The sequence below is a fragment of the Cuculus canorus genome, chromosome 3 (genome assembly GCF_017976375.1).
Source record: "Cuculus canorus isolate bCucCan1 chromosome 3, bCucCan1.pri, whole genome shotgun sequence".
In the NCBI taxonomy this organism is placed as follows: domain Eukaryota; kingdom Metazoa; phylum Chordata; class Aves; order Cuculiformes; family Cuculidae; genus Cuculus; species Cuculus canorus.
This window is the reverse complement of record NC_071403.1, coordinates 35,743,413-36,028,546: the sequence shown is the minus strand read 5'-3', so window position 1 is coordinate 36,028,546 and position 285,134 is coordinate 35,743,413. Positions and strand designations below refer to the sequence as shown.

The following is a 285,134-nucleotide window of genomic DNA, read 5'->3' as shown; positions in this document are numbered from 1 at the left end:
CCTTGAGAAAAATGACATCTGTTGCTGAGAGAGTGAATTGTAATGCTAAATGTTGTGGTAGGAGAGTTTCCTGACTGAAGGGGACCCCTCAAGGGGGAACTGAATAGAATTTTGGATCAAAAAAAGCTCAACTTCCCTACTTTAAAAACTGAGAATACAAGGAGTCCCTGGCTGCCAGGGAGATGCCAAAAACCCCTCCAGACCAGGTGTGTTGTATTCAGCTTTGCAGTGGCTCCAGGTGCTGAGCTGGAGGATATTTGAGATCCCAGTGGCTGGCTGGCTCCTGGGGCTGAGCTCTGCCTCAGCGGGGGCAGGAACTGGCCCCTGGCTTCGCAGCCACAAAACTGGTTGCAGTGCTCCCGTGTGTCCTGAGTCAGAGATGGGGTTTCCTGGTTTATCAAGAAGCCAGCTTGCCCTTTCCAGCACCAGCAAGATCCAGCTCATTCAGGGCTTCTGTTAGCTGTGGCACAGGCACTGCAGCCTGTTATTTCAATCGTAGAAAACATAAATTTATCCCTCCTATGTCAGCACATGAAGGAAGAGGTAGAGGTGAAGAGAAATTATCCTTTTACCTGTTACCAGAACTGTTGTACTGAGCCAGCAGAGAAAAGTAGTTCAAAATGTCTGCATCTGTGACTGACTGCTTTCTCCGAGACGAGAGTTCCTTATACTTATCTATTGTAATGATTTGCTACTAGGGGAAAAAAAAAGAACTCTCTAAATCACTTATTCTGAATGAGTCAAAACTTTTTTTTTTTTTTTTTTTTTTTTGCTGTTGATTTTGTGATGACAAATTAAGTGTGGTTCTTTTTTTTTTTTCATGACTGGTATTTATGATGCCCACGTTGTGGAGCAGGTGTAGTCCAGAAATCACTTTGGCTAAGGTATTGAAGCTAACACAGTTACTGGAGCAAGAACTCATTACACTCTCTGTAATCATATCCACGTTCATTAATTTACCAAATCATTTTGCTGGACTCTACAATCATGGTCAGACTTCTTTTAAAGTTTGGGTTTGTATTTCTAGCCATAGGGATCAGATGTGTGCGTCTGAGCTTGGGGCTGGGGGAACACCTAGGTGTCTGTGTAGATGCGACTGTACAGCACGCCATTCTAAAGGCAATTTGAATGATTGAACTTAAAGGACTGATGCATTTTCTAACCTTTTGCTATTTTTGATCTCGTAATGGTCAAATCGGATGATGCCTAATTTATTGTCAGTTGACTGGGGGGAATCCAGCAACAGGGAGAGAGAGATCTCTGATCAGTATGACTGATGACACAAGCTTTTTCAGATGATCCATCATCCCCCACTGCACTGAAGCTGGTCTTGTGTTGGTGCATTTGAGCCCGGTGTTATAAAGTGTCCCAAAAGCAGTGCTGGTGTCTGGGGTGGGACTAGAGCTGTGGGGTAGCCATGCAGTGGGGCAGGATGGGCCAGTGAAGACCCTGCCAACTGTGATACAGGCTCTTGTGTCTGACAGTTACACCTCTCCAGCCCTTGTGAGCCTCACTCAGGCATCCCGCTGGCTGTCTTGCCTTGAGCACAATCCCCCCGGGTCTTTATTCAGTTCAGCCACTTGAAAGCTCCCACAGGATTTTAAAACAAAGCTTTCACCTCTGCAAGTTCAGCTACACGGTGGCACATTGCTAGCCCTTACCCTCTCATTAATACAGACAACTTTTTGTCCTGTCTACATCAGAGCCAGGGTGGCAGGACTCAGTTTCTGGACCCTTCTTTGGTCATTAACTCTGTTATGATAAATATGATTGGCAAGTTAGAGCCACAAAACAGCCATATCCCAGGGAAATCATTCCTGAAAAATTGTAATGATGCCCAGAAAGTCATCAAACTTTTGCCATTTTCAGCCCAGTTTTTGCTTTCCGCCCCAGGGTAGCTCATTGCTTTGTGGTGAGAAATAAAGGTTGGAGACAAGGAGGAGCTGGTGCAGGCTCCTTCCACCACAAAGAGCTCTGCTGAGGGAGGGAGCACAGCGTAGGCGTTTGATTGATGGCATAATCTGAACAGTTCTCAGACACGCTTCATTATACAAGCCAGTGACGATCAGATCATTAGTTACATTAGTGCCTGTGAAATAGCAAAGATAAGTAATAGGATATTTTTAGTTTAAATTATAGTTCAAACATTTTAATTAAAAGCTGATTATAATCAACCTGTTTCTAACACCCTTTCCCTTACCCTCATTCATAAAAATTAATTACCATCATCAAAAGCCAGCGAGCATATCCTGCTCCTGGACAGGGGCAGCTTCAGAGCCCAAATCTGCTGCTGGCTGGGTGGCTGCATGCACCGAGCCAGCCCAAGTTGCATGCTTGGGGTGGGTTGCAATGATCTGCTCAGCCTCTGGTGTCTCAGACATCCATTTGGAGGTGAGAGGACCTGAAAACATCTCAATTTTCACCAATTTAAAAAGAAAATTGTTTTCTCACAGTGCTGGCATTTTCAAAAAGGTCCCAAATCTTCCCCAAAGTGCTGCTGCTGTGGCTGTGAAGGTCAGCACACAAACTACCTCAAACGGCTGAGAGAGCAGTGCACAGTGTGAGGATCCCAGACCATTTAAAGGTAGGTATGTGCAGCCGACTCCAAAATATAAGGTCTGACAAAAAAAAAGTGAGAGTAACTGTATATCTTGGGCACCGAGTGGGAAGGGAGGGACAAAGCGGTGATTACAGAACACGTTCTAACCTGTCACACTAAATCTGATCACGTCACTCGGTATGAGTGGATGTGTGTTCAAATACATACATTTTCTTACCCTCGGTCAGCAAATGTTGGCATTAAAGAGTGAAGAGCAGGTTAACATTGAGACAATGTGCCAGCCCACAATGCTTTGTCTGTGAAGAAGGTTTTAGCTAGTAACAACGTCGCTGTGCTTGAACACCCACCCTATTCACCGTATCTAGCTCCCTATGATTTCTACCCTTTCCCAAAGATCAAGTGGGTGCTTTAAAAGGAAACCACATTTTTGTTGGCAGAAAATATGAAAATTTCATGATTGAGATCCTCAAAAGCCTTTCAAAAAAAATGCTCTGCAGAGTTGCATTGAGCGTTGATGGCATCCTGTGCAGTTTGTCAACTCAGAAGAGAACTATTTTGGAAGTTATTGTAGTTGATTTTATTAATTTGTTAAATAGAAGGAGTTACAGACACAGTCTCTTTTTGTTTATGTGTTGGACCTCGTAGTTTGTCCATGACAATGTTATAGGAGACAGCACGGAAGGCCTTCCTAAAACCAATGTGATGTCACCCATTGCTCTCCCCTTGTCCACTGAGTAAATAATTTTGTTGTAGGAGTCTATCAGTTTGGCCATGTATGATTTCCCCTTTATAAATTCATGCTAATCACTTTCTTCTCTTTAATATGTTTGGAACTTGCTCCATTACCTTCCCCAGGGACCAAAATGAGAAAGACCAGGTCATATTCCAGTGAACAACTCCCAAACCTGCAAGATGAACCAATCTCTGCCAACCCCAACTGCATTTAGTGACGCTGTTAACTTGGTTTTGTAAGCATTTCCTCATGCTCTGAGAGTGGCAGACTTTGCTCCAACAATTTAGCTTTCTTATTTAAATAAGTTAAAGCTTCAATGCGTTTTGTGGGTGATAATGCTGACATGAATATTTCAAACAACTCGACTCCAAAAAGTGAAGTAAAACACTCTGAAAGTTCACAGTTATTCAGAATTTAAGCTTATGTTAAGTAAAGAATCTTCTAAATTCAGAGGGTTGTGGAGGCTGGATGACCCTCTGTGCGTAAGGCACACATCTTTCCCTCCTCATTTTGCCAGTTGTGTGCAAGCTTCTCCATGCTGAAAAGTGAGATGCTCAACACTGGAACAAAAACTTCCTGCATCTCTGCAGGAGACGCACTGTATTATGGGACACTACTGAAATGACTCACAGTTATGACATTTCTACAAGGAACTTTTTTTCCCTTCTTCTAAGAGATGGGAGTTATGCTTAGCATATAGGAGGCAACTTAATGAGAAAAACAAACCCCAGTGTCATCTCCCACTGCTAAGCTACTGATTCAAGCCCATTCACAGAGTGCTGGATCTGCGAGGTGCTCACAGCACGCAGCACAGCCTGCTAGGCTGAATATACAGGAACAAGGAAAATTGTTACTGTAGTGGAGTGATTAAGCAGCAGTAAATCAAGGGCTCACTGCCATGCCATCTCACAGCTGAGCACTTGTGGGCTCTTGATAAAGAGCTGCGCTACAAAGTTCCATCACCAAGGCTTTCTACCACTGAGAGAGGTAGAATTCTTTACATCTGTAATTCTCACCATTTTGATTCAATTGCAGTTTATTAACATGTAAGTGAGGAGGCTAAATTCATACAGTCAGCTGCAGCATGTAACAAAAGCTATGTTTTCCTGAAAATTATCCTCCCAGATTTCATACAAGAGAGCACATTTAACTGCTTCTCATGACCTTATTATGTAAATCCTTTTGAAACAGCACTTAATGATTAAGAACCACACAAACACACACATGCACTTATACCCCATTTTGCAGCTTGGTTCCCTACAGGACTTGCATTATTTGCATTTTCTTAGTGCTTATCCTAACCTTTCTCCATGATCATCTACAGTAGTCTGAGAGAAGTTCCCTCACACTGTGTGGCAAAGAATAAGAGGTCTGGATGGAGGCTAAAACACAGAGCCAGGGAAGCACAGAGGAGCTGGTGAGGTCCATAAGATCTCCACAATAGAAGAAAAGGGATGGGAATTAGCCTTTTGTCTCAACCTGTTACCATGCTGAGGCGTGCATCTCAACCTGTTACCTTATCTACCACCTGACCCAGGTGAGGAGCAGGGACAGTTTAGATAACCATGCATACCCCTGGGACCTGGAGGACACTTGCCATCTTCTCAGACCTGCAGGACAAAGAAACAAGTGCTACAACATGCGGAGCCTTGAAGGTGGTGACTATCTTTTCTCTCTTCTATCTCTCTTATAAACTATTTCTCTCCTTTCTCTTTCTCTCTCTCCTCATTCTTTTCTTTATGTTTTCAGTTCCCTTAAGCAGCTTGTGACATAAGTCGGGGATTGTTGCAGTAACACCCGCCATTTGTGGTTTCTTGCTGGTGCTCTATCACATACTGGTCATTTGATTGTTTGTAAGCAGTGTTTAAGGGCACGCACCTTTTTTAATAAAATATTGTTTATACACTCCCCCTGAGCAATTTGTGTCACTCTGATGCCGTGCCACCAAAGAGCTCATGTTTAAGTGGGACACGACACGTTTACTCAGTGATAGATGGGTTGCAGAGGAGCGTGGCAAGCGCTCATAGCTTAGTTCTGCCTTGGAGATCTGGGCACAAACCACTTGCGAGCAATTCAATCTCAGCTGATTGAAATGAGGATAAAAGGAGGTTTCACAGAGAGGTAGTCTGAAGCAGCAGCAGTGACATTTTTTGTGTCTTTTGTTTAGAGCATCGCACAGGTGTCCAGAAATAATTTCCAAAAATATCACAGCACCATAACACTATTATTTATATGCACATTCATATAAAACACAGCACAATCTCTGTTTAGTTAAAGCAAAAAAAAAAAATCAGTTACATAAACTGACCTTCTAATAAAAAGAAACTAATTACCCCTGCACTTAGCTGCTTTTGGAATGCTTGAATTGTTTCAGCATATAGAGTGAATGATTTGTTTCTACTTGACACAAACTGACCAACAAGAGGTGAACCTTGCATCTGTGGCATGCCTGAAATGTGTTGCAGAGGCACTATGTCCTGGAAAATAGGCATAAAATGCCCAAATGTGGTACTGTCTGTTCTGTTTCGGGTGTGCTGGACAGCCTTGGGCAAGTCACTGGGTCTGAGTGCCTCTGGCTGTGTGTATGTCAAGTGGAGATAACACAGGCTCCTTTGGAAAGCATCTTGACACCTCTGGATGAATTTTTCCACAAGAGCTAAACAGCATTTCCACTAGTTAGCATTAGCACGTAAGACTGTGTATGTCAATTAGACGCTAAAATAAATTAGTGATTTTCAATCCACCGACAAACTGGGTACTGTATTCTGTCTGAATCCCCTACCACCCCATCACCATCAGTAAGACAGGAAAACTCTCCTACTCCAGAAACTGAGATTAGTTGAGCTGTACCAAGCTAAATTCAGTTCTCATACAAGGTGAGAGGGACACAGACCTTTAAAAAGTTTCCTAACTAGTACTCAAAGGCCCAAATTCAGCCAAAAATACATCATTTCACTTACATGCAGCATGATTTTGCTGGATCCACAGGTACTACTGCAGGAAAACCTGAACTATTTTTCTTTCCTTCTTCTGTAAACCTAGCACAAAACATACATTTTTTTTCACCAACTGCCAGATTAACTTGTTGAACATTGAATGCCCTGGGCTGGCTGGATTCCCTGTGTTAGGATCTACTCAGACACGGTTTGCAGATTGTCACACTACCCTGTGCATGTACATTACAACAAGGCCTTGCTGCCTCACGAGCTTGCAGAGGAATGATGAAGAGAGTGGAAAAAGCTAGCAAATCACTCAGGCATCCAGCTTTCTTTGGAAAACAGTCCTTCGGGAGATGAGTGCCACAGGAGAGCATCATTCAACATTGTGGGGCTGCCTGGAGCAGAAGTTTGCCTCCCACCTGCCACAAGCAGCTGACGCTGCCTTCACCGCTCTCCCTTTCCATCCATCTGCTCCTGAATTTACAGAGCGGCAGCTCCTAGCACCCCTTCCGTGCTGGAACCTGGTGCTTTTCCTTCCCATCCCACAGTGGCAGTAGCATCCCTAGCGTCTCTTGGTGCCACTCACCACCGAGGCATAGACACAGGTGATGAGCACCACTGCAGCAGTAGCTGCTGTAGCACACCAGTGTTACTCTGTGATTTAATTCTCCTAATTGAAAGACCCTCACTCATATGTCCACTGGCCTGTTGGAGCTCCAGTGTGTGTATGCGCAATATTAAAAGGAAAATGAGCTGGAAAATGAGCTAGATAATAATAAGAAAAGCTTTAAAAGCTCGGGCACAGTTGTTTGATCCTTTGACAAACAGCAGACAAATTGCTCTCTCCTATTTCCAACCAGGAGAAGGAACATTAGGATTACAGAAATAATGTGTTTTCACAAGGAGGAATCCTAGCCAAGCAAACAAAGATTTGCAGCACTAATAAGAACAAAATGTGCAAAGCAAAACACACAGGATTAGTTTAAGTGGATAAATCTCAGGATCCTGACGATCACAAATGGTGTATTTACACCGCTCGTGGTTTCCTTCAGATGTTAAAAAAACAGTTGACTTGGTCCCCTTGCTTCACACCTGAGCACCAGCAGCCCAGGATCTTAGCCCCACTCCCTTAGGAGCACAAGGCCTATCAGGAAGTCCTTCTACCTGCGTATCTTGCTCCATTTTAGGGACCAGTCTTCATCTGTGGCAGATGAAGAATTCTCTCCCTGCTATAAAGGACTTTTCCTACACTCCTGATGCAAATGGCTGCTGAAACAGCAAATGCTCTCATGTGCCAGCAAACCCTTGCTGCATAGAAGCAGCATGCTGAAAGGGAGTTTGTCCCCTGGTACAGGCAGGTGGCACCATCCATCTTAGTCCAACAGCTGCAGTAAAAGTATTCTTCAGCCACGATTTTCATTACCAGAGTAATGCTTTTTCCCAAGTATTAACAAGCCTCCTCTCATTCCCTCACCCTTGCAACACCAGAAAGCAGAGCAAAGCCTGAGTGCACATCCAATGTTTCACCTTCTGTGGACCCTCTTTGGTCATATATCATGCCTGCACACCAGGAACTCCACATGCTCATCAGCGTATTCACTATATTGCCTCTACTGCACTATGGGAGCTAAGGGGAGAGGTAGAGGGCTACCTGACTCAGTTTAGCTTGAGCCAAAGAGTGGAAGGGAGCTCGGTGAGCTCTTGCTGCCCGTACCTGGCACAGACAAACCAAAAGCAAGGGTTAAAGCCAATCCTGATTTGTGTCCCTGTGCATCTGGCTCTCATGCACCTGCTCCTTGTACCATGATTGCTCTTCCACCTACTTGACATTTTGCTCGCTGAAGAATAGCGTGCCTGGCCTTCTCCTAAGGAAGATTCAACAGTACAACCCTTTTCCAGCTATAGTACGCAGATGCAAAAAGTGACACCATCACAGTCCATTTTAGAAACATCCAAATGTCTCTGGCTGAAAGCCACGTAGGTTCCATTCAAGTAAAGGATTGTCCTTTACAGAAGGTCAGCCTTGAGAGCACAACTACAGAAAGACTTACTGGCTAACCTAGTGATGGACTGTATCTTCAGAATGGAGATTTTTTAATGCCTTTGGCTCAGCACTCAGCAATGGCACAGATCACTAGGCTGCCCAGCGAGGACTCTGTCCTCATTGCCAGCTACACACGTACCACTGCTTGTTAGAATGGTTAGGGCATGGGAATACTGACCAGGAAGAAAACTTACTCTGTAAGGGAAATAAAATGTTATAGTAAAAGAAAAACAGAATAAATTACTATAAATACCTTATGTTAATTTGTTAGCGTATAAGTGTATATAACTACAAACATCCTTATAGAGGGGAGAATGAAATGGGAAAATGTTGGTAACTTCCTTTGGACCATTATTGCAAGCAGTTTCTTTAAAGTAAAACAAACAAAAAATAGATTGGAGAAAACCATCCAGGAGTACAGCTAATAAAATACTGTATTGAATTCAAGTGGAAATAAAGTAAATTCACCTGAGGAATAAAGACCATCCATTCGTGCCAAGAAAATCCTGTGCAATACAGCTCCCTCATTTGAAGTGCAGGCAGTATAGGCTATCAAAGTCTTTTTAACAAGCAAATCCTCTTCTTACTCCAAAGGGAGAAAGGGAAAACGCTAGAGAGATTTCATCAAAAGCATCACTAACACAGAGGTAACCTATTCAATACATGTAAGGATTGCTCATGCCTGGGTGCCTCACTGTGGCTTGTGGAGCGCTTCAAAGCATAAGGGACTTTCCTTAGATGCTCCCTGTCATTCAGGGAGTTGTCATCTGTAAATAAGCACATTGAGGGAGAGGAAGAGAGATAAAGCAAAGGGAAAAAGAAAAAAACCCACCCAACTCCAAGAAAAATACGTGACATTTAAAAACCCAGTTCATGGATGTTAGGAGTGGGACAACCTCGGTCTAAGGTTGAATGTGTGAATGCAGGGACTCCCATAAGCAGTATCTTTTTGAACACACAGCCCTCCTCTGACTGGGCACAAAAAATGCTTTGAACTTTGGGCTGGCTGGAGGTGTCAGTCAGAGTAGGACCCTGCTCTACTGCTCAGTGAAGTGTAATGAACAGTGAACCTAATCACACAGGGGAGAGACCACAGTTCTGGCAGCTAGCGTGCAGTAAACCTCACTGCAGCCACTAGCTGTCATGCTGGCTCTTTCATACATGGACCAGTGTGAAAGCCCCTTTTTAAGATGACCTTTCTCCACTCATTTTGGTGCAGTATATCAAAGGCAGGTACAAAGAGCATCAAAACGAATGACAAGAAGTCTTATTAAAAGGGGCTTTCACACTGGGCCTTGTTTGAAAGCAGCAGAGATGCAACAAGTATCTCCCTTGGCCTGTGGTTTTCCATCTCTCTCTTGCTTGCAGCAAACATCTGTTCTGTCTTGTCCAAGTTCTCATCCTCTCATCGTGTTTCCCATCCCCAGCTGAGCAAGGCTGCATGCAGGAAAGTAGAAATGCTCACGATGGCTGACAATCTAAACATGATAAAGTTGTTAGGGTGTGGATGCCCCATCCCTGGAGGTGTTCAAGGCCAGGCTGGATGGGGTCTTGAGCGGCCTGATCTAGTGGGATGTGTCCCTGCCCATGGCAGGGGTGTTGGAATTAGATGATCTTTATGGTCCCTTCCAACCCAAACCATTCTATGATTCTGTGGTTAACCCACACCAGTGCATTCCTCACCACCCTTTTTCCAGTGGTAGAAAGCTGTTTGGGAAGCCTGCGGGGCTACAAGAAGCCCCCAGACCCTCCCCATGAGCTCCAAACCTGTTGCAGCCCTGGGCTCCTTCTTAACTCATAGGAGGTTCTTCAGGTGCCTTTGTTTTCCTTTAAGAAAATTCTCTATTCATGCACCGTGCTCCCTGTCTCTGATTACCTGTTGTGGCTCTCAACAATTATTCTAATGGCCGATAGCAGTAAGTGTACAGCTATGAAAAAGAGAGAGAAGCCTCACCTTTTCAGGTCAGCTGTTGCCTTTGTCCTCAAGCTCTACTTCGCAGCACCAGCAGGAGCGGCCCCTGAGCAGTGCAAACATGCTTGCAGCATGGCCCTTGGGAGCAGAGGTGGATGTCTTGGTGCCCTTTCAGTTGGCAGCACAGTAATGGCTGTAGAGATGATGTTGGGATTAATAATAGTAATAAAAAGATTCTTTCTGCAGCCTTCAAGCTTCACTTCAGCTCTGCAGTTTTCCCAAGCACTCAGCAAAACTATTTGGATGCCTAGATTCTACAGTAAGAAAAAGAAAATCTGGATCCCTATTTGTGTTGAATGAACATTTATCTTTATTAGTGATTTGTCACCAGTCACCATTTAGTCACTAGCAACATTTACCCTAGCAATGGATACATCAACTACATTATTAATGTGGTAAAAAATTTACTTCCTCTGTTAGCTGTTCTTTTTCTCTTACAAAGGCAAGGAAAAAAGCATTTAAAGCTAGCCTTCAGTCCTAATTTATCTCCATAACAACAGCTGCAAACTTGTTTATCCTGACAGCAAACACAGGTGAAGCTGGACCAGCTGGCCAGGCTGGTCAGCCCCGTGCCACTTCCCAGTCTCTTGCTGGTGTCTGGCACTGGTGGATGGAGAGTGGAGATACAGAAATGAGGCTTCTTCCTGAAAAATGCCCCATTCTTACTGGGAATTTCTGTTGGCTGGTGATAAGAGACATGGGACATTTACACATTTTTACCAAAATGTGGGTAAAATGTTACAGTATAGAGGAGAGTGACCACATCTCAGTTCCCCATAATTAAGCACAGTAACTTCTAAAGATTTTGGACCAATCACCATCCATCCCACCCTGTGAGCCAAGAACCTTATCACAGAATCATAGAATCACTAGGCTGAAAAAGACCTTTGAGATCATTGACTACAACCATACCTCACCACTACTAAACCATATCCCTCAGCACCCCATTCACCTGTCTTTTAAATACCTCCTGAGATGGTGACTCAACCACCTCCCTGGGCAGCCTGAACCAGTGCCTGATATCCCTTTCAGTGAAGAAATTTTTCCTGATGTCTGCTCTGAACCTCCCCAGACACAACTTGAGGCCGTTCCCTCTTCATCCTATCGCTTATCACTTGGGAGAAGAGACCAGCACCCACCTTGCTACAACTTCCTTTCAGGTAGCTGTAGACAGTGATAAGGTCTTCCTTCAGCCTCCTTTCCTCCAGGCTAAACAGCTCCAGTTCCCTCAGCCTCTCCTCATAAGACTTGTTCTCCAGCCCCTTCACCAGCTTTGTCACTCTTCTCTGGACACACTTCAGCACCTCAATGTCTGTCTAGTAGTGAGGGGCCCAACAGTGAACACAGTATTCAAGGTGTGGCCTCACCAATGCTGAGTACAGGGGAACAATCTCTTCCCTGGTCCTGCTGGCCATCCTGTTTCTGATACAAGCCAAGATGCCAGTGGCCTTCTTGGCCACCTTGGCACATTGCTGGCTCACATTCACCTGGCTGTCAACCAACACCGCCAGATCCTTCTCTGACAGGCAGCTTTCCAGACACTCTTCCCCAAGCCTGTAGCACCACAAGGGGTTGTTGTGTCCCAAGTGCAGGACCCAGCATTTTGCCTTGTGAAACCTCATCCCGTTGGTCTCAGCCCATCGGTCCAGCCTGTCCAGATCCTCTGTAGAGCCTCCCAGCCCTCAGGCAGATTGACACTTCCTTCCAGCTTAGTGTCATCCACGGATTTACTAAGGGTAGATTCAATCCCCTCGTCCAGGTCATTGATAAAGATATTTTATCTTTAACAGTTTAACAGAACTGGACCCAACACTGAGCCCTGGGGAACACCACTTGTGACCGGCCTCCAACTGTATTTAGCTCCATTTACCACCACTCTTTGGGCCCGGCCATCCAGATAGTTTTTAACCCAGCAGAGGGTGCGCCTGTCCAGGCCAGAGGCAGCCAGTTTCTCAAGCAGAGTACTGTGAGGAACAGTGTCAAAGGCTTTACTGAAGTCCAGGTACAGTACACCCACAGCCTTTCCCTCGTCCATTAAGTGGGTAACCTTGTTATAGAAGGAGATCAGGTTAGTTTGGCAGGACCTGCCTTTCATAAACCCATGTTTGTTGGGCCTGATCACCTGGTTGTCTTGTGTGTGCTGTGTGATAGCACTCAAGATCACCTGCTCCATGATCTTCCCTGGCACTGAGGTCAGACTGACAGGCCTGTAGTTCCCTGGATCCTTCCTCTGACCATTCTTGTAAATGGGTGTAACATTTGCCAGCCTCCAATCACTTGGAACTTCCCCAGACAGCCAGGACTGCTAGTAGATGATGGAAAGGGGTTTGGTGAGCACCTTCACCAGTTCCGTTAATACCCTCAGGTGGATCCCATCCGGACCCATAAATTTGGGAATGTCTAATTGGCCAAACAGATCTCTTCATTCCCTCTTTGATCATTGAAGCTTTGTTCTGCTCTCCCTCCCTATTTTCTGGCTCAGGAGGCTGAGTACCCAGAGAGAGATCTGACCTCACTTTAAAGATGGAGGCAAAGAAGGCATTAAGTATCTCAGCCCTATCCTCACCCTTTGTCAATGTTTTTCCCCCTGCATCCAGTCAAGGATGGAGATTCTCCTTTTTTTTGCAGGCATGTTCAGAGACTCCTGTTATTCAGCAGTACTGAACAAAAATCAATATTAAACTGCAGTAGTCTATTTATAAACTTGCTCTTTGTAAGTGGCATGTGCAGGGAAGCAAATGAAAAGGGTCACCGCTTGTTCCTGTGAGGGTTCAATCTCTCTTCCATTAGACTTTTGAAGACAAAGATTTGGAAAGAAAGCCACACAGGCCTTGGTGGACCTTGGGAAGGGCAAGAGCTGGGTATCCCACCTAGCTTTGTACAGTTCCTCCCTTGGCCACCCCAGTCCTCACTGCCCTGCCCAAGCCGCCCTGCCCATCCTCAGCTGAAGGGCAGTGCCCATGATCCCATCACTCCTGACCACACCACCACTGCTCTCTGAAAGGCACTGTATTGGCTCTGGGAACACATTGCATTTCTTTTTTTTTTTTTTTTTTTTTTGTGTGGGGAGAATGTAAGAGAAGTAGCTTGTCAGGAGTATGCACAGCACATACACCTTAGTGTAGCAAACACCCTTGATGAATTTTTGACCTCTCTGATGAGGCAGTTTACAAAGAAGGATAGTGAAGGGCAGAAAGGTGTTTCTCCCACAGGGTCAAGCACAGTGCTTTGCTCTCTCAGAAAAAAAATGACATTCAACATTTGTGCGAGATGACCCATATTTCTCTGTTCGATGCATGAAAAAGATGCATGAAGCTTTAATATTTTTCTTTCCCCTGACATATAGTTTAAATGCAGAGCAATGGAGGTGTCTATATCCCGATAGACACTCAGGCCATTTCATTCAACTTGTTCATGAAATATTTCACACAATAAGGATGTCTACTACAAAGACCAATAATAACCATACAAGTTATTATTATAGCATCGAAGTTTATATATAAAGTCACAATATTTTTTTTTTCTTGCTAGGCCAGATGCTTAAAAAAAAGTCATATCAAACAGGAGTAAAAGCAACTTTACACTAAGTACGTAAGCCTTCATCTTGTAAGTTACTGACAAAAATATAATCAATTTGTTCTTCAAATACGTGATGCACGTTTCTATTTTCAGCTACCACTTAAATAGTCCTGGAGGCAGGGAAGGGTTTTGCGGCTTCCCTTCCTGACCTGGCAAGCCTTGTCTCCTGGACCACACTCACAGCTTTCCCTGAGCCCTTATAATCACTGATCCATAAACTCGCATAGGGTACCAGACAAATGATGAAGCCAAACCCACTTTGACTCCAGAGAAGGCAGAACCAAATTTTCCGAAGTCTCAGGCAAGTACCTGGGTACATGCTTGTAAGTTGTTACAAGGGACGAGGAAGCAGAGCAAAATACATATAGCCAAGCCTTCGCTTCCTTGCTAAGGAGCTACTCTGAAAACAGTTTAGAATTAACAGAGGTGCCTATCGTGAGGCCTTCAATCAGGCAACTCTTAGGATCTACTTCCGTGCCTGGGACAAGGTCAGCAGAAGGCATCTGAGAAATCATGACTTCAGATTAAGTTGGTTCCTGGCACTCCTTTGATCTATGGCCAATGGAAAGAATTATGCCCCTGATATGAAGCTTTCCTTCACTCCTCATACCTTCTAGGAACTCTTCAATTTCCCATAGATAACATGCATTTCCTGGGCAGCACCTGCATTTTTAAATCAATGGAGAGAGGAGCTTTGAACTGGTAAGTGTATCTTGACAGGTCTAAGTCCAGTCCCCCCAGGCCTCACACTCATGATCAAAAAAGTCATCTAAAATACATTAATTTTAAATCTACTTGCCTCAGTGTAATTGAAATGCAGATCTCAGCAAAACATGCTGGCTAAACTAATGAGTTTCTCTTTCAATCACTCAACAATGTCTTTCTAATGGAACAACTTTTTGACGCAAAGCACAGATCTCTGGAGACGTCAAAATCTACCAGCACTTAGGCTAATGAATGGTAGAATTGCCATATCAAAACATGAGAAATTAATTGCTACTAACAGCAGGACTTCTCTGATGTACTTAGTTTAAATTGTGCATCTTTCAAAATAACATGCACTGCTTGTTTAATGGACTTTAACATAGGGCATAATTGTAACATCATCTTTAAGACCTCAAACATTTGTAAGAGCCTCAGAAAAAATCTGCCACCAGAGCTGAAACAATGTTTGGGACGTCAGAAACTTGGTATGTTGGAGTAATTTTAAATAAACTGCCCAGTCTAAACAGGAAGAGAAATAGCAAATTATTTTGTTCTTTAACTCACAACACCAAAATGTTTAAATGTCTGAATCACCAAATATCCACATTTCAAAGAGTTTACTACAAATAACTGTTAAAAAATCTGTCATACGTAATAAATTTACAACTGGAAAATATTATGTATAAATATGTAATGCAAACACATGTATATGTACACAAATATAGCAGTAATTATGCATGCACAGTAATGTTTAATTAAAAAACCCCAAACCAACAGCTTGCAACTTAATCCAGAGTTTCTGTGTGAAAATCATTACTACTTTTGAGTGCCTATACAAAAGTCATATTTCATTTGGTTGCTGGATCATTCTGTATCATCTTTATGATTGTATTTAATTGTCTTTTTCTTGTTTTAAGGCTAACACCGAACATTCTATTGAGTTTCTTCAATGAAAATTCTTTGCGCCTTACCTTATAAAGGATTCAAACACACTGATAGAAAAGCTGACAACAAAGTCTCTGAGCCAGTGTGGTTTATATCACTATAGGCCTTGGAGTCCCCAGATGAGACTGCAGCTCCCCTTGAAAGCTGCTGTGCAAGCCTAGCCAAGACAGGTCCCAAGGTGAAGAGTTAATAAACCAAACAGACAAGTTAGTAAACAAATGAGATGATGATATCAGTATTCACCATATATAGGTGAATAGGAATATAGGAAACAAAGACTGACTCCCATAGCTGTTGCTTAGTGCACACACAAGGTGTTAACTACCACGAAATCATTTCCCCTGCCTAGCTGAAAAGAGTATTTGCATCGACATTGTTGAATAACAATGAATAACATTGTTATTCGGGGAATTTCATGAAGAGTAGCACCCCAATGGGAAATAATTTGCTCTCATTCAATGTTAGAAAGAAGACAAGGCATGACCCGTGCTGAGATTTAGAATGTTGCTTGGTGTCCACGAAAAGGACTTTGAAACAGAGGATGGAATAAAAAAAAAAAAGGAAAAAACAGTGTTAGGTCATGCAGAAACCCCAAGCTGAAAAATGCTAGGAATTACGTTGTTCAACAATAGGCTATTGATTTTCAATAAGCCATTCAAATGTTAGAAAACTTTGTGAATGTGTCCTGCAAGTGAGTTGTCTACTTGACCTAATGCTCCACCGTCACTGTGAAGATGGGGATGGAGCAAATGGTAACAGGAATTTCAGCCTCCAGTGCACTGCAACCATGGAAAACTTGTGGGTGGAACTGTTGCAGTGCCAAAAAAGTACCAAACAAGACCAATGGAAAAGCTGCTGCAGACTTCCCATTTAACACCACCTATGTTCAAAGAGAAACAGGACAGTTGCTGTTCTCTGATTAGCAAGATATTCACATTTCACAGCAGAAGAATAGTATATTCTTCAAGTTCCACTTCAAAGCTTCTGGGACTTTTTTGACATCTGAAAGGCAGGATATAGATCAAGGCAAATTCACCTGTAGTGCAAGCCCATTTATTTTGCACAGTTTAGATTAGATTTGAAATTTGGTTCCTACTGGGATTTTAAATGATGATTAAATTTGAAATGTCACTATCAGGCTTCTGAAAAGCGTGAGCTTGGCAGGTGCATATGACCCACAGAAGGAAGTGGTGCTGAGCTACTTGGAGAGCAGGCATCCATCTTCCTGAAAGAAAATCATTAAATTCTTCAACCAGAAGCTTATCAAGTTATGGGTCTTATAACAGAACAGCCTTTTGGTATCTTAGTTTCGTCTCCCTGAGAGTGGACAGAAGCTGCCAAATTTCATTATAGCAGGATAAGATGGTTGGACTCTGTGTCCAATGAGCAGCAGCTGTACAATACCTGTAACAACCGTGTCTTGAAGGAGAGTAGCAATTTCTCTTTTCAGTGCTGCGCCAGCAGGCAAATTCGTGACACAGCTCCATATGCTGGTAGATAGTCGTTCAGCAACATTCTAGGTAGTATAAAATGTGTAGAGGTTCTTGTGACTTCAATGTCAACTGCCCTCATGTCAACTTTGTCCAGTCTCAGGTGGCCCTCACCACCTCAGTGGTGTTCATCAGTGGCATAGGTGAGAAGGAAATACAGTTTTGACTTTATTTAGACAACTGTTCAGCATGATCTGGATTGCAAACACCAAATCCTTTGCATTGTAAATGATTAATTATCAAGATGAGGAAAATACTAAGGTTTAATGGCTATCACTCTGTATTCCCTACCTCGCCTGCAAACAGATTCTACTTCAATAACAAGTGTAAACAATGATAAAACTTAAAAAGATGTGATAAAACTCCTACCTTTACAGCCCTATTAAACCATTGCCCACCCTAAGCTTTTCTGGCAGGCATTACTGTATGTTTGCTTTCAGCAAAGTAAAAATTAATTGCTTTTCTTGTGTGATGTTTTTTTCCCCTCCCACTTACTGTATTGTGTATTTACAGTATGGTCCATATTTCATTACATGCACCCAGTCTCACCAGCAGTGCAAACTCAGAAAATGCTTAACAGTGACCCATCCTTGCCTTGTCCATGGAGCTGAAGAATGCATTGCAGAGCAGCTTAATATGCTTTGGATTCATATCTAAGTTTTCTCACAAGTTGCTTGTGAGCGACAACAGAGAAGTTTTTTCTTTCCTGGATGCTATTGTAACCTTGCTGAATGTTGATCAACAGCAGCTTGGGTGCTTCCTCTCCAAGTGCTGGGCTGTCAGTAGTGAAATGTTTTGGAGGCACAACTGCTCCAGAAGGCCCTCATTGCAAAATGGGGTATCTGGGAAAGAAAACACTATGGGCAGATGGAAATGCTAGGGAGGAGGCGGTAGAAGGGTAGACATTGCTTCAACAAAGTATCTAGGTACTGAGAAATCATAGGACCAATATTTGGACTAGAGGTTATCAAAAAGTGCTCTGAAGTTGGTCCAATGTTGCTGCTCATAAAAATGAGAATTTTTCCATAAAGGAGAGAAGTTTGAGGTTAGTGCTTAGCTCCTCTTGAAACAGTGCAGCATTTATGTCTGATACACACACTGAGGTGGTGTTACTGTACCCTCTCAAAGAGAGGTACATTGGAGACATTGGAGAGGAGGAGGACTCACTTGGAACAACATACAACCCCAAACATACATCTGAGACCCTGGATACATCTGTATCTGAAAGACTTAAAGAAGGTCCCCTATTTCAAAGATAGTAAAAGAAAAATGAATAAGTTTCTCAGGACAGTCAGATATATGGAGCAGCTTTCAGGCAAGGATAGATAAAGTCACTAAGACTCTTCAGTCTAACAAGGAAATATCCCAGACCCTCACAAGACTGCACTGTCTATAAAATTGCCAGTGTAATAGAAGAAAAAAGTAGGGATATTTACCATCCTTTCTGATAGAAGTAAATGGGGCATCAAGCGTCACTAGTGAGTATGGAGTTCAGAAATAAAACAAAGTGAAAAGGTTGGTCCCAACACATCATGGAGAGAAGATGATAAATTCCTTGTTGAATAACATTATGGATGCTAAAAAGATTCTTTGGACTCATAAGAGCACTTGGAAAATTTGAGCAAAGGAAAATCCATCACAACATATTATATACAAGTCAGCACATCTGGCTCAAAGTTCCCCCGCGGCATTTCCACCTGTGGCTACAAATGTATTCTGGGAATTATTGTTTCCAGCTTACATTGCCCTCATTGTCTCCTCTATGCATCTGCCTCTGAAGGCAGGAAACTTGGCTATGGATGTCTTTGCCCTGGCCAAAAAAAGCCTTACTTTTCCTCTGGTTACCCTAGCCAAGAGGAAACACAATATAGACCTGTCATAAGAGGAAAAATAGAGAAATTTCTAAGTGCAATTAAAGACATCTTTTATCCAAGTTCAAGACAAAAGATCTCATTGCATCTGTGCATGAAACACCATATAAGCAGTTCCTGTTTGCGTTTCTAATCAGACCTGTTTTTCATTTTTCACTTTTAAGTCTCAAATCAATTACTAAATTTCAGATTGGATTCTAATTACTACAACCGGATACATGTGCACTCTTTTTCCCAAAATGGATCAGAAAGGAGGCTAGAAGATGGGGTGTATTAATTATTTGTTCCAGTGGCAACCTTATCCAGAAGATGTCACCAAAACACAAGTAGTGCTCAGAGTTTCTAGAACAAGAAGTATAAGTGTAAGGACTTCAGAGTTGTTTAAGAACCATCAGAGAAATCAAGAATGATGTTGAAAGAACACCTTGAAACAAAAATTATTCTTTTTCACAGAGAAGATTAAACCCTCGTATCATCACAGCAACCAGATTGATATATAGACAAAATGAAGTACAAACTGCAAGTCACACAAATGAAATATCGTATAATCATAGAGTGGCTTGGGCTGGGATTTTAAAGATTGTCTAGTTCCAAGCATTCTGCCACCGGCAGGGATACTTTCAAGTAGATCAGGTTGCTCAAAGCCCCATCCAGCCTGGCCTTGAACACCTCCAGGGATGGGGCATCCACAACCTTTCTGGGCAACTTGTTCCAGTGTCTCACCACCTTCTTAATGTAGAATTTTTTCTGTACATCAGATCTAAATCTACCCTCTTTTAGTTTAAAGCCATTACCCTTTGTCCTACCACTACATTCCCTTGTAAAATGTCCCTCTCCAGCTTTCCTGTAGGCCTCCTCTAGGTACTAAAAGGCAGCTATAAGGTCTCCCTGCAGCCTTCACCTCTCCAGTCCAAACAACACCAACTCTCTCAGCCAGTCTTCAGAGGAGAAGTGCTCCAGCCCTCTAATCATCTTTCTGGCCCTCCTCTGGATCTGCTCAAAAAAAGTCCATGTCCTTATGTTGGATGCAGTTCTCTAGGTGGGGTCTCACGAGAGCAGAGTAAAGGCGGAAAATCACCTCCCTCGACTTGCTGGTCACACTTCTTTTGATGCAGCCCTGGGTATGGGTGGCTTTCTGGTCTGCAAGCACACATTGCTGGCTCATGTTGAGCTTCTCATCCACCAACACTGCCCAGTCCTTCTCCTCAGGGCTGCTATTAATCCATTCTCTGTCTAGCCTGTATTTGTGCTTGGGATTCCCCCACCCATATGCAAGACCTTGCACTTGGCCTTGTTGAACTTCATGAGGTTTGTAGGGCCCTACCTCTAAAGCCTGTCAAAGTCTCTTTGGATGGCATCCCTTCCCTCCTAGCATGTTGATCACACCATCCAGTATGGTGTCAACAGCAAAGTTGTTGAGGGTGCACTCATTCCCACTGTCCAAGTCTCCGACAAAGATGTTAAACAGCATTGGTCCTGATACCAACCCCTGAGGAACATAATTTGTCAGTCATTTGAATATAGAGCTGTTGACCACAACTCTTTGACTGCAACCATCCAGCCAATTCCTTATCCAGCGCGTGGTCCATCCACCAAATCTACCTCTCTCGAATTTAGAGACAAGGATGCTATGATGTTTTGAGAGGAGCCTGCATTCTTGTCAAAATTCTTCCCTTAAATTAACAAAGTACAGGCATAGTAAACAGAAAACCTGATTGTTCTGTTTTTACACCTTCACTGAGTCCCTTTGCTATTTGTCTTCTCTGCTTCCTCCTTATCAATAACTTACTTCCATCGGGGACTTGCATGTTAGCAATCTGCTCCTATCTCAGTTTGTCTCTGTACTGTTAGGAAGTATATCCACATACATGCTGAATCAATACCCAGGTGCTGCATTATAGAGATCAGTTTCATGCTTCAGAATAACATGTTAACCAACTCAGTCTTTTCCATTTACACTTGCACTGTGAATCTTAGAAGCAGTGAAGAACATCTTTGTCTGACTGCAAACAAAAATTGAACAAAGAACGAACACAGAGATTCGTAACCTGAAGGAAAGCAAAATGCATCAAGTGCAGTACTAGAAACATGAATTCACACAAATTCAGAGCTACTTTAGTGGTACCTGTCATGTGATAGCTGAACCCAAGCCACAACAAAAAAACAGATGGTTAGTCAAGGTCAAATATGTGCCTGAAGCAAAGTCTCTCAGTGCTTCTGAGTGTTTGGTCCAGCATGACAGAAACATTATGACTGCTGCAACTTCAAGCAGATCAGTAATCAGCAGCCAGAATCTGACATGTTAATATCATTTCAGCTGTTTGTGATAGCTGGGTGCACAGATGAGCCACCACAGCTCACGTTGACTAATACATTGTGGAAAAGGTATTATTGCACGAGAAAATTCAACATAAAGCACACAGACTAGGATCAGAAGGAATTGTCCCAAGTCTTGAGGTTTGGGCTTGAGAGTTCTCTTGACTCTCTCTGGCACCAGGAGATAAGCCCCATACCATCACTTTTACTCTTCTCTATGAAGAAACAAAACAAATCTACCCGGCAACAGTAAAACACTCAAATGCTGGCAATCTGCTAGGGTGTATCACCATACGAGTATCACGTTTGACAGAACTCCTTGATGAAGATCTAGCAGCAACAACAGTATGATTCACAGAGTTTTTAAACTCAATAGCACCTTATTCAGCTCTTGTTTATACACACAACTGCCCAAACAATTTACAGTATTTTGAGCATGAGGTTAAAAATAACATTTGCTCTACTGGTATTTGCACTGTTATAGGAAAGTTTAGTAAGAGGTGCTACCAAGACATCGTGCATAATAGTTGCACAATATGAGTAATCATGTTCTTATAATGTCAATAGACAGGTTTAGTTTAATCTCTTAGGCTGATGGAAAGTGTGTCCTTTCTGAGTCTGCATTAATCAGAATAATGGAATGGGGCCAGCTCTACACTAAAAAGAAAATGTTTCTGTTATCTTGAAATTTGAGAGTATTTCAGCATGAAGTTACAGTGTCTTAAAGTTAGTTGTGGCCTAGGCAGATTTTCTTATATGCTTCTATATTTTGTAGATATATATATATATATATATACAGATATATATATATAAACGTACACACACTATCCGGAGCAGTCCATTTCTGTAATTAGATTTTCAATCTATCAAATGCAATAATCATGTCCTCTGTAAAAATTAATATTACTTTAAAGTCTGGACATCTAGCACCTACTAATCAAAAAAGATTTTCTTTTCTATTTCTAAAAATTAATATAAAACATTTTAGCCAGTAATGAGGTGTAATGAGAACTCCTTTCAAAGTGGAATCTAAGGTTTTCAAAAAATGGATAGCATGCTTCTTGGCTGAAGAAGTTCAAAGAGCAAACAGAGTCCTTAAAGAAAATCAATGCATGGAACCTAGCCTTGTTGCTTGTGTCTGAACAATGAAAGCAATGTTTTGTTTCAGATAAAGAGGAACGGTTTCCTTAGCCTTTCTGAAAGTCAAAAAACCACAGCAGCAGGAAAAAAAACCCCAAAATATTATCTGCACACACATGCTTAAAGTAGTAACAAACATGCTATTCTCCTTTACTAGCACGTTGGATCCCAAGTCATGACTAACAGAGGAAAACAGCACCTTAGACAAAACAGAGTCCTGAGCTTCCCCGCAGGGAAGAAATTCAACAAGGAAAGAGGGTCAGGAAGTTAAAAGCAACCCTTGCAGAAGTTAACTGTGCCATAAATGTTATTCTCCAGTGCTTATGGTAAGGACTTGCCTGGTTCAGAGAGTTCTCTGCAGAAAGCTCTTTTGATTTGCCTCTCTCTGTAATAAGGGTTTGCTCTCCGTTTTTCTGACTGAGAATAAACAGAGGTGGAAGGAGTGGAGCAGGTTTTGGTTTTAGTGTAATCTTCTGTAATCTGGACATCAAGCAGAGTAACTGGCAAAGATTCTTCTCTGTGGCACACATTAAGAAGACCATATCACTTTGTATAAGGATAGACTTTACCTCAAAATCTAATACCTGGTTAGACAAAATTTGTGAGATCAGGCAACACAAATTGACATTCAGCCTTAATGGGTAGAACAAAAATCAAAATTTCAGGTTCTGGGAAGCTCTGTTTGGAGATCTACCAGGCAATAAATCACTAGAAATGCACAGGCATTTAGACAAAAATGGCAGAAATCCTCCTCCATTCCCCAAAACCATTTCTTGCTCTCTTTCTCATAGCCTCAAATGGGATGCTAGATAATAAACACACACACTTGTCATTAATTTGCTGCTGGTTTTGCAAAAACTTTCCTGGTTTCACACAGACCTGGACAAAGAGTATGGTCAGGAAATCAGATGTTGGAACCAATCAGAACCAGTATGGTTATCATTTGGGTAACTGATTAGCTCTTTGAAATTTTCAAAATTAATAAGTTTCCAGTGTATTCTTCATGAGCAAAGACACTTACAGATAAATGAAAACAAGACAGGAGGTACTGATATCCACTTCTGTCTTTTCTGTTATGCTGTGAGTGGATCCAGAGCCTATCCTCTGTAGGCATCATGGTAGGGTTTGCTGGTAGATGCCAAGAAGAGCACTTACTATCCTAACATAGACATTGGAGAAAAAAATGCTTCCAATTGCAACAGTAAGCAAGCTGAGGTACTGTCAAATCTTGCAATTAAAAAGTCAGACTTTTACTGATGATTTAGTCTTCTGTATTTTCAACCAGTGCTTAATGGTATTCATAGGTTGTCACATACATTGCAATTAAAAAGATGACATAGTTATGAGAAAATTACTAGTTCTTTATATCTACTTTTAGCTTCTGTTCTGTGCTGATGTTTATATTGGTGGAGAATATGACATCAGACTTTGCTCTTTTATCAGATTCCATCATGCAGTACTTGCTGGTATGGCCTTCTATTATTCTAAACTCCTGCAAATTCTAGGAGCTACAGTCATGGAGTTTCTGTGGTTGGTGTACCCACAGTATTGATTACTTAAAAATGGGATGGAAAATGTAATTGTACAAGTACCTCTTTCTTATGGAAGGACTGGGTTAATGTTCAAGCTGAATTCTCAGTCTCTTCTCTGAATATTTCACTGCAGGCAACAAAACAGAACTGTTAGTTCAGAAGCTACACTATCACGGCGATTGCGAGCCACCACCAAATACAGCAGTAGTGCCAGGGACAGTGATTCAAGCTGATGTTAAGTCACAAGGTCTTTTAAATTAATTTGACATCGAACATCAAAAATGTTTGTCATCACTTTCATATAACGCAAGTGCAACAGCCTGGCAGACACAGCAAAGGCTGTTGTATTTTTCTCTGTCAGTCTGGTTTCTCAATGTTCATTTTTCAAATCTCTCTGCTTGATCCGAGTTGCTTCACTGGAGATCTTGGAGGATGCAGAAAGAGCTCCTATCCAAAATATCATAGAATCATAGAATGTCCTGAGTTAGAAGGGACCCACAAGGTTCACAGAATGCATATAGATGGGTACAGGACTGAGTGAGCTTTCCATCCTGGTCCTTCCTGTGCAGTTTACTTCCTTAGCTGAGCCACTATACTAGTGATTAAAAATAGCAGAGTTGAAGGTAGTATGAGAAGAAACTGTATTTCTCTAGTGACGAATAATACTGGCCATGTCTGTGACTAGAATGGGCTCTGAGAAACACAACTCTAGCAGCACTACTTCCAACTCCAAGCTTTTGTCCTTAAATCAGGAGTTCCTCAGGGCATGTAGGTACTTTCTCTTGCCATTCAGAGAGGAAAAAGAATTCTGATTAGCACTTTAACCAATTAAAGGCTGTTATTAGGGAAAAAGGAAAAGAAAGTTAATCAAGATTCAGTGACCATTGAGATACTTCATACTGCTAAGTAAGAGGCTGGATAACTCATAGGCTTAACCTGAAGTATATAGTACTGCATATATATATATATATGTATTGAAGTATATAGTACATGATTGCATGAAAGCCTGTATCATCAGCCACTTCGGGGAACTCGGAATTTCCTGGTATTTATAATAATACAGCATCCTGTGTACTAAAAACTAGTCTGAACCCTTAGTTTATTTTCTGAGTAAGTCAATAAAGAAACTTAGATTATAATATTTTTTTTTAACATGAATGTAGGATGGTTTTAAATAAACCTAAGTAAGTACGAATGTGCTAGGCAGCCTATATGCTTAAGTATGGCAACTTACACATCTGGTTGGGTTTTTGTTTTTAAAATCAAAGTAGAAATATGCAGGATCACTCCTTTTTATCTGGAAAATGACACCATTTCATACAAAGCAAACAACAACAAAAAAAAATCATGCTGATCAGCCACCCACACACTTTCTTTAAAGCTCGCATAAATTTGATCAAAATTTAGAAAGCACAGCAAGTACTGGCATTAAAGTAATATTATGAAAACAGTCAAACTATGTTAGTGAATATGCATCCTTCCTTTGTACATTAGCTTTTCAATGCACACACAATGTTCCGAGACACCAATCAGCAACAGGAGAACATGATTTTCATGGGATTTTCACAATTAGAAATCACTTCTTCCTTTACGTACATGAGTAATGCAGTTAAGCTCCCCTTCTCTGGGGGAGACTGTGCACCCTTTACTGGCAGAGACAGAAAGAAGATGAACCTGCCTGGCACTGAGGCTGGAAGGCAAATCCTTGGGACTGCAAGGCTTCCCAGAGTACAGGAAGGGTCTCCCAATCTGTGCTCCCCAAGGGCAGACAGCAGCTCTCAGAAAGGCCGCTCTTCCTCCATGCCACCCAAAACAGCGCATGAAGGCTTACATACTTATATACTATGTTTTATGAAAGTTAAGGGATGGCTGCAGCCACAGCACATTCTCTCCATAAAAGAAAGCGATGATGCCTGCGGTGGGATGCTGGATCCTATAATCTGCCCTCAAGGCAACATCTACCCACTCATTAAGTGGCCCAATAGATTTGGTTTGCTTGGGCTAATCAGGGACCATGCAATTCATTTCACCCAGAAGTGGAATTTAAAGCAGAGTTTAAAACTGCAGACCCAGAAAATTGATCTTAGAAAAACAGTTGACTCTGTGAAAAAGCTCATAAACCCAAAATTAAAGCTTTAAAATAAATGCAAAAGCCATTATCTACTGCATTATGTTTCTCAGTTATACCAATTTCAAATTTTCACACCGAGATAATCAGAGTAGTCCAACTCAGTGTCAGTAATATCACCTACACTGACGCCCTGCAAGTATGGCAACAAACCCTCTCAGGCAGGAGGCAAGGTGTCAGCACCAGCTTCTGAACTTCAAATCAATTTTTTCTCTCAAGTGTAACTTTATCCTTGTACTCTATGAATATATTACTGTGTACAGAGACAGCTGTACACACATTTTCCAGAGATAAGTAAGATGAAACCACTGACTTAATAAATTCATTTCTTATAGATGTACAGTACTTCTGTGCAGCTGTGCAACACAAAGCAGGACTGAAGCAAAGTAATGCAAAGCAGGAAGAAAGTGAAGACAAGGAGATCTTTAAGATCTGTTACAGTTTATTGCTCTGAAAAGAGAGTCCCATTTCTTTGCTTTGAGCTTTAATGTCTCAGTGAGAGATTACTGTGAGGGTTTTAACTACTATTGACTCAATGGAGTTGACAACAGGCTTTATTTCTCATTCTTGTCACCCATGCAAGCAAGCTGGTATATGCATCCCCAGGTCTCCTTTCCCATATCACAGATTTTTAGGTTTACCTGGTCTTTAAAGTGATCTAAAATAAGCTGGATTTGGAATACCCTTTGCAGATTCCCCAAGATAAAAAAATACAGATTAACTATATTATCCTCTGAGTTAATAGATATAATCAATTATTTCCAATGCTGAATTTTGGCATATAAGTTCATTCACCAAATATTCACTTGGAAATGGACGAGGAGAGAATAAGAAAGAAAAAAACATTTTCAGAATATGGAGACACGATCACAGAGGCCAGCAGTTAATGCTCTGTATTTATTCTAAAAACTAGCAAAATGTGAAGAAAAATAAGCAAGTTCTATTGTACTGCTGAAGTCACAGAAAATACCTGTTTATAATCTTCTGGTTCTAGTCATATCATTAATCATACAAAATCCTATTTTTTTCACCCATATTAGACTACTTGAGCCTGATTCAAAATTTTTTAATATCCTTCTTTCACCACTAGAGTTGTTTAATGGCTCCCTGTAACTGCAGGGTCACACATCTCAACACAGTTCAAGATCACACTTTCAGCAGAGGTATCCCTCACAGTAGGCAGATCTGCTCACTGCTGTGACCATTTGATGATTTTGGAACAAGCAGAAGCGTTTAGGCAGAAGTGCTGTAGTCATCTTGCTCTAATGGCTTCGTTATCTGGCATGATGCCTGGCATCTTTTGATGCCTCGTTATCTTGTAAAAGCAGAACAGCCTCACACGTGGTATAGTTTTTCCAATGAACAAGTCACAAGACTCTCAAAGATATAACTGGTGAAAGGCTGTTGAAATGCTCTTAGAATTATAATGACAAGTTATCAATGCTTGGAACAGAATCATCCTTTTACTGATTAGTTCACAGGCTCTGGGAAGCGTGTTTGCTTGTGAAATATCTTCTGCCTATTTTTATTTTTCTTTTGTCCTTATTTTCTAATGGCGATCTGTAAAAAGGGAATACTAAGAATAGCACAGCCGTGGACACTACTGAATTTAGTTCTGTTATCAGATAGTTTTCTCGGGGTACTGATAGATAAAAGCAAAACATGACTTTTCTCACCAAATAACAACTGCTTTGACATGTCGAGTTTCAGAGAGAAACTGCCTGTGTATGTCATAATCTACAGACCTGTGATCTTTATGCTACAGCTCTGTTGCCCACTGGGTTGCCAACCCTAAAATGTGGGTATTATCCCACCTGTAACCATGCAGAACAGAAAGCTCTTTGGGACTTCTCAAGTGAGTAGGGATACCCTTGCTTGAGACCTGGAAATATATGAACTGCTCCAGATAAAACTACATCTGGCTTTTATCAGCAAGCGATGTTGAGGGCCTGTATTTTAATGAGTAATTAAAGGTGTCTTGCTTGACTTATTCAACGTCAGGCAAAAAATAAGGATCTAAACCCATATTGCTTCTTAGTAGTTATTCAGCTGATGGACTACAGCCTCTATGCTCTAAGAAAACAGAGATGACAAGCAGAGGAGACTCAATATTAGATAAATTTACACATGGAAAAGAACTATTCCATTTGACAGGCCTGAATCTCATTCTCTGGGGACAAACATCTCCACATCTTTCCAAAATAAGCTGCAACACAGCTTCTTTCAAATGGAGGAATGACTCAGAGGGTGCCACTGTCACCACATCCAGCTGTGAGTCTTTCAGAAGTCACAGTCACACCTTCTCTGGCTTTGAACACAGGATGACAAAATCCAGAGTAATCTTCACACTTCAGGCTGCAGAACAGCAGGTGGTTTGCCTTTGTATTTAATCCAAGAGGTACAATGGCAGGGTTTATGTAAGTTCACACCACTGACAATTAAAAAAAGCCGCTTTGGCAAACCAAAACACCTTCAGAAGCCACACCCGCCTGTCAAAAACTTGTGATAGGGACTATCGTCCCTGCAGAATAACTCCTGTGCTAGGAAAACCCTGCACTCTGAGACCTGGCCAGCTCTAGGGCTTGTTCTGTTTGCAAACAATTCACTGAGAGAAGAAAAGGGCACCACAACTTCTTGCTGAGATGGCAGATCAGAGACTAAGAGCTCTAAACCAACATTTGCCTTGGCTGGAAGAGAAAGAGTGCTCTAAAAATAAGTCCCCAAGCTTTGTCTGCAGCACTCTTACTTGCATCCTGTAAGGGGAAGTCCTTCAGGCCAATAGTATGGTTACCATTGCATTATCAAAGTTTCTTGTTTTAAGTAGTGCTTTTCTCTTTGGGTCCAGATACAAGACATGGTGAGTGAACACCCTCCTGTTTATGAACTTCAGTTCTGGCAAGAGATCACAGCATCTAGTGGGATGCTGACCTCCTTGAGGAAAGGAGCCTAGTACATGTCTATCAGCCTTTTGAAGTTACATTCTAAACGAAGACAGAAACAAAACACTTTATATCAGCTTCACATAACAGGGGTAAAAAAATCATCCTTTTATTTTGGTCCCTTTTAGCAACTGACTTAACTTTTAATTTCAGTTACAAATATTGAACATTATATTTTAGTGCAGAAAATACTCTGCTTATTATGACCGTTATTTATCAAAAGTAAATTGTCTGCAGATGCCCAGTGTGATTATGAAAGGTTAAACAAACAGTATGGGAACAGCTTTAGGAATCCCAAATTCTGGTGCTGCTAATGTATCATGGTTTTATTATGGAAGGTAACACAACAGTTTGAATTTTGAGTGCTGCACAGCCTCAATAGATTTTTATGTGTTACAGTAGCTTTCTGCCAGTGCCTCGTAGTGGTTCAGGAAATAAGGCGGATTCTTTTCTCCCCATCAGTTTTCGCAAAAAATTATGTAGTTGATACTACTTCTCTTCCGTACTTAAAAGTCCTCTGGTAATTAGTAATTACTGGAAATATATTAGAAATCTTTGAAAACAGCAACAGTCCACTAAAAAAGTTGCTTGGTTATCTCATTCCCTAAATTTAAAGGGATTTCTAAATTCCCAGTTATCTTAAATAAAGCCAACACCTTTCTCAATTTACCAGCCAGATCCCTAAAAGGTGACTATCATTGTTGAAAAAAAAAAAAAATATCTATCCACTCAAGTAAACAAATAACTCTCCCATCTCTAGGATGAAGACAGTAATTTTCCCTGACAGGTTTGCTCATTATCTTTTCTGACATCCACACAATATGGGAAGCTAAGCGCAATTAGTGCGGCAATTTGCAGAGTTACGCAGCAGGTGAGTCACTTTGGAGTATGTTGACTCACTGCTCACCTTTCATTGGTTCCTTTGACATTTTGGCAAGGTGGACTTTCTGGAAGTCCTCCAAAGTAATACATGTTGGGTGAAAGACTGTGTCTATAATTGTGGAAAGGGAGATAAAGAAGTTGCACTTTCTCGACAGTGACAGAGCTCATCTGAAGGTAGGAGATGCTGACTCAAACAGGGTCATCTACAACATTTTGCTTGTTTTGCTTTTTTTTTGTTTTGGCCTTCCCCCCTCCCAAATCTTCTTTATGCAGCCTTTGAAAAGCCTGTGATGGAATGACACCATATTGGTAACAATTCCAGGATGTAAACAGCCATAGTGAGCTATTTAATCTCAAAGCGGTTTCCAAGAAACTGAGGTATATATTAAGATCATGACTTGCACACTCTCATTTGAACACTGGTCGTACGGTTGAGAGAGCAAAGAAAATACTTTCCATGACAGAGACCAATTTTACTTGCACTGAAAAATACTTTACCCCAAAAGACATCTTGCCAGTATGAGTAGGATACTTAGATTTTTATTTTCATTGGATCAGCCATGGGCTTATTTCTGAAGAGACATGTTTGAAGGAGTCCAGAATGAAGGGACTGGGATGTGTAGCTCCAGAAGCAGATCTACACATTGAAAAGATGCTTACTAGGGACTAAGCCTTTTTTGGTTTTGACAGTAATTAACCTCAATAAACTGCAAGAGTTTTCCAACTTGGTAAAACACAGACAAGAGTGATGTGGCATTACTAATATGGGACAGCAAATATTGTCTTAGGATATGAAATATAGTGAACATCATGCATATAATCTGAAAATCACAGCTCACTGCTGACTTCTAATGAGGTTTTGCAATTTTGCCAGAACAGGCTTCCTCAACAAGAGAGTAAATGTCTGAACTGTTTATCTTTTATTAATACATAACACAACTGTTAGAGACAGCTTCTTCAAAATCTAATATTGTGATATATATCTCAACAGGCTTAATCTTGGGATAAACAGCACTAAACATAATGTAATTAACAGCTATTTCCATTTAGCATGAACACAATAACTTTAATTCGAGTCTAAACAAGAAAACTAATAACAAAGGAATTTTCAACCAGTCAGCCCTCAAGGTATAATTAAACAGAGAGTACCCTTCTCCATCGTGGAAACAGTCTGAGACTCTTCAGATCTGTTCAGCTGGGCCCCAAGAATTACCACTTCCAATAAAGTCAACCTAAACACATCATATCAATTTAACTGTGAACTATAAAGGATGCTTTTGTTATCAGAACCGCAAAAAATTGTCAAAAGTATTTGATTTTTTAATACTGCATTAGTTAGCATAGGAAGAACTGATTCCCAAATAACAAATATGTTACTATTACCAATAACCACTCTTAGAAATCAGAGAAAACAAGCACCTGATAGCTTACTGACAGTGCAGGCTAATCGAAGAGATGTTCTTATTCCTTCTTTTCTTTCAGTTTTTGTTCTTGACAGTTTTTCTTACATTGCTTAAAATACCCTGACTAGCGTCACTTCCTCAGCATGTTTTAGGAAACAATTTTAATTTGATAGGTAATAATTACAAATTTACCTGAAGGGTAAATTTTTTGTTAATCAGTTTAATGCTATTGATTTCAGGATATTTTCCCGCCTTGAGACTCAAGCCTTTCAGATACCCAGGCTATGGACAGATAGTGATACTTTACCCACTTTTATAAATTAGATTCACGGAACCATAGAATAGTTTAGGTTGGAAGGGACCTTAAAGATCATCCAGTTCCAACCCCCCTGCCATGGGTAAAGACATCCCACTAAATCAGGCTGCTCAGAGCCCCATCCAACCTGGCCTTGAACACCTCCACGGATGGGGCAGCCACAGCTTCCCTGGGCAACCTGTGCCAGTGCCTCACCATTCCCATAGTGAAGAAATTCTTCCTTGTGTCTAATCTGAATCTGCCCTTCTCCAGTTTATACCCATTGCCCCTCACCCTATTACTACAAGCCCTTGTACGTAGTCCCTCACCAGCTTTCTTATAGGCCCCTTTCAGGTACGGGAAGGTCACTATTGGGTCTCCTCGGAGCCTTCTCTTCTCCAGGCTAAACAAGCCCAACTCTGTCAGCCTGTCGTTATAGCAGTGGCCCTCCTCTTGACCCATTCCAACAGCTCCATATCCTTCTTATATTGATGATTCCAGAACTGGACACAGTACTCCAGGTAGGGTCTCACAAGAGGGGAATAGAGGGGCAGAATCACCTCCCTCGACCTGCTGGCCACGCTTCTTTTGATGCAGCCCAGGATATGGTTGGCCTTCTGGGCTGTGAGCGTGCGTTGCCAGCTCATATCAACCTTCTCATCAACCAGCACCCCCAAGTCCTTCTCTGCAGGGCTGCTCTCAATCACATCATCCCCCATCCTGTACTGAAACCAGGAACTGCCCCTACCCAGGTGTAGGATTTTGCACTTGGCCTTGTTGAGTTTTTTTATTCTTTTGCCTCAAAACAATCTTTCAACATTTCAGGCATTCCTGACAGTCCCTCAAGTCTTCTTACCCTTTCGTCAATTATCTAAATTTGCCAGCGTCAGTTCTTTGAAAGTCAGAGATCAGAGCCTAGTCTTGGTGCAACTGTACATAAACCAGCCCTGGCCGAACTCTTCTTATCCACATTGTACAGCATGCAATCTGAGGAAGCTAAAAATCTCTGAGAGGTCTTTTTTGGGGTGGGGGGCTTAATTATTATTTTTTATTAAGGTAAATTGTTCTCACAGAGAGAACTATTTTTTTTCCTCTCTCCGTTTTTTTCTCACAATCTGACATTGAAAAGCAAATTTTTACTCTCTGAAAGATGTTACTGTTGTCAATTAGAATTAAATAAATCTCAAAACTGAAGAGTGTGTGCTAGAAAAAAAGATAGAAGACAAACACTAGGAAGGTACGAAAGGTTTGTAGTGGTCTTTGTTATGCACATAATATAAAATTGCAATTAGCAGCTCAACCCTCATTGTAAGAGGTCCTGCAAGAACAGTATCAAAACACAGTTAATCAGTTGTCCTGAATATACAGTATAGAGAAGCAACACTAATGGCTATGACAAATTGTTACCTAAAGAGACTGTCAAAGACTAACTTGGGTCCAAAGCCTTACATAACCCTGCAATGTACTCTAAACACATAGGAAAATTTAATCTCTATTTAATGAAGTCAAGCAGACAGCTCTCGTAACACCTTATTCCTGTGCATCAGTGATTGAGCTCTTTTAGCAAACCACAGGCATCATTAGCTGAAAGAAAAAGAGCACAGCCATTTAGCAAAAAGTTACTTTGAACAGTTCAGATAACAGCCCTCTTGGTAACAGCAGTATGCATGTAGCCACTACTTCCGCGTTGTACCTTATGTTCGTATCTCTCTTGAAGAAGCTCCCTTTTCTCTCCTAAGAGCTCTTAGTGCTGTGTTTTGGGAACCCCATTCTTTGTGATAAGGGACTTGCTGGAATACAATACATGGAAACGACAGGTATAGAGGACTGGTTCAACCCAGACTTCACATCAGTTTGGAGTTGACGTTTAGGTAAGGCACACATGCAGCCTAAGCAATTCTGACTCCCAAATCAGACATAGCCTCCTTCTACCTTCCATTGCCTCTTCTCTCCAATGTCCTCATTTTTCATAGCATGCATTTTCATTCTCCCTTCTCCCCTCCTGTTGTTGCCTCTGCCCCTTCACAAACAGTTACGTAGCATTTGAAGTGCACATGTTGAGCACTCATCCATATAGTGGGCTACTGCCTATCCTTGCATGACTGAAGAGGAAGAGAAAGAGAGGAGATACATAGGTCTGACACAAAAAAGCCAAGACTAATCTTATAGATCAGGAACCAAAAGTGGGAGGGGAGAGACAAAGAGTTTGTTATAGAACATGTAACCCGTCACAGTGACACAAGGCTCAACTCAATCACTTCACTCAGTACGAGTGGATGCGTGTTCAAATATAAATGTTTTCTTACCCTTGGTCAGAAAATATGGGGTGGAAGACTGAACAGTGACTTAACAACAGGGTGATGTGCCAGCCCACAGCACTCTGTCTGTGAAACAGTTTTTACTAATAACAACATTACTGTGCTTGAGCATCCACCCAGGTCGGTGTTAAAAGGAACTAATTTTTTTGTTGGTAGAAGGTGTGGAAGCAAAAATGAGAGGAATCCTCAATAGCCTTTCAGAAAATGATCTGCAGAATTGGTTTGAATGTTGGCAGCATTGTATGCAGATTTGTGTCAACTCAGAAGGAAACTATTTTGAAGGCAGTCATAGCTGATTTTCTTAATTTGTGAAATAAAAAGAATTACAGGTGCAGTCTTTTTTTTTTTTGTTGGAGCTCATATATACGTGACCTTCTGTATAAAGAATATAGCCCTTCCTCTATCCCATGAGAACAAAGATGAAAGTCAGATGCTAGATGTTGCATCACATAAAAATGCAGGTCATATTTTCAAGAGCTGCTGTGTAAGTCTGCAGTTTTCTTACATACTCAACATTTAAAATCGGTTACAAAAATGATTTCTGTTGACTCGTTTTCACCTAAATGTCAAGTGTCAGTAAGGCTCAAATACTGCACAATAAGGCTCAAGGTAGGTAAACTTGTTTCACCAAGAAAAGATTCTGCACCTACATATTTGAATTTTCCATTGCATTTCTATTAAAACTATCCATATTTATAGGGCAATAAGGCATTCACTCATGAACTTCTTAAGGAATAAATCCTCTGTTTGAATAATTGCAAATGAAAGTTAAATCCTGAAATTCAATTGCAGTCTGAGTTTTCACTGCAAGCCACAATATCTAAAACCCTGAACATTAGTAAAACTGAAAATCTACATAGCTATGTAATCTCCATGAAGAAAGGAAACTTCAGATTCGGCACAAGCATTTCTCTTTTAAAATTAAACACTTCTTGTTGGAATTTCTAATCCCCTATTGTAACCCTATGTTAAATATTTTGATAGAATGAATAGCGTTTTCAAACCATATAATTTTGACATCAAAATAAAAATATCCAACAACAACAAATGAATACAAATGAAAAGCCACCATTTGATCCCATAGTGAAGAACTGCCCAATCACAGCCTCTGTGTGGTAATCAATCAGAAGTAAACACAAAAAAACTCAGATTTAACGCTCACTTGCCTGCATTTATCCCCCGGGTAATTTGAAAATGTTTCAGGATGAACAGCTGATGGACAGTTTACAAAATGCTTTTATTAACCTACAAAGTTGTCCTCAAAAGACATGTTTTCCCAATGTGGAATAAGAAGACGAATATATATTAAAGGAGAAGAAAGTTGTCACCCATTCAGTTTTTGTAGCATGAGCAAGAAAAATGTTTTGAACGGAGTAAGAGCTAAAAGTCTATGATCTTTAATGCTGTCTTAGAAAGCAGATAAATGATAACTGAACTATAGCAGCAGAACACACCATGGCAATTTTCCTCCCCATTGAGTTCTGGGGAGAGAGGTAAACCTGAAGAGATTACCCGGACTAATGACTTTTGATTTAAAGTATCAGAGGCTAAAATAAAGATGTTTTGTTGCTGGTGGTATTAGGAGTTCAAATCTTACATACAAGGACTCCAAACCAACAATTACAGTTGTAAGACGTTTTCCATTTGTAAGCCAAGAACCAGTGTAGTAGATGACAGAAGCAGAGAATGCTCCAATTTGATGTGGTCAAGTGAAGGTGGAAAGGAGTTATGACGAAAGAAACCTTAATTGCTCATGCTTTTAATGTTTCACAGAACTTTTGGGCTTGTCCTAAGAGCTGGAACTTCAGGTTTGCATTTTAGTACAAGATATGGATAAAAAGATCAAGCCTTAAAACTCATATAAACAAAATTCCTTTAGATCTTGGAAAGTTTAGAATTATGGCACACAGATATGAGATCTTTAAATGGTCTTTCAGTTACTGTACTTCATACCTACGGAACAATAATACAGGTATTGGGGTTGAGGGAAAGACCGTATCATCAGCTTGCAAAAGGACAACTTTAGAAAGTTAAGTTGGAAAGAAATATAGTATACATCTTTTCCACCAAAATTAGTGCTCAAATTATCTGATCATTATGGGAAATAAGGTCAGAAAAAGACTTACTTAATTGGAAGGATTGGGGAGGTAATGCTGCACAGGACAGGACACTGGATAACGAACACCTCCTTCCTGCACCCATGGATACTTATGGTATACATATCTCTTTTTGATAGCAACTACTTCGCCTATTTGAAACAATATCAGCTTTGAAAGAGCTCTAAAGGCTGCTCTTAAGGAACTGACGCTCTGCTCAGCACTAAGACTATGGTTTTCTTCCCCAGGCAGACTCCTGGGGACTCAATGTTTAGCAACTACTTCATACACAGGATCACAGCCGACCTGCTGCCAAGGGATACTAATCACTTCATTTTCCAAATTAGCTATCTGCATAAAACCACATGTGGCTCTCTGCTTTTATATTTCAATCAAAAACTAGTTGCATTGGAAAATTATGAAACAGATGCTAGAATTATTCATGCTCAAGAAATAACTTCTACTATTTGAAGTTTCTTGGTCGTGGTAACTTGTCTAATGTTTGTCTTGCCATCTTTATGGGTTTTGTAAGCCTTTGCAACAGAGGAAACATAAAGCAGTCAGTAAATACCAAAACAGAACTGAAAATCTGTAGACCTGGTTTATATCCTGCAATGTTAAGTATTCAGCATGAGAGACATGTTGAGGACTTGGAAGATGAAATCCTAGTTCTTGGTGTTGTTCACTACTGACCTGGGATGGCTTATGAGTACCTGGATGTGAATGAGTGCAATCCGTGAAACAGTAAGTGTGAATGGTGACAGTTGTTTAAGGGATCTCCTTCCCCTTCCATATGGTCTTACACAGACATGTCAATTTACTGCAAGTTTTCAGGTACTAGAGGACTGTTCTATTTTAAATGAAAGAAGTGACTAACCTCCTTATACTAAAGAAACTGTTAAAAAGAACCCAAACACAACATGCACTTGCCTGACTCCAGCTGAATAAAAAACACTTCAGAGATAAACAGTGAAGAACCTCTGTAGCTGAAGACACTTGTGCTAATTACCTTTCCTCCTCCTTATCTGCTGCAGAAGCAAAAACGAAGTGCAATTGATCTCGTAAGTGCTGTACCCGAAGAACAACCTTTAAGGAGAAACTGCTTTAATTAAGCCAAGATGAGCAGCAGCGCCTTTTCAGGACAAAACCCCACACTCCTTGGAAGTCATGGTGGGGTGTGTGGGTGGATTCAGGACTGCACAGTTCACAGTAATTAAGAGCAGAGATGAGCAGCTCTGGTGGGAAGAGACTGAGCAAGACTTAAGCCATGCTGTCACAGACAAAATTATGTCAGCGGACAGTTTAATCTGGACAGAGAAGGCCGATCTGAACTTGTGAAGAGGGTTTGGAAGTTGTTAGCATTCACCTGGCAGATGGTATATGAACGAATTTACCCACGGATAAGATACAGATGGAAGAGAGAGATGCAGAAGAAAGGGAAAAAAAGCAAGGAAGGAATTAAATTCTCCAAGACTTACAGGAGAGCTGGAGGGACAACAGAGAAGAGCATTCAGAGAATAAATTAAAAAGGGAAGAAACAAACCAAAGGAATGACAAATTTCTAGATCTCAGGAGAATATGTAGTCGCCACAGAAACTTGCTGAATGGTGTCAAGGTGATTACCAGTAAAACAGGGAGCGAAAGTGCAGGATCAGAGTCGTGTTCACAAAGATATTCCCAAGGGCTGGGCGGGAGCCACCCTGAAGCTACAGCAACACCTGGCAGGTGGGCAGAAAGCAAGGGGATTAGCTACTGCCCAGCCAGCATTTGCACAATGCACCTCTAGAAAAGGTCAAAACTCGCAGCTGTTGTTAAACAGCTTTCTCTAAAAGTCGTTCCATGTGTATGGATGCCTGAAGGCATCATCTGGGGATGGAAATGGGAGGATAGCGTCTAAAATGAGAAAGCTCATTTAAAGAGAAACATCAGTTGACAGCTGAAGAAAGGAATACATTTGAAGAGTAAACTGTACACTTTTGCAGCAGTTCTCTTTTCTGTTTAAATGCTTAAATGAAAAACATATTAAGCTGCTCTTATTTTAAAATATAATACAAAAACCACCACAGATACATTGAAGAAACAGGTATAAATGTGAAAACGTTACTAAGAGCAGTTTGACATTCATAGCATTAGTCTTAAATATGGCAGTATTTTTAGATTTTAAGAGCTATGACATATAAAATTGGAAAAGGACAAATGTATTTTACTTCCTTTTTAGTTTTCAATCGTGTCCTTTAAGGGCCTTCAAGAGTGTAGGACTTTAATATCCCATGCAGAGATATTAATACACAGATAAAAAATGGAAATTAAATCACAGCAGGTTAAATTACTAAATCATCACAGTGGCAAGACACAGAAAGAAGACTTGGTTCTGCCATCACTCAAAAGATAGTAAGAAGAAAGAATTAAGGCCTCATGGGTATGGTACAACTGTCAGCCACAAGACACATGGAGAAACACTATATACAGCTCTTCTGTATAGAAGCTTTTATTCATATCTCTGTAAGCGTAATAGAAGCATTCAGATCTACTTAAAAGTACCAGGTTTCTTCGTGTGACAAGTCAAATTCTTAGACTTCATAAGAAACAAAGCAAATATTCTTTCTTTTGAAGTGCTGCAGGATAGCACAAATGTCTACAGTATGCAAATGAGCATCTCCAGCCACATCCTCAGCAGGTTGAAAAATATATTTCCTTGTATCTATGTAATATAAATACAAATAGTGGTATACGAACTGATAAAGTGAAAAAAAATCACCTTTTTATATACAAAGGCCAGGTAAATGATTGCCTTTAGGTCCCCAGCTGTAAGTGAAGAGTTCTTACAGAAAGATTCTGTGGTGCTGGCTATAAATACTATTACTTCAGAACTGTAGTAGCTCCCATGGAAAGTGTGCTTGTATACCCAGCAGGTGCTATTGCAGTCTAGGGCTAGTTGTGCATAGACACCTTATATCCCTTTGGCTATCATCAATGGATGGTGTGACAGGCTGGTTCATTTTCTACACACCACACCTTTAATTTCATGGGTATCGGAATGCTCAAGTATTTTAGCTGTGTTATTTTTTCCAAGTGCATTAGTGACAGTTGCAGGCTGAAACAGTTCCCGGTTAGTGGTTGTAAGCTTCTGTTCAGTATACTCTCATATATGCTGCTTCACTCTTTTTTCTTCATCAGATCTGTGTATTAAACCCCCTTAGGATCTGCTATTAAAGACTGACACATCACTAGACCTATGGAGAGGAGTCCAGAGCAATTGTGGCTTTACTACTTTATGAACCCACAGCCACAGAGGCAAAACCAGCACGAGGTGCCCACAGAGCCCCAACAGTTTTTCTCCCTCTATACCTCTCCCCTCATCTTTTTTCATTCCTGCAGGCCAAGAAGTGAAAGAAGTGACACCTTTTTTTCATAGCTCTGTTCCAAGCCAAATACAAGACATGCAGGAGACAAATGTTGAACATAAGATCTGGGAGTTTCTTTTGTCCAGAAATGTTGATATAACAAGATTGAATTATTTTGTAAAGCTTAAAATTCTTCCAAACAAAATATTTTTGAAATAACAAACAGAAAGTGCCAGGCATTTCTCATTAAATTGAAGTCTCAGTGGCAAACTCCAGGTGCTCCTCTTACAGAACCCCAAATACACTTACCATTTGCCATTCAGCTTTCACAAAGAACAGTAAGATGACAGCCAGTATCCAGTATCAACACCGCGAAACACAGAAAAACAAACTAGGGCGGGTTACATTCACTCTGCTCAGACACACTGACTACCCCTCATGTTCACAGAGATGTCATCTCCCCAGAATACAAATGTCCAAGACCACAAGGTTTCCCTCATACATTTAAATACATTTTAAAAACCCAGTTTGAGGCAGGGGCTATCGGTAGAAAAAAAACCCCACCAACCAGCAAGACAATAAAGATACCTTGTCTGACAAGAATTAAGTTCCTTTCCATACTAGTGTTCTTGTTTGAGGAATTATTCTTCTGTCTTCAACATCTGAGAGAGATTGTTCATTGGCATTGGCAGTGTTTTAGATTAGGTACACACACATCCAAGGCAAACACTGCAAGGTACAGCTTCTAAGGGGGAGACACCTACAAACACAACTCCTTTTTATTGCCACTGTGATTTCAGAGGGCAGTAAGGAAGTTAGGACAGTGGGAGTCCCCAGGTGAAGCACTGCTGCGTGGGAAGGCAAGCAATTAAGCAATAAAAGCCACTGGGAATAGCTAAGAGAAGAAATCCCTACATTCTAGTGTTAGTAGATTGTGATGTGGATCTGTTGCTTTATAAAGTCATGAGAGAAGTCTGCAGCAAAAGACAGATGCTCCTCTCAAGGAGATGAGCACAGAACACATTCCCCCTGCACCTGGTACTGATCAAGGGGAGAGCTACAGCCTCAGAATTTTGCGGTGTTTAGGTAGCAGGTGGGGTGATGAACTCCTCTCCCACCCCCTCCTGCCTCCTAAATATCCTCCCAGGCCACAGCCCTTCTGCCCCCACTTCTCTCTCCTTCACAACTCATGGATTTCTTCAACACTTTTCCATTCCAAGAGACTCTCCCCCTCTCTTTCTTTTTCAGCCCATAATCATCACTTTTCTCTCTTCCCCTGCTGTGTCTTTCCCTTTCACAACGGTGAGCCTTTTCCCTCACCATCACAGGGGCCTGCAGCAGTCTGGATCTGGCCTTGCAGACACCTTCCTATCTTGAGCGTTTACTGTGTGAGCGAGGTGAAAGACTGAATTTCATGTCACTGAAAGTCTCTCAGGCTTCCAAAGCCTTTTTTGGGTCCTTGTATATCTGCATTTCACTCTGTCTCAAACATTGATGTAGGAAAAGTCTCTTGGTGCAAAAAGCATAGCAAACTCACAAGGAAGAAGAATGAGTTAAACTAGGAGTGCTATGTTGTTTATTACGCAATTACTTTCTTTAGCTCAGCAGCTTACAGCAATAATTCTAATTAAGGTAAACCTGTGGCAGGTGCCAGGCTGCTGGCTCTGTTGAACACAGCCCTACACCGAGCAACAAAATTTGAACTTGAGCAGCTGTAGCAGCACAAGCTTTCTCGGGCTGTCTTGAGCACACATCTTTCTGTTCCACACCCAGAGGAAATAAAGAGAAAGAGCTCAGCCATGTCTGTCTCTCCATCCTCTCCTGTGAACTGAGGTCTGCGCTAGAAGTGAAGATTTAGGTTTAGGGGTTCAGTATTTGCAATCCTGTTCCCAGTCTGCGATGACAAATGCCAGCTCAGCCACAGTTCACATTTGCACCAGCAGTCACTTGTGCATGGAGAAAGAGCTGTGAGCTATCACTGTTTTATCTTGGATGATCCTGCCCCCTCTTTTTTCCTGGGGTTTTCTCTACCTCTCCTATTTTTTTTTTTTTTTAAACAGAATTAAGCCTTTCTTTGGTGTGACCAACTGCAGAGAGGCTGGAAAGGGAAACATGAGCTGCAGGAGAGAGGACAATCCCCATGTATGTGAATGGATTGCCAATGCCATCTCTGTAAATAATTCACGTAATTACAATCTGGAGAGGCATTTTGCTTTTTGTTTGTCTTTTCCATCAGGAGTGGATGATGTTTGTTACCGTCACTTGCTCAGCTCAAATGTCACTTCACAGCCTGAAAGAATATGGCTTCTTCTGTTACTTCCTTGTTAGAGATAATGACTTCAAGGATAGTCATAGCTCATCCTCCACCAGCCACCCCTCTTAATTTCAAAGTCAGAGACAGCTTTAGTGAGCAAGTTTTCACCTTCTTTCTAAGTCAAAAACATTGTTTTTTCAAATCTGTTATGATTGGTTGCATATCATATTGGTTTATCACTGAAGAAATATCATATAGCAGAATTGAGGGAGGGCATTTTAAATTTTTTTGAATTTTTTTTTTAATGTCTCCAGCTACAATAGAGCAGGGTAGAATCTGACATTCATACAGATACTGAAAGAACCTTCTGTTCAAATATTCTGTGATCAGTTGCCCCCACATCAAAGCCAGAAGCCCGTTTTGCTGCACTACCCAAGCAGCAGAACAGCAAGGCGTTTGTCTGAGAGGTCAGAGAGCAGAGGCAGAAGACCTGTACTACGGGGAGGAAGAGGCAGGACAGCTAAAGGACTTAATATGAATGAATTCATTCAGGTCAGGGATTCAGATGGTAGTGTGATTAACTTGAGCGAAAAGGCAGGGAAGATGAGCTTAGCAGTTGTATTGGCCATGAGGAGATTTGTGGATGGTGACTTTGGGGAAAAAACCAGACAATCTAAGTAATGAAGCACGGGTACTAGAAAGCTAAGTGCTATCCTTTTTTTTTCAGCACATACTTGTTTTACTTTAAACCCTTGCTTCCTATTGTTGTATAGCTCAAGACTAAAATATTAAGTCTCAAGTCAGGGGGAGGGAGGGTTCAAATGCTTTGCTGGCCGTTGTGGCTCGCTTATACTGTTAGTCCTGCCACAGGAGGTGGTGTGCTCAGAGGATGCAATGTCAAAGCAAGTCCTGCAGCACTAACATTCCTCATCAATTTGGTTGTTAAATACAACCTGCTGAATAGAAGCTGAAGTGTGGAAAATCTGAACTGCATTAGTTTTAAATGAATAAAGTTGTCATCCCGTTTTGTGGGTCCTCTTTTTTTCTCTTGTATTTAAGTATAGTCTCACAGAGGAAGCATAGGGACATAGAGACTTACAAAATCCAGTCCAACGCTTGCATACGTGTGACCTATTTAACATCTGCAAATCTGTTTAATGCCAAGAACTACATTAGATAATTCAAGCCAAAGCTCACAGGGAGTCACGTAATGAGATTGTTCAGATTATTGTGGTTAGTCCATTCCCTTCCCCCTTCTTACTTATGAATTTCATTTAGGCAAGCAGTCATTTTAAGAATATGCAAAAGCTGGTTGCTAGTTTGCTATCGATCTGGCAAAAAGCCAGGCTTCTGTAACACTGGCTGCTATTGGCAGTGGGAAGTTAAATATGTATGACCTTGCGCAACATTGATCTGTGCTCTGGGCTCACAGGTGTTCTGCACCTGTAAGAATCCAAGCCTACCAACTGTTAGTCACTATTCCGTTTGCAAAGTGTCTCTAGCGTTGTACTTGAACCACTTGGCTTTTTGGTGCTGAATGATCATGTAATCTTGGCACATATTCATTACCTATGTTTCGATAAGGTATCGAATAAAAGACATCCTTCACTTATCCATGGTAAATCCAATACTTTGTGCCTGACAAGCATGCACATATTTCACATGGGAAGGAGGGGAAGATTCCATACCAGCAACTTTGCAGTTACATTAAAATTGGACGAGTCCATTGCTGTCAAGACGTGGGGAATAAAATGTGATAGTCACTATAAATAATGTATTTAACAGTAAGGAATTAATAATGCATTATTAAGATCAGGGTAGCACTAGCCCGTTGCCTGAGGGCATTGTACATAATCAGGTCACAAAAAAGTCAACTACAGCTAAAGCTTATAAATCAGAATCTAAGTAGAATAAAAATTATAAATCCAATAAAATCACCTAGTCTCAATTTACAATTAGTTGTATAGTATATAGGATTGAGAGTATCTGTATGCGTTAAAAGATTCTGCAGTCTTAGAGTACCCATAAAGGGCCAAATTCTGAACTCACAAATATCAGAGGAACTCAGTGTATAATTTTTGATTAAAAATGGAACTTCTAGGATAAGAAAAAAAAATGCCTCCAAATAATAGCGAATTGGAGGAGGAAAACATGGCAAATACTCTTACGCTAGTGTCATCATCACTTCTACGTTGCTGGTGTTCCCTACCCACTTTGCATTGCTGTGGGAACTGGGCTTTGGCTAAACAAGCAGAGGTATTTTGTAAAAGCCTGGCACATTTTTTTCCTAAATTTGGAGCAGACTTAATAAAACAACTTTTATAACTGTAAAATGCATTGCTTCCTTATTTGTATGCCAGATAATATTGCCGTTAAGCATTCAGCTTTGAATTTGTAGTATTTTGGAGAACTAGTTCTAAATAAACAAAAAACAAGGGAGAATGGTAGGCTTAAGCTGATTGAGTGTCCTTCAGTGTTGAAACATGTTTGATTTAAGCACAGAAGGATCCATTAATGCCTATTTATGATCTATTTTTAGAGTAATTCCAAGTAATTATTATTCATATGACTCAAGCACCCAGGCTGAATTCTAACCAGGCAATAAAAGATTTTTGTAATGCCGTAGAGAATCTTGGGCAGATTTGGAGGAAAATACAAATCAACTGTTAGCATGATAAAGACATGCACACTAACTCAATTTCTGAAGCTCTTGGTAGCTTAGGAAACAGTCATTCTGGAAAATCAGACATAAACCAGCACATGGATGCAGCACTGCTGGTTTTGTAATGTCTGTGACTCCGTGCAGTTGTGATGCAGGGAGAGGCTGGAAATGAGATCACCAGTCTCCATTACCTTTTCCACTCTCAGCAATGAAGTATGTGAGAAATACTGATGCAAAATTTCCTGCTGAGACATCAGGGGAAGAGAGATGGACAGATGCAAATGCTGGCAAAAGCTCTGACAGGTGAATACATGTTCACAAAATACCTTGCTTTCACACACTCAGGATCTTCTTTTCCTTCCTTCCCTTGTGGACTTTAAAAAAGCCAGTCTCATTTTCTTTCCCAAATTCTGCTCCTCCTGACACTCCTGTTTTCCCTGATGTCTGAGTTTTGTATCCATCCCTTCTTTTCCTGCTTCAGGACTCTCCAGGGAACAATGCTGCAGCCCAGGGCAGAGCAGCCAGGAGGGAGGAGGAGGTAAGGCAGCTGCAGACACTCCATAATCTCTGCCAGATAAACTCGTCAACACCATACATGTGTGTTCCTCCAGATTAATTCTAGAGAGATTAACCCATTCAGGAAGATAGTGGAGGGAGTGCTTTCGAGTCCAAATGAGGGCAATGAATACCAGGATACCTGAGCTAGCCATAAAGGAATGGCAGGCTAAGACAGAGGGTTCTGGAGCAGCACCTCAGGTGTGACACCTGAAGGTGCCTAATAGCACCTATGCTTAGACACCTTGGAAAGTGTTGAAGGTTAACCATCTCATAACAGAAAGAAGTCCTCAGCAGAGTGTAAAATTATACCTCGCAGTCAATATTTACAGAAAAATTGGTTTCAGGCTAAGAAAAGCAGAAAGAAAACAGGCAAAGAAACTAATAGCTTCGCTTTCATAAAGCATTTATTCTTTTTTATTTGAAAACATTATACAGGCATTACATTGCCACAGCCAGTCCATAGAGGTACATGCAAATATCAAAATGGAGAAAGGTTTGTTCAGCTTTTTGATGCAGGATTTGGGGTTGGGATTTTGTTTGCTTGGTTTTGGTTCATCTTTCCATCTGCAGTGTCAAGATTAGTGTGCTTTATTATGGCATTTAACAATAAAATCCTACCCATGGGGTAAAATTTATATTTGTAGCTAGCTCAGGAATACTAAATGGTTGTTTTTTTAAAAAAGGAAAGAAAACAATACTACACGCTTGTCAAAATGTTAATAGCACAAGTTAGCAATCTCTACACTATACATCAAAACTTCTTCTTATGACACAGTGGTGCAAAATTTTCAGTTGCTTGGTCTGTCATTGTGTGTTTTGAAAGTTTGTAGCTGGAACAAAGGCAAAGTCTGTCTCCCAGTGAAGGTTTTCATCCAGTAGCAGAAAATTACATCAGTCTTGCTGAGGGCTGCTCAGACCCAGCAGTATAAGAGTTTCAGTTTGTTCAGGCAAGGAGCTATACAGAGCTAGAGACGTCCTACACGACACGGAGAGTAGCTGCCGGTTAGATAGCTGAACCTTTGCTGGTGCATACTGAGGCCCCAAACTGCAGAAAACAAGCAGGTAGAAGCAATATTTTCCTTTACTAGACCTCAGTTTTTCAGTCAACAGTTACTTGTAAAGCTATACTACTGTGTTTCTTTGAGGTCCCCCCAGTGCTAGCACCCTGGTGCTTATCCAAGTATCCACCTTTGTTAACAGGAGACACACACAGTGAAATAGCCCCACTTTGCACATCAACTCCTCTTGTACAAGTAATACAGGCGGTGGTGGCTGGGTACAGAGGGGACACCGAAACATTCATACCTTATTTCCATACAACAGATCTTTTTAAAATAGCCTATAAAAATTGCTTTAGATGGCACCTCTCAGCCACCCATGGATCACAAACCTTTGTAAGTAGCAACTCCCCGCCCAGTGAACTGGCTGGGAGATGCCTCCTACCCAGCTGTTTCCGAGAAGACTCTAACAAACACCTACAAGTTAGTGTCAGAAAAAAGAAGAAAGGGAGGCAGAAGGACTACAAACATTTGGCTTAAAAATAAATACCAGTAACGAAATTAATCAAAACAATTATGCAAAAGAAAGGAATTGTAAACATGAAACAAACACGCACACACGCAATCCTCAAAGGTCTCAAGACCAACATAGGGACTAATGTTCAGAGAAAGGTATTTAATTGGTACAAAAGGTAGCAAAAAAGACTGAGATGACAGGTGTCTGTTGGTGTGCCTTCAGGCACTTGAGGGAGCCATGGTGATTACAACCAAGGACCCTGCTACTGGGGAATGTATGAAAGCCATTTGAAGCTGAAGCCCTCCCAGTGCTTGACCTGAGGATGCTTGCTGGCCCCATTGCATGAGGGCTTTACCTGACCGTGCACTTTCCACTTGGAATTCCACCTCACAGACCTGACTTTGAAGTATTGGGTAGTCACAGTTTTTGGTTTGGTTTTTTTTTTCTTTTCCTTTGAATCCTGTAGGATTTAGATTTTCCTTAATATCCCCAGAACACAGACTCTGTTTCTCTGTGAGAATCCTTTTTTTTTAATCGTTTACAGTTTAAGAGAAAAAGCTTGGAAACATGAGGACTAAAAAGATTAAATAAATAAAATGCATGGAAAAAAAAAATCATACATTTGTTATGAGTTTAAAACCAAACCATCTTAACCAAAGCTTTTGGGATGGTTTTGGGCATGGTTTGGCAACCTGCAGACACTTTCATCAGCTGCAGCAGGATCGTGGCAGACAGTCTAAACACAGTGGGACAGAAATCACCTCTTCTCCTTCTCCACAAGAAGAATAAGATACAAAATACTACTCCGAGTCTGCTTCAGGGAAGCCCCTTCCATATTAAAACAAGACAGGACTACAGAAGAAAGTTACCTCAGCAGAAACTCATCCTGCTTGGTTGAACTGTGTGGCCTTTTTAGTTTCCAGGGTACAGATTGATTTTTTTTTTTTCCTTTTTTAAATAGAAATGGCTAAGTTGTATTTTTCAAACACGAAGCCCTACATTTTCACTCCAGACAGACTTCTTCAGCCGAGTAACATTCAAATGAAATTAATTTTCTTTGCCCACAAGCAAAATATTCATCAACCCTGCCATAAACTCCATTTCCAAATACAATGAACGTATACACACTTTTACAGCACTATTGTGTACTTCTTAATTTCCTTCCTTCAAGATCCTGAAGCATTTTAAAATAACTTGGTCCCATAGCACCCCTGTGAGGTACGTAAATATCATTCCCATATATACAGATTGGGAAACTCAGCCACACAGAGGTAAGTTATGCCCAAGATCAGAGATATGGCAGATCTGCGAATAAAACCAAGCTCTCCTGGATCCTTCTCCTACCTGTTATACAAAAGATTATCTTTGCATCCTTAATTTTTAATTAAAAATAGATGATGGATGTTGAAATAATGATTTCCTTTTATTTGGCTCTCAGAAGAGCAAACATACATGCAGAGATGGATTTTTCATGATGGTGTCCAAGATTTCCCCTACTCTGATAAGGCTGGCGGAGCAGAAGTACAGTTGTTGAACACACCTTTACTACTTTCACATGTCCCCAGGAGTCTAAGAAAATGGCTGAATTCTTCTACTAGTTTTGTAGTTAATGAAAAATAATTGGCTGCACCCTGCCAATATGAGTGCCTTTGCGCTACTGCAGCAACACCAGCAGATGGTCCGGTCTTTCTGCTCATGAATTCCTTATTTAATCTCCCTGATTTTTACAATTAGTAGGTTCCCATATCACTATTGTTAGAATAATGAACCATAGGAGACTAGGAAACCAGAACAGCAGAAGGTGCCCTCAATGCACTGAGTATCTAAAATAAGCGCCCTGATCCACATGATATGTCATCTTACCATGGAGAGGTACAATACATAGGAAACTAGAAAATGCATTTTCTTTTTACAGATTAAAATTTAAAAAGTAAGAAATCTATGTTAGTCACAACTACAGAGAAACTAACTCTGTGTCACCTGATGCAGAACCTCAGCCACTAGGAAATCTGCCATGGATCACAGAGAGGTCAATGCTTGAGTACTTCACTTCTGCAAATATAGAAAGGCTAAAATGCTCGCCTTATACCTATTCCTAGAATAGAGACGGATATTGTAAGTTGTCCCTCCTCTGGATTCATGGAACAGATTACTTAGAAAGGGCAACTAGTCAGTTGGCACAGCTGAATTTGTTGTTCTTCCCTCACCAAATGCAAGGTGCAAGTAAGAATGTGTCAGGGTTTTGCTACCACGATTAAACCATCTATTTTGTGCAAACAAACAAATCTTAGAGAGAAATTAACAGTGACTGCACAAGTGTATTTGCTGTAAAAAGGCAGTTCCTCCACAACTGGTGTGGCTTAGGCATAATATCGCTCAGTGAGTGCAAACCCACCTTTCTGTGAATTTCTTTTTGTAATTTCAGCTTATATATTGAGTATCTTTCATAGGTAGTTTGACATTAACTGACTGACAGACAGCAGTTTGTATTGCAAACATGCTGCTCATATCGTAAACGAGGGACTGGCATCTCCTTGCAATGAACACCCTGGAACAAATAATTTGTATTTTTATGAGCTTTCCTTATTTGCTACCTTGCAGCTCACTGGTGTAACTGCACCTGGTAAATACCTTTCTCTATGTACAATACAGATATAATGGATATACGAGCTCCACCAAATCATCAGTAGGTGATCAACAGCCCTGGGTTTAAGCAACTCTAACGTGAGGCTCCTCTTCTGTCTCCTGCCCCAGACTGGTGTATGTTACCGAAGGCTCCAGCTGGCCGGTAGCTGGCAGGTCTACAACAGGTCCTGAAGGGTTTCGAAACTGCTTGTACACTCGAGGATCCTGGGCTACATAGGTGGATGTGGAGGAGTAGAGCACCAGCCCAACGAGGATAGTGAAGAATGACAACAAGTAAAGTCCTGAAAACTAAGCAGAAATAAGAATAGAGTCATTAAACGCAGCACCAGTTATCCTGAGCTCATGAAGACCCACAGAGAGGGATAGGCACAAATCCTTGTTTTGGCATGCTCCGCATGGAACAAGCCTCCTACCACTGGAATGTAGACTTTTTATGGGATTTTATCTTTGAAGGTTGCTTGGTCCAATCAACTCCTCTGTTTTCCCATGGGATAGTCATATTAAATAGTGCACAGGTGGGACTTAGGAAAGCTGGGTTGTGGTTACAAATCCAAAGCTGACTTTGTAATGCTGTTAAACAAGCCAACTACTTCTCTGAGCCCAAGTTGCTCTAGCTCTGGTGTGGGGTAGTGGACAAATCTGAAGTTAATTACAGCTAAACCACATGTCTGTGAAGTATAACACATGCTGTTGGTAATATAAAAATAACATAAAATAAAATTGAAATAAGCATTTTAAACATATATACTTTAAAAAATATATTTTAATAAAGGCATTTAAAAAGCCCATCTGCAGCTCCTTTTGCTTGTAAACAGAAAGCAGATGCTCAAAGATTTAAGGTGAGTTTGGACAGGATGAACTTCAGCTGTGAAACATGCTCTAGGTTGACCTCAAGTGGTTTGAAAGTACTTATGGAGGGCAGTTAACTGAAAGCTCAAGTACACATATTTTGGCACACAGTTCCTCTAGAGCAGAGGTCAGCCTGAATTTTCTGACATACCCAGTGTGCCTGGACTAAAAGTACAACACAAATAACCTTTTTGGCAATAGTCCTTGTAGATAACGGTAAAGGCACAGGCAGGGATTCAGAAGCACAGCCCAATGGATATTAGCTTTAGATACTGGGTTCCTGCTATGGGAAACACAAAAATGGCTTTAAGCTCACATGACTTGTCTCCTGATGCTAGACTACAAGTTATTTCTTCTTGTGTGTTGTGTGTGAGAAGCCATGAAAGACAGATTGCACAGCTGTCTTGTTGGTGGGGATATAGAAGTGATTTATATTCAGTGGGACTTTGAAAAAAAATGCCTGCATTATGCAACTGTTAGAGAGTTGTACTTGAACACCAGCAACTAGCTGCAACCTGTTCATGAGCTGCTTCATGAGGTACTTCACTATGCTACTTAAAGGTGTCTTCAAGCCTGTTTTTTAATCCTAACTGACTATGCTTTGATGGATGCCCAATTTGTTTCCTCTGGATCACTTTAGCATGACACAAAACAGATCGACTGGATTAAATTATTTTAGAAGCCTTTTAGCGACTCTGGTTTTTATATTTAAAGAAATAATCATTGTGGAGGAAGCAAATTCTACATAAGCTAACTTTGCAGAAATGTTAATTTATTGCCATTTAATAATCCTACAAAACCTGCACCCAACTTCCTGCCTGAGGAAGCATTTGGCTTTTTTTACAGAATCCACAGTATCTTTGACAGCTTTGGACACATGCGAGTGTGCACATTTTAGAGGGAAAGCACCATAATGGGGAAAGTTTAAAGTATGTCAGAAGGATTACAGCATAGGAAAAGTTCTGCTTTGCATCAGTTGTTAATTGCTTTTCTTCCAGGAATGTCACCAGGTCTTCATATGTCACCTGGCAGTATGATTTAATGTAACCATCCAGATGTCCCACCGACCACAAAGACAGTGTCGAGCCTCACACTATATCTGCCTATGGATTCCTCCTGTGCGACAGAGTTCTGAAAAGACTGTTTAGACTTAGATCTCCCCCATGTGGCAATCAAACCCAAGTCAATAATTTAAGAGCATTTTCCAAATGATTTTTTTTTAACCCCGTTTTCAGTTCCATTTTGCTCTCAGCAGCTTCCCCACATGTGAACTTGGGTACCCCTTGGCAGCAGTGGAATTGACTAAGCTAAAGCAATGCTCAGTAGTGAAATGCATCTAGTTTCCCAGACTGGAAACTAGTTCCCGAGTTTCCCACTGTCCCTCCTTCCCACCTTATTCCTGAATTTCTCACTCTGGACAGCCAGTTGGCTTGCTCCACTGCATAACCAGAGTGTCAGCCAGATTTGTGATTGCCTTGTGTCCTGCTGTGAGGAATCTATGGGGCTTCCAGCAGCTAAATGTGCCCTTTTTCTTGTTCTAAAAGCTACCCAGCCAAAACCAATTTTTGCTTTAGTTCATGAGTCCAGCTCTACCATACCCCCTCCTCCTGTCCATATCTCTTATTTCTCTCTCAGAGTCTTCCTGCCAGTAGGCTTTTTCACTCAACAATTTTCTCTCCATGGCAGTGTATCTCCCAGTGGCAGCTCTCCAGCCTGTGAGAAAGAGTTTGGGTGAAGCTGGGAGAAACCTAAGCAAAGGCCTGTTAATCATCTGTCTTTGGTATCTACGCACAGCTAGCGCAGAGACTTAGATCCTGACAGCCCATAACAATTCCATCTTTACCTTCCTTAGAAAAAAGTTAGGTTCAGGCTGAATTATTTTCTGCAGCAGCTCTCTGCAGCACTTGAAGCAGAAGGGGGTGTTAGTAAGGTTAATATAGGAATATAAACTGTAGGCATATGAGAAATCTGGGGGTTTCGTCAATGCTCTGTCAGATTGATCAAAGCCCTTTGAAATCAATGGGTATTTTCCTCCTATTAAAATGGCAGTGAATGCAGTAGTGTGATGGGAGGATGTCGACTTAGTTAATCTAATACAAAATTTGTCGTTTGCTGTAGTGAGCTCCTCATATTCTAACCGAAAACTTTGTGTTTTATTGAAGATAGGATTTCCAGGCACACACTACTGTTATGTCTACATGTAGGTTTTGGAATTGTTTTTATCTTGACCTGCAAACTCCACCTGCTGAGATTCACTATTAAAAGACAGCAAAAGAAATCCATTCAAAACCAGCAGAAAACTGTTCCCGAGAAATGAAGTGAGAGAAGTAATTTTTCATTGCTACCCTCTATACAACTGTAGTACCAAATTGCAGGCTCTCAGGAAGTGTGTTAATTCCTCTTTTTGGCTAAGAAGCTACTTGAGAATGATACTGTGCTTAATTTTTCTGACTTACCTCTCACCTTCTACAGAAATATATTTCCTCTAAGAAAAACATTTTCTTAAAAATATCCAGATTTGTTCGTCTCTCTACGTCCCACTTCCCTCCATGCTAAACAGGATAACTGCAAGTTTTTCAGGGAATAACAGGGTCAGAAATTGATAAACTTGGATTAGCCAATGGGTGAAACACACCATAGAGTAAACAAGCAGTAACTCATGCTTCTTTATCATTAAATATTTTTACTATAGATTTTGTATTGACACATATGTGTATAAGCCTGCTTATCATGTAGTTTATTGAGAGATCAGATGACTTTGTGATGAAATCAATTACCTGACACTCTTACGTTCTGGGACTGATTTTCAGCCTATGAATTTCTTTTGTGAATCAGAATTATTTTAAATGACCCTCCATTTCTTGCCCACTTAGAAGAGACAGTAACGTTTGGCTACTGAAAAAAAGATGGTTTTATGGAATAAAAATGCTAAATAGGGATATCATCCTCTGAAGAGAAGGCAGAGACCTCCTCAACAGAGAAAAATTGTCTTAGTTACAATAACATTTCAGATTTCATCACTGTGATGAAAGGCATTTGCCAAAACTTTTTGAGTAGTCAAATCAAATAGTTAAATCAGCCCTACAGATCTCACCATGGCTGCTCTGCTGTGACATCTGGGTGTATATAAATGCTTTCTCAACCAGAAATATTCAATATGGAATACACAACGACAAAACATTACAAACATGAAGAGATCAGGAAAATGTAAAAAACATGTCTTCTCTAGACATTATTTAGTAGCTGTGGTGAGAATAGCTTACAATAAACTACCATTAATTTTCAGCATGTAACATGCACATTTCATGTGCCTGTCAATTTGAAGATAAACATACACAATGAAACCTGGATAAATGTAACGAGATAACAAGATTTGCTCAGTCTATCAAAACCCGCATTGATTCTGGGCAAGTGGATGTTTCTGGTGTTTATCCAAGAGATGCTCCTTTGGGACCCCGTACTTGAATGCATTTGCCCAGTGAGGCTTAGGAGAAGAGCTAATGGCATCTGATGGCCTAGCTGCAGAAGCAGGGGTCTCATTCCTCGCTCCCCCATGTGCTACTGCGGAACCCTGCCAGAAACCCACCACAGCAGTAAGATCTAGCTGACCATAGAAAATACATGGTGAAATCACTCTGACTCTTTGATATCCGTGCACAAATTCTTTTACATTAAAAATGAACATAACCCAAACATGTCTTCAGTGGTGGGTTTTTTTTTTAAATGAAGTACCTTACTGCAGTGCTACATACAATTGTGAATGAAGTGTACAACCCCTATTTGAATTTTAGTTCATAAACAGTATTCTTTTTCTAAGTGAATCAAACCCAGGAACAAACAACTAAGTCTTTCAACATTTACTCCCCACTATTTCTTATCTGTTACCTCTTATTATCTTTCCACGCAAAACACATCTTTCATATATCCTTAACCCTTATGGCTAAAACACCACTACTACTTCCACTGGAGATTCTCGTATTCTCCTCTCGGAGATACTTCAAAGTAATTCACTGGAAAGACAGGTGCAAAATAAACTTCTTGGTGGGGAGCAAAAATCTGATTCCATTGTCTTTAATAGTGATAACATTGACCGTAGAAGAGAAAAATAAATTCATGCCTGGGTCTGGAGAGAGCAAGTCGTACTTCAGTACACAGGTAATGAATTTAGTAGGGAAGCCTGGAAGAAGGAGCATAGAAGAATCCCTGTATCACATCTGGGAAACGCTGCCCAGACTGACTCACTGCTGCAGAGGGAATTTGCAGACAAGTATTTCTGACTGTCACAAATGTCCACATCCATATTGCCACTGACACTATTGCAAAACAATACTCAAAGTAACAAAACCAGACAGATGTGAGTCTGCAGAAAAGCCCACACAGACAAAGAAACTCAATGATTTGCTAATTTTGTTTTTTCACTCAGCTATCATGATAACCATTATTACAATGGTTATGAAAATGCAAATTCTCTTTTATTCTGTCCATTGAACTGGAAATAGTCTGCAGAAGCAAACTATTGGAGCTGTGGCTCTCCAGCTCTATTTGTATTTTTGTATTTCACAACAGCAGCTGTAAACTGAATCTCTTGGTAGGTAATATGAAGCCCTAACTGTGCTTTTGAAGTCTTAAAAAGGATTTTTTTTTTAATAGGATTAAAGGAAAATTTAGAATTGTCATGTTTCACGTATTCAGTCACAAACTATAGAATGGAATAACTACCTTTTCCCCTACCTCCCTATTTTGAAAAAAACAAAAGAATGAAGAAATCAGGTCTATTAATTCAAATTTTAAACCTCGGAGAGAAGCGATCCCCTCAGAAACACACTGATGAAAAGGGAAAAAAAAAAAAGATATGTATCAGGTGGAATTCATTTAGCTCTGTATTTCTGTTCACACACTCTATACTCTTTAGACAGGCAGCTCCTACCAACATCTTATTCCAATCAGTGGGTCTGTGCAGTTTGATGAACCTCTCTGTTTTCCGAATTCAGTTTGTAGCGTATGCCGCACAGCCCCTCAAAGCTAAGGCCAACAGGGGTTCCTGCACTGGCTTATGTCTTTTTCCCCCTGGGTAATTTCACACATGAGTACCTGAGCAGGCTGAGCAAAGGGAGTTAAAACCAAATTTCTCTCATTATCTTTTATATAGCAAGCAGACATTTCCACTTGGTTTGATGAATTGATTAAGAGCCTAAGCTTCTTTTCACACCATCTTCCATTTTTGCCTCCAATATAGCAAATGAAATTCACTGTGACCAGGCAGAGAAATTTGGCTGTGGGATGCACACACTCTCCAGCCAGCAGACATACCAGGAAGGGGTCTGAGAGCTATGAATTCACATAATGCTTTCACTTCCATAGCTGGATATGACAGACATATTACTTTATTAATAGGAATGGGAGCCAGCATCATTATTTTAGTGCTCTCTGGTGATTCCATTGGCTTAGACCCACAAGGATCTGGCCAAATTTATCTTGGTTTGGGACTGAGATTTACTCAAACTGTTGCTGATTAATTTTGTTCCAGCTTGTAAGGAAGATGTCTCTTCCCTCCTACCAGGGAGGGAGGGACCCTTCCTTTGGGATTCAGGCTCTGCCCTGCTCTTTACTGGAAGAATGATCTGCTTGTTCAGCCTGAATTACTATTGTCTACCTTCATGGGTGAGAGATGAAGACCCAACTTTCAGCTGATCACTGATCCCAGGTAAGAGTTATAGGCAGAACAATTTCTAGGGTTATGTAGGCATCTTTCCAAAATGACTGCAGAATTAAGCTTTAGGCAGATGATGACACATCTTTGTCATCAACAGAAATTGAGGCAGCCACCAACAGTGAAATGCAGTATTTTGTAAAACCCAAATGGCACCAAGCATCAGAAAAGCTGCTGAGAGTTTTCCAGACTGCATTCAAAGAAATAAAACTCACTCATGACCTTTAAATGTCCTGATCGATCTCTCAGACCTTTAATCTAGAGATCCCTAAAGGGACCCAAACCACTAAGATATGGTTTAGCATGCCTTCTCAGCTCTCCAACTGCAGAAGATTGAATCCCTGAGCAAGAATGTTGGTTTTCTTGTTGAGGAAGGTACCGAGGAGTGCTGGATAGCTTCAGTAATGACAATAACTTCCAGGCAAGGAGTCTGTCCACTACCAGCAGGATTGCATCACCTTCATACTTAAATGACTTCCAGCTATTTCCAAGGCAAACTGTGATGATCTAGTCTTAAGTGATGACTTAAGGTCCCATCTTGCCCTCAAAACTCAGCTGGGATGCAAAGTGAAATTTGTAGCTAGTTCTTCCACACCTTTTTTCTTTTCATTCCCGTCCGCTGGCAGTCACATAAGAAGTTTTTGACTGGATGATGGAGGTTTGAGCTGCAGGGCATGTCTCAACACATCATTATTGCTCACTCCAGCCAGAATCTAAAGCAAGAAGCATCTGGCTTGCCTCAACAACAGTGAAAACCCGACATCAGCCTTATTGCCATTTGGTTAAACAAAGAAGCCAAAGTAAATTTTGCTTCTGTCATTTCATACATGAAAAAAAACACCATACTCCTCAATTCCTGCTGCCTGCTTGCATCCTTAAAGTGCTCTGACTCACATGAAATGCTGCCTGTTATTATGGTTCATACGGAATCGCAAATGTTGCATAGAAATCGTGATGTGAAGTAACTATATGACATATTTTCTGTATTTTCCAGTTAGTTCTCAAAGATTCTGTTCTAGTGCTTGCATGTTTCACTGTAGGCAAAACATACTGCATTCTGTCATATAGCAGCACCCTCTTTTCCGGTCCTTGCATATTATTTGCTGGTGGGCACGGTTCAACTAGTTAGACAGCGGTGAGTGGGAAAGCTCTTAGGTGATGAGGTTATCTATATGGGAGAAAAAATGAGAAGGGTATTACCGGATAACTGTTACCACAAATTCTGTTAAAATCTGGGAAAATTCATAGTTGTCCTGGAAATCGTTGGTGGAATAAAACAAACTTACAGGAAAAATTAATAGCATTTGGAGAAAAATCTCCAAGGCTGAGGTAGGCAGCTGTGAGGCAAACAGTGGTTTTGCACAAATTTGCATGATTTCATGCTTCTTAACTGGTATCATTAGAGAAATTTCATAGTAGACTGTCCTTTCTAAACACATGCCTGTCAGGGCAAAATGCTTGTGTGAAACCCCTTCTCTTCCTTTACAGGTGCTGGGAGAGAAGGGAATGCTGCTTTCTCTTCTGTTTCCCCTCCTTGCCCCTGCCATCAGATATGAATTAAAAAATGAGCCTGTGTTCAGTCTGTCTCATTAAAAAGCGTAAGATAGAATGAGTCCTACTATCTCGTTAAATCTTACCTTATCTACATTGAAAAGAGATTTTTTTTATGTGAAGTTAAAACACTCACATTACACTGTTCTAATTTCCTTTGACCATCCTTACTGTGGGAGAAGGGGGCTTCATTTCTTGTAATTTTATATCAATCACTTGGCCATGACAGTGGTAATGCACTTATCCTTTTAAATGTTCTTAATACTAAAAGGAGGAGCAGAACAGAAACACTTATAAAAACAAAGCCAGTTCCCCCTCCCCACTTTTATGTTTTAAAACATTCTTTGCTGGTTTGCTCTATCAGCTGTGTCTTTCTGGTTTTGTGTGTATGTATTTAATATAGTAGCAGCTGTCTGCTGTACTTGATTCTGCATTACTGCATATGAGGCTAATTGTGTCCAATGTGTTCAAAACCAAGGTTACAGCAACTGATTCATCTTGTCCCTTTGTTTATATTTTTCTGCTTAATTTAACAATATATTCCTCCAGTAATGCTCTTCCAGAAAGGCATCTTTTTATCTCAGCCATACAAATGGAGAGGAAACAAGGAATATGTGGCTGTAGCTACCTTTACTATAAGGGACTACATAAGCTGGAGGGAGCGTAATAATGGCTGTTTTCACAGAATCACAGAATCACAGAATCACCAGGTTGGAAAGGACCCACTGGATCATTGAGTCCAACCATTCCTAACACTCCCTAAACCATGTCCCTAAGCACTTCATCCACCCGTTCCTTAAACACCTCCAGGGAAGGCGACTCGACCACCTCCCTGGGCAGCCTGTTCCAGTGCCCAATGACTCTTTCTGTGAAGAATTTTTTTCTGATATCCAACCTTAACCTCCCCTGGTGGAGCTTCAGGCCATTCCCACTTGTCCTGTCCCCTGTCACTTGGTTTTGCATTGGGGTTCCCAGTGGTCTGCTGTGTTTGCTGCAGGCAACATGAGGTGAAACTACAGGAGCATCAAAAGCTCTCAACTGAGTCAACTCACAAGACAGGCACATTAGGGAATCAGAACGGAGAGCAAATTTTAAGCCATGAATCTAATCTCCCATTACTACATACAGCCAGATCACATACCCCATCTGGCCAATGTAACCTGTCCTCCTGCACACGTTATTATGGTTTTTGTCCACTCCTAATCTATTTGAAGTCTGTTCTGGAACCTTTCTGCCACAATCACCAAAATATACCCCTAATTTCTATTCTAAATTTTATGCTTTCTCAGTTTCCACCTGTGTGTTCTATTTCAGCACTGGTCTTTAGCTCAAATAATTCTCCCGTCCTCTCTGTGCATTTATATATTATATATGTTTATGTATCAAAGTCCCTTCCAATTCTTTAGAAATCAAAGCTATGCTACAGACATTAAACATTTTTTTAGGATTCACACATCCAGTATATTGTTAGTAGATGCACCCTTACTATGTCAAGGATTTGAAGGAGTTAAGAGAAAATGATCCAGTGGTCCTTCTTTGGCTGACCCAAAGTGCTTTCCTGAGATGGTAAGTTGCCCTCTCCTACGGCACTAGCACTTATCCATCAAAACTAGAAATATCTAGACTGACCTATTTGTAAACAGCTTTGTCACAACTCTACTCAAATTCCTCCCATCTGTTGCCACAGACATTACCTTGTACTTTGTGTTTCACAGCATTTCTCAATGTCATTTAGTTCTTGTTGCCTGGTAATTTAATCCTTCTTCTTACTCAGGCTGCCAAAACTATTACTACAGTTACTACACAAGACTGATCTTCAGCCCAATCCTTTGGGAACTCCATCAGTAAGCTCCTTCTAGCAAGCTATTTCTCTCTCAGCATATTGCCCTGTCCTTTATCCTCATTAGCCAGTTTCTTACCCAGTTTCCAATCTTCACAAGTGCTAATCTTGTTCCTTAGCTTAATTAATAGTTTTCTACACTGCACCATACAAAAGCCTTACAGATTACATCTACCATTTGACTTTTGCCTACAAAAATCTGTAACATTATCACAGACATAAGATTTAGACTGGATAGTTTACCTTCTGTCAGTCTGGTTGCACTTCATCCAATTTTCCATTTATCTCCACCTCCGTGCTTTTTCCTCCCTGATACCTACTTCTGATTTTAGTTTATTGCCTACTTCATGTACAATTCTTCCAAAGGTCTAAATTCCCAGGTTTGAAAGTATTCAGATTATTGTGTTTTATTTCTACTTCTGATGCAGTGATTTCTATTAGTTATTAGTTATTGTGCATTGTCTTCATATGTAACTCTTGTCCTTACTGAATGTGAAAGAAAGTCTCAATTTTGTTTTGGTGCCAAACTAAAGGTTGTCTAATTTTGGCCTCCTCTGTCTTTGCAGAGAAAAACTATTTTTTTCTCTTCATATACAAGAGTCTTTTACTGTTTGTTCCACTTGCTTCTTCACTGCCAAGCTTGGTTTAGTTTTTACAGCAATCACACTCCACTTCTTTTCTTATTCACCTGCACAGTATGTTTTCTTTGGGTATGAGTCTTCTTCCTTGATTTCTCTGCATTCATTGCCAACATTCTTCTATAAAACATATGATTTGTCCAGTTGCATCTGGAGCTCTCCCCTACAAGTTCTTCTTTTTCAGTTAAGATACAAAATCCAGATATAAGTCAAAAGTACTTAAAACTTTAAGGCAAAGCTATTTCAAATCTCCTTCAGAATAATTTAGAGCCTTTTAAACACCTGAAAGAGCAGATACTCTTGCTTGCTAAGCTTAATACATTCCAGAAGTTTACTTCAGTTAATTAAGATGAGTTGCCTAGCAGCAGTGCTCATGACGAGCATATATCTCGTATCATGGGTCTGAAAGCTTCCAGTTTAGTGGGAAGGGGGAGTTTAGATAACAAGATGCTTCTTGAAGGATTTCTACAAGTTAATAAAATATCCTACTGCCTAGATTGAAAGCATGTAGAAGTGATGTCTTCTGACTGATGTTATGTTTGCCTGTTGACCCATACCTTTATTTTTGTAGGAAACAGAAGGTAATCTTGATGCTTTAATTCTGTATATCTGTAGCAGTCATTCATTTGGCTGATAACAGACACAACTGGAGTAAGCACTTCGATCTAGCTAGTTAATTAAGACAGATAAATAAATTAATTTCCAAGTTTACATGTTTCACTCCAGTGGCTGATGGACCATGTGGACAGCCTGGCATAATTCTTAAACTTAAAAGTTCTACCTTCTTTTCTGGTCACTTCTGGAGACAAGAACTTACTCAATTCTGTAAGAACTCTCCAAATGTATAATGCAGCTCTTACATGAGCCTGTCTATATCTCTGAGAGATGTCTAGCCTTTGTTTCCATATGTGAAAGTGGAAATAGTATTCAATTTGAATAATCATATTTTGAAAATCTTTGTAGGATTTCAGTAACTGAACCTTATTTAAGCTTTTGAATGCAGCTGCTGCTTTGCTAATTCATTACTTTTTTTGGCGCTTTCCTCTCTCTGGGTTGCAAATTACTACTAAGGTATTTAAATTAGCATATTCATTGTACTCCATTGTCTTCAAAAGCACCCTTAATTTGGGAAATATTGAGGTTCTCAATTTTTTTTTTTCCTCCACAACTAATTATGAACCTAAGCTGCTTGGTCTTTGTTTTCATACTCATTGAGCTATCATTTAGAATAATTTAGAAAAGGTATGTTGCTGGTAAGATCCAGCTCTTTTAATAGGATATCTTTGTTATGTTTTTCTGTCTGGGCTTTTTCTTGTAATAAAGTAGAAGGCAGTATTTTTGTACGACATTTTTTACTTTCTGCAATTAATTCAAACTATTTGCTTGGTTTTTGTTGTTATGCAATTGTATTGCTCCACTCCCTCAATTTCCTTTTCTGGCCCATGCCCACCAGCACCTTTAAAACCCATAATGTTTTGTTGAAGATTTATCATTCAAGAATTAAATATTCTCAGTAACAGGAAGATTTCTGCTAATACGTCTGCACTTTCATATTGGGCAGCAATTAGAAGCATTTTTACCTTCCACATGACTCTTCATTACTTTTTCAAAAACACTATTTGTTTCCCTCAGAGTGTAATATTAAACTTCATAATGTACTCTGTGGTATATTTGAGAGATCTCTGAACAACTTTTTCCTTATATTGAAACATAAAACTAATTAAAAAAAAGTAATTTGAGGTGACTTTTATCTGGCTCCATGTGCTCAAAGCCCATCATTATGACACGTCATGTTTTGTATTTCTTTAAGTTATTAATATCTAATTATTAACTCCAAATGAAAATGAACAGTGGATGGGGGCCTTATGTTAAATGTAAGGATACTGTTGCATTTTCCACTAGTACAACATCCTTGACGCCCTTTGGCTGCTATTGCACCCATGTGCCTGGAGTGTTGTTGAGCCTGGGCACAGAAATGGGGACAGAAGAGACTACTGGGATCACCTCTCCTAAGTGCAGACAGCAGTGACTTCAAATTACATACAAAGTGAAACAGCATCCTGAATTACAACCCCCCTTCCAATTCCCTAACCTTTACTCACTAGCTGAGTACGTAAAACTGCTGTTCCTCACCTAACCATGCCAAGAAAGCAATAAAGACTTGGAGATGATGGACTTGGAATTCTGCAAGGTGTTGAAAATTCAGGTCCTATGACAGTGATATGAATTACCTTTTTCAAATAATTAAAGTATATTCCTGTTTATTTATCCATGTTCAACTCATTCTCCAAAGCCAATTATTTGTTCAAGACACTTGAGAAAGAGTATTTTGTAATAACTGAAAGCAATACCAGCCCTTAGCATAACATTGTCCACATAGAGATACGTCAGTGTTGGAAACTACAGTCCTGTCATAACTCTTCATTTTGTATCCATAATTAGAGGAAACCAATAGATTCTATGCTAGGACTTAAAACCTTTGCTCATGATTTGAATTTTGATTTCAAATTGAAAAGCTCTTTTGAAATTGCAAATAAAGCTTTTAACATCTTAATACTTAAGCCATGCAGGAAGATGTGATACAGAGGCATAAAAAGGTTTGATTCAAAAGTTACGCATAATAAAAAGAGGGGAGAAATAGAGAAAGAAAAGAAATATTATGACCATTTAATCTTTGACACAATAAAACCAAAAACTATACTATGAGTTGAAAATCAGGTGTGGAGTAACAAGGTACAAAAGAGTGTTGTTGTCAGTAAACCCTGTTAACCAGGCATTCACTAATTATATTAAGAAATCTCATTTACATGATTAAGAAAATATAGACCAAGGCATAGACAGGCAGATCAACTCCTGGGTGTTTTCTTGCTGTAATTATGATCTAGTTTCTGGCTAGGAAACCAAACCATTGTGCTGTAATTAAAGAAATGACAAAAAAATCCTAAACTGAGGTGAGAAATAGAAACTGAAGCTCTGTCAAAACCAGAAATCCTGCATTTGCTTCTCTTATGAAACACCTAAAGCTGTTGTTTCTAAATCAATGTGTGCTTACTGGAAAATCTGGTGACATAAAACTGCAGCTGCCAATATTGCCTCCATGGCAGGCACGTGGAAATCTTAAAAGCTTCTTCTTGGAGTTCTGGGCTGCCTAATAAACCCCAGAAATGGGGTTTATTTTCTGGCTTCCAGAATCCATGACCTGTGTAACTCCATTTTTCTTGTGCCTAAGATCTTCCAGTTCTGGAATACATGGCTGAAAACACTGGAAACTGCACATCACTGGAACCTCTTAGATGAGTCGGCAAAACAACAGTCAGGGTCTGAGAGATGCCAGCATGTGTTCCTTGGGAGTATGCTGAAAACAGGATATTTTCACTTAGAATTTCTGGTTTGGCAATTAGGCATTTTGCTAGAAAACTCCTAAGTAGTTCTATTGTGAGCAGTCTTTTAACATGAGACAAAAAAAAATAATTAAAAAAAAATATAAAAAAATCCCAAGATAAAAGCCCTGAAAACAACCTACAAAACTGGACATTTATGATGAGCTAGTGTCTGAAAAAATGTTATTGAAATGGAAGTTTTCATCACAACTTGTACAGTATGAATGCCACTTCTTTTACACTCTGTTTTGATGGCTTCAAAACAGTGAGTATCTATGTTTCACTATTCATGCTTTGCAGCTGATGAATCTATTGCAAGAGAATGTGAAAGGATATTCTTTTAATAATGCAGTATTTTCAGAAAGCTGCCATATCTGTGCTGTGTTGTTAAAAATCTACTGTCAGACTGTGTGACATCTTGGTAGGAGTCAAGTCATTTTCCAGCTTCTACTCTTTTTGGCATTTTACTTGATAGTTTTTACTGTACAGCATCCTGCACCCTCAGGCAAAGGGTAAGCGGATGTGGCCCTTCTGTCACAGGAATAAACATTCAAGTGTAACCACAGACACACCTAACTCCTCTCCACCTCAAGGCTGCTCTTCAAATATGGATGCCCAACTATGTTCTAATTGATTATAATCTGGAGGAGGAAATGCAAATAAATAAATAAATTTAAATACATGTGAAAAAGAATATTTTAAAACACCACTTAGATGAAAGGTATGGAGACAACTCAGCTTCATGAGAACGGAGATGATGAGAAAGAGTCCCACTATAAGAAATGTAGTAGTCTGGAAAAGAATGGAAACATGCATGTAGGTTTCTACACAGTGGCATAAAGAATAAAGTAGTAGTATGACTTATGCTCGTGACTATCAAAGGCTGGGATAAATGCCCTGTAACATTAAATTCCATTCAAACAGAGAGTTTATGGGTCAAGCAGCCTGAATATTCAATTTCATCAGAAAAATCTCCTAAAGTATATGACTGATATACATGAATAATACATGTAAAAAATAGTTTAGACTGCGCTGCCTGCCAGAAATAATGATGCACCACTGACATCACCACTGTCAAAGTTTAAAATACATAGATGTCAGTCCCCTAATAAGTGCAAACAAAATGAAGGATCTTACTGACTTCAGCTTATACTTGCAGATAAGTTGGGGAAAAAAAAAAAGGCAAGAACATAATTTGAAGTATGAAATATAATATATAATTTGAAATTTGAAAAGTGTCAGAGGTGTTTATGGGTGGCTGCCAAGTAAAACAAACTAATGAACAAACAATCCTCTCCCAAAGTAAACCCATTCTACCTCCTGCTCCCAAATCACAGACGTCATATCCATCCTTCACAAATGAAAATAAAAGGACTGTGGGAAGCATACTGAATGACAGAAAGGCATGGCCTTTATCTCCACAGTCATGAAACTGAACTTCTTTAAAGATTATTCCTTAAGCGACAGGCTTTCCTAATTTAGGAATATGAACTGAAGCCCACTGAAGCCAACAGAAAAGATCATATTGGTTTCAGTGATTTGGATCAGAATAGCAAAGTACACGCTTTTAATGGAGGGTACTAATTCTTCTCTTCTGCTTCCAGTAAGGGCCAAATTTTCACCTCAGTGAAGCCTATGCAAATCCCCAATTCACTGGTATTGCTTAGGATCTGGGCTAACAAAAATTAAACTGGAACCTATTGCTCCCAGCCTGTGCCCCCTCTTCTCCACTATGTTGAAACCCACTCTCGTTCATGGTTTGCTTCTTGCCGTAATGGGAAGGCTGTCATCTGCTCACTTCTATTGGAGGGAATTAGCATTGCAAAGTCATTTTTAGAACCATCAGTAAGCATCAGCAAACAAGGTTTCAGCTAGCATCATTTCCGATTTCTAGCGCTGAAAGGTTTTGAGTATCATGTTTATCTGTGTAGCCAAGTCTTTTGTGACAGATAGTCTCCACAATTCTAAATGAAGATATATTAGTTCCTTGATTTATTACAAAATACATGCATTTACTTCATTTGGAAATGGCTACTATATTCAGAAAGTCTGAATTTTTATAGCTGCATCCTGCATAAAATAATGAAGGAATTTGCCAAGGCAGAATATAATTGACTGTGCTTGGCTTGCTAGGTAATGATATAATATACTGTGACTCGACCTGCTGGTGCAGAACACAATCAGTATGCATGCTCTAGCTGGTGGAAAACATAAAATGAACTGTTTAGATTATTTATTGAGAGTGCAATTTGCTTAGAATGACTAAAACACAACATACAGCTTGCAAGTGAGAAGTATGAACTTTAAAAATTCACATAAAAATAAAGCTAAGGCTGAGACTAAAATGTGAAAAAGAATAACTCCTAAGCTTAAAAAAAAAAAAAGAAGTTATACAGAAGTTCTAACATCTGGAGAACTGGTCCTGAGTTTCCATTACCAGTGGTGTTGGTGTGCCCATGACAAAGAACGGCTATTGAAGTCTCTGAGAGGACAAGGACAGTCCTGTTACGGAGAACATTAAATTTCCTCCACGCATCCCTCCACACAGCATATCTCACATTTGTATCGCATCATCCTGTTTGGCTCACAAGCTGTTTATCATCATGTAACATCAGCTGTTACCAACCTGTTAAGTTTTAGGATTCTGATGGCCTTTGTTTTTCAAAGCAGGAGATAATTTAATTGTGCTTAAGAAGGTGAAATGAGAGCTGATAACTAGGAAAGTTTTGAACATCAAAACTGCATAAAAATACACAAATATGGAGAGAATCTAAAAAAAAAAAAAAAGGATTGAGGATATAGGGTTGTATATGTAAATGCTACAGCAATGGCCAATACTCAGCTACCAAAGAGGCTAGATACCTTTCCCCATCCTCTGGAATATCTGGAATCAATTATTGATTACAAAAGAAATAAAAAGAGAGGCTTTTATTAGGGGATGCAGATAATCTTAAGAATCTTATCTAGTCATTGATCTCAAATTGAAAGCCATACCTCCTTATGTTTTAATACAACAGCACCTTGAACAACTAACATTTTGAGCTGTATCACCAGAGTTGTGTCAAGTTAACATGTTCTATTACTAGCTTCGATGGGCCTGTTCAATGTGCTGCAAAGATATCTGCATAAGAAAAATGAAATGCAAATGAGTCAAAACACTTCGAATGCAATCTTACCCTCAGTCTGATTTCAGGGACTCTAAAGCCCAGTTAAATTAATTTCCTGCATTTTCCATGGATTTTCACAGACTTACTGCTTCAGGTGCAATAAACCTGTCTGGTGATAACAGCAACAGCACAGGGAAGAAATCATAACTGTTTCTTGAAATCCTGATAAAATTATATTCTGCAAGGGGCACTAAACTCACTCAGTTGATCCTAATTCAGCATAAAATCATTTGCTTCCCAGTAAAGTGGAGCTTCGTCCATTGGCCAGTGCAAGAATAAGCAGAAAGAGAGCGGGGGTGAAGAAGACTTACAGCTTGACTGGGAATGAAACAGCTTTTTAGAAGCTAGAAAACAAGCAAAATTACACAGTCTTGGGAGGGGAATTAATTTAGATCATTTAATGTTAGCATATTAGATTTCATTATTGAGTGCAAGTTGCACATTTCATACTTCTACTTTCTCATAAAGAATGACACCTGATAGTAAAACAGAAAGAAAAGGAGGAGGTGATTTGACTAAGGTTAAAACCATGCTAACTAAAGAAGTAGCCAGATAATTAAATGGGCTTTTAAATCGACTTGTACTCTGAACATAGCCTCTCTTTTCAAATTACTACTGCAAGTTTGAAGAGCGTGAAAGGAAACACTGACAGCTTGGGAAGTTGATTCTACATTTCAGGTAAAGGCCCTTCCACAAAGTTCTTCTACTTCTCAGTGCTTCAGCCAGAAAGAACAGCACCTCAACGTCTTTCTTGTAGTGAGGGGCCCAACACTGAACACAGTATTTGAGGTACAGCCTCACCAATGACGATTACAGGGGCAGAATCACTTCCCTGGTCCTGCTGGCCACCCTGTTTCTGATACAAGCCAAGATGCCAGTGGCCTTCTTGGCCACCTTGGCACACTGCTGGCTCATATTCACCTGGCTGTCAACCAACACCCCCAGGTCCTTCTCCACCAGGCAGCTTTCCAGCCACTCTTCCCCAAGCCTGTAGCGCTGCACGGGGTTGTTGTGTCCCAAGTGCAGGACTCAGCACTTGGCCTTGTTGAACCTCATACTGTTGTTACAAAGATGACAGTAGAAAGCAATCGCCTACTGCACCCCGATGCCACTTTCACATGATGGACACTGGCAGGAGATACTTGTGAATAATGAAGTGTCACTGCTCGCCATCGTAGACCAAATTGTGTACCTGTACAACATAGTGCTTTAAATATTAAAGGACCTGAGAGAGAAAAAATTTAACTTTGCCATAAATCTACTGCACATTTTGGGATTTACACCGAAAAGCAAGCCATTGGTTTGGCTGAGAAGGAACATGTAATTAATGGACAGCTATGAACATAGATGCAGAATCAGAGTAAATGAAATAACCTTGTTACTGGGGAAAATAAATTCTATGGGATTTTTGGAACAGTCTTTCTATTCATGCTGCGACCCTGAGTCTGGTCACAGCAGCTGAAAGTTACCTATGACAAGTAAACTGAAATTAGTGATACAGCTGCTGATGATCAGATACCCAAATCTTAAAACTTGTAAAAACAGGACCAAATGAGTTCCCTTTAACAACTGGAAATCATAACATTAAACTGATTTTGGTGTGGGAAGTCTGAAGTCTAAAAAGAAAATCTGCACTTTAACTGTGTAGATCTAACAAAGCTTGGAGGATTCTCTTGTTTCATTGTTCTGCACTGATATCTTTTCAGGCGTACAGCTATTACTCAAATATATCTCTCTTTTCCATATACCTTGTAGTGGAAGAGGAATAATCCACAGAAGAGGCTGTACAGGTCAGCTGTGAGTAGGGAGAGGTTGACGGCAGTTGCACTGGTTTTCTTTATGACCACTGGCATAAAGCTGTAGAGGCCAAACATACAGGCGCTAAAACCGACATACAACAAGCCTGTGGAAGAGAAACAAGAAGCAAAGTGACCTTCCAAAGCCTGCAGAAATGACTCAGGTTGGGAGAAAGAAGACTGTGTTTTTAGAAAAAGAATGAATAATGCTTTTTCAAAGAAACATGGATTCAAACCACTGAGGTACACAGAGAGAGAGAGAGACTAAGAACATATTCTAAATATATAAGAACCCCAGTGAAAAACCGTATATTAGCAGTGGACACAAGGACCTTTCTCTGGTCTTCATAATAGCAGTGCTATTTCAAATCAGTGTATTATACTAGTAGTGAATACCTCATGTATAACCTAAGTTCGGCTGAAATGATGCATTCATTCATGGACATCAAACCAGTCTCCTAAGGAACAGCATATCCTCAACACCAACTGAGTTCAGCTGAGTTGGAAGGAGGAGACCCAATATTTTCTGGGGATGGACCCAAAAAATGAATGCAAAACTATTTGCAGAGGAGTTATTGAGCTAGTGGATGAACGCATGAGGACAACACTATAGTGACAGAGGTCCTAGTTCTATTTTGCTACCAAACCAGACAAATTACTTCACGGTTTTGCACCTTTGTTCTTCTATCTCTTTTTGTCTGCCTTCCTTAATATGGCTTTCTGGAGCTGAGACTATTTCTTGCTACATGTTTACAGAATGCCTCACACAAATTAGATTGTTAGACACTAATATAATAAAAATATATTACAGTAAAAATCTAATTTAATTTAAAAATGTAAATAACTTACTCAGAAAGAATTCATTGCTTCAGTTATTACTTGATAAATCTCAAGGCAAATTAATCAATATAAGTTAAAAAAACAGCAAACACTTGAGTCATCTGCTGTCATGCAAATTATACTTCTTAGGCTGCCGTATGCTGCAGAATTCCCAGCTGATCTGTGCACAAGCCTAAATTTAGACTCATGCCAGTTCTTCAGGGCATGTTGTTATTGACTAGAAGTTGCAGAAAATCTGATTGCCAAAGTCCTGAAAGGAATTAGAAGGTGTGTGTGTGGGGGGTGGGGTGGAAGGCAGCCCATATGACTTGTATCTGCTATCTAAAGGACAAAATCAGCTGTGATAGTTTGAATCCCTTAGAAGAATCTGAAGAGAACATTCATCTAAAACAAATACACAAAATGTGTATACACAAAATAGTCACAAAATGTCAGATTCTGTATATCAATTACTATGGCATAATAATGAATTTGAATTTATATTCGTAATATGGATAATCATGGAAGCAACTGCTTTTGCTAACAGGTAGCAAATGTGTATGTCGTGCACTGCATATGACTTAACAATAGAATTAGTCAGTGGTTGAAAGAGTTGCTTTATGCAAGCTCTGCAACTCTTCTGTAGGAGGTAAATGATTGTATTGAATGGTGCGTATACTGATCAATGAGAAATTGGTTGCATACATGAGCATCAAATCAGCTTTTCTTCCAAGCTTAAGTTAAGTAGAGGTCAGGCGCAAAAGCCATTCTGGACCCGATGTCAGCATTCTCAAAGCACAGTCTGCAAGTCACCAGCTGGTCCACTGAGCCCCTGCCAGTCAGTCTGGATTTAATACACATATTCAGGTGCTTTGCTGTGTTATGCTCTCAACTAACAGACTAATTTTACGGTACTGCATTGGTATTCATATTCTTTGGCAGTCAACTACATGCACTTCACAGGCTGCTTTTCCAAAGGGCATTTCAGTTCCAGTGAAAAATTGCCTAAACTGTAGCTGTCCCATCAGAGGTGAACATAAAGTGGTATTTCATTTCAATCTTAAAAATACACTTAATACCCGCCAGCTGGATGGCATTTAGTGGTGACAATAAACAAAATGGAAGTAGCATCCTATGATTTTCAGATATTGCTTCTTAGACAGCCAGTTTTCACACTAAAAATATGTTTTAAGTCAAAGACTTGGAGCCCTAGCTTACTTGAGTGCAGTGTCAACAGCAGCCTTGGCAATCAGCACTAGAGCTGCAGTTCCAGGTGTTGGGTCCTGTGTCTAACCAGGCAACAAGTCACTGGCACTGACTGCCTGTAGCATGCACTGGGAAAAAAGCAACCTGGTAAGTTAGGAGGTGCTTTTATAACGATCTGCTGCTCAGCTCCTCCCTGAGGAGCTCATCATTCGTAACTGTCTGCTTTTAGATGTGCTGGCATTGTCCTGAACTGAACGCTTAATGTGCATGAAAGCGGCTGTGAGTGGGATTCTTTACACCTAACGCTGGGCACATACTGAAGATTGATGGTCAATGAAGAGACTGGGGCATTTTAGGGTACAGATTATCCAAACTCTTATAGACAGCAACTTTAGCATAGTATTATTTGTGTCATGCCTGTTTACTGTTGCTGACAATAAAGGAAGCCTATTTATCTAAATCAGATGTCCACACCCCAGGTGTCTAAAATTGGTGGAAGCAATCCCATCTTGTCTGTCAGCATTCACCCTGATGGCTAAGGTCACTGGTTTTGCTTGGTTGGATGTGAATGTCTCATTAAGTGTATGAACTGGGCATACAGGATCACGGGGAGATTCAGACTGGAAGGGAACTCAAGAGGTCTCCAGTTCAAACCCTTCTCAAACCAGACCCAGCTGTGAGATCAGACCAAGCTGTTCAGGACTTTGCCCAGCCTGGTTTTGGAAACTCTTGAGGATGAAGACTACACAGCCTCTCTGGGTAACCTGCTCCACTGCCTGCCCGTCAGTCTTCAGTGTGAAGATATTCCTTTTATCAAGTCTGAATCTCTCATTTCAGCGTCTGCCTATTGTGTATCTTCTTCCTGCCATGCACTGCTGTGAAGGCTTTGACTCTGTTCCATTGATAACCCCTTTTTCAAAGCCTTCACTTCTGCAGGCTGAACAAGCCCCAGTCCCTCACTATTCCCCTACTTCTCTTAAAACTAGGCACCTTCACACAGATGGGTGGAATCTGCCCTCAAGGACTCCTGGAGTAGTCAAAGTACCACCAAAACTAACATGTCTTGGGAATTTCTGTTTTAGGTCCTGAGAATGCTGATGATGGTTGCATGCTTTAGCCTTTGCATGTTTACTCCAAAAGCTGTTGTTTCATTAGGATGAAATGGAATACTGTCCTACTGGAATAAAGACCATTCAGAAACATTCAACACCCCTGTAACAAAGGACACTTCCTTGGAGAGTGAAACTGGCTTTTCTCTTAAATAACTGACGTTAATTTATTCATCTATCACCCTACAAAATGTGTCATGGTCTCAAATGAAATCACTCAATCAGAACAGTAAAATCATTCTCCTTTCAGTCAGGTTGTCAACAAGTATTAATACTTAAACCTTCAAGGATTCAAGCAGAGCTACACTGATTTATACTAAGTGTGAAGATGATGCCGCGTAATGGGAATTTCCAAAATTAAAACCAAGAGGCCCACAGCCTGTTTTAAACATGACAGACATAACAGATTGGTTTTAAATCTTTATATTCAAAATAATTTGCATTTTACATCATTTGAAAGGTAGCTCACCCATCCTTAATAGCACAATTATGGCAGATGGCAACAGGCCACTTTGAGTTATTTATTAGGTTGCCTGCTGTGACTTTATCACTACCATTCAGAAGGCTGACAATTTAACTCTGTTGATCTGCAAGTTTGAATCTGTTGCAGCGGATAACTATTCAGGACAAGGCCGTGAACATCCTGACATAGATTTGTCAATCAGTACTTGACAAACTTGTATCACTGCCAGTGCAATGGAAAGCACAACAAGTGCAGTAGAAGCCAGAAAGAATGCAGAACTAAACCATTGTCACCACTTAATCCATTCAACTACACTGTATTTCCAATTCTTGCTTTAACAAAACAAGTACATATCTATGATCCTCTTGCTAAGATGATCTCCTCCTTGCGAAGAGCAGGGACTCTTCAGAATTAGTGACTAACTTTCAATGACATTTTAATGTCATCAAAGACCAAGTAAGGCCTTACTTTAATAGCACGTTTCACTGATATTGAGTTACAACTGAACTGAACTGCCAGGTAAGTATATATGACACTCACAGGAACAGTAGATTAATTCACTATGACCATTGCTAGTTCCTGAATAATTATGTTCCTGAGCTCCTTATCATGAAATATAAACAAACACTGATGCAATTATGCTAATTATCTCAGAATAAAGAAGGTCAGTACACTTTCAGTACGCAATTGAGTGTGTTTCTCCATGGATACTTTAAATTGATTTGTCATTTAGTTTTACAGGTCAACCATCAAATCTCCAAGATTTGTAGGTGCAGTGTTTAGTGGAAGATGCACTGTTTTTATTAAGGTTTATGATGATGAGAGGAAACTGTGAACTAAGTTTGAAGGAAACAACGGTGTATCGCACAACTTGTATCCCCTGTCCTCAGGAATTCTTGACATAGTCAGTTGCCTTTGCACACCTCTCAGGTGTCATTTTGATGTCTACCCTGGAAATAGGTAACAAGTTACTGTCAATGGATTGCCAAAGCTTGAATCCCCTGCTAAGTATATCGGCTTTATGCTATTAGTATTCTTTTATTTCTTTTGTTGTCATAAACAGGAAAAGAGTGATTACAGGACTCTTCTAAATGTTGACTTGCTTTTAATGAAAATAGTTAGTTGGACTAATTAAAAGGCAGTCTTAGATCATAAATTCAGCTTCCAAAATGAAATGGGAAAATATGTTCCACTGCATAGCAAAACAGTGTAAGAGTTTCATCGTGCATGATGCTACCTAAACTCATCTAAAAGACACATGTTATATCCACCAAGATTACTTGGAAAGAAATTAGCCATTAACCATTTGCATACAGAAATGCTCCCCTTGTAAAAGATTTTATAATAATATGCATTGCAAGTACTTTCGTAGGTTTTTTGTTAGGTTCCATTTTCTTTCTTTGGCGTTCATTGAAAAGGTTTGGCTTTTACTACCTCCCTCATTTATTTGTCCCAGCGTTGCATAGAATCTTAGAAATAGAACCCCATTATTGTTTTACTTCATGCCTCTCTGAATAATTATCTTACAGCAACCATATGCTTAACCTAATGGTGCAAGGAAGGCATATTATGGCAATGGGAGGACAGATCATTTAAGAAAGGTTATGAGGCATGTGGTCCAACCTTCAGCAGTAACTGATGGAAAAGTCACAAACACTGGCTCCTGTGAAACTGTTCCTGCCTCCCCAAACACGCCTCCTTCAGTAACTATCTTCAGTGAGATGAAGTGTTTTCTTACCTATTTGCCAATCCCACGGAACTTTCAACAGCTCTTTGTGTTCCATGATTGCACTAAAAGAGAAGAGAAGGCAGAATTTGATGCAAGAGAACAAAAGTTACATCACTTCCACTCATTCAGTTGAATTGCTGGAAAAAAGAACATAAATACTTATAACAAAAAAGTCTTTATAGGGTCCAAATGCCATCAAATTTCGCTACTTTACTCTGGCATTACCCCAGTATCCATGTATGTGAAAGATCTTCAGGGCAGTAATCAGACATGATAGTATACAGTTTGTATTGGTTTATTTCCAGCTCTCTATATACCTGTCCAAAGTGCACATCATCCTGTATGTCAAATCCTCTTGTACTCTTCTGACCTACCCAAAAGCTTTTGAACTTTAATGATTAATAATATATCTGTCTGAGATATTCACACTTCAGAGCACATCAGCAGTGTCAAATAAATAGATACCACAGACTGCCTTTGGGGAGAATACCGTGATTTGTTACTCAGAGAGACTAAATAGTCACAACAATGAAAGTCAGGAAACAAAGCAAAGGATGGCTCAAGCTGCAAAAGTCCACTACCAACATCTTATAGGTCTTGCATTGTACATTAACATAAAAATCACAGATCCAGAAAACTCTTAAGGTGCAGCAATGCAGCTCTTCCTGTTCAGGTCTTCACTCAGCTAACTGCTTTCTCTGATCTGTGATTTCCAGATAACTCCTACTGTGCAGGATGCCGCATGCTAGTCTGGACACTATTTAAACAAGTATAAAATACAGAATTACACAGACTGAAAAACAAAGTACCCAGTATAGAAGCTGGCATGAGTAAGTCCAAGTCTAAAAGTAAAACTGCAGGAACTCAGTGCCTTCCAGATTAATCTGGTCTGGAAAGTTGCATCCTGGAAATTCTAATTTGCTTGCTACTGATGTGTGGCAAATCTGATAGTGTACAGAATAATAAGATTATTTTATCTGCAAAATAACTAAATTATAAGTGTCTTTGCATGCATAAGACGTGTCATTTTCATCAGCAATTCCTGAGGAATATAATGAAAACAAACTGCAAGGTCTCTTGTTCTGGCAAACAAATTTTGTTATAAATCAAATTTAGGAACACTGCTTTCATACTATTGCCTATCTGATACAAAAGAAGTATAAAGTAATATGCTATGGTCTGTGATTGATTATGACCTGTGCAACAAAAACAGATAAGAGCATCTTTGCCTGAAGTTGCCATTTAGTGATGCCAGATTCACTGAAGAACTGGAATCACAATGACCTTTAAAAGGTTATGGTGATCGAAGGAGGTCCCTGATGACTGAAAAGAGACAAATGCAACAACAGTTTCAAAAGGAGCAAAAACTATACCCCGGCCAGCCTTACGTTAACCTTTGGGAATATTATGGAGCAACTCTTCCCAGAAGCCATTTGCAAGAAATGAAGAAGATATGACTGGAAGCAACCAGCTCAGGCTTCTCAAAAGCAAACTATTCCTGACCAATCAAACTGCCTTCTATGATGAGATGAGTGGCTCAGTAAACAAAGGAGAGGGAAGGGACAAGAGGATGAGGTGCAACCTACTTTGACTTTAGTGAAGATTCTAACATGTTTTCCTGAAAGATCCTTAGGGACTGAAGATGTATGGCTGGATGGGTGGACTACTCACAATGTAATCTGAAGAAAACGGCTAAGAGGAACCGCATGAAGTTCAAGAAAAGCAAACATGAATTCCTGCACCTGGAGTGAAATAACCCTGATCAGATAGAAAGTTTTTAGAAATAAACTGTGGAGTTCTGGTGGCATCCTGGGCTGTGTTAGCAAGAGTATGACCAGCAAGTTGAATCATATGATTTCTGAGGCAGCAGGAGTACTATATCTGATTTTGGGCTGCCCAGAATAAGACAGATTTTGACAAACTGGAGGGAGTACAGTGGAGCTCTGTCACAATGGTGAGACAGGTGGAGAACATGATGGAAGAGGAGATGCTGGAATAGCAGCGTTTGTTCAGTGTGAAGAGGAGAAGGCTATGATGGGAGTAGGGAGGATGGGATGATAAATTTGCTGTCTTAACTACCTAATGGGTAGTTACAGAAAAGATAAGGATCAATTTTTTGGAGGTGTATAACAAAAGGGTGAGTAGCAATGGACACAAGTTGCAATGTAGGAATCTCTGATTAGATGTAAGGAAAAAAATATTGGTCAAACACTGAAACAGATTGCCCAGCAAGACTGGCATTTCAATTCCTGGAGATACTAAGAAGTCAACTGTACAAGTTCCTGAGCAAGTTCACATAACTCTGAAGTTAACTTTGAGTTGCTTTGAGTAGGGGCTTGAACCAGATGACCTTCAAGGGTCTATTATAAAGTATGTTATTCTATGATTATGTGATTTCATCAGACAGCATTATCTCCATTTGCCAGGCAATTATTATATCCTTAAATCTTGTCAACTGATTTCTTCTCTTGTTTTGATGTATAGTTCCTCCCTGCTTTAATCACGTTCAATCCACTAAACTTCTCTTTCTACCATGCGCAGGTTGCTAGCCAACTCTTTTATTTACTTCACTGTTTGCCCTGACACATTAACTCTTCACTTACTGTCCAACAGGCATTATCTGGGTTTATTTTACTTTAGTCTAATATTAATCACTCTTGCTAAACTGTTGTAGAAAACAAGAGCCTACTTCTTGAAAGTCCTCTTGGAGATAGAGTACTGTACTAGAACTGAAGCATGAACTAACATGAGTCACCCACACCTCTGTAGATACTTACACATGGAATAAAAGGCAAATACCATAGCTTTTCCTACTATATTATTTTGAGATCAGTAAATGTCAGTAAAGGGGACATTCACTTCTGGGTACTGTTTTGTTTTTCCTACGTTCAGCATAGTCCTACACACTTTTCGGTATTTTCCCTTCTTCAGAATTGTACTGCTCCCTGTAAATTCTATGAACATGAGACTTGCACCTCTAGTAGTATTAGCACATGTTCCCTATTCCCAACCACTTTGTAGATGCCAACCAAACTTTGATCAGAACTGTGTCTAATGTGCTGGGAAATGGTCCTATTTCTGAGACATTCCTTCTCAGACTATTTCAGTTTATTGGACTTTAAGGTCGTATATTGGACCAAAGTGGTCAGTAGTGCTTCAAAGAGTTGCATTTGCAGCATGAGGAGCCGGCTTCTCTTTGAAATAATTGGTATATTAAGTTAAAACAATGTGACATCTGCTCTTCAATACAGGTAAAGATAAGAAAATGCTGAATTGCTTCCTGGAACTAAGTAGCAGAAACATTGGCCTCTACCAACATGCAAGCTTTTGCCACCTGGTTAAAAAAGTACACATGAGCTAAGTGTGGTTGGGGCTCCACAAAGTGCCAAAAAGCACTAGCAGCAAAGGCGGCAGAGGCTTGTGGAGAAAATACTGCTGCTGAGAACTTTGGGGACAATGGAAGACTTGAAAAACCTTAGGGCTTTCAGCAAATAAATGTTTTCTTATAGTTTCCGTTCAGTTGTGTCCTCTGTATACATAGATGCCTTGTTTCAGTACCGGCCTCTTCTCACCAGTACAATAACTCACAGACCCTGAATTGTGACTAACTACTTGAGTCAAGAGAGGGTAATGGCACTACAAGTAAATTCAGCAATAGGAGACATGTACATGACAGTTTACACACAAAGGGCAAGACAAGGGAACTGCTCCGATGCTTTAAGAAACAGTTGGCACCTACCTACCATAAACACTGCAGGTGACAAATATGCTTTTCTGAAGATACTAGGTACATTTATGTGATCTTATATTCTGTATTCTTAAAAAAAGGAACTGCTTCTGCGGCAGCCAGCTAATAGAAAACATTTTAAGTCAGGTATTCAGATCCCACATAAATATATTAAGCTTTCTGATTAAAGTAATAGATCTGACTTAATGGGAACTGATGGGTGATTGTTTTGGTCAGTCTCTGTTCTTACAAGCTGAGTAGCTGAGATGTGCAGGGAAGCAACTTCTTTTAAACTAATACTCAAAAATTATTCTGTGTGACAACCAACATGGGTTTACGAAAGGCAGGTCCTGCCAAACTAACATCTCCTTCTATGACAAAGTTACCCACTTAATGGATGAGGGAAAGGCTGTGGATGTACTGTACCTGGACTTCAGTAAAGCCTTTGACACTGTTCCTCACAGCATTCTGCTTGAGAAACTGGCTGCCTCTGGCTGGACAGGCTCACCCTCTGCTGGGTAAAAAAGTGTCTGGATGGCCGGGCCCAAAGAGTTATGGTAAATGGAGTTCACACCAGCTGGAGGCCAGTCACAAGTGGTGTTCCCCACAGCTCAGTGCTGGGTCCAATTCTATTCAATATCTTTATCAATGACCCAATGACCTGGACGAGGGGATCAAATGAACCCTTAGTAAGTTTGCAGATGACACTAAGCTGAGAGGAAGTGTTGATCTGCTTGAGGGCTGAGAGGCTCTACAGAGGGATCTGGACATGCTGGATCGATGGGCTGAGGCCAATGGGAAAGCTGCCTGGTGGATAAGGACCTGGGGGTGTTGGGTGACAGCCAGGGGAGTATCAGCCAGCAGTGTGCACAGGTGGCCAAGAAGGCCACTGGCATCTTGGCTTGTATCAGAAACAGAGTGGCCAGCAGGACTCGGGAGGTGATTTTCCCTCTGTACTTGGCATTAGTGAGGCCACACCTTGAATACCGCCCCTCACTACAAAAACGACATTGAAGTCCTGGAATGTGTCCAGAGGAGGGCAATGAAGCTGATGAAGGGGCTGAAGAACAAGTGGTATTAGGAGCAGTTCATGGTTGTTCAGCCTAGAGAAAAGGAGATTGAGAGGAGACCTTATCACTGTCTACAACTATCTGAAAAGAGGTTGTAGCGAGGTGGATGTTGGTCTCTCCTCCCAAGTGATAGGTGATAGAATGAGAGGAAATGGCCTCAAGTTGGGGCAGGTGAGATTCAGTCTGGACATTCAGAAAAATTTCTCTACCAAAAGAGTTATCTGGCACTGGCAGAGGCTGCTCAGGGTGGTGGCTGAGTCACCACCTGTGGAGGTATTTAAAAGACAGGTGAATGGAGTGCTTAAGGATATGTTTTAGTAGTGGACAGCTGTGGTTTGACTGGATGAACTCAAAAGTCTTTTCCAACCAAGCACGGACCTCCATTAGATCAGATTGCTCTAAGTCTCATCCAGCCTGGCCTTGAATACAACCATGGTGGGGGTAACTTCTCTGGGCAACATTTTCCAGCGTCTCAGCACTCTTTTTTTTTTTTTTTTTTTTTTACAAAAAAGAATTTCTTCCTAATATTTCATGCAAATCTACCCTCTTTTGGTTTAAAACCATTAGTCCTTATCCTATCACTGTGCTCCCTGATAAAGAGTCCCCTCCCATCTTTCCTTGAATTAGAGTGCTTAGGTAAAAATTTGTGTTACTACTCAACTAACAACTGGAAATATACAACCAATATAAATTCCAGAATTAGGGGACACTTAATCTTCACAGAAAATGGCTACCTTCGAAGAAAGGGTTAAAGTACCTCAACAGAGGCCACAGCTGCACTTATTCAAATAACCTTGGGGCTCAAACCTGCTCACTTACAGCTGAATTCCACTGAAGAAGGAGCCAAAGAGTCCAATCATGCCCAGGAATTCCACTCGACTCAGATTTCGGACGATATACTCCTCACAAACATTCGAGATGCCGTACAGTGTTGCTCCACCCAGTACTAAGAGATCCCCTATCAGTTTATTTTCACCTAGGAATGAAGAGGGGAAAAATCAGAATGTCACAAAACACCATCTTTCGTTTACAACTATTGCAAGTTCTTCCCTAGAAATTTAAATGTTTGGTCACCAAGTAGCGTATAGATGGATTAATAAGATGAACACAAATATTGTCATTTAATAGTTTTTTTCCAATACTCCGGAAAAATCTATCAGAGGTGAAGGGAGAGCATTATCGTTGCTACGGATAACAGAACTGGAAATAATCTGACAAATTTGAAAAAAAAAATAGAAACCAAGTGGCCCTCTTCAGTGACTAACCGTTTTTATTTTATTATCATTACTTTTTTTTTCAGATAGAATGTGACTCAGTTATACAGAACAGTTTGCATCTCATCTTGAAATCTAATCAGTCTAAAACATGTCCAGTAATTAGATGTGAAAACAACTGAAAAATTCCGTGTACCTATGAAACAAGTGAAGAAATCATTACAACTCCAATATTTACCTCATTCTCTCATGAAGATATTGGACAAGAAAGAGAGGAGGAAGGATGGGGCATACACATACACATCACATGGTTATGATAACAACAGATTTTTAAGAGAGGATCAATTAACATAGCAGTACCTGATGTATACAATGAACACCAAGATGCATTTTCAGTACCTCCAGGTATATATAATTACTAAACCACTATTTTCAGAGACTGTTTGAAATCTTAAGTCTTGGCAGCTTTTATTACTGAAGGGGTTGAGAAGGCCACAGGGAGATTTGACCAAGATCAAGTTCCAGCTTGAAAACTGAGGACCAGGCTTTGCAAACTGGTGTGTGTGACTCCCTCTGCACAAATGCCTTGTCAAATGATTTCTACAAGACCTACAGCTTCAAAAAGCTGTCAGACATTACTGCAGAACTATATTCCAAAAGGATGGATACAATGGAATTTTCTTTTAAAAGATTCAGTGGAAATACTGCATTTTTTTAAAAGAAAACTGCTTTCTTTTAAAATATCTATGTATTTATTTTTTGAGTTTGTGCTTCTTTGAGTTTTATTATTATTCATTTGTAAAATTCATACTGCAGTAAACAAAAATGGAAGCCAAACATTCCAATAGATTCAAAATGATATGTCAACATTTTTCTTTACGGAGTTCTTTTAAGGTTTCAGTTTTCATTCCAAAGTACAGTTCTGAAATTTCCATTGAAAGAAATTTATGAAAATACAAACAGTCATAAGAGGACAGAACAGAGGTTCTTTTATCCAGTATCCTGTCTCCAACACTGTCTATAAGCACCATAAAAGTATAAGTTCTTTAGGGATAGATAGAAATGGGGTAAACATTTAAAATACTCCCTGTAATACCCTCTTAGTCTTCAACATTTTTCAGTTCAGAGGAGTTGTGTATTCTGTGGCTTTAGCAAACATTACAAAGTTTCTTTTTCACATACGCCTCTAGTCTCTCATTGAATTTCTGTTCTGCATGTAATGTGACTGACAGCATATTTATATTTGACCATTTATCTTCTTAAGATTTGGTCTTATTTTCCTTTTAGTCTTCTTTTGCAATCAGGCACGGAAGATGCCCTTAATTTAAAATAAGCATCAGCACTTCACAAAACCTCTTCACACCCTTGATGCATTTGATGTTCCACAGCAGCTCCAATCATCCTTCACCGAGCTCACTCATTTGGTATTTATTACAGCTACTCACTGACACTTCATGGAAGTATTGCTGAAAAAGCTTTTGACCTTAGAACTTGGCTGTGCTGAACTGATGAGAAAAAAATATCCTCTTTTTGCACCTGTGAAACAAAGATGGCCCAGAGGCTACATGTTTCCACAGAGATGAGATGGCACCAAGGACCACACCATGATGGTTCTCCCCAAAGCGCACTCATATTCAGGAAGTGTGAGCATCAGTTTCCAGGGCTTTCTCTGAAAAGGAAGCCAAGACTGGCAAAAGCATGGGTGTACCCAGCCCAGGACCCTCCTCTGGCACTGGGCAGCACAGTGTGCCTGAGGAAAGCATAATGAAATAGGGAGGGGATTTTCGGAGAAGTTTAGAGGGATTTTTATCAGCCAGTTCTTCGCAGAGGAGGAATTTTCTGAGACAGAAGTTGCATTAGACCATTTAACTTAATAGGTCCCTCATTTCTTCATTAATTTGTGTAAAGTCCATATATTTTCAGCCTCTGTAGCAACCTGTGTCAGTAACTTACCTGGTATACGTATACACTGTTAAAATGTACTTTGTGTTTTTTTGCTTTTAAGGCCAATAGCTCAAAATTATATTTGGCATCCCATAGTTTTCTCATTTAAGAACCACTCAGTACTGACCTTCTCCATATCACTGAAGACTTTATGTACCTTTATAGTATTCTGTCTCTGTCTTGCCTTTTCTGGGAGATGAAATGTCCCAGTCTGCCTACTTCATTTTGAAGCCAATTTATGCCCTTGAACAGATTTCTATCCTTCTCCGCTACTTTCTAGAGACTTATTTTCTGGTCATTTCTCTTTGAGATGCAGTGACTAGAGTAATACATTGTACTCAAGAGGTTAGTGCATCAAAATTTTATATACTGGCATAAAAATGTTTTATACTATCTTTTTAGTTTCTTTCCTAAGAATTCCTAGCAATCTGGTTGTCAAATGCCTTTTACTCGCTTCCTCAAGAGGCTGACTTGTGAACTTTTCCCCCAGACTTGGCAATAGTCATATTTTCATGGGTGTAAAATCCACATGCATCGACCGATTTCATTTCTTACAGAATGTTATGAACTGACTAGAGGCATTCTAAAGACTTTGAGGTTAACATAGTTGTACTTGACCAATTTAATGGCATAGCTCATTCTTCTGAAGGAACACAAGTCATAGCTTGGCAAAGCACACTTTGCATTAATCAGTTAGCCTATTTAATGTTCTCTGGAAGCAGAAGTCATACAGTCCAAAGAGGAGTTAATGTTCTGGGGACTACAGTGCAACACCAACAATTTAAATATGAACTATGTTCTGACACGGTTGCTTTTCACACTCTTACTAGGCCACTTTGCCACATTTTTACCTTAACCCTCAGCATTATGAGGCGTTTCTCTTTGCTTTTGCTTGTAATTACTGATAATCAGAATATCAAAAGATCAGTCTCTATGTAGGCTAAACATATTCTCATATACTTATTAATAGCAGTGAAGTGACTGTTTTTCAGAGACTGTGGTAAGCTAAAGCTGTGAAGTGCTTTGAAAAATCTGGATGAAACACTTGGGCCTCTGTTTCAGAACGCTGTGTATTACAGGAGCACAAGTACCACGGCTAATCAAGGATATTAGGTAGGAAAAGTGTTATTTTAAGGTATACATGGCATGTAAGCTGACAGAGCACAAAGTACTTGATAGTAATTGCTTTTCCCATTGAGTAATGTGCAAAACATCAGTCATGATACAATAAAAAAAGGTAAACTACCATACATTTATTGAAAGCTGAAAGCATGCCAGCACATTATACCTAATTCCTGCAGATAGTTTGGAAAATACCTGTTAATCTTTCAGTGATGCATTTTAAATTCATACTCCCTAGATTGCTGTAAGTTAGTAAGCCTTGTGGCACTTCTTACATAATAAATAGTGTGGTCAATAGGGACACACAGGTATCGAGAGATTTTGGCCCCAACATACAGGATAAAAAGAGGACTTTACTGACAACTAATACAGCACTGTTGATTTTGGTGTATTCCACTCTTTTGCTTGTCCAGCCCTAGGAAATATCCTATAAATGATGTGAAATCCCTTAATGAAGAGTTTCAAGGACTTTTTTCTTTTGCTGCTAAGACTTCCTTTTATTTGCAGAATTTTAATGTAAAGTTTTACCTCTTCAGATAAATTAAACCAGCTAATCTATTTTACTCTGCTAAAGACAACATCATTAGTAACAATTTTGCCACTTAAAAAAATCTAAAAAAGCTGCAGTCTCTCTACAGAGCAGTAAGCACAGGCACAGTTTTTCATGTGCAGGTCCAAATTAAAAAGCAATAATGCAGGTTAGCAGATTTTTGTGGACAAATTTACCTAACAGCTATACCCATGCTTAATAATGAATATGGCAAATAATATCTAATTATTGCAATTGGATGGTAAAGTGTCAGTGTTCCTCAAACACTTCGTTGCCCCACATGCTCTTGCTGATCCACAACTCTCCCACCGAAGAATGTTACTCTCTAGATTACTGGGACACAGGATATTTCTTCTGGAACCCAGGGCTGAAATTCCAATCCCTGCGAAATCAGTCATCCACAATGCAGCTTTGGCTGGCTGGTTTACTAGTACAGAATACATTCTTTCCTTTTTAGCTGGGACAGGGCTATTTCTGGAGGAGACTAATGCACTATAAGTCTCCTTTCAGGATAAAGGAAAGGGATAAAAGGGGGCAGGGAGATATGGTGTGAGAGTTCTGTCACAAACTCTCTTGTTTTATTTAGTAGCATCCCAGCAAATGCGGTTCTTACAGCACTTGCATTTGTATTCAGAAAGCTGAGTCAAGAATTTTAAATCCCAATGTATTATGCTCAGCTCACAATTCAGTGCTTTTAATTAAGAATGAAAACTGTACCTAATTGACAACCTTTGAAAAGAATTTCCAGCCTTCCCACATCATTTGGGTTGGCACTAGAGAAATCAATGTGACAGAGGAAGTTGATCGATGAAATCTAACTCTGTCTATTCTGCATTAATAGCTACACACGCATTATTCATTGGATGATGCACACAGAAAAGAAAATTTTACACACAAGAATGTTTCTTTCAACAGTGATGCAGGCAAATCCCAAACCTTTACTCTAAGACTGTGTGCAAAACCCAACTGTTACAGTTCGATGTTTTTTAGCAACTACCCGGTGACCCCACCTCCACACAAAAAAGGAGCAAAGTTGAAAAGAAGTAGGAGTGCAGAGTTGACCTGAGAGGTGCTTATGGCTCAAAGGTTTAGCCAATTTGGAAAGGAAGCAACTGAGTTTTGCAGTCAAATGACTAAGCAAAACCAGAATGAAACTACAAGTATTTAGCTTGTCCCTGTATCCTGCACAGAGGGTGACCTGCGCTGAAGACACAGGGCCTGTGAAGCCTGTTTGCAGCAGTGCTGACTTCTATGTGTTGACCCATTTTTGTTCTCTGTCCCTTCTGACAAAGAAGCAACTTTGAATGGTGCAGTGCTTTGGATCCATGAAGCCACAGGGTTTCTAGCTGATCTTCCCTTTCTTTTTCGTTCCAGTCTGACATGTTCCAGTCAATGGTTTCTCTGAACAGAAATCGGTCATACAAGCCATCCATCCTTACTCACCTGCTCCTTGCTGTCTCCCAACGAGGACATCTGCTCCTGCCATGCAGCCCATGCCCAAAATGCAGACCACAATCCCAATGAAATGTACTGCCTTGTATCGTACCAGTAAGAAGAACCAGGAAAGAAGTATAACCACTGGGATGACAAAACAGTCTAGGAGCTGTCAAGAAAGAGAGGAGAAATCAACAAATCAACCTGCTAACACTTTGACCTAAAATACTAGGATAGATTCCAGCAGAGAGAAGCAGGATTATTGAGTTAGTAAAAGCACATTCAACCAGACAGAAAGTGTATTCAGGTGTCATCCACCAGACAGAGGTTAAGACTATTCTGTTCATGACTACTCTACGAATTCAGGAGAACTATAGTAACACACAAAAGCACTGCCATGCTTTTGTATTCAGATACATATTTCAAATCCATGTGAAGGAAACCAGTGCCAAAAGAGAGTCACACCTCTCCATCTGGTTCTCACCTCTGGTGATTAATGGACAAAGACCGAGGTCAATTTTCCTGTAGTCTAACATATGGTTTAATTCAGTCATTTCAGGTTCAATTAGCAGGAATGTTCATAATGCACAAGTTGACCAGATTTACAAAATCCGGCCATATAAATCAAGGGGCTCCTGTGTGCAAAATGTTTATGAAAAATCTGCCCCCTGTTGGGTCTGCTAACTCCTTGAAAATACTGTTCCATATGCCTCTGAAGGAAAAGCTCACCCACCCAACCAACCAAAAAACCACTGCCTACAGTGCATGAAACTCAATCTTCTCGCCAATAGACTCTGGATAAAAGCTTTTTCAAAGAAGTGTTACAAGACACAATCTTTAATATTTTTTTTCAGAGACACACAGAAATAAACACAGAGAACCTATGATAAAGAAATAAATGCACCAAATGTTTGTGATTTTAGGGCCTTGGGACAGCTAGTGAGGGAATCTGGGGCCCAGGTGATCTCACAGTTTTCTCACCTTATCATGGTTTTCCACTACTTAAAGTGGAGCAACAGAGATGATGAAGGCTCTTTCTTCACCAGTAGCCACATGGAGAAGACAAGGGTCAATGGGTACGAGTTGCACTGGGAGAGGTTTCAACATTTATTACACAGGGAACAATCAATCACTGGAACAACCTCCCCAGGATCCTGGTAGAGTCTGCATCACTGGAGGTTTTCAAGATGCGACTGGATAGGATGCTAAATAGTTTCAGCTAGGCTCTCTTTCCCATAAAAAGTTGGATCAGGTGATCGTCGGAGGTCCCTTCCAAGCCGGGCTGTTTTACAAGTCTAACTTAACTGGTACTTGGTGTCAACAGAAGTCAGAGGAGAAGCTCTCTGAGGCAGGCACCTGTATCACCATGGAGAAAGTAACCAAAACCTGTCACCAGTAAGAGCCACCTTTACCTGGCTCAGTGCAGATGGCTTCCCTGCCATGCTGCCCTCCTGGAGGCACCAATAACCAGCAGATTATATGCACTCCATTAACTTTGCACTGGAGAAGAGGAGAAGAGGCACTCTTACACTTGACTTACAGCTGGATGTGCGTGAAATAGGATCAGCCAGAGGTACTGCACAGCCTGCCATTGCCTTCCTCAGGTGAGCACCTAAGATTTGAGCACCCTCTTCCCCATAAACACACACACACCTACCACCTCAGAGATGACTGTGCCTCAGGCAGAGCAGAAAGTCTTATGCAGCAGTCAAGTATAGAAGTGTTTTAAGAAACCACTTATTAAGAAAGACAGTAAGAATCTGCAAGCATCTTCCCAGTTCCTTTCTGTGCAAAGGTAAGTAAGCGAGCCTCAGCCATCACTAGACCAACCACTCGATTTTGCAAAATCAGGTGCTTCAGCCACTAATGCAATCAGCATTTAAGAACCGATTCAAGAATATGAAGTTGTCACCTTTCAGTCACTAACTTCTGTCTCTCAAGAGACAAAGAATTACTTAGTGCCTATTTTTAACCCCTAACATCTGGAACCCCTTGCCCACCTTTACATACAGGTCATGACACTGTATATCCATAGTGGGACAGAAGCTCTGACAAGGGCTTTATTTACTCCGGGCTAAGTACAAAAAACATTTTCTTGTGAATACGAGATATAGCAGGGCACTAGTGTGACTTCAATTGTTTGTACTTGCAGCATGTGTACTTCAACAAGCAAATTGTCACTAACAATCTTTCAGAGGAAGATTGTTAAAATTTTTCTCATTCCATAAATATTTAAACATACTTATGTTTTCAAGTATGTGAAGCTGTCTTTTAAGCATTAACATGAAGGGATGGATGCATGAAGAGAACCTCTCACAAACAAACAATACTGACAGCAGCTGGAAAACATCCCTTTGGGGCTGCTAGTACAAGGTCTAATCCACAAATTGTTATTCAGAATACTGCAGCATCAACAGATATAAACATTAAATGTAGGTAATATTCATGGGCATATAGTTCTTGAATTGTGCTTAGTTTATACTTAAAATTAAACAGTGCAGTAGACAGAAATAACTTAGGTTACTACAATATAAGCAAGAAGACAACCCAGTGCATATTGCTTGAGTATTTTTCAGGTGTTGCTTTACACATCATTTCTCCGGGACTAAATTCAGTCTGCCTTTCTATCTTCCTCAGATAAATTCATCTAGTAGAAGAAAAAAATGCACATATATTCTACAGACTAAAAGATGTGAGATTGTGGATTACCTGAATCACAACGTGACCTTCTTGTTTTTTTTTTTCCTTTTTTTTCTTTCTTTTGTTTGTTATTAGGTCTTTCAGCTATTAAGAAAAAGCATTAAATCTAATTGCCAATTTTCTGCCTATAAAGCTTTAAAAATAAGAAAGATAAATTACCCTTAGCTTGAATTTAATTTATAGTACATAAAGGTCAATTGTTTACCAGTATTTGCCAAAGAATCATCTTTAATATTATCCTACTTTTTAATTGCTTATTGAAAATGTACTGCCATTATGTTAAATTACTGTATGATATGATTTTAATCAACGTGCCTTTTAATCACAGAAGTTATCAGAACTCACTAAAGTAGAAGAAAACACATTTCCTATTTTACCATGGGAAGATAGTAAAACTGATAGGAGCATGTAGTGCAGATGACATTCTTTGACGTTGCTGTGTTTGTAGTTTTCTTCAGTCACAGCTCTGAATCAGGCTGCTTTAGAAGGCAGGATTCAAAAATATATAATCTATTGATATACTGTCCTACAGAAACTCCTTTTTATTATAGAAATGCTGAGGTTTTGTAGAGATTGAAGATTATTATTTGACTCTAGAAGATACCACAGTGCCTGTTGATGCCATACAATGTTGAAATGCACTGTCTCTGATTATTTGTTTGTTAAATTATGTTGACTTCATTATAACTAGCGAATCACAGACTTTCTTGCTAAGAGCAAACACCCAGTATCTGATCTCACAAATTCAGCATGTGTTTGCACATACATAGCAAGAATGTACTGGTAGTCATTAGAAAAGAGAGCTGGCAAGCTTTAGAAGAAAAGTCTGTCTTACAGAGGGTGAACTGCTGATCTGCAGTGATACGAAAAAGAAAAAAGCTGGTCAGCAAATTCCTTAGGGAAACAGCTGAGCTGAATCTCATTTTTTAAACATTCATTGGATTCCCTCACTGCCCCTCACCCCCAGTTATAAGCCCTTTCTTTTCACATTAGGGGTTTCTCATTAGCTCTACCCTCCAGCAAATCATGCAGAGAGTCAGCTGCACCCTCTACTCAGTCTAATCTCCAGAGCAGAGGCATCGGTAAAATCAGTGTTGTATTTGCCTAACGCTGTTTGGTCAAGAGCATGTGATGACTACTGAATTTCAGCATGTGACCTGGTAAGTTTAATACAACAGCAGGTGCTATATCCAGTTAAGAGACACACCTTTTGACATTTGCTTTGTTTTTTTCAAAGGAAGTAAGGGTTTGCTGCCCATTCAATAGCTCTTTCTTGTCCAATTTTCATACTCCTTCACAATAACATGCGCAGTTGGTTCAACTGTACGTGCACAAAAGCAGCCAAGACGTGAACTATCACTGAGGTGGCTGCAGGCTGCCATGGGAAAACTGTGTGGCAATTATGCTACCCTGTGACTGAAACCCTCTGCAGGCAAGTTGTGGATGCTGGCAGCGTTTCTGACAGGGTTATTTAAAGCAATTAAAATGAAAAGGGAACATTATTTCTACCTTTCATGTTTCCATTTGCTATCTCATCACAATAATCACTTCCTTGGATGTTTTTTATATAAACATGGAATATTTAATAACATAATTTAAAAACCTTTCATTTCTTCATCCACCCAAAATGTAGGGTACTCCAGGTAGGGAGACTGGTGAACGAATCAGTTAGTGATACCCTTTGTTTAAAAGAAAATGTAAAAATGTTTGATTTCCATCTCAAAAGTCTCTGTGGTTGTAACGGGTACAGCTCCACTGACTTTAAAGAGATTTTGCATATTTATGTTCGCAAAAAGTTTGACTCCAAAATCAAACGCAGAGGTTGAGGATCGTGTAGGGGCTGGTTTGCGAACCATAGCTATGTAACACAGTCAAAGGACAAAACAGCAACTCACAGTGCAACAGTAAACCAGATGCAAGATTACCCCACAGACTCTCACAGTATAAATGTGTGGTATGCAACATTTCTGCACAACGCTGATCTGCAGACCTTATTAACGTTGCTGTATTCTCTCACTGCCCTGAAGCAAAATAGGAAAGTATGGTCAATCTTACACACATGGGATGCAGGGAGGAAGGGAAGGAGTGGAATTTATTTCTGCTTTTCAGGTATTTCATGTTAGCGGGCACTGGACAAGATGGATCAACAACTCAAATATTGCCAACTCCCTGCTTGTCACCTTGCAGATTTGCTTCAAAATTATCACAAACCCTTTGCCTCAACACACACTGAGTCCACACAGATCAAGAACAAAGCAAAGTCTATTGCCATCCAGCACCACTATAAAAAAACACCTACTGCTGGCTCCTTTCCTTTTTGTGGTGGCAGTTGTTGAGGTATGAAAACTGCCAGAGGTAATTGGAAGTATGATGTACTGCTGAGCCTCACAGTGATCTAAGAGTGCTGAGTACATCGGCATTGTAGTTTTACTGTCTGTCTCCTGGTGTCTATAAATCCCAGATTTTACTGCCTTTGTTTTCATCATGCCAATCAAAGGGTTGATTGCTCAAAGAATAAATCACCAGATAAATCATTATTTGGAAACACAGCTCTCTCCACTTCGTATAGCATTGCAGAAATACTCCAGATTTCTATGTGATGTCATAACACAGAAAAAGGATAACATCCCCTCTAGAAAGTGCAACATGACAATGCAATATGCACGTGGATAGAACAGTGTATTTGCAGAAAAGAGAGCAAATTAATGTGGGGATGACAAGGCAGAGGGGAGAGGATGGTCTGACAGATAACAAAGCTTGGCATGATGAGAAAACACTTACCTGGCAGCAAAGGTTACAACTGTTAGTATCATAACAGGATTAGTGGAAGACATTATGGACTTGGTAGGATGTATGCGTGGTATACTATAAATGGATTACATGGAAGCTGAAGTCAAAATGTAGTTTCAAACAAATAAAATAGCTAGATCTAAATAACTGCAAAAAATGTCACAATCTTTTAATTCCCTCTGGGGCAACTAATTTTATCTTCTGTGTAAAAGGTGTCTGTAACAATAGTTAAAACACACTTCTCGAGTAGCTATTAAACCTTCCAACGGTCTACACCAGGGCTGTTCTAAAAAACATTAGGATAAATATGAAAAACATTGCAAAAGGCAGTCCTGAAAGTCAGGTGTATCAAAAACGGTCCATGTGATCGGGTGCTAGTGTACACAGGAGTGTTGAATGCACTTTCTGCATCTGCTACAGATGACATGCAAGAAGGCTGCAAAATCTAGTGCAAGTTAGATTAAATACATCAAAGATAAACTAAAGATAATTTTGCAAGTTTTTGGCCATCTAGGAATCAGGACACGTGACTGATCACTGGCACTTCTGGCACTTCTTGAAATACGTGGGTTTAGATAGTACAATTGATTTGAAATAGTCAGAAGCACATCCAAAAGTAAAGGTTAGGTACCATATTCATATCTGATTCATGTCTGTGTGTCTTCATTCAGTGTGGTTCTAAAAGGATCCAATGTAAGATGTACAGGAAGGTTTATTAGAAAATTTTGGTTTACCAGAGTAAAACCATAAGGGAATATTAAAGTAAAGTATAGCCGAGACTTGGGTGTGAAATTGCGTAAATGCAGGGCACCATTTTCTGTCTTTTCCTGGAACCATGATGAGACAATGCTAATTAGAAAAAAAAGACGGAATTTAAATTAGAAATTTTGACAGTCCTAAGAGTTTAAAGCTACTTGGCAAATAAAGCTGTTGAGTGCTTGGACTTGTTTGGTGAAAGCAGAATTACAAATCAACTGTAATAAAGGTGTATTTTTACAGTTAAACTTTGGCTTTTTGGTGGGAGCAGTTTAATGGTTTTGCCCAGTACACTCACATGTTAGTTTTGCATGACGGAGCAGATATCATGTGGAAAAAAGTATATGCTGTAAAACTAATTGCCTACTGAAATGGTCCATGTACCACCACTATAAAAATACTGAAAAATTTCTCATACACTGAAGTGCAAAGCCTCCTATATTCTCCCCATCAAAAAAGCTTTGGTGTAAAGCTGCTGAGAATGAAATTCCCTGGAATTGACTGGAGGGTCTTGATTTTCACTCAATGTATACATCAGTTCCTACAGCCTTCAGTCAAAGACATGCTGATTTGTACTAGGTAGCAAATTCTCAGGTCTCAGTTCTAAAAGGACTTGAACAATTCTTGCTATGTGCCAGCAAACCTTTATGGCCTTACAGGTACTCTTGCAGCATCAAGCCTTTCTGGATATGATCCTGAGAGAGTGGTCCTGTTTGCTTCTTCAGAAATCAGACCTGAAGAAGAGCTTGCTTTTTTTTTCATGTTTTACTTTCCACTTCTTCAGTCTTCGTTTCATATCTTTATGCACTTTGACTAATGCTCTTTCAGGCTGAACAATCTCCTGAACATCATCTGTTTTATCTTTAAATGAAATAGTGTTGTTGAGCTACATTTCATAAAATGTGTTTTTTGATTTAATGTCTTAATGCATTACCTCATACTCGTCCCATTTTCACTATATCTTTGGGTTTGTCTACATGTAAAAGCTCATTCAAATTAAGGTATGAAGCAAATGTAAAATGCAACAAGTATTCATAGAATCATAGAATGGTTTGGGTTGGAAGGGACCTTAAAGATCACCTAGTTCACCACCCTAGATCAGGCTGCTCAAGGCCCCATCCAGCTTGGCCTTGAACACTGTCATAGAATCATAGAATCACCAGGTTGGAAAGGACCCATTAGATCATCGAGTCCAACCATTCCTAACACTCCCTTAAACCATGAGGAATTTCAGGAACGGATCATCCACAACTTGCCTGGGAAATCTGTTCCAGTGTCTTACCACCCTCATCGTGAGGAATTTCCTCTTATGTCTAGTCTAAATCTTCCCCTCTCCAGTTTACAGCCATTGCCCCTAGTCCTATCACTACTTGCCTTTGTAATAAGTCCTTCCCCAGCTTTCTTGTAGCCCCTTCAGGTACTGGAAGGTCGCTCCAAGACCTCCTTGGAGTTTTCTCTTCTCCAAGCTGAACAACCCCAACTCTCTCAGCCTGTCCTCGGATGGGAGGTGCTCCAGCCCTCTGATGATCTTCATGGCCCTCCTTTGGACCTGTTCCCAGTCACTCCATGTGTATCCAAGCAATCCAGGACAACTATGGGAGGTGACACTGGGAAAAAAAAAAGCCTGACAGCATTTGAGCTTCTGCCTCTTCCTTATTTCAGGCTACATGGGAAAGAGACATGAACTCTGTTGTAATCTTTACTTGGAAATGGTCTAAAAAGGACGCAACACAGTCTGTGTCTTACGTCAGTTCTCCAGTCTACCCTTCGTCTCTCTCTCAGTCTAAAAGGAGACTGTGAATGATGTTAGCTAGCAAATTCCCTGCCAAGACACAGGCAATACCCTTGAACTCTCCTGCCTGCTTCCACCTCACACTAGTTTTTCATCTCTTACACTAAAGGCCATGCTTATTGCATGCAGGAGGGTTTGCATCTTCTGGTATTGGTGTTTCACGCATTCAGCTAGATGAACCTCTGGTAAGTGCTTGTTGGTGCTGTAGGAGATGGGATTTAATTACCTGGATCATTTTCTTCAGTCTGCTATTCCTACTTGCGATCAGTGAACACCCAAAAGAATCAATTCAGCTTTTGCTTTTCTCTTCTAGACTTTTAATAGCTATAAAATCAGACACTATGAGGGTTACATGGATTTATGTTTTACTCTATACTGAGTAATCTCATTTGGAAAAGTGTTAAAAACAACACTAGACTGTCTGGGCATGTTCCAAAGAATTCTGAAACCAAGATTCTGATGGCAGAGACATTTGTGAATATTTAGTATAAGCCTTATATTCAGATTCCTCAAATTCAAGGTTTTCTTCTGATTTTGCTTCTTATTCAGCTAAACTTTCAGTATTTTCCAATAACATTTGTTTAACTATTGAAGAAATATACTCCTAATTAGCTTTGGTGCTGCAGAACATTAACTGGTGCTCTTCTATTTTACTAGCTCTAATAAAAACTTCAGGCAAATAAAGTGTAAATTACACTGAATGCTACCTAGTGCCACCCAGTCTTTTAGAGATCATGTAAAAAGGGAGCAAGTTTGTTTTAGAGCAAGTAACAATGAAGTATGCAACTATTTCCCAAGACTGACCATTTACAGTCTCTTAAAATGTTTCTGTCATTCTCTTCGCTACTTAGAAGGGCAGAAGTCTGATTTCTTTGTGTTTTATTTTAAAATATAGAGGTTAGGTCTTTGGAGAAATCACTACCCTAGCTTTTGTTCGCTGCACATATAATTTTTTTAAGGGAGAGTACATTTTTTGACAGCCGCAGTTAAGCTGTTACCTAACACATCTAACCGCTTGCATTAAAGAAAGACTTTTTCACCTTAACTACATTCGTTTTACTTAATGACAACTTTTGCATTCTGATCTAATTACAGAATCCTAAAACCAGTGCTTGTATTTTTTCCAAGTACAACATAAAATGATGAAAAAATGTCAGCCCAACAGAAAATATTTCCTTAAATGAAAAACTAAGTAGATTATGTCAAAAATGTGATTATGAATGGTTTAGTATAGCAAAATAAAATGAAAGCCAGTATGGTTTTCATGAAATGACATGAAAGCCAGTACAGTTTGGAAAATACTGAGTAATAAAAATAGTATAATATGAAAAAAGCAGATTTCAAGATATCAATAAAAAACACACAGAGAATGGAAGCAGTGCACTGAAGCCAACGGACAATGCATCACTGACCACATTGGGCCTATTATCTTACCTTAAAAGGGAAAATCTATTGAATCCTTACCTGTACGCTAGTAAGAGTGGTGTACTGATAAGCTTTGACTACCAGGTAATTGGCTTCTATATCTACTATTCCCAGGATCATGTACTTCCACCATCTCCTTTTTAAAATTGCCAGCAAGTTTTCTTCTCCTGTGATAATAAAAAATAAGAAGAATTATGTAAAACAGCTAGTTTAACATGTACAAAATACTGCCTGTCAAGACAAATTATCTAGATCTCTTGCATTTACAATACACAGCTGAAAAGCGCCACATACAAGTAGGTACTGCAAGGAGGTGGAAACTAACACACCGTATTTTTCTTCCAGATATTAAACCAGTCAGCTTGGTGAAGTAATATGTGTGGGTCAGACTGTCACTTCACTTAAGATGTAAACAACGCTGGGAAAAACAAGTACAGCTTGGACAGATTGTAAATTTGTTTTTAGTTTTAGTTTTAGTTTTAATTTTAGTTTTAGTTTTAGTTTTATACATATACATATACATATACATATACATATACATATACATATACAAAACATGAAAGAATAGAGCAGTTTATTACATAGATTTAATACTTTCCATAGATAGTGACAAATATTGTATCACATATGATGCAGGAGAGTTTTGCCAGAAGTGGGAGATCACCATCATTTGCAAAGATGATGGAATACTATATTAGAGCAGGAGAGTAACAGTATGACCTTTAGGCAGATTACAGATCCTGTTCCAAGGATGGTCATGATGATCAGAGAGGTTCAAAACATCCTACTTGTTTAGAGAAAGCTGCACTGAGATAAACAGTTTTGCATGACAAGTTGCTCTGCTCCCAGGATCAATTTCTGAAGTAGCCAGGTTTGCTGCCTTCTGCAGGAGCCCTGCCAATCATCCAGGACTTAATTTCCACCACGTGAAGGCGGACAGTACAATACGGTCTGCACTTCAAACCCACAACTTCCAATAGGTCAAAGCATTCCTCATGCTAGGCTAGGCATTATTATTGCTCTCTGTTCAAAAGAAACCAGCTCATTAGTTGAGGGTGGGCAAACCTGTTACTCATCTGCATTACAGTAAGCTCCAGTCATGATGGGACCTCACTGTGAAAGGAGCCAGGCAAACTGACTGACAGTAAACACAGTACAACTGGAGGTCTTTTAAAGGTCTGCAGCCTTAACAGGGATCTAAGGAGGGTTGAACTGTACTACCAAAGTACCATAAATGGAATTTGAACTGCCTTGAAAATTTAGGAAAACTCCACTACTCTGAGATTTGTTCGTGTTGCTGTAGACTTTCTAAGTGCCTGTGATCATCAAAATGAGCAGCAGAAAATACAGAAGAAATGTAACATTATTGTAAATTGCCACTAAAACTTGCTCAGGCTTCCCAATTGTCCTTCATCATTTTCCATCATCACAAGTGTGTTTGCTGTCTGGTTTAAACGGACCCAGTGAAATATGTGCTGCTATGCCACCAGAAATGGCAGGGTCTCTATAGCACAGGTCTATTTTGGATCTTACAAGATGCAGTCAAGAGAAAAATGGATAATTACTCAGAAGATGATTCAAGATCTTAGATGTTAAATCTTGGCTCCACTAAGTGACTTGAATGGGTATTTACCTGAACTAAGTATCTGAATAATTTGATGTTAATTCATTAACAGATGCTCACACACACATACTTCCAGTGGGATATCATTAAGCAACACCTAATTATTTGTTATGGTGATAATGACACTGAATTCAAAACTGTAAATGCTAAGCAGCTTTTCCTTCCACTCCCTTTCTTCCTTCCTTTCCTCCCTTCCCTCTTTCTCTCAGTAAGCATCTGAGAACTAGCAGAAACAAAGTGGTATTAGTAGACTAATTATGTATGACTCTAATAAGAAAGAGTCAGTATACTCAAGCATACCACACTTTCCTGTTACCAATAACTCCCAGGAGAACTTACTAAAAAGAAATTCCTACCCTTTGTACTTGGGTATAGGAACAATGCACCATAAACTTGAATTATGACTACATTTATGTATTTGTTATGATGATTTGAGCATGAAGGAAGAGGAATATTGAAGATTTTATTTTTTAATACATTTTAAAAGAACATATATTTTAAAAAGCACATTTGAGATTAGATGTCCCAATTCCTACTAAAATCAGTGTAAAACACCCAGATGGATCCTTTTCAGGTACTGAAACTATATGTCTAACTCTTCTGCTGCCCAGATAACTTTAATACACTAGCTGAAAAACATCAATGCAATGGAAAGGCGTGGTTAACACTTCAGAGCATTTTTTTCTTGTTAATTGTAAAGGAAAAGTTTTAAAATCAAAGACATCAAAGTTTTATATAGTATAGACCTCCCAGAGCCACTGCAGTCTCTATTCCAACACTCTATTCCGTCTGGTTTTGTGACAGTAAGACCTTGGTGGTACCTACAAAGCAGAAAGAAGAAGCAGATTCAAGAACTGGCACTAGCATTAGGCTGCCTGAGCAAGGATTACAGACAAATCTCAAAGAAGCTTTTGGTATCTTTGGTTTGCCAGTGCTTGCTTTCTCCAGCTTCAATTTCCAACTACAGATCACTGTACCATTAAGATGTGACCAAGTAAGTTAGTTTTAAAAAGGAATGTACGGTCATGACTTATGGCTAACAGGCAAAGTCAGAATTTCCAGAAACAGAAATTAAATCTGTGAATGGAACTGTTATACACAGTTCTCTTTTTCTGTTTTCTCAGTCTTTTCTGGATTAATGACAGAAAAGCGCAAAATATTTGGCAAGTCGTATTTTATCTTTGATAAACGGCTCTGAGATATTCCAAACAGGTTCAGTTGAGAAAGCTTTGCAGAGCAAAAAAGCAATGCCAAAATGAATTTATGCAGGCACTGTGCAGCTCTGATGAATGCTGGTTTAGCTTCACAGCAGGCATCTTTGTCTTGACCAGTGGAAAGCAGAGCTGTACAGGCGTTCAGCATGACAGAAATAAAACAGAAAATTTGTTCCTGGGAAAAATCTAGTGTGGGAGCTGCATCTCTGTGGAATACACACTTCCAGTCACTTGCTGCATATCCTGTTATCTTAGTGCGTAAGAAAGGTCTGGCTTCTGACCCACACCCCTCTGCCTACATTATTATTATTATTATCATTTATCATTAACATATCAGTTATGCAGATCTACCAGCATTAGCAAAACTGACAGACCACAATTGAGGGTATATCTTAACAAAAAAACAATGGATGTTTAACATTGTTAATCTGGGGACTGTTATTTGTTTACTGTTCTCTATTTCTTTGGCATTATCATCACAATTCATAAAGGGGAATGAATTGTTCTGAAGTGGGAGATTTTCTGCAGAGATGGGCAGGAGAAAGATGTTCATCGGTAGTGAGTGTTCATCATGCTATGGACAAAGTAGGGAAGAGGTAGGTAGAGTCTGGTTTTGAGACGTGTCTGATTGATAAATAAAGCCCCCATACTCAAACGTCACACTTTTGCAAGAGTGACCCAGGAGAAGGCAGCAATGGAAGACAGCCTGCAGAATGTGCGGGCTGCCAGCAGGAGAGGACCTCTAGAGAGCAATCACAGACAGCATTCTCAGTGAATGCAAGGACGACAAGGGAAATGGGAGTTAGAGAGAAGCCTTGACTTAGCTTGGGAAGACTAAAATGAGAAACAGAGGGAAGCAGGAGCTTCATTCTGAAGTCTGCATCCTGAATAGTAATAAACATCACCTTTGCATAAAAATTAAGTGTTGAAAAAAATATCACACTTAATTAGGAACAAAACAAAAATAGATAATCTGGGGTTTTGTATTTCCCTTGATGACAACTTAAAGCCAACTAATTATTCCAATGTTTTGAGCTGTAAACATTGCAGGCTAGAAGGACTGAAAATAGATGCCTACACCTGAACTAGCTGGTAAGGCATTTTAAAGGTATTCTTCACCTAACATATTCCAGATGAATTGTTTAGGATGAGATAACCTGTGTATGGGAAAAAAACATCTCTCCCATGGAATGTAAAGGCAAGAAAGATTATGTCAGATTGTGTGTTTTTGTTATTATCTCTATAGGACTGTGACTAAATCTTCCAGCCAGTCATGTAACAAACACTAAACTATAAAGTGTGCAGGTTAGCTTAAAGGCAACATTTCCAATGAGCCAAACCCACATATTTACGTCCGTGAACATGCATTTATGTGAGTTCACAAAGTAATGCCATCTTCAGACAGTGTCATCTTTTGATGGAGATCCTGTTTCAGAAAACCAATCCTCTAACTTCTGTGAGCACTCAAACTTTTGAAAATGTAAGCCTTCATATTCAGTATAACCCAAATGTAATGCAGATTTAAAAACAAATTACATATTAAGAATGTTTTTAGATTCAGAAGTCTAACATACTGTTAACACAGAGAAATACAAATGTCTTCTTTGCTCCTTCCAGAAGGATTGATCTACGTTTCATATTTTTTACTAATTTTGCAGTGAGATGCACACTTGGCAATTATACATACAGAGGAGCTCTCAGTGTCTGGAAAAAAGCTACAGATTTGCCTCTGCTGGCTCAAATTAAAAATCAACAAATAAGCTGCTTTGTAGAAGAGATAATTTTACATCATATGTAAAAAGGATTTACCCCTGAGGGGTTACAAAATTAAAAATAAATTAGAGAGAAAATTAAAAGAGGCCTTAGCTGAGCCGTGTCTGCCAAAAATACACATATACATGTGCAAAATCCTTTCCACGTTCACCCACACAGCCACAGAGGTACAATAAAAAAACCCCACAACAGCCGTTAAGACAGCAAATTCCCAATTATTTCTGTATGGGCTTGGGACACAGGTAGAATAACAGCTCTGCTAGACCAGAAAATAAGCATATTGCTTCTCTTTCATCCGCTGCAGTCTTTTCCTTTTAATTCAGATGACAACTTGCTATTTAGATCAAGATCATCAAAGGATCTCTGCTCTCCTTCTGCTTTACAGAGCTCAGGAGAAGAGATCTAAATGTGTGCAGGAGACTTATAAGGGAGAAGGTAGCCTGGAGAGAGAGGCCTGCCAGGCATGCTAGTCCTCCTCTGCCTCTAACAGGAGCATCAGGGTCAATAGCTACATGGTAAAGGGGCAAAAGTCTCATAGAGGGTGAAGGTTAGACTAGAATTTGCTTACTGTAATTTTCTTAGAAAAAGAATCTCAGTTACAAAGCAGAATTATCAGATAACTATTTCTTTTCCATCTTCACCCACTAAGGCAAGTCTTGCAGATACCGAACTTCAACAGTAACATTACAGACTTTGTAGTTATCCAGCCCTGCTGCAGGACCAGGGGAAGGAGGCAGACAAGTTGGGTAATAGCATATAGGGATAACACAGATCTCTCTATTACCATGCCAAGAGGCTCCCATGCCCGAATAATAAAGCCTCGCTTGTTTCCTACTTGTCCAAGCTGCTGGTTCAGGGAACTTAAAGCCTGTGGTAGATGTCCTTCAGCTCTCCACACAGCTGAAAACACCTGTCCCTCTTCCATGTGACTTTAAATCTTTGACTTAGAATGGCTTCTTATTTCCTCACATCTGTTTGTATTACTGATGACCCCTTTATGGTATAACACTGCTGCCTAAAGGCAAAACACCACCACTGCTTAATTATTTATGCAACAGAGAAAATGCCTTCTTAAAGGAATGCTCCAGTATGGCTTCACGAAACACCTGAATATACACTGTTCACCTGATAGATGACTTCTATAGGCTGCACTGCTTTTGTCCTAGGCCACATCTTCAGTAAGCCTTTTGGGACATTAGGTACCCTCAACTCCTTTCGTGTCCTCAGAACATCTGTCTTATCCAAGCTGATCTTGTCCAGAATTCCCTTCTGCTTCCTCTCCCACAGTAGGAAAACTGCATAACACACAGACAAGCTGCTACTGCAACAACTCTGAGTCGCTATGGCAAGTGGGTCCCACGCTGGTCACGTTCCTGCCACTTCCCCTGTGCCCACATTGGTGCATGGGAGATGACGTGGTGAGCCAGGGCAAAGAACTGCCTGAAAACAAAAATTCTGTGTTTTCAGATCAATTTTCAGACTGTGTCCTGAGAAGTCTGTGACTATATTAATGTTAGTCCTGGGGCAGGGGTGAGAAGCAAGTAATAGGGGACTCCTTCATCCAATGCAGGCTGAATCGTGCGTGCAGTCTACCTGTCACAAGTATACAGCACTCACTGAACAAGCCCAGCAGCCGTCACCACTGCCCTTGCTGCAAATGTGCAGTGTACAATGAGGCTGCAGTTCTTTCTGCTGCGTGTATTGAAGTGAGCCTGCAATGGGTGGTGCTGCTGAGGTGGAATGCAGTCACAGAACACAAGCTTGCATACATGCCCCACCGGGGTTAGGTAAATCATAGAAATATGCTTTTAATAAATCTTATTTACTAGTCACAACGAACAGGATTTTTCAATTTTCATTGTTTCAACTCTGTAGTGTTTGAACATCTACCTATCATACTAGCATTTATTTCAGTGGGGCTTTAAAAAAAGGTATTGTATATAACATTTGATCTTCACAAGCTGAAGGTAAGGTTTGTGCCCATCCTGTCTGCTACTTTTGTAATTTTGATCTTCTTTTTTATAAGATGTTTATCTATTAACGTGATGTAACATAATATAAAATAGCTTTCCCGTTACTAAATTATAGGCTCATATGAATGATTTAGACTTGCTGTTTTCTTTTAGAGATTTTCAAACTAGTCTGGTTTGGCCCTGGATGTACATTATAAGAGCTAAAGTCATATCTAGGAATTTGAACATGCATTTCCATAAGACATGAAAGGATTAACTTCTGGTGCCTGGATTTTGATCCAGCCTGAGGTCTGCGGTTAGATCTGATGATCTTCAGACATCTCCTTATTTCATGAGATTACTGGTCATACAATGTACTTTGAAGAGTAAATTACAACTAAAACCACAACAATAAAGTAGTTGGTGATTTTGCAGATGCATCGGTTTCTCTCAACCTGCCACTAGATTACATACAGCTTTTCCCTTCGTGGCAGACACAATACTGTAAGTTACTGCCTTGAGTTACTGCAAGAAACAGCCCATGTCAAGAACAACGTAAGACCTAAAGAAAGCTCTGAACAGTGCACTGTTTCAAAAAAGAGGCCTTTAAGCTCCCAGCCCTTTAAAATGTCCACATAAAAAACACTGTGATGCTTCTAGAACAAATTTTTCATTTAAGTTGTTTTGTCTCCTAGTCTAAACTTACGTAAGCTTTCCTGAAATGGCAGACTATATCCTGGGAGAAGTGTTTGCATGTCTGGAATGCAGAGGGACATGAGCACACCAAGAAGCCGGAGCCTCCTCTCAAACCTGAGATTTGATTATGACCTTATGTCTTCATGCATGACATTTTCAAAATTGATTTCTGATCTAGATTTAAATTAGCAGATTTAAATTACCTCAGAGCTAACATTTCAGTCTGCCAGCTTTTAGGGTTAAACCTGGCTGACTCTTGCACAGAACTACTTAAAACCAATCCTATTACTTTACTCTGCAAGCTCTGCAGTCAGGCCCTTTTTTCACTGTTTATCCTAATTCAGCTAGGGCAAAGCTACTTACAGCACTGCAAATAAAGGTTTTCAGAAGAAAAAAAATCTCATTTTCAAACTTACCAGAGTGTTAGCAAAATTAAAGAAATCTGTATATATCTCTGTACATAATTTATAAATGTGTAATTTGCATGAATAATTTATCCTCTTGGATAATCTTGGGCATGTTAAACACATTCGTAAGATCTACTTAAAGTTAAATAATCTTAAAAGAAATAATGTTCGTTGTTTAACACAGAGGAATCAGCTAGGGTGCTTGAGCTTTCTTCCCTCCTCCCATGCCATCTATCCACTCCATGAATTCCCCAGATATGACAGATATGAATAATGGATAATCTACTTATTTGTGACTGATAATATTTATTCCTCAAAGCATTCGATTTGTCTGAAAGAGTTAAAAAAAACCCAAACAACCCAAACCCACAATGCAAATTGTCATGATTATTAACCACACCTAGACCAAGCAGATCCAACAGAAGTCGAATTTCTAGCCTTCTCTTCAAGAGACAAGAAGAGTAAAAGGAAGTCAAGGAACGTGTATCTTTCTCTGTTTCCCATCAATAACCTTTGAACACACTGATCTAATTTAATCCTAATCTGACACAGATAGACTGCAAACTGTTAGTTCCTACAGTTTTAATGAGAACAGGTAACTGAGCAGAAGAGAGAAAGTATATGCCACTAAGTATACGCTCAGGGGTAAACTCACTATTTACTAGATATCAGTGTCCAGACTCTCATCTTCTTAGGTAACAGCTCATTCAACACTGAGATATAAATCCCTAAGAGATCAGGGGATTCTGGTTCTGGGGCTCACCCAACTTATAACTATTAGCAGGTGCTGTCATGAAATATGAGCAAGGACTGCATACATGATGTATTAAACATGAAAGAGAACCTGCTTTCTACATGAAGCCTAAAGATATCTATTAAGAAGTAAATCTGCCTGCTGAACACTAAGAGGACAGAAAAGGCTACTGGTGAAATGGGAGAGTTGTCTTTTGTGGTACACTACAAGAACATACATGCTCCAGTACTATGAAATAACCATCTTCTTACGTTAGCAATCACATTGGGGCATTAAAGTAGAATAAGATGGGAAGTTGATGTTAAAGAAGCACTGCTAAGAGAATCAAAACTTCACCTGGAGTCAACTCAATGCTGTGTCTATTATGATAAAAAGTACTTAACCCCCCTTTGTTTATACCCTTTGCAGCATGATTACTGGTGTATGTTACTAAAAGCATAAAACACCACTGAACCATGCTGATTTATTGTCTTAAGGCATCACATAGCTACCGTGTCAACTACACATTTATAGACAATTCTGCTGAAGAAACTGGCTATTCATTATCACACAATGTTGAATGAGTTACTCAGAATGACCATTAAGACTAGAAATCGGCCAGGTTTGTTTTTAGATGATGAAGTGTTTGGAATAGCTGGTATTTTGTTGTATCTGTCATGTACCTAAGACAATGGGGTCTTGATCTTTGGAAATTCAGCAGTATCAATATTGAATAATCAGATAAACAAATCAATATTATACTTCCATATATCTACATAAAGGAGCAAGCAATATGGAAGACAACAGCCGTCCATCCTGGGTAGTCACTGGTCATGCACTTCTTTCCTCTTGAGACTGCAGAACCGGGCTAGAAAAACTTTGCAATGCAGTCAGGTATGTAGCATTTTGGACAAGAAAAATACAAATTTTCCAGTATTCAAACTCTGTAACGAGACAACTTATAGGTTTATGAAGCAACCCTAGCACAGGTATAGGCAGTATATGGTAGATTTTCGTACATTTTTTTTGCCAGCTTTCACATGCAGTCGTCAGAATTGGCGTGTAAATGCAGTCATACCCAGAAAGGTGGAGAGCTGTGCAAGCTGATGCAATACAGTTCAGGCATCATTTTTCTTTAGACAGAATATTAAATGTTAATTAAATGCTCAGTGTATATCAGCTTAACTTCAGTAAATTGGTCAAAATAGATATGTAGCAGGGACTGAATCTCACCTAGTCTTTTTTTTTGAGCCGAATAATGACTGGCATACCAAGTGATAACTGAGATTTACAGACAAAGGAGCTTCCTCATCCCTGTCTGGTGTAGACTTAAGCTAGTCTGTGAAGTCTGGAAAACACAGAATCTAATTATTGAAACTGTGCAACTGAAATAATGAGGAGATTGAGTGTGAGACCAATAAGCAGTTAGATGCTATGCTAGCAAGCTGGAGGTCTGCATTCCACCAAAAGTCTGGCAAAAAACACTGCACTGGCATGTACAAGCTGAGAGATATTCAGTCAGTGTTGTTATAACCTGAATTAAACATCTAGTGCTGCTGATGACTGGAGATTGTGCCCATGCTTAAGGTATCAAAAAAGCAATTAACTGAATATGTCATTTATTATCTTTCCATGGTAGAAGATGACAGTCAATAAAAGTATGATAGAGAAATCCAATCTGGAGCCAGCACATAAGCAGGTGCTTCCCAGAATAATGTTTTGGTACCTGCTGAAGTCCAGTCTGAGAAGAGCTGGGACTCCTGGGAGGGGCAAGTTGGGGAGGCAGCCACTGGAAGAAGCAGCTAATATCCTCATTTTGGCTTCAGGGTGAATGTAAGTAGATCACAATGGTGCATTAATATCTTCCCTAAAATAATCAGCACTGCTTGTCATTTCTGAAACTCTCAGTCACTTTCTGTAAGCATTCCTGTAATGTGTCGTGCTGCGTCATACGGTGCTCAGCAGTGTGCACTAAATGTTAAACATCTTCCACTCCTCCTCACTAAGAATTCAAGAGAATGCATATCCAGAAACACTGCTGAGAGTTACACAAACTTGACACGGCAGCTGCAAGGAGTGACTGCTCCTCTCTTGATCCTAGCTGATTGCCACAAAGCTGAAAACATCTCCAGTAATAACAAAGTAGTGATAATCACAATGAACAGCCTTATTATAGTAAAGTGTTTCTTTTACATGAGTTCTGATTTATAAGCAAATTGCTGAATACCTCACTGGCATTTATCTTACCATGTCGCCTGTGCTTTAACAGCAATTCACACAGCAGCCTTTCTGCAACATTGAGGAATAACACCTAATTAGAAATATGCCCGAGTCCTTTTTTAGAAGAACAAATACTAACGTGTTAGGAAGATATTCTGTCTGGCAACTGCAATGTCCCAGGAGTAACTTGTAACTTTCCATCATCTACCAGTAGTCCTGGCTGGCTGGAGAAGTTCCACTTGACTGAAGGTTGGCAAATGTTACACCCATTTACAAGAAGGGTCAGAGGAAGGATCCAGGGAACTACAGGCCTGTCAGTCTGACCTCAGTGCCAGGGAAGGTCATGGAGCAGGTCATCTTGAGTGCTATCACACAGCACACACGAGACAATCTGGTGATTAGACCCAGTCAACATGGGTTTATGAAAGGCAGGTGCTGCCAAACTAACTTGCATCCATTCGCCCTCATCATATGTGACTCCTTGTAAAAACGAAGTCACCATCTTCTTTGTAACTACCCTTTAAATACTGGAACATGGCAATAAGATCTTCGCTAGGCCTTCTTTTCTCAAGGCTAAACAAAACCAGTCCTCTCAGCCTTTCCTCATATGGCAGGTTTCCCAGTCCTTTGATCATCTTTGTGGCCCTGCTCTGGACCAAAACTGAACACAAATATTTCAGGTGTTGCCTGACAAACGCTGAGTTGAATGGGCCAGTGACTTTCTTCTCTCTGCTGGTGATGCCCTTGTTGATGCAACCAAGCATCTTTCTTTGCCACAGCAGCAGCAGACTGCTCACTCATACTGAGCTTGTGCCCACCAGGACCCCCTGGTCTCTTTTCACAGAGCTGCTCTCCAGCCAGGCAGATCCCAGCCTGTGCTGCAGTCCTGGATTATGTTTGCCCAGATGCAAGATCTTACACTTGTCCTTGTTGAAGCCCATGAGGTTCTTGTTAGCTCTCTCTTCCAGCCTATCCAGGTCTTCCTGCAGGGTGGCTCTCCCTTCTAAAGTGTCCACTTTCCCACTCAGACTAGGATCATGAGCAAACTTCTTCAGGGTACACTTTATACAATCATCCAGAACACTTGGGAAGATATTAAACTGTCCAGGGATCACTGCCGTTCCCTGGGGGACTCCACTTGTGACTGGATGCCAGTTTGGAAAGGAGCTATTTACCACCATTCTCTGGGTGCAGCTGCCAGCCAGTTAGTTACCCATGCACCACACAGACCACTTGTCTAGACCATAATGTAGTAGTTTCTCTAGGAGGTGGCTGTGGGAAACCATACTGAAAGCCTAGGAGAAATCCAGGTAGACCATTTCCACCACTCACGTCACATCAACCGAGTTGGTTACATTTTTGCAGAAGGCAATCAGGTTTGTCAAGCACAATTTGCCTCGGCTGGGGCAAATCTGTGCTGGCTTTTCCCAATCAAGTGCTTCATTTGACTTGTGATAGCCCCCAGGAGGATTTGTTCCCCAGCCTTCCCAGGGACTGAAGCAAGACTGATGGGCCTATAATTTCCCGGATCCTCCTCTAAGTGCTTCTTGTAGGTGGGGGTGATATTAGCTTTCTTCGAGTATTCTGTGACTTCCCTCAATCTCTACAACTTCTCAAAGATTATGAGAGCATCCTTGCAATAACATCAGCCAGCTCTCTTAACACCCTCAGGACGATATTGTCAGAGCCCTGTAACAGTTCACACAGCAACTCATCCTTTACTGATGGTGGGTCTGTGTTTGCATCAACCTGGGACCTGGGTTTTTGTTCCCAAGACCTAGGGCCCAGTAGTGCAGGTAAAGACAGAGGTGAAGCAAGCATTGAGAACCTCTGTTTTTTCAGCATTGTTGGTGACTAATTCACCTCTCCTGATTAACAGCAGATCAGTATTATCCATTTCTGCTTGTTGTTTATGTACCTGAAGAACCTCTTCTTGTAGTTTTTGACATCTGTGGCCAATTTCAATTTGAGCTGAGCTTTTACTTTTCTAACTGCAACTCTGCATGCCCTGGCAATGCCCTTGTAGTTCTCAATGGGTATTCATCCACTTTTCCTTCTCTGGTATGCTTCTCTTTTGGTTTTGAGCAGACTTAGAAGCTCACAGTTAAGCCAAGAGGGTCTCCCGCTCCACTTACTTCCCTTACCTTTAAAGAGGATGAACTGCTTTTGTGCTTCCAAGAGAGAGAGTTCTTGAAAAACCTCCAGCACTCACTAGTTCCTTTATCCTCCATACAAGCTTCACATGGACTACTTCTCAACTGAGCTCCAAGAGCACTGAAGTTGGCTCTTCTGAAATCTAAAACCTTTGTCTTAGTACTAAGCTTCAGCGTGCAGGATCCCAAACTCCACAACATTGTGATCATTGCAGCCAAGGCTATCACTAACCAAGCTATTATAAAACTGATGAGGTATCCAACAATTAATGTCTGAATTAAGATCATGTATCACAACTACAGGATGCCCTTTTACACATCCATCTGGTTAGTTTCACTGACAAAACCTTTACCGTGCCATCCATCACTTCGTTCAGGAGTTCATCTTCCTATGTTTATAAGCATGCGTATCTCACTCAGACACTGCTGATACTCTGACAATTTCATCAACCCAGTTGTGAAAGAGCCATTTTTCTCCCTTCCCCTCATTCCACAGTTGAGGCTCAGGGGCAGTTCAGTCAAGCAACAACTGTTCAGCACTTGAAGGAAGGGAGTTGATGCACCTTCTTAGCACAAGCTGCCGATGGAAGCAACAGAGCATTGAGAGCTGCAAAGCACAGAGAGAAAGCATTTTTGATATTTTATATATGACAGTGTTGGACTGATGCATCCAATGCTGAGCAATGCATCAGCACAATGCTTCAAGAAAAGGAAACCATCCCAAATGTAGGGGTGACCTTATCGATTCCATTTCTCTCAGAAAACTCATCAGGACAGGCAGACTGAACTTATATCACACAAGATCAGGCAATGAGAAAACCTAAGCAGGCTGTCTGACCCTCTCAGAGGAGAGACATTACTAAGTTTTCAGTATGGAAGACTCAAACTTCATCATAGAGGCCATGATGGATAAGTATGAAACTTTGTTTGCCAGCAACAGCCCCAGACTGTGAGAGAAGTAGAAAAATAACCTCCCAGGAAATGCAGTTAAAATAATAATTCCCATAAAACACTGGGTGGCATCTAGCATCATGAAAACCTTCTTATTGTAAAGAAAAAGTGGATGGAATTCTTTTTATGGAGGATAATTCACAGGTGATGAGCCTGCATATGACCTTGATGGGAAAAGGAGGTAGTAGCAGCTGTTGATCCCTAAGCCATAGAAGGGAAAGCCAAGGGTTCTGTAAGCCCATCAAACAAGAATGAAGGCATGAAAGAACATCTGATAACTGTTCCCATTCTTTAATACTTAAATACACACCCATAATTTTTTGTAATTATAACCCTGTTTTTCTGCAGGCTTGTGCCCAGTGAGTGCAACCTGAGCGAGGCTGAGTTACAACTGCTTTCTCCAGTGCAGCAAAGGCTCCATGTAGCGCATAAGATCAGAGTCAGTGCAAGGCTCCCTGTGATGTGGAAGAAGCACTGGGTTTCTCCAGCAAATATCCTTTATAGCAGAACTATAAACTGTGAAATGTATTCCTGCTGTGACCAACTCTACCTCTGACAGTGAGACAAGCCATGTAATGTGAGCAGAGGTTTCAGGTGAAATTTATGCAGGGAAGCCCAGGTGAATTAGATCCTTTGGGATGTTCACAAAGTTGTGAGTTTCTAGTTGCAAGCACCAGACTGAGCTCCTCTAGTAAGAAACTCCCAAAAGGCAATTAATATTTGATGGCATAAAATTCAGCATGCCAAACAGATGGCAAAGGAAAAAGAAGAGAATGAAGGTAGCATTTGGACATAACCATGCTGCTTGGGCATATGCATTCACCTGTTAAACCCATACATGCAGCACTTGCGTAGGAAGGGGTGTTTATGTACTTTGCTAGCAGTAACATTAGGCCTATGTAAGAAGTAGAAACATCCTAGGGAGATCTGTGAACCACTGTGATCTACAGGCTGATTATGAGATCTATATCAATCCCCAAGCAAGTATAGTAGCTGACTATAGCTACAAACACACCAGTAGGAGTTCAAAAAGCCCTTTTTTTTATTTTTCTCTCTCGCTTTGAAGATTTTCATGGAAAACCAGAAACAACCTTTCCATGGCCTTTGGTAATGGATCAATTTATCATTATGGTCTTTCCCATCTTCCATGCATATGCAATAACACACACGTATCTTCAGTAATTTCAGCCTGGCAATACTCAGTAATGGCATAAAATATCTTTACTGCTCCTAAGTAAGCTTGAAGACAACTGCAATGGGATGATTAAGTTGTGAGGTTAATAACAATATGCTTTGGTTTTAGGAATATAGATTTAGCTTTGCTTTCTAGACAGATATAAGTAATAAACCATTTTCAGTTAAAAAATGCAAACCATCAGTGCTGTCTCATGTTGTGACAGCAAAACACTAAAGAGCTCTCCTGACGACCTCTCTTCCTATTTTTTTGTCTTGCCTCGCTCCACTTTATGCTGCTGAAGAGGAATACATAATATTGGGGCTTAAAAACATACAAATCCTCCTTTAGCAGATGGTATTACTTTGAATAAAACGAGGCAGCATAGTTCACCTACATTAGGGCCATGGTATTATATGATTTCATATCTCATCTTTACATTTGTATACAACATACCCATTACAGATATTGTCCTAGAAAAAGGGCTTTAAACAAACAAACAAACAAACAAACAAAATCATCCAATATGGTGGTTCAGGAAACCATACTCTGACAGGTGAGCAAGTTGTACCTAAACATTTATGTCACAACCATACCCACTCAGATGTATGCCCTAGAACTTACACACCACACAAATGATACCATATACAGATATTCTCTTGTACACTAGTTTAGTCAAGACATTGACCTAAATAAGCTCATCGACTGCCAAATTCTGAGTTTATTAAATGTGTAAGATCCATAATAACTGTTCAGGTCTGCTATGATCTGTCTTACATGTCTCCTCTAGAAAAATCCTGCTTCAGAATAACTGATTGCACACCAGTTTAAATCATTTGCTAATAAGGAAAGCTGAAAAAATCTTCGTTGGTTCAGACTTCTGCATCAATTTCACGAAGGAAAAAGCAACAAAATTTTCTTAGACAAAATGAAGGTTTACAAAAATTGAACAGTATCTCCAGTGAAGAGAAAATGTAAAAAAATGTTTGCAATAGAATTCTCATTTTGTTTTACAAGTGTGAGATTTCATTTATATTTTTAGTTGATTAATTTTTGATGTTTTATTATTTATATACTTTTGAACCATTTCATAGCAGGTCAAGATCAGCAATGTGGGATGATGAATATCCTAGTGATATATAACCTATCAATATAATAGTTGAAATACTTATTTTTAATGCATGATCATTTTTTAAAAAATCATAGAATAAACAGAGACACTGACATTGAAAAGAAGATAAGCTTTCTTTAAGAGATATCAAAATAAATTAAAATGAAATAAAACAATACTGCAACTAATCATTAATCACAATATACAGTATATATTCTGTGATGTGGCTTTATGTTCTCACATCTTGCTTCAAATCTTCTGCCTTAGAGTGTGTCATCCACTGTCAGAGGAACAGGCCGAGACAGCTTAACCTAGGCAAGAAGTACACCAGCGTTTCATAAGGTTTTGGTTTTTTTTATCATCTTATTCTGTTTTAACATACATACCTTTACCTATTGGAAGTAGAGTGTTAGGTAAAGAATTAAGCCAAAATGCTGGAAAGGACCCTCTTTTGAAAGAGAGTTTGATACCAACAGTCCTCTAACAGCCCTTGCAATCAGAGCATTTTGTGAGCTGGAAGCACACATGCAGATGTTTCCATGTGTTGGTTTGATTTGCATTCTGTGAAGTTCCAGCACTCAAATGCAAACTAACCCCCCAAATGATCACGCTTTCTCCTTCTTTCTCCTGTTCATCTCACATACCACTCTCTCTCTTTGTACTTTTTTCCCTACGTGCCCACTGCAGCTTTACCTTTGCTATGCTGACCTATTTTGTCAGATGCAAATACAAATGTATCCTGAACTCCCATGCCTGCCCCTGAGGTCAGCCTGAAGCAATTCAGCTTGCACCTTCCACCATGCTGCCATTTGACAATGTTCAGCAAGTGCCATCAGCCTCGAGCCAGACATTTTACCTTCTGTGTCAGGACCTGGTACATGGCTTCATGGTCACACTCACAAACCTGGCAGAATTACCTGCCCCCAACAGAAAAGAGAAAGGCCAACTGTTTCCAGCTTCTGAAATAAAAAAAAAGGAGATCTCTCTGTGCTTCTGAAAGGGGAAAGCAGCCACTGAGCTTCTCATTCAAGGGAATAAACACAATGAACACCTTACCTCCTAGTCTGGCGCATACTGCATATGCACAGAGATTCATGAAGATATTTATTTTCCTCCTAGACCCCTCTAAAATAATTTAAGATCGGATTGCTTTGTCCTCCAACAGAAGATAGCAGGAATTATGTTGAAGACTGCTTGGTATTAATATGGATTATACCCCACATGATGCAATTACTCATTTGATCCTCTACACACTATATGTGTACACACACAAACGAGAGCAACATGGGCACAGTTACTCACCTAAGAAAACAAGCAGAATCTGTTTCAATTTCAGTACTTCTGCAATTCTAACTCTTGGCTATTGGTTTTGAATCGTTTGTTTTACGTTTCTACCTTTTCCTCTCAAGACTAGCCATGACAGAGCTGTCTCCCCTCTTGGTCAGTGATCCTCTGAGCAGCTGAGGTTGAGAGACAGGAACGAGTGTGTATGTACTTCTGTATGCATGCACATATGGGTTAGCACAAGCACATTTCTGGTGAAGAACCACTTCGCACATGTGATGCTGGGAGTGTTTTCACATTTGGTCCCTTTCTGTCTTGTAACAACATTCATTCCTATAACACATGTTGGTGCAGCCTAAAAGAAGCAGAGGAGTGCAGCAATAGACCATACTCTGTACCCTTTACTCCTCTGGGGCTCTTCCCACTGCCACTCCGTCCTGCATTCCTCTTTCCTCTCTCATTGCCATGCAGCTGATCCTCTCTCCTCAGATGCTTGACAACAATACAGAGTCCTTTCCAAAAATCAATTAAAAAATAAAGTTCTTCAGCTAGTGGAGGTCAAATGACTCAGCTGCCCACAACATCCTTAGCACCTGGAGCACCACAAAGGTTCCGCCTAACTCTGTCACCCCTATCTGCCTCACCAATGCTGCTGCTCTTGAAAGCCAGAGAATGATACTCTTAATCCAAGTAATAAACTCAATATAAAAATCAGGATTTTGGTATGTCATTTTAAGAGCTATACTACAGATATGTGTCCTTACATGCACCCTGCTGCAAAATACCAGCAGGTGCTTAAAGAGCAAGATAGAGGACTGGACAATATCCCTGTTATCGGAAGCCTGCCTCTCCACTGTCTGTAAAGAGAAAATGTAAGCTAAAAAAGAAATCAAAAGACTTAGGAGTTGCAGCTGGGACTGGAGACAGGAGCATCATGGGAAGAAAAAGCTCCTGCATAACCATGGTAGTACCTAAGCGTTAACCCAGCATGGCTTTGGTGTTTTTATTCTTTACATTTCTACTTCAGTAAAAGATAAGAGGATTTTCCTTTTCCCTTAATTGATGTTTCATGTTGTTGCATGAAAACCTGGAAATGTGGAGTTTCACACACAAACTTTATTTAGATGGGTGAAAAAAGAGAAGAAGGATAGTGCCTAGGATGTGAAAGATGACTGGAGTGTTAAATATGAAGAAAGTCTTGAAGAATTACATTTTAAATGCTGCAGCATATTAATATCACTATATTTTGATGACTTCATCTGAACCACACTATTCACCATATCAGGTGAGTGCAAGCTTTCCTACATAAATAGTCCTGTTTTGTGATTGTGCTTTACTTGACGCCTATCTCGACATTAGGAAAATAAGCCACGGGGAGCCCCAGTTCCCAGGCTTATGGTCTAAAAAGTAAAAATTACTTGTTATATGTCTGAGAAACCCTGACTGGGAAAATCAGCATACAGCTGTCCTAGCGGAAGTGTATTCCTTTCGGCTTCCCAGCAGTGTCTACCTGAAAAGGCCATCAAACTGAAGCTTTTCACTGACCCAGGGTTTGAAAAGCTTTTCTGCTATTTCTTGCACTAGGTGGAGCTTTTGATGCCAGGTTGTTGCTTAGTGCATACTCTGACAAAGGGTTGCTCTCCAAGTCTCCTGTTCTTCTCCCTCTGCAGATTCCACTGCTGCCCATCTGCTGGAGCTGCCTGGCTCTGTGCCCTATGAGACACTTCTCCTGGCTACTGCCACACAAACCCCTTCCCTGATTTTATTAATGAAACCTCAAAACATACCCTTTTTTCATATGCATGTTTAATTCCTCCTTGTTAGACAAGCGAGGCAGCTCACAAGTGCTCAAGCTGGCATCCCCTGAGCTCTAGTTTCTCATCCACCTCCATGCCTCGCCCTCCAACATAATGCAGAGATTGAGAAAGGGAACAAGTGCCTCCCCGAATATTGCTATTTATAGTTTGCTTTATAGTTTTATCTTTAATGTACCTCACTGGCCATCAGCCTGAGCATCAAGGTGCAATTTGAATGAACTGCTGTCATTTATATACAAGGTGCGACTATAACTTAACTGCTCTTTAGAGAGACACAGTCAGCTCTAACCACAGGAGTCATATTTAAGGAAGGAAAAGATTGTTAGGAAATGTGTTAGCTCTCTTAATAATATCTTTCAAAAACTGCAGTAATATTGCTGTAAAAACCCTTTTGTACTTCAAATTCTCATCAATTCTATCACTCCTAAGAGCATTAGCCAAATTTTTAGCAGTTCATCATCTTTGTTACATTCATTTACATGCTATTGGGCTTGACACTGGATAATAAGGACTCATCGAGCAATACTTCACTTTTTGACCTGGGAAATTTACTGTAAGCCTTATTCTTTAAAGATATTATCTTTTTGTCTTGCCTTTTTTCTTGTAGTTCACAACAACACTGATTTTTGAATGTAAAATATTTATGAAAACATTGATCTTTCAGTTACTAGACTTCCTGCTCCAGTTGCCTCGATCAAAAACTCCCTCTCCAATAATGAAAGGACCTTCTGTTTCCTTCAGAGGTGGAGTGGAAGCTATTGTATATAGGCACCATTTAACAGATCACAGACATCAATCATATTTCTAGTGTTTGGTCTATTATCACCTAACAAAGACAGACAACTGGCAGTTGGACCGGAAAAGATCCCAGGTCATGTTTTCCCACTGGGATTCCCATCCATTTATGGTCCAATTGAGCAGCATTAACTTGCCATGACACACGAGTCCCCTCTGAGAGATGGAGATGTTCATCTGGACCCTTAGAAACATTTGTGATCTGCTTGTTGTTTACCAGCTGCCTGCATTAGGCAGGTGGGCTCATGCTGTGGGCATCACCAGTGTTTGTGGGTACTAAAGGCAGTTGTTTAGGCTCTGTAAATTAATTCCCTATAAAAAGACAACATTGTTTTAGGCATACATCTGACATTCACCTCTCCTCTCAAGATAAATAACCTAGTGGCTACGTACAAGACAGTTAACAGCTTCCCTTTGTGTTTTATGGAGAACAAACTTATTTTAATATTACTGTAATCACTGTGAAAACCTTCTATAAAATGCACACCAGTATATTTGATGAAGATTGAGTGAAAGATAACAAGACATTTGCCTAGCTAAATCTGCAAAATTAAACTGCTACCTTGTACTTAATAAATACATACAGAAACACTAAGCCTGGGCAGGGGTATTAATTATTTACTGCTATTAGTCTGGAGTGCCATTTATGTGACCAAGAAGTGTCTTCTGGCCTTCTGCAGGGCACTGTACTAATTTATTTGATTTTTAAGACTATGGCAATGTCACTGATGTCTGCTCTCCATCTTTCAAGAACCTAAGCTCTCACAAACAGCTGCATTGGGAAGGAGTGAAGCAGAGATGCTGAGCAGGAAAGCAGGCAGTGGTGTGAGAGTGGATTGGGATTCAACAGCGTGCTTGGCCATGAAGACACAGGTATGATCAGTCAAGTACGTGGCTAACAAGAAGCCACATATTCTCAAGTATCACCATTATTTTACCCATGAATGACTGGAAGATGAAGTTGAATTAGATACATATACAAGCAATCATGACAATTACCATCTCTATACTACAACTTTTTCCACTTAAAGCACTTTTTGCAATGCAGCTAAGGATTTCTTAACTGAGTAACATCCCAATGCCCTTAACGTCATTAAGAGAAATGCTAAGATTAATGGCAGCCATGTCTTTGTAAAAAACACACCTAAAGCTCATCCAGACAGAAGTGATCCTTTCCTCAAAGGTTTCCATAAACTGAAGCATTCATCACTGGGTGATGTTGCCCATGACAGCAAAGGCACACACTCTTTTTCACTATGCCATGTGCAGGACTGTGTGAATATGGATTAACAGCAAGTTGTGATTATTTAGCATTTATTTGTTACTGCATTATGCTCCTGTATTCACTGAGATGCTCTGATGCAAACCATGCTGCATTTGGGTAGTAGCTTGCAAAGTAATTTTGCTGGTGCCTGGCAGACTAACTCGGGGCAAAGGCATAAATCAAGAGATTACCTTTTTCTGTCATCCTGATATGGCTACATATGTGTCCTGGTTTAAAATGCATCACGCACAGTAACACATATGTTGTTGTGCATGGACAAACATGGAGGGAGTGATCATACCCCAAATATACGACTGACGGTCCCTCACCTTAATGTTTTTAAGCTTGTATCACAAAGATGTGTAGGGGGAAGCAGGCTTTCAAGTCACCTTCATCCTCTTTCCCCACAGATATGCTTGAAGGAAATGGGAAAGTGATCCCACATTTGTTCCACGCTAGAATATAAAACTGAACGGGGGGAAAAAATGATCTAGTCTCTATGCTTGCCATTTCCTTCTCATTTAAATTATTTCACATTTGGAACTGTCATGATAAAAAAAAGGCAAGCAAATAGCATCTGCTAGGTCAAGTTTCCCATCCTCCATCCCAGAAAACCACCAACCCCAAACGTCACTTGTCTGTGTTGGTTCTCACAGAAGGCAAACCATATGTTATGTTCCCAGTGTGTGTGCATTGCTGCAGCTTCTAAATAGCTGGCTACCCCAAACTGCTGTTTGCCAGATTCTGGTTCTCTTCCAGCACCGAAAGGCAGAGAGTTGGAGATGTCCTGCTGCTACTCTCCATTCATTTAGAAAATGGAGAGGTTGTCTGGCTGCCAACCTGTCAGTGCAAATAAGTCCCCTTTGCAGACCTTATCAGATGAATCCTTATGTGAAAACCTTTTACAGATTAATTGTTTTGCAAGGAATACCTTACTCTTTTCAAAACAAATAAGGAAGACAACAAATTAAGGAAATGAAAAAGTAAAGAACCTGCACCAAAAGGTCACTTCAAAGGAACAAAAATCCGCAAAGCCTCTTTCTCCTGTTCTCTTTCTTTCTTCACATTTGGCTAGTCAGCATCTACATGCTGCTTCCCTAACTGCAGCAGGCATAGTCACCATAAGCCTCATCAGTGTACAATTAATTACTGCTATTAATGAAAGCTGAAAGGCTGAAGGAACTAGAGTGCCCAGCAGATCACTAATGGAATATTGTACTCTCATCAGTGCCAGAAGTCCAAAGACTCTAGGTGTGCAAAGACAAGAACAGCTCATGACTATCAGATTTTCAGCAGCTCAGGCAGAATAGCTAGCTGAAGGGAATGTCAGTCTGCAGGAGAAGTAATGCTTATCCTGGAAAATCACCAGCACTGTAAATGGTAGCCAGGACTGTTGATTATATTAAATCAATATTGTTCGTTATGTTATTAAATATTCATCTAAGATATAAAAAAACCAGAGAGGTCTTCTGGCTCTTCCAGAGACAGCCAGTGTAAGCGCTCAATTTCAGCTCCTCTCAAATTCTCCTCTGTGAAACTAAGATAATAACATTTCCAACTGTCCACCTTTTGCAAGCTTGTCTCTCTAGGCAGGCTCCCCGTCCGCCTCTCACATTATACATGTACAGCTGCCTGGAGACCGGCACCTCTAGAGGCCACTGTAATGTTACAGACACAGCACAGAAAGGTCACACAGCTTGCATTGAAGCTCTAGGGTCTCACCAACTCCTGCCGGTTGCAGAGGGCAACAGCTTTGGCTAGAAGAGCAAAGGGATAGATTGGAGTGCTTTAATTTTCTGTCTTAAAACCAGCTGACTGAAGAGCACTGTCTTGAGCTGCTGAAACGAGCTGTTGAGACAGCCACGACTTGTTAGCAGTTGTCTTTGAGGATTCGCAGTGTGTGAGAGATGCAAGATAAAGACAGGTGACTGACACAGATTTGTCAAAAACAAACTGTGCAGGACCAAACTTATTTCTATTGCAGGGAAAGAAGTGTTTTGGGGAAGGGAGAGGCACCAAGTGTTACCTTTACTGATCTCAGCAAGTCTGCTGGCAGCATTTCTGTGCCACCTCTGGCCTTCTCCAGCACCTGCTTTTGCCAACACTGCAGGGAGGGGCCAGGGAAGCCCGAAAGAGAATGGGAAGGGGCTACAGCCTGTGCTATGCTTTCATCCAGCTCAGCACACTCAGCTTCACTCACTTTGTGCTTCCTGGCTTCTTCACTTTTTTGATGAATACAGCCCTTCAAATACATATTTTAGGTACACAACCCTGTAAAACTACTCACAGTAGTTGAATGAAAGCACCTGGAAGCAAGATCGGATCATTAGATAATGAAATTCAACAGTCCCAAATATATACCCTGTAATTATAATTCTGACTGCATTACCCAGCCTTTGTCAGAATACAGTCATTCTGATGAAGAGTTAATTGAAACAAATGGTTGGGAATCAAGAAGTAACTCAAGACCTTGAAAGAGACTGGTGCATCTACCCTGAACACCTGCATGAAGAGAACAGTTAATGCTGCTGAGCTCCATCAGATGGTTTATTTCTGGTTAGAGAAGTCAACTTGAAATAGTGAGTCAAAACTAGAGTAAGTGCATGTAAACATTTTCTCCACATGAACAGAAAAGGACTTGAAAATGGCTAAGAAACGAAACAAGAAGTAACAATTTCATGTTAAAAACAAACACAAGAAAAAAATGAGGAGAGGAAAAACATCAGGAATAACTAACAGGAAAGAGCACAGACCTCAACTGAACTTGTAGCTAAACTTGTGCTTGAGTGATAAGCTTAACTGGGGACAGATATGTATGAAAGCACATAGATGAGAAAGTGGTGTTAAAACATACAGAAATGCCAGCTCAGCGCATACATCCTATTTCTTCCAACATTACTTTAAGACCTCCAAAACACTACAAGCCTAAATTCCTGAGTAAAGTTAAGCTCATGCTTAAACAGCTTCCTGGACTGAGATGAACTGATGAAATGTGATCCCAGAATATAATAACTGAAGGACAGGGAAACTTGAAGTCTAAGCAGTCATAAAGAAGTCACATTCCTAATGGTCTTGATGGATTCCTGTACCATGTTAATTTTTGTCTTCCTGAATATAATTCTGTGATAATAGAAAAATAAAAAGCAGGAACACATTCAGACTCTGGTACCGCTCCCTTTCACTCAGTGAAGAGCTCCTGCACGTCAGTCTTTTACGTGCCACTAGTTCAAATAGCTTTTCTTGGACGCATGGTAAGCCAGGTGAAGTGACACTGGCTCTGGAGAAGGCCACCAGGTGAGGTGTGCCCAGCACTGATTGCAGTGCAGTGACCTGTCCTGAGCATCAGTGCTCAGATTTAGAGTCTAGTTTGCTGGGCCGCCAGATGTGGATTATCTTGTGCATCTCTGAAGAGCTTATTTTGTAGCAAGAAAATAATAACAGATTTGAGTCATAACAGGAGATTGCAAATACTGAACATGAGGCTGTTAAGTTTCACAACTGATTGAAGCCCCTCACCCCTAATGAAGACAAAAATTAAGCCAGATTTTAGCACTATTACAACTTCGAAACACAAAATAGAAGGTATTGTGTATGGAGAAACTAGGCTGACAAATTACTGTGTAGGGAGGAAACTCTTATTGCTACACAAATAAATCAACTTCCCTTTACACTCAGCAGTAGACAAAAGTGATTTGTGTTCCATCTAATTTGTTTTGTTTCTCTAGACTTATTGCCATTTTGTATTTTTCTATTTGATCTTCATATCCCTCTTAAGGCTGACTCACTTCTTGGTGCTGTCTGCTAATTAGTTACACTGTATTTTACTTGGGTAATAGTTTAGTAAATTCTTTAAGAAGCTACTGATTGACACAGATCATCAGACAGCAGAGAGATTTGCTTTCTGCAAAGTCTTATACTCACACTGACTTAGCCCATGGTGGGGAAACTGCTGAAGCAAAAATTATAAATTATTAAGGAGTTGTAGAGAAAGAAAACATGAGAAAAGGGACACTGCTGATGGGTTAGTGTTACTTTCCTTACTATGGGCAGCTCTGTTCATTAACACAGAGGCTTGATGCCGAACAGAAACAATCAAGCTGATGTCTGTAATACAATAATTGCCAGCATAGCGTCCACTGGGACTTCAGAAATCCATTTATAAAATATCTAAATCATAAAAGAAAAATTAGTTTTTATTATATCTCTCCTAACATGATAATTTCAATGGCTAATTGTTTTCTAGCAAGTTTGCCATAGGCATCACACAGAATTTATGGTACTTCTTCCAGCCAAGACTCTCACAAACACGTGGCAAACTTTGTGCATGTTACTACATCTTCTAAGCAGGTCAGGAGGCCAGGATGGGTTAGAATAAAGTTTTCAGGAATACCTATTGATGCAGGGTGCTAAAGCAGTCAAAAATATGAGCCTGAATACTTGCAGGTCAATGAAAGAAAATTTTGGCCACTGATGGCAGTTAAAAAAAAAAAAAAGGTGCTTGTCCCTCTCCAAGGAAGAACAAACTTCTCTTCTTCGGGAGGCCTCTATAAAGGACATGTGGGAGATGCAGGACTGATCTCTTACCCTAGGGAAAGAGAGCAGGAATGAGAAGGGTTGTAGCGTGCATACATTGATGTGAAGCCACGAGTCTGCTCACCTGACAACAGTGAGACCATGAGCCACTGTTACTGAACGCCAGGAGCAAACCTGACACAGCTATCGACTATTTTGCTGCTCTCTGTCAAGACAAACAACAGAACCAGAGACCAGTTTTGAAACTGAGGACTAATGTAATTTCTCCATAGGTTCTGTTGTTCTGTTCAGTGCTGCATCTCCTTAACCTGTATTAAATTGTTCAGCAGACTGACTTCTTTTAACGGTGCCTGCCAGCTGACTGCTACCCAGACCAACTTCCCCTGACAGAGCATCTCTGTACTCTGTGTGAGTATTTAAACAGTTCCCCTGCTGACAGTGTCGGTGTATCATCAGTTCTGGTACCCAAAAATCTGATAAGTTTCTGAAATTAGAGAAAAGTTATAAATATCCTGCATTAAACGTAGGTGGTAAGATCCAGAAAATATTGTGCAGTTTTTCCCTCCACCATGTCCTTGTTATTTTCAACCTGGAATGCTATGAAAAGCAATAGCCAAGTTGGTCTCCTGAGGGACTGCAGTCTTTAATTGGGAATGGAACTGATTTCCTCCATAGCTGTTCTCTGAGGATAGAAAGCCCCAATTCAACTCTTCCTTTTCCCTGAGTGAGCCACAAAGAGAAGGGAGCCAGGCTAAATGACAATAGCTTCAATCAGCCACACATGCACAAAACAAAGGGAATTTTTCTGCTGCACAGCCAGAAGAGGAGGGGTCTGATTGGCATTCAGACTTTGCAGCATCTCACTGTGGGAGAGAGGTCATCTGCAGTCATTATTCTCCTATGGTGCTTGTTATTGACAGCACTTTTGACTCACTCTGGCAGAGAATAAAAGTATCCCTCTCAGTAATATCATTCACTTTCCCTGCTTGTTGTTCCCCTTCTCTGTGCCTCATCCACAGCACATGTGCAGCTGACACGGAGTGAACACAGTGACTTCCTCTGAATATGCATAAATGCTAAGGATCGTCTTTTTTTTTGCTCTGCTGCCATGGCTGGCTGAAGCAATACCCTGGCTAGCATTTTGCTAATGAAAGAATACACTAGTTGACCATCTGTGTGCTAGCACTTGTGAACTTCTGAGTCTGGCATCCAGACCTCGTATTTAGTCTCTCAAGTAATTTAGAAAGCATGCAGTTAAAACTGATGAGACACTGAAGTTCAAATAATGTACACTTGCTTTTATTTTCTAGCAACAGTTTGGGAGATAGGTCAATGCGCTGAGCATGGAATAGCGGTGATCTAAGGGAAGATTAATGTTACCAAATGATTTTTTTTAAAATTTAGCTCTCTAGCACTTGGCAGTCAGAGTTTGTACGGCTGAAGTACACAGATCAAAGAACAGGTTTTATTCCCACTGTATACTATGTAGATCCAACACTGCTGAACTTCTACACGCCATACACATGAAATTGGGAGATTCACCATTTCTATTCCTTCAAAAATCACAACAGGGGCTCCTTGCAATGCAAAGAGTAAGCTTAACTTTTGCTCATAATTGTTGGCCACAATGCTCTTCATTTGCCTTCTGCCTTTTAGCACTTACGATCTTATTTTAAAACATTTTCCTTACCCATGAAAAGTTCAAGGCTAACAGTTCAGTTTTAACAGAAACCGACTGGCATATTACTTAGACTTTAGGGCTAGAATTTTCAAAATGAACATGAAAGCAATTAAAATACCAGAAATAATAATACTGCAGAATAGGTCTGCTGAGGCTTATTTGCTCTTCTGCTAGTAATTGTTGGGGTGAAGGCAAAGAAAATGGCCAGCACCATTGTGTGATGACTGCATTTACACAGGATTTATTTCAAGGACCTCATAAGACAGAAATAAGATTTCAGTTTTACAGGAAAAATTTTAAGAAGTATGTAGCTTAGTGGTCAGTGAGATATTTAGGAATGCCACTGTACACTCACAATTCACGCTCTGCCCTCCTGCAGAATTCAAACCATTCTTAATTCATCTTTATATTGCTCTTTTCCCACTTTTATCAGGGAAATTCCTCCATTGCTTACATTAATTTCATTTGTCCTTGTATTCCTACAAGTAAGCTCACACTATCTGTTGGCTGCTGACTCCTTGGCCACTTTAGCTGAAATAATGCTTCCAGATGACTGTAATCATCAGTGCCACCCACCAAGAGAGTTGCAACAACTTGCAGTCTTCTTGGGCCTGTGATGCTGATTGCTTGAAACAGGTCTCCTGTAAACACCACCAAACACCCAATTCCCAGATGATACAAACCATTGTAGATGATGTAGGGGAAGTGCTGATTGGTGCTGTTTAATTCACACCTGTCCTGCAATACTACATAAAAATCCTCCTGTAAGCAGCCAGAATGACGATAGAAGCTTCTGTAGAAGCTTAACGCAATTCTAGGTTTCCATTACAGCTTGTTCATCATTGCTGTTGAATCAAAATGCTGGAGCTTTTGAAATGAGAAGATAGTTTAACATAATCAAACACAAGACTACCACAGCACGGATAAAGGATCAGAAATCCTCTCTGGTGAGTATTACTGCTAATAACTGACCCATGTCCTAAAGAAATGAAAGTAGTTGGCTGCCCAGGAAAAGAAAGCAAACAAAGCAGGCCAATGGAGAAAGGGGGGAAAAGAGGAGGGGGGAAAAATATATATTTGTAAGGGTTTGTGTTAAAAATAGAGGCCAGGGATTAATCAGCACACTGTGATTTTTAGTGAGCTTTTAAGCAAACCTGTTAGTAGCCCACAATTAGTTAGATAAGTGAAAAAACCCAACTGGAAAAAAAACCAACAACTTTGCTTGTTCTACAAACAGTTCAGTGAAAGATGAGTTGCTGGCACAGCTTTGCTCTCCAGAGAGATAAGAAGATCTGGTTTTGCATCTGTGACTCCAAAAGACACTTGTCCTCTCAAAGTCAGCATTGCAAAGTCCAGATTAGAAGCCTGAATTGTTAGCCATCAGTTCTGAAAGAGCTTGAGAGCCTGGAAAAGAAGAAAAGCCAAACCTCTAATAAAAATAAAGTAGCAGACAAAATCACATACAGGGGCATTAATTACCAATGTGAAAAGTAATAACTTAATAGAGAATTCAGTATGTATTCTGCTTTAACCATTATGCTGCCTTAGAAATCTGTGTGGCACAGCAGTCATGCAGCATTTCCCCTGTTTTGTGGAAGATAAAGAAAAAAAGTGTCAGTGTTGAGTTCTGTAAATAACTCTTGAGAAGTGATAAGGAATTAAATAATGCATGCTTCTAGTCCATTAAGTACCTAACCCAAGGGCATGCAATGTTGTATCATGCATAGCTGCATAGACTTGAAAAAACGTACTTGCAATTTACATTTATGGAAAATTGATATTACAATGTAAAATGTTTGGCAAACGATTGACTTGCTTTGACACTATAGTCTGAAGAGTATCTAATTTTCACTATTTTGATGTATTTCATGATGGGGTTTTTTTAAATGTGCGAGCCACCTTAGACAAAAGCAAAAAAAAAAGATTTTATAATAAAGAAAAAAGATTTCAAATTTCAAGACATTTTTAAAGTGTGTTTGGGACTGAAGAAAACATAATTTAAAGCGTTTTGATTGTTAAATTGATCAAGCAGTTTAAAATAGCCTTAAACTATTTTTAAAAATCAAAGCCTTTCATATTTAAGAGAAAATAGTTTAATTTTGAAAAATGCTCTAAGGTTATTCTTGAACTTTTAAGGAATTACAGTGGGAGAGTTTTGAGAAAAACGACAAATTTCTAAAACATTCCACCACTGCTAACCAATACTTTCTTTGTAAAATAATGCACAAAAACATCCCTTAGTTTTATATACAGTATTTGGTATTTCCCTCAATATACAGTTTCTGACATCAATTAATTTTGCTTCTATTGGAACCTCCATTAAAATCTGAACCCAAGCACTCACTTCATAGAACAAAACTTGAAAATACAGCTTGCTTGTATTCTAGAAGTTAACACCTGCCTTCAGCCAAAAAAACATCTAAAATGTGTTGTTCTCAGAATTCAAGGTTTTTTTAATTGTTTGATTTTATTTTTTTAAGGTCAGTTGCATGGTATTTGAAAAGTTAAGGCTGACAAATCTGGTACCATAAACACTATGGAAATATAAATTCTCTGTTTCCCCAGGCTAGAAATAAGAGTTACTGCATAAATGAATTATACCCAGAAGTTTATAACAGAAATGGAAATAAGTATTATTTTCCTAGAAATCATCACCTTTGGGAGCATTGGGAATGATCACTATGGTATCAGTAAACTTTCTCTAGAGTAAGAACTTTTTCAGGGGAAATAAGTCTGTTCAAACCTAATACCTTTGAACTGATACAAAACTGAAGTCTAGAGTTTGTTCTTCAATTCATATAATATTTCACTCAAAGAACTCAGTGAAATAAAACTAAAAAACAATTTAATGTATATAAATTAATATGAACTCTAACAATACAAAACCAACCAGATCTATAAAATACTTCTTTTTCTATACAGCTGCAAAACCAATTTCAGCTTTTATCAGAAGGTGATGAAGAAGTTACTAGTTAGGGCAACACCTGCTTATATCTTCAAGCACAATTTTTCATTTGAATTGTTTCTAGTCACAGCTGATTTTACTCAAGCATGCAGCAGTAAATTAAACAGGTGCACAGAAGTAACTCAGCCTCCAAAAAATCAGTATGTGCAAATTACTCTTGTAATTAGTGTTAACTGCAAAATAAAAGATTGGCTGAAGGTGATTTTTAAATTAAAGGGTCAAGATTATTTTTTGCACAATGAAAAAGCAGGTGTTACAGGATAACTCTGATCACTTCTGCCATGAACATGACTGAGCCAAAACTCTAAATATAATGTATGTGGATAGAACAGCTAAATAAAACTAGTATCAATAAACGATCAACATAGCTTTTAATGAGAATGTTAACAAAACAAACAAATAAATTTAAGGCTTTTTTTTTTTTCTTACCTAAAAGGGAGATTTTTGCTTTGCTGAACAGGTGACTAAGGTACTAGAAAATGAAGGCTGCAGTCTGGTAAAGGATATGTGAAACCAGGACTGGTCTCAGCCTTTTCTGTTTCCATACTGCAGGATCCCACTCACACATATATATATCAAATAGAAGATGAAGCTTTTTCCTGCTTAGAATCACCTTAGCTGATCGCAGACTTCATGCGGGAAGGAAAGTGCGAGCAACAGAAAAGACAGAGCAATACTGAATTTGACACAGGACAGCTTACCCTGCAAGGAAGGCACCTTCTTCCTCTCCTATCATGCTGGGAAGCAGCAGATTTAGCTACAAAGTTCTGGGAAACTCTTTCAATGTGAAAGATTCCGGATTCAAACGTGCTGTCTCGAAGCCCTCTTACTGGACACTATTTTGCCTATGTGGTGTTACATGCTTTATAATTCAGGGTGTGAAGAACTATATTGTGCATGATTTTATAATTACATTATATAAATTGCATGCATTAGCACAGAAGCCAAAGCGTTTTACACCATTATTTGCATAGGCTGCTTCTTTGTATTTCAGACATACTTGCATTCCCTGCCTGTTAGATTATGACATAATAATCTATTTTTTAATAGGATACTTCCAGTTGTTGGTGAAACAAGCACTTTTAACATACATTGCAAAAACCAATGTACTTACTTTTTTAATTTTAGTATTTACCTGTTAGATAAGCAAGATTTCTTAGATATCGATGATCTATATTTTAAATAGGGATAGCAAATTTTATTGCTTTAGTCTCAAAAAACTTTAAGTGATGGGACCGCTGTGAATAGAAACCCATTCAGAGAGCCTTATGCCCAGCTGAACTAAGAACGTCTATCGATCTACTACACAGATGAGCAGAAAATGCTTTTATCTCTGTGCTCATAAAAATTCATAGTATATTAAGCAGCTATTCTACAACTGAAGTCCAAAAAGAAGCTGCCAAACTGCAAACCACTAATAATCCTAAGGGAAAGTTCCAGAATATTTTTTACGATGCAAATATGCATGAACTGTAAGTTAACAATATCTATCTTTTGGAGACTATCCCTTCTGGTTTCTAACTGTTTTGCACTTAAATAAATTATAACAATTGTTTCATAGAATACCTATCTGAGAAACATAACTGGCTTTAATGTGCATTTTGTCTTGGAAAACTTAAACTGTCTACTCTATTTTGCTCTTCATTCAGTCTCCTCTCCTCTACTGCTTCCTATCTCGTTTTATGTTTCAGCTTAGAGTAACTGCACCACATAAGCTCATGGAGAGAACTGACTGGCACACTCTCAACCAACATTTGCTGACTTTTGTATTGGAGCACACAAGGAAGCTCCACTGGAAGTGCCTAGAAACAATTAATGTATTGGCTATATCAGGAGGCCCTGAGGAGTTACAAGATATCTTAGCATGAGACCAATTTATGGATGCTTAAGTTGTAATAAATCAGAAATTGTAAAGAAAAATGAGCAATTAAAAAATATTTAAGCTTTTGAAGCATACTTCAAAATGAGACCATTCCTATTGTATTTTCCAAGCATCAGAGTTCTCTATGATTTAAGAATAGGCTTGTTTCTCAAGAAAGACTAAAAATTGCTTTAAAATTAAACAGTTCCATGTAAAAGCCAAAAAGCAGGACTCTATTAAGCTTGGAAACAGCAGGGGACTTAACCCTGCATTCAGCACAGAACCAATACTCCATAAAAGCTAGGAAACTTTAAGTAATAGAGTTGAAGAACAAACTTTGATCCTTAGAGAAACTGTCAAACCAGATCTCATTAAATCCACAAGTGCTGAAAGAGCTTCAACAGTAGACATCATGGCAGAGGAAGAAATGGTACTAACCACAAGTGTCCAGCAAATGCACTGAAGTCAAACATTCAACTTTCCCTTACAAATTCTGCTGCTGTGATAACACCCATCATGTGTTCAGAGCCCAGCAGCATCATGGAGAGATACATATAATTCTAAATTTGGTTTTCTAATTTTTTTTAATGCATGTAGCAAATCATGACTGAAGAGATGATGCTTTAAGAAACATGTACCAGTAGTTTCAAATCCTCAAACCAAATGAAGCCACAGATTGGGGGGTTCTAAAAGACTTAACAATAGAAGATACCAGGCAGGAGGAGTGTTATGTAAGCGTTTATGCAACTAAGCAATAAACTGGTATGTCAGAAATCTAAAGGATAAGGACTATGTTCTTTGATTTAATATTTATCACAACCTTGCGCAAAATACTGTAAAGATAGTGGTATTAAATATAACAGAAATTGAATTCTCACACAGATCTACTTTTTTTTTTCTGGGAGATTTAGGAGCAGTCCTTAGGGAGCTATGTTGGAAACTGTTAAATAAATGGCCAAAGATGAAAGTCAACTGCTTGTTTCTTCAGACAGTCCATGCTTCCTAACTTTCCTTCAATAGAAATTTAAAGAAAGTCCTCATTGTTGAAATTCCCAGTGAACTAGTTAGGAAAAACTGGGCTGTTAGTGGCAAATATGGCTTTAGTTCAAAAGGATTAAACAAAGAAAAATATTAGAAAATGCCTAGGTTTTGAGACAGTCTCCTCAATGTGGGTAAATTAAATTTGCCCAGCCTGCAGACACGGCGAGCAGCCATCCAGCTCCTAGGCAGCAGGGGAGCCTCCTTCCCCTGGCCCCTTCCTGGCAGAAGGCAGCTTCTGTCTCCTGGGGTAGGGATGCAGAAAGCAGCCTCTGAAACTGCAGCTCAGGTCTCCCATTACAGGGCTCGTACAGAAGGGAGGCCAATGCCTGAACTGCAGCGGGGACTGCTATCGGGGCTGGTATAACAGATTGGGTTATTTTCTGTCTCACCTTTTGCTTTGTTTAAAAGTGCCTTTTATTTCCTTTCAAATTGAGTCATCAGTAGTGTCTTCTTTTTCCTCCCTGAAGTATTTAGAATATTAATGTTGGGAAGAATGCCCAAGACTGATGTGCAATCATTCCAGGCTGCTTAATTAAATTAAATTTTATTCTAGCTGGATGATGAATATTGACCAATTTGTTTGCAGTTAGCTCCTGGCCTGTTTCACTCCTTTCTAATACCTGCTTACTAGCACAGTGAATCTTCTTTTGGCTATTAACATGACAAGGAAATATCCCATTTTGGTTTTGTAAGCACCCTGTTCTCACGAGAGTTAAAAACCAGAATCGATGGTGGACCAACTGACTTTCACTAGAAGTCCAGAAACAGCAGGGAACATCATTAGATGGTGGTCTAGGCCAACTGGGCAGGATGTTAGGTTTGGAGTGACACACATCAGGGATGGCCATCCAGACTCCTCTCCACAGGGTACAGAAACAACCTAGACGCACATTGCAGAGCTAAGTAGACTATGCATTGCTTAACTGTGGGACATTTCTCCCTGCTACTCACCAAGATACTGTAAATGACAAATAAGTTGCATCTTCTCTTCCTCCAAATATTGTTGTAATCATAGACTAATATTAATTCTATAAACAGCATGGAACACAAGGCAATAAGGAACTGATTTGAATAATCTGTTGGGAACACGATAAGACTGTAAGAAACAGCACACAGACTTGTAGAAACAGTCCCCACACATTATGAATCCAGTTCTTTCTTGCTATTTATTGCCTAATTTACACCTGTATTAGCACAGAAGTCAACAGAGTCAGATTAGAGAAAGTGAGAGAAGAGCAGGAGTTTTACGACCTTGTTTTCCATTAGAATCCTTTAAGGAAAGCACAGAAATAACTACCTACAGGACAGGAAAAGCTGTAGGATCCCCTACTTTTGTTCACAAAGAGCATTCACTTAAGAGACTAAAATGCTTGGGTTTATATAGTACCCTTAAGCATTATTTCTTATTACCATTCATGTGGTTACAAGCTGTGTTCACAGCAATAAAACAAGGCTAAGCTTGGGTGGTATTAATAACCCAACTAATTACACTGCTATAAAAGGTTTATGGGTGGTATAAATTTCAATATTATTACTACCGTGCCATGACACTGGCTTTGTCTAAAGGAAGGCATTACAAAACTGATTTCCATGTGCTCTATTTTTGCTCTAATTCATAAACAATTAAGGAAGACAACAGGATACAGGAACATTCTCACCTGGCTATAGGGCCAACTTAGGTCTAATCCTGCAGCTATGGTAGAAAAGCATTACCACTATGGATTCTCATTTAAAGATGGAAAAGACCAAAAGTTTTTCTTCTTATTTCTACAGTCATTTAAAATTCCAGCAGCGTTCCTTCAGCTTTGCCCAACCTTGTCAGACATCAAGAGCAATCTGAGATATTCAACTGGAAAATTAAAAACTCTCTAATCTCCTACTTTGTGAATTTGTTCTTATTAATAATGGGACATGACCATACTATTATCTAGACACAGAAACATCAGAAGTTCCATTTAGGCAGGATACACACCGGCTTAATGATACTGCTTTGTGAAATATTTCACAGGTTCTAGGTCACATTATAAATAAATTCAGAAATCTCAGAATGATGCTGTTTGGTTTCCGGAAATCAAGATTCTTTTAGCTCTTAGAGTAAAAGAAGGCAGAAGTCAAAATTGTATGGGAGTGAACCTCAAAGTTTATATATGGATCTGAATTTGTTCTACACTTTCTGTACCAAAACAGAGCTGTAAAAAATGCATAGTAGCTATTTCATTCAGTAGAGAAAGCAATCAATATACCAGTGGGGCATTTGAACCAAACTGAAAGTGTAAAATGGAAACACAGGAGTGCCCCTTCCACGTTTCTTCCATGATATTGAAACAACCGAGTCTTCTAATATGATGGATTTAACAAGGCAACTGGGAACAGCAGGGAAGGAGGGACTGCTCACTTACTGGAACCAGAAGATGAAAGGCAATCTGCCAAGGCCAGACAGAAAAATATTGATGGTGGACATCCAGAACCAGGAAATGAAGATTCATCTGTTACTGGAAGGAACACGTTGCCATACACTGTTGCTGAGTGGGAGGGCCAGCTGATAAAGTCATTATAGCTGGTTTTAGAAATGAACAACAGGCCATCACTAGGGCATCAGGCCACTGAAGACTGAAAGGGATCTTTTAAATTGGACTGGAAGTGCATGTAATCCAGTGTATAGCTGCATCCACATTATCCACATTACAAGACTAAGGCTGCAAGATACATAGGGGCTTCTGATACTGGATTCTAGCTGAAGTGCTGGGTGACCCATAGCAGTCATGTAAGAAAACATGACTACTTCAGTATGTTCCTAAGAGTTTGTTCTACAAGATAACCACCAAAAGTGGCAAAGAGCATCTTGTCCTCCTTCACATTCTGTACTTGATGTAAGTAGGCTTTCTTCCTTTTACAAGCGGAGTGGATAGCCACCATAACACTATGTAGGGAGGCTGTGTGCTCTTGGTGGCACGGGACTCCTCTGCAGTCAGTGAAGGCTGTACAGTCCATTACTCTTCTAAAACCTGGGATCAGTGGGAAAACTGCTATGCGTTGGGCATAATACTAGCAGCACCATTTGTTATAGCCTTTTCTCTGGTTTATCACTACTCTCTCTTGCTCTGGCCAAGAAAAGCCAGGCAAATGTAGCCCCTGAGAAGTAGCAAACTACTGAACGGATCAATAAGGTATGTACTGTTCTCAGTACAGCTAACCATAAACATTCATAAATTTATTTGAATGAGATACCTCATTCAAAATTTGAGACAGCTTTGAAAATCACATTATGCTGAATACACAAAACTTGAGATTAATAATGGAAATAATTTGAGATTCAATATTTGAATACTTTTTCTTGCAACCATGTAAGAAACATTCTTCTTATAAAATTCAGATGATATTCTCACTTCACAAAATTTAATTAAGGTAACTAAGAAAAAAACAGTCATATTAACATGAATCTCTTTAAATTACAAAAATGTTTTATAAAAGTTGGCAGCACTAATCTATAAAAACCACAATCTTTGGCAGTTCACTGCCTCTGCTCATTTTGTTTCCTGTCCACAGCAGAGAAACAAGAATAAGATTATATATTAAACAACTTGACCAGTGTTATACACTGAATCAAAAGCAGAAAAAGAATTCTGACACTTTAAATGTGTCGTGTAATATATTTGAACATACAGGGTCTAAAATAAAATAGCATTTAAAGGCACTCGGCTACCACAGTAATGGATGGATGGACACATAGATAACCTGTGTGCTTTTGATGTGATTTACTGCCTTCCAGGAACCCATACGCTGCAGCATTGACACTACAAATTCCCTTAGACTCTGTGCTTGACTGAACTCTAACCACAAGGGGCATAGCTTTCAAACATAAATTCACTGGTTTTATTTCCATGGCAGCAGCTAGGAAAAGGTTATCCTGCTCAGGATATATGCACCAATATTTGTGATGAAATGTTTAATCATCAAATCTCTATAAATTACTATTCATAGTTACTACAGTTAAAAAAAGATAGAGATGCAAATTTGCAAGTGTTACTAAAGCACATAGCTCAAAAGCTGATCAGAATCTCTGTTAATAAACTGCCTGATTTCAAAGTAGTCTATGTTTTCTCAAAGTTCACCAATGTGAAAAATTTTCATTACAGCTTAAACATAAATAAATAAAATCTTTGTGAAATTTCATTCAACTTATATCTGTTTCTAGATATGGATGTAATACATTATTGTTTATGTGAAAATGCAGCTCTGTAACAGAAAAAAACATCTTGTTCTACCATGCAGGTTTTTTTCCTTTTTCTGTTGCTCTGTACTATGTACTTCTCCTTTATACTACGATTCTTTCAGAAAAAGGCCCTGAGAAATGACCTCAGAATTTGGTATTATTGTATCATTTCTTTTGATAACAGTGTACCTTGTAAACCTGCTACTGCTGCTCTGATGTTCATTTCATTCCTCCTCCTGAAAGCAATAAACAAGTTACATCCACATGAACCCAAATTAAAATAAAAATTGTTCCTGATATGCTAGCATAGAGTAGGTGGGAAAGGAGCTAATGCCTGACTCAGAATCAAATGATCACTTGGGGACAGTTTCAAAGATGTGATTAGCTGAGAAGCTTTTTACATCTATACGTAATATTTAGAATAAATCACAAAAATGCTTACAGGACAAGGCAGGGAAGCAGTGAGCGGTGCCTGACACTACCAAAAGGACTCAGTAAAAAAGTAGATCAGAACATCAGATGTGAGAAGAGAAACAAAGCTTTGGGTGACATTGATAGTAGGGACAAGCAGCATAAAATTTTTTTTGGGGAAAATGGAATCAGCAGGGAATTCCTCTGATCACAGATGCAAGCCAAGGCTCTCAAACTAAGTAGAGGATGAGAACTGCTGCTCTCCAGGCACGCTGACTCACTCAGCTTTCTTCAAGCCTACATCAATATTTTGGTTTCAGCTCCTACTACTCATTACAGCTTTGTTTTCTTGATTTACATGTTTGTCTGTCTGCTGAGGCAAATTCTTCACAGATTTCTTTATATACAAACTCCAAACTGACCAGAAAGCTACATGGAGTTCATATTGTGTCTATGTTTTGAACTTAAAATAACAAACACTGTGCTGCATTTCATTTTTTGCCCTGTCTATCCAACGCTTAAACCTAAATTCTTGTTCACTCGGCCATCTCTATTTCAGACTTAATTTCATTTTCTCTCTTCAACCAGGACTAGACAAGGTCAAAAGACAATTTTATTCTGTACAGTTGTTCCCTGAGGGATTCAAGGAGCTGGACAGGGGTGCCACCAATTCTTCTCCTTAAACTGAGCTACTACGAAAAAGCCCCTCCCCCAGATTTGCCATTTGGATAGGGATGCTCTACTGTGTAATAACATAAAAAACAAACCTGACTGTCCAAATAGCCGGCCAACATGAGACCACCTGGAGACTGTCCTATCAGCAAATTCAGACATCCAGAGCATAAGGTACCACAGCCTGTGTCTGATTGTTAGGTCTGACAGAGCCAAGTCCCAGATGCACCATGGAATCAGATTTCTGTGTCCACATCCTGGAACCAAAATTCTTTCTGTTCCCCTAGGCCATTTCACTACTAAGGAGAGTGGCAGTTCACAGCATTTACAAGACATGATCACTGAACAATGTCACTTTGTGACTCAGGTGCCATTCTGAGTTGGGAAAACTGTGGTCAGATAGATCTCCAGGAAATGCCCTTGAGGAATTTTTTCCACTTAAGTGCTCCTGTTTACAGTCTCTTTCTGCAGTGGTACCCTTACAAAGTCCTTTTGTCAACAAAACCAGCAAAACCAGAGTTCCAGCAGTGATATTTCAAATCTTCTTCACAGTGACATACAGCTAATTGAGCATCACTTTGTCATGCTGGGAACACTTGACCAATAGAGAGGAAGAATGACCTACACAGGTTTCTGGGAGGGACATGGGCAGTACTGCTGTAAACACTGGTGTTTTCTTTACTCAGAAGAAATGTCTGACCACAATCTGTGGAGTGTTTTGTGACTGCAAAATTCAGCCACAAAAGCCTACCACACACCTATTGCCCTGGTGCATTGGCTATAGCAAATGGCCCAATCAAATAAAAATAAACTTCTTGTTAAGGATGCTCCTGTGGTGCAAAGACAGTTCCCAGGGCAAATATTTCTGCTTCCTGAGTTTTCCACCTTATTGACCTGGTCTCAGAACTTTCCTAAGAACTCCTTCTCTGACCATGTCTCCCTGAAGCCTCACCAAACTCAGTTTCTTATGTTTATGTGTTCCTTACCTACTAGATGGCACATTCCTTTGAAAGGAAGCGCCGTTTGTGGTGGCCAAAGATTTACAGAAATATAAATCACTGAATCAAATCCCTTGCAAAATGATTTCTTTTATTTACATATTATCTCTAGAAGCTATTTTTCTAATACTAATACTTAAAACTCAAGGAAGTGTTAAAGCCTTCGCAGGTGATGGCTGATGCAGTGGTATAATTGGGTGACACAATGTTTTCTGCAAAGTTAACTTACAAGATCTTTTTACTTTTTATTTTCATCTAATTATCTCTAGATAATATAATTTTAGAAGAAAGTAGGAAAGAAAGAATTTGTCCCAATCTTTTGAAGCTCTGATACACTTATTATCACTTTATCTATTAAAACACTTATTGTCCTTGCTTTGAAGTTAGTAATATTAACAGGCAATAAAAATAATTTGTAATGAAGAAATTAGTTTACTAAATTCCTCGAAAAGGAACAGTTTCTTCCTTTCTTCTTAGCATTTAAACTATTGATATGTGATATGATTTTCAGTTGAAAATCACTAAAAATAATTTGCTCAAAACTCTTCACTAAAGATATAAATTCTGGCTTTTACAACTAATTAGTCCTAATCTAACAAACCATTCTATGATTTTATGATTCTATAATCAATTATCTGTCAACTCCATTAAATGCTATTCAGTGCTCAACAGATTAAATCCATAAAACACAGAATCACAGAATGGTTTGGATTGGAAAGGACCTCAACAGGTCATCTGGTCCAACCCCCTGCAGTGAGCAGACACATCTTCAACTAGATAAGGTTGCTCAGACCCCCATCCAACCTGACCTTGAATGTTTCCAGGGATGGGGCATCCAACACTTCCCCAGGAAACTTGTTCCCCTTCTCTTCCCCTGTGTTTAAATATTAAACAGAGCTCAAGAAAGTAAAAAATTTAAGCCACAGTGGGAAATAACACTACAACAGATTTTCTTTTTTTTTTCTTAAGAAATTTACTAAAGCAGCTTATCCCTTAATATTGCCATTAACAGAAGATACACTGTTCCCTCACCAATGCAGGATTAGCGGAAATTATGGAAATAAACACAATCCTCAACAAATGTATGAAAAAAAATGCCTCTGCAATGAATATGACAGAGACAGCTGACAGGGAATTTCCATTTTTACTCCACTGTTCATAATATTAAGAAATAAGGAGATGACATTTCGTCACATTACTGACAAAATATGAAATATATTAACAAGGACTAAAAACCTGAGCCTTTTGTGAAAACTGAGAAGGAAAATTGATAGGACCTGACAATTTGCTCTAAGCAGCTTCCAATTAGGAATGAGTTGCTGCCGTACTATCAGGTGGGTATGCAACAGAAACTGAAGGCAATTGTGAAACTTTCAGGAAAATACCTCCTGCTTAAATTTGAAAGATGTGATTTTCTTGTGTCAGTTGGCTTACATTTATTAGACTGTTTAACTTGGAGTTTCAGGTGCACATACTTATAGACCTCTATTTAAATGTCTGTTGTGTACAATTGCTTAGAAAAGATTTTCTGTACAAGTTCATCTGTATTTCAGACCTCTTTCTTTTTCCATAGAAAGAGCTATCACTGTCTTTACTGCTTTTCAAATGAAACAGGAACCTTGCTTTTAAATGAAGATTGTTTTTACACCTAGATCACTTTAAAGATGGCATGTCTTTACACCATTTTAGGCGTGGACACAATCCTTATAAACAGAGATACCGAAATACGACCTATGTATGAAATGAGTGAGCCCCACTACAAATTTTTCTATTGTCAAGGTGTTGTAATAGTACATTTTTTCACAGATGCTCTAGGAGGTCTTCTTTGCAATGATGCACTTCTGTTAACGGAAAAACTAACACATACAGCAATAATTCATTGTGTGAATATGTCCAAACTTCTGTGTTGTCTTGTATCTTACATTTACTTCAATGGGCTGCATTATGAAAAGCTCTTAGTGACTGTGATCTCGATTTTGAAAAAAAGATACTATCCAGCGGTCACTATATTATTGGAAAAAATACTATCATAAATAGCACACTTATTTGTGTTCTTAAAGGCAGGTTGTTCTGAGACCCGACTTGAATTCTTTCACCTTGAGACAGCAACACATTTCTGCTGTGTGCCATTTCCTTTAAAGAAAAAAAGAATCCCACTTTCTTTTTCATCAGTTTTATTTCACTCCATACTTCAGAGGAAAATTCTTCTGATAAAGACAGATTATTTTGTATTTTCTAAGCAAATAACAATAGAAGAAATAATTATATTGAAAATCTTCACTAAATTAAAAGTGACTGGATTCTTGTGTTCCCCATTCACCAGAGGAAAAGCAGCTGGTTTTGAGAGCGCAAATCTCAGACCATTGCACACTGCAGATCCACAAGCATTCCCACGTATTATTATCCATGCAATTTCAGTGTTACAGCTCCAGCGTGGGGAGAAAAGTTGAAAAAAATTTTAGAGTTTTGCTTCTGCTCAGTAACTTGCAGTGATTATTACTTTTCCTACACATCCTCAACAGGGCACTTCCCCACAGAGAGAGACAGAGCCCGTTGCAGGAAGAGGAAAACAGCAGCGAGAAGAGCAACATATCCCTTGGGACGTGACAGTGAACTATAACAAGAACATTATCATCTAAGCAGGAACTAGAACAGCAGGGCATGCACCTATTGGTACAATATGCTTGTTCCTTGACATCATTTTTCCACCTATCCCACCTGACATGTTGTGCTTCCTCACATACCAGCGTTCAGGAGCGCCCTGGGGCAGGGCCATTTCCAGCTGCCACTTAAAAAGGTGTTTCTTACTCAGACTTCTGACTGTGAAGCTGCCTCTGTAACTTCATTTCCTGCCACCTCCTCAGCTAGCTGGTTTTCTTAGAAAGCACTCAACCAAATGATTTCAACCCAGTAACTACTGGCTGCCTGGCTCAATGGCTTAATGGCTCAATGGCCATGTCCGTTCAGACATCTTTTCTCAGCTTTAGCCGTGACCAGTTCCCAACAAGCATTTCTACAACATCAGGTCTGGCTCAGTGATGAAGGTATCAGAAATTCACTGGGGTCCCTCAAATTATTTTGCTGCTTTCTTTGTCTTAATGCAAGGTATCTTAACACAAAATTTAACGCATGGTTTCAGCATGCTGCTGCAAAAGATTCCAAAGGATTTCTCCTCAGTGACCATGCTTTCAGGAATTCACCTCTTGGCACACTTGGGAAGAGCTCACTGGTAATTTGGTTCACATGGACAGCACGGTTATTGCCAAACTTCTGTTCCTTTTATGGCATTTCATCTCTTTTAACCGTCATAAAAGCTGTGAGTAGAAATGAGATGTTCCTGGTTACACCATGGCTTGCTTCTTATATGTCTGTCCAAATAAAAATGAAGCATAGCTCACAAACACCTGCAGTCCCCTGGGATCTTGAGATAATAAGCAATATAAAATAAAACTAAAAATAAACTCTACTGATAATACGTGGGGGGTTTTGTATATGTGTGTATATATATGTGCATGTATATAATTATATATGCTTGCATGGAAATACTCTCAGGATCAGCCCACGAGGGCAAACTGCTGCAAGTCCTTTAAAATGGAGCCAAACCTCTTACATGCCAAATGCAGGAAATTAAGAGCATTATCAAGTTGTTCTTGTACACCAAGCAGCTGAAATCCTAATGGGACACTCAAGAACACATTCAAACAAACCACAATGAAAACAAACAGCATAGATAATAATTTCTGGTCATGAGAATGCTACTCCTTCACTTGTATCATCAATGGTGTAAATTAGTGCATAGCCATTTTATTAAAGGGGTGACAGTCCACCTCCACCTTGAGGTATTAAAACCTCCTTTAGAATTAAAACATAACCAGGTATCAGATTGCAGGCAGATAATCGGAGAAGCATGGACAAATGATATTGTGTAAATATTCTACTAGCTGCACAGAAGCAAGTTCATGAATATTTAATGCGGAAAAGGTATAGATGTATTTTTCCTTTGAAACTTCATTTGCTATATTTCCGTAACAGTTACAAAAATATCCCTGTGAATTGACTGTCGCTACCATATTACTGAAAACTAAAGGATAAGTGCTCCTCTGAGACATGCACATGGTCTCTCCCTCCCCTGTGTATTCAGGGAGCTCATTACTTCTCAGCAAAGTTCCCACCTCCCCTCACCATCAGGGAAATGTGTGCAAGAAATGGAGTCTGCTAGACAGCATATATTATCCTTCTCCTTTTCTCTTTAATGCTAGCTAAATCAGGAAAGATAATGGAGGGAAAGCTTCTAATATAGCCAGTTGGTGAAGATCCTGGGATGCTCTGTTCAGTAGTGACTTGGGTCTAAATCATCCTCAGGATTTGCGAAGCATTGCAGCCAAAGGGAGGCTTAAGCTAAGAGAAGAGTCCTCAGGTCCCTGTGCTCAGCAGCTTACAAGCAGAAGGGAGAGCACGCAGCACAACTGCAGATGCTGAGTGCTAAATTTGTAAATATTTTTTCAGATAAAGTTGCAATTATTATCATAGCGCTATCATCCAGAAATGTAACAGGAGTCTAAAGTAACCATATGCTAATGGGTAACAGCTCAGCGAAATATAAAGGAAAAAACATGCTTACAAAATGAGGGAAAACCTTGTACAATATTTGTATATTTTTGCCTGAAAGACGTATTTAGTTGTAACAATAATTACCCTTCCAATAGTGGAGATGAAGGAAGAGGAAATTACTGCTCATGTTACGACTTGGTATTGTGTGAGCCAGAAGAATAAGTTGAAAATAGAACTTTTTCCCACTAGCATAACTTTTTATTCCCTTGACTGATGTTGTCTCATAGTCCTTATTTTAGAAAAGGCAGTCTGCTTAGGCTAAGTTTTGTAGTTGTGGTTTTGAGTTACCGGAGGCATCACATACACTCTTTGCTCTTCCCTCTGTTCCAGTACCATTTTGCTAACAGAAACTAATGAAATCAGAAAAAGAAAATGGAGAGGTGAGCTGTTTCCCATGTAAGAGAAATATATTGCACTTCTAAACCTTCAGAAAGCATGTGATCATCATAGGGACTTGGCTGCAAATCTTGTGTACAGTTTACAACTGGGCTCTGCAAAAATAGGATGCTGCCGAGTCTTTGATTTACTGAAAATTTAGGAAGGCAACCCAATTCACTGCAGGGACTGCTTTGTTCTTTCATTATGATTCCTTTTTAATGAGAAAGATGATCGCAAGGATAAACTCTATTCCTCTGAATTTTTACGCTAATTACATACAAAGCACCATTCTGGCAGAGGAGGACTTACCTCCTTCAGGCTATAGAGTTATCATCTTGTAAGCACACTTCAAATCTGCTGTATGAATGCTGGGGCTACGTGTGCTGAATGTGGATTCTGCTACTCCAGCTAGCTGCTTGAATTGATGAATGTTTAAATATTCAATAAATCACAGGCAAATACTGATACTCCATGAAGTGGCAGAGACAACCCTTGCATTCTGCTTACAGCTGTAGGATCAAGGGTACGTTATTTCATCAGAACCATTAACTTTCCTCATTGTGGTGGGAAGGGATAGTTGGTTTTGTAAACAGCACTTGAGATGTTTATGTATTAAGAAGAAAAATCAGATACATATAGTAACACTACAAAGGAGTTATCCCTTAATTCTACAGAAAATTAACTCTTTGTGATACAGCCCACACCCTTAAGAGAGAATTTATGATTTGACATACTGTAAGGCAATATGGGCTCGATAGGGATCTGCTTTACCCTCAAATAGAATTACTGAGAAACACATTCATCTCTGTGCAATACTCTGATACTGTGGACCGAATTTCAAAGCTTCAGTATGCGCTCACTGCTATGGTATTCAAGCACTTCCAGGACTGTATCCAATTCCTGGCTTTCCACATGCTCAAATAGCCTTGATTCTTTTACCTATAACATCTGTGCCCCTATCTGAACCAGTGGTACAAAATCCAAATACACATAACCGCAGCTGCAGAGATGGGGACTCAAATCAAGCAGCAAGATGCATGTATGTTCAAACTGCACTTGCTCAGAGCTTCCTTGAGCCTGCTCATTCATCCATTGAGTGATGAGGTTGATCTTCTCAAACAGCTACTCACAGTCCTGTGTTCAGACTACCACTGTATTTGAAAGGCTGGCATATCTCCTGGAAAAGCGTGCCGGGGAGGGGGGAGTTTCACAGTCTCAGCAACAAAATCTAAATCCCGATCCAAAAATAAATGCAAATATCTTGTAGATAGCCCCAAGTCTCAGATATAAGTGCTGCACTCACCAAGAATAGCATCACAGTATAAAATTCATCATTTTTTGTTTCTGCTGAATTCCACTGGCTACCTGTGATGCTGCAGCTGTGAGCTGAATACCTGCATTGTCTCACATTTTATTGCATCTGTGGTTTCTATTTATTGGCTTACTGGTATGGAATAGCCACATCTGGCTAAATGTTTCTGAACTGTATGTATATTTACCTCAAGGGTAAAACTACCTTATTCTGAAGGAGTATATTCAGTATAAACATTGCCCCACAGCGACGATGCAGTGTTTGATGCAAACCTGGTCCATCAACCAGGACTTCAGCCAGCGTAAAGCTTCGCAACCCTTTTACGCTCACTGCACTTAGTGCCTGTGAGGTTTGCTCTCATAAAATATGCACCAGCCTTTGAACCATGGCACAAATCTGAATGCTCTTTCTAGAAGAAACTGGTTGAGGGCATAAACATAACAGCCAGAAACATGACCGGGTCTGAACTTCCTGAACTGAGAGTGACCTAAGCATTTGTGCATTGAGCTGCCTAATTTGAGTCCTCCAGGGACTTTGTTGCAAGAAGAGGTACCCCTAGCTCACAAGGAACCTCTGTATAAATTCACTTCTCTATGTGGACAAGACCTCCCATTTCCTCATTTAGATCAATGAGATTGTAGAATATCTCCCTTTTTTTTTGTTGTTGTCTTGTCTGCATCAGTAGGCACAGGAAAAATAGTGCTCTTGTCCTTTAGCTTGATGCCCTCCTGCAGCTTCTTTTGTCCTTGATGGCACTAAGGATACTTCTTTGACTAGCAAAGCTATTTTTGAAAGCAACCTAAGAAGACCAGAGGTATCTCTGGAGTGAATGAGCTCATGAGATACTACTACAGAGAATACTACAGCATGGATGCTTGATTAGGCTTTGCTTTTATTCCTTTGGAGTCATCGTGAGTTTATTAGTGTTCGCATCATTAAACCATGACATACAGTGTTCATGCTTAACTGCTGCCACCTGCACCGTAAACGAACAGAACTTCACAATTTTCAGTTTGTATGTGCTGTGAGATGTACATGATTTATTCCAATGACATGATGCAAGACAAACTGTGCCGATCTGGCCAGGATTAACAGAAGGCCATATATATTATAACATGGGATGCGTGCTATGGGTTCAGACAGCAGGTGCTGAACCTAACAATCAGGAGCGCAGAACTGAGAAATAAAAATGCTAGAAAGAAAAGGCTGAGCTTTCTTTGTAGCTTTTACCTGTCAACATATTTCCACTATACTGGGGGCCAAGATTCTTCTCTTTTAAGTGTTCATTTGTACTTCGTTAAATAGCTGGCAAAGCAAAACACACCTGATGAAAATGAAAATAGACTTAGCCCTCCTGAGATGCCTTGAGATGCCTGGTCCCTTGCGTGGGTGGAAAGGAGCAACAAGGTCAAAGCAGAAAGCATCTGTCTGCTGGTTCACATACCAAGGTCAGCTGACAATGAAAAACCCTGAGGATTAAAAAAAAAAAAAATCCAACTTCTCCACTACGAATAGCAGAAGAAAACAAAGCAAAAGACAGAAAGGTCAAGTCTATTGGTTTTAACCCTACTTTAGTATCAGCAACATGGCCTATCATTTTTTACCCTGTCTTCATATCACCTAGGTGGAATAAATCATACTCTGTTGAAATTGCATCTGTTTCTGTACGCTGGCTGAAGAATGTGAGAAGACTTCATTGGAGTGGGAAGAGTTTTTGGGGAAACTATCATAAAGAATAGGATTCCAAGGCCCATACAGGATCCCAAGGTCCTCTGAAAACTATACATACAGGAGAAATTTAAGACCTCACTAAACTGTAACCACCTACAGAATAAAATAATAAAGGTTGATGCAGTAGAGAAAGCAGCAGCATTCAGCATATTACAGCAGGAAATCTTTAAAACTCACTTGAAAGTAGAGGGAAAATTCAAACAATGAGTATGTAAATGGGACTGAACAGGAATCTGGCTCTAGTCCTACTATTTTTCTGCTAGCTTGCTTGCCATGATGTGATAGGCAAATCCCAAACATGTAATACATCACAATTCTTGCTCCTGTGAGCATGTCATCCAAAACAGAAAATTGCATGTTATAAAAATGATCCCTGCAATTTAAAGGGCCTGTAAATAGCCAGCATTCTAGTTTCATTTTCCCTAAAGTACAGAACTCCCTCTAAATATGAAAAGGGCTCTTCAAAGCCTACACAAAAGGACTGTTTGGTTGACCATTTTCATAATAAACATATCCCGCACGGTTTGGCATCCTTAATTAGAATCCCAGAGTAATTAGGAGAAAGTGCACTGCAGACTGCGAAGTGCAACACAGCAGGAGATTCTGTAGTGCTGCTATGAGAATACCAAAGACCTGAAGGTCATTATTTTTCACTGGTCCCAAGCCATCCTCGCTGCCACGTTTCATTTTTACAACCCAGGGTTAGCCTGGCCCCTTGCAGCGGGAGGCCCAGGAGGAGCTGGGCCAGCTGGACGTACCTTCCCCTGTGTTTCAAGGGGAATGCCACCAGGGTTTGCAATGTCTGCCACGCATTTGCAGGCCAGCAGCTGGGCTGGGTCAAGGACCACTTCTGTCACAGAAGACCATAAGGCTCTTTGAATGCAGCTTATGCAGGTTTTGGATGATACCAAAAGGATAACCAAGCTCTTTGTTCTACAGCAGAGGTGTGAGCATACCTAGGAAACCAAATGATGATGAAATTCATCTTTTCTAATCAAGATCACTTGACATCCTCAGTGAACAGACAATCCATATTTCTAAAGGCTTCTCACTGAAAATGCTGATGGGATCGATGGCTTTCTATATGACTTTTTATCTCAGTGGTACAACACATATTGCCCAATGTACATTATCCCTAATTTCGTTTGATCAGCTGAAATGATGTACTCTTTGTTTCTCAGGCATGTTCTTATGGGCAGTTGAATAAAATAAGCATTAATATCAAAGAAATTCTGTCACATCTACCTAAGTGCATAATATTAGCTTTTTATTAACATAACATTGTAGTGGAATAAAACTGAGTTAAAAAAAAAAAGATACATGTATCCTTTCTATCATTCAATAAATATCTGATAAGCACTGCAGTAAAACTGAACAACTCATATAGTGGTCTACTTTCCTTCAAGTAGCCTGTTTCAGTCAATTTTTTGAAAGAAGGAAGGATATATTGAAAGTAGGAAGAAGGTTTCATGTAACTAAATGGAGATATATAATTAAATAGCAAAAAAATAATAAATTTACATATAACTGAGATACTGATATCATAAACCAATCCTAGATAGAAATGCATAAAAAATTATATTCCAGTAACAGGACTGCAACTGTTAATAGTTTCACAGGACTCTCTAGCTGACTCAGGGGCACAGATCGCATCTAATTATATGTCAAATCTAAGACATTAGAATTACTCTAGGGAAAACCATATTTCCAACAACATATGCTATAACATCATCGATTAGCCTAGAAGCAGAATTCATCTAGAAATACACAGATTCATAAAAAATTTTGTGAACTATAAAATTATTGCCAGTCCTTTGTAATGGTGGGCTGACAATACTTGGTAACTTGTTGCACTAAAATTGAAGGAATATCTTGCAATGTGGAGCTCTACTTGCACAGAATTTGGCCGTTCAGGCTTTATGGTTCCCTCTGCTCCCTCTTTTTTTGTTTTCCAGAATAACAAAAAAGTAGCAGTTTCATTTTTTTTTTTTCTTTATTTCATGATGTCTAGATGTGTTGTTTTCTTTTGTAGCATATGGGAGGTGGCTTTTAGAAGTAATTTATTTTTGATGGCAAGCTGCTGATGCTTGCACCCGTGTTGACTGTTACTAATTAACACTCTCTGATCCACTATGGACAATTCCCACTTACTGCTTTTTAAGGTGTTAAACCTAATCCCTACCAGCTCTATGTCCCATAGCTCCATTACACTGATAGGAAGCTTTTCTTCCTGATAGCCAAGGCTTTTCTTTTCCTCAATAAATAACACCACACAACTCAAAGGAGTATCTGGAAGTGTCCTGACAGGTTTTTGTTAAGCAGAATCCTCTGATGATGAGGGACTGAGCTGACTTAATATGTGTTAAAATCTTCTCAACTCAGAGGTGTTACCATAGACAAATACAGGTTTTGGCCGTGAAAACAACAGGGATGAGAAAGTTACCTCAAGAGAAAGAACTGAGTAGGTCCTTATTTGTTATTAAATTTTTGGCATACCAGCCAGATAAAACTTAATGACACTAATTCCCTTATAATGCTGCATTAGTGACATTAATTGTTCTCACACAAAGGAAACTCCTAAACAGTTATACTTAGACCTCAGCACTGGTGCATTAATGAGCGTTAGACTGGAAGCTCTAGTGGATTTGTATGTGTGGGCAAGTGAGTATTAGCATCTATGTATGCCTGACTGTGCATTCCTAACTGTGAAGAACCTGTGCAATCATCTCTTTGGGGAAATAATATGTTCAACTTAAATTTACATATAACAAAAAAAAAATTAAGATTAGCACTATATCCAGAATAAAAAAGAGATTTCTAGATACTAGCATCATCATTTAACAGAAACTTTAGAGTTCAACTGATAGTAGTGGCAGGATTTTGCATTGGAAAAATCCCATTTTGGCTAAATTCTTTTGCTTTTCATGATGCCTGCCTGAGAAGTATTCACATTTTAAGGCTCATACGAAAATCTCACAAGAACAGATGTCCTTTAACACTTCTGTCACTGCTTATTTCTGGTCATGAGAACAAAATTGTAATAATGATGAAAAGCCTTGTCACATGCGCTTCACTGCTTAAAACTGTTGAGACCACTTTTACTGCCTTCAAACTGGTTCCCCACTTAGAGCTATAGGACAAGCTTTTTCTTCTTTTTCTTTTTTCTTCTTTTTTTCTGTTTTTTTTTTCTTTTTTTTTAAACATGGGAATGAAGTTTAAAAGTATTCAGGAATTCTGGTACCTGCAGGAATTGTTCATCTCTTGACCCATAATATAAATACATAATGGAAGCTGCTGGTGCCCATGGGCTAACTTTAGCTGCTAGAAACTGGGCATTTACTGCAGAAGGCTTGAGTCAGAAGAGCTGAGGAATCAGGAGCTTTAGTCATCTGATGATAAGATTTTCAGAGACCAGTTCAAGTTCTACCATTTTGGTATCACTCAGGGAGTTTATATGGGGCAAGAAGATGAACAGTGAGGGAAAATCTAAATTTGGAAGAAGCTTCTAAAGAAAGAGGAGTTACCTATGTCTCAGGAAATTAGTTTTCAGCCCGATGGCAAATTATAGGGTGAGGAGGGTGTTGGGCCACCTCAAGTGATGCCTCCTTAGCCAGTTCTACAAAACTCACAGAGATTAAGAAAGCAAGCAAAGGAAAAGACAAAGCAATACAGTTATTTTTGACTACCACCCAACTTATGATTGTTTGATTTCTGAGGGAGAACGAGAATATTAAATCTTGCATACAAAGTAGGAGAACTGCATTTAAAAAAAAAAAAAAAGGTCTTCTGCTGTTTCCAGCACTCAGTACAGAATCATCCCACATAAAATTAATATCATTATTATGTGATTTCCATCTGTTAGCGAAGCCATATGATTAGAGCTGCTTGAAGAAGTGCCTTAGTGGAACAAACACAGATAGTAAATTTGAATAAATACACAAGCAAAAAGACAATGTCAGGCTCAATCAGTTGGCAATATCAAATGCTGAGTAAATGAGTTGGCTGCGTAGTGCTGTACCATCCAGCAGGAATGCTGAGTGCCTGGATCATTGCTTTCATTGCTTCTGTAGCCAATTTTGTTCTGTGTATTTTTGGACCAAACCATCTTTTTTGTTTTGACAGCTCCCTTTCCAGACTATTCCACTTGGGCTCTGGTTGTTCATATGCTCTGTATTCAACCACAAGCCGGTTCAAGCACCTTCCCCAACCCTCCTCACTTGTTCAGAAGATATTTATCACATATTCCTGATACTTTCCCCATTCAATTCCCTAATCTATCTAACCAGCACAATAGATAGCTCCAACAAACAAACTGGTGTCTTTAGTCCACCACTACAATTAAGCCTAATCATAAAGTTATTTACAAAAATGAAGCGTAGTTTTAATACATATTTTTATATGTGTAAAACAGAGCGCTTGACAGCGTTTTTGAAATGCTGATATATACCAGGTGTCAAACATGATTTGAAATAAAGTCCTGAAATACACAGCAGTATGCTGGCCCATATATCCTCTCACAAGTCAGCACCTTCAAAAAAGTAAAATCTATTTAAAAGTCAGAGGCTTGGCTTCCACACTATCTAAATCAGGCCCAAGAAGGACATTTCTGGGGCAGAACTTGTGAACATCTAGGCAATCCTACACTCAGAAGAATTATTTTTAAACACAGTTCTCCAGAAAAATGCCACTAATACATGTTTTAACCCTTTTGCAGAGTAAAGCATGTGGTGATGTTTCCCCCTACACAAACTGAAATACCAAGATAGTGAAACACTGCCTCAGCAATCTCTCCTTATATAAGAGCCTACATTTCCTCTCCAGATTGGCCTTCATCACTTCAGAAAAATGTTGCTGGAGACCAAGATTTATAAAACTTAAGTTGTAATACATTTAAGAGCTTTGGGCTGGAGTACAGTGGTATATTTTTGACTGCGCAGTTTTTGAATGAAAATTGTCTGTTCTGTTTTGGAACACTTATAACATTGAATCACAAGACCATACTATGAGAGAACTTAAGCTTCAGGGTTGTTCTCAAATTCTTAGAGGTTGCAACATCAAAGAACGATCAAAAAATATTTGTTCCTGCAAGAAAACACAAATCTCTCAGTATCCTGATAAATGTACCAGGGCCTAATACATTTTGTAGCTCTTTTCCTCCAGAGCCCTTCTCTCCCACGTAGAGACCAGAGTCAGGAAAGCACATGACATTTTTGCTCTTTTATTTTGCTTCTAATCCATGTGTGCCATGAAGGTGAACAAATAAAACGATTACAAAAAAAAAAAGAGTGGGTGAGAAATGTAACTAAACACATTCACCTCCCACACCTTATCTAGACATGAAGCCTCAGAGAAGAGAGGGACAGGCAGGAAAGGTACAAACCCCCTATATTACATATAGACTGTCAAACAGAGAATCATTTGACACATGGTACCAAAGCACACTTGAATGTGTTTCTCACTTCAGAGACTAAACAGGTTCTGCAGGCCCTGGAGCAAAGCAATGGCAAGGCCATATCGCTGCTCTACCCACACAACACCTTAGAGAGTGCGTCCCAGATTCCCTCCCTTCACCTCCAGCATCCCAATGGCTAAAAATTGGCTGCTACTTTTTTCTAACAATAGGTGAAGTCTTGAGTTGCTGCGATCACCAATTAGAACTAGCAAGCTCTTCTTTGCTTGCACCTGAGCTCTCTCTCCTTAGCCTATGTAAGATGTAAAGCACACTAATATTTCCCAGCAAGGCATGCCGTCAAATCCAAAATGAACCCTTAGTATGTGGATGTTGAGGCACAGGCAGGTGTGAGAGGAACATTCCCGTAAGAACAGTTAGGAAGTCAAAAGTACTGATGTTACTTTTTACTTTTAGGTAGCGCCACTGTCCTGACATCTACTGATTCATTCTTTGGTCATGAAGATTTATTAGGTTTTTTCAGTTCATCCGATATGAATTACTAAGTAATGTAAATATATAAGAAATATCTGTGTAAATCAGACTGCTTGTTGTTGTTCTGCAAAAGCCTTTATCCTCACTGTTTTCTACAAAACAGTTTCAGAGGGCACTTACCTTGTCTGACAGCTAGTGTTGTTGTGTAGACCAAGAACAGAAGGATATAATTGAGGAAGCTCTGAAAAACAGGTGTGTTGGCATGGAAATCTTCTGACAAATACTTGCTTGTGAGACCAATGCCACAGATAAGGAGGGAGAGTACCTGGCCAAGTGCCACAGACAGCAGGAGATCCCTAAAAGGAATAAGAAAAACACAGAAATAAAACACTCAGTCTCCTCACCAAGGAGGAAACGTTTATCCTCCTCCAGGAATCATGTTCAACAGTGTCAAGGCACGGGAAAACCCCACAATGCTTCAGTCCATGAGGGATCTGCTGGGTGTAGCTGACATAATGTTTCCATTATTTCTGCTCTTATCATGGGCTTAAACATTGCCACACACTAGCTTTTATTCACATATAAACAATAGCAGATGGTACATTCCTACCATTTAATTTTGCATTTCACATTTCAGAAAGGCAAATGATAGTTTAAATCAAACAAAATACAGCACTACTTCAAGCATCTTTCCTAAAAGAAAGACCCAGGAGTATCATTCAGATAGAGTGGCAATCCCAGCCTTTCCAGGACTTAGCAGCCACAGAATAAAAATGCAGAGAAAAGATTTAACGTATTTTACCATCAATGTGAATTTACCATATAGTGTCCTTCCCTTCATTTCATTATCATTTCGTTGTATAAACCATTGTTTCCATCTACCACGCAAATATTTATCTTTTCTTTCATGTATGTCACCACTTACTTCCCCTTCAGTTTGGTGGGAGCAGGAGGTTTTTCCCTTCCTCTCTCCTTCTTGTTCTTAAAAATGCATTATCTGGTTTGGCTTCTTGCTTTCATCTGTTTTCCTTGATTTTTAACTCCAGTCTCCTCTACATTCCACTAGAGTACAGCGTTCCCCATTCTCTCTCCCCACAGGTCTCCGATAGTTGCTCATTCTGTACACGTTCTCTGTCTTTCTATAGTTTGCTCCTCCTTACTCAAAAAAGAGCTGTATCTGAAAGCACACCTGCTTACAGTGTGTATTAATTTTATATGCTTTCTTCAGTCTTCTCAGGAAAAACTTTTCCCTTTCAAACTATCTTTACATCTTTTACTCTTCCTGCAGAATTTATTACCTAACCACACAGCCCAATTCAGTCCAAATAATCCTTTTTTCCAATTTTTATCACAGGATCTCCTATAGCCTCAGCACAGGAATATGTGCATTTTTAAATGAAGAGGTTTGCCAGGTTCCTCCTGTGTCAGTACTTCCATGCTGCCTAGACGGTTACACCTGCCCATGCAGAAGCATGAAAAGCGAAAGCGTTGGCCTGGAAGAGGAGCAAGCATAATGAGTGAATGGGGGAAAGCAAAAGGACATCCAAAGGGGACATTTGCCCAAATCCAGCTGGCTGCTCCTGTCACTGCCACCAGCCCCTGGAAAAGAGGGGCTATAGGTCCCTGGAAGAACCCACAAAGGAGAGGAGAAGGCAGGAAAAGAGCATAGAATCATAGAATAGTTTGGGTTGGAAGGGACCTTAGAGATCATCTAGTTCCAACCCCCCCTGCCACGGGCAGGGACATCCCACTAGATATGCTGTGCCATGCCTCATTAAACTCTAGTATAAAGACAGAGGATTAGGCAATCCTAAGAAAGTAAAAGAAGGAGGGCAGCACTCTACTCAGCTGTAACAATATTTAATGCGTTCTCCTCTTCCAGACAGTTAAAAAAATTGCTTCAAGGCTGCTTTTCTTTCCCTAACAGATTTCCTTGACATCGGCAGTGCGTATTCTGCAGCTATGAGCATGTGCTTCCGCAACAACTTTCCTAGTAATCCCAAGCGTCAAATTTATTTGCCTTTTTCTCATAAACAATCCTCCCACTAACGTGTCTTGGTGTCAGTCATGGTGTGATTCAATTGAACAGACACCGGAAGGCACAGGAGGCTGGGTGGTTATATTCAGCTAAGATACCTCACTGACAAACAGCCTGACACAGATAGTAAGAGAACTTACTATACTATTTTGGTGGGAGACTTCCAGAGCAAGTAAGACTCCTCAACTGCCGCCTCCACTTTCACATTACTTACTCTACTGTGAAACATAACCACGGCAAACAAACATACTCCATGGAGACGACATCTGAGACTATGATGCGAATTCTGGCAAAACTATGGCTCCTCAGTTTCTAATGTTACCTGCTATGCTGTTGACGTAGAATAGGAAATTTGAATAGTGACTGCAATTTAAATCGACATATTAATCTTGCAAACTTGTTTACAGTTCTCCATTTAGCTGAGTAGTGTTTCCTACGTTCTTCTCCTACAATGAAGTTTCACAGAAGGCTGTCCTCTTGCCTACTGCAGTTTTTGTAGTTTTATTTCAGAATTAAATGTTTGCAAATTTGTGCCTGTAAATGTGTTGCCTGCTTTACAGAGGATGCAGGTGGTTATTAGCTGTTCTCTGTACATCATCTATGCCCATGAGCAATTGTCATATTATATCCGTTGTGCAACTGCATATGTTTGGGAAAGAAGCATCTTAGATCCTACTTACATTTACAGAAAGCTAAATATATCCTCATTCATAAAAGGGTTTTCCCAATTATATAATCCTTGCTTCATATGGCAGTTGGCTGTTGGACATCACTAATCATTACAGTTTTCCAGACTGATGGGAAGTTTGATTACGCCCTATTAAAGGCATAACTTTTTTATCTCAACTCTCTATATTCAGGTGTGTCATCAGACCCAACCAGGCACTACTGACCTCTGTATCAAAAAAACGACGAACAAAAATGAAAAACACCAGGTAATTTTTCAAGGCTGTATGCGATAACTACAGCTTTCTCCAGAGCACATTCTGATTCTGTCATTGCCATTTTGCAATTTATAAAACAGACATACTTTTTTCATAGTTGATTCTTTGGCAAGTAATTCAACCAAATCTACAAATGGCAATCTTCCTAAAGAGTTCAAGCAGCTGTCTACAATCTTATATATATATACACACATATATATCCTGTTCTCACCTTCTATATTTTACATTTCATAAATATACAAACAAGAAGCTAATTCAGGGTAATTAAAATGTAATGATATTCTTCCTAAGAAGTCATTAAGAATAGCTTTCTATGTCTTCTCTCAGTTACAAAATACGTCAAAAATCCATTCACTATTGACTGAAGTAATCAATGAAGACCAAGGGTAATTAGTAGTTCAGTAACAACAGACATGTACAAGAACCACGACTATGAACCGGAACATCTCCTCGTCTATAGTTAAATGTTGGATGTTGATCAGCGTATAATCGCTGTAACTTGAAATAGCCTCTAAGTAAAAATTGTCTTTTGGATAACAACAGGATGTAAGAAGTGGAGAAAATTACTGTACGGAAGACCAGTGCAAGTAGTCCTGTCAATGCCACCAACTTTCAAAACACTGACTCCACAAATGGTATTGAATATACACTGCTTGTGTCTGGTGTTTTTTAATTACGTAGGAAAACTCATTTTGAAATCAAGCTGCTGTGTTCCTTCTCCAGTCAGAACTTAGTTAAACATTTCAAAGATGATCACAGAATGATAGAATCACTAGGTTGGAAAAGACTTCTTGGATCATCGAGTCCAACTGAAGCCATTTAATGCTCTCTAAATGCCTGGATTGGTAGCTTCTGTGCTTCATTTTACACTTATTCTGCCAGGCATACAGAAATTTGTGTCACTTGAGTTTCTCTTTGTTTATCAGCCATGATAACATCATAAACTTCTAAAGGAAACATTATGATATCAAAGAACTGCGAAGTCAGTGCTTGGTTCCTAGCCCGAATACACTATCGTGGATACAAAGTACTGCACAGTTATCCTCAGGTTCTCCTGTAATCATTTTTCATAAAGATGAAACATTTAGCTTTGACTATTAGTTCATTTCCATGTCCTTCCTAGAACATTAAAACACTTCCAAAACACATAATCAATGCAGCGCAACATTCAGAAGGAGCCATACAATTACAGCTGCTATATGCTAGAGAATCAGTGACATAGAAAAGGTGGCCAAGTGACTTAAACATTCAAGCCTATTTATTCTGACACTAAATCTTGTTTTAAAGCATTCTCCATGCCAGTTTTCTTTTAACTTAATTGCTTTCCCTCCTTTCTTTTGTACTCTATTTGGTCTATTTCCACTGATAGGTCCCCACTCCATGAGTTAAAGAGTACCTCAGAGGGTAGAGAACAGAGGCTACCAGTATGTTTATTTTCGAGCATGAAGTGTGTTAATCCTTCAGCATGCCTCTGGCTCTAGCAGACAAGAGATTAGCAGTGTGTTTCCTGAGCTGAGATTTCACCAGAGGAACACACCTGGAAATGCTGCTCCACAGAATTGTTAGAGTGGCCCTGCAGGCAGCACCCCGCTTTCTCTTTGATGGTAATGACTCCCTATACAGAGTTATCACCCCAAACGTTCCCAGGTGTATTTAAAAAAAAAGAAAAAAGAGATACACTTCATTTAGAGACTGAGTACTGCTATGCCATAGTGAAGCTGATGAAGTCTGTCACAGCACTGTGATTTTGCCAAGCTTCTTCACTTGAGTGCATTTTAGTGTGCTTATAGAAAACACAAGGAAAAATAATACTAAATCTTAAAAACTTTCCCTTGATTCAAAGTCAGCTTAAGTTATGCCTCATAAGAATACAGTTAAATTTATTTAAATGCTTTAAGGTGGATGAGGAATCTTATCTTAAACATCTATCGATAGAAATGTTGACACGCATTTCCATAGGAAAAGTAGGAACAGCACACATGTCAAAACCTCAAACACTAAACCCATCCTGGGATGTGGCTCCTTCCACTGCAGCTGAATTCCTCAGTTCCCATATCATCTCACGTTTGAATATCTGCTTAATGAGGACACAGACATTACTTCCATAATTTGCAGTTCACAATGCAGCTTGTAAAAGAATAAACGAAGAAGATTTGGTAAAACCTTTTTTAAGTACAATCAATTGAGCTCTCATTGAAAGCTGAAGTTGCAGATTTTCTAATAGATCCTAAGTATATGAAGCCTCTGAAATCAATTGAATCCAGAGAACCAAATTCTACACTAATATTGCACTTTTCTTATCTTCCCATTATTCTAACATGTCTGTTACACAGGGAAGAAATTCTACAAGTCGGCAAATGCAACCCTTCCCGCCTCACTACCTCTCTCTTCAATTAATGCATCAAAGCTGCTGCACGCTGCTTTAGAGCAATTTACAGAAGTAGTCACAATATTCCTTAGTAAAATGTACCTAACACTGAAGAGCAACCTACATATATACTGTCAATAACCCCATTGGCACATGTAACATTCTCCAAGATTGTTCTAGATGATGTCTCAAGAAACTAAAATGGTCTCGAAGGTCTAAACAAAAGATTTTTTATAAAATTTTTCTGGCAAGGAAGAACAAACCAGCCTGAAGTATCTTCAGAATAGAGGCATGAAGCCATTGTTGAACAATGGAATATCAAAGCCTGAATCCCAGCTAAACCTATATACTGCATTAGAATATGAATAACACTAATTAATAATATTAACCTACAAATCAGACACTGAAACCCACACAACACCAAGACCCTCCATCATATAATACCTACTGAGTTGTTACTTTGACATCTTCCATTGCATTTAAATTACAAACAGTCTTTGTACTTGATCTCGGCACAAAGAGTATAATTTCTTCAGGGTGTGCTGCAGAGCACCTCAACCTCCCACGCTGCTCAGAAAAAATGCAGATTCTCTGCAATGCCTTGAGAGGATTACCTCTTTATTTTCCAAATGTGACTCCATAATCTCTTTATAGAGAGGACAGCACTGTGGATCTCAAATCTTCAGGCTGGTCTTGAAACCCTAGGGCTAATTTTTGAAGAAAAGCCAGTAGAGGAGTAACGCATGACTTGTGAGTTCCTCATCTGTTTCCTACTCCACATTGGAAATAAGTAAAAAAAGACCTTTTTTGACTTCTTTTCTTAACAAGGCTTTGAGCCCTTTTGGGTGGGCCAGAAGTATAAAATTCATTCCTTCTCACTGTGGCTGAAAGTCTTTATGCCTTAAGCTGAGTAGAGGAGGGGAGTTCTGTGCCTTCTTGTCCTCATCACCTTCTCACCCGTCTCCCCACTTCTCACACTGTGGCTCTGGACAAAACACAGATATTTTCCACAGCAAAGCAAAGCTCCATATTGCAAATTTTCTGCTGTATCCGCATGTTCCCGGTTATCCATGATATTTCTGTAAAAAGCCACTGATTCAGATGGGCCCCATAGGACAGAAATAGTTGGCCTCAGTGAGAAAACCACGGGGATAGCAGGCAAAGGAGAGTCAGTGCATGAAGTTGAGGGATGCAGCTCATGCAGCATTCCAGGGATGGTCCTGAGAAGCAGGGGAGGGACAGCCCTGACTGGAAGCTGACTGGAAGCAGGGGCAGTGGGACATCTCCATGTGTTTCTTCTTCTTCTTCACCTTCTGGCTTTCTCATCTGCTTTGAGGTTTTTCTATTTAAGGCACTAAGGTTCTAATTTTTATTCAAATATGATTTGGCTTGAATTTAAGAGCATTTTGGGAGAGCTCCCTAAAATCCAGTCAAGGTACATCAGCCTCAAAATTGTGGCTGACTCAGGATCTGCTGCTTTTAAGTGAGATCTTGAGCGAATAGCACAGATTACTGGCTCCTGATGAAAAAAAGCAATCACGTTCAGAAGTCTCAAGAGTCCCTGGAGCGGTTTCTTAACATGAGGCTTAATTAATAAATTTCCCAATTTGCGGAAAATTGTGCTTTGGCAATTATATATAAAGCAACTGTTGAAAATGTGTTTCATTTATTATAAGCTTTTACTCCAAGTTCACACACACTCACATGCTCACAAATACAGCTGTTTTACAATTCTTTAATAGCAAAGGAACTGGATTTTTTCTTAAGACTATCCTTAAACATTTAAAATTTACCCCTGCACTTCATGTTTATCAACATTAAGTGTTGATAAAGTCAATCTGCTGCGGTGACTATTAAGTGCAAAGAAGGTACTTCATTTTTTTATTTTTTAATAACAAATGCATTAAAAATAGCAAAAAAAAAGTTCAACAACAAAATTGTAAACCTATTATCTTGATGGAGTGAAATAGTAAATCATTAAAGGCAAATATAGGGGGATGGTTTTGGTGCAACTCGTCAGCAATAGTCAGCTTCTTCCTACCAGTGAGTCAACAGAGAAAATAAAAGTAAGTTTACCCTAAAAATATGCCTAATCTTTGAAGCAAAGAGCTCCCTTCCAACAAGCAATTTCTTTTTTCAGTTATAAATTACAGGACTTAGAGCACCATGGGCTTTTTCTCTTCAAGAATGAAGCTTTCTCCATATACACTGCTATACTTTTTCCAGTCTACAGAGCACTGGATAGACTAAATATACTCCAATCTTTCTGATGGAATAAAAAATATAATTATACATGACTGTATGGTAGGATGGTATTTCAGGTTATTTTAGCCAAATAAACTGACTGAAGCTGACTGCATCCCATAAACTTTTATAAATTGTCACTATCTATCCCAGCATGAGTACAGAAATTAAGACTCCTACCTCTAAAAAACTGATAAAGATTGGAATAATAAATGACAGAACTACCTTTCCACACAAAAAGTTACAAAAACAGTTACTAACACTAATTGAGGACTACAGTACTTTTAAACAAGTAACTCTTCTTCCATAATTTTCCAAAAATTAATTCAAAAAGTGAGATTTCCAGTCTTAGAACAGGGGACTCAAGCATTGATTAAAAGTGAGTGTAATTTCTCACACTAGAACTTCAGTCGAAATGGGAGAGCTGCTGAAAATACCACATTTTAGCCTATGAAACCTAGGCAGTCATTGAGCTGCTGATCACCATTATTTTTATAATTCAAGAACAAAGCACTCCAACAGATCTCTTTTTATGTGATGGATATTTGTTCTTACTCTGTTCAAAATGCACCCAGTTTGAGCTTTCATCTGTTGGAGGAAACTGGGACGTGGAAAGACTGACAACTCTCTGCCTCTTGGAGAACACAAAGTGCTCTGACAAATTTATTTCATCTCACTTACAGTGGTTTATATGCCTCAGGCTCTGGATATTATAAATACAGTTATGAATATCTTTAGATAATACGAGAAACAGTTTAAAAAGTTTCAGGTCAGTTAAGATCATCATTACCTCCCAGTTTTCTCAGAGGAGCTGAGAGACTGCAGTAATAGACCTGGATGATTCCCAGCATCAAGAAAAACAGCTCACTAGTGCCCTAAGAAATAAAGCATCACTTCTTATTGCTCTCTTGCCATTACAGTACAGTGCTAATACAGTTTAAACTGATGGGTGTTTGGGGACTAAGTCATACACTATGGAAAGATAGTTGATAAAGGAGGAGGTGAAAAGCATTATAGTTCCTGCTATACCCCTGCCACTGATAAGCCAATCCTGATTGAATGCTCCGATGAAAAACAAGTTTAAATGACTCAATATTCCTCAAGCGATAGATGCAACTGTAACTTAATTCTGTGTTGTCAGAAACAAGAAGTATGTGCTTGGAAAATTAGGTAGAGTTCCTAGAAAACAGTATGTATGTGAGTCAGAATGATGGTATAATGGATGATATCAGATTTTTCCTGATACTATTGAAAATTGCCAAAGTTGTTCCTGAATTTCTGTTCCTGTAGAACGCATAACTCTAAGCGCATGCACTTCTGAGTACTGGCTGCGCATCCGTAATTAGGCACCTAAAGCAATTATGGTTTGTTTCTCCAATCAAACCAGAAGTTAAAAAAGTGACAGGTATGAGTATTGAAAGTGTGAAGGTTCATCCATGAAGATCATGGCTGGCTTTTGGAGAACTAAAACTATTAGTTCAATTAATGCAAGATGCAGAGTTTTTTCAATTCTTGTTTTTAATATCAGCACACCTACAAAATGAAGATACTAAAAAATAACAACTGTTCATTCTAGAGAGCATTTAATATCTAATTTAAAAGTTTAAATTAAAAATCAAATTGACCTGCCTGGCTTTTGCAAAATCTTTTGCTTAAAACTACTTACATAATGCTTCAAAACACTACTATTACTTTTTTTTGCAACTTTTCTGGAACCTATCAAATTATGCTTTCAATAACATTGAAAAATAGAAAAAAACCAAAAAAATCTCTGTTTCAGTGGGCCATTTTCTCCCCAAGTAAGCATGTACAATTCCCACAAATTTGAGTTGTCTCTACAGCAAGTTCCAACTATGCCAAAATGTTTAAAGAACATAAAAAAAAACAAACGTCCTTAAATTGGCCCCTGCATATCGGCCCCTTAATTGCACCCCTGGTACAGAAACATTAGCATTTCACTGAGGAAGGAACTACTGCGCTGGAAGTTTCCCAAACTACAGATACTTCAAAGGAGAGATGCTTGTATGCCTGTGGCTCATTCTGATTTTGATTCTTCAAGGCCCTGACCTTCTTTCACTGTCTTCCATGTATGGCTTAGAATTGCTGCCTCATTCTGCAGCCCCTCAAGCAGCAATAACGCTCAAGGTTGCTTGCTCATGGATACTATGACAAACACAAGGACATTAACATTTTATAAATTTTTCTTTTCTGACAGTTCTTTAATGCATGGAGGATGGGATTCTCCCCTTTTGGATGTGTCTCTCTCTACCCTTTTTTTTCCTTGTGAAGCCTTCATACTTAGTTTCATGGTGGCACGACTTCATTAAGGAGGAATTGAAAACACCCCCATCAGATCTACTTCTAATCTGGTGGTTAATATGCCACAAGAGGTAGAATATGTGAGTTCCAGTCCTCAGAATAAGACTATTGAAGCTACTTAGGCAAACAGTTTAAGGGTTTAGTTGTTTCAAAGACCTGGGTGTCACCTCTGGAAAAGGAGCTTGTACTCCAGTGCAAGTATGGAAGAACAGCTGGAAAGTAAATTCCTGGTTCAGTTAGGTAACTAACCTGAGGCTGCAGAAATGAGGAATTTCAGTAAGCTACACACTTCCTGACTATTTAATAGGGAATTACAGTGTTTAACGCAGGCTTATGAATGCTGCTGCCAGAGCTAGCACATAAAAATTACATTAACAAAGCTCAACATCATTAACTTCACATTCTCCTGTGGATCTAGGCTAAGTCAATACTCTAGGGATGGGCTCGATTTTTGAGTGCCCGCTTACATGACTTGAAAAGATGTCTGCTGCTAGTCCTTTCTGAAAACAGGGTACCTCTAAGGTGTTTCAAGTTGGGCAGCCAGAACTGATACAGTGAAAATCCATAGTTGCATTCACAGGTCCTCTCTATGTTTCTACTTCTGCGTTACCACAGGTCTTCAGGAAACGAAGCACTCAGTGAAAGGGGCCACTGCAAAGCCAGTCTTCTCAAAGGGACTTAGAGGGCAGATACTCCTCCCTCGCTTTACTATTGCACAACAGTGATGGCCACTACCCAGACAAAACTACAGAAGAGGTTCAAACTTCGGCACCTGCATTTAAATTTCTATTCAATGTAATTAAAAAAGAAAAAAATATATATTTTGGGTGGAAATTACACATGAAGAGAAATCATCTCCTGCTAAATGAAAAGTCTAGTTATCTACAACAAGAAGTTCTTCATTTCTAGGTATGAATGTGGTGGTTCTGGCTTTGTTTCAAGGTATGAGTGTGATGGCTCTACCCTTGGGCTCCAAGACAAATCTCTCCCTTCCTCTCTTCCTTTCAATTTAGTGAAAGAGTATGACTGCCTCTGTCAACACTGTAAATTTACTATAGACCTGATACACAATGATGGAACTGGCTCAGTTGAAAAAATATAAGGGCACTGACCTCATTTTTGCTCATTTTAGTAGAGCTAAAATTGCAAAGTGTTTGAAATGAACAATTATGAGTGATCTGGGAAGATGTCACCTACAGATTTTTAGAGGGTCAGGATCGAGAAATTCCTGGCCTATAGGATCCTGCTCTGGTGTCAAATGTACAACCAAAGCCACTGATAACCTGAAGATAAAAATGATGACTCACTTGAAATAAAATGAAACCTGTGAAGAAAGCGGAGCTATGAGGTCCTCTTGCAGGAGATAAACCACGGCTGATGTTTTGACAGAGCATTGATCTGCCTACGCTCTCTGCCTCCCAGGTTGCTTAACTGCAATTTCTTTCTACTGCTAGCATTTATACTTTGGAAATGCAAGAAAATAATGGAAATCTCAGTCATGTACAATAGATTTTCTTAGCAGGATTTGGGTACAATTTTGCCTTCCCAACACCAAACTGTGGAGGCACACCAAGGCAATGAGCAGGCTGTAACTGGGCTACTGAGGGCCTTCCTCAGCACACATGGCTAATCAGGGCAATAGCAGGCCAAAATGCACTCCTGAGCCAGGAGAACATGGATCAGAACTAATGTCTAGCTGCAGTAAATAAGATCAGCACAATGCCACCCTCCTGATGGTGCCACGTATGGAGGAGGCATAACTCTGTTCTTTCCCTTATACTTCAGGTGTGCTAACCCCCCCATCCTCAGCACTGGAAAACAGCACTCCTGTATTTTCCCCTGGATTGCTCTGCAGCGACTCGTACTGGTTCATCCTCATACACAGGGATCAGAGAGCAGCCTGTACAGGCCAACACTGCCCATCTATCTCCTGTGAAAACAGCCACAGAAGATGTCATTCCAGATCAGGCACCTTGCCAAAATGATGGCTTCTCAAAAACAGAATAAAAAGTCCATTGTGTCACAGGGAAGCCTCCTCACAGACCAACTGCTTTTCTTCAGTAGATGATCCTTTTCCTCCCAGCCATATACAAGCGTGGTCACAACTTTCAGCTGGCAAGTTTACTTTATTTCCCTTTCCAAGACAGTTTTGATCTGTGCTTGCAGCAAAAAGAGCAGGGGGTCAGTCTGACAGTTGAAATGAAATGTGTAAGGAAAAATCAGAAATTAAATAATTCTCTGTGCATCCATGACACTCTGCACTAAAGCTTTACACAGCTACTGTTACAAAAATACAAGAATAAATGCACAGTCAGCATCAAAAAGACGAGGAAGAATTTCTGTGCTATTCAACTGCATTTCCTCTACAGCAATCACCCCTCTGAAAGGTTTCTAAGGCTGTAGTTATAACTGAAGGATGAAATCCCAGCCTTAGTTCTCAGTTTCCTTGCCTTTCAGAATTGAAGTTAACCATTAAATAGGATTGCACTGGAACAACATGCATTTGATTTTCCATTGATTTTTTCTAGTAAGAAAGAAGAGAAATGGAGAAAAGGCAAAAGCCCTCTTGTAAGCTGCATGAGTTAATCAAATGACATACTCATCATATACAGCAGGCACACAGGGTTAAGGGAGTCATGCAGGACATACTGTGACACCATTGTAGGTACCCTCCATGCTGCTTTTGAGTAACATGGACTGATTAATTTATGTTTGGAAGGGATTATCTGACAAGGGTCATATGGAGTTGTAAAGCACATAAATACTCCATAGATACAAAAAAATAAATTAGCTCTTTATTTCCTTCCTTAGTTTACTTATGGATTAAACTAAAATTTAACTCAATTGTAATGAAATTACTCTGTATAAGTCAAATGTTTCTATTTATAAAGCTCAGTTCGAACACACAGATCCATGTTTATATCTAAGTTAAGCAGGTAGAATTCCTCTGGGAGCTCCCACCACTGGTGACCCAAGGCTGATATGGAGCTCACTGTGACTCGGGGACCACGCTTTCCTAAGGTCACCACATTCACCTCTCAGTTCTCCATGCAGAAATTTGGCTGTGAGTCATAACATGGCCACTGGGAGTGGCCTGCCCAGCTGGGAGCAGGAAAATCCAAAACAAGACTAAGTTGTTCAGACTTGTGAAATACAATGAATATGATTTACCCAATGGGCCATCATTCTGCTTTTTCAGATTCTGATCTTTATAAACATTTATTATTTTGGGAAGACATCACAGAAGATTGTTCATCGCTGCAGAACCATCTTCACCCAACCCCCCCCAAAATTTGGCATGATAATGGCCCTTAGATGTTCAGTTTTATATGAAATTAATGAGGAACTTTTTTTTTTTAATTGTGACTGTTTTCCTAGTGCTTCCTAAGCCTGAACACTAGGTCAAGTGCCTGGACAGACATCAAAGGGCTTCGCAGGGAAAATTAGCTGAACAAAACAGTGGCAGTCAATGAGAAAGTGTTGGTATCAATGCCATCAGACTATACCGCATCGCTGTTACATCTTCCTTATTGCACGCATCTTACTATGCAAAAGTAGGTAGCATATGGCCCTTCAAACATAAGAGCAATCTGAGAACCAGACACTATTTTCTGATAGTTTTCATTTTACAGTGTTGGAAAATACGACACTTCACCTGTGTGTACTGTACAACTACGACGTGAGGTCCAGAATACTATCAGTATCATATTAAGGTGTACATATAAATATTTTCATGCTAAACTAATACGATTATGTATATGCAAGCATACTTGACAGATATCATGGGACTAGATGAGAGAGATTAATCTTGTAATTAATGTGTGCTTGAATTTAATTTATATGCTTTTATTATTTAGTACCTGTGTCAACCACTTAATTTGCCTGCAAATCATTTTCTTATATAATATTAATGAAACATGCTATACTGAAATTCATCAAACTATGGAAATTAGAGATTAGGAAGACTCATTATGTCATCAATTTATCTTCTTCTAGTTTAAAGCAGTCCAAAGGCTGTTGCTTCGGAAACCACTCCTTCAAGAAGAGTATTTCAGTTTATAAAAAGAGTATTTGTGGCAGAACGGACAATATTTTTTCAAAGTCAGAGATCAGAATTAAAAATTCGATTTACACTGTGGAACAAACTACTTATTGGAAGTCTAAGCTTCATTTCTTTCCTTAAAGAAGATTTTAAGAAGGAAAAAATAATAACAACGTAATACTCATTTCTGCACAAACATTAGACAAAGGTCAATGTATTTACAGCTCTGTACATAAGACATTGTGAGCAAATTACGATTGTGAGATTTACACTATAATAGATATATGAATTTCACCTGCACAACCTGCTCAAAACAATTCATGCCCAGATGTGGACTGCTTGGGGTGCTAAGGTGCTGCTGACTAAACACAAAGAGAGATCAAGATCAAGATCAAATCAATGAGAAACATCAAAGTAATCACTTATTAAATCTTTGCTAAATTGCTTGCTTTATCTTTGGGTTAGTCTAATGAATGTGTAGAGCACTCCTAGACTACCCAGTTGGGAGGGTACACTGCTATATTTCAGGAGTATCTAGAAGTAACAATGGCTGGGAACTAGCACAGTTGTGAGAAAGGCACAAAAGTGCTAAAATGAGTACAACCTACCTACAAGGTCCTTGGGGGTCACACTGGGTCTGGCTGGGATAAGTTACCTTTATCTCAACCCACAAATTTTTCATCCTACACTCTCCCCTTGACCTGCTGAAGAGGGTGAGTGAAAGAGCAGCTTGGTGGTCACCTGGCAGCCTGACTATTTTTGCAAGACCAGACAGAAGAAGCACTTCTGTAGTCCAGCCTGGCTTGCAGGATGTAAATTATGGTCCTCGGTCCAAAGGTCTTACCTATGCAGTGGAGATCAGGAAAAGCAGGCAGAAGTCTTTACCTGTGGGATTTTTTTCCCCAAAGTCTATTCCCAGTTCTACCACAGACCAGCCATGGATAACTTTATCTTTCTCTGCCTTAGTTTACTCTCCGGTAACGACTGCAGTATTTGTTCAGGTCATAAAATCTCATATATTAAACCAGCACCTCACAGAAAGTCTTCCCTTATGTAGGAAACAACAGGAACTGAGAGGCAACACAAAAATAGTTTCCCCCAGAAAAACCACCAGTGCTGGTGGTTGCACCCCTCCTAACTCCTTGTGGGCAAGACCATCTCATGCCTCAAAGAAAAACATATTATGTTGTTTCTTTGTAACAGTGTTTTATTTTTCACAATTTTCTTGGAACAGCTAAAGCCTTAACCTTTCCATGTTTCCATTTTCAGTGAACCTTTTGTTGTGTGACAGCTTTTAGTTTTTTGTAATAAAAATACTTTCATTGCCCAATTATATTGAACTTCAGTTTCCCGAAGCTTTGTACTTTCCTTCTTCTAAAGTTTCACTGACACAGCTTAGGCTGAGTCTCACAACCCCATTCACCCCTGCTCCTGAGTGAAGAAACAGTTCTGAAGAAACTGGGTGAAACTCATGAGGTATTTCAAAATGATGCCCGTTCAGCTCAAGCCTCCTATTTTGTCCATTCTTTTCATCCATCTTCCTCCAGGTAGATGAAGGAATTACATCAGGTCAGGAATTTAATGCATTTCAGAATGTGTGTTTAAAACCAAATCCCATCTTGGTGAACTTGTTCTGCAGAGAATTAGACAGTTTCAATGGTAATCTATACACATGGGGCTCTATAGGATTTTTTTTTCTTACAAATATACAGGTATTGAGGTCAGATTTTAACTTGTAGGAGAAATTTACATCATCAAAATTCAATGCTGGCATGTCCAGTCTCACTGGAGGTGAACCTGGTTCTATGCCTCTACTTCTTACTTCGATTAAATGAAAAAGGACAAAGAGAAAAACAGATTCTTTAAAGTGAAATCTGAGTCATGCCTGAAAGCCTCAGCAGACGAACATTTTTCTTGTCATTGAGAACTTCCTGAAGAACATGGCAATGCAGATTGCCAGGTTAAGTGCTTTTTTATTTCATTATCAAGAAAACATCAGGTATCAAATATTTCTAAGAGGAGTTAGTCTAGCATGAACTTTCACTATACCATTGCTTCCTGATGCTCTATTATTGTTTCGCATATACAAACTGTAGTCTTATTTTTCTTCAATTAAACAGGTCAAATTTCTTTAACCTTTCTCTATAAAACATTCTTCCCTTTACCGCTTTTGTGGCTCTTCTCTTAAACTTCTCTAGTCTATCACGATTCTTCAGTCTTGAACAATAGAACTGGACACTGTTCCATACCTGGTCACATCATAATCAAGAAGTGTGCTAATGCAGTCTCCCTCCTCAATATTTCCTTGTTCACATATCAAAAAATCTCATTATCTATTTGCATGATACACTTACAGCAGGAGTTGATACCCTGCTAATTTCACATGCAGTATCTCAACTCCTTTTTTTACTGCATCTTAGGACAGAGCCAAAGATCAAATCATCAGGGCCTACATTAGTTATTCTTATATACAGTACTTTCACTGGGTTTACACTGCTTTCTTGTGCTTTATCCACAGCAACCAGGGCAGACCTATATACCAACTTTACTATACAGCAACTTGTTCTTTCAACTGTTACCACCCCCTTTAACTTCGTGTCATCTGCAAATTTATGGAGAATAATTTTCTCTTTCTTCCACATCCACTGATAATAATGTAAAATAGCATGCAATCCAGCATTTAAAGTTGAAAAAACTGAGATGAGCTGATAAACGTAACTTCCAGATGGTCCCTAAGCTAGCAACCTCCTCAAGAAAGGCATGAAGCTATTTTGACAAAAGGTATTCTTCATAGACCTACACTGATTAGAACTAATTATTTTAACCTTTCCTTAATATTTGATTCATCACATCCTAGATCTGCTGCAATTTTGGATCAATGACAAGGTGACAGGACAATGAATATTTGGATCATCTGTTTGGCCTTTAATAAAACAGCAATAAAATAGCACAACATTAACTTTACTCTCCTCTGAAACCTCCCCAGTGCAAACCAGCATTAGCAACACAGAGTACTTCTCTGGATGCAGACTGTATTAGCTTGCTCACTTACAAGTATTCAGCTCCAGTTTTATATCTTCCTCAATTACTGCTGGAACAGAAAGTATTTTGTCATTGCCATACAATACACCACTCGAATTTTTCTTGAATCTTTCCACATTTCTGGTTTATCTCTTCAAAGAAAATGAGCAAACAGGTCACCCTTTCCCTGCAGGACACCACCAGCAACCTTCAAGCAAGGCAAAATCAGTTCTGCCTCTGTTCTCCTCAGTTTTCTACAGTCCTCAGCTTCGGCTGCACAGAAATTCCTATCTGCTTTTCTTGTCTTTCATTGGTTATACATGTAAAGTCTTTTTGTTGATTTTTTAATGTGGTCATGAAAGCATAACTGACTGGAAGGTACAATATTTTGGATATTCTTTGAAAAAATGCTATGAAACACTTTTCAGAGCAACTAAAAAGAGGTACCCAAAGAAGAGCAGAGAAATATCTAGAGAACTTTTGCACTCAATCGGAGAAATCCATTCAACTGCAAGCAATGCAGAGGCTGGCGGCATTTCTCAGGTCCATTAAATATCAGGAAACTTTCAACCTCTAGAAGACTTTTCTGTAGTTCAAATGAGATTTAATTCCATGGCTATCCATCGGTTTTGATCTTTCACTATATGGACTGAATATTGTTTTCCAAAGCAAATTTGCATAGCTGTGAATACTTTGGTCTGTTGATCAGTGGTGAACTGTGCTTCTATAGCTCAGACTTTAACGTTTTTGATGACGGGAGAAAAACACTTTCTTGATAATTCCCCACAGCAGGTAAAGAATGTTCGAACTGTAAGAAAGCTTATTAGAGTCACACGACACTAATTGATCTGTCTTTTTAATAAAAAGATTAATTTTCTTTTAGCAAACCAGAGGCTTTGCACCTGAATATGCAAGAAGTCTATACTTCTTTAAATCTATTAGAAATGGAAAAAAATCATCTTTGCACAAAAACCCCAGCATAATTAATTTAAAAATACTGTTTGAGCCATGAGAGGAAGACTTAAAAGGAAATTAATTGCTGGATAGTTCTTGTGAGGCTCTTCGTGCCAAAGAGCGAAATTTCGGTTTCGCTGAAATCAGTAAGAGAGAAATCAGTACTGATTATTGAACTACAGTGTTTTAGCTCCTCATTATGGCCCACATTGCCTTTGAATTTCATTGTATCCACAGCTGGATTCAAATTAAAATCATTCTCCCTATTGCTTCACTGAAATAACAGTCGCATTGTTCTTTAGTGACCCAAAGGAATAAACCCTATCTTCACTATCAAAAAGTCTGGCACTTTATGAAACAAAAATGTGTGCTGATTCTGGTTTATTCTTTTCCTGTAAAAATAATGATTTACACTTTATCTTTGAGAAAGTCTGTGAAAATGAGAGCACGCTTTGTATCTATTTTTACTGAGAAAGCCACAGAATCAAATAAATGTTGATTCAAAGGGATCTCTGGAGGTCATTTAAGTCCAACCTCCTGCTAACAAAGACTATCAGCAACAGCAGATGAGATCAGCTTTGTATTTGTCTATCCTAGAATTAAAAACCTCTATGGATGGAGATCCTGTAACTTCTCTGGATAACCTGTTCCTGTTCCACAGCCTACTATGGCTTTTTGTGTTGATGCTGGAGGGATTCAATGTATTATTGCCAGCTGTGAGCTTGACATCATAGGATGGTGCTTGCCATGCCCTCCTATGTAAGTCGATGGGAATTAAAAACAATCCAGGCTGTTAGCAGAAAGTGCTTGGTTTCAAAGTAGCCTTTTCCATAAACACCTTTTCATGATTCAGCAATATGTATTTAACATGAATAATGCATAGGCATATCAGTCTATTTCTACAACAGCAAGGTCTAAGCACTACGATCCCAGCCAATGCAAGTCAAGTTTACACTCCCTATGGGGAAGACGCAGAGCTGGGCTCCACATTTGTTCTAAAATGGCTCAAAAGACTGACAGACATTTTCTTTCATTCAGATATCTATTAATAAAATCAATTTCTTCAACTGGAAGGCAGAATGTTACAGATGTGTCACCTTTTGAAACATAGGTATGCATTGTGCATAGCTCAAAACACGTTATGTCCCGCTTGCCTTACTAATGATAATAAATGCTCTTGATGTACATAAGTATGCCTCTATACATGCCTTATTCTCTACTTTCATCGCTCGTAGTTCAACTGGCTGGCATGCACTAAAGGAAAGAATTAGTACACCAAGATGTGGAAACCCATAATCTTGATAAAGAGGATGTTGTTCAGCTTCTATGGGAAGTTTAGCTGATGGAAACAGAAAAGAAAAAAAGCTTCTTTATTCTCACTTTTTTTAAAGAACCATGCCTGCTACAAGGCTATACAAGGCTAGCAGTAAATGGTGAAAAAAATAGCAAGGAAATGAACCAAAGGGCACTCATGCAAGCCTTATAATGCTATCATTTAGAATGTAATGAGAATTATTTCTATTCCTGATTTCAGCAGTTCCAGGAAGCAAATTTCCCCTCTTAATACTAAGATTTTAAAAAGGTTAGATCTACATACAAAGAATTTGTCACTGCAGTCTGTGTTGATAGGCCTTCCTCAGCTATTACTACCTACTATATTTTCTTCTCTGTTTGTAATAAGCATGCTATTTCGGTCAGCCTGGAGCTCAACAAAGATGACAAGAAGAGGTAACGCTTGCAGGGCAACTTTAACAAACGTTAAAGCTTTATTTACCCTAGAAAATAGTGTTGAAAATTAAGGCAGTAAACATTATGAAAGGCTATTAAAATGAATGTGATGAAATGGGGACTCAGCTCAATCATCTGTGCCTCATCATTGTTAGTAAAAATCTCTAGCACTAGGGAAGGATGAAGCCTGAACAGGCATATCCCTGCCCTGTAGGGTTATCTGCTCCAATCCCTTTTTCAGTTCAGGAACTTTATTCTCCAGTTCACAAGCATCCCATTATGAAATGGGCTATGACCCATGTTTTCTAAAGGAATGCACTCTTACCTTTCCTTATATTCTTTACATTCTATCTCTGAAAGCAAACATGAAGTGACTTACCACACCCAGTGCAAATGACAATTCATTAACCACATCCTGGATGAATGAGCAGCAGTGAGTGAACCCCACCTGCACACACAAAATCTAAATATAACCCAGTTGGAGTTTTTAAAGTGTGGTTCGAATGTTATCTAGGCTTTCCGACTTTAACTTTTCAAATGGATGCTCTAGCCCACCTTAGAAAAAGGGAACAATCTTTTGAGGAAATTGCCAGTTGACAACTTGTGAGAATTAGCAAATGAAACTGAAACACTCCCTGCACATCCTAAATCCTGCACATCCTAAATCCTTCACAGCCGCAGAGGCCTCTCCTTTCAGGAAGCAACAAAAGGTCTTTGTGTGAAATGCAGCAATATTTCAGTGAACAAAACTATGAATTTTCCTTTTGCTCTTGGTGAAAGGTAATGATTTTACTGGATTAATATGGCTTTGACATTTTAATGTTTAAGAGAAGGTGGTATTTGCATAAAGTGTGTGCTTCCTGCATCCCGTTTTCTGCCTCATTGATGCAAAGCTCTGATGTCCCCCTCCCTCCGCAGGCAATTCTCAGCACCCCTCTCTTGACTCACCAAAGTCAGTTTTCCCATGTTGTGACCTGCTCATCAAAGCGCAGCTTTCTGGTCTGAAAAGGGAATCTTTCCACTTAGGAAAAAGGATGGTAATTACGTTAAATGAATGTTAACTTCTTGCTAATGAATGCATTACATCTCTCCTAAACATCTCTGGAAAAAGAAGCAAGCGAAGATACAAAAAATAATCAGACATGCTATTCATTTACCAGAAGTATTAATTATGAGTAATTAGAAAAACTGACTCATTTCTAAAGCATAAAAAAATTCCCCAAAAGAAATGCAAAGGTTTCAGAAACAGCTGAATAGGTGTACCTGTACCAAGGGGATAATACAGTGTAAAAATACAATATTACATACATGAAGGTTTTAATTCTGAACCAAAAAAAAATCCAATCTTGACTTCTAAATTTCCACGGACAGTAATCTACAAGAGCCATAAACTGTATCAGTACCTGATTGTTTTTCACTGTTCCGAAGGAGCATCCAAGATCCAGTTTGCATTTACCTTGACTCACATGCTCTTGGACCTTGTCCACACTTGCCAGACCAAATATTCCCTCACTATTTAGTTTCTACCTGCTGTGTAGGTGTCTACTTACAAATAACCCCTAGGCAGGTTATTATCTTTTCTCTCTGAGGCTTCTCCCTTCCAGTATATATCAGGTACAACAATGAATGAACAAAATAATCTTATTTTTTTTTTAACCTTCAAATCCTTTTGCAAGCTTCCACAGAGTTTTAGTTATGTCTTCTACATCCAGACTGTGAATTTCTGCAGTTGTTAAGTCTAGGCAGAAATAACACTGAACAAATTAAATTCATCAAATGTCTCCCTTTAAATTTTTCCAGCCTTCCTTTTGAGTCTTTTCTGCCACCTTCACCGTAACAAAAGCCTGGCTGAGCTGTGGCCCAGCTTGCAGCTGGTGGATGTGGCCCAGGGACTCACAGCCTGGCTTGCTGTTCTGGCATTTCCAAACCCCCTGTTTCACTGACATCCCCACATGCTCTAGGAAGCTTCATGTCACCCCAGCCCCTGTTGCATTCAACCAGTATGGACATCTCTTCTCCTTTTTTAACATCATATTACCCTATTACTAAGGCCCACAGAATTTCCCAGTTTGCTAGTATAACATTTTTTAATCCACTGGAACACAAAATACTTTCAGCAACAGCAGAGGGAAACATACATAGGTATTAATCACTTCACCCTACTAAAATCCATTCACATTAACCATCTCTAATGTGAAACCTCCCAGATATTAAACAGCACTGGGGAGCACTACAAAACCAAATAGGAGAGAAAATGTCCAGCCACGCACAAGGGGAATTCAGCTAGCAAGGCTGCTACATGAGATGAGTCTTGACTAGGTTAGCGCCTTCTTCAGTGACAGAGGAGGAGCTGGTGTAACTTCTCCAAAGGCGGCACCAAAGAACCCCTACTTATGCATACAACGAATCTTCCGTGGCTGTTCTCCCTTTATCGAACCTTTAATGCCAGTGTGTATAATAAACCAGAAAGTTGTCAAGCTACTTTAATTTGCACTGCGTGTGAATTATCTTGATGATACCCACCAAACAATAACAGCTTATGTTCTAATATTGTTGTACTTCAATTTCTATGTCTAGAAGAGAAAAACAAATGAGGAGACGGGTGGAAGATTGCACTTAGAAAACAAATTTGACAAACTCAATTATTTTATTATAATACACCATCACAGCATAATTTTTTCTTAGATGTGACACCAAATAAAGTATCACCACCTGGCATTGCAAAGGAAAAGTAGGAGATCATTTTATTGACTCTGCAGTTCCTTAGGATTTTATTCACTGTGTGAAGAACCTGCTTTAAAATGGGATCACTCTTTTCCTCAGGTCCTGGTGGGTAAATTTCTTTTACAGAAGTGCAAGATGAATTTCCAGAAAATGCAGCAGGGTATAGTAGTCCACCTACTTTTTAAGTTCTTAAAATACGCATACAACCAAACAATATGCAGCAATTCGTTGTATATTCACATGTACAGTCTTAAAAATGGAAAATAAATATGAAAAACAGTGAATAAAGCAGAATGCAAAAATGAGGGAAATGCAAGAATCTGTAGAAACTTTTCTGTTATTGATGGTTGGTTTATCTCCATAGAAATTTTTTGTATTTTAAATCAAGTATGTTCTTCTAAACTACGTTATGTTTAAATATATGGGAGCCAAATTCAATCAGGTTACTGACAGCACTGCCATGCTTGCCACTGTGACTTCCATTTGGAAACACTGCAAATATTATCATGACTGCTCAGAGAGAGAATGGAAAGGCATCATCTGACATGAGGAAAGATACCTACGTTTGATCCTTAATAAATTTGAAGGAATAGCATTTCTCTTCATGGATCATTGCCTTTATCTTGAAGGTTGCGTTTCCTACATGCAGTTTTATTTGTTCAGCAGTTTATGATGAATGAAACATGTTGAACCGTCCCTACAGAAAGATCCAGACAGCCTCTGAAAGGCTTCTCCTGTCATATGCTCTGCCTCAGGGGAGGAATGAGGTTTGCAGGATGAAGATTTGCTTCTGAGTCTTTCCGCATACAGGAACTCTCCTTCGATGATTTTTACCAGTATCAAGACTGCATACCTCAAAATAGTTTCCAAAAAACAGAAGTACTTGATGAGTGATCACAAAAGAATTTATTAATAAACTCAGCCGTCAAACTCTACCTTCCAACAACCATCCCCTACATGCTGCACAGGGACACTGTTTTGAGAGAATCACATAAACATTCCTGGGCTTTTATCAGCTAAAATACCACTAGCTCCTTACTTGTTTCCACTTTTTACCACTCAGCTTACCTGCCTTCCCCACTATTAGTTACTGTCAGCATGGTTGCTTCAAAGCTCTGTACTCAAAGCCCTGAAGGCATGAAGAAATATTCATATGTGCTATCAACAGAATAAAACTCTGCTTTTTAGAACATTATTTATCAAGTTTTCTCCCTTATGCTAATGTAGTCTTTCTGCTAATGTTGTTGTGTGTATTTTTCCCAGTCTTTTACAATCTCTCAATTTGTTTGGTCATGTTTCTCTGCTTGACATGAAATCTAATACACGTGTGTTTATTTATATATGTATACTGTATATAAATCCAATTTATTTTCCCATGTTTTGCAGTCCAAATCTCATTATTAAGAAGACCAACATGAATATCTATTCACACTGGGATGAGAAATGAAAAGAAAAGCCCAAACAATAAATGAACAAGTACAGAACAAAAAATAACTCTTAATAGATATGGGAGCGGAATAGAGATGGAAAATATTTAAGGAAGCTTTCCATAAAGCGCAAGAGCACTCAGTCCCCGTATGTAGAAAACCAGGCAGGAAAGGGAAGAGACCGGCATGGCTTAAACTAAAAAAGAAGAAGGAACTGCACAGGCAGTGCAAGCAGGGACAGGGAACCTGGGACGCGTATAGAGATACTGCCTGGTTGTGTAAGGATGAAGTCAGGAAGGCCAAGGTGCAGCTGGAGCTAAACTTGGCAAAGGAAGTAAAGACCAACAAGAAGGGCTTTTACAGGTACGTCAATCAAAAGAGGAAGATGAAAGAGAATGCACCTCCACTGATGTTTTGAAATAGCGATCACGTACCAACAGATGAGAAGGCGGCTGAGGTACTTAACAACTTTTTTTGCCTCATTTTTCACCAATAACTGCTCTCTTTATCTCTCCTGGGTCATGGACAGCAAGATGGTGACCAGGGAGTAGACCCCACACACGCACAGTGGAGGATGATCAGATTTGTGAACACCTGAGGAACCTGAACATATATAAGTCTATGGGACCTGATGAGATACACTCCAGAGTCCATAGGGAATTGGCAGATGTGGTTGCCAAGCCACTCTCCATGTATTTGAAAAGTCATGGCAGTCAGGAGAAGTCCCTGGTGACTGGAAGAAGGGTAACGTTGTGCCCGTTTTTAAAAAGGGTAGAAAAGACGACCCTGAGAACTACCGACCTGCCAGCCTCACCTCAGTGCCTGGGAAGATCATGGAACAGATCCTCCTGGATGCTATGCTAAAGCACAGGGAGGACAAGGAGGTGATTAATGGCAGCCAGCATGGCTTCACCAGGGGCAAATCGTGTATGACCAACTTAGTGGCTTTCTATGATGGGGTAACCGCAGCAGTGGACATGGGTAAACTGATGGATGTGATCTTTGTAGACTTCTGTAAAGCCTTTGACACAGTCCCCGACAACATCCTTCGCTCTAAATTGGAGAGATATGGATTTGATGGGTGGACAGTAAAGTGGATAAGAAACTGGTTGGACGGTCGTATTCAAAAAGTCAATGGCTCAAAGTCCAGATGGAAATCCGTGATGAGTGATGTCCCTCAGGGGTCCATACTGGGACCGGTGCTTTTCTATATCTTTATCAATGATATTGACAGCAAGATTGAGTGCACTCTCAGCAAGTTTGCAGATGACACCAAGCTGAGTGGTGTAGTTGCCACACTGGAAGGACGGGATGTCATCCAGAGGGACCTGGACAGGCTGGAGAAGTGGGCCTGTGTGAACCTCATGAGGTTCAACAAGGCCAAGTGTAAGGTCCTGCACCTGGGTCGGGGTAATCCCCGTTTTCAGTACACGATGGGGGATGATGTGATTGAGAGCAGCCCTGCAGAGAAGGACTTGGGGGTGCTGGTCGATGAGAAGCTTGACGTGAGCCAGCAATGTGCGCTCACAGCCCAGAAGGCCAACTGCATCCTGGGCCGCATCAAAAAAAGCGTGGCCAGCAGGTCAAGGGAAGTGATTCTGCCCCCCTATTCCTCTCTTGTGAGACGTCGTCTGGAATACAGTGTCCAGTTCTGGAATCTTCAACGTAAGAAGGATATGGAGCTGTTGAACGGGTCCAGAGGAGGGCTACAAAGATGATTGGGGGGCCAGAGCACCATCCATATGAGGACAGGCTGAGAGAGTTGGGCTTGTTCAAGGCCAGGTTGGATGGGGCCTTGGGCAGCCTGATTTAGTGGGAGGTGTCCCTGCCCATGGCAGGGGGGTTGGAACTAGATGATCTTTAAGGTCCCCTCCAGCCCACACTATTCTATGATTCTATGTGCCAATAGATCAAACTATGGTTTGGATAGTTCACTTAAAATTTAGAACTATTAAATTTCATACTCCAGAGAAAATGACTATGAAACATGTTATATGTAGTTCACACATTGAAAAAAATGTTGCTGTTCTTTGGGCACCCTCAAGGCAGTTCAGGGATGGATTTCAATGGACAGCAAGGGTGCACTCATGTTAGCAGCTAGCACCACAACTCCTAAAGAGCCACTCTTTTTTTTTTTTTTTCCCCACAATTTACAAACCATAGTGCTGTACGCCAGTTTGTTTAGGTTTCATGCATAAGAGATCCAGTCCATTAGGTGTATTTTCTCAACTTCAGTCTAGTTGAAAATTATAGCTTCTTGCTATTGTTGACATAGTAATTGGCCTTGAGAGGCATCATTTATATCCTGAGCACAGAAAAGATGAACATAATGATGCCTCTTTCATGCACCACCAATACGTGTATGCTCTGAAGGACTTGCAGGTGACTTTGGACCTCAGCAAGCGTATGTTTCCTGTGGTTGCCATTTTGTCTAAAAGAAATAGAATCCATACCAAATTCCCCATTCGTTAAGAAGGACGATCTTTGGGTCCTTGGTGTCATCCATTCCTGTTTAAAATGGAAAAGCTTGAACAAAATCACACATTTCTTCTCCTTTTCTTCTGTAAGAAGGGAGCACAACTGCCCTGATGACCTACCCTATTAGCAAGCGTTGAAACTCTACATTAAGCTGCTGAGGCTCTGCTGTCACAGTGGGGCAGACACTGCTCATTAGCTCTGCCCTGGGCGCTAACAATGCAAGAGTAATTCCCTCAGCAGGGCAGTCAGGGCAGCAGAGCCTCTTGGCATAAGTCCTTTGGGTCAGAAAGCTTAAGGTGACAGTAAATGCATTAAGGATGCTGTAGGGCCTCCAGATCGAGCCCAAGGAATGATATTAGTATGTCTAATAAGCAGGATGAGTCAAAACTGAATGCTCTTGTTCAAACTACTGAAGTCCTAGTTCACTTCCCACTCAGCTCATGAAGCTGACCACCCATCTCCTTGTTCATCTTCAAAGCTCTCTAGGCAACATGAGTTCTGTATTTAAGTAATCCCTAATTTACTAGCTGCCCACCTGCAATTTGAAAAATTAAAGGCTAGAACATGCACCTACGATGTGGCAGAATAGAGTATGATCTCTTCTCAGCTTTGCTGTGCTTTCTTTCCTGGACATGGGCTTCTACTATGCCATGATGAGGCTGTGGCATGATGCAGAAATTAAAGGCACACACTACAAGAAAGATACTTTACAGAGTGATAGGAAGTTAAGAGTATTCCTTTGGATACAGTAAAATTTCAACTGTATGTGGAGTTGTGGGATTTCTAAGCCATATTTCAGATTCTTCTCACCGTGATCATTATAGCCCTTCCCCTCTGTAGGTGGCATTGCATGTACTGCACTGCTCTTCACAAAGAATAAACCTTTGTTGTTTCTCATTCTTTATGAATACTTATCTCAACCTGACACAGCCTCCAGGAAGAAGAACTGCCTTTTTATTATCCAGCTTCCAAAACAATGTGTTTTCTCCTTTTTCTGTATTCCTGCTAATGAAACTTGGAGATGAAAATTTAAGTGATGACATTGAAGAATAAGATACTAAAAGCACTGAGGAGACAGAGATCTTAAATTTTGTCTGTATAGTTGGTATATTACACAATAAATCCTATTTGTACATTGAGACCGCTGCACTTAGCTAGGCAAAAAAAAAAAAAAAATCTGAGGTTTGAAATATACCTGACTGGCAAGAAGTAAGATTTAACTTCAGAAATACAGTATTCTAACAGCTGTGCATAGCAGCCTCATTTAACTCACTTTTTAATTGTCATTTTGAAGTCTCTGTCCTCTATTTAGTCTGTGAGCAGCCAGTTTGCTTTAGAAGACACTGAGCACCAACCCTATTCTTTTCCCTAGCCCTTTATCTATCTAAATCAAGAATTAATTCTATGTCCTTTCTCCTTCTTTTGGCTGATTCATAACAGATATAATTAAGTGGTAAGATATGGCAGGAGCATACCCATATCAGTATCATACCACAAATAGCAGGATAAGATATTAATTTTTAACGATCCAAGAAGTGCTGCAATTGTCCAGAGAAACTGTTTGAATTTCCTGTGCTATTACTAAGAAGACAAATCTACAAGATATTGAAAAGATTAGGAAGAGTGGAAGATTTGCCTTGTATATCTTCACAATGGGTAGAGATGACTGGGTCAACACTTTTGGAAGAGGTGACAAATGCTCTGCTTTTCAATCCTGCCCAGCTTAGCCTTTCAGAAATGACTGCAGAAATCTTCAGTTTGCACCTTCTCAGAGAAGCCCACTAGAAAGTCTCAAATTGGGCAAATGAGACAGAAGGAACCCACAACTGTCAATAATCAAGTCTTAATCTCCAATCAAATATTTCAGCTAAATCATTAATGATGGGAAGTAGGCAGCTTCACAGGACACAGTGCCTGAGTTAATCTTTTCTCAGAGTTTCACCCTTTCCACATTGCCCGTAAGGGTGGTGTTGCAGTTTCAGCATTAGACAATGCTACAGATGCTACGGGTGAGGCCACAGGGTGCAAGCTTGCAGCCAACAGACCAGTTTATTCATCTCTGAATCATTTTCAACTATGTAAAGAAGGATAGCTGGGCTGGATCCACTTTGGGCAAAGGCTAGCTAAAGATGGTGGTAGGCATGTGGGTGTGGAACAGGAGCTCCACAAGCATATCTGTACTGCCAGGCACACATTTCTGTGGGCTGTTACTATGTGAGGAAGGAAGTCTGGTTGCAGCCCTGGGACACCAGGGGTGCCCACAGGCAGGAAGGTGGCCAGAGGGCAGGCAGGCTTGTGCATGGAGGAGCAGGACCATTCCTGCCTGCGGTGGGTCTCCAAACAATAACATAACTTTAGGGAAAGGGCATCAGGTGAGAAAACTTCACCTCAGCAAACTCAAGGGGACAGCAAGCCCAGACTGGTTTGGCTTAAGAATACGAAGAGGTGGGAAGGCACGAGGGGCCTTGGGTGCATGTCCTGAGCCCTGTTATTTGTGGGAGAACAGATATCAGCCTCACTCTATAAGCTGTGCTCATTTTCAAAGCACAATCATTGAACAATCCTAAAACACACCACTGCACAAGTAACCCTGGAGAGCGGATGCTTGTCGCTTGTTTATTTTCTGACTAAATGGGAAAACTACAACAGGAGAGCACAGTCACTAAGTTTCCTCAGATCAAAATTTTATTACACTTGTTCTCATACAAAACCTTGGCTCCCCTCTACTGCTTCAGTTTCTTCTGAAAGAAGCTATTTTTCAGAAATTCCTCCCTAGTTGCAGTTTAGCACTGCATCAGGTTTTATTGCCTTTTAAACATACCTACTGTTAAATTTCTAAAGCCCAAACTCTCCAAGGTTGTGAGATTCACGGCCAACACACATTGACACTATTCAGAAAGAGCTTCAAAAAAAAAAAGCTCACTGTATTTATCTCCATGTTTATGTTATACAGGTGTCCAATGAAAAGGGACCCAGTTTCTTCCCCTATCTGGCGATCTCCTATGGCATCTACAGAAGCTCTGGTATTTCCAACATGACAGCCTCATCTATTCACAAAGATGGTTGGATTTTCTCACTGTGCTCCTCAAAGAAAAATATTGGAACAGCACAGAAGATGGCACTTGTCAACACCAAGATAAAATATCTTGATGATGAGCCAGGTTCAGAATTCAGACTAGCCAGAAGAAAACAAAACAAAACAAATACCTATTTCTTCAATAGAAGTTGGCCAAATATACTTGAATGTTGACCACCATGGCACGTGGACTAAAACCAAACTAATCAAATAGCTACAGACTAAAGTAAAAACTGAGAGCTGTAGGCTAACTAAGGTTTGTCTCAGCTGAATTCTGAAAATCCGCTTCCCATCTTTCCCTATTCTATATGAGTTGGCAGTACACACATGAACTTCTCATGCCACTGCATATTATGGTAAACAAAAAAAGAGTTGTGGTAAATGGAGTTCACTCGAGCTGGAGGCCAGTCACAAGTGGTATCCCCCAGGGCTCAGTGCTGGGTCCAGTTCTGTTCAATATCTTTATCAATGACCTGGGTGAAGGGATTGAGTGCACCTTTAGCAAGTTTGCAGATGACACTAAGCTGGGTGGAAGTGTTGATCTGCTCGAGGGCAGGGAGGCTTTTCAAAGGGATCTGAACAGGGTGGACCACTGGGCTGAGGCCAATGGTATGAGCATTAACAAGGTCAAACACCGGGTCCTGCACTTGGGGCACAACAACCCTATGCAGTGCTACAGACTAGGAGAAGTCTGGCTAGAAAGCTGCCTGTAGGAGAAGGACCTGGAGGTGTTGTTTGACAGCCGATTGAACACGAGCCAGCAGTGTGCTCAGGTGGCCAAGAAGGCTACTAGCATCTTGGCTTGTATCAGAAATGGCGTGACCAGTAGGTCCAGGGAGGTTATTCTCCCTCTGTACTCGGCACTGGTGAGACTGCACCTTGAGTACTGTATTCAGTTCTGGGCCCCTCACCACAAGAAGGATGTTGAGGCTCTGGAGCGTGTCCAGAGAAGAGCAACGAAGCTGGTGAGGGGGCTGGAGAACAAGTCTTACGAGGAGCAACTGAGAGACTTGGGGTTGTTTAGCCTGGAGAAGAGGAGGCTGAGGGAAGACCTTATTGCTTTCTACAACTACCTGAAAGGAGGTTGTGGAGAGGAGGGTGCTGGACTCTTCTCCCAAGTAACAGGTGACAGGACAAGAGGGAATGGCCTCAAGCTATGCCAAGGGAGGTTCAGACTGGATATCGGGAAAAAAAAATTCACGGAAAGGGTCATCAGGCACTGGAACAGGCTGCCCAGAGACATGGTTGGGTCACCATCCCTGGAGGTATTTAAAAGACGGGTAGATGAAGCGCTCAGGGACATGGTTTAGTGGCAGACAGGAATGGTTGGACTTGATGATCCAAGAGGTCTTTTCCAACCTAGTGATTCTATGACTTTGTGGTTTCCTCACTGCGATACACCAGCTGAACCTTGCTTTTGAGGGTGTATAGCAAACAATACGCATTGCTGGCATACTGAAGAGGAGAAGAACTGCATCAACAATGCCTCTGCCCTGCCCTACCATCCTACACAAGCGATCAGGCAAGCTGCTGTGCCGTTTGCTCTCACAGTAACATTTCATGGTAAGTCCTAAGGGTCAGTCAAGTTCATTCTGGCGATGCCTCCGATTCTTAATTCAATCTGATCCACAATACACCTTTATGTGCCTTTATGTTGCTCTGGTGGCAACCAGGAACCACTTATCTGCACATAGTAGTTGGAGCACACCTTAAGATCAGACAAGCTCTCTGTCCTGTGCTGTTCTGCTGGGTCTTGACATCTGCCTCTTCCCCGATCAGTGTCAACACAGTCTGTTTAAAACCACTGGCCGTCCACCCATTTATATTGTTTGCACATGGCTCTAACTTCATTGATGCTGTAAGTCTTCCTCCAGGTTTTCATCAACAGAAGTCTTACAGCGTGTAAGACTTACATGTAAGTAAATGGCATTACTTATCTGATAATAGTGGAGAAGCACTAGGTTATGCTAACAGAGAATTTGGTTCTTCATATGAAGTTATCCCATAACTGTAGTCCAGCATCCATCCAGATTTTAGTAGGCTTTGTTTTGGACTTTCATTGCATTTAACAAATGGGCACCACTGTCCAAGGTCTGCAGTCTCCTTACAGTTCAAATCTGGAATATCATTTCAGACACAGAAGATTAATTTCACAGAAGTCAGAGTAATGTTCTTTCTAAGCACTACTGTCTCGCACTTTTTCTTTTTTTCAGGGTCTAGTCAAATACCCATTTCATCTACCCTAATACGCACAATGCCTTTACAAAAGTAAGACTTGGAAAAGAGATTAGAATAGCCAAGTAAGAAGGCAGTGCAAAGTAAACCTAGAAGTCATTAGGCAATGCACATTTGGGAAGATGATATAAGATATTTTCGATTTAACTACCCCAGTGGAGGTCTTTTCCCCTCCTCTCAGACTCTCATGCCATGTGGCCTATTCTGTTAGGGACCGTTTTCACAGCTCAGCAGGCACCTTCCACTTCTGCTACGTCTGTTCTTTACCCTGCGGGTGCAGTGCATGCTGTAGTCATATCTTACATCTGCCATTCCTAGATCTGCTAATGGATGGAATAAAAATGACCACAATTGGAACCTTTTCTTGCTGAAATGATGAATAGGTTACTATTTAATTAAGAACAGGTCATTATTTTTTTAATGATGAAAACCTACTTAATCTTATTCTGTAATAGAGAACATGCCTTAGACAGAAGAACTGGCAAGGAGGTTCAGAATGTGCGAAGTAATCAGTGCTTACAGCCAGAGGCAGCAGGAAAAGTCTTGCACATAACAAATTAAGCATTAGCACCACTTAATTTTTCTCCTCCTAGCTACCTGTGGCCAAAAGCAATGTACAGGCAGCTGCAGATGCTCAAAGCACAAGCTCCAAATGATAGAGGTAACTATGAAGTGGAGTTGTGCAGGCTCTGAAAACAATGTGTTAAAAATCAAACTGATAAGTCTAAGTTCTTCTTGCAGAGCTGTGGCTATTTTTCTGCCTCAGAAATTAAAGGGTTTTACTTGTGAACTCAAGCAGAGCTTTAAAGAAAGCAAGCTTTAATTCACATAGTGTCTCTTAAAATTTGTTTCAACCAGATCTCATTTCAACTATGCAGCTAGTATCAGCAAATAACTTTCAATTTTATAAATAAATACTTAGAGTGTTGCTACTGCAAAACCCGATCTGGCGATAGCCAAAGGGATTATACAGACCTCAAGGAAATCCATTGTTTAACATAAAATCCTTCTTCTAAAGCAACTATTTAATACAAATATAAAGGAAAAGACGTAGAATGGACTGAGTCTGATCTCCCCTGCTTCCAGAAGCAAAGCATGCCTTCGTGTACATCCTACCCAGCTTGCATGAAGAGACAATTCTGCAAAGCACAGCATACCCCTTTCGTCTAGAAGAAACTCTCTTACGGATCACCCAGATCAGATGAATGAGAGATGTACAGAAAGGAGAAAAAGAGGTGGTTAATCTTCTTTAGACCACTCTCTGTCTTGAGACAATAGATTCTTACCTAGATATTGCAGCATGGGAAAAATAACTTTTTTAAAGCAATATTCAGTTTAGGCTCCATTATTTTATTCCTGTCAGAAAGGAAGGCAGGCCATTTACATCAGCGTGGTTGAAAAATGAGTTTGTAGGAACAGTGTGAAAGGGCCGGAGGCATTTAGTAGCTTGATAGCTTTCAAAATACCACTTTAAGAGACACTTGGTCAAATCTCGTCATAGAGAGTAAAGAATGAAATCTGAATACTTCACTGGCTATATCCTGCCCTCCAAAGAAAGACAGAAGGAAGACACCATCTCCAGTAGTTTAGTGAACCTAAACTTCAGTGCATTTAATTTCTAAAATACATTTCAGCAGAATTAATGGACTATTCTGTGACAACTGAAACTGAATTTTTAACAAATTATTCCTTTCCTCTTCAGTGTTCAGCAGCTCCGATTTGCATGCTTAAGGGTCTTGGGTCTCCAGAGACAGAATCAATGGGATTTGAGGGCTTCATCCAATACCTACAAGCTGTGCATATGTGTTAATACACAGGAAAGGAAAAGGAATAAGGATGTGGTTAATTACCCATGCTGCTAGGAGGGAACTTTGACTCCCACTTCTTCAGGGCAAAATCCAGGAGTTTCCAGTATTTCCATAAGAGGATTTGCTTTGACCCATTGTTATTAATGAGAGTTCATTTAGGAAATGAAGCGTTCTAGGGTCAATCCTCCCCAGACCGCTCCAATGGAAGGATTATCCCTGACTTCACTAAGAGAGGAATTAAGTCTTCTGTTGATATAAACATTTTTATTCTATGGTATTTTTTTCCTTCATTACTATGTTTATCTAGAACATATGGATAAATATTTTTATATATGAAAAACATTCCAACAAGAAAAATTATGCAAGTTATTTATATTAGTAAGATATGGCTTGTACTTGGTTTGCTACAAAAATACTGCAACACAGCACGCACACACGTATATGTATGTATGTACCCATGTATGCATGTACATTTCACAAATTTTTGCTGCTGAAAATAAGCACACAAGGTCCCTACACAAATATGCACACTGTGATACTTACCAGGATTTCTTCATCATGCAAGAATCTAAACACCAAATGGAAACAGACTTTCATCTGAACCTAATAATTATTCCTCAAATTTCTTATTTGTATCACTGTCCTTTGTGGTCTTCCCTGGATCAAGAATGCCAAACCAGGACTGCTATGTTCCTCTTTTTTTTTTGCTATTTTACATGCTTGATTTTGTTTCCTGTATGTGTGAAAGAGTAGTCTCATTGCAGTGGATTTTGAGACCAGACACAGGCCAGACGCTGTGATGTGACTGTTTCGCACCCAGTTCAAGGAGGGACAGAGATAAGAATGTGCTGCTGCTGTGACTGAGATGTTGGGTGCCTGGACACTTACCTCCTGTCAGTCAAAACACCTACAATTTCTCTGGCCCGTCAGCAGCTCCTGCCGCCAAGAAAACCGAGAGTACCCCGTCTACTCTTATAAATGCCTGAACTAGATTATCCTTTTTATATATTTTTTTTTAATGCCACAACCCTGTATTTGGATGACTGAGCGCTCACAGCAGCTCGTGGTACTCTAGGCTGCCCTAAAACTTGTGGTGCTCTGCTCCACTCCGGGGAACAGTGAAGGAGAGGAAGACACAGGGTCCCAGCCCCAGAGCTTCCCCAAGAGGCGGCTTGCAGACCTTCTTCAGTGACACCCAGCTCTGAAGGCCACTGGACATCTGTAATTCTTCCCACTGTGCACTAGATGCCACTGCACAGACTTCTTAGCAGCCAAACAGCCATTGCCTTTTCTCAGGCAGCCATAATCTACCTATTAGATGTTCCTTGTTACCACTGGCTTGGAAGTTCAACAGGCTTAGCATAACAAAGCTCCCACCAATTAGGACAGGACTATCATTGTTTTATAGATGGGAAACTGGGGTATAGAGACTACAACATGATTTTGCTGTGGGTTGGGTATGGCAAGGCTGACAGAGCGTGAACTCCAGCAGCAGTCACCTGCATTGACCACCAGACTGAAATCCCAAGAAGCGGACTTGCTGACTTTCTCCCCCTACAAGTGTTTAAGCCAGATATGGATAGCAGATCAGCCTGGAGGCAGAGCAGGAGGACGGGGAATAGTCTCAGTAGTGGCAAGAACAGGAACGTGATCAGCTAACTGCAAACAAATTCAGTATTGCATACAAGTTCCCATAGTCAACCTCAGTTTCTCAACTTCCTATCGTCTGCCCAGACTTCCTGAGCGTCTTCTCTCCAGGAACCACCTCTGCAGGTCTCACAGCCAAGCACCTTCTTCCCTCTGGGCACAACTCTACTGTCTTTCAAAAGCAAAACTTTCTGGTGGCGAATAAAGGGCTGCAGAATGTATTTCCTAGGAAAGTTGGAGAAGCTTTATCACTCAAGTCTTTTAAGGGCAGGTTAAAAGCAGCAGCAGCAACAGGTGTCCCCAGATTGTGACACTCCCCCCATCTCAAAGCAGCTGCACGGACTGGGACAAGTAGGAGCTAGTGGCTCCACAAGGCAGATGAGGCATTGGGAACCACTGCAGTACACAATCTCTTCCAGACTTTCTTTCCTTTGAGTTTGAGAATGGATATACCAATTGTGGAGGAACATCACTTCCTTCTCCTCAGTGCAGATCTCCTGACAAGACACTGTCTGACTCAGACACAGTAGCTTCTCATAGCTGAATCCAGCAACCCCAGACACCTTCCAGCACACCTTTCCCTCGTTCTGCTCCTGTTGGATCCTGTCACATGAACCTACTCCTGAAAGATTTGCTAAGTCCTGTGCATATCGTTAATCTCTGCTTAATGCAGTAAATATTGGAGTATGTTCACCACTAACTGAAAGTTATGCAACATCTGATTTATAATCTGTAGTACAGCTCACTGGAAACAGCTGTTTACAGCTGTGAGCAACATGCTGCCACTGGTACTCTGAGGGCCAGTACCACTCCTTCCATCTGCTGCAGCAAGAGCGCATGAGACTTGGCTGAGGGGGGCAGCTTCAAGAATACTAAGCCTGGCCTTCTACTTTCCACCACCCAGCACAACTTAAGCTCTTGGTTTGGGGACAGGCCAGAAAACACAGCTGAGTTAACTCAGCGCCAAGAAATACAGCAGCATCCCAGCATCAGCCGCAAGCATTTGCACACCTGCGTGGGTTTTTTATGCTCGCTCTGCCAAGTGAGCTCACTCGCAAATTCTGTTTCTACAGCAGATTTTACTGGCTTTCAGAAGCTGAGCAAATAAAATTAAGGACTCTGACAGAAGCAACTTTTATCCCTAGGCTAAGTTATAGGTAACAGGAAACAACAACAGAGTCTAAACTGAGGTCTTCCTTGAGGTCTAAATCAACGAATTACAAGGTCTGTCAGAGCCAAAGGCATGTTACAAGAGATTCAGCTACAATAAATACCTGTGTCAGCCCTTTCCTTCCCAAATAGTGAGTTCTTAAAAGGTACTTTTGTGGCCGTGTTAATTTTCAGTTCTGCTTTTCTGATTTCTGCTTGCTGGTTGAAAAGGTTTGATTTTTTTTTTTTTTTTTTTGGTGGTGTGAATTCTGAAATTTACCCTCTCTTGGACAGCCACTGTGTAGGTCTCTATAGTGCAAAGAAGCTTGGTCCCAGAGGTTTCCAAGGCTGAAGGCACAGTGTCATGCAGCCATCCATGAGCTGTGCTGCAGACAGGCGAATGAGCTTCCCTGCTCATCGGACCCAGTACGGTGTCCCCTCCTCATATCTTATCACTTCTTTGATCTGGTGTGATCACTGCTCCTCTGATGCTGCACTGCCCTCACCACTGCATTTCCCTCCAGAGCCTGCACGTAGCTTCCACTTGTGTGGACTCCCTGAGCCCCCTGGAGCCAGCAGTTGTGTGTTGGAGCCAAGAAGCTGGCTAATGTCAGGACACATGCTCACCCAGCCCAGCAGCGAGGAGTGCCACGGCAGGCACTGCTGCAGGCAGCACTGGATCATCCCTTGCAGCCCACACCAGCCTGGGGCTGTGCAGCCATTTCCAGTAGCAGTACACATCCACAGCCTCCAGGATGTCACAACATGGTTTATATTTGCACTCTGGAATAACCACCATGTAATTAGTAATTATTTTTCCTGATGATTACTTAAGCTTTTACCTGAGTGTTATTTGTTTATTTTATGGATTAGCATATTTTGCATAACTGATGTCCAGTACTTCTGTTGCAGGTTTATCAGCTATTGCTTTGTACCAGCTCAATAATTCTGTATATGAGATTTGTATAAATTCTCCCATGTAAATAAATCTACGCACGAAAGTGTCACTCCATGAAAAGTATCTCTTGCTTGGCAGGTAAATCATGTGTGCAGACCTATCTGACAGTCACACCATAAACAGCTCCTGCTGCTGAACAGGGGATTGCGGAATAAAACAAAGAAGCCTGTGGGCATGAATGTAGTATTTTTTAAACCTATAGAAGAAAGAAGGCAAAGGAAACTAAGAATGCCTGTAGGCAAATATTCTTAAATAAAACAGAGTGAGCGAAACAGAGTAGCTACTAGCACAATACGGCTTTTCTTGTTCTACAGTCTATTTCTAATACCAAGAATCCAAACTATGAGCTATACCACCCAAAACCAAAGTGACGAGTTTAGTGGGTCACTGCTTTGAATTCTCTTGCAAAATCTTTCATTCCAAACACACAAAGAAGGATGAATCCAGACCTCAGGATACTATATTTGTGTTTTAAAAATAAAAATCTGTCAGTTTCATAATAAGTTTTCTTGAAAATAATGACGTAAATATTTCAATTTTTTAATATGAAAGCTAGGATTGCTTTTGAACCCTAGTATAATTGGAGCTAAGGGTCAAAACAAAATAATTTACATACCAAATAAACATTAACAAACCTATAAATAAAATGTCAAGTATTAGCAGACTGTGGACCACAAGGGTTTTCTATTTTTCTTTTTTCCAGTAAACTTGACTGTTCATCATCATCAGGCCTCAGGTTCCTCACAGTAACCATACAAAGCTTACACGACCTTCATCGCTATTTGCAAGGAAGTTGCTTGAAAAGAAAAAAGGAGGGTAGAGGGCAGACAGAAACGTAATTACAACAGGTCTCATCTGGATGTGCTTTTGGGAGATGTAGACAAGGAGTAAACTCACCTTCCAGCTCCAGAGCGCAATATGCAACAACACCCAGTTCTCAACAGAACGTCAACTAAACCTGTCTGAGCCTATAAGTCTGCAAACTAACCTCCAAAAAAGATGGACCAAAACTTTAAGTATTCACAGCCAGGAAGATTGTGGTCCATAAGAAGGTCTTAGGGTGTTTAGTACAAAAAAGATGTACGTACTCCTCCAGTAGCTTGAAAAAAGGTGTCCATTTGATAAGATAATGGCATTTTCTCTCTTACTTTGCTCTGTGAGAGCTCAGCAACTACCTTTGCTTCCTTAACATGACAAATAAAGGGCATGTTCTAGTAGAGACTGACTCAACTGCAAAGAACGAGTGAAACTTGATTTCAGATACCACACCAGTCCTTTTGTCCCCTTTTAATTCTGGGAGAGTTACAATTTCTTCAGCCTTATGAAAAAAAGCTACACAAATGGAGGGAAGAAATTACTAACTAACCCAGAGTAAAAATTAAAGTAATAATATGCAAGGAGTGTAACTCACCCCCCTACAATAAGACTACCGTAAATAACTCCATAAAAACATGGAAAGGTATACACTGCAAAACATAATTTTACTTACGTGTATGAGTATTGAGTAACTGCTTTCCCAGCCAGCATCACACTGTTTATTTTCATGCTATTGGATAAATTGAAAAACTACCTGTTAGGGACAAGTCTCTAAAATAAGTACTTGTATTACACTGACTCAAGAGCTGAGGCAAGCAGCACCATCCAAACTCATCTGATTTGGGATGCTCCAAAACCACAACAACTAACATCTGCTGATAATTTAGACAAATCCTGGTAGCGGCTGGAGAGGGGTGTGAGAGATAGACACTTCCGCCACTGGCAGATAGTTCACTAATACATGCTGTGAGCTTTTCCCTGTCTCTGTCCTGTCTTTTAAAGAAAAAAAGTTCACTTACAAAATCTAGACAAACCCAATATTTACTCTTGGTTCTTCATCAAATGTTCAGGTATCCACATCATGTGTGGGCACAATCACTATTTCTTTAAGTAACCAAGAGATATTAGTACAAACCACCAAGAATAAGAAAATGTTTTTTGGTTAATAACAGAACAAGACCTGTTGCACATCAAATCACCAAAACGTTTTGGGTCTATGGTATAATCACAGATCCTCAGGAAGATAACCTTCAATATCAGGTAGTATTTCTTACTAATAAACTCAAGTGAATAAGTGAAGTAAAGACCATGTTGAAGTGTTTTGCTGAGAAGAACTACCAAATCAGGATCTTCCAGAATAACCAATTAACAGAAAAGTTGTGACGAGTTGTACATTTTTAACTAATCAGAAAAACAACTTGCAGATGTAGCAAAGCCAAGTGTAATAGTTTATACGCATCAATAAAGAATGTGCTAACTCTTCGCAAACTTTGAAGTAGTCCATGCATAGCCAATACAGCTGTTAAATCATTTAAGTATGTAAAAATTATAGGAAAAAAAGTACTGAAGGTAGAGACAGTATTCTCCTTATCACCATGCAGTCCAGCTTCTCTGCTGCCTCTTCTATTTCAACACTCAACTAGTGCAGGCCTTTTGGGATAAAGCAAAACCTGTGAGAAGCTGCAGTACGTCAACAGAAAATGTATTTAGTGCTCAAAAAAGGGCAAGATTTCAAAATTTTGGAAGAAATGTCAAAACCTCAAAATTTTTACACAAGAAACTACTGCAAAATAGTCATTTCTGAACCTACAGAAATATTTCACACGGAAGTGTTTTAATATTTACTTCATAATAAAATATTGTAATATAATTTATCATAAAATTACAGATTACATGTGCTGACTAATCTCAAAGAATCATTTGAGTTATTTTTTTCTACATATCTAAATACCATTGATGTATTTCTACAAAACATTTCAGTAAGCCTAAAAAAAGATTTTCTGTTGGTAAACCCTTCTGTGAGCTGGTTTGCTTGCAGCTGCTGGCATGGCCCTGGAGAAACAGAATGCCAGTGTATGCAAATCTGCAGTTTCTTGACCATAACAGCGTCCCCAGTTAAATTCACATGAGAAAAGTTTTTAAGACTACAATGAACATTCTTGTCTTACACTCCCAGAACTCAGAAATTACTTAATGCAAAATTTCCACTGGCAGTATATCATTGTTGCTCTGAATATCTGAGTATTTAGAGTGATTTAGAGTGCCTTTTGTAATACAACCAGCTCTTATAGAAGTTTTACTCCATGTTCTACTGCTTGGCAGTGCATCTAGTCAGAGTCTCTTACCGCAAGTGTTGGGACTAGCACATCAGCCCCATTTGAAAAAAATGCTCCGAAGACTCAAAGGTGAACTTGGTATAAACCTTCAGTTAGAGGCTGTAATACATTTTAAGCATGGAAATGATTAGGAGCCCAAGCAAAACTAAACAGCCTTCCAAACAGCCTTCCACCTTCTTCTCAATCACCATTTCAATCACAGAGCAAGCACCAGCATATGCTGAAAGCACTTCTGCAGTATTTCAAACCGTGCTCAGCTTCTAACAATTCAATTAGGTCCAGAAAAGCCATTATCAATTAATTACAAGAAATACCAACATGGACTTTGAAAGCTCCCTCCAGCAGGTATCTGGCTTATTGTACTCTGGCTTCCTCACATTTGGTAGCTTATACATTCAGTGAAGGCACAGCCAAAGGAAACCTTGCATGATGCATAGGGGAAATACAGGTTTGGAATCACATTCTAATATTTGCATTTAGATTCTACAACGTAAATACCAGCCTCCCGTGTGTGAGGGAGACTCAGAAGAGAAGCATGGTCTTCCCAGGTGGCCAGGCACAGGGCAAGGTATTTATTCTTTGCAGAAACATTTTTGAAAGGGAGACCAATGTTTCAAGCTACAACCTGCAATACCCAATATTTCAACAAGATGTTCAAACTACTGCAACAAGAGCCTTGATAATTCTAGCACTCACTGTAATTTTATTCACTGATTGATCCATTTAGAGTCTAGACTTACTTCTCTAAGGACTGGTTGTACTATGATCTTCTCCTTATAACTGTCTCTTGCTTTTTTTTGTTACTATTGAAGCGAACATATCTGAAGAACAAGCCTCATTTCTACCCTGTGATACACAATGCAGCTATTTTCTTTTACTTTCTTCTAAGTAAGCTGCTGTGTAATGAAGAAATGCATGTCTGTATATAGGCCTTAGTTCATCACAATATTCCAGTACACACATGGATTATAATATTACATTAGAAAATCTGCTAAATATAGTTTAGAAGCTTCATACAACCAAATAAATGTACAAATTAATACATACTATAGATGTGCATACCTACACACACACAAACATAGATATTCTATTATAGTTGGTGTTTCCTGTTAGTCCTGTCTGCACACCTAATTGTGGTATTTGTCATCTCAACATTTTCATTACTCTTACTAATACATACTGGGCTGCAGTCATCCAAATGATACAGCTCCTATAGGAAAAATGCGGTTTATGGGAACACGGTCTCTAGTGTACAGTTTAAAAATGTTAAAAATATACCAGCATAAAATTAATGACTAAATTTTTCATTAAAGGAGCATTACATTCCTACCTAACGGGGATTTAAGCAGTTATTTTGCTACTATTACTATAATGTTGAAATTAATGTTCAGTAGCCCATGGTATTATCAGATGGAGAATCCAAATTACTGTTGGTGCTAATGATAAATATCCTCACAGAGTAAGTATCTTCTGAGTGCTGTGCCAGTTCCAATCTGACTGAATTTCAGACAGTGTAGCAAAATACCTTCTGGTGGTGTTTGAAAGAAAAGGATTAAATAAGACTTCGGTCACTTTTCTGTGTCAAAGTGGATATTTTCAGGCTCTAACTTCAACTAACCACAAAGTGGAAGCTTTCTAGCTGGTGTTGGGCTTCAATGTCTACACACCTGACATCAAAAACCCAGCATGCTTACCTTGGTGCAACTGCTCAAGCAGTCACGAGCAGCACGCTGTGGTGAACCATGGCTGGTTTCACTGCGGTACTCCTTCCTGCTAAAGGGCAAAGCAAATTGTTTTACATTTCTTCTGTCTTTCATCTGATGAATTTGAAGGTATTTTAGATACCCATGTTGCTGATATATAATACATATATAATAAATAATATACATACATGTATAATATGTATGTATGATACATATATACATCTATAATACATACTCTAACAGTGAGCATTTGTTACATAAAGGGAGGACGATGCTCTCTTCTTTCTCCTCCCTTCCATTCTCTTCCATACAGTGTAAGAAGAGCTCGCCTGACAGCCTGAGAAAACAACCCTTGCATCTCCCAGGAAGAGGCAAGCTCGGAGAGCATGCACACAAACTTCCACATGCAGTCACACCAGGGTGCTTCTGCTCTGCAGGGATGCAGATACCCCTTTTTACCGCCGCATTCTTTACCTTGAAAGCAGATTCCAACCTTCATAGCCACTCCAGTTCATTACTCTATGCATCTGGGTCTCATTTTTACTCCTCATTTCTACATGTCTAAAATCTACCCTTTACCCTTGCCCTTGTTCGCAGAGCCTCTACCCACAGTTAGCCTGTTTTCTTTCCAAATGTGATTTCTGTGACTTTATGGCCTTTCTAAGTCCCACATCTTGTGTACCTTATTAATAAAAACAGATTTTCTCCACGGACATCTAACTTGCCTTTTCCTTTGCTCACATTACCTCCTCTTTCTTCACTCTTCCCACTCTTTATTTTAAAATACTCTCCCTAAAATATTAAATATATATTTTGAACATAACTTTTTCCACCAAGCTTTTTTGCTCCCTGCCAGATGCACAGCGATGCTGTCTCATGCCTTTGCTCTGCGTATTTCCTCCTCTCCAGTCAGTGTCTCTGCTCCTGCACAGGTTGCTTTAAGCCACTGTCTTCTCCTAGAACTGCTCAACTTCCACCTCCCCTAATGACCCAAAAGCCTAGATGACCAACCGGCTAACCACTCACCCTGCTTTAGCTTCTCATTTGTAGAAACACCCTTCAGAAAGAAAAAGTTTCTTTTTTTCAACTGGAATAATAGTTTCTGGCAAAAACAATATCCATATCTCTTCCTCCACTGCCTTGCCTCCATGGTGACCTACCTGCTTTGTTTCAGCTACAGTGCACATCAAACAGGGTTTGGGTTTGGTTTAGTGGTTTGCCCTCTGGTTGAGGGCACGGGTAAGAAGTGATGCAACCACTATAGATAAGCGGCAGACACCTATAGCGTGTACAGCCAGGGCTGCAGAGAAGCAGGTGCTCCTTCTCAGACAAAACGGAAATCTAGGCAAGGTTAGTGTCTCAAACTGGCTGAATCCCCCAAGTAATCAGAAGATGGAACGGCTGTTGAAGTCACCAGCTCAGTTTTTCATGTAATTTCTGATATTGTATAGAACTGGTGTTCGCCCATAGCCCAGTGTTGTGAAGGAGAGCTAGTGAAACCAGCTGATTTCAAATACCTATAGCTGCAAAAGCTCACCATAAATCCAAAGCTGAACTAAGCTTGATTTGAGAATGACCTCTTCCTCTTCTAAATCAAACATGGTAATTCAGTCCAGCAGGCCACAACCATGACACAGGACAAACCTCAGCTGGGATGCCACTTCTTCACTGACAGTATTTTAGCTAATGTGATTTAAACTAATGTTATATTTGTTAAAATAGAAGTAGTCACAAATTAAACTTAGAAGAATGTGGAGAACTCACCCAATACTCAACCTGTGTTTGATAAGCTAAAAAATTGGCTCAGGGCAATAAATGGACAACAAGGTATCGGCCACGACATAAAGGCAAAAAACTGTACAGAGAGGCTATGGGAAATTGTTTCTTGGCTTGTGCACACATTTACAGAGGCCTAGTAGAAGGAAAATATTCAGGAAAAAGCTATTCCTAGACATGAATTTACAAAGATTTACCCTCTAGTTTACCACATACAAAGTCTGTGATTCCCCACTACCATTTGTAAACAGCCCAATGTTTTTCATGACAACATGGCAGTACTTCCTTCAAATATGCATTCTGTGTATGATGACTTAAAGATGCTTTTGAACAGAGTGATATCTCTCACTCTTTTTGCTAAATATTTGCTTTTATATGCCTCAGTTTAATGCATCACATTCCCCCACGTTGATATTTACATTTTTCCCATCACCAATTTAAATCATTATAATTTATTTCAGCGGTTTGGCCCAACCTAACATTGTCTGGGATCCAATCTTAAAAGAATACTGAAAGCCTTTGCCCATATTGTTCATCCTTTTTCAAATGGGCAGAGAGGACCCATTAATAGACACCCATTCAAAGAAGAGTTTATGTACTTGTGTCATTAATAACAAAATAGAAAAGTTTTTATTGAACAAAAGATGCTGATTTTTGATCTAAGTGCCAGAGTTAATGCTAGTGCCCCTAAATGGGCACAAGAAACACGCAGCATCATCATGTTCCAGGAAAGTTGGCATAAGAAGTGAAAAAAAAAAAAATTCCCTCCAATTTAAACTGGACTCTTTCCACTGACTTGACTACGCTGGGCTTTAGAATAGAGCCTGAAGCTCCACAGAGGTTGAAGAAGAGTGAGGGAAGGAGGTGTCTATCATGGCTGAAAGGTACCTGAGGAGGAAAACAAGCAAGGACGTTGTACTGAGCGTACAGTTCCATTCAACAGCTGAGTTATAGTCTGGCTTCATACTTTTTAATTTTAAAAATTAACATTTCTTATATCAGAATTCAAGAGGCACTAGAGAAATTAGCCATTGTCCATTTCTTATTAAGTTATAAAAGAAAAGAAAAAGATCTTTGAGGCCAATTCAGGATGCTTCAGCCACGCTGTAAAGCAAAAGGTCCCCTGAGCTATCCCTTTGTCTAACGGATCATTTGCTTTGTGCAGGATTTTTCAGCACAGCATGAAGCATGCAGCCCAGACGCCCTTTAATTCTTCTTGACTAAATAGTAAGTCAGCCCTTGCTCCGTGAGATAGCCATGGGAAGTATAAATCATTGCAGCAAACAAGTGATAATTATCTGGCAGCTTAGTTACCAGTTTAGATGTCAATTTATAACCCACTCTCCTGCTCACCATAAGCATGCATTCCTACAATAAAATCAAAGACTTTTAAGTCCCGTGAGGGCACTCGAAAAGCTAGCAAGACATGCGAGACTGGCTGCAAACCTTACAGGGTCCATGGGACAAACAGCAACAGTAAAGTGATAGTTACAGGAATAAGAATGACAATTTCCGCTGTAAAGCAGACATACAAAACACTACCCTGATCTGAGCTCTGACCTAAGGGTCAGGCTTGTGGGAATGGTTTAGGATCACAACACACTTCACGCTCTAAGAGAGGATGAGAGAAGAACAAACCCTACAGTGACCAATGCTACCATGCAACTTAGTTGCTGAGAGTGTAAGGAGCTTGGTAAATTGGAACAAAAAAGTCAGGTTCGTTGGACTTCTCACAGATTTGTGCTATTGGATGCTGGAAATAGCTTAGCTATGGACCTTAATTCACAAAAGCAAAAATGAACAGAAAACAAGAGACAACAGCTCTTTTTCTGCTGAGGTAGAGCAGGCACCCCGGTCACATCACTCTACCCATGACAAGACTGTGTCTTCAGTGGGAAGTAACCAGAACATCCTCAAGGGAGTCTACTGACAGTATGAAACAAATTGGAGCAGCTCTAAATTTAAAAACAAACAACAAAAAACCAAACCCCAAGTTCCCAGCTGATAGTCAAGATTCCCATGTATGTTTGGGATATTGGAGACAAATCAAAATATTTCCTGTATTTTTAATCACTCCTTGTAGACACTTCTCATCCAGTCCACAGGGCAATGCAATAGGAATCCAGTAAAGCCATGTCACCTGACAGACTGAAAAATACTCTCCCCCAAATAAGACATCAGCAGCCCTGGTGAGATGACTTTTTCTCCATCTTACACCATACAGTCTCTGCTCCTAAAAGTTCAGACAGCAATTACAAATTTTCTTTGCCACATATTCTAGCAAGTCTCCACCAGCAGTGACTGTCTGATCAGAAAGGGTACCACTATTAATCACAACAGGAGTATATCAGGCCAGCTGACAGCAAGACAGGAAAAAAGAGCAATGTCCCAGCCATGAAATAACACAGCAACAAATTTTATGTATGGTTTCATTTGTTAAAGTCCTTTCGCCTGCTGACATTTAGACCTTTTCCTCCAGCTTAATTTCTTATAACATGAGAATATGTCTTCAGATTTCAAGGTCAAGTGGCATATGGTCTATATATATCCTTTGGCTGGGTTCAACTTGTGAAATTTCTCTTTGGTGGATGCAATTACACCTATACAAGTTATTCCCTTTTTGTATCCTTTAATGTCCAAAGCACTTTGGTAGCAGTGTATCTTAACTCACTGTTACAGTTTAGCCCAAGTCACAGTGCAACAATGGGCAACAAAAGCAGTCACAGTTTGGCCCTGGCCTGGCTAATTTTGGCAGCTAAAACCGAGCAGTTGAGCCCTCAAGTCTCTTCCTACCACCACCACCACCGCCGCTGGGGAGTGGGGAAAAGGGAAATGAGAGAATAAGACTTGCAGGTTGGAAACTAAAACTGTAGTTTTAATGAAATAACAACAACAACAACAACAACAACAATAATAATAATAATAATAATAATAATAATAATAATAATAATGGATGATAGAGCAGGCATGAGAAGGGTCCGAGGCTGGGAGGAGCTGGGCTCAGGAACTCTAATCAGGAATGCACAGACGTAGAATCAGGGGCAAACAGTCAGACAAGGTCCTCACTGGACATCGGCCATCAAAGAAGAGGAAGAGATCCTCGTGATCTCTCAGTTTTACAATGAGCATGACATATAGGGGATGGAATATTCTGCTGGTCAGTTTGGGGTCACCTGTCCTGTCCGTCCCTCTCTGCAGGTGCAACCTTTTTTCACCTCTAACTTATGGCACTCTACCAGCTCGAGGATAGCCTTCGTTACTATATGAACAAGCATAAGTATTGGCCTTTCTCCATATCAATGCCCAGTGTTATCACTCTAGACAGAAACACTGTCTAAAAACCAGACAGTCAACTTTCAGAAAATGAAGTTACTTAGACAAGTCAGAAAACTGATTCTGCTTTAGCTCAAACAACAACACTCACATAATGCAACAAAATCCAATTTAATCATATCCATATTATATATTATTGTCATGAACTTAATTTTGTAATTGCAATGCAAAGGAATAAATTGCAACTTTTTTTTTTAACCAGAGCCACTTATGTGGTTAGACAAAGCCTCTCAAAGCAATTAACTATATAGGAAATAATTGGATTATTAGATTGCCAAAAATACTTCTGAAGAAAATTATTTTCTCCAGTAGCTTCTCTCCTTCAGTTATTAGAAAGATAAGAAAGGGAGGAGTTGATAGTTTCTGGATATATGTAATCTCTTATACCTCAGAGATGAGGAAAAATGAGCTGCAGAGAAGTAACCTGGTAGAAAATTATCCTTCAGCTTCCTGTTTCTCAGGGCCAAATAAAGCCAAATCTTCCCTCAGGGGTAAAGTCTGACAGGCTTTAATATATTCCCACTCAAGGCTAACTGGCTCACTCCTCAAGAATGGCTGCCTCCTCCTCTGCACCTGCACGTGGCCATTGCTCCTCTCAGCATCTCTGCTCTGCAGGTCCACAGGCAGGTCCATACTAGCTGCATAGCTATGGCTTTACAGTGGGAACACAGACTTTAACCTTACATGTGTAAAGCGTATAAAAAGCTTGACAGTATATTCAAGAAAGTGGAAAACCTTTAAACTTTGTCACATTCTAGGCAAAGTGTTTTAAGGGTAATCTGGTGTAAATAGATTCACCACTCCTCGAGTACCTCCTGCCTAGAAAGGAATTATCATGAAATGATGTTAACAACAGAGCAGCTCAAACACAACTGAGTAACAGCTTAGGTATTTGACTAGAAAATGGATAACAGCTACAAAGAAAGAAAAGCAGTGTAAGTCATAATGGAGATCCACCTAAAACTCAGATCTGTTGAGTCGCTGCGAAGATTTCCTTCTCAGGGCTTGTCTTTCTAGGGAACTAATCTCTACTCCATCTTTCCAAATACAAAATCAGAGAGCTGACCCCTTCCCATGGCCTCTATGTATCAGTTACATCCTACTTTTTGGTGTGCGTTCAGTCTGAGGAACCTTCCAAATACATCTGGGTGTCTGACTGCTCTCTTGCTCCTGTTCAACTAGTCAATATGAGTGTATAGCGTCATCCTCTGTCAGAAAAAATGCAAGGGGAACATTGTCTGATGACCAAAGCAAAATCACTTGGAAACTCTTTTGGATGCAAATGAAGCCTTTCCAACCTGCTTTCCTGCCTACGAACCTTGGTTTCATGCAGCATCTGTCCTACCCATACAATGTAAACACAACATTTGAGGCTCATCTGGAAACTGTAACCAGCTCTACTCAAAGCCATTCTTGCACAAATGCAATCTTGTCACTGCATCTCACAAAACATATGCCTTAGGAACCACTTACGCACATCTTATAGATATACACACTTCTTATTGACTGTACTGTTTTCCGTTTGGCCCGAGCACGGCAGAATTTCAGAACATGACGCCAACATGGATCTGAAACTGGAGGTACAGGGACTGAGCAAATCCCTCCCTTCCTCCATGTACAGATGGTGCTGGGGAGTCAGCACTAATTTTAATGCTTCTCCCAAAACACTAAAAAGAGAACTATTCCAATACAGCTTTATTCTTCTTTCTAAAAGTCCCTTTCTTATGCCTTTCATCAAACCAAAGGAAAACCTGACGCAGTAGGTACCGAACACGACTCACAAACCTGGAGAAGTTTCTCCGAAGTTTTGCCTTTTGCAAAGAGCAGATTTTTGGGATTTTATTTGTGCATGTCCTCATACTGAATTTTTGCTATTGAGAGCTATTTCTGTTCAGTCTCTGGGATTTTTTTTTTTTTTAAATCTCAAGTTAACTGACTGCCAATTAGCTGAAGCTATTTAGCATCTTTGAAAAAGTAAGTCAGAACTCTCCCCAAACATTTGTAATGGGCTACAAATATTTGTAGTCTGGCTTAATCTGATCCCTAAGGTAAACTACAGGGTTTTGTAGAACACATTTTAGGATTGCACTAATTCACGGTTGACAGAGGGGTTTTCACTTTCTGGAGAAGCTGAGCATTGAGTTGGGTTGCCCTTTGGCTTTTTATACTGTGTTTTCTAGCAAAAACACCAGTAACAATTTCTGAAGTTCCAGCTCTTTGTTTATGCTTATACAGCTTCCTCGAAGTAACTTTTTCATTTAAAGAGTGCTGGAATTTAACTGTAATAGATCCCATATCTACACAACAACAATTTTGAGGATTTTAGATACTACAATAAAAAACAATATTGAGCACCTGAATACTGCAAGATACAGAGAGTATTTTTTTGATACCAACAAAGCAGAATGCATATTGTACATAAACAACCAGAGAAGTATTTTTTAATTTGTATTATCTGATTATATGCAACCCGTAGGAATTAATTAAGAACCCCCACACCAATGCGTTCTACAATTCAAAAATGTCAAAGTGGGAATATATGCAACCTCCTCTTTCACTAGAACTTCATTAGCATTTATACTCATTCGGTCTCCACATATGTTTATTTACTTGAGTGGAGAGAGGAATCACATATATTACAGCAATTACCTTGTACCATGCTACAGACTTGAATGGCAAAAAGCTCTTTCTCTATTCTGACATGAACAGTCTTTTCTCAAGATTGTAATTGAAAAGGTTCATACCAATTTTATTTTTATTTTATAACCAATCAAAAGTCTACCTCTTCAACTATAGCTAATGTATAAAGTATTACATATTATGGAGAAGCATAACTGTAGCATAACTGTCTTGTTAAATGCAGTAACTGTACAGAAGAATGGCTGGTTAAAGTTAACTGATTCTTTCAGTGGGGTAGGATCCATCTTATCCTTACATCACGTAAATGTAGTAATTTAAAACTTACGACATTAATCTTAAACTAGCTACTAAAATGTTTTCTCTATAAAAACACATGTATCTATCAGAATCCACAGAAAGAATTTGATGAGAAGTAATTGATAAGATGTATCACAAACCAAGTAGAAAAGGATTCTCACAGAACAGGTACTTAGCTTTGCATATAGTGGTTTCCTTGAATCTCAAGACTCTGATGTGTGATTCAATTAAGTGAGGATTACTTGCAGCGACTGGCGAAGCAGAAATAAACAAATCTCTAGCTTTACACTAAAGCTCAGCAAAATGCAGCTATACTTAATTCAGTGTTTGGGTTGACCGACTGTTGCTTTGAGCTGTTAGAGTGATGGAAACACATAATACTTGGAATGACTTAGACCAACATGCTTAATGGGTATACTCTAAGCATCTACACACTCAGAGAGCATTCATTATTATTTCCTACAAATTCTAGCTGTATGCTATTACTGATATGCTGTTATCTGGAATGATCAGAGGATACATGTGAAACATACAAACTACTGGCAAGGCATCCATTTCAAGCCTAATTACTCTTCCTGACAGGAAATTGTACCTTACCCCCGTATTTCATGTATTTCATTCACTGTAGTCACCTGACAATGATACCACGCAGCTCTTCAGGGTTGTTTAAGATTTAAATTACTATACAGCTTATAAATGTGTTGCCCATTTTAGCCAATGATGTCTTTGAGTGAGGATATTTCAGAGCCTGGAATATTTTCTTCCTAGTCCATCACACTGACGTAACTCATATCCAAACTTCCCACTTAGTGACAATCCAGGCTTTCTTTAGACACAAATTTTAGCAAAGCCTCAGAGTTCCATAAAAACAACAGGTATGAAATTGTTTTCTCATGTGTTCCTACAAATCTGTTCATCTGTCTAAAGCTTTCCTTATCCAAACAGAAGCAAAAAGCAAAGACCTGTAAGTGAACCCTAGGTGTATCTCAGTTTATAAAGTGAGAGCAGAGTCTGCCATCATCTCAGTAATTGCTTACAAAAAAATCTTTCTACCACAATATGGGTCCATACGAAGTATAAAGGTGAAGCTGTTTACAGCTGCTGGGAAAACATTGCTAGTAGCTTCTGTTATGTCCCACAGAAGTTTCTGCTGTAACTGAACAACACTTAATGTCGCCTCCAAGGAACCTACTAATACCTCCCTAAGCAAGTGGTAAAATTCTGATGAAAAAATTCCTGATCCTGCAGTTATATCAACATTCATTTCCAAATCTCCCACTTTGAAAGACATTTGAATAACTTCTGGTGGGATATTTGAAATACACAGGTTTTCATCATATTCAGGAAAATCTAGTGAATGCGTTTGTTTCACAGATATACCTACATTGATAAATTCACGTTATGATATGCAATTTAATAAAATCTCTGAAAAAAAATATGTATATGGTGCCTGTAACAAGCAATTATTCTGCTAATTTCAGGAACTCAGATAAACATTGTCCATTAATACAATAAACAACAAACCCAAGTTTCCATATGTATTGGTTAGATTTGCTTCTAATACTTACAAACAATTCCATGCGTACATTTCAAATTTCCTAAATAAATATTTTTTAAAAAGATGATACAGGAACTTAGACAAGGGGAAGAACCCTATGGTCTATTTGCTTTGGTAAAAAAAACATCTGCTTGCAGATGTGTAGGATTATCGGTATAGCTTTTGTTATTATCAGGAACCAACTAAGTCAGTAGTTAAAAATTATTTACTTTATTTACTAAGCCACTAAACAAATACAAGATTACATGTATATTTGAAACATGCTGCAGATCTGTTCCAGAGTAAGTGATTTACAGCAAAATCTGTGTGACCCATGTGACCAATGCACCAGTCCTTCATTACTTCTGTGATATTACTGTTCTTGCCTTCCAGTTATCGAACTGCACTGCACTGCAGCCTTTGGAGATGAGCAGTAAGCATCTGGTCAGACACCTCTGGTGAAGTATTCAACTTCCAGGCTGTATATTTTTTTCATTGCAAGGACACGCATTACTACCACATACTGGGTTATTATTGGGGCTGCACAGGTAGACTGCATACCTACTCTTTGCTCCTCTTCCACACACACACACACAGAGCCATCCTGAAGTTCAGCACAGACAGGGTTGTTTTGATAAACTGCAAGGCTCTGGTGATTGTTGTGGAAGGTTTGCTAATAGTAGTATGGGATCATCTTAAAACAACCATAATAGTCCATGTCTGGACTATTTTCTTCCATGGAAAATTCCCATGGTGATACTGACAGTCGTGGGTTTTGACTTCTGCTTTCTTCTTATTTCTTAGAGAAGAAGATGTAATTTACAGCCCCAGCAGTGGAAGAATGGTAGTTGAATATGCTTTCAACACACCAGAAGATAGATGGAGAAATCTGATGACAAGACTGATGATAAATACCCATCTTTTATGTCAAAATAGCCACTTGCTGTATTATATATGATTTTATGAGACCAAAGAAGAGAACCTCAGAGACAGATGGTAGAAAGAAACAAGCAGACTAAGGTGTTTAATGCTTGTTGCACCGGGTTTTTTTAATCCTATAATACCTACTGGGAGATTTAGGCTATGCAGTTTGGGGCCATGGTTTTGATGAAGACTACGTTGTGATAGCCTCCAGTGTGTTCAGGAAAACACCTGCATGTTCTTTGACAGGCTGACAAGATCCAGGAATTCATAATCAAGTTCTCCCCAGTTAGCACCACAGATGATAATGACAGGAGTGGTAGGAATTTCTACCAACATAGAGTCCTACCTACCACAGGAGGCTGAAAGCACACATGGGGGCCCCATGACTAGTCCCTACATTGTTAATCCTAACAAAGCTTTTTGGCTCTGCAGAAAAGAAAGTTGGAAGAATGTCCAGCAAAGAAGTTTGCTTCAAGCTATGTTGGTATCTGGAAAGGCCACAGTAGTCTCAGTCACAAGTTGTAAAGAAAATACAGTCGTGTCATTTTTCTTAAGTGAGAACATCTGGAGATGTCTGATATAATTATCTTTTTTCCCCGTTGATGAAGCACAAGGTTAAGTGGCACAGCTTAACAGCTGATGTGAGTAATTTGTGCAGCTGATAAGAAGTGAGCATCCAAATCCGATAAACAATAGGACCGGGAAGGGCTTCTTAAATGCCTCCATGAAACAAGTAAGATCTAAATGACACATTTAGGAAGCAATTGTTTCCCAGGTTACTCTCATTTACCAGGCCAATTTATGCAATGACAGGAACCAGGCTGAAGATGAAATACAGAAACACTAATTTGGTTTTGGTAATCAAAAAATGTTAAATACCTCTGACTCCTGTACCAGTAAAATCTGATATTGTACCTGAAGCAGAGGGAACCTCTGCAACGCAGAAACACACAAGTCTCAGGTAGGTCCTATCTGCTCTTGGTGTAACTACACAGCCATGAACTCCACTCCCACAACCCAGTCACAATTTCTGTCCTCTCTGAAGGCAGCAGCGGGGGTCCTGGCAATACTAAGGTTCACCGAATCTGCTGTCCGATAGAGAAGAGGATGCAGAACGTCACTGTCTCCACAGCTAGGCAGAAGCCAGGTTGGGCATGTATTCCCTGCCCATAGGGCACAGATGCACATATTTAAGCAATACACTACATAGACTTATGTGTATATGTTATATAGATATATATGTGTACAGTCACGCACATTGACTCAGACTGGGACACAATACAGTACCGACGTACAAACAAACAGCATCTACAGCCTGGCCAGACATGAGCACTAACCAGCCACTTGCTTATATTCGTCCAGCCCTTTTTATACATTTTTCCTCTAGTTTTCCATGCTGGTTCCTCCCACAGCTCCTTTGGTACTTTTTCCAAACATTCCACAAGTTTTATATGATTTGTGTGACCCCCGAGTGCTCCTCCTCCACAATGAGCCCATACCTGCCTTGACAGCAATCCCCAGCCCATAGGTGATCTCAAGACAGCAGCCAACACTCAAACAAGGATGTGGTATCTATCCAGAATAAGCCACCAAAGCAGAGGACAAATAGCAAGTGGGAAGGATGGATGAGCAATGCAGCTGGGAAGGTATGGAGGAGCCAACAGATGCACAACAGCTTTTTCAGGAATTGGATGCATGAGACTTGGTATGGATTACCAACTTCTGTTTCCCAAAGTAGGCCCAACCCATCCATGTTTGTGGACACAGAAAGAGGTGTCAGCAGCTATCAGCAGCTTCCCTTCAATAAATCTAATCGCTATGCATTAGTAATTCCAGTTGGTGCACAGATAATGGAGCCTCTAGCTAGTCTAGAGCAGAGGTGGATTCCAGGCACCTACTTACACTTGTCCTTGAAATGGAAAAACTTGTTCGGTGATAAAATCAGCCTCCTCCTGTACAAGCTAAGCCAACTCCATACGGGTGGCAAATAAATATAAATTACATGTGTTCTCTGAATTTTGAGAGGCGAACATCCTTTACTGATAGTTTGGCCAGTGGAGCAATATGAGATGTTTCAATATCTGCTGGCTGACAGTTCAAAAATTGATCAGGTAAGTAGAAGAGAGAGCACTTCTTTCCAATTTTCCAAGTATGGAGTGAGTGGGTTTGTAAACTATGCACGCTGCATGTACAGACAAGAAATTTAGCTTTGAAAATAGTATTAATGATCGTATGTTAAATATTTATCTAAAATCAATCAGCACTAGTGAACATTCAGTGAAGAACTGCTAGTCTTAAAATTTTTGGTTTTCTCCTTTGTGCATATGGAGAGTATTAGTTCAGGAAGTTATCCCAGCACGTGCTTAAATCCCTCTGAAGTGAAAAGAATCTAAGTCCAAGTTTAAAGTTATGTGAATACTTATACAGCCTTCCCAGGCAAAGCAGTGCAACGGGGGCCATAATCTTTAACTGTATGATTCTATATTCCTCCAGCCTTAGGACCTTTCTTACCGGCTGATGAGCATCTTTTGTGCCACCTGTAGTCTCCTGTAGTCTTTGGCTAGAGTCTATCATAATTCATGAAAGTTATCTTATCCCACAGTAAACTGTGCTTCCAGGTCCTTCTATAAATTAATAAAAATTGAAGTGTTACTACAGGTTGGTTGCAGACATAGCCCACTTTGGCTTGCACCCACTGAATTATCATGGATTTACAGTCAAGGGCATAAGATCCATCAGCCCATCTGAACTGGGAACTTCTGCTGTCAAAAGACCAGCAGGTGACCCACTCCAGAGAGAAACGTCACCTGGATCCACACAATGACACAGTTTGCATTGTATCAGCATTTCTTCCAGGGAATTGTGAACATCTGCAGTCATTTTTCTGCAATCCACCCTTTTTCATACCAGTTTTCAATCACTGTTCTCAAACCAACAGCCCGTATCACTTCTGGCCTCTATTTTAGAAAGCTCATTTCTGTTCTTTTTCACCTCAACCTCTTAAGTTACATCTCAGAAACAATGATCTTGGTCAGAAGCACAGTATCCTGTGAGACTTGCCTACGTGTCTATATATATTTTTTTATATATTTATGCATCTAGGTAGTCTAAAAGAAAATCATATGAGAACCAAAGGATACCACTCAAATTGATGCTATTCTTGTATCTGCCATTTGCACAGAGACCTGACTAATTTTTACCTTGGAATCAAGGCAATTGGATGCTTTGCACAGGAACTCAGTGTACTAAGCAAGGAAACAACACATCCAGTCTTTGCACCTGGCCTGCTGCTGTGGCCAGCTGATGTAGATGGAGGGATGGTTTCTAGGTCCACCCACTGACCGTCAAGATACCTCCCACTCTTATGCAGATTAGAGGTAGTAAAAGTGACTCCAAAATTTACAAGTATTCTAGGGCTTTCACACCAGTGGGAACAGGGACACTTTCCCAGGCTGACATACTGACCACTTCCGGGTTCAAAACAACAAGTAGTTTTCATGAGGATCTGACCTAATCTTTGTTTTCTGGCTGAAGCTATACAAAAGCAAACAAAGAAAGATGGAAATAGCATCTTCTCTGCCACCGTTCAGCTTACTCAGGGGCTACCATCAATGTTTACTAACAAGCACCATCTGCTCTAAACATTAACTTCTGCATCTTTGGGCAAAAGCTCCCAACCACTTGTAAAATGGGAGCAGAGTAAAGGTTACTGGTGAAGAATCCTGTCCCTCGGTACCCCAGCACACCCCTGCTCACCTCCAGGCAGGTCTTGAACCAGTCCCAAGAGCAGGACTAGTTTGGGACTGCTCTTATGCCACACATGCATAAATAGAGGCCAGATAAAAAGACAGCATTGCATTAGCTTTGCTAGGGAGGTTGTAGCCTTACTTTCCTCCTCAAGTCATCTTCTTGATACAGGCAGCTCACTGCAGTCACACAGGAACGCTGCGTTACAGACAGAGTATTTTAAGAATTCCAAAAATAATATCTGTGAGAAGTGAGAAATTCTGTTTGAATCCCAACAGAGTAACAGGCTGAATCTGGATGGAGGACAAGCAGATCAGAGACAGAGGAGTCATGACAAGATTATACTATTGAAAATTGGAGGACCTAGACAAGGTAAAATACCTGCAGTCTGGGGGAGAATGAGGCATTTTTTTCCTCTCCTATACAGAGCCACAGAAGAGATGGGAAAGAGCACAGGAGTCTTGATAATTGAAGATCTCTGAGTTGTACCTGCACACGAAACACATCAGACAAGTGCTAACTTTTTTAAGTCCTCAAAGTCTGCTGACAAACAGGCTTGAGGATGAAGAGTGTCACTGTTAAATGAAAGGCAAACAGCCCATCAGAGAGGCAGACACAATACATTTCATATAAGCATCCCAAAAGGCATTTACTCAAAGTTTAGAAATTGCTTTTGAAAAACATAGAAAAATACACCTTGCACTTGAGCAGGTAATTTGTAGAGCTGCAGACTACACCGTAAAGAGCTGCTGGGCTTAGACCCCCACTGCTGTTTTGAAAGGTTGGTCGCAGATTTAGTAATGTCGGCAATGACTTTCCTTAAACTGCACATTCTGGAGTTCAGCCTCCCATTATATTTTCATTGCAGTGAAATTAAATTAAAGCTGATCAAACGATAGCTGAGGATTACAGTCTATTTTAAGAGGGTGTTCTTTCACTTTGAACTAAAATGAAACATTGCCAAGAGCTGGCAGAAAAATAGCAAAGAAGGAACATGATTAAAAAGGAAAGCATTATTACAAAGACAAATGGCACATTTTGCACATCAGCTATTAAAGATACTTACAGATCCTATAAAAGTAATGTACCAAGGCACTAAAAAGGTGTTTTCAGGCAGGTGTATGAGATTACAAAAAGACACTGATGAAAACACTTCTCCTCTAGGCAAGGGAAATAAGAGAAAGGTTTCGTACCATGCACTGCTGTCAATCTACCAGGGCAGAAAAACAACCCCAACCAGCAGCTCTCACTGAGGTGTCAGGGGCAACACATCTTCACGCATCACTCCTCTCTTAATTTTCACTGGCGTGACCCATATGCCGAGTCACCATCTGTACTACACATGCACTGTCTCAAATTCCCTCATACCAGGAGAGAGATGAACAAAAGACAGAGCTGGTCCAGAGAGCTGGAATCCTCTCTCTCGGGGCAAAAAGAAATAGAAGCAGAAGCAGCTTGCTTTACTTTCCTGCTTTGTGAAGGGCTTCAAGAGTTAAAAATTGTGTTGAAAAGAATACAAGATTTTCCACTAATGCTTTAAGAATGTTCATTAACACCTCGAATAGCAACTCTGCTCATGGTATTTTCTTTGGGTAGCAAATCCCAATGACATTAAAGTATGGTTTGATCTTGTTTATTTCTGATTGTTGGTGCACTTAAACTTGAAAATCAAGGTGTCATTTAGGTCAGGTAACACGCCTGGTTGAAAATCGTAAATACAGGATTTCAGGGGGCAATTTCACTGAGCGATCCCAGAATGTTTCTGACAGGGTGTGCAGGTGGCCCCTGGAAGGACTGGGATACCCAGGCAGGCAAGCAGCGATGCCTCAGCACTCAGTGTGGACAGATGGCAGAGACCAGAGCTGCAAACCTCTGCACTGCAATCCAGCACAGTTGTACCATAGCCAACATCACATCACTTATTAAGAGAAAGAAAACCTATTTAGCTGACATTTGCTTTATGTGCCATTAAGCCAGACTCTGCTTTTGCCCCCATTCACCCAGTTGGCACGTATGTTAATGCACAAAAGAGTACAGACAGGCACCCACACTGCAGCAGCCTTTCCCGAGGTTTCAAAAGGAGCTGGGCCTGGCACCGCCATCCCAGGTCCTGCTTCATTCCAACTGTAAATGTCTTTTAATGCGTGCCCAACTGGCACATCCTTTAAAGTTGCAGTGGAGGGTGGGATGGGGGGGCGTTTGCTTTCCTAAGTGAAGTAAGTGATTATGAAGAAGCCAAATTTGCAATTCCAAGAACCAGGCTTGTCTTTAACTGCAGTCCAGACAAGAGGAGTAGGAGGAAAACAGCCTTTCCCACAGCTTCTCCTAGGACTGTTTGACGCCAGCCAGAGGCACTGTGCTGGCCAGGGCGAACACTGCTCCTGCCAGCCCAGGTGGCAGATCAGTGCCAGCCCTGAGGATAATTTTTGTCATTTATGCAGGTGTCCTGGAGCAACTGGGTTGCTGTCACCTACTCACTTGCCACCAGACACTTAGCAGCTGCTTAATAACAACCACTGTTGTTCATTACTGGTTTAAACCAGTTCAGAGAAGAAGAACAGATTGAATTACTACTTCCCCAAACTAGACTACCTTCACTTAAGATTGCTAAAGCCTTATGTGAAATAATACAGGATGAATTGTGAACCTCGTTATTGATTTCTGGGTAGACAGCTTTAAATGCTAATCATAGCTAATTAAATTACTTAACTTCATTTGCCTCTGCCAATGGGCCATGCGACAGGATGACCTTGGAAGACAGTGCTGTTGGCGGCTATGTCTCTTGTATTTTACACCAGGGCAATGTTAATCACCAGAAAAATGTAATTACCACATCATTGCTAAGGTAAGGCTCACAGCATGAGAGAAGCGTCTTTATGACCAAACTAATACTTAATGCAATTACTGAAAGTCTACCACTTATCTCTACCTCCCAGAGAAGTAGCCAGTTAAACATTTGCTGTCACTGGCTCAAAATTTCAAAAGGTCCATTCCAAGAACAAACACTGGCATAGAACTTTTTTCCGCAGGAAGACTTCTCATGCTCTGCCTCATCACACAAAATATTTTTCACATGTCAACTCTACACCTGGAGAAGCTGAGACAGAGACGTTAAACCATTTCTCCCTAGACATTAGAAGACAGGCTATCAGAATCTAGACTAGCTCATGAGATCTTGGGCCCTACTGTTCTTGCATCTTTCTCTCATATAACACTGCTATCTTCCTGCTGATCAAAATAGTCTTCAAAGCCTGAAGGCTAACTTCTGCACTTGCCAGTTGCTTTTATTCATTGTTTGCTTCCACGCTAGTAAGCCGGCCATTTGAATACAGCAGTGCAGCTGAAGCACCACCACCACCACTCTGTATTGACGCTGGTATGAAAATGCTTCTGGATGATGATTCTGCTGAAGTCAGGAATAGGAGCCTTGCACGTATCATTGGCCAGAAAGTGTAATTTGAAAACACTAGGTGACCGGCCACTGAAATTTATCACTCAATTTCCATCCCTGACAACAGCCTGCTAAAGACTTCTTCCCATTGCAGCTTGGTACATTGTCTACATCAGTTACAACAGCACAATGTATTATTCATGTGGTGGAAGTCCAGTCCCACAATCTTTGCCAGTCATCAGCATCTCCTAAAGAGTGTCTGCTCTAATAATTTTCTTTTAACATCAGCACTTGGTCACAATTCTCCCTTTCCCCAATTGGGGCATTTTTTACATCGTGGTTGTTCATTCAGCTCTCCTCTCAGCTTCTCTGCCCACCACCAAGCTGGCTTCAGTTAAGCTTGCCAGTTACTTGTTCAGTCTGTCCTGTATCCACTGCAATAGCTCTCACCTTCACTATAATCTTATATATCCACTATAGCCTCGCATCTGTTGAACTGCCCACGATATGAAATGCTGAGGCCTCAAGCTCTGCAAATGATGAGATTAGTACTTGAGCCTTCCCATGCTAACAGCAGGATTCAAGATACCCTGATTCCATCAGGTTAAGAAAGCAAATTAGAAACCTTTCGTTCCTTTCTTCTATGGATGCAACTGTGCCAGCCAAAGCCAACGTCTAATTACAATCGTACGTTACACAGCAGCCAGGAAAGAGTGTATATGCATCTAGATTAACATGGGAGATGAGGTGAATTAATTGCTTCAAGAAGAAGGAAACTTGTGCCAAAAACAAGACTCTGTATGCAGTGGTAGCGACACCTGCTACTGGCACAGTCCGGGACTCTCAACAGTCATTGCATGGCAGTGGGGCTGTGCTGTCCCCTGCAAATTATGGACCTGAAGGGACATTTCCATTCAAACTATATGCAAACATACTCCTCCTATAAGGAGAGATATATATATATATACATATACACACACACATCTCTAGCTTTTGCTTCAGGCTATTTTAAGAGGGCACGCAATTTTCACAATACATTTCCGCAGACAGCAGAAAGCAAAACACTAGAGTGTTATTACTTTGTGATCTTACTAGCCAAGAAGATTGTGAAAAAAATTCTTTCTGACAATACGTCACCATGAGGCACTTTTAATCAAGAGCAAACTGACTAAAACTTTCAGCCTAGATTAAAAACTGCTCTTTTGCCTTAAATATGCAATCAATCAAAGTGACACAATTACCTGGCCTGAATTAAAACACTCAGTGATTTGTAGCCCAAATGCAGACAACTCTGGAAATACAATTATCCCTTTAATATTCAGAACCAAAGCAAAATGCTTCTGAACACTTAATAAATCTTCAGACAGAAAATTTAACATTCGGTAACATGTTATATTGGTTTTGCTCTCAGTTTTATAAGTACCAATTTGTCTCTTCAAAAAGAAAGGCAAGACTGACAGCATTTCTTAATTGAGTCAGCAGCTTTGCCAAAACGCTCCACACTTCTTATCATAGTGGGGGGAGGAACCTGCTTCAAACAGAAACAGTCGCACTAGCCAGACTTTGAACATACAGACTGTACTGCAAAGTCCAAGGAGAAATCTCAAGGTCCTCATGGTTGAGAACCGGGTCAAGAATTGAAGATCTAGTGATATTTTGTTCTCATGCAGGGATACAAGTGGTGTTCCCTAGGGCTCAGTGTCGGGGCCAGTCTGGTTTAATATCTTTATTGATGATCCGGATGAAGGGATTGAGTGTACTCAGTAAATTCGCAGACCAACACCAAAGTGGGCAGGAGTGTCAATCTGCTTGAGGGAAGGAAGGCCCTACAGAGGGATCTGGACAGGCTGGATTGAGGGGCCAAGACAAACTGTATGAGGTTAAATAAGGTTAAGTGCTAAGTCCTGCACTTGGGCCACAACAACCCCCTGCAACACTACAGGCTGAGGGACAAATGGCTGGAAACTGCTGAGTGGAAAAGGACCTGGGAGTGTTGGTTGACAGCCAGCTGAATATGAGGTGGCAGGGTGCCCATATGGCCAAGAAGACCAACAGCATCCTGACTCATGTTGAAAACAGTGTGGCCAGCAGGACTAGCAAAATGATCATGACACTGTACTCAGCATCGGTGAGGCTGCACCTTGAATACTGTGTTCAGTTTTGGGCTTCCCACTACAAGAAAGACACTTAAGTGCTGAAGCTAGTCTAGAGAAGGGCAACAAAGCTGGTAAAGGGTCTGGAGACTAAGTCTCGTGAGGAGTGGCTGAGGGAGCTCAGGTTGTTTAGTCTGGAGAAAAGGAGGCTGAGGGGAGACCTTATTGCCCTCTACAATAACCTAAAAGGAGATGGTAGCAAGGTGGGTGTTGGTCTCTTCTCCCAAGTAACAAGTAATAGGACAAGAGGAAATGTCCTCAAATTGCACCAGGGGAGGTTCAGATTGGATACTAGAAAAAAATTACTTCACCGAAAGGGTTGTCAAGCATTGAAACAGGCTGCCCAGGGAAGTGATTGAGTCATTGTCTAGTTGGCAGTGCTAGGTTAAGAGTTGGACTTGATGGTCTTTTCCAACCTAAACAATTCCACGATTCTATGATTCTATATTGTCCAAAGCAGAGTAAGGTGACATGACTTGGGTTTTAGTGATATTATTCCATGAAACTGCAGAAGAGAGTTCCATGCATTAAAGTAATAATGAGATAATGCTAATTGTTTAAAATGCTTAATACCATTTTTTCTCTATAATTTCTCATTGTCATGAATTATTTAAAAAAAAAAGTCATCGTTGAAAGTAGTTGTAATTAGGGTAAAAATACGCATTCTTGCTTCTCCACATAATTAACCAAATCTTTCTCTGTCAACGAGAAATGAAAACGTGACCATGCAGACTACTAATAAGCATTAATAAAGAGATTAACTCTACTTAAATCACTAAGATCAATACAAATAACTTCAGTTACACACCATGGACTGTACATCACTGTCACGGGAAGACAACCGGTTTACAAACTGCAGATTAAAGAATAATGAATCAAATAATACTCTGATCAGATATAGTCCTCAGCCAGAACACAGTGGTATTATAGCAAAAATGGAGTTTTAACTGAGAGCATTTGAGAAAGTCAATTTTCAAATTTATAAAATTAAAATCGTAAGTCTTGACTTGTAGCAGCAACAGAAAGATGTCTATGCTTGTATAGCAAGATTGTGCTTCTGAAGGAATAACAATCCCAGATGATGAGATGTCAAAGAGAATTTGTCACATTATCAGATCTTCTTTAGAGTAAAATCTTACATGGAGAGGCTTTGTTCACTAGGGAGTACTCCTCCATCATCATGTTATTCCTCTAATGAGCGCACACAAATTCTCAAGTGGTGGCAGCCAGGCAAACCAAAAAGAGCATAACACACCTGTATCTCACATCTGTACTACACCACTTCTGAGTAAAATTCAAAACTTCATTTCAACAGCTGTCAGTTCTAGCAAGTGAGAAAGAGGGGAAAGAGTCTTCACTGCAGAGGAAAGTGAATCAACTCCATCAATCAGTCCCAGGGAGGTTATCAGTTTCATCCTGAAGGGATCAAATAAGACGTTAGGCTGCTTTTGCACAGCAAAAAAAAAAATATCATGCTGTGATACTATTTGCATGACAGTGCTGCAGCTGAAGTTACTGGGGGGGGAAATTTGTTCAGCCCTAGGAAGCACTTCAAATGAGTAAGTTGTAAGGAGATTTACCAAATGTAAAACATCGGACACTAAATAAAGTTACCAGCAAATACGAGGGGAAGGTGTGGGTGATGCAACTGCCTGGATAAAGACCTGACAAAGACTGGGACTTGCTGAAGACTCAACAAAGACCAGGGCTTTCCAGCTGTTGAAACCCGATTGCTTTTCTTTTACATGCTTTCACATGCTTATACCAACTTTTGCCAGGCACACATTCGCTGGAAGGTGGGGTCCTCAGCCAAATAAGAATTGATCACAGATTAGACTTCACTAGGTATAAACAGAGCCCCGCTGGAAAGCTGATTTGAGTCAGTCCTCCTCTGAGCAGCAGGTCTGCAGTCGCGGACTCTCCCCTTGGATCGGGCTGCCACCCAAGGTATCTTCCCTGGATCTTCTCTCATCTTATTGGTGAATGTGCACATTTTGAGCCATCCTCCTAAAGGATTATTCAGGAAACTTCGGAATTCTTGAGATGCTTGTGTAGTAGTATTCCTGCACAAACCGCTCGTGCTTGACTTTGGTTTGTCAGAACACCAAGTGATCTTAGTTGGAATCAATCTTCATTTTAAGTAGCTGTCTAGTTTGTAGGTGCCTCTGCAACAGAAGGGGAACCCCTGAGTATTCAGAGATCTTTCTCTGTGAGCATACAAGAACCTCTAAGTTTCCAGAAACGGCAAACCTTTGCCTCAATGGTTTTTTGGTAGTCACCACATAGAGGCGAAGTTGCATTGGACAATCTTGCCTCCCATACTGCAACACAAACTATGACTTAGATTTCAGTTTAGTTTTGTAATTTATAGTTTAGCTGAACTGTAGAAGGGATATAATATATCTATCAAGCCTTAACTACTTTAATGTAGAGGACCTGCATAAGACCTCATGGCATATATAATTCTCATTTTTGCAATGTTATTTAACATTCAGCGTGTAAAAAGCTAAATTAGCAGCATTTGTAGAGGTAAATTCCACTTAATAAGATATTTTGTAAGCCAATGCTCTTGCACATATATACTTATAATCCTTTCCTTTCAAAATTTAATCCACAATTACAACCATATAATCATAATCTTTATTAGTAGATTGTCTGTGATGAAAAAAAAATTGGTGGTAGGTATAAATGCAGAAATAGTAGGCACCCAAGTTATTCAAGTTCTGCATAGAATCAAACAGGAGATAGGAAGGGACAAGCCAGAAGCAGGGATAAGCAGAGATGGGAAAGGTGATTTTGTTTCTCTGAGAGGCACTGCTGTGACTAGTGCTGGAATGCTGTGCCCCGTTTTGTTACTTACCATCTCTAAAGATGTAGAAAATGTGGAAAAGAGTGTATAAAAAAAGCCAGAAAAAAAAAAGGCTACAGGTCTTGGAAAACACCTCATTGTGAAAGTGTCATTGGTTTAGTTTAAAAAGAATTACAATAGTCTCTACGTACTTTTATAGAGACTACTGCCTGGCAAAGTATTCTTTCATTAAGTTGAGAAAGTGCAGAGAAAAGCCAGACAAACTGACACTGGAAAGAAGGTGCAAAACCTAGCTGCTGGGGCAAACAGCTGTGAAAAGTGATACATTCTCTGTCTGTGCTGTCTTCAAGCCACAGCTGGGCATCCTTCCAGAAAGTACACCTGACTCCAAATAACATTTAGGCTATCAAAAAGAGAAAACAGGACAAAGTGTAATAGTTTGTCATTGCACAAGTTTATGTCTTCTGGGCTGAGCATGCCTTCATTTGAGAAGCAGACACAATGAGAATGCCTTACTGAACAGTGTCAGCACTGACACTGACAGTAGAGTGGCCCCCTTTGGCCTCACATTTTCCCATCAGCAAAAGCCTAGAGCAGCTGAGATCCATTTTAATGAATTAATTGGGTGAAGAGAAACCCAACAGCAGCTCTGTAACTTTTCAAAATATTTTCAAGTGAAAACATTACTTTTCAGTGGCTATGGTAAGTCTTTGCTACATCACCTCTTACGGTCAAAACACAAAGCACAGCTCTTAATACCTCAAGTTCCTTATACTGACCAGAACAAAAGCATCTAAATTCCACTCACACAAATCCACAGATGTAAAATTTATCACAAATAAAGGCATCCTTCATGTGTTCTGTATCTTTTTATTCTTTCACAGCTATATATTATCAAATGTAGTTATAGTATGAAAAACATTTCCATGCAACTTTAAAAATACTAAAACAAATATTACTCTGAACATCTGCATGCCTTTATTCAAAACGGTTCAGAATTTTTCTTTAAATAGCCTTCCCTTTATGTCTGTCAGAGTCGTGGTTGTTTTTTTTTATACTATGAGCACTATTAATAATTGTAATGATTTCTATGGATAAGGAAGAAAAATCTTAACTACATTTAGGGCAACATAGTTGCTGTTCTGCATCAAAGACATTTCAGTCTTATCACCGGTGGTATAATTGCCTTCACTCCTTTTTGTTCTGCTCTCTACTATAATAACTCTATGCTTCATTGACCTTCCCTTATTTTCATAAACTGTACCAGTCATTTCCCTTCATTTGTTCTTCTACTGCTATATTAAAACAATTCAAGAAGATTAACTAGTGAAGCACAGGCTGCCTTCACAGAAGTCATGCTATTTTCACCCCATCTTATCATGATTTTCCAGCTGCTTGGTAGCAGTACTTTTTCTCCTTTTTCAGTTTAATCAGTTTGCTGGGTACTGAAAGAAGGCGTAATAGTTTGTAATGCCCTCTGTCACATCCAATGTCTAAAAAGAAATCAAACACCAACATGTGCTTTGGCAGTGCTCCAATGCATGTTGTTTTAATCAGAAATGACATAATTTTACTAGTCAGCAGGAATATTCTCAAGGTATATTTTGCCAGATCTGGTGCAGAGGCTAGGCTGCCACTGCTCCATGTCTATAGCAAAATGTATATCAACAGCTGTCTCTACAATAGAGAAAGACAGCACAGAGAAACCAAGACTGCACCCAACAGAGCACTCAAAACAGACTTTGGAGCTTGACTCTGCGTTGGGCAGACAATATTTACAATGTCACTGCACCTGCCTGCACTGCGCTGTACACAAGACCATGGGCATTAGCCAGGGTACCTTTTAATAACGCAGCTCTATGTGCTGGAGAGTTAAAGTTGTGTTTCACAGTGCACCTTTTTCTAAAGCCATGCCAGGAGTCCACACATAATGATGCAGGAGTCTTTGGACAGTGGTGCAGCCACCTGGACCATGGAAACATTAGCATCTTTTGAAAGAGTAGGAGGATAAGCCCTATCCTGCTTGCCATTTTTAGAAGCTTCTGAAAAGAAGCTGTGTGTGTTGCTGAGGTGGAGATGTGCGGAAAGCTCACCTTTTACCAGTCTCACAAGCGAGCCCACCAGACACCATGCTACAGTGTCTGCTCCATTTTACCTGCAAAAAGCAACACAGTGAATGTGACTGAGCCACAAACACTTGCTAAATTTGTAACTACTCGTGAAAAAAGGCATTTGTAAAAAAAAAAAAAAAATTATCTTGCTGCTCTTTTCAACATTAAAAAATGAGAGGTAAAAGTGAGGCAGATTAAAGTAAACATTTATCCAAAGCCATTTTCTTTTCCAGTTTGGTGAGAAAGCAGAATATTCTTCTTCAGCTGAGCTATTTTTTTTTTCCCAGTTGGGTAAGGTAACTCACAAAAAAGAAATTATTCATAAAGCATTATTCTAATTTTTTGTTTGTGTGTGATAGCCTTACTGAGTTTCAAATCTCCAGTCCAGACCACAGAATTACAAGAAATTTTAATAACTATACAGTAACATTTTTTCCTAAATCTGTTTTGTGATATATCTTAATTGCATTTTTAGAAGCAAAGCAAGCGGGAATTCCTCTCCTGAGATCTCCTCCTTACTGCCAGAACTTGGTCCAGCAGCCCACGACGGACAGTCAGATGGGAACACTTCAGCCTAACTGGTTGAAAGCTACCGCCTAGCAGTTTAAACAAACTTAAAATAAGATACTAAAATTGAAACCATTAGGTAATATCAATTAAAATTGTCACGAACTGTGACACCTTAAAAGAAAAAAGAAACTAAAAGCTCATGTGATAGCAACAGTTTTAGTTGAGTGGTACTGAATTACATGAGCTCACAACCTGTGTCACTGTATATAGCAACTCCAAGGTATCTATAACCTGACAACCTTGTCACACAACATTTCTGCAGCCCTTAGAGACTGGCACACTAGACAATCATCCAAAGAAGGTTAGAAAGACATGACAAAAGTATTTCTGAAAATCCTAACAGTATATATTGAGCAGCTCTTTTTAAAGACAAGTTCATTTACTCCTTCTTTTACTCCAAAAAACCCAAAGAATCTAAATCAAAAACATTATTCTTTCAGGGCACATTCAGAGATGGAGGCTATGCAGGCTACACAAAGAAGAATGAAACAATTAATATGCTTAACTTCTATTTTTTTTTAATATTGATAGCTTCTAAAGATAGTCATATTCATTCTTCCTTCACTTGTTCCTTTATAAGACTCTAGCAAATCATACTGAACTTCCATGTAATGTGCCACAGGATGGTTGTTAACACTCTTCTTCATTATATGTGTGTAATGCCTGACTGATTTTAGCAATGCAATGTGCACGTCTAGATATGCAACAGCTCAGAGAAATCAAATAATGAACAAACACAACTTTACATGGTCAGGCCTCTAATATGTAAATCCATTTGTTAACTCCATAATTTGTTAATAGTATGCAGGCAGTAATGATACAATCACAGGAAAAAAAAATAGGCATACTAATTCATTAGGTTGTAGTCTGTAAAATAATTAGCTTATTCATAGCACTTTAAATGAATGCACTCAAACTGCTTTAAAACCCACCAAACAAAAAATCCAAACCTGAATCTCTGTGTGTCCGAGAGTATGTATTTGGTCACTGCTTTATTTATTTCAAGCAATGAAATGACATATGTTTATAGTATTGGAAAAATGTAGCAAATGTCTTCCTCACCAACCTCTTAAGACAACTGAAAAGTCACACTGAAAAGCACTGTCTCTCTCACGGACACAGTCTTCACCCACCACTCTGAACCACTAGTAAGCTGCAATCATAAGCTGGTGCAATAGCAGCTACAGGTACCTGAGAAAGACCTGGTGACAAAATGCAATTTTCACATCAAATTTAAAATGTTTGTATCAATAACAAGGTTACAGGTTATGCCTATAAGCCTGTTTAGGTGCTTGTCTGCCTTGTACCATTGTCCTTCTCCCAGTGTCCAACTGTAAGAGACCTAAAACCTTACCATACATCCACAAGAAAGCAAGGGACAGAGTGGAACAAGATCAGTCCTGATCTTAGTTCTCCAAGAGCCACTAGTGAGAAGTGCAGAAAGGACACTGGGGCATTATTACCTCTCCCTGAAGCTTTGCTAATCAATCCAATGGAAATACAGTATAAACAAGTTCAGGATGCACATTTTTTCAAAGAAGGCGCTTAGAAAACTGATGTAATTTTTGTCTTTGCTATTACAATTATCTGCACTGTAGATTTATAAAAGTTTACAATATCAAGCATGGAACTAAAATGAAGCTTGTGATTTATGTCCTCATTTTAGTACCAAAAATGATGCAAGCACATCATTATTTCTCTGCATCTGTCAAATGCGTGTCAGAGGGTGGGACGGGAGAAATCAAGGGATCTTTGACATGGGAATGTACATCAACCATCAGAGCCCTTCTCCTACTGAAAGGCAACACATTTCCTAATGGATCCATTTTTTTAAGTAATTTCTGAAACTTTTTTTTTTTAAGAAAAAAGAATCAAAACCATAAACCTACACCTTGGATTTGTCTCCTCTCTGTCTTACATCTCAGAAGATTTTCACTTTGGAAACTTTCTTTGCTGCTGCTTATTTGAAAACCACTACGAAGGTACTATGTTTGAGAGACAGCTGAAGCTATTGATTCTCATAATGTGTTTTTACTACCATACAGCTCATTTTTGTAGAGCTCAAGCTAATTTCTTACTTATATCAAAAACCTGTTCCAAGGCAGGAATGCTTTCAGGTGATGTAGGCTATAGGGAAAAATGACAGAAAAATGACAAAAGTCTTGTGATACCACAGGCCGTTTCAAGTACCAGTTTTTAAAGCACTAGTGTACTCCAAGCACTCGCCTACTGCATGCTGGGAAAGTACAAGTACTCATCAAAACACAGCAGGAGTCAGTTGTAAAGCTGAATACCTGAGTTTTAATCCCACCAATAAAATGCTGTGGAGCACAGTTTTCAGGGCAGCCAGATTAGCTGATACAGAGCCCTTTTCATCCTCTGCTGTCTGCAATTACTGCATTCTCATCAGCAACTAGTAGTGCATACCCTGTCCTGCACATACAGCAGTACAAATAGTAAAGGGTTTAGTAATGAACATCCTGTTTAAAAGCAATCACCTAGATCACAGAAGCTACAGGGAAAACAGTTTATTGCTACAGATAAACAAACATCGTTATCTGCTTAAGTGCAGCTCTTCATGGCCAGCAATTCAAATCTTTAGCAAAGCAGTTGCTTAATAACACCTCGAAGCACAAAGAGAAAAGTGAGAAGGCAGAAAACAACACACAATGCAGAGTTTGGTTCTTCTGCGGATGTGGTGCATGAGGAGGCTTCTGGCTCTGCTTCAAGTGACCTCTGCTACACAGCTTCTTCCACATTCCTGTAGGATACAAGGCTGGTTGCAGAACAAGGCTTTGTAGACCTAAGAGAGAGAGCAACAGCCTCCAGAGGCTCTAAAATGAAAGCAATAAATATAGAAAATAAAAAGGAAAAAAAGAAAAAGGTATGATTCAAGAACTTAAGTCAATCTTGCACAAGACAGAATTAGTTTACTGCAGCCTAGAGAAAACAAGCGTAGAATAAACATCTCTGTGAAACTGCAATTTCAATATTTTTGTGCCACTGAATACAGGAGCTTTCAAGGACATAATGAAGGGAAAGAACCGACTTATCCAGTATCATTGTTCTTCACAAGAGGAATTCAGAAGTCTGCTTTTGACCTATACAGGAGCAATAAAAGGATGCAAAATTTGGGTCAACAGGGTGATGCTGCGGTGAATTTGTTAATGTCACACAGAACAGTAACTCAGATTCAATACAACAACCTTGAGAATGTTTATAGCATTTATAAATTTTAGAAGTATTTGAAAGCTTTTTATTTGTACCTTTAAAAATATCAGAATTAATTGTCAGGTTTTCAGTTGGGCTATCTGGTCACTGGCTAACACTGTCACCTTGAGATTTTTAACATGAGAGCCCTAGGAAATCCTGGGATCTAACACAGTTCTGCAGTCTGCAGACAGCTGAAGAGTCTGCTGGCAGGCTCCAGTAGACATATGAATGTAGACTCACAATTTTCATGGAATCATACATCATATCTTCACCAATTTTAACTGCAAGGAAAATTGGGGAGTGGGAGAGGGGAGAAGGTGACCCAATAAGGCCCAATAAGCAAACAAACAAATATTTTAAACCTTAGAGAGAACCTGTCTTGAAGTATCCTCATATTATATGAATATCCTTGCTTCAATACTCATGTATTACTTTCAAGAAGATTTGTCCTGACTTTTAAGCTACAGTCCTGGGTAGCAATGTGAACAGTGATCCCTGTGTAGGTTTTCCATCAAAGCACTACACTGAAATATTTTTCCCTCCAGCTGACAACATGGGTGGTGAGGAGAGTAGCAAGGCTGTGTATGTATCAGTAATTTGATTTCTGAGCAGCCATCCATCCATCCATCTATCTATCACACACCTGTTTGACTGAACCCCTTCAACAAGCGAGCTGCATTAATTCATTTCTGTGACACCTCACGCTGAACAGCTCAGCATGGGCTCCAATACACCACCAGCTGTCTTTGCCAACTTCCATCACACTTGGCATTTTATGGATTCTACTCTGAAATTAATCAGTAAAAAAAAAAAAAAAAAAAAAAAGATAACTAAGGAGTCTAAGGAGTCTCAATACATTATTCAAGAAAAAAAAATCACATAAGTTGTGCTTGTTACCTTCAAAAGACGTAGCTTTGCAAAAACGTTATTTTTTTATATTTTTTTTTTTTTTACTGCCTGGCCAGTGGGAGCCAGGAATTAATAGGGTCATGCAGCAATATATGAAAAAAAAATAAATATATATATATACACACACACTTGCTAATGGACAGGCCCTGAGAATGAGAAGGCAGAGAGAGAAGTTGGTGGCCTGGTGAAGGCCAAAACTGGAACTGCTTTGCTGATGAGAATGACAAATCTCAAGACAAGGGCTAGTGGCATCACTGTACTGTTCTTAACCTGAAAAATAATTCTGCAGCAGGTTCACTGAAAACATCAGCAGAGGCTACTCAGGTAGGTGGTTGAGTCACCATCCCTGGAGGTATTTAAAAGATAGGTATATGAAGTGCTTAGGGATATGATTTAGTAGTAGACAGGTGCGGTTGGACTTGATGATCTCAAAGGCCATTTCCAACGTAGGGAATCTATGATTCTATGATTTTTATTCCTCTAAGATGGTAACAGAAATATACGCACTGCATAAATGAAAAAGTCTTAAGATTCAGAACCTTGATTTCTATTCATTTTTTTTCAGATCACTACACAACTTCCTGTTTCACAGTGAAAAAAATACTTTATATGCAAACAGTCAAGAGCACACTTTTAGCTGTCATTGGACTTCCTCCATCATGACCCATCAGTTTTGGCAGATAATTTCCATTTCCATTATGGCTTTCCTGCACATGCCAGCAGTTTGGCTGATTTTGTCAGGCATGTGACAGAAGCTGCCTTTATACACCTTTTTATGCAAAGCAATTTCAGAATGCTTACCAATTTAAAGTCTGAGGAACGCAAGTGTCCTATGACTTAACAGGTTAACAATCCCACCATCTGCATCCACCCAGATGAAAACATGAATGGAAACTTATTTCTTCTGATGTATGATGAGAATGGAATACTTCTGTTTCAGCAGATTTGTCACTAATCTTTGTCTCTTGCAAATTCATCAGAATGACTGAAACAAAATGCAAGCTGGACTTTCAGTAGGCATGACATTTAAAAAGCCATTTCCATTAAGTGCTCCTACTCGTGTATTGGTAATTTCAAAAAGAATTCTGCTTCCAATTTAAAATTTCCATGGTTGTTTCTGCTCAAAGTTGTATTCTTCACGTGGAAGTTTGGAGAGAGAAACTATGCAGTTAAGAGGTGAGTTTTTCTCCCCCAAGTCTTTAATACTTGCTAAACAAACTACAACTATATTTTCCAACTGTAAATCTTCTGACTGCTGAAGCTTGGCACGCTGAGGCTTCCTCCTCAAAGCCAAGCCTGTTAATCTTGCTACAGGCTTCTGTGGCTGAGAAGTAGGAAGCGTCAAGACATATCCCTCCTCTCACTGCACCCTGAATCTTGCATGGCCTCTACACACCGTTGCCAGTGCTAATCTGGGCCACAGAGTCATAGATCCATCCTCTGAACCCATGAAAAAAAGAGAAGTGACTATGTCAAACACCAGTATGACCACAAATACACACAGTAGTTCAAGCGGTGAAGCCATTGGAAATGACCCAATAACTGACCTAACTCTTCAGGATTAAGTAAGGAGTTAAGTCACGGTAAGCATTTCATGTCTTTCAAATTCTTGGGTCATTATATGGCAGTTTGAGAACTTGTATCAGGGATAAACACATAAGGTCATTAAAAAGGAGTGAGGTTGTATGTTTTGGGTTTTTTTTTCAGTACTCTACTCATAGAATAGAGTATCGAGAACGCTTGGGGCTTTTGGACTAACCAGGAGTTAAATAGAAAAGGAAGCATTAATATAATTTCATTAAAAGTCAGAAATGTCAGTAAACTTTTAAATAACTGTTCTACTAGAGATATTAATTCAGCCTTATTATGTATATTTAGTATTTTTTCATCTTGCTTTTCTCATTAATTACATAGCTTAACAGAGTACTACATTTTAAATCACTGAACAAATACTGCAAAATATGCAGTATGTACTGTGAGACAATGTTAAAGCTCCTGCTGGAACTTCTACTTTCTGATGTTTGGCGATTTGCCTTTTCACTTTCATGTCAGCGTTAATACATTAAGAATTTTGTATCACTGCTGCTTTGAGCAACACTAGGCATTCCTGAGCCGTTTAACATGAATGCTCAGCCACCAGCAGAACAGAGTTTCAGCCTAGATTGTGTGAAGACTTATGCATCTAAACTTGAATATGTGTCTTCCTGCACTGGCATGACTGTCACCCAGCTAAGCATATAAGAGATCAAGACCAAGGGAAGGTAGCCTCAGTTTTGAGGAAAATCAAGCGCTGACACCAGCATTAATTATTTTTGTTAAGATTTCTTCCAGTGAATGACTATGTAAGCAACATTTACATCAAAAGTCTTAACAGAGTTATGAGGGTACCGATTTAGCTATGATGTGCTTTTTATTTCCAACATACTTACAAAATTGATTTAAGAATCCAGTTCCAATGCTTTGCAAACATGCCACAGCAATAGTTAGCAATCAAAGAGTATGTCAGTCTTTAAATGAGAGATATATGAAGCAGATATATCAATTTTAGAAGAACAATAAGGATACAGGAAGGAGAATACAGTTAGGACAGCATGAAATGCAAATTATTTATATTGAAAATATATATATTTTTCTGGGATAGCACAAGAAAAAAGGTGGCAAACCTATTTACTGCATATAAGCGACTAATGAATAAACAAAATCAAGTTTATTTCACATAGTGGATTCAATTTTTATTGTCATTTGGCACCCAGCCTACTAAATACATATCATTTTATTTCGAAGTCCGAGCTACTGAAGAAGCAGATGGAACGGGCACACACCATTCCCAGCCCATTATGTGTATGGCACGTAGGCTGTACTCATTTATGGACTGCTGAGCTCTGTTTCACAACTTCTGCAGAGGCTGCTATTGCTGCTTTTTGCAAAATACTAATCTGTTTTACACCAGCGACTTTGCCCTACTACTAGGTATGGTCCAAATTTGACTGTAGATGATGTCAGCCTTTCCAGCTTCTGATTCAAGATACCTGAAACACTAGATACTAAGTGCAAAGGTAAGAAAGGTTTGTTATGTAGCATGGCTTGGTATTCTCTCTGGTACAGGTATATACCCAGTTATATTGTTACAAGCTTTATAATGAGGCTTGATTTCCTAATACTTGGAAGCAATTTTGGAAGTGATGTGTCTCCAGTTCTGGAGCGGGAAGAAGGCACTGCCACCAAAATACAAAGAACAAGAAAATCACCACAGTTGAAGAGTGTGCAAAAAAACCCAAAACCAAACACATTTTGCAGTGTTGCCCATTAGAGAACATAAAAAACACAGTCCTCCTCAGTATCTATTAGATCCTGTCCAATCAGATGCTAGAAGAGCAGTCTGTATCCTAAGAATGAAGTGCAGAAAGTGACAGTAAGACTAAAAAGGCTGAAAAGCATACGAAAAGTGCTCAGTATTTGACATGGACCATCTGGCAGGAAGAAGAAACCTCAAGACCGTCACAAGGGCAGCAAAGCCTTTATGGAAAAAAGCTGGAGTTGGATTTCTAGGAAAGGCATTGCTATTAGCAGCAGAACAAAAGCAAGAGCCTTCTTGTCACTCCTTGAGGCATTGCAGCAAACATACGAACTTGCATTTGCTCACTTGCACTGTGAATCTTAGTTGAACATACAGATTGAGCGTTAACAGATTTTTATGAAAGGCCATCATTTTGAGCCTAAGAATAAACAATCTAGGCTCTTTTACAGTAGATCTGAATTGTTTATTTTTTATAAGAAGGAGAGTCTCCTTCAGGGGAAATCAGTCTTGGCCACACCACCCATGGCAAACCTCCTCAGAGGAGCAGGTGCCAAGCCGACCAACTTTACTACAGCAGCTCCAGGTAATTTACTAATGAAAATCAGATTTTTTCTGGAACCATTCAGCATTGAGCCAAGATTAATGAAAACTAACTCTAAACTTCAATACAACTTGTGGATAGCTATAAATAAACTGCAACTACTCTCCTGTGACAGTCTCTTCTAACTTGTAAAGTTTCCTATGGCCTCAAGCAGATAACCTATCCCCATGAATGGGGGATAAAGTCAAGTCATGGTGTTTAAAAGAGAGGACTTATTTAATTTCACGTGAAGTATTTCGGATTGACAGACTTGCAGCCAGCGACACCGCAAGGCTTCCTAACGAGCAGCCAGCCCTGCAAAGCATTGCTTTCATGGGTGTTCAGTGCTAGCAGCAGGGTTGGTGGCTGGAATCAAACTCCTGTGGTTTAAATTGGCATCTGCTTCTAAATTACAATTTGCAGATCCCTATGTTGTGACTTATTGAAAGCTTGCTAAGATATTAGCAACATTAATGAAACTTGAGAAGTCACACAGTAACAGATCTAAGCATTGTGTGAAACTCTATTGTCCTCTACACAGAAGGGCAAGCATATACTTGCATATAAGCCAAGCCTCCACCTATGCATCCTTCTTCACTATGCTGATAAAAGTACTTGGTAATAAAGCTGCTGGAAACCTGCATGTTGCTTGAAGTCCCATTACTGGAAACAAATCTAATTTATTCTCAAAATTTGCATAATCTTGTGTTCTCTTTTCATTCTTTCCAGTATTTTGAAAGTACTTGACACTACAACCTCTTAGTAATTTTGAAAGATTAATCAGAAATGATACTGTATCATACCTTTCAGTGGCATTAATTTGAACAATTTTACCAGTAGAACAATAAAATTCTTGAAAACAAAGTATTTTTTTTTTTTAGTTTAGACTTGTCCTCCTTTTTGTTCCTGAAAAAACACAACCTGATTAATTGTTGCTTTAATTCTTTCATTTTGCCCACTCCCTGCCCCTTCACCCCACAATAATTTCTGATGCTCTCCAATATTGCCTACGAAAGTATGTTGCTAGCTTTCTGTACTGGGAATAGTTGGAGGAAGAACACCTTTGCTAAAGGGGGAATCTATTTGTTTCTTTAGTCAAGTCAGAGAAATCAAGCAACCTTCCATAAAAAACTTAAAAGATAACAGCATTAACATTACTAATACTTTGAGAAAACTTGAAGAATGGTAGAGAAAAATGTATAAAGAATATCCAAACATTAAAAAAGAAAAAACAGAGAAGCTATTTTCTTTTTCCTTTGCCCACCACTTTACAATACCCATATCATTAAGAGTATTAAGGGTCTTATGATGGATTCCAGGAATCTTGTATGAAAGTGAGATGCTCCAATTTATAAAAAAATAGAGAAATCATTTAATGTATGCTTAGGAAAATGTGGAAAGTTACAGTGAGCCAGGAGATTTTTCAGGGGGACAGATATGCTATCCCCTTTTTGCCAACACAGTAACAGTATGAAAACATCTATGTGAACTTTGATCATCTTTCCAATAAACAGATAGAAGACAGACATCACTGGATCAAAGAGTATAAATTAGCTTTCAGCAGTCTAGGTTGTAAAACTGAAAAGGCAAATCTTTAACATCATGCCTCCCCAAAGCAACATTTAGTTCATTGTTGCCATCTTTATTTGTTAGCTCCATATGCTGGTTCTGACTTTCCAGATTTCTCATTTTCACCACTTCACGAGCAGCATCTGTAAGTGCGTACCAAAATCTATCTGAAAAAAAAAAAAAACTTGCATAGCTGTGTTTACCGAATCCCTTCACCCCAAGAGAGACACAAGTGATGGCTTTGAAATTTAGGGACATAACAGGAAAGGAAGGATGGCTAGGCTAGATGGCACTGTATATAGGCAGCACAGGCAAGTCTACACAGTGACAACACAGTGACTTCTTCCAAGGTACAGGGTCACCTTCCCACCCTTGTGCACTTTGCAGTATGCAGGAGAAAACTGGCTGTGTCAACTGCAGAGCTCACATGTGGCAAAAATACCCCCAAAACTGACAGAAAGGAGAAAAAAAATTACGTTTTCTTACCTCAGATTCAGTGACTTCAAGAAATTAACAATGAAAATTAAAGAGAAAGAATATCTTAAAGAGACTGATTTAGCCACTAACATCTTTCTCTTGTTTTGGGAGCAAAAAAGACACAAGGGTGTCCCCAATGAGTTCAGCTATGAAGTGACCTTCTGAATTTCAATGATGTTCAGTTTTACCCGGCTTCCTGAATTACCTCCAAAATTTTAAAGTTATACTCAGTAAGCAGAAAAGATAGTATCAGTTTCAACAACTAGTCTTTTTTTTCAGTTTCATTATAAATAAACAGGACATTTCAGCCTTTATATGGAATGGAAAGATCCTAATAAAAATATTCCATTTTTATTGCATCCTAGTATCTGTATTTAGAGAATCTGAAGTTGTATTTTATAAAGTGCTAACTTTTATAAAAGTATTTTAGGATCAGCATGCATAGCATGATCATGCAATGGCATAAGTTAAAGCAGAAGACATTTCCTGAACAACAGAAACAAGAACAGAAGCTGGAACTTGGCTCCTGTTGGATGCTGGGTGGCTCTGCTCTAATAAAAGACTATCAGTGGTCAGGCTGCATTTCCAATAAAATAGATCTGGGTTCCCTCAGGCTGAAAACCACACAGAAGCTTCTCCCTCCAAGCACTCAGGACTATCATCTTACTACCTCAACACCTGAATCCACTGCAGTCAAATCTGAGTTGCTGCAGCTACACTGAGTTGCTTGCATCACATCCTACTTGGCTAAGAGAAGTCAACAAGCCTTTCTAATAGCTGCAGGAAAACAAGGCTTTTGGTTTTGCCTAATGTAGGATTGCTGCCTACTGGAGGACTGGTATGAGCAGAGTGATATTGCCACGTGATGTAGTACATACCCATCACTTTTCATTTAAAGAAAGTGATTAGACAGAAATTTCATACACCCACAAGCTGCTTCAAAACTCATTAAAATTCTGCAAGTGCTCCTTTTACCTAATTCTAGCATGGTTTACTCTATTATTCATAAGCATTGATGCTTATTTTAAATGCTCTACTAATTGGAAGTCCAAGCAATCATCAAGGAAACTGTAATTTTGATTTATGCACCGTGGGAGCCACTAGTTTTCATTTTCATTTCAGGCCCTGATTTACTGACAAAACAGGCATCTTTCTGCAGGAAATGGAATAAAACAAAACTAATCTTTGTTAAAAATTACAAAACTCAAAATCCTGAAGCTTAGAATATTGCAATAAAGCAAGGTGATTTTAATGTCAAAAAAAATTACAAACAAAAATAAAGCACCAAAAAAATCAAACTTCATATAAGAAAAGCAAAATTTGAGAAAAATGTTTTAGATCTGCACCGTAAGATTAAATATCTCCAATGAACATAACTGTCACAGTAATCATACTCACCAAACTGATGTATCACTCCAGGCAAAGGAGGACAACTACTGCTATTTAAGCAGGCACAGCTGAACGCTAAAGGCACATATTTGAACAGCACATATTTAAACAGCGCCTAGTGGGCTTCCTTTTCCCCCTAGGGTATCTCCCAGGAATGCTTCAGCAATATTATGCAGCATCCCTTTCCACTACTCAACACTGCTGGAAAAGGGGAAGTGACAACCATTGCTTGCACATACGAAAGAGTGCAACCACAAACCACTATGCTCCAGATCAGTGTTGTTGCTTTTGTTGTGAAAGCCTACCAAATCTGACTCAGCCTTAAGAGCAGCCTTAGACATCAGCCTAGCACGAAACTCCCTTCATTAAATAAGACGTTCCTGGAACAGTGCTTTGCCCACTTCTGCCTCCTTATTAGTTGCCTTTCTTTTAATTTCTCTTTTTAAGCTGTGGTACTCACTGTGAGTGCAAATATATCCTATGTAATTGTACAGTTGTACGAGGGATGCTACGGAGTCCTAGGTGCCCTTTGCTAGAGCATTGTGCTTGACATACTGCTGTAGACAACCCTAAACATTCAGAGACTCTTTTAAACTCAGTCCCAATTGCACAAAGTAACATTACAGCTCATGTAAGGATTAAACAGAACAGATTTCAGTTCAGCAGGGATCTAAAACACTTGCAGTTTTGGAGCTTTCCATGCAAACATAAGTGTAACACAGGCACCGAACACACACTGGTGAGGAGGAAAGGATCCCTTTGGATGGCAAGGGCAGGACTTGTGCAGCTGCAAACCTAACAGTTACAGTAGTATGAAGCCAAAGTAACTGCACGCAGAGCAACCATACCAATCCGGGGTTGGGCCATCAGATTAAAATAAACCTTCCTTCCCACCCCAAAACTTTAAGGGAGTAAGGGAGCTCTACTGGGCTTTGGCTGGCTCTCCTGAAAACATAAGCAGTGGCATTCAGCAACGCGCAGGCAAGAGCATGGCACCAGCCAAACCAGCCCAAGAAAGAGGACCCCCTGCCTGGACAGGGTGCAGAGTGTCAGGGACCACTTCCAGTCCTCCCCACTCCACTAACTCACCTTGGAAGTGAGAGCAAAGAGTGTGCAGGATATGGATAGCATAACTGGAAAGATTCACCTAAAAGGTTTTGAAGATTTCCATTTCAGTGCACATCTGCAGCCTTTTTTTAATTAAAAAAAAAAAAATCTGTCACGACAACACTAAATCATCTTTGAGAATCTTTTGCCTTATGATCTTCACAAATTATTTTTAACACTTATTATCTACAAAAGTGAAGTGATTCCTTCATCTCTATTTGCATAGCCTTTTAAAGTGATAAATCCTTTCCCGACAGGCCTTCAACACACAATAAATGGAAAAGCCTGAGTTACACTTAGGTAGAAGCTATTACTCTTTCCTAAAGCATCTGGATCCTGTTTCTAAAGAAAAACACCAAAAACGGGATCTGAAAAACAACAATGGGATCTGAAGAACAACAACAGGGAAACCCAAACAGACAAAAAAGATTCTGATGGTTTTTTCAGTTGCTGGAAAACCACAGGGATAGCACATGATCCAGTTAGCCACTCTTAGATCCCAGAGCTTTATTTCCCCGGCTTCCGAGAACATTTGGCTAAGTTTTTTACAATTTTCCTACAGGAGGCAAATCTTTCACATGAACGTTGGACTGCTTATATCCCCACTGATCTTGCCAAACTAACACAGCAAAGTATCGCAAGGTTAAATCTGCCCTGCTTGGCTGAGCTGCATTCTCATTAGACAGATACTAAAAAGAGAAAAACTAAGTGGAACAAAATGAGAATGTATACAAACATGCTAACAGGAGTCAGCAGATGGATTAGCTTCACAAGGCAGTACTTGGGTACAACAGCGACAAAGATGAAACATCTTGTTCTCCAGCCTTGAAAATACCTTTCAAGATGACACAAGAACTGCAATGGTAACTTTTCTTTTATATATGTGTATATATACACAGAGGAAATGCCAAAGGAACAGAGCTCTGCAGATGACCTGAAAACATCCCCAGATGCCATGCAGGAAAGCAGCCTACAAACAAGACCAAAAAAATGGGGAATTAAGCAATAACTGAATAAGGCAGCAATATGGGAAAAGAAGGAAGAGAAAAAGTAGAACAAACTCTTTGTATTCTCAGCCTTACAAAAACATGGCTTTGCTCAATCCTTTTAAGGTAATGGTATTTATTTCAAAACTACGCCTGCATCAGCCCCACATACATCATGTCAAGTCAACAAGCGGTGCTTGGTTCACTACAACTGGCTGCTAATAATCACAGTCAGTTCCAAAACTGGCAGTTAAACAATTGCCCTCAGCATGCTATGCTCCCCACAGCTGTTGCTGCACCTTGATCTCCCCAGTCACTACACCCAGGCTTGGCTCAGCAAGCAGTGCTAAAAGGCCAAGTGGTGGTAGCAGACTCTAGCTTATCTCCTGCCCACCCACTGTCATTCAACTTGGCTTATTCTCCTGGCCTGACACCAAGCCCTGCCCCTACTGCCATTTCATCCCCTCCCTCCTAAACCAACTGATATTTATTTGACTGGCCACCCCTCGATTAATGAGTAGTTTAAGGAAAAAAGATTGTCCTCACTCCACTGTAAAAGTTTCTCTGACAACAGCTTAACTTCAAGTACAAGCTTCCCTACTAGAAGGCTCTGGCAGTAAATGAAAGGCTGTGCATGCATGCAGTCCTGTTATAGGCAGTTATACTCTACGTCCTCTAAAAGAGGTTTAGGGTACAGAGAAACATTTACTGCCTTTTGACCATGTTGAATGACTCTCAGGATAATAAACAAAAATCCCTGCCAGAAATACCAAGAGCATTTCATTATATTTACTGTGGGTATAAATGTAGAATGGGCAGGAAACTGTTCCAAGTCCAGTACGGTTTAAGGGCTTTTGCTGTAGAGACAAAAATTTGAACTAAAAAAAAAAAATCCAAAACAAACCTTAAAGCCCAGACACATTAGTCACAGTAACTGGCTCCCTTTAATAAATGGAGAGAGGTCTTCCAAAAGCTATTGTTCTGGTTTGAACTAAAGTAGAATCAGTTTTCTAACTTTAGCTAAGTCTGATCTAAGTAACTTCATTTTCTGAAAGTTAACAGATACATGTTTTTTGGACAGTGTTTCCCTCTAGAAGTGATAACATGAGGCATTGGTATGCAGAAAAGCCATTGCTTATACTTATTCTTATAGAAACCAAGGCCGTCCTCTAGCTGGATGAATGCTGTAAGTGACAGGGGCAAAACAGGGTCGCGCAGTTAACCGACGGGATAGGTGATCCAAAACTGACCAACAAGAGTATTCCACCCAATATATGTCACACTCAGTATAAAACTAAGGATTAATGATGGTCAATGTCTCTGATGGCCAGCGAATGTCCAACAAGTACCTCATCTGTCCTTTTGCCCTGATCCTGGATTCATGTGTTCCTGAATTCAGTTTCTGAGTCCAGCTCCCTCCTGCCACTGAATCCAGCCCAACAACTTTCCCCTCATGTCTGCTCTGCAGCATTTGTGGTGACACAGGTTTTGATCAGGGCAAGATTCAGGATCACAATGGCTCACGTTTAGCTGCCAATCAAGCTGGGCTGGGGCTAAACCATGACAGCAATTCAGAGGTAAATCTTAAGTCAAGGTATAATTTCACCAGCTACTCCATCCAGCCTACGCAGAGGCTGCAGCCAAAAGGGGTAACTCCACTCCTTACTCTCATCTTCCTCCCTCACTCTGGAGCTGGCACTCATGCAGTCCTAGAACAACTCAGACCCACTGACTTACCTGGTGGATGTTACACACCAAGAAATAAAGAGTTTTCTCTCGGGCAGTTGCTTGCTCCAAAACACTCCAGCGATGCGCAGTTGCTAGATTTAGTCTTTTACCCGATAAAAGATTTTTCTGTTAAGCTTTTAACATTTTTCTTAAGAAAATATCAAAGAAAGATATTTGGACAATTACTCGTTTTGCTTTGAAATGGGAGACTTCAAAATTAATATTCTCCCACACTTTTGGTTTCCATGAATGAACATTTTCTGATAGAAGAAACTCTTTCTGGAAAATTCCTGACCAAATTTATTTCAGTTGCACAGCCACACAGTTAATTGCTTCATGAATACTTTATATGAAGAACAGCACTGTATTTGTTTCATAGTTTCTCCTCTCACACGCTGAGAGGCTTGATAATTTATTACTTAAGCAAAACCCTACTGACTTATGACTGAGGATTAAGTGGTATTTCAGCATCCTTAGTTGCCAAGGTTATTGTTGTCTTTGCTGTCAGAACTGAAGAGCAGCTGAAGCACTTTCTCTATCCCCCAAATCCACCCAAAACAAATCTTGCCAAATGAATTAAACGCATCAGTGGTCCATGAATAAGCACGTGTTTCTCTGCGACAGAACCACCTCTTCAGTGCTCCTTGCTCCTGTATGAAGAAACCTAATTTTAACCAAGTGCTGGTGTCATAAGGCAGCAGAACTTAAGTCACTCAATGAAGTGAAGAAAATTAGTTGTATTAACAACTAATGTACAAACAAGTTTCAAGTAATTCTGCACAAACTAGAACCAAAAGGGTACTGGGGCAGAAACAACAATGTTGATGCTTGACCGGGCATATTTAAACAAAGAAGAGAACTACTTTATCGATCCCCATATACACTATTATTATTGCATTAGGAAAGCAGAGGAAAGCAAGAAAAAAAACTGCATGAGGTAGAAAACCAGTGTCTCAAAGGACATCTTTGTGTACAGAGCCTTGAAAACTTTTATTAAGGCCACACAATTAATATAAAAGTATTGACAGCACAGTCATGGAAGTTTTATGCTCTTTGGGCTCTCATTGAGTGAAACCACAGTCTAAGTTAAGTACTTAATAGCCAGTGATGGAAAAATTAAGATCTTCTGTATAAAGCCATTTGCCTTTATTTAAGGAATCCTAGATACTATATCTTGTATATTGTCTTGCTGAGATGTTCTGCAACATTAGCTCATAACACAAAAATCACAAGGGTCAGCAGGTCAAGTTGACAGCTAATCAAAGATAAAGATAATGCATGAAAGAAGAGGCACATTGTGCTCTTCTGCTGCCCCAGGAATACCCAAGAACAGAGAAGCAGCCCTCCTCATTCATTAAGCACACACCCTGCATGCACAGAGAGGAAAGTCAGCCATCAGACAAGGTTGATGAAGCACGGAGAATGCACAGAACTTGGCATCTCCTATCCACCACATATGCAGCACTCCAAACAACGAAAAACAGCAAAGAGGGTTTCAGCAATAAAAGCAACAAAAATAAATACATCCATTAAGTAGGTATCTCACAGCAACTCTACCTAACTTCTACATATTGTTGTCTAAGCTACTCTTCTCCATGACTGGTGTTTAAAAAGCGTCCTAGTATCACTTTACTGTAATTAGGACCTCTTTTTGGGGGATATCATTTCTGCTCCTTCACACGCAGTCAGATCCACTTACATCCACTTATTTACAAGTACTTAATCAGTCAACTGCAAATCCAGCACCATAACTTACCAACTTCTGCATTTAAATTGTGCTTGGCCTTCAATTTCATAGTGCAAGTAGCCACTTTTTCCTTGCTGTATCATTTCTTCTTAGACTACAACAGCTTCAGCAAAACAACAGGCTTGATTTCAAGCACTTCAGTCAATTAGTATTTTTTACAGAAGAGCACTAAAGTAACACCACTGGGCTAAAATAACACCACTTCCACATTAGAATTGACACAAAAATCCTACTATTGATGAATGATAGAAACGTAATTAGTACAAGTTCACAGCATTGCTTAAATCACTATTATTTAGAAGAGCCCTTTATACTTGCAGTCGGGCTTTTGACGTCCTTATAAATTTGAGAATCCACAGTAACCGAAGGAGTGCCCAGAATAGCTCACAAGCTTTGTATGAAAGCAGAAGGATTTCATTAGTTTATAACACACCAAGCCCTACTGCTACTAAGGGATCAGGCACCCAGCAAGCTATATTTATGACCCGAAGCTTTGTAGCACACCAAGAAGGGGGAAGAGTGCTCTAAGAGAGTGCTGCAATTTTTTTTCATATTTTACAAGGCTATTGAAGAGGCAGATGTCCATCTCTTCTCCCAAGTAAAACAACAAGAGGAAACTGGCCTCAAGTTGCACCAGGGGAAGTTTAAACTAGATATTAGGAAATATTACTTCACTGAAAGGCTTGTGAAGCATTGGAACAGGCTGCCCAGGGAAGTGTTTGAGTCACCATACCTGAGGGTATTTAAAAGACATCTAGATGTGGTGCTCGAGGTTAGGGTTTAGTAGTGGACTCAGCAGTGCTAGGTTAAGTGTTGGATTCTACGATCTTAAAGGTCTCATCCAACCTAAAGATCCTGTGATTCTGTGATTGTCAGGGGTCACAAGTACAGGCTGGTACCACGGTAGGTGTCAATTTCCTTCCATGTCACCTGGGAAGAACAAGCATGCATCTCTAGAAGGCTTCGAAGGAAGAGCGAGATGGCACAATTTCATGGTTTCCTGGTTATTGTGGTGATAGCCACAGATATTGACAATCTTTCCAACAGTATTAATTAAAGGTGATAATTATAAAATCTTTAGAGAAGTTCCTGAGATAAAGCCTGATGATAGCTCACAGAGATTTACATACAGAGTTAATAAAAAGTAGAAAAAAATAAGGAACACTATCCACAGTAAGAAAAAGAATATCGCAGAAATTAGTGATGTAACCAGACTTATTACAGCATTTTATTAACCAAACACCTTTGCCAATACAAACCGTAAGTTAAAGTTGCCTTTAAAAATTGAGGAAAATACTAACTTCTCTACTATCTTTGCTGTGTTTTCTCTTCTTCTGAATCTATGTTGTCATATGCAAAACGTGCCTCATCTTTCAAATTCCATGCTTCTGGACCTCAATGACTCAGTCCTTCATTTTTTCCAATCCAGACTGGAATTTTACAGACCTCTACTTTGTATAAGGAATGCTCATTATCATAATGGTTAGATTTTTCTCACATGTCAGCCTAGTCCTTTTTACTAATTGATCTGCTTCTAATTTACACAGCATACATACATGAAAATAAACTCACAACTGACACCAGAAATTCTGAGTGTTTTAGTCCTTACAAAGCAGCAAACTTCTATTCCCTGAAGAATGCAAATCTGTCAAGTCCAGCACTATTTTAAATATTTAAATTTTTTGTTCTTCAGGGAGTTAATTTTCTATTCTCTTGAGACTTCGTACATGCACTCCAACCACACTATCCCCAAAAAAGTGTCTTCCCAATAACCTTCCAATTTTATGCTATTTCTTTTAGGTTTTTAACAACCTCTGATCCTGTTACTTATGCAACGTTCACATTTTATTCTGATGGTGTATACAGTACAAGAAACATTTCTGTGTTACCCTTGCTCTCCTCACAGAAAGGATTCTGCATAGAACAAAGGGAGAACAATCTTGTGCAGGACATCAGAGGCAGCACTCACTAGATCATCATCTTTTTGCCATTTCCGTCAGATCATGAGGGAAAAGGTTTGGGTAACAGGTTGTTACAGCAATGAGCTGTACATGTCTTTTTATTAGACCTTGCCATCTGACCTTCCAAATACCTTCTTAAGGATATTGAACAAAAGAGAGTTATGCACCAAAGAGATAATGGGCTAAGAGAATGGGCATCTTAGTGGAAGAGGGAAGGCAAAATGAAATATTACTGAACCAGAGACAGAAAAGAGTATGCACTTAGTGGATTATCAGGTTTTGAAATCTAACCAGATAACTCGCAATCTCTAAATCTCCAAGCTATAACATCAGTGTTTTGTTCTTTTTTTCCTTTTTAAATAAATTGCATTGTAAATTAACCAAACCAGTGATACAATATCTCCAGTTATCAAACTGGCAGCTCCAACAGAGTAAGTCATTATGTCCTGGTCCTTCTCATTCTGATAGATGAGTAGGCACTGCAAACAGAGGAACAACATATCAGGAAGGCACAGGGAGTCATCCCAAGATTTCACTGATCACTCGCCAAAATCCCAGGATGGGGATGTAAAGTTCTGTGGTGCAGAAAACCTGAGGGGAATATTAGTTTGAATTAAACTGACATGTTTTAGAAATTTATTCAGCAGAAACCAAAACATTTGCGTGTCTGCAGATTTCAAAAACACATCTGTAGTTCTTTATTTGTGATGGTAACTTTCACATGAATTATTTCCTTCACATCCTGAAAGCTCAAAATTTTGATAAGGGAGGCAGTTCCCTAGGAAATAGCATGCAAAAGGGTATTTCCATGACATCTCACCCAACACCACCCTGAGATTCAGAAGTCATGAATCAGTTTAACACTACCCCATTCAACCTTTTTTAAATTTTTTTTCTGGTATGGCATATGCGGAAAAACTGGCACCTGGACAAGCATCAATGTCTCCCAAATTGGGGATTAGAATGAGCTCATTCCATCATGGCAAGAACTAGGCTTTGTTCTCAGTGTGACATCTTGCATTAATAAGAGATCATTTTCTCACAATCACCGCCATTCATCTGGAGAGCAACAGGGTCTGCATCGAACAACTCCTCATTGAATTGCAGAAAACAGGGAAATAACTGACGAGTTTTCCCAGTTACACTATTGATATTTAAGTACCATTCATGGGGATGCAACAGCTTAACTCCAAAGAGGCTGTGACCTATTTCCATGATTACTGCTGCACTAATTAACAAATGGTTTCTAAAAGGACATAACCGGTCTGAAAAAGTTTGGAGAAAGATGGACGCTCCCAAAAGAACAAGCTGGGTTAGATAAAAGATCTCACTCTGGGAATTAGTTGCTCTAATTCTATACTGAAGAAAAAAATAAACGTTTGTGTACACAGCCACAAAAAATAATTTCATGTTGATTCTATGTTTTAGTTCTGAATTCTTGTCTTTGAAGCTACCACAGCTGCAGAGAGTGATAAAAGAAGTCCATATTAATGCAGAACATTCGCTTTTCATAACATAGCACTTGTCTTCAGTGCTGTGTCTGTTTCATTAAGGAAAGATCAAATCATAGACAAAAATCCCATTTTAATTGAGAATCTGCTTTTTCACCTTATTTTGGCATCAGGGTAGCATGACTAAGAGGTCAGCAAGATCACAGGAACCCATGAATGAATTTTAAGTAGCACTTGAGCTTGTTCAGGATTCAAGGTCTTTGTTTTACACTAAACAACCATCCAAGTTGCTTTATTCATGAGAGCTCAGTTACATGATATAATTCTTCATCCTTAAGAAATCATATTCAACCTCATTGCTGTGGTTTGTATTTAAAACAGCATGATGTGGGAATCAAGTTCAGTCACCTATGCGAAAGATCTCTGTCTCTTTTGAGAATGTATAAATGTAAAAACTCAAAAATTACTAGAAAGTTTGCAAGCTTAACTTGAGGAAAAGAGAGCTCTGTTCTTCTAGCCACTGACTGGCTGGGCTAAACTTAACAGAGAAGCACAACAGCAGGCTAAACTGTGTAGCAGAAAAGTGCAACCAAGTCCAGCCATGTCCTCCCTAGGGAAGATAACTCTACACAACATATGATTTTTAACAAGCTCATTACATCAGTTTCTTTCCCTACTAACTGGTACATAGATTTCCAAAGCAACTTACATCCACCAAAATTAAAGGAACAGAAGCTACCTGTTTTAAAGTATGACAAAGAGAAGAAATTTCATCTCTGAGTTTAACCCTGCAGAAGTTAAGCATCTCATCTAAGATCTGCATATGGGATTCCTCTAGTTCGTGGATAAGATGGATGCCTTCAGAGCATCATTCATCTGTCTTGCACATCTGTATCCATCACTGCTGAGGAACATCCTGGTTCCTCACTGATTTCCTATTTTGACCAACTAACCTTATCTGGCACTTCAAAAGCCTTTCTTTGGGAAAGTAGTGCTAAAACTAGTACATTGCCCAAGATGCTGTCATTCTGTTGAACCGATACTTTCCAAAGAAAAAGCAGTTTCTGAAAACATAAAGAAGCTCCCCCTCACTTCAGCCTTTCTTGCCAAGGAACTAAATCAAAAAGCCTCTAAAAAACCTTTGTAAAGTAAAACAATTCTTAGAAGGTATTAAGAGTTGTAAGACTATTCCCTTCAATGGCACGGTTCAACCACCTGCTTGCATGCATTGTGGATATTCTCTGCATCCAAAAGAAGGAAGTCTTCCTTAAAAAGCAGCCATAACCTCTTTCCAAAGTGGGTTGTGATAATTCACAAGATGTGAATTAATACACCTATAGGTTTTTCTGCACTGCTGATCTAAATGATCCCTGCATCAGTCACTGGAAAACAAGAAGAAAGAAGGTTTGGAAGCAAGCCCTTAGCTCTTGATGATAATGGATTGATTTCAAAGAAAAATGAAGAATACACAACTTCTGTGTTAAAGAGCAGAGACCTGTAGATGGGAAGGTCTGGAACAGTTTGTCCAAAATGGTTGTGGATTCTCCACTGTAGCAGATTTTTTTATCTGAACTGCATAAGGCCTTGAGCAACCCGCTACACCTTTGAAGTTAGTCTGACTTCAAGCAGATGACTGGACTAGAGACTGCCAGAAGTCCCTTTCAAAGTAATATTTCTAAGACCTTCTAAAAAACAAGTTGTATCTTTTGATACGCATTCTCCAATTTGAGTTTGTTGCTGGTGGGTGAACCAGCCAATGTCAAAACAGTTAACTAAGTACTTATTCATCTGCCTTCACCTCCATTTACATTTAAGATCTCTCATTGCTGCAGGGAGAGTATAAAGAGAACTTATAAGAATGAGGAGCATTTAATTTCATTTTTAATCCACAGAACTTTATAAATATACAACAGAATTTCTTTCTTTAAGCTTTACAGTTTTTGAAGAGTATAGTATATTTAAGTCCAGGATAGCGAGCTAACAGAGTAAACGTACTGAACTACATATACTGTCACAAAAATACTTCATATATATGGATTTATTGATAAGTGCCTTGAGCAGCTGTACCAAGTATAAGGACACTCAACACTGCCACCACTATATACTGCCTAGTCTCCTGAAAATAATTCCCAAGCCACATGTGATTTCTGGCATACTTTTCCCTACCTTTGATCCCTAAATAAGACAGAAACTGCACAAAGATTTTAAGTGCCCTTAAATCCATTATACATGAGTAATTACAAGACATCAACTGAAGATTGTTCTTGTGTTAATTCTCAAACCATATTTTACCAAATACTTGAAACATAAACAAAAGTTTTTCTCTTAAGCTAGATCCAAACCCAGGACTTACAAACATGAGTCATGGCTCATCAGTAATGTGTTAGATAAATTACACCAGTGCTTTTAAAGACACTGAGAAATTTCTCAATAGTTAGTGTTGAATCTTATCTATGTCCCCTCAAACTTGATGTCATAAAGCATCCTCTGGCTAGGCTGAACAGGACACTTTATTTTATTTTCTGTATGTCTTTACTGTAAAATGAGAGATCCATTCCTAGAAGTCAAAATTTTTCATCAAATTACTTTTTATTGCAGTGCTCTAGTTAACTGATAGTATACTAATCTCTCCTGCAGTTTTCTGTTGAACACATCTAAAATTTCTATTATTCTTTCTGAAACATGTATGTATACTGTAAAGACAAGTCTGTTTTGTCTGTGTTTGTGCTATGACGCCCAGATTTTTCTGGACCCTCTAGGTGCTAGTGTAACAAAAGTTAAATAATGTTCCAAATGTTCCACACGCTCACACTGAAGCCAACCGTTTTCAGCACAGACTCTGGAAAGATTCAAGATTTCTGACTTGTAACAAACAGTTAACTTGTATATCATCCCACATATTGGGGTTTGGGTTTTTTTCTGCAATAAAGCTACAGAGCATACATATGCATATGCTTTTTAATACAGAAAAATTCAAAGGAGTTCAGGTTTCCCTTTTTTTTTTTTTTTTTTTTTTTGAAGTCAACAATACCCAGCAGCAGACAATGTTCTTGACTGCTCATTTTGGCTCTCAGATTTTGGAATGCCTGCTTCCTCAATGTCAGATAAGGAAGAGACAACTATATAAGAGCTATTTTAAGACACCTTTTAAATTCAGCAGCAATGAAGAGGTACTCTTAAGGACCACTTCATTGAATCTCCCTCATTTTGCATGAAATGCATTGAGCTCACAGGTGTCTTCTCTGTACTCACTATATGGAAGAGCCCAGACATGAGGTCAGATGTAGGTGTCTACCTGCATACTGGCAACTCCCCAACAGTTCTGCTAGTCTTAAGCTGTGTGTTACCCTTCCCATCAGACTTCTCTAATATAACAAGTGTTTCACAGCTCACAAAGGTGATGAAATGAAAACCTCCTAAGGGTAGCTGAAACACAGAAGTTGTAGCTGATTTCACACTATCCTGGCTTAAGAGAGTACGTTTTCCATAGTTACTGATACTTATTCCCACACTGCCCAAACTTGCGATTGTTCCTTCTAGAAATCAACTACCACAAAAAAGGAAAACAGAACTTCAAATCATAAATCATTTGACAATGGCAATGTCTTGAACTCATGAAATTGTAATCCTTCAAGCATTGTTCTGACCCAGTTTTCCTATTTCTGTTATGAATTACCAGGCTGCAGACAATCTTTGTGACCCTGGACTCAGAATCAAGGGACGTCATCTAAATGTTCCCAAGTAGTGTTCATCTTGAGACATAGGAACAGGAACAGACTTTAATGAACTGTAAAAAACAATACATGTGAAATCACTGCTCTTTTCTGAGATCCTAGGCCACAGACAGCTTAGCTCCTTGGCACATTTGGATACCAATATTCCTCAGCATGCCGTCCTGAAAGTTATTTGATTTCATTCCTATCTCACTGCAATCTGTTTTACACTTGTGCACTGACTGCAGCAGTGCAGGGCAGTTAACAGGACCACTACAGTCAATAAGTGACTGACTGCTTCTTCAAACAAAGCTTTGCTCTCATTATAAGCAATACTCATTGTTGATTTGTCCAAAATCTACTCATGGAGTTTGAAAAAAGGTTGCAACCACTTTTAGTGCATCACACAAACATAATTTAAACAACTTATCTATGCATTCAAAAGCCTACAATTACAGAAGTCTTCAGGAGAGAGAAATTCACCCCTTCCATACCAGCTTTAACAGTCTAGGGCCACTAAAGATAAAACAATACAGCAAGAAGAAAATAATTTCCACCTTTTTTTTTTAGCTCTTAATACAGTGTTGAGTGTTGTACTATTCATTCCTGCCCTGCCAAAGCAGAAAGACACCTTTCCCTCCTCATATCTGGGCCTAGCCCCTTGAGACACCAACTTCAATAAGAGCCATCAGTACTCCGTGGGAATGGGCTTTTGTTAATAAGTGGTGGAGAAATACAATCCTAAATCTAGTAACTTTGCTGCCAACTGAGTGAAGGAATTAGCACACTGATTCAATATATCCAGAGGAGCTGCATTTAAAGTGCCAGTCCACTGGGATCTCTTGCTATCTCCAAACCCCCACCTTCGATCCTAATCTGCCTTCTTAGCTGCTTCTCATATTCCTTCTTCCCATCATTTGTAAGGTAAATTTAACAGTGAAAAGTTACATTCCGCTCCTCTCACTTCATCTGCTGCTCCCAGCAATCTCATGGCTCTCTCTTTTACTGGTTTTCCAGTCACCAGCATCTCCAGTAATCCCTTCAATTAGAGACTTTGACTTAGTCCCCACTCCCCTTGGCATGTTTATGACTTTTAACATTCAACATTCCTGATTCAAAAAGTCTACTTCCCTCCTGCTTTTATCTTGTACTTCAGTGTAACTGTCTTATCTAATGATTCCTGCTACACTTCTCTATAAAGCACCATGACTTCCCTGTTGCTTCCTCCATTTCCTTCTTTACCCTTGTTAAGCCTGGGATGAATGGTATCCATTTTATTTATTTGGTTTCCCAGGGGAGTACATTATAAGGCTGTTCTGTTTTGTGCAAGTGGGTTGTAGAAAGGGAGGGTTTGCCTGCCTGCTTCCAGCTGCAGCTTGCTCCAGAGACTGGAAGTTACTGGTGGGAGAGGGAAGCTGCTGCTTCCCAAAAGAGCAATGGCTGTGCTGACATTGGGGAAAACTTCCAGACCATGGGACAGGCAAAAGTAAAGAGACAAAGAGGAAGGAGAAAGCTGGTTGAGCATCAGAGGTCACGTCAAGACAGAAGTTTTCCCAAGAGCAGCAAAAAACTCTGTGGAAGCTATTCGAAGCAGAAAGTCACCAAAATGAAAAAGACTGACCCTGCAAGAGCAGAGTAAGCAGGATTTGTTTTCTTGTCCTTCTGTTTTAATTGGTTCCTATTCAGAAGTCACCAAATTAACAAAGTTAACTGCACCTTGGTCACTTTTAATATCCCTCAGTCATTATGCAGGAAATCTTCTCCATGTTCTCACTCTCTTGGGTCCACCACATTGAGGCTGTATCCAAACATTGCCCTGTTTCTCCCTAGAATATTAGTGGAAGAGGGACTTGATGGATAGAAATTAATATCAGTGTCCACTAATCTCCCTTCTCAACTTCAGAGCCATTTCTTCTACTATGTATAAATTAAAATATTGCACATGTGGCAACGTAAGGGTATTTGTCTTGACTCTTCCCATTCTGTAGAGCACAAGTTGCACAGGGATTATGAGGCTTCCATTTGGGTGTCTACACATAGGTGTCCACAGAGGTACCAGCTGTGTACACCTTTATAATCGACACAGATCTAGTCAATATAAATCAGTGGAACCTACCTCTAGGGTACAATCCACTTGTCATAAACAAAGGACACAGACAAGTCACTAGATACAGCTTTCCAGTATCATATTCACTAGAACAACCATCTTTGCCCCCGGCTGCCCATCCTAAAAGGCATGGATAAGGTCTCCTGCAAGACTGTATAGCACCTACCTGGCATGGAGATGGCCCAGATTCTCTATTGTGTCTCAAATACCACTATATATGTATGTTTAGGCAACTAAATTGAGCCCATACTGGTAAATAGTCGACCCACTGCTTTCATCACTGATTACAGGCTCAGGCATCCAGCACACACTGTAACACTCAATGCAGACATCCTTACCTCAACCTGATTCATAGCTACTGTGCTTAGTGTTTTGCAGCCATCCCAGGAATTCAGCAAGTATTAATAACAAAGAACATTTGTCCCTCTTTCATTTCACTATGCAAACATTTACGTGTTAATCTAGAAAATATCCATCTTGGTTTTTAAGTATCTATCCTGTATCTATCTAGTACTGTAGATTTTTAAGTATCTATCCTGGTTAGATGAACAGAACATGTGTTTTTGCCCTCAGTGGTTGCAAACTTTGGAATCTGCCCATAGAAAAGCAGAAATTCTTGCAAATCCAGTGTGATAAGTAAGTCACTTCGCTTTCTTTGCATGAATGGATTCATTATGTGCAGATGTTCAGTGCACTTCTACAAGTTTTTATGGAAGAACAAGCTGCATCATTATTGTGTTATCTGACCAGAAATGAAGTATGGACAAATGCCATTTGGGGGGGGAGGGAGGCGGACTTCCTGTGTTTGAGTTAGAACCCTAGGTGCATTTAAAAGGTATATGCCAAATGAGCAAGAATATACCTGGAAATGCTAGAGGACTCCTGTGATAAATAACAATTCATCAGAAAATAAGAAAACTGTATTTTTCATTACACTGCTGTCACTATAATATCCTTTAATCTGCCTCGGCAACTTTACTACAACACAGAAAATCATTTTAAACTGTACTCTGTCAGATTCTCTCTAAGATGAAGAAAAAAAATAAGCACAAGCGATTTCATTATAGCAAGCAAGGAAGTATCTGTGGTAATTTTCTAATTCCATTTACACCTTGGATTAAAAAAGGGGAGTCATGCGAGTGCTTATACTGGCAACCACAGGGAAAAAAAAAAGCTAATTATAAATTATGTCTCAATACTTTTGTGAAGTTATATAACAAAGGATTCCTTACTTTCAAATCTTATAGCAGTAGAGTACAAAAATCCTCTTTCAGATACTACTGACATCCATATAAATTAGGCAAAACAGTAACTCAGAAGCATTCCCATACGCTAGCAAGTAATCAGACCACCATGACAACCATAAAGTTTTCCAATTTCTTCAACAACAGACATGATCTAAATAGAAAAACATTATTTGGGCCAAAGAGACTTCAAACACTGCAAGAGTGGCACTAGGGCAAGGTATCATAGTATCATAGTATAGTTCAGGTTGGAAGGGACCTCAAAGATCATCTAGTTCCAACCCCTCTGCAATGGGCAGGGACATCTCACCAGATCAGGCTGCCCAAGGCCTCATTCAACCTGGCCTTGAACACCTCCAGGGATGGGGCAGCCACAACCTCCCTGGGCAACCTGTGCCAGTGCCTCACCACTCTCACGGTGAATAATTTTTTCCTAATGTCCAGTCTAAATCTGCCCCTCTCCAGTTTGTACCCGTTCCCCCTCGTCCTATCACTACAAGCCTTTACGAATAACCCCTCCCCAGATTTCTTGTAGCCCTTTCAGGTACTGGAAAGTCACTATAAGATCTCCTCTGAGCCTTCCCTTCTCCAGGCTGAACAAGCCCAACTCTCTCAGCCTGTCCTCGTAGGGAAGGTGCTCCAGCCCTCCGATCATCTTTGTAGCCCTCCTTTGGACCCATTCCAACAGCTCCATATCCTTCTTACGTTGAGGATTCCAGAAGGCAGCTGATAAAGAAAACACTTTACAGCCTAAAAGGCTGGTTAATCAGTAAGTTTTTGTTAGAAGAAACATACATCAGAGAAAGCACCAGTACTTCCTTCCTACTATCAAAACACAGCATGGGCCAGCATCTATCCTGGCGCCAGGAAGAATGGGAGCGCCCTCCCAGGGCAGGGCTACTACTTTAAATTTCCCTTCATTAGTCTATAATATAATTCTGCTGAAATACAGAGTTTATAAATGACAGCAAGTAGGAAATGCTTTTTCTGGTAAGGGACTGAACTTGGCAAATCCAAAAGCTCCCGTTAAGAGCATATACAAAGTAAAAAACCAAATATTTTTTAGTATTTTTAACAATAATAAAGAGTATAATGCTTTAGAGCTAACATGTTGTGTGCATCCTACATCTGATGATTAGTTGCCTCAGCAAGAGACAAAGAACATATATAGAAAAATACTCTATCAGAGATGTTCAAACCTGCAACACTCAGGGTTTGCAGTGGGGCATTTTGGTTTGCAATTCTTCTATTTGTTTGCTTATTTTGTCACATGATTGACTGTAGGACTACAGAGAACCAAGAAGCAGGCATGGTGATACTGCAGAACACTGTAACAACAAGTGTGACGTGGACATCATTCAATTATAGCACAGGGAAAAAGAACCAGCATATTTATCCTGCAAATTATGTTCACTATACATGGCGAGTTAGCCCTACCTACTTTCTGGTCAGCCTGGCACTATAAAAGATTTTCAGCAGATGTTTACAGCAGTTATTACCTCCCGATTGCACACAACAGGTATGCTGCCTGTCTACCCAAGTACTCCAGCTAACCTATGCTCGACCTACAGAAGCACCAAAACTGTGGTTCCGTTGAAGGTAATAGATGCAATAACATGGCTTACAATTAAGAAGAAGCTTAAGAGGCTTTTAGATTCCTTCCTTTTTGTTTCCTATCATCAGCTAAAAAAAAGCCTCTCAAACTACTAAATCAAAGCATACAATGTAAACAAAATTCTACTACATCGTATTTTGTTTCCATAGCACAAGTCATAGCTGAAAGAGATACTAATTACAGCACTAGTGCAGCTGTATTAATCACAGCTGCATTAATTGGAGCAAATATCTGTAATTTAACTACATTGGCACTTAAAAGTGCTTGTTCAATTACGATACATTTCAGACCTTTGTCCATCTCTCACCAACAAGCTGATGAAATTCACCTTTGTCCTGTGGGGGTAACATAGGTATCCATTCAAAGGAGGTGATGTTTCATAAGTGTTCCAACTTCAGCTGCCCTGGTGTTATGCTAATAAAACTGGCTACGCTAGGAGAGCTTAGCCTGTTCAAGCTAGTGCCTGGTGAAGTCCTGAGATCCTATCTTGTTTGGGACCTGCCCTGACAAGTGTCAATCTATATCATTCTGCATTGCTAAAAACCTTTTGAAACTCAAAGTGCTAATTTTAACAAAAAAAACCCAAAAAAACCAGAGTTTGCCTTTAAGTCTACATGAAACAGGATAGGAGAAAGAAAACTAGGTCAAGACCAGGTTGGACGAGGCTTTGAGCAACCTGACCTAGTGGAAGGTGTCCCCTGGCCATGGCAGGGAAGCTGGGACTAGATGATCTCTAAGGTCCCTTCTATGATCCTACAAAGATTTCTGAAATCCTGAGGACACTGCTGACTGTTTTCAATCAGCCCATGCTCTTATTTAAAAAAAAAATTAAAAAAATCAAAAAATCAACAACTTTGCAACTGTGGAGACAGCTCCTATGCAAGAATGGGGTCAAGGAAAAGAAGCAGAAGCCAGAATTCAGGACTTAGCTCTTCACATGCAGTCAGTGCCTTTTTGAGATTTTTACGTTCCAGTACATTTGTGCCTCAGCTAAGGTTCTTGCCAGCCCACACGCTTTTACTCTAAGTTTAACAGTACTGAGGTATTTAAAGACTGGCAAGCCTACGTAACATAACAGGTAAAAGAACTGAAGAATAATCAGAAGGATGAAACTTTTGTCTTCAATATTGCCATCCCACTGAAAGGAAAAGACAGATAGTCCATATCATATTGCATTTGTACCACAATGTTACCATAGGGACACCACAGTCCCATGATCAGACAGACTGTGCAAGAAAAGGGGAGGAGAGGCAGAAAGACCACAAGAGAAAAGTTGACAAAAAAGTGAGGATGCTGTACTTCAGGTTGTGATGCCATCTAATAGCATGACTTTGCCAGATGACTCCAGTTCTTAGTTAGCAAGCAGCTAATATGCTCCTTAAGCAACTTTAGACTTGGGTAAATACTTGAAGCATTTAAGGTCTATTAACACACTAAATTAATAAGGGAATGTGGATAATATGTTTATAAATATCATTAAAAAATTAAAACTTCTGAATATCTAAACAGATATGAATCATAATATACACAATCATCCTGTTTCTTTAGAATTGGTGTTTTACACAGTGCTTATTCTCAGATGAATTTTTAAATAGACTACAATAATCCAAAACATAGAAAATTATGAAGACATATTCATTTTTAAATGGCATGTAGCCATAACAGAATCTAACCAGATTTTTGCAGGTCGCGATGACTAATTAAATAGATGTCACTGTCTATAGGAACATATGTTTAAAGAAACTCTGTGCATGAGCATGTACTTGCACATGTGCTAGGGTGATACTCCAATTAACAGGTCTCTGATAAAAATATGTCCACAAAACAAAGAGAAAACTAAGTAAGAATACAATCTCAGGCTTGACTAAAGAGGCAGGGAAGAGGCTGAAGCTGTGGAAATTGAATGAAAACACAAAATTATTTTAATTCCAAGTAAATAAACTCTCAGACTAGGAAAAACTCACTAATAAATACTGTTACAGATATCACTACAGACAAACTTTGCCTAATAAGACAATGACATAAATGTAGAAAACTGTGCTCAAGATACATACTGGCCAGAGAAGAAATGCTGGTTGTAGTGAAGTTAGAGACAAATTGTCCACGTGTGGGACACACCTACGTGTACATTGATAACTCTCCTATACAAAATCCAAAAATGCATTCCTTACACGTCAGCTGAAACACACATTACAGGACATTCAAAATAGTATAAGGTATTCAGACAATCATTTACACATCTCAATAGGAATTAAGTATCCTTACATTAACGTATGTTGTTATAAGTGGTTTCAGAGGACAACTTAATAACATATAGTAGAAATACAGTAGACATAAGTCTACTATAATAACATATAGTAGACAAATGTCTACTATAGCCTTAGTTGGCAGCATTAAGTACAACAGTTAACATTCTACAGATAATATGCCGTTTGAGCCACCGGAGAACAGCTGTTAACCACTGACATGGCAATCAAGTGACGGATATGGATGTATCACCTACCGGTCCGCTCCATCTTAAATACAGGTAAAATCGTCATTATCTCCTGAACAGTGATCCAAGATAATATTCATCTATGCTGTCTGATAGCTTAACATTGCTTTAGCTTTGAGTTGTATTATACTTAAGGGATGATAAAAACAAAAACTCTCTATCCCAAAATATGTAAAACTCGCCCCCCCCCCCCCCAAATCTAATAATGAATTTATACTATTGTTACCCACATAAGTTACATGAAAACACAGTAGCAGGTTCCTGCTACCAAACATCACTTGTAGCACCTTCAGAATCAGCAGTACAAGCTTTTACCTATGTTATAAATTACAGTCAACTATCCAAGAAGCTTCCAGATCACTCCATCTTGTCCAAAGCCAAAGAAAACTTCAGTTATTGTAATACTCTCCTCCGAATGAAATCCAAATGCTGCACACTCATTCCTTAAAAGTAGTAACTGAGGCAAAATTTTATCGGCAGGAATCAGCTCAGGGAAAACAAAGCCTGTGCAAAAAGGTATAATGATTAATGTTTGTCAATCAATACAAATTGGACACCCACAGCTCCAGGAGTAAAACTGGTCCATGTTACCCGTCTGTGATGCACAGCTGGCTAGGTGATTTATCTTCGAAGACTGAAACAATACACTGGCTTCTGGTTTTGTTGTAATGATTAAGTCTTCACCACCCAACATTCTGAATTTGTTCCAGTCTTGCACTAATTCTGTTTGTTCCCATGCATGATAGTTTAGCACCACTTTCTTCTTACTCTTGCCTCCTGTTGTTATTTTTCCTGGATTTTATGAAGATCCTGATACTGAAGGCTGTGGCACCTAGGATCAAAATCAGAACTTCAGCTCTGCAGCATTTGGTTTATCTCCAGCTATCTTTCTTTCCCAGAAAGTTAGCAATCTCTGCTGGCAACTCAAATGGAAACTTCTGCCCAGAAGAGATTAAAAGAATGAAGGGGGCTTCAAACTCCCTAGCTGGTTAGTAGGAACAACCTTAGTGTTGAATTTCACCTGCAATCCTCTACAAAAAAAACCACAAACTTGAGTGGATTTATGGTGGAAGTGGCTTTTCTGCACCATAAAGGAGCAAATCTTTTCAAAACAAACACTATAAACTCAAAGAGAGGTATATGTTTGAGCTACAGTGCTTCTGTTTGTTGTCAGGACATATCAGGGCCTGAACACATGTCTATTGTGCTGAATAATGCCTGACACTACAGAAACTCAAATATGGCATTACATGGTGCAATAAGAGGGGTAGTTTCACCTAGTGGCACTGTCAATGCATGCTACTTTTCCAAAATACACCTAAGCTACATACATAGGCCTAAAGAAATTAAACTCCAAAGCAGAGACTGAGAACTGCTGCTCATGAGCAGTCTCCCAAAGCAAAAACTGATGTCAAACTCTTTCTGCAAGTAGGTTATCAAAACTTGCACCCAGTAAAACAAGAGCAAATGCAGGGAAAAGATCAGGCCAACTCCGATCAGAAAAGGGGCAAGGTCAGGTTGCTGTGGGTAAAAAAGGATTGCTTAAGGAGATTTGGAGAAGCCGAGAGGAGGCATCTCTCAGACAAGTGAGTGACCTGCATAATAACTACAGCACTATTTCTGACCAACTAGAATTCAATCACAACACAAAATCAGTCATGGTTTCCATCTCATATCCATATCTCACAGACTAGCTACAGATACACTCCTTAGTTGATTATCTGTGTCACTGAGAGCTGTTTATTGATACAGAAAAAAGGAACTGATTATTACCACGTGCTCTCTCACCCATACAGTAGTGAGAAGAATTCAGCACTTGGCACTGCCAGCCCACACCCTCAGACACCCAGTAGCCATGCGATTACAGGTCAGTACAATGGAGTCTGCATAAACTCTTTACATTGCTGTCACCAGTGAGACTCCAGAGAAATTTAATCTCAGGCAGTGTAAAGAACAGAGAACCAGAAACAGTCAACTATCAATTTCTTATCAGCATCAGTGCTGTTACTGCTTTGCATCCCAGACATTTATTACATGACAGAAGAGGAAAGACTAACAGATTCGGGGTTTTTTTTGTACTTCTGCAAATAGCACTACTTAAATTAGGAAAAAAAAAAAGTTATAGCGATGTTCTTTTTTGGTTTTAGTATAAATGCCAGGAATTCATTTAAGAATGTGTGTAGGGAACCACAAACAAAGCATTCTGACAATGACAGTAAGGGAGCAAGATGTAAGGTCTAGTAATTACAGGGGACAAGGAGCTCTTTCACCTTTCCATTTGAAGGCCCATTTTATGGTTTTGGCATTACACAGGATATTGCTAAAACGAAGAGATAAGTGGTTTTAACTACTGCTTACTTAAACAATCCAGGTTACCTACATAACACTCAAGCCCTTATTTTCTCTCTGCTTATTATCCTGTTGTGACTGAAACTCTCCTGTTCAGATTTCACACCAGGGTATTTGCACAGAGCTTTATAAAGAAAAAAAAATTAAAAAAAAAAAAAAATCAAACTACTAACTGCTGTACAGACTTTCAAACACCACCAAGAGATTGCTTTATTTGCAACAGCAGTAGAAAGCTTTAATATTTAGCAATTTGCTTGGCAATTTAAAGAAATATCTGATTGTGATAATTATTTTGAAATTCTACTATTTTTCTGAAATCAATCCCCCTGCTATTAATTAATAGCCAAATCTCTAACTGTGCTTTCCTTATCAAGTAATGAAAGGCTCTATAAAGGATTTTTTAATGGAATAATTACGTCAGAATATTTGCTCGGGAATAACTATTTCAGTAAGTTTTCGATTGAAGATAAACTCCTTTGCTATAACAGTGACTGGGGCTCCTCAGGACACATTCTTCAGGGGTTTTTTGCATTCAATATTTAGTTTTACAGTAATTAAGATTAAGTGAACTATAGCTTCAACTGAAGGGAACTGTAGCTTCAACATCAAAACCTTTTTCCTCGTGGGTGGGCAAAACTCTCCTAAAAAGAGCACTAAAGGCCACTTCTGTTGGGAGAAGGTATGTCAGACTTCATAAGTCACGTCTCAAAATCTCAACATCAGATTCTACATTACATCAGCCAAGATAAGCCAGCCTGCATTGCCTCGCTAGAGGCTAGCCAGAGCATTTCACTGCACAAGATACTCTTAAAAAAGTTTAGATTTTACTATTTATCTACCATTTACCAGGGTATAGGTAACAAGGTTTGAAACATCTCTGTATTTGAAGATCTCATGGCCATGCAATTAGGACATTAGACACAGAACTCTTCTCTGAAAGCATCCAACAAAGCAAAGAACTCCTCAGGGAGGTCAGAGACAAAATATACAGCGCTGTTCTGGTGCAAGTCTTACTAGGAGGTTCTCTGTCATCAGCGCTCCAGCAACTGTCATCAATTGTCATGAAAATTTTACTTTTGATGTCATACATTTGGAGGTTTATTAGATGTAGCCAAGCCCAGATCAGGAGCCAAGAGGCACAGCTATAGAAAGATGAATCCAGGGACCCATGCTCTGTGACACAAAGTACGGAAGCAGCTCAGAATAAAATACAAACTCATATACGGTTGGGTTTTTTTCATTTAGATAGGGATTAAATACATTAGTTCACAACCTTCCAAATCTTCATAACCCACACGAACATATTCTCACTTACCACGTCAAAACTCAGAAAAACTCTCTATTTGAAACATAAGAAAGCCTCAATCTTTTCTTCCGTTCCCTCACAGTTACCGATATTTTTAGGAAAAGAAAAATATACGGTGAAAGATTGTTTCTCTACAAGAACATGACCTTTGAATACAAAGTGAAATTTCCAAAGGCAGAAGAGGCATCAAGGTGCCCGACTCTCACTGAAAGTAAACAGGAACCAAGTGACAGACTGTCATTTATGTTCTATTGTAATGAAAAGCAAGAGCTTAATTATAGATCATCAGGGGCACTATCAACCTTCAAACTGACTTCAACAGGAGCAGGAGGAGTACAGCCTGATCAAGCTTTTAAGTGAACCGTCATCCTCAAAACAAACAAAAATAGACAGTAAAAGAAGAGTGTCATGTACAATGCAAACTAATTGCTTTCATGGGAAAATTAATTATCGTGATTCCAAGCAGTAACAATGGTCACTTGATCAGAAGAACTCTGCCCTCCTGAAATCAATTGAGCACATGAACAGTAAATTAAATTCTAGCTGCTACAATGTGAATGACCTCCCACTCACTAGAAACCATGCTGCACCCGAAAGCCTGCAGCAAGTGCCACTGTGAGAGTATCAAACCCCTATATTCACAGGAAAAAGCATATTACTGAACTTCGTTTTCAATACTCAGTCTCTCCATGCAAGCAAGCAACAGCGGTCAACATCAGACCTTTGTCACTCTCTTCTTTTTTCTGACATGCTATGAGCAAACCACAATACCTAAGTTCTTGCACTAACACAGAGCCAGCAGTGCCAGCTCTCAACTCCAGTCAATAGGCAGGCAGGCTACTCTAAAGTCCCCACACCAATCAATTTGAGATGCATGAGCTCCTGGCAGCAAAATAATTATTTCCTCAGAGGTTCTTATTGTGTCCAGCACGCCATGAATTCTGTTCAAGTTCAATGTCAATTTATCACTCTACGTTACTGGCAGCAGCTGACATCATGGGTGCAATTGCTAAAGAAAAGGGAAATTATTTCTGCCCTCGTACATTTAGATTCTTCCCCTCCTCCCCCACACCCCCCACACCCCCCGCCAAATGAGTGCAGCGAAGGGAAAAAGCTTTGAGGAATCCAAAATTGCAGAATGAATCTTTCTATAAAAGTACTGCACTCGTCCAGCAAACCCTTTATCTACCACCATTGAATAATATCAGGTACCAGAGAAAACTCAAAGGGAACAGAGAGAGAAAGTACAACCTGCTAAAAGGTAGTATTTTTAGAGCACAATGTAGTTCCCCCTCCAGTCCCTTTAACGTGCTGCACTTTCTCTGTGCTCGATCCAGCAGGGTCCTCAGCATGCCAGTGCCTCTTTGGCAGAGGACAGCAGTATGTGCGGCTTATCAGGCATAGCCAGCCTGGCACAAAATAAACTGCTGTACTGAGGGGAGACCAAAGTTTCAGCAAGTCAGAGATTAGAGCCCACCGGCCTTCACGTTATGATGCTCATACACTGGTCAATGGGTCATTTCACTTGCAAATCATTTTATTTTCTTAAAATATATGGAGTAGTAAGTTGGCTTAAGACTGGTGGTATCCCCTCAAAAAACAAGAGACAGCTTACACAGAGTGTGTTACGCAATGTTAGTACAAAAGTGTTTTACCTTCATCTACCATCAATCTTCAACTCTAAGTTAAATAGCAAGTCAAAATGTCACCATTTCAACAGAAAAATCCCACACTCTGAGAAACGGGACTCATTTCAAATAACCACTCTGAAAGTTAACATTACTATACCTTTTTTTCCTAAGGAATTAAGCAACTTAAGCAAACAAGATGAAATTAGTATCAGACAAATACTTCTGCAGAGACTCCAAAAACTCCGTACCTGCCTTTGAAATCTTGCAACCTGTTTGACAATATCAAATATTCCAAACTAGCATAAGCAAGCCGTGGCAGTGCACAAGATGAAGGGGTGTTAAAAGTGACAAGACTGAATTTTAATCACTGCTAAAAAGGGAAAACAACACCTATTTAATTCAGTATGCTGAAACCCTGCAGTGTGTGTAGCGCAACCACATCAGCAAGCAGATACAGCCTAGCCAGTGGTATCAACTCTTCTCACTGGTGCCCAGCAGCAGGACAAGAGGCAGTGGGCAGAAACACACAGAATAACTGAAGAGAAGCCAACATTTTTACTGCAAGAGTGGTTAAAGACTGGAAGATGTTGTCCAGGAGGTTTTGGAGACCTGACAGTGTAATAGGCTTACATGCCTACTCACAGTATTATTAAAATTTGATCAAAGGATAGAAAGCTTTCTTATTATCTTTCAATACCAGATAATTATAGAATCACTAGGTTGGAAGGGACCCACTGGGTCATCAAGTCCAACCATTCCTAACACTTCCCAAACCATGCCCCTCAGCACCTCGTCCACCCGTCCCTTAAACACCTCCCAGAAAGGTGACTCCACCACCTCCCTGGGCAGCCTCTGCCAGTGCCCAATGACCCCTTCTGTGAAAAATTTTTTTCCTGATGTCCAGTCTGAACCTCCCCTGGCAGAGCTTGAGGTCATTCCCCCTTGTCCTGTCCCCTGTCACTTGGGAGAAGAGGCCAACTCCCTCCTCTCCACAACCTCCTTTCAGGTAGTTGTAGAGAGCAATAAGGTCTCCCCTCAGCCTCCTCTTCTCCAGGCTAAACAACCCCAGCTCTCTCAGCCGCTCCTCTTAAGACTTGTTCTCCAGCCTCCTCACCAGCTTCGTTGCTCTTCTCTAGACACGCTCCAGAGCCTCAACATCCTTGCTGTTGAGCAAGGTGAGGGGCCCAGAACTGAACACAGTACTCAAGGTGCAGTCTCACCAGTGCCGAGTACAGAGGGAGAATAACCTCCCTGGACCTGCTGGTCACACCATTTCTGATACAAGCCAAGATGCCAGTAGCCTTTTTGGCCACCTGGGCACATTGCTGGCTCATATTCAGTCAGCTGTCAACCAACACCCCGAGGTCCTTCTCCTCCAGGCAACTTTCTAGCCAGACTTCTCCTAGTCTGTAGCACTGCATAGGGTTGTTGTGCCCCAAGTGCAGGACCCGGCATTTGGCCTTGTTAAACCTCGTGCCATTGGTCTCAGCCCAGCAGTCCAGCCTGTTCAGGTCCCTTTGCAGAGCCTCCCTACCCTCCGGCAGAGCCACGCTTCCACCCAGCTTACTGTCATCCGCAAACTTGCTGAGGGTGCACTCAATGCCTTCATCCAGGTCATTGATAAAGACATTGAACAGAGCTGGACCCAGTACTGAGCCCTGGGGAACCCCACTTGTAACTGGCCTCCAACTGGAGTTAACTCCATTGACCACCGCTCTCTGGGCCCGGCCATCCAACCAGTTTTCAACCCAGGAGAGTGTGTGCCATTCCACGCCAGAGGCTGACAGTTTCTGAAGCAGAATGCTGTGAGTCCAAGAAGACTACATCCACAGCCTTTCCCCCATCCAATAGTCGAGTGATTTTGTCATAGAAGGCGATCAGGTTAGTTTGGCAAGATCTGCCCTTTATAAACCCATGTTGACTGGGCCTGATCACCCAGTTCTCTTGCATGTGCTTCATGATAGCACTCAAGATTATCTGTTCCATGACTTTCCCTGGCACTGAGGTGAGACTGACAGGCCTGTAGTTCCCCAGATCCTCTCTGCAACCCTTCTTGTATATGGGCACAACATCAGCCAGCCTCCAGTCTAGTGGAACTTCCCCAGTCAGCCAGGACCACTGGAAGATGATGGATAGGGGTTTGGAAAGGACATCTAATGTGAGACTGTTCTTACTGTTTTTAAAATCAAGGCAATGGAAAGGTCAGTCTGTAAAAAGATGACCCCACTGCAGAGAAAATGAGCTAAAATCCATTGAATACTGACTTTTATGCCTCTCTCCATGTAGATATAAGCTGCACTTCTCCACCTTTTCTTCATCCAAGTAAGACTATAAAATACAAGAAAGAGTAAAACACAGAATATACAATAAATTCCCATAACTGCGAGACACAAGCGGTATAAATATTTACTCTTGCAAAATCCATTGCCTCTTCTTCTCACCACAGCCTTTGACATAAAGTTGACATGCATTTGAAATATGCATCAATGAAACATTTTGGTAGTAAAAGAAAAGGTCAAACCAAAGGAAACACTATGAGGACACATACGTAATATATCATTTTCACTGCCAGGTTAAAATAATGCGTGAAGTTCACAAGCAACTTATATCAACGTAAATCAGCTTTGCATTATAATTTGTACAATGTTTTAGTGTGTATTTAGGGGAAAAATAACTAATTATTTTTAATTTTTTAACAGATATTTGCTAACAGGCAATTCTGAGATTAAAGAAACTGAAGTCTTTCCACATGCTATTGACAGGTTTTTTTTTTTAAAAAAAAAAAAAAAGGAAAGGTATAAGATAAACCTCCAGCCACACGGATACTTTGTTGGCTGGAAATGCAAGCATTCTTCTCAGCTGGATTGTGTGACAGCTAACTACACCTATTCCTAACACTTGCCTCTAAGATAAAATGCAAATACAAAATCTCCCTATTACTTATGATCGTTAAAAAACCCATATCATTTGGGACTTCAGTAGTCTGTTGGCGTGAAGTCCTGGCCAAAATCCAGCTTCAGTAATTACTCTGAGATGCATCCTGTTGCCCTTAAGCCACATTCAGCAATATTAACTCATTTTTTTGTCTTCCTCCCTATGGTTACAGAGAAAATTGTGTCAACTGTGTGTGTATATGCACAAGAGTACTCTCAAAAGAGAATTTCAATGAAGTTCTACACATATACAGAGAAATCCTCCCCCAAAAACCTTTCCATCAAATGCATAATTTACAAAATCCTGAGTAACCCCACTGATTAAATGATTAAAAGTATTATCAGTCTTCCTTAAGACAACAGGAGAGTGCAAGCTGGGAGACGGCTCTAAATGTTGCTGGTGGCCTCTGAATGCTCCCAGGTGGACAGGGGTTATATTATCATCCAGATGAATATATAAATCATTTTTCTATTTGTAGCTACATGCTTCAAATGCAGAACATGCAGTTTTGAATACCTTTGTGCATTTTAAATGCACTGCAGTCACAGGATATCTACGTCATGAAAGATGTAAAAGAGAGACATTGTTCATTGTTTTTTGTTTAGCAAATTATTTTTCTTCTTAAGACAGCTTGGTTTTGGTAAAGCAAAGAGAGACATGTAGCAGTATGAGTAACAAAATAATGAGAAATTCATTAATTGAAAGAAGAGAAAATAAGCATGAAGTTATGAGTTGGTCAAGAAAAACGCTAGAAACAACCAGAGAATCTAGGGAGAGGTAGAAAGCCAGGGACAAAGGTAGAAAAAGAACATGCGGAAAATGAATCAAGAGCAGGAGTTCACAAGACAGCCAAAAGGTACAACATTTGAAAGAAAAATGATACTAACCACAATGACTCACATTGCCTCCACCCTACTGCTGAACCGGGAGGACCCCCATGGAAGGTTCTCCTCACCTACCTCTGGACAAGCTTCTCTCTCAGCAGGTAGGTTTCTCTCTAAGAAAATAAGAGCCTAAGTTACTGATCCAGTCTTATTAGGACCCTGGCACAGGAACATCCAGTTCTTGCAACTTGTCCTGATTGGACAGCAGGTGCAGAATCACTATTTCCTTGCTGCAGTCACCACTGGAAATGCAAGTCACACTGTACCTGATCTAACCCTTCCTGAACCTAAGGAAATGCCTGCTGCTGATCCCTGCAGCATTATGATCACAAAGAACAAAACGTGAAAAGCACAAGAAAAACAAGATACTGACTCAGATCCTGCCCAGATTCCTATTTGGGTGATGGGACCTGGACCCCTTTCTACTGCCTGCCCCACAACACTGTGCCACCTCTGCAAGTCTCTTCAGGTGCTCCTGAAGCTGAGAGAACTTCAAATTCTTACCTTGCACAAAAAATAGAACATATTAAAAGCCCTTTTAAATTCATCCTGCTTTGAAAGGGAACTGCAGGGCACTTTATAATTAGCTACTAACCCAGGGAGCCAATGTTCCTGTATATCTAAGCAACAGATTTTTTATGAAAAGGCCAACTATCCAGAAAAGGTATAAACTAGGGAGAAAAAAAAAAAAAAAACACACAAAAAAACCACCAAACCACCATTCCCAATTAGTGCAGGCTGATAATCTCCATGCCCCAGGATTTGTAGCAACCTGAAGGCATGTGTTACCTACAGACCAAGCGACCTCAGTGCCCAACATGTTTAATGCTAAGTAACAGCATTCAGCATTATTTTGACCACAGCAAAGTATGGCTTTGGAGAACTCATAGGACAAAGGAATAGTAGAAGGATACTGGGTAGGCAAAGACACATCGAGTTCACAAAAGGTTTCTAGCAATATTATATTTATTACTGATAGTTACTGCAATATGGCAAATGCTTCCTGCACACATGGCCCTTGCTTAAAAAGCTTAAAGTCTGTCTTCTCTGGAACAAAACACAAAATTAAACATAGGAAGAAACAAAGAGGGGAAGACACAACTGTCCTTTCAGATTACAAATGGTTTTGATGTGGTTATCTATTATATTTTCATAGCATCAAAACCAGAGCAAATCACTTCTACAACTAAAAAATTTTGCAAAGATATACTTTTGGGTTTATATTATTTCTTAGAAGTGTTATTTGCCTTTTATTCCTCTGCCAGCATGCATATGAATTCATCAGCCTCCCTCCGATTTCCTTTCTCTCTGGAAGAGAACACTTCCTGCCTTGCCCTAGAAAATATGAAACCTTTGGAACAGAAAAGCTCGTCTTTCCACTTCATCAGATGCTGCTGCTGTTCAAACTCATCTCAAGAAATACTGCCTGTGTCCTTGGTCTGCACGGTCTCTCATTTTCCCATGCCAAGAAATCAACTATAAATGCCAGAGACAGAATTTCTTCCTGTTTCTGTCCAGTTCACGTGAAAGTCAGCTGGAAACTACCACTATGGTTGTTGTGGAAAATCACGTAGAAAGCAGTAAAAAAAAGGGTGATGCCAATTTCAGTAAAAAGAATCTCTGTTCTCCTATGTAGTCCTTAAAGATGTGGGGAAAAAAGCAAAAAAAAAAGCAAAAAAAAAAAAAAAAAGCAGCCATAGCAAAGTTATTTTAAATTGCAAGTATAAATCAGACTCAGAATCCAATATAACCCACTGCCCATCTGCATCTAGTATCAGAGGCTCTGGCCATTCAGTTACTTTACTGCTTCTTGCTAGGGACGCTGCCCACAACAGTTTTGCAGTTGCTTACCTACTGGTTTGCTCCATCTATACTAGTGCAAGCCTGCTCACTTACAGCATCAAATTTTTGTCTCTCACTACAGCTTCCAGGCCCTGATGGCTCTCCTGAACAGCACTGGGAATTATTTTACTTTATTTTTTGCAGGAATTAGGCCTCATACACCAGCACCGAAGCCTGGCAGAAGCAACTCCCCAACTTTGACCCACTTGTTGACTCACAAGTGCCAAAAATAGGAGACATATAGAGCAGAGGTGTAAGTTCAAAGCCACACCTGGTTGCCACGTGGACAAATGAGCCTGGAAAAGGCACTTCAGAACATGTGCACATGGAGTGCAGATCAAAGTAGCAGCCAGTTTCATCTTGCAAAACTTCCTTGAGGGAATGCTGATCCCAAAAAAGATACACTGGACTATTTTGGCTTGCTTTGTGATCGTCACAATACTCAAAACTTGCACACAGGCATAGAGATACGTCTAGTCATTTACAGAGTACATCCAAGTGTCTATAGTTCACTAGTTAGTCCCTGCATAGAAAAGTTTTTCTATATACAACAACTTCCTTTTCAGAAAGCTTTACATCATATGATATGCATTCAGTGGACAAGAGCCACTACTTACTTAGGATACTTAGCCACTTTCTACTTAGATAATGTATGAACGGTCTGATCTGTTACCTCTCTTTCCTCAAAACATGCAACACAGATGCCACATGAGAGAAGCAGCCAACCAAGGGAATGTTCCAAAGCCATTGGTATCAGCAAGCCTCTTTGGAGGCTAAATAGTATTCAATATTGATAAAGATAGAAGCTGTTGGTTTAAGTATTCTGGTAGGTATGATAACAATTATATTGCACAGGACCACTGTACAAAATTTTAAATGAAGCTTTAAACTTGTTCACCAAACACAATGTTTGGGGGTTTTAGCCGTTGTTTTTTTGTTGGTAGGGTCAGGGCAGGGGAGGAGAAGCGAGCAGGCTGTTTCCTCTGAGTCAAAGATTAAAACAAATCTCATTTGTAAAACAGGAAAACTTGTATTGGGACATAAAGAGAGTCCACAGAACTCAAGAATTCTCTAGATTGAAAAAGATAATCATTCCCAGCCCTGAAACGTGTCAGGTTTTGCACAGACAGTTTCAATGTTTTTTCTTTAGCTATTAGCATTTGCCGGCAGCCACTACAGTGTCAGAGAGCAGGAGACCCCACCTCCCCTCTGAGTGACAGAATTAATTTGATCAACTTGACTTATCAGTTGCATGGTTTATATCCTTCAGAGGTTGTGCACATCCTTTTTTCTTGTAGGGCCATCAAACTACTAGAAGACCTTTTGCTAAATTTATTTGGCCAGGTAACAAACCCTTGTTAGTATTAGCTGTGTTATTGCAGCTGAAGACAAGGGAGGTCTTTCTCCTCCCAAATTTATGGTTTTATAATTGAGTATGTCAATTTTGATTTAACTAAGATTTAGCAGGCAGTAGCTCAGTGTAATTACTGCAAAGTCACTGAGGTATTTTTCTAGAAACAGAACTCATTTTATCTACTCATTTTGTACAGCAACCATCATCTTTATGCAACGTTGCAGCTTATTTGCAAGTTACTACCTTACACTAGCAAGTCAGAGGATGGTACTGTCACACTACAGAAAATGTTATCTCCTTCATCATTAAAAAACCCACCTTTTATTTTTCCAGGGAAATTTGAATGCTGACATTTGTGGTACCACAACTGCAAATTAGATTTCCCAAACTTGAGTCTTGTTCCTACAGACAGGAGCATATTTACAGGGCTCCAAAATCCTTAGTAGGAGACACATTTCTGAGGGTTTCAGATGACACTCAAAACCCACATTATTTTGAAGGCTTAAAAGTGACCCGTCATCTGCCTGAACTAAATGGGGTTTGGGAACATGAAACATTCCCTAGGAAGAAGACTGCAACTCAATGGCTAGATGCTAGGCATCTATGAAACAGCAAACTGATATTAACATGGTATTATCCAATGGTGATGATACCTAATATATTGACAGTGAAGATAATTTGGGATATGGTATCTATTTGTTACCATGGGCTATGCATACTCAGTATTACCTCTTCCCCAATGTCAATCATTATTTTAATGGTGGAAAACAAAAGCAAGAGGAAGAAAGAAGATATCCTCCTCATGCCCTGTTGGGTGGATGCATGTCAGAGTTACGCAGTTGCAGTAGGAGATGTATCTGTGTCTTATTAGAATATTTAAAGTCTGCTGTGTTGCCAAGCACGAGCTGTATTATAGGACATCTGTATGCGATTTGCAGGTTTTTTTTTCAGAAGCATAACACTCAGCCAAATTAGAGGAAGTTTTCATAAAGAAAGTATATGGTGTCTTTCAGCCTCAATGCCTATTAACTGTTAAGCTGTCACTGAAAGCTCTAAAGGGCTCAGCCGATATGAAGCCTTCGTTAAAGTTACAATAATTGTTAAATGACATAAGTATAGCAGTGACTGCTGCTTCTCCATAACACAGACAACTAAAACTACCCCAAATAGATAGAAGTTAAAGCTGAGGGATTACATTACATATTCGCAACAATGATTAAGTTTGACAGCTTTGCCCAGCTGTTCAGCCATCAGTGTGAATGCTGTAAAACTGTCCTGCTGTCATCCAGATGAGGATCTTTCCAACACCATCTCCAAATACGAGGCAAAACATGGGACTGTTTTTTGCAACTGTTCAGAGCAGTTAAGACTGTATTAGCTGTAACACAGACCAGTATTATCACACAGCAAGGCAGCATGAAATATAGCAGAAGTACAGGGGCTGGAAGAAGAAAATCAATGGGTATTTAGAACACCATTTAGTTGACTTACCTATAGCATGAAGCACTGTCATTTAATAACCTCTCATGGAGACAGTTCTTCTCCAAATAAATGTCTGTACTGAGGAGATTATTTACTAAAAGGCTTTTAAATGCTGACATTAAAATCAAGACATTAAAATCAATTAAAATGTTTTAAAAACATATGCATCTTTCTCCTTTCCTATGCTCTAGCCAACATTATTCCACCCTTTCATACTCCTAAAGAAATCAAGGTGCTTTTCCCTAATTCAAAGAAAATAGAAGATACCATATTCCAGTCATTACAACATGACACCAGAAACCTTGTTCTAAGCACCACCCAAACACTCCTAGATAGGTGTATGTGCATTCATTTAACTTTAGTGCTCTTCTACGTAACATAGGTTTACCTTGTGTATGGGTTGGGGAGCAGGCAGACAGTCAATGATTGGCAAGGATCTTGATTCCCTCAACAAGACAAAGAATGCAACCTACTAATATTATTTAGGAGTGCAATCCGTCCCACCTAACTTCAGCCATCAAAACCCTACCTGTCAGGTCACTTTTATTCACTCTTCCTTGAATGAGAGGAAAAGGCACATTCAGAGGTAAAAGACTCATTTTAAGACAGGACAAGCTATTCTCTGGGAGAGTCCCTCTCCCTCCACTGAAGGCAGAGGGAACATGTGTAACCAAAGACCCAAATCTAGAAACAGCCAATGTCAGGCAAAACAAACCCTGATCTACATTACAATTAAAACTGTTCTTTATACATGGGTTCACTATCAAATTTAACCTTATGTCCATGAAAACTGGAAACATCTGATGACAATCGAAGCCTAAGAGAAAAAAACTGCTGTGGAAGTAGATATCATTTAGAGTCTAAGCCTCATTTTGCAAGGTATGTAGTGCTGCTTAAGTTCTCAAACAGAGAATACAGGAGGGTGCAAAAGTGAGATCTGTGACTTTCCCATTGGTCAGGATAAGTTTCTTAAATTTTGGAAACACACATATTAAGTTGAGAGAGGGCAGATTTAGATTAGCTGTTAGGAAAAAAATCTTTACTGTGAGGGTGGTGAGGCTCTGGAACAGGTGTCCCAGAGAAGTCATGGAACTCCCACCCCTAGAGGTGTTAACATCAGGCTGGATGAGACTTTGAGCAACCTAATCTAATGGAAGGTGTCCCTACCCATAGCAGGAGGGGTTGGAACGAGATGATATTTAAAGTCTCTTCCAACCCAAATAAATAAATAGATAGATAAAGAAATAAAGCACACTGGCAGTTTGTCAAAGGAAATTATTCACTTTCCAGTTTGTAGAAATAACTCGAGCTTCTGGTTGCAATCAACTTACTTCAGGTAGCTGAACCTGAAAACCGCAATGTTTATACCAAGAAGAAAGGACAGCCAACTGATAGCTGCATTGTGGCTGGCATAGTGAGGCAGCCAAAAAAAGGGAACGTAAGTTTCCCCTCCTCTTTTTCCTTTTTCCCCTTTTTTAGTTTGGTTAACCTTCAAGGAATCAAATTTTTCCTCTTTTTCAGCATGAAAAGAGTCTGTTATCTACAATAACAAAAAGTGGCTACAAGGAAAACTTCTCAAGCCTCTATCCACCAGCATCAGGACACTAAAGGTCAAACAAAGGAACATGCTTTCACCCACTACAGCAGAGAAGAAAAAAAAAAATGAAGAAAGGTGCGAGCTCTGCATTATTTTTCTGCTTAGCCCACGAAAAAAAAAAGCAGTCAGAGAACTCTCAAAAGAGCAAAATTTAAGATACATTTTAAATCACAAACTAATTTAACAGTTCTACTTGCATATCTCAGAAAATCATTATGTGCTCAGAGTCTGCGTGGTAATTTGACGTGCCATTCCCCATTCTTAACCAAGCAGTTGGATTATCTGCTTTGGAAGAAAAATTCCACTCATTCACAGCCTTTGAGTGTGACTGGGAGTTCCATAAGAATTAAAGCAGAAATAGCACCACCTCAAGCCAGTTGTACTCCACTAACTCAAATGAATTTCACCCATTTATTCTAGATGTGGTATTTGATCTATATATACTTCATATGTGGTTTATTTACTGTTTAGCTGCTAGGAGATAGCCATTGTTTTACATTCACCTTCAGGGTGGGCAAGACCATCATTTTGTTGTTTGGGGTTTTTTTAATCTTTCAAAGCAGCCTAAAAAAGTGCTATTTCACCTCCTCATGCAGCAGGTCTTGGCTATGTTTCTCCTTCCAAATGCTCACAGTTCTATGGAAAAGTCATTAGGGCCCCCGAGTTCATGCAACAATCTGTGGCGATATGTTATTTTAACACAAGAGATTTAAAGCCTCAGGTCCCAAGAGGCAACTTCCCAGCAGCCCGGATTAAGCAATAGAGGGCTCGAGCAGCCAAATTCAGCAGTGGCCAGTCTGTTGCAGAGGCCTGGATGCACTCACACAAAGGCATCATCATTCTTTCAGACTCAGGTTTTATCAATGAACTGAGCAGATTCCAGGCGTTGTTCCTCCGTTGCCTAGCAGAGGGACACTCATTGAGGCTTTAATAACAGTTTAGGTGCCAACAAAGGAGAGGACCAGAAGGCTGCACTGCACAAAGCAGCCCAGCAGCACATCAAAGAACTGGGAGCTATAGCTGCTCCCAGTCTCATGTATGCTCTCCCACCCGGTGGTAGCCGCCAACGATGATGCTGCTCTCCTTCCCATCATGGGAAACACCCGCAGGGGAAGACCAGTCAAGGTCTGGGATGCCACTCTGACCCTCATCACTGCTTGGAGAGGAAGGACATGGGAGGTTCTGCGAGGGGACAGCCAGAGCTCACTGCTCAGGGTCTTGTCCCTACCCATACATAGGAAGGATGCCCATGACAAATTATACCCCTGCACCAAGGGAAACAATCAGAAAACTGCACACCATAGTAACAGAACAGGCCTCAGGTCTGAATGTAAATCTTTCATCTCTTTCCTTAATAACTCTGAAATTGAAGCTTTGACCAAAAGCTCAAAAACCCCATCACATAAATTAGAGATACAAAGGATGTTTTAGATCATCTGTGCCTCCTTCTTCCTCCCATCAGCACAGAACTTATTTCTTCCATGTGGGTTTCGTAAGGCTTTCTGCAATTGGTACCTCTTTTCCATGTAAGATTATTCCACATTCAAACAGATATCTCCATCAAGCCTTGTTTCCTATTATTCAGCTTTTGTATCTATCCCATTAGTCCTAATTAGGTCTTATGTGAGATGTCCCAAATGCCTTCTACTACATCACAGAAAATAAGAAAGACTTTCAGATTTTGTCCCTTAGAAATAAAAATTGGTGGCACATACAGGTTACCTAGTACACGTTCTTTCATATCCTTCATCTTCCTACCTCAAAATGAATATAATCTCTTTTCTAAGAGCACTCTGCAAGACAACACAGAGCTAGGGCTCAACTGAAAAAGATGATAGCACAAAAACTTCTAACAAAGACAGCAAGGAGAAAATTTGATGAAAAACTAGGGAGCTTTTGGAGGCTAAATCAATCTTTGACATACTGGAGGTACAGATCTCCTTCAATGCATTTCAGAGCTAATTTTTAACCTAAGTCAGCCAGCAGAATTCAACACATGGATAAGTAATGTCTTATTTAGGAAGTTAATAAATCTTGTATTAAGCTTATTACTATAGCCTAGGATGAACAGGCAAGTTTTGTGTTGAAGCTGGTTTTCATAAGCATGCCACGCTACTTGAGAATTATACACTTCCCGATTTCTTTACCTCCTTCAGACACCATACAACTTTCCAGAGGTGCCTGGACTAGCTGGAGAAGTGGGCCTGTGTGAACCTCATGAAGTTCAACAAGACCAAGTGCAAGGTCCTACACCTGGGTCGGGGCAATCCACAGTTTCAATACAGGAGTGGGGATGACGTGATTTAGAGTAGTCCTGCAGAGAAGGACTTGGGGGTGCTCACTGACATGAGCCAGCAATGAGCGCTCGCAGCCCAGAAGGCCAACTGTGTCCTGGGCTGCATCAAAAGAAGTGTAGCCAGGAGGTTAAGGGAGGTGATTCTGCCCCTCTATTCCTCTCTTGTGAGACCTCATCTGGAGTGTTGTGTCCAGTTCTGGAATCCTCAATATGAAACTGTTGGAATGGGTCCAGAGGACCACAAAGATTATCATAGGCCTGGAGCACCTCCCATACAAGGACAGGCTGAGAGAGTTGGGGTTGTTCAGCCTGGAGAAGAGAAGGCTCTGGGAAGACCTTATAGTGACCTTCCAGTACCTGAAGGGGGCCTACAATAAAGATGGGGAGGGATTTTTTACAAAGGCTTGTAGTGATAGGGCGAGGGGGAATGGCTATAAATTGGAGTGGGGTAGATTTAGACATTAGAAAGAAATTCTTCACAATGAGGGTGGTGAGGCACTGGCACACATTGCCCAGGGAAGCTATAGCTGCCCCATCCCTGGAGGTGCTCAGGGCCAGCTTGGATAGAGCCTTGAGCAGCCTGATCTAGTGGGAATTGTTCCTGCCCATTGCAGGGGGCTTGGAACTGGATGATCTTTTGAGATCCCTTCCAACCCTAACCACTCTACGATTCCAAGATTCTATGAACATGCAACTGACATTTCCCCTACTTCTATAGGGTCAAACTCTACCAGCTTTACAAGTAAATACTTGTTTCTGTAATACATACTCCACAGTGATCTTTATTTTCTATATGCTGAAGGCAATCTTTTTCAAATATTTAAAGATTGAAATTTCAAATGCAGCTAATGTTAGTTTATCAACAGTTGTCTCTTAGTCCAAATAATACTGTTTGTTGTATTTTTCTGTACCCTGAAATCTGAATCCTTTTTTTTTTTTTTTTTGCTGGTCTAGGCTTACTTATGCCTATATTAGGCTATCATATCACATTCGGACCACTGCATTTGTAGATGGCTATTCTGCCTCTAATGGGGAAAAATTTGTGTTCTATCAGTTAAGCATTGAATATACCAGTGTCTGGGAGACACAGAACTGAGATATGGAACAGAAGTTTCCTCAAGTTAAGGAGGATGTGGACATGCTGCAAAGGAGGCAAAGAAACATGCACAAAATCTCTAAAAGTATTGTTCCCAGTATACTTGACTAACTCTCAATTTTACCTGTGTTAAGAAGGCACAGTCTATTTAAAATTGTCGGAGGCCGTTTGTATTGTGACAAGAGATTCCAATGGTAAGAAAACTGAAGAAAGGCAATTAAGTTGTCTGAGTGGTTTTTCCCATTTTGGGGCTGAAACACATGTGTTTATGCAGTCAGTTAAAACAGTGAATTATTTCAGATGCAACCCCAGAATACCTACTGGCCTGAGCTCAATATTAACTTTAAAAAGTCATAACAGTCAAAGGATAATTGTATATAATCATGCAAGTAAGTGAGGAGGCAGCTTATTTACAGAGATTATTCTATTGGCAAGAAAGCAAGCATTACCAAAATGGAACTCCATGCCAATATCATACATAATTCAACAGATTCCCAGTTACATTGCCCTTTGATGTTTTCTTGAGCTGCAGTAAGAGATGGAAGAGACTCTTCCATATCTGTGCCATGGCCTTCATAACCTCTTTCCTTCACCATGGCTGCTCCTCTTCTTTGGCAGCCTGAACTTTCAATAAAAATTAGAAACATTTATACATATCTTTCCTGGTTTATCATTAAACATTCATCCAAGTTTCCTGATATAGGGCTGGCTTTTGCATTCAAGAAGGGAAAACCAGAAGCAAACCAGGGAAATGATTTGCTCAAGGAGCTTGGACTGCACGTCAGAACATGGGTTAAAACTGAAGAGGCCTTGTTCTATGTTCATACCACTATGTTGTAATTAGCCCACTCCAGTATTAATTTTGGCAGCTAAAAATAACATAAGAATATACGTGAAATCAGTTAGAAGTGCTCTTCCACTAGAGGGGATGCTGTGCTGCACATGATTTTGTGTGCATCTGGAAGACCCATAGCCCTTGCCAGAGCAAGACACCAGAGCAGAAACTCAATGACCTCCACATGGTGACAGAGAAGCTGTTGCCACAAAGACATTTCCAATCCAATTGTTACTGTCATACTGAACAATCTTAACCACAGAAATCAAATCTTAATGCGAGTTTGCATTTATTTTTCAGACACGTTCTTTCTGTGAGATATGCCAGTTAGAGCAAAGCCATGAGAAAACAGATCCAGCTTACTTCTGCTCCTCAAAACCCCTTCAAGGGTGCACATGTTTAAGCAGAGCCAAATACCTCCACCACAAGAGCTCAAAGAAGTCAGAAGAGAGGAGAGGATACAGGCTAGTGATTCCTCTCAGCAGAAACAAAAAAAAAAGCAGCTGTGCTATTTCAGTTTCAAAACCATGAACTACCTTCATCAAGAGCCCTGAGCATTTGACCCTTGCCTAAGAATGTCTTCTCTCTGGGAAGGGCAAGAAGAAGAGGCAATCAAGCTGGGGAGAAGAAAGAAGGGAAGCTGCAGGGGATGGGGTGAATAGAACAGCAGCCACGCAGGGAACAGAGGAAAAGTGACAACTGACTAGAGCTTCACAAAAGCAGAGCACTAAAAATACAAAAATAAAACTGAAATAAAATAGCTTTTCAGCACTGGTTCTAGGGCAAGTGGAACAGGCACAACACTGCGGGGCTTAGTGCAATAGCAGTCCTGTGTGAGTGGTGCAGGATTACAGCTCCTGCAGCGCACTGTGGTGGCTCCTGTGAACTTCCCAGTGGCCTGCAGGTGACAAGGTCCCGGGGCTTTTAGCAGGGAAAATTCATGGATGGGCCACTCTCTTGTGAGACTCATCCCACCAGCTCCACTGTTCACTTCCATCCCTGGCGCAGCTCAGCTGGACCTGGGAGAGTTTCACATAAGAGCAGCCCCAAGAACCAGGGCCACTGTTTCCACAGAGGGGAGTTCTGCCACTGCAACTTATGGAGAAGGATGAAAGGAAGTTTTCAGGACTTCTGCAAGGATAGAGAATGACTGCTGAATACAATGCACTGCACAACACTAGAACCTGTATATTACAATATACACTGGTATATTTAAGACAAACACTGCTTATGTACACAAGCCTGCCTGGAATATTTTCAGTGAAGCAAAAATACCATCATAATATTATATTTCATTAAAGGTAAAAAAAGAAAACCAGAAAACTTTGTATTGGGGCGAGGCAGGGGGATAAAATTCTGGCTTCAATGAAGTTTCTTAGAAGAACAGGGTATGAAGCTACAGTCTGGTAGTTCTGGCAGCAGCATGGATGTGGGCATACCCAAGTTCAAATCCTTTTTCTGCTGCATCATCATCAGAATAATCCTGGTTGAAGAGCCGCTATGAGTACAGCCGGAACTGAAACCGATTCTATCTCTCATCCCCTGCAAACCCTCTCAGTCCAGATGCCAAGACAGAGCTCTGACTGTCTAAAGACAAAGACAGAGGACGTCACCTTCTCTGACTAGTACCTCCAGGACTATTAGCAAGAAGAATCAGTACTACTCTGAAAACACCATCTGCCTCAGGACCTTTCACAAGCTTCTACTGACCAAGATCCATGTAGACCTGGGAAAGGGATTTCCAGAGGCTTCCTCAAAAGGAAGGAAGGAAGAGAGGAGAATGCTCTTTGACTGGTTTTTATTCTTCCACACAGGAAGGCAGATCCTGGGGGATACAAACTAAACAAACAAAACAATCAGCCTACAGTCCTTGAATAGCAATTTTGCACACTTTCAGTTTAAAAGTCTTTTATCAAAGAGACAGGCAATAGCTGCAAAGCCATACACTGTGGATTGGGTCCATTTTGATTACTTCTCCTCCAATTGCTCCAGCTTGACCAGTCCCCAAAGATCATACCAGTTTGCCATACATAAAACAAAAAAGGACTATTTTTTTCAGCCACAGTTTAATTACTAGCCGTAATACCTGATGTTCCTTAAGTACTGAAAATTTTAAAACACAGCAAGCCAATGGTATATTCCTGTAGTCCTCTAAATTGTATATTCATGTGTCTGTGAATACTGGGACTAAACTAATCATCCAAATTAAAGCTATATAGCACACTCTGAATGTGCACAGCTATACTCAAAGTTTGTGCACAAGATTTGACTCTGACCTGACATACCAAAGAACCCCAATATCTTACCCACTATCTCCAGTAAAAGTAATTGCAAGTTTCCATGCACACATGTTGTGTGTATGAATGAGTATGTATCAAGGTGACATTAAAAAAAGACTGTGCTGAAACATACCTATCCCTTTGTTTAGGGCTAAAAAAAGAATACTGTGCATTTGATAACTTATCCTTTTAAACTTGTTTCCATTCAGGGGGTTTGGTTTTGGTAGGTTTGTTTTTACTACACCCAGGAAATAAAGACTGCCTTTCAAATGAATGGATCTTTAACCTACAAGAAGACTTTTAAGAAGAATTTGTCTTCACCACTGTTCAGATTTCTTGAAGAATTACAGAGTAAACATCTCTTATTCTCTTCCATTACCTATGCAAACAGCCAAACATACATAATACTGTCTTACAATAGCTGTTTTTCATTTCCACCAGTTACATGAATTGATACAATAGCATAGTAATTCCCACCTGTTCTTTTTTAAGGCACAATGAAAACCAAAACATGTTCACGTTAACTGCCTGGTGTAAACCTTCCACTAATAAAATCCATGTACACCTCTCAAAGACTACGCTTGTTACATTTCTGAGGCACGCATGATCTGCTAGTCACGTGAAAACTACATGCACAGAGCTGGAAGCCACCACATCCCCATCTTTGCAGCGGTTCACAAAAGTTCCCCGTGTCTCAATGAGCCAAAGCCAGCCCAACAGCATATACCTAGTTATTCTGACTTTTTCCACCAGCAGGAAGACAAAACCCTCCTCCATCCCACCTTTCAGGGTAAAATCAAATAGAAAGGTGCCTAAGCAGTTCTAGGCAATTTACAGGGATTTATAGAGGATACCAGTCCTTAAAAGCAGTGATTAATTGCTATGGCAACCAGGGCACCACACTACATGCACTTGGGCTGGGATACAGGGACTGCAGTGTGCCCTCTTACCCACACATCTCAAAAGGGTAACAGGATCCTCGAAGGGCTGTATTGTTTGGACGCAATTAATCCTTTATAATAGACCCACTTCACTAGGGATGTGGGACTCTACCACTACTCTGCTTTTGTTTCCAGGAAATCCTGCAACTGTGGTGCTGCTGCAGCTTTGGAGGGTGCCTGCATGTAGTGGAAGGAGGAAAGGGGAAATGTTGGACATGCAGGGAGGTACCATATATTTTGGAATCCAGGTAGGAATTCATCTTAAGAACTGATGCACCACTTCATCCTTTGCTGCTATTTTATTTTCTTCACTCATTTCATGAATCTTTCACAAAAAGATGTACGTCCACCTCTCCCACTTTCAATACCTCACTGTTACTGTATTTACAAAAACAGCCAATGTGCTTATGCTGTATCCACAGTGCAAGGTGGTTCATTGCAAGCCACATCGCAATCTCTGCCTACCTGAAAACAGCACAGAGCCATAATCATTAGGAACACCCAAAAGGCAAAGAAACAGGTCCTTCCTCCATCCCTGACAATTTATTTCCCACAGAAGCATACACGGACACAGAGAGACAAATTGAAATGGAGATTTTTGCTGTGTTGCATCTCTCTCCTCCCCACAACTTGGATTCAGACACTGGAAGAATTTATCTGGAAGCTGCTTCCCTGGCTTCCTGCTCACTTCTTTTGGTATCAAAACACAAACTACTGTATAGTGCCCTGTAGCACTGCTGGAGTTTTTTGTTATTTGATTGGGGATTCTTTTCTTCATATACATATATAAAAAAAGATATCAAGAGGCCCTGTACTCCTACTAAAAGAGACCTTCCCAATCTGAACATGATGGCTCATGGCTCAACTTCCTCACGTTACATATGGAATTTTTTTTTCCTATCAATCAGATACCAACTAAAGCTATTTACAAGCTGTTAAACCTTTAACTGGGAGTAGAAGCATGGCAAAATTAATGGTTTGAACTTCCCAAACCAAGAGCAGCCCCAGCAAACAATCCAAGTTTGTGTTGGACAATAATTCAGGGGATAGAGAAGAACCAAGAACCAGAAAAAACATGCATTAATGTATAAACCCCCCAAAAAAGTGAGTAAAACATCACAGCTGTCCTACAGCCAAACTTGCTTTCAATACAATCACCAAAAACATAATAACATTAACATCCATTCACACTGCGCCATATACAGGAAGGCTGTAAGCACATGCCATCATGGAAAGTGGCATGAACCAGTTCAGCCACCACAGATCAATTGCTATTTTTCAAGTCAGCAGCAACAGAGAAACTAGTGCATGCCTTGCCAGAGAGACGGAAGTGAGTCATAAAGCCCACAGTGGCACCATCACACACTACATAGAGTGATTTTAGACCTGCTGAACATGCACCTCCATTTTAGTTACTGTGGAAAAAAAAAGTATCAGGGATAAGGCTCCCATTCCATCTTCTAGCAACAGTGAAACAGACAGTATGCTTATATTAAGGTTTCACACAAATGCTTATCCTCACTGAACTCAGCCCTGCATAGAAGTATATAAATAAAAGGTATAACAAGGATGATTGTTGTCCCATTTAGGGCTGTATCACACTACCACCTCCAACAACACACGACACAGCAAGTACTTACAGGCCTAACAGCACATATTTTTCCCCCAGCTGCATCCAGCCTCAAGCTAGCAGATGTCGTGCTGCCTTCTTTTTCCTCTCTGTGTACAATCACATCACGTCCCCCCTATTTTAGTGAGGAATTGGCCACAGCTGACTTTTTACCAACTGTTGATTGCTACCAGGTCTCACCTGGAGCCATCACCACTCTTCTCAGGAGCACCAGCACTAGGTGTTTGTAATTAAGGAGAAGGCAGCATGGCATAGGCAGCAGGAAGCTAAGGATCCTGGCAATAAGCAGTTACCTCAGGCATGGTATTACAACACAGTGGAGCCAAATAGAAAGCTTGTGACTGCAGAAAGCTATTTTCCTTTCCTTCTTTCCAGTACCTTTTACCCCCAACCCCTATTTCCCCACTTCTTCTGCCCCTGTTCCTCCACGTTCCCTGTTAACAGGCTCCCTCCTCTCACCAGCCTAGGCACTAGCTTAATCAAAAGTCAGCTAAAGACTTAGCAACTACAACAACATTTTTCATCCAAGTTAATTCTCTACTATTTCAGTGCACTGACTGTGAGATGTGATAGGAACCAGACCTGGCTTAGCAAAAGCAGAAAGAGCAATTTGGCCAGGAGCAGGGAAGAGACAGAAGTGAGACATCCTTCTGCCAGTTCATGAAACTGTGACTTAAGAACAAACTCGTTCCTCAGCCCTAGCTCACATTTATCTTACTCAGTTCTGTAAAAACACTGAATGGGTGAATCTTCATATCTAGCATCTCACTACTTTCTCCTAACAGCTTGTAGGTATTAATTCAGGAGTGACTGATTAGGTTTCTTCCCACCACTTTTTTTTTTTTTAATTACAGTCTCCTATTAAACCAAATCAATATGTGTGTGCATGTGCATTGTCCACATTGTGCCATATATCCACATTGTTAAGTATCCCAAATAACAGTGTCAAGATAACAAATCTCAGAAATCATTACAGGCTCATCTCTAGCACATCTTTAGCTCTCTGCCCCTTGCTGGCAGAGTTTCACACACAGTGTGGTGAGCTTTGGCCAGGATCAGCTCTTCAACAAATGATCTCTCTTATGCCACCATACACACATCTCTAATGAAATCAGTGTAATGTGTCTTAGGAGGCAGGAAAGAAGGCTAACTCACTAACACACCTTCAAACTCCAGTGATGGCAACATCTTTGGTGTTTGAGCAGCATAATTTGTGGCATTATCTCCAGTGTCCAGAGAGCTTCAGCAGCCCCAGCCCAGCTTTCTCTCCAGACACTTGTTCTCAGCCCTGCACCAGCGTCTTCACCGTTTTAGTCCATGTTTGTAGCTATATAATATGCTACACTGGAGAGAAGATCCACCTGGAAATGGGAACCAACAAGTACAGAAACTTTTTTTCATATTTTTCCCATCTGGATCAAGTGATCAACCACGCCAGCATGCATTAAGTTCTACCAGCACAACAACAAAGAGGGAAGAGGCTGGGGACCAGGACAAGAACAAGCAACTGTGAGTGGAGCAAGGAGCTCTTTCACCCCCCCCTCTGCAGTCCCAGACTCACCCAACGCTGATTTTGGTGCCTTCAGTAAACCTCCTCTTGTATTCTGACAGTAGGTACCTCAGGAAGGCTAGATGCCTTTGAAAAGACGCCACCCCCTCATCTCCCAAAGCCTACATGTACTGCATGCATTAGTCATTTTGTTTCTTGGCAAGCGCTTGCCCATAAAGTTTCAAAGAAGCACTACAGTAACTGCAGACCAGATGCTTCAGAGTACCGTGCTGTATTTTATAGCACTGTATAGCATTTTACAAGCATTAACTAATCAACAACTCTTCCAGGCAGTTAAGTTTAATTATCCCCATTTTACAGGTGCTGAACCAGACCCAGGCAGGTTGAGAGATTCACCTAAGGCTGAAAAACCAATTCACATCCAATCCTGAACTGTAAATCAGGAGCTACTCTGTGTAACTTCTTCCCAAGTCCTTCAAAACACGGTATTTCCCCTCTGCTGCTGCTGCAACATAGGCTTCTTGCGAAATAAAACAGGCAAATGCCCACCCCTCCCTGCCCTTCATTGTAAAGGTTTAGTCAAACTGCTTTTCATCTACCAGCTCTCCTGTAACTTAACCAAGCACAGTCAAGATGACACAAATCATCCTGCTTTGGCTTTGGTCCCAAACTCCACAAGTGAATCAGGCAGGCAGTATTCACAGGGCAGCTCCCCATCTTTCTAACTCTGATGCCTACTTCTGCATCATACACATATATGATGCTTTTGGGGGTGGGTTTTTCCCCTCAATTTCCCTTTACCAACTGACTAGTCTTTTTATGCATGCTGTTGTTTGTTTATCAGGCTTGACCTTATAATACCCAGCAACTGCTATGGTGCACAAACAGCAGCTACAGCAGCAACAGTAAGTCCAGACCAAAAAGTGGAGGAATGAGCTGTATATCAAGTGGATAGAGCAACCTGTACCAGAAAACAACAAAGAAAGACTGGGTGGAAAAGAGTTAATTTTAAGGACCTCCACCTTACATACCACCGGATGAAAAATTATGTGATTGAGAGCAGCCCTGCAGAGAAGTACTTGGGCGTGCAGATTGATGAGGAGCTCCACATGAGCGGGAATGTGCGCTCGCAGCCCAGAAGGCCAACCATATCCTGGGCTGCATCAAAAGAAGCATGGCCAGCAGGTCGAGGGAAGTGATTCTGCCCTTCTATTCTGCTCTTGTGAGATCTCATCTGGAGTATTGTGTCCAGTTCTGGAATCCTCAGGATAAGAAGGATATGGAGCTGTTTGAATGGGTCCAGAGGAGGGCTGCAAAGACGATCGGAGGGCTGAAACATTGGATTGGATTTAAAGGCTGGGCTGAAGTCAACCAGTCTCTGTAATTCTCTGCTTAAGAGTTACAGAATATTCCTGGTCCATTCAAAGCAAGGAAGGATGGTAACCAGTGGTGCTGTGACGGGAACAGAAATGCCAGTGTTAAGACTGACTGAAGGCTGATCTCTCCCTTCTGTCAATGCTGTGACCACTCCCGTGGACTGGCAACATGGGCAGAAGTGACCAGATAACTTTCTTCCCCTGTACTTGCTCCGTCCCCTGTCTTTCTCACTTACCACCACAAGTTTTCAGTAGGTCCCATCTGATGCTCATGCCCTGGAAGCAAGTAAACAAGCCCCACAGCAGTTACCCATTTCAGCGGGTCTTTGCTACTGCTCCTCAGATAAGGACTGCTGCTTCTGAAAAATAAACGTATGCACGGCTGCTCCTCAAAAGAAAACATGCAAATATACTCAATTTGGCAGTCAACATAGTTGTAAGTTACATTTGTACCTTTGTTCCCCCTCCTGCTCTGGGCCTGCCACACAGAACAGCAGCCAAAACGCATCTCAGAGATTAAGCCTGGTCTCAGAGCCCTAATCTTGCAAACACAAACCTGCCAGCTAGTCCAAATAACTGGACTATGGTCATGACTCGTTTGATGCTTGATGCATGGCATTTGGTTCAAACAGAGCCCTCATACATGAAAGAAAAAAAATCATTATAAGACAAAGAAAAATTTAAAATTGTCAGAGCATATGCTTCAAAATAAATTGCAGTTAAATACTCTCAAGTGTAACAGTATTTTTGGATGCCAGTAAGACCATTCATAAATGAGAAAAGAAATTGGTATTGATTCTGTGGGCTCATGTCTCAATACATCTATAGGTTGTAAAAGTGTAGGAATAAATCTAATAAATTAATCTAGCTGAGTAATAATAAGTTCCATTAACACGGTAATATCTAACAAATCGATTTGTATGAACATTTTCAGACATCAAATTTAACACAAATTCTTCTTTAAGTTAGAATGTGCTAGAATTTATTTATTTATAATAGGACACTAAATTTAGGTAACTTTTGTAGTTCACCTTAAAAGATGTCACACACACAGACAGAGTCCTTTTTTCAAGTGAACCATTAGAGAAATATTTGCTGTCTAAACTCAAGCAAACTTTTTAGAGCAAGAGAAACTCTGAATCCCAGAGATTTCGCTTGGTTAGCATAGAAGCAACATAACTCTTCCACTTCAGGCAACCCTCTAACCACGGCACGGCACTGCCTCTCACGCTGACCACTCTCCCTCACTTCTTGAGTGCATTTCTGCTACTTAATAGTTGTTCTGATAAGAGGGCACCTTTTTTGTTTAAATGAGAGAAAACATAGATACATTTTCCTTTTCAATGCCAGTAAGCAGTGCCATCACACATGTACGACAACCATCACACCACACTGCCCCTATCCTTCTAGATTAAGTCCTCCCAATACCCTGGACTCTACTGAATCTCTTCAAAGAGATTCCCCCGCCACAAACCAGACCAGAAAAAAAACACTGAAAACACACTGTCAAAAAAAAAAAAAAAATTGCTGGTGAGCACTAAATCAAACCAAGCAACTCTGGTAGAAGAATCTGAGGAGAAGGCAACAAAGCCTCTGGTGCTACAGACAGATGCTGTCCGCTCTGGGAGGAACTTCTGTAAGTGGTGATAAATTCCAGAAAAACAGATGCTTTTCTGCAAAGCATCCCTCTCAGCACACCAGGCACCCAACAGCAAGGGTCAAGTATCCAAAATTCACTCCAAGTTACCTCTGCATATCAGGTAGATCACACAGGAAAACAAGGCACTTCAGTCTCACTATCATATACATTTGCATGCCCACCGACTTTTTCTCCACCACATTACGTGAAGCTTGGAAATTCTTTCTATGCGATGGTACTTAATCCTCATACCCAATCTCATAAAAATCATATCTACAATATTAAAGTTTCATTTCCTTCAAGAATCAAATCCCACAACCATTAAAATATTTTTCCAGCTCCCTGCTCAACTGTCTCAACATGCTATTTGCTGTCCTTCCTCACTTTCAATCTACCCAGGACAGTCCCCATAGACCCCAACATACTCGCAGCAGGGAGTTAAAAAAAAAAAACATAATGAGAAGCATTTCATGTCTGTAGCAGTGCAGAGAAAGAAAAGGAAAAGAATAACAGGGAAGAAATACTTGCAGTTTCATTACAGCTCTCAGCTTCTAGTAAGAAGACATTTCAGAAGGTAATTGGCCCAAATCAGACTGCAGAAGCCACTGAAAACAGAGCTATTCAAACTTCATAAAATATCTGGGCTTAGAATAATCACAGCATAGTTAATTTAATTCTATTAAGTGTTTTCTATCATTTGTCTTATTATCCTGGGGGTAAGGAGAAGCAAAGAGCCATACAGAAGAATACTGCACCCTGGGATAGGCACAGGGGCACCTGGTAGACAACTTAAAGATCCAATTCTGTTAAAAGCAGAAAGCTCAGGATAGGATACAGCTTATGCCTTACCACTCTTCTGCCATTACCTGTGAGTGACTCACTCCAGGACTCCCCTGACTGTGATTCTCAGTCTTGAAGCTACTCTTGGGATTAAACATCTACTTCCACTCTAAAAATAAAAAGACAGAGAGAGGTCCCCCCACTCACACCATGCAGCCACCACTCTCATTCAGCCCACTTCCCTGAAGCTCTCCCTTCAGCTGAAAGAGTCTGAGGTAGCAGCCCCGAGGCTACCTTATGGATTGGGATTTCAGCTATTAGGCTGGAGAAATCCAGGAGTGAAGCTATGGAGCTTTCTTTCTCTTCAGTGAGGTTGATGAAGACACATCAGAGCAGGAACAAATTCTAGTATCTCCCTCTCATGCTGCCATTGTCTTCCTCTCCATTTCACCAAATGGTGGAAAACATTTAGTCTCCTTTTAACTCATTTTCCCTTTCTACCCAGGGGAAACCAGAAAAAGTCAGGTCACATCAAAACACTTGCCAGATGAAACAAAGTAATAAGAATGAATGGCACAGAAGAAAGCACCCTTTTAAAATCAATGCAGACTAGTAAAAGAGAGTAAAACAAGCTTCTGGACACAGCTGCCACAGCTTCTTTGACAAATGAACACGGAAAAGGGCTAGGTAAACTAATCGCCATCACTATAAACGTTTCAAATTTTGTTTTCATTCTGTCATCAGCTACTACTGCCTTACGGACTGCAATTAATACTAGGGCTTCAGAGGTAATAATTAAGGCCTTGTTACCAGACATATATTACCTCATTTATCTGTACTGGAGATCCAGCAACCTGCTTCAAGCATAGGATGCTTTAATAAATGAAAACCCTGAAGCCTGAAATGCTCTGGGATACCAGCTGGGCAAAAAAGCATCTTCTAGTTCCAAACTTCTCCCAGCCTGCATTAGGACAAAACCAAGAATTTTAGAGGTTCTTCATCCCTGGAGAATCTCTCAGTCCACACGTTCATGGGATCCCTCAGGGATGCAGGAAAGCAGAGTTAAGCCTGATCTCCTACCTAAGTACATAAGTACTCACATCATTAGATTACCTCAAAGTCTTCCTCATTCTCCATCCAAAAAAATCTAGTCTGGACATAAGAAAACTTGCTGAGCATGCAGCGTTGAGAAAATCCCATCCTTCTTGCCAAGGTTTTGACTCATCTATATCTTCTGATAGAAAGAGGTATAGCAAAACATAAGATTCACTATTCGGCTCTTAAAATTCCTACATGCCGCAACAGGTCAGACCTATCTGAAGGTGGAGCATTGTCTCCTGCATCACTACAGGAAAAGGCACTGTAAGAAAGGAATTGACCACCACAAAAATTGAAATTAAAGGCCAAATGACTGCATTGTCTACATGTGAAAGTTTAGCTGCCTAAGTGTTCCCACTTTTCACAGTGGCACCTATATGGCATCATTTGTCATTAGACTTCTCCGACAAGATTGAAGGTCATCCACCCCACCTAGGAAATTATTTGGCTAATGCTGTATACGGTGGCACATCCCAAAAACCGGGCATGGTCCCTGCAGAAGTACAGCACCATACTGCTGCAAAGGTGCTCTCACCAAGCACAGCTCGGCCGTGGGGATGCTCCCTCCTCTGTCTCCTGCTTTTTAGTTCCAGCCATAACAAGGAGAACGTGATGCACGGGAGTTAACTCACCACCTCAATCATTTGGTGTCGCTGAGAAAAATGACAGAGAGAATACGTATTGAAGAAATGCTTTCTTAAATCATGAGAGAAACCAAGTCAGAGAAGGCCAAAAGACAAGCTCAAACCTGGTGTGTTTTCAGTAAAAATCCCAGAGAGACTAATGACAGGCATAAATAAGCAGAGACAGGTAGATTAGGTGGTTCACAACATGAATTTCACAACCACCAATGCTTACACACTTTACAGTCATCGCAATTTATGAGTCCCCATACAGCTACAACAGGTGATTTCAACTGAGCTTGAGCTCAGCTCACAAGCATTTAAGCATGGATTTTCTGTTGTTGTTGGGTTTGGAGGACGATTTTTTTGTATTTTTTTTTAAGTCCGTCTTCTTCAGCAAGTTCTTTTTCCTAAGCTTTTCTGGTAATTAGCCCTAATCAGTATTCAAGTGCTGATCTGTAAGGCTATCTGCTGACTTAAAGGAAGGGAACACCTCACTAATAGCCCCTGTGTTTCCCTCTGCCTGCAGAAAAGACGGTGATAAGGACAGAGACTCCAGCCATCTCCAAAGAGAGAGACTCACAAAGAGCCCTTCTGAAGGCTCCTGGCATCTGGCCTTCCCCTCATTAGCACATTAAAGCTGCTCTGTCCATCCCATAAGAGCCACTCTGTCCATTCCTCCAGCTTTCTCTATGAAGCCATTTACAGTGCTGCTCCTTTGAAACCCCCCTAGCTCAAGAGGCAGTAACCCCCAGTGTCAAAAATTCCCACTTACAAACAGTCACCCAGTAAGCACCAGCCTTCTGAGCGCCCCAGGTAGACAGAAGACACATATTTTGCCTTGCCAAATTGTCCCTTCTAGGGAAAGCCTTTTCCCAAGCAGTATGAGAACTGTCAGATTTAGATTACAGTGCACTTACCATATCAAATCGCTCCACTTCAACTAATTCTTATTTCAGAATAGGACCGGCAAGCTTTGCATCTCCAAAAGTGCAAATTCTCAGGAGCAAAAGCGAGACAAGGGAGATAGAGCTTTCTTCCAGCAGTGGCTCCAGAACTTGTTAGGAAACCACGCTCAGGCACTTTGTACTTGGAGAGACTTCAGTACCTGCTACAGCAACAAAATGGAAGCTTTATGTACTTTAGCCCACCTTCACTCCTAAATCAAAGCGCCACAGGTGTACTATGGCATGCCAATAAGTGTGCATTCACTGTAATAAGTTGTTTGGAAGGGAAGCTAATTTTTTCTCCTGTTTTACAGGTATTTCCCTTATGCACTCAAATTACTGGAAACAGCTAATTCACAGAGGTCTTTTGCTTTCAAAATGGCTATTAAAATTAAAATAATGAGAAAAGGAAACAGTGGACAATTTTTCATCAGTTGATTTCTATATCCTCTGTCAGGATGCTTTCCTATGGGCAGATACGACCTTCCCACTTCCCCTACCTAAACGAAAATCACTAACAGGTACAAGAAAGCAACTTAGTTGCTTTATCTAGGCTCTGAACTCATTTTCTTTGACTTACTTCAAAATGGTATAAATATTTTTACCTAAAAGGAGAGCTATAGCTACCTGGATTGGGCTCAGGCTCATCCTTCTACAGTCCCTGTTACTCTCAGCGGACTTGGAAAAGCTAGTTGTACTTTTTAAGAATAAAAACGTCAAAGGAAGCCAATCCTTTTGTTCTGAAGAAGAAAGCGAAGCAATTGAAGATTATGAATACTCACCCTTTTTTTGGTTCCAAAAATTATATGTTTGATCCTTGACTTGCCTTTCACTAAGGAAAAATGCCATAAATTATTTGGTTTGTTTGCCTCTCTGATCAGTCAACTGAAAGACGTTATTGCTTTGGGGCAATGAAATACATTGCCTCAACTTCATTATTATTCAGTTTCAGGTTCTTTCTAGTACATAAACTCCCTCTGTCTGATTTACTGTGTGGCTATGTGTTATTTGAAAAAAAAAAAAATCATTGGGTTATAGCTTTTGATACTTGCAGTATCAAAAGTATCAGCTGTCATTTAAACAGCTCTCATCTCTGAAGAGTTAGTAGGCTTGACACGTGGTTCAAGTTCAAAGTTAGTCAGCCAGTGGGCCAAATTCTTCTTCAACTCCATTATAAGAGACAAACTGGGCCTGTAACATACTAAAAAGGTGAAAGGTTTATTCAGACTGTACCCAAACAGATAGGCTTTCTGACAAGAAGGATCCCAATTGCATTTTTTCATATAATTTTCTTCAATAAATCACTACCTAGCTTAATGAATTATACTTATTAGCAATGTTATTTTTTCCTTCCTTTACCTAAGAAAGGTAGTGTTAATAAGTCCATACACTAGCTTCATGCACAAGGCAAAAATTTATCTGAGAAAATGAGTATGTGGGCAAAGAGGCAGAGGGAGACTCAGAGTGCTCCAGAGAAAGCTTTTGCAATTCACGAGTGCAGAGAACATAACTAAAAAGCTATTCAAAAAATGAATTTCAGGGACCAAGTCCCTGAAATTACTCTTACTCCATTTTCTAATATAAAGCTGAATACGTCTCTAATATTCTCATATCATTTTTAGGAAACATCTGAAAAATACAAAGTACCATCTAGCAACAGAGAGCAAGAAAAAGAAAATGAAGACATCCACAAAATGGCAAGATAAGGCACAACTTGATTTTATAGCTAGTATTCCCTAAGAAAGTACTAAGAGATAGAAGCGGGTAAACCCAGAAACAAGTATGTGCCATCCTGCTTTCAAAGTAAGTCCCCTTGGAGGAAAGCAATATAACTGTGGGGCCTTAGATGCTGTTTCAGAGAGCCGAGTTAATTGAAGTGGCTACTGCATTTTTTGTTTCCCCAAATAATCTCATTTGCTTAGATAAAATAACTTTGTCACAGTATTTCCTTGCAGAAACTTAATTTTCACTCCTTATTCTGGTACATTGGTCTACAGAGATATGTCCACATATATGCAGATACCTCATTTGTGGGCTCCCATTTAAATCAATAATTCGCAAGAAATCATTCGGCAACCTGCTCCCCCTTAATATTTATTCTCTGCCCATTTCTTTGAAGACACCGTAACCAGCCTTCCCAACAGAAGATGGCCCTGTAAATTAGTTTTAAGTACTTCAGGGGCCACAGGCAACATTTGGCAAGTGATTTGCTCCTCTTGACCCTTCAGGTCACTCAGGGTCCACAAGGAAGGGAGACAAGCCACCCCTCTGTGCTGGGATACAGACAGATAGAGTGAGTTCAGACTAACCAACAAGTATCTCTGAAATACAGAGGTACTGCCTGGAGGCGTGGAGAACCACAGAACTCCAAATCACATGATCTTCTCCTTTATTTCTTGCTTCCCACTACAGGTGGGAGGCAATGTGGAACAGGTGAGTCACTGCTTATTAAGTGGTCCTCTACAAGCAGACAGAGTTGGTGGAGTCCAATTTTGACTTTGCAGAGGCTTTGGGCAAACAAGCAAGCAGTCAACACTATTCTTTCTCTCCTCTGCAAAATAGCAGGGCAGGGTCAGCCAGGGATGCCTGATGAGCAAATGTTACACAGAAGGTACCAGGCAGGGCCCTGCAGCTGTGATTCAAGGACCACAGGTGCAAGACACAGGTTCAGGAAAGTATTTGAAGTATGCAACCACCACAACATATCCCCTTAACGCAACAGCAATACACTCAACCTCTACAGACTTCAAGGATAACAGGAAGCTTATTCATGTTGCAGTAGGTCCTGTTCACCATCACCAGCGGCTCAGAATTTATATCCAAACCACTCCAGTAAATCCCACAGTTTCATTGAGCACCCCCAGCCCTCCATGATCCTGATCCTTTAGGCTTGTATTTTACTTCGGTTTTCTGATACGGCCAAGTTTTTCACAGAATGCAGTTTTGCTGTTATCACAGAAATAAATTTTTACAGTCAACCAGCTCTGTTTTCACTGTGTTCTCTCTCAAATACCCTGGGGGAGGATCATTCCCATGTTCCTCTATTACCACGGGATCTATCAAGTGAACAGGGAGGAGAGGTTGGAAGGTGAAGTTAAAATAAGTTTCCACAGCTTGTAAAGTAATTTTAACAGGAGTCTTCAGAGGCAATTCAGGAATCACCAAATGCCTGGGTGACCAAACTACTACATATAATATGAGTGAGAAATGATGGACAGTTTCTGCCAGCGTGTATCCCCATTCTCCTACTATCTTGTTTCCTCTCTTACCATACCAGAGACTGTTCCCTGCCTGGGGACAGAATTTTTAGTAGGACCTGTAGCAATAGGACAGGGAGCAATAGTTCTAAAATAAAAGAACATAGATTCAGACTGGAAATAAGGAAGCAATTTTTTATAATGAGAGCGGTGAAACACTGGAACAGGATGCCCAGAGAAGCTGTGGATGCCCCATCCCTGGAGACATTCAGGGTCAGGCAGGTCAGGGCTCTGAGCAACCTGATTTATTTGAAGACGTCCACGCTTGCTGCAGGAGGGTTGGACTACATTACCTATGAATGTCCCTTCCAATCCATGCTATGATTCTACCAGCTTTAAACAGGTTTCTGGCAACCCCAGCTGTTGTCAAGCTTCTTATTTGTTTGTCTGACGGAGAAGCCCTCACTTTGTCTAGCAGAAAGCAGAAACATATGAGCACGAGTCAGTGAGTCAATTAGGAACCTTTCACAAATGGCTCTCAAGCAGATGATGCGCACAAAGTACAGGCAGCACAGAAAAAGTGCTGAAAAAGCAGAAAAACATTAACTGAAGAACCCAACGCTTAGTTTGTTCTGATCTCCTTTTTCTTTACTTATTCTCCTTTTTCCCTTACTTATTTCCATGCTATTGTTACCACAGAAGATGAAAACATAAACATCGTGTGGGATGTATTTCACTGTGTCAGGATTCATTTCACTGTTATCAACAAAAGTAGTGCATGAAAGCCATGTGCATGATGTTACATGGGCTGAATCTTTAGTTTCCATGTAAAGTTGAAGGAAACCCAACTCAGTCAAAATTTCCCTTGATAAAGACTTTGAGATGACTAAGGAGTCGTACACCAATAAAAGCCTGCCTTAATATGCCACAGTACTCAGTCTTCTTCTTCTCTATAGATCAGATAAATTTGGAAAAATCTGACTCTCATTTCATGTTTGAGGAGGGGAAAGAATGTGAAAAAGTGACTGGGCTACTTTGTGCTAGTGTGTTCCTCTGGGTGATGGGTGATCTCATTTCTAGATTCAAGTCCGTGAGTCAGAGCAGAAATTTGAACTTTTGGTTACCAGACCCAATCTCTACCCCTTTTTCCCTTAAAAAAAAAAAAAAATCTAGATATTCTTATTTCAATCTTACATATATAAAACAATAAATATTTATTTGACTCTTTATCTATGGGTGAAAGTCATATTTATGCATAAGCATGATAACTGCTTCAACTATACGAATTAATCACCTCCTCGACAAGAAGACTGCATTCACTTTGTCGGGTCCCCAGAGGTCACCATTACCACCCTGGAACAGGAGTGCCTATTCCTTCTGTACCTGATACCCTCACCACATCTTCAGACATATCTTGCTGCCTTTGAGAAGGCTTCTTCTGTCTAGGGTTTTATCTCAGGACTTACACACACCTCAGGATGACCAAGCAGAAGAAGAATAGAATTTTGCAAGCTCAGGACACCTAAAATGGCACAGATCATTGGGTTGAGGAATGGAGTGAAATTTACTACACTGAAAGCTGCAAATGTGCATGTACAAGAAAACTGAGTTTGAGCTGAAGCAGCTTATACTCGTTTCAACTTCTTTTCAATCTTCTCACGCTGAACTAACAAAGGATAAGTATTTTCTCTCTTAGTGATCCTTTTGAGGATCCTCCTATAATGGTAACAGTTAATTACTAACTGCATACAATTGCAGTGCTCTGTAAGCAATCGCATACCTTCAGGTATTTATAACAAAGATAGTAATAATGACGATTTTGTCATATTTAAAAGCTTGAAAGAGTCAATAAGCTTCACGTTCAAAACTAGTATATCCAGATAAAAGAACCGATGCTTTTCTTAATAGCTCATCTGTTACACTTATCTGAAACTAAAGCGGGGACAAAGAGCTTGACACTGGTGCGTACCATCCCGCTGCTGCTCATAACGCTGCAACTGCCCTAATGAGCACGCAAAACTCATTAGAATCATAGAATAGTTTGGGTTGGAAGGGACCTTAAAGATCATCTAGTTCCAACCCTGCTGCCATTAGGCACAAGCGATGGCTTCGGCTGGGTTTTCAGACAGGAGCTTGGAGCTCCTTCTGGAGAAGCGAAGCCCTCTGAGACTCTGTTTTGTGGGGAAAACCTCAGCTCTAGCCAGAGGCAGCGACAGAGAAATAAGCAGCAAAGGCGAGAGCGCACAGCATTTAAGTAAGATGGTTCCAGCGTTTTCTTGTGCCTTCAGTGAAATAATTCTCCAGCGAAACAACCCTTTTGCTTTGCCCATTCCGAGCCGCACGCTCGGGAGAACCCACCAGCATCCCGCTCCCCGAACGGCTCCTCCGGGACCACAGAGACGGCGCGGGGAGCGGGCGCTGCCTGCCCCGGGCACACGGGGCACCTCGGGGCCGCGGGCAGGGCAGGGGCGAGCGGCAGCGCCCGGCGGGGCCGCTCCGAGCATCCCCCAGCGGGGCGGGCGGAGCCCCCCCGGCCTCACCTGTTCAGCACTTTCCTGATCCTCTGGCGCACGCTGGAGGAGGGCGCGGAGATGCCGCTCCTGCCGCCGCCACCGCCGCCGCCCTCGGCCGGCAGGTTCTCGATGGTGGCCACGACATGGCTGGGCGGCGGCGCGGGGTGGCGCGGGTGGCGGTGGCGCTCGGGGGACAGCATCGCGGCGCCTCAGCGGAGAGCGGGGAGCATCCCGGCGGGCGACGCTGCCGCAGCCGCCGCTCCTCGGCTTCCCCGCCCGCTCCTCCCTCTCAATGGGCTGCCATACGGCGAGGGGCGGGCTGCGGCCGCCGCCGGCGAGCGTTGCGAGCGGCAGGCGAAGCGACAGCGCTTGGGCGATCCTTCCTCCTCCTCCTCCTCTTTGTTCCGCCCCCCCCCCCGCAGCGCACAGGTGCCGCCGCAGCCCCGCGGAGCCCCCCCAGCGCCGCCCCTGCGCGCCGCCGCCCGCCAGGGGGCGCAGCCGAGCGCGGATGCTGCGCGACCCCCACCCCATATCCCGGTTTTCCCACCCATCCCGGTTTTCCCAGAGTCACCCCCGCCGGGGTTCCCGGGGGAAAAGGGAGTTGGGGAAGGAGGGAGGCGTTCCATCCCATGCCGCCCCTGCCTGCCGAGCCTCTGGGCGCTTGCTGACACCCAAGCGTCACCCCGTTAAATACTCGTTTTCTTTTGGGCTGTTTAGTTGCCTTTTTAGGCTGTTTGGTTGGTTTTTTTCTAGTCAATTGACTCTTGTCTACATCTTAGAGGTTTTAGAGAGCAGCCCTGCCTGGAGAAGAGGAGGCTGAGGGGAGACCTTATCGCTCTCTACAACTACCTGAAAGGAGGTTGTAGAGGGGCAAGTGTTGGTCTCTTCTCCCAAGTGACAGAATCACAGAATCATAGAATAGTTTGGGCTGAAAGGGACTTTAAAGATCACCCAGTTCCAACCCCCTGCTATGGGCAGGGACATCCCACCAGATCAGG

At 40.1% G+C, this 285,134-nt stretch overlaps 1 protein-coding gene across 1 annotated transcript; it reads right to left on the bottom strand.

Moving 5' to 3' along the window:
* Positions 1-45,123: 45,123 nt before the first annotated feature.
* On the bottom strand, positions 45,124-284,526 carry SLC35F1 (solute carrier family 35 member F1). The gene is made up of 8 exons (XM_054063953.1): positions 284,164-284,526; positions 147,287-147,462; positions 93,687-93,814; positions 84,194-84,353; positions 78,740-78,896; positions 73,133-73,185; positions 67,750-67,904; positions 45,124-49,154 (listed from the first exon to the last, which is right to left on the bottom strand). The coding sequence occupies exons 1-8, from the start codon at positions 284,334-284,336 to the stop codon at positions 48,930-48,932; spliced, it is 1,227 nt and encodes a 408-aa protein (XP_053919928.1). The 5' UTR covers positions 284,337-284,526; the 3' UTR covers positions 45,124-48,929.
* Positions 284,527-285,134: the final 608 nt, after the last annotated feature.

Excerpts from the sequence above, each read along its gene's own strand:
- SLC35F1 (XM_054063953.1), bottom strand. The coding sequence starts at position 284,336 with ATGCTGTCCCCCGAGCGCCACCGCCACCCGCGCCACCCCGCGCCGCCG. Across the intron at positions 84,354-93,686 it reads CCACTCTTACTAGCGTACAG|CTCCTAGACTGTTTTGTCAT; the intron begins GTAAGGATTCAA and ends CTTTCTTGACAG. Across the intron at positions 73,186-78,739 it reads TTCTTCAGTGGAATTCAGCT|TGCAATCATGGAACACAAAG; the intron begins GTAAGTGAGCAG and ends CTTCTCTTTTAG.